This window comes from Oncorhynchus masou, chromosome 3 (genome assembly GCF_036934945.1).
Source record: "Oncorhynchus masou masou isolate Uvic2021 chromosome 3, UVic_Omas_1.1, whole genome shotgun sequence".
NCBI classification, from domain to species: Eukaryota; Metazoa; Chordata; class Actinopteri; order Salmoniformes; family Salmonidae; genus Oncorhynchus; species Oncorhynchus masou.
The window spans coordinates 48,455,067-48,719,317 of NC_088214.1; the positions used below are offsets into that span (position 1 = coordinate 48,455,067).

At 42.3% G+C, this 264,251-nt stretch overlaps 2 protein-coding genes across 2 annotated transcripts; one reads left to right on the forward strand and one right to left on the reverse strand.

The window, feature by feature from the left end:
• Positions 1 to 14,346: 14,346 nt before the first annotated feature.
• Positions 14,347 to 37,481, forward strand: mfn1a (mitofusin 1a). The gene is made up of 17 exons (XM_064927000.1): positions 14,347 to 14,461; positions 14,745 to 14,880; positions 15,311 to 15,473; positions 15,877 to 16,001; positions 24,901 to 25,009; positions 25,417 to 25,524; positions 25,954 to 26,107; positions 26,506 to 26,573; positions 26,680 to 26,801; positions 27,399 to 27,525; positions 28,620 to 28,718; positions 29,964 to 30,066; positions 30,611 to 30,847; positions 31,194 to 31,363; positions 32,357 to 32,553; positions 37,112 to 37,246; positions 37,412 to 37,481. Exons 1-17 carry the CDS (start codon positions 14,347 to 14,349, stop codon positions 37,479 to 37,481), a joined length of 2,238 nt encoding a protein of 745 aa, XP_064783072.1.
• A 14,395-nt stretch (positions 37,482 to 51,876) lies between these two features.
• pex5lb (peroxisomal biogenesis factor 5-like b) lies at positions 51,877 to 213,027 on the reverse strand. The gene is made up of 13 exons (XM_064943118.1): positions 212,675 to 213,027; positions 142,582 to 142,696; positions 111,670 to 111,900; positions 106,787 to 106,916; positions 106,341 to 106,428; positions 105,971 to 106,069; positions 85,323 to 85,439; positions 70,655 to 70,798; positions 68,268 to 68,338; positions 66,555 to 66,770; positions 59,743 to 59,908; positions 59,452 to 59,609; positions 51,877 to 55,760 (listed from the first exon to the last, which is right to left on the reverse strand). The coding sequence occupies exons 1-13, from the start codon at positions 212,687 to 212,689 to the stop codon at positions 55,565 to 55,567; spliced, it is 1,746 nt and encodes a 581-aa protein (XP_064799190.1). The 5' UTR covers positions 212,690 to 213,027; the 3' UTR covers positions 51,877 to 55,564.
• Positions 213,028 to 264,251: the final 51,224 nt, after the last annotated feature.

A 264,251-nucleotide genomic window follows, 5' to 3' on the forward strand; every position in this document is an offset into this window, starting at 1 on the left:
CTTCTTCACAAAAAAAACTTGAGGATGCGGGTGAGGTGGAGGGCCAAAAGTACCCCTGATGCAGAGACATATGCATCCATAGCCACCATCTCCGGTTGCGACAGGGGATACACGTAACTCCTGGGAAGCTCAGCGTCTGCTCGTCCTATTCCCGTATCCGCACCAGGTGGTAGGTGTTCCGTAGGTCCAGCTTGGAGAACACGGTGACCACCTGGAGCGGCTCGAAGTCTGAGGAGATGAGTGGTAGCGGGTAGCAGTTCTTCACCGTGATGTTGCTAAGGCCCCGGCAGTCGATGCACAGGCACAATGTTTTGTCCTTCTTCTCCACAAAAAGCGTCGGCGGGGGAGGCAGAAAGAGGGATGAACTCTGCAGCTAGGGAGTCTTCAATGTAGGTCTCCATGGCCTTGGTCTCTGGACACGACAGAGACATTCGGCGGAGTGATGCCTGGGAGAAGGTCAATCCCGCTGTAAGGGTCAGTGAAGCAGAAGCGAATTGAAGACCTCCCGGAGGTCCTGGTACTCTGCAGGAATGGCCCTGGAAGACATTCCGGGGCAGGCTGCACTGATTTCAGACAATGGGCATGGCAGAACCGGCTCCAGACCATAATGGCACCAGCAGTCCAGTTTATGATGGGATTGTGTCACTGGATCCAAGAGAATCCCGAATACCACATGAACCTGAGGAGACTTAGTAAGCATAAATTGGATAGCCTCACTGTGGTTCCCTGACACTCGTAGGTTGATGGGAGTGGTATTGTGAGTGACCTGGCCTGTAGAGCGCCCACCCAGCACTCTAACTTCCATGGGAATGGAGATGGGCTGACTGGGGATGCCCACCTCGGACGCCATGGTAGGGTCCAAAAAACTCTCATCAGCCCCAGAGTCTATGAGTACCCGGAGATATTTCGACTGGTTCCCCTACAGCAGGATGGCATGGAAAGGTGTGTGAGTAAGGGGAGAGGAAAAGTTCTCCATAAAGCACACCAGAATACTCGCCCCTTCTTGATGAGCCTGTTTTTTAATGGGCAGGTAGCTACCAAATGTCCCGTAGATCCACAATATAGACAGCTCTGGGTGTGGAGTTTGCGTAAGCACTCAGCCGGAGTCAATTTAGCCCTGCCCAGGTGCCTGAACTCCGAAGGAGGCGAGTCGGCAGCCTTCAGTGATTCCCGAGAGAACTCGGGTGACGTCGGGTTCACTCGGACATGTAGACTTTGGGGTAAGGTGTAGACTTTGAGGCAAGGTGGGAATCGAGGGCAAACGAGGGCGGCAGGGCACAGATTCCCTCTCCCTCCTACGTTCTCGATGCCGCCCATCGATCTGGATGGTCAAGGCTATGTGGGAGTCAAGGTCCATGGGCAGCTCCCGGGCTGCAAGCTCATCTTTGACCACCTCCGATAATCAGTGAAGGAACATGTCAAACACTCTCATACACTCTCATCCACCAACATACGCAAATCCACCACGTAGTCTGCCACACTATGGGAGTCTTGACGTAGCTGGAGGAGCTTACGAGCAGCATCTCTCCTGGACAACGGAGAATCAAACACCTTCCGAACATTCCCATCCCAAACTCCTCTAGCCGAGGCGAGTGCCCTCCCGGACATCAGCGTTATGATGTACGCTATCCTTGAGCGGTCCGCGGGGAACGAAGAAGGCTGCAGCTCAAAAATGAGGGAGCACTGGGAGAGAAAAGCCTGGCAGTTTCCGGAATCTCCAGAGTAGTGCTCTGGAGGAGGTAAGCAGGGTCCTCGGGACACTGTGGTAGTCTGGGAGATTACGGGTGTGACCCGCTGCCCAGTGGGGAATCCGCAAAATTGCTCCAGCAAAGTCTCCAACGCCTGGTCATGGCGTTCTGCCAGGGTATGGAGTCCCTCTATAAGACATTGCAATACAGTGGGGCAAAAAATAATTTAGTCAGCCACCAATTATGCAAGTTCTCCCACTTAAAAAGATGAGAGAGGCCTGTAATTTTCATCATAGGTACACTTCAACTATGACAGACAAAATGAGAAAAAAATCCAGAAAATCACATTGTAGGATTTTTAATTAATTGATTTGCAAATTATGGTGGAAAATAAGTATTTGGTCACCTACAAACAAGCAATATTTCTGGCTCTCACTGATCTGTAACTTCTTCTTTAAGAGGCTCCTCTGTCTTCCACTCGTTACCTGTATTAATGGCACCTGTTTGAACTTGTTATCAGTATAAAAGACACCTGTCCACAACATCAAACAGTCACACTCTCTCTTTTTAAGTGGGAGAACTTGCACAATTGGTGGCTGACTAATTACTTTTTTGCCCCACTGTAACTCCTTGCGTCATCCAATGGTGGCTCCTTGCAAGGAGACAGCATTGTGCAGCTGGTCTGAGTCTGCTGCGTTGGTCATGGCCAGTTCGTACTATCACGTTTTACGGAAGACCCAGGTGCAGACAGTGTCGAAGTAACAAAAGTTTATTACTAGAACAGGGAGCAGGCAAAATGAGAGGTCAAGGGCAGGCAGAGGTCAGTAATCCAGATCAGAGTCCAAAAGGTACAGAACGGCAGGCTGGCTCAGGGTCAGTACAGGCAGAATGGTCAAAGCCAGGAGAAGTAGAAAACAGGAACTATAGAAAAGACCGGAGCTTGACGAACAAACCTAACTGGCAACAGACAAAAAAGAGGACACAGGTATAATGCATAGGGGATATTGAGGGGAGATGGGAGACACCTGGTGGGGGGTGGAAATAAGCACACAGACAGGTGAAATAGATCAGGGTGTGACAGTAGGCATAGGCCCACATTTTTCATTTACATCATTTAACATTTTCCAGGATTATACAAAACATCTAAACAAATAACTATTGTCATTTTTATATTATTAATATGTATTTCCACTAATATGTCTTCATGCAGTTAATACTTGAATTTACTTTTATCAAGCATTTGCTTATGTTTGCGCAACTTGCGAGTTAATATGAATCTGATGTAAATGCTAAAGAGGACAACCGACAACATTCTTTTGCAGGTACATATAGGCTGAAAGGCCAGGTAGTTCTAGTGTTGAGGCATAAGCCATAATCAGGGCATATATATAATTAGAAAATGAAAATATATGTGGCCTGAACTAGTCGCTTAATAACAACATTTTGCACATTATAAGCACTAAAAAGGTGATATAGATGAAGTTTAAAGGGTTTGGTTCAGTCTAAGATATTATAAACAAATGCTTTATTAGTTACCAAAGTCAACAAACACCCTCAGAAGTCTACTGTGGTAGAGTGAGTTCATATGGCCATCTTTCTGCTTCCAGTGCCATTCGAAAGCGCCCTTTTAAATTGATCATCCTTCAGAGGAAGTGTATTGGTTAAGGGCTTGGTTTCAGTGATTTGACCATGGCTAAAAAGCATGACCTGGTGAAAATAAGTGAGTTGTGGGTGGAAATATGTATCAGATAAAAAGAGAGACCGAGAGAGACAGAGATAGAGTTTACCTAGATCCGAAAAGTGGTAGCCCTCCAAGGAGTATTACCTTTGAAGTTCTTCCTCTGTTTGCAATTCCAAGGGTCCCAGAGTTACACTGTTAGCACTGAGGCGGTGTGCCCTAGTAAGAAGACCACTTTGTGCAGCTCACCCTGCACTATCAAGTCTACTTCTGATAAGCTTCCCAGAAAAGCATTGTTTTTAATCAAGCAACCCAGAAAATATCTAAAAACTGCTCATATTAACATATGCATCCTGAGAAACAAGGTCCATGAAGTCAATAATTTTCTTGTAACAGATGACATTCATATTCTGACTCTCTCTGAAACTCACTTAGATAATACCTTTGATATAGTGGTAGCAATGCATGGTTATAACATCTACAGAAAAGACAGAAATGCCAACAGGGGTGGAGATGCGGTCTATAAAAAGAACCACATTCCTGTAAAGCTTAGAGAAGATCTCATGTATACTGTTGAAGTAATATGGCTACCATTCTTGTGGGAAGCTGCTATAGACCACCAGGTGCTAGCAGTCAGTATCTGGATAATATGTGTGAAATTCTTGATAATCTATGTGATATCAACAGAGAAGTATATTTTCTGGGTGATTTTAAATATTGACTGGCTCTCATCAAGCTGCTCACTCAAGAAAAATGCAAACTGTAACCAGTGTCTGCAACCTGGTTCAGATTATCAGTAAACCTACCAGGGTAGTTACAAACAGCACATGAATGAAATCATCAACATGGATTGATCACATCTTTACTAATGCTGCAGAAATGTGCTTTAATGTAGTATCCAAATCCATAGGATGTACTGATCACAATATAGTAGCCATATCTGGGAAAACCAAAGTTCCAAAGGCTGGGCCTAATATAGTGTATAAGAGGTCATACAATATGTTTTGTAGTGATTCATATGTTGATGTAAATCATATTTGCCGGTCTATGGTATATAATGAGGAGCAACCAGAAGCTGCACTTTACACATTCATTAAACACCTACGACAACATCTGGTGAAATTTTAGAGCACGAAATTCAAAATACAAAAATCGTAATATTAAAAATTCATGAAAATACAAGTGTCATACATCATTTAAAAACTTAACTTCTTGTAAATCCAACCGGGTTGTCAGACTTCAAAAAGGCTTTACAGCGAAAGCATACCATGTGATTATCTGAGGACAGTGCCCCACATCAAATACTTTTTCAACCAGCACAGGCATTACAAAATCACAAATAGCGATTAAATAAATCACTTACCTTTGAAGATCTTCCTCTGATTGCAATTCCAAGGGTCCCAGCTACACAATGAATGGTCGTTTTGTTCAATAATGTCATTCTTTATATTCAAACATTCTGTTTAGTTGGCGCCAATGATCTCAGTAGTCCACTCGTTCAACATGCATGCAATGAATCCAAAAACTTACTGGTACAGTTCGCCCAAACAAGTCAAATGATGTTTCTAATTAATCCTCAGGTACTCTAATATCTAAATAAATTATAATATTTAAGACGGAGAATAGTATGTTCAATAAGGAAGATAAATAACAAAGAGCGCACACCTCATTCACGCGCCAACAAGACTACTTTTCTAATGAGAGACACCTTGTAGTTTTTCCAACTACTTGCTCATTTTTCAAAAAACAAGCCAGAAACCCTTTCTAAAGATTGTTGACATCTAGTGGAAGCCATAGGACCTGCAATCTGGGTCCTATCTATTTGTATTTCCTATAGGCTAGCACTGAAATGGCCTGTGACTTAAAACAAAACATTTCCGGATGGATTTTCCTCTGGTTTTTGCCGGCCATATCAGTTCTCTTATACTCACAGACATTATTGTAACAGTTTTAGAGACAGAGTGTTTTATATCCAATGCTACCAAGTATATGCATATCCTAGCTTCTGGGCCTGAGTAACAGGCAGTTTACTTTGGGCACGTCAGTAACCCGAAATTCTCAACAAAAACCGGTCCCAGCTTTGATGCACCTGTACTGACCTCGCCTTCTGGATGATAGCAGTGTGAACAGGTAGTGCCTCGGGTCGTTGATGTCCTTGATTAACTTTTTGGCCTTCCTGTGACGTCAGGTGCTGAAGGTGTCATGGGGGGCAAGTAGTTTGACCCCGGTGATGTGTTGTGCAGACCGAACCACCCTCTAATAGCTTTGTGGGATGAGGACGGTGCAGTTGACGTACCAGGCTGTGATCTCGATTGTGCATCTGTAAGAGTTTGTCAGGGTTTTGGGTTACAAGCCAAATTTCTTCAGCCTCCTGAGGTTGATGAGGCGCTCTTGCGCCTTCTTCACCATGCTTGTCTGTGTGGGTGGACTATTTCAGTTTGTCTGTGACGTGTACACCTAGGAACTTAACTTTCCACATTCTCCATTGCTGTCCCTTTGATGTGGATAGGGGGTTGTTCCCTCTGCTGTTTCCTGAAGTCCACGATCATCTCCTTTTAGTTGATGTTGAGTGAGAGGTTGCTTTCCTGACACCACACTCCGAGTGCCCTCACCACCTCCCTGTAGGCTGTCTCTTCGTTGTTGGTGATCAAGCCCACTACTATTGTGTTGTCTGCAAACTTGATGATAGAGTTGGTGGCGTGCGTGTACATGCAGTCGTGGGTGAACAGGGAGTACAGGAGAGGGCTGGGGCCCCTGTGTTGAGAGTCTGTGAAGTGGAGATGTTGTTTCCTACCTTCACCACCTGGGGGCGGCCTGTCAAAGTCCAGGACCCAATTGGACAGGGCGGGGTTGAGAACCTGGGCCTCCAGCTTGATGATGAGCTTGGAGGGTACTATGGTGTTGAATGCTGAGCTGTAGTCAATGAACATTACATAGGTATTCTTTTTGTCCAGATGGGACAGGGCAGTGTGCAGTGTGATGTGAACCTGTTGGGGTGGTATGTAAACTGAAGTGGGTCTAGGATGGTAAGGTGGAGGTGATATGATCCTTGACTAGCCTCTCAAAGTACTTCATGATGACAAAAGTGAGTGCTATGTGGCGGTAGTCATTTAGTTCAGTTATCTTTCCTTCTTGGGTACAGGAAGAATGGTAGCCATCTTGAAGCATGCGGGGATAAAGCCTGGAATAGGGATTGGCTGAATATGTCCATAAACACACCAGCCAGCAGGTCTGCGCATGCTCTGAGGACACGGCTAGGGATGCTGTCTGGGCCAGCAGCCTTGCGAGTGTTTACACTTTTAAATGTTTTACATCGGCACGGAGATGAAGATGGGGATGGGGCGCAGTCCTTGTTAGAGAGCCGCGACGGTGGCACTGTATTATCCTCAAAGCAGGCAAAGAAGGTGTTTAGTTTGTCTGGAAGTGTGACGCCGGTGTCCGTGACTTGGCTGTTTTTATTTTTGTAGTCTGTGATTTCCTGTAGAACCTGCCACATATATCTTGTGTCTGAGCCGTTGAATTGCTACTCCACCTTGTCCCTGTATCGGCATTTCGCTTGTTTGACTGCCTTGTGGAGGGAATAACTACACAGTTTATATTCAGCTATATTTTCAGGCCACTTTCCATGGTTAAATGCGATGGATCGCGCATTCAGTTTTGCATCTATACTATGAAACAAAGGTAAATGATAGTAAAAAGCTTTGGAGCACCTTAAATGAAATATTTGGGGGAAAAGCCAACTCAGCTCCATCATTCGTTGAATCAGATTGCTCATTTATCACAAAACCCACTGATATTGCCAAATACTTGAAATACGTTTTCATTGGCAAGATAAGCAAATGTAGGGATGACATGCTAGCAACAAAAGCTGACACTACACATCTAAGTCTACATGACCAAATTATGAAAGACAAGAATTGTACTTTTCAAATACTGTAAAGTGAGTGTGGAAGAGGTGAAAAAATTATTGTTGTGTTATCAACAATGACAAGCCACTGGGGTCTGATAACTTGGATGGAAAATTACTGAGGATAATAGCAGACGATATTGCCTCTCCTATTTGCCACAACTTTCAGCACGCATATAGGGAAAGACACTCAACAAGCATGGCACTTACACAAATGTCTGAATGCTTCAGAGAAATTAATGATGAAATGATTGCTTGGGCTGTCTTGTTAGACTTCAGTGCAGCTTTTGACATTATCGATCATATTCTGCTCCTGGAAAATTGTATGCGTTATGGCTTTACACCCCCTGCTATAATGTGGATGAAGAGTTACTTGTCTAACAGAACAGAGGGTGTTCTTTAATGGAAGCCTCTTAAACATAATCCAGGTAGAAGCAGGAATCCCCCAGGGTAGCTGTTTAGTCCCCTTTCTTTTTTCAATCTTTACTAACAACAGACCACTGGCTTTGAGTAAGGCCAGTGTGACTATGTATGTGGATGACTCAACACTATACACGTCAGCTACTACAGTGACTGAAATGCCTGCAACTCTTAATCTTAAGGTATAGGGGACAGCATTTTCACTTTTGGATAAATAGCGTGCCCAATTTCAACTTCCAGATACTCATGCCAAGAATATAAGATATGCATATTATTAGTAGATTTGGATAGAAACACTCTGAAGTTTCTCAAACTGTTTGAATCATGTCTGTGAGTATAACAGAACTTATGTAGCAGGCAAAACCCTGAGGACTAACTGTTCAGAATTATTTTTTTTGAGGTCTCTGTCTGTTCATTGTGTTCTCATTGGGAAACTAAATTTCTTAGGAACCAGCTTCCACTGGATGTCACCAGTCTTTGGAATTTGGTTGAGGTTATTCCTTTGTGCAATGAAGAAGTATGGCCATCTAGGAACTGCGTAACCCTGTTGAGAGTTGCGCAAGACTTGAAAAGTAGCTTGGTTTGTTGTCTTCCTGTATTGAACACAGATAGACCCGTCTTCAATTTGATCGATTATTAACCAATTAGGCTCGTTATTCATATTTATTCATATTTACGGATTTCAAGTTTGTTATTGAGGCACATGAAAGTTCACATGTTCGAGAAGTAATTTCTACCCCAAAAAAATGCAGTGTGATTTAAAAAAAGTTTTACCTTCAAATGTCCTGTGAAGTAGTGACCTGCAACAATATGCCTAGTTTCCTGAAATGGGTCACATACTGTAGGGTGAATACCTTTTGAAAGTATTGTTTTAAGTGGACAGGGATTTGCTGGCTTCTTGCTTTCCTTGGGTTTGTGATCAACTGTATGTATTTTATCGAATTCGTCTGATTCTTGATAACTTTACTTGGTTCAGAATTATTGAACAATGCCCAAATTTGGGAAAACAAAAATGTTTATCCTGAGAAAGGGAATTCTATTGAAAGGCAAAAGGGGCACATTGTCCCTCAGTGCTGCACCTCTTGCTCTGAACCTCCTCATGTGACGTGGTGAGGTTGGACCCAGGTGCAGAGAAGAGACCAGACAAGACCAGACAATAAAAGTTTCTAGGGTGGTCTTAGCCGCCCTATGGTCCCTGGAGGAACCATGACAGTCCCCCCTCTAGGAGCGGCTCCAGCCGCAGAGCCATGATGACCAGTTGTTTGAATTCTCTAACAAGAGCCAGGTCCAGGATGTCCCGGGCAAGCACCCATGCCTGCTCCTCGGGACCATAACCCTCCCAGTCCAGCAGGTACTGCAGGGTCCCTCGGACCTGACGAGCCTCCAACAGACGCCGGACCATGTCAAGGGGGCGGAGGAGCAGGTGTGGGGGTGGAGGAGCAGGTGTGGGAGGAGAGAATTGACTGGTCCTTACCAGCTTGAATGGTTCTATGTAGCGAGGAGCGGGCTTCTGCGAGTTTGGCAGTGTGTTATGAGCATACTCCGCCCAGATGAGGAACTTGCTCCAGTTGCTGGGCTGGTAGGCCCGCTCAGTTTGCCCATTTGACTGAGGGTGGAACCCCGAGGAGAGACTCACCGATGCCCCCAACAGGGAACAGAAGGTCTTCCAATACCGTGCGACAAACTGGGGCCCATGATCTGAGACAATGTCATGGGGAAGCCTTTGTAGTCGAAGACATGGACAATCATGAGATCAGCGGTCACCTTGGGTAAGGCGATAAAATGGGTTGCCTTGGAGAACCGATCAACGACCACCAGGATGGTGGTAAGCCCTTGAGATGGACGTAACCCTGTGATAAAGTCTACAGACAGATGAGACCTGGGCCGGCATGTTGCCAGGAGCACAGTTACAGTCAACAACGTTCTGGATAACATAAAAACAGCCTAACCAGCTCTGCTAGGGCGAGTGAAATGGTCAGAGTTTGGATGGGGGCTAAAGCTTGAGATGATTCTTATGGCATTGCACACGGTCAGTGTGAACCAGAGTGACTTGACACAACAACGGACCAAGCAACGGAAACAACACAGGACGTCTTATTTAATGAAAGGGGTTGCAGTCCGCTGTGAAATATTCATCCATGTATACAGGTAAGAGTCTAGCTATATTTTCAGATATTATACATTTCTAATTTTGCCAGAAAGTTGTTTCCATTGCAAGTCAAAGATTACTGTTAGATAGCTAGCTGACGTTAGATGGCTGGCTCACTAGCCAACATTACGTTTATGATCTGTGTGTAGTAATGTTCTCAAAATGCCATATTGCATTGCTATTTAGCTTACTAGCTAACATTGAAACTATTTGGTTATCTTTAGCTAGTTATGACAATCGCTGTGTATTGCTAGTACTCTATGGATTAGGACTATGGTTCATTGTTTAGCTAGCATGTCTAAACAAGACTCCGCTTCACCAGATGATCAAGTTGGCCAGGTGTGTCTGACAATGATTACGGCTATGTATTGTAAAGTAATGCCAAAATATTTGTATCTGGAATTTGTCTTTCAGCATCAGTAGAACACTCCCAACTCTCCTCCACCAGTCATACAAGGAGAATGGTATAATGCCTCCCGTCAAAAAGAGAGCTGATCCAAGCAAGCACAAGTAACACCTGAAGCATGAGGACTTGCAGCGAGTGGTGAATTTCATCAACAACTTTGCAGAGGATAGTGTTACCAGGACGCCACCCAGGAATCAAACACTTTGGTGGAAAGCTGCTGCCATCCCATGTGACAAAGCAGCAGTGTGGCATCTCTACAAGGAATTCATGACAACACTTGGTATGTAAAGCGTAAACAACACGTTTTGATTATTTAAATTACTTCCAACATGATTAACACTACTTTTATTGATCCCACATTATTTCTGTATTTTCCAGAGGTACGTGTAGTCGGGCTGTGTGTTATCATTTTAACTTCCAGTTTCCAAGATGATCTTTCTGTATGCAGTGCTGCTGCTCTGCACATGTGTACCTACAATACCAGTTTGTGCTCTGGTATTGTGCCTGGCGGACCATGCATAAGCTCCACCATATTCTGGAACCACACCAAGTTTGACTCCGACTGGTTCATCGGCCTCATCAAGCAGCACTTCAGAAAGACCATAGTGAACACTTTGTCTGAGATTGCTAGTGTTGTGAAGGACAGCACTGTGACAGGGGTCAACCTCCCACAGCTGGTTGGACTGGAGGATGGTACAGTGCTAGTGGAAAGCTATGGCTGGCAACAACACCTGCCGCCGTACTTCAGGCCACTGCAACAGTTCAAGCAGTAACAGCACTTCAGGTGAATATCATTTTCATTGCATTGTATGAGGTTATTCTTCTTATCCAAACTTTGGAGGTGAATTGATGTTGTGCAAGGTTGTAATGTCTTCTCAATTGTTTTGTTGTTTCCTGTTTTACAGCTTCGATGCTCTGGAGCCTGGTGTTGTTGTTGTTGTTGCCAATGAGCGTTCGGACTCAGTCAGGACCAGGATTCAGCTGTTGCGCAATGCTGACATCATTCCTCCCATAGATGGTTTTCTTGTACAAGCACCACCTGGACTGGACACAGCTAGACAAACTTATGTTTTTGAGAAGATCAGGGAATTTTCCAGACAAAGAGGCTATGGACATCACATGCCCTGCACCAACGTCAAGGGCATGACAGAAAAAGACTCTCCGAATATAGATTCCCTTGTTCATGCGTGGTTCGGACGGACCATTCAACAGCACTATATGCAGTGCCTCTATTCAAATGATTCTCTCCTAACACACACGCCATACATTGCTGCTACAATTTTTATCCTGCTGCTCAGCCACTCAGCCCTGATTTGCATGCATATAACTACCTCATCTATCACTGATATGGTTATTTATATTGTTCTTGTACATACTGTGTCTCCTGACCCCTCCTGTCTCAGCCTCCAGTATTTATGCGGCAGTAGTTTATGTGTTGGGGGGCTAGGGTCAGTTTGTTATATCTGGAGTACTTCTTCTGTCCAATTCGGTGTCCTGTGTGAATCTAAGTGTGCGTTCTCTAATTCTCTCCTTCTCTCTCTCTTTCTCTCTCTCGGAGGACCTGAGCCCTAGGACCATGCCCCAGGACTACCTGACATGATGACTCCTTGCTGTCCCCAGTCCACCCGGCCGTGCTGCTGCTCCAGTTTCAACTGTTCTGCCTTATTATTATTCGACCATGCTGGTCATTTATGAACAATTGAACATCTTGGCCATGTTCTGTTATAATCTCCACCCGGCACAGCCAGAAGAGGACTGGCCACCCCACATAGCCTGGTTCCTCTCTAGGTTTCTTCCTAGGTGTTGGCCTTTCTAGGGAGTTTTTCCTAGCCACCGTGCTTCTACACCTGCATTGCTTGCTGTTTGGGGTTTTAGGCTGGGTTTCTGTACAGCACTTTGAGATATCAGCTGATGTACGAAGGGCTATATAAATACATTTGATTTGATTTGATACTGTATATTTTATTTATATTGACACTATTTCTGATTTTGCTACTATGCAAGTAACCATTTGGCTGTACCGTTTACACCTTCTGTAGAGACCCATCCTCTTGGCAAGATGTGGCTGGGGGTTATACTATTTCTTTCACGTCTAATATTCGGAAAATATTTTTATCTGGACACTTTGTTGACCTGGAATTTTTCCTTAATGTAGGCTACTACTTTTACCACATTTAGTCTTAATCTTAACTTCTAGCACATGACCTCACATGTGAATCATTAAAGAGATGGGTGGGGCTGGCTTAAGAGGGTGTGAAGAATGCTGACTGGGTGTAGACAAAGAGGCGCTCCCCACTAGGTACCAAAACATTTAAAGGCCATTTTCTCAAAAGTGAGTTTACAAGTTTATCAACTTTCAAAGCAGAACTACTTTCCCATTGTTCCTCAAAAATGCAGTGTATAATAAACTATTTTGTAGCGATGAGTCTCTACTTTTATCCAAAGTAGAAAACTAAATTTCAAATTTTGCTACATACTGTAAAACCGATTTGAGCCTGTTAGGCACATTTGGTCTCTGCTTCACAAATAATTTGATAGGGATTATGCAACATTTAGGGTGTATTTACTTGGAACCACCGCATCCAGTAGTTGGAAGCAACACACCTTTTTGGGTTGTGGTCTGCCATAAAACCCCACAGAAGAAAAAAAAACAGGACCAGAATCTGTGCAATAGAAACTCTAGTTTCTGATGCAAAACCCCCCCGATAATAAATACATCCCAACCTGTGAACCCATGTAGCCAAGACAGAAAATGGAAGCCTGGTAATTCCACTCGATTGTGAGAAAGGACAGTTTCTCGCAAAACCCACAGATTTGGACAATTTGAACATGTGTCTCAGTTGAAATTGTCAAAAATAACCATTGAATGGTTGCGTATCACACAGTATTGTGTGATTCAAAGGCACCATTCAAAGGCGTGTGGGGTACCACATATCACCATAATGAATGGTGTAATTGGTAATAAGATTTCCACCTTTTAACCTCAAAGTCTAAGCCGGTGGTGGAGGGGTACTAAGCTAAAATATGGAATTGTTTTAAGATGGTCATACAATGAATCATTTAGCTATTTGATTTAGAATAAAAGACCCCTGTAGCTACAGTACCAGTCAAAGGTTTGGACACACCTACTCATTCAAGGGTTTCTTTATTTTTACTATTTTCTACATTGTAGAATAATAGTGAAGACATCAAAACTATGAAATAACACATATGGAATCATATAGTAATCACCCACGTACACACACACACAGACTAGTTTACCTTATTAGAATAATTGGTTAGATAGATTAAATCAAATGTTATTTGTCACATGCGCCGAATACAACAGTGAAATGCTAACTAACAAGACAATGCAAATAGTCCATTTGATTAGCAGATATCAAAAGTGAATGGTAAAAAAACAGTTATAAAAATACCAATATGCCTAAAACATTGTAAACATTACACAAGTACCCAATCTGCAGTTAGGCCCAGTTGAACTCAGTGAACATTGCTAAAGGATAGTATTACCCATAGTATTATTCATAGTAGACACTGCAGGTAAAGAAACAAGACGTGTAACACCGAACCACCTGATGCATTAAGTCCTAGCTAAGAGGATTGGAGATTTACAGGCTCCACAAACACCAGCTGGAAAGGCTGTGTACGTCCACAGAGATCTGATCTTCAGACAGAAAGCAGGTAGACCCAGGTTGTACGATGGAGAGTAAGAGGAAGAGGGTGGAGGTGAAATAGTGTATGAAGAATAGAAAGAAGTGGAAATGAGAGTGTACGGGTGTATAAACAGATGATATAATGGAGAGAAAAAAATGTAATTGGGCAAACCAGGTGTATTTGATCATTTAGGGAGAGGAAGTGTTGTCAAATCTTGTCCTGTAGCTTTTCAACACGTTCTAATAGCATTGATTGGGAAGCAAATGAATCCAGAACCTCTGAAGATTTCTCTCACTGCACCTTTCCCATAGCCAAGGTACTGACAGACTTTGTGTGCATGTGTGTACTGTGTTTGCATAATGCCTGTCTGTCTGTCTGCCTGCCTGTCTGTCAGTTTGTCTGTGCCTATTAAATTAATCTCAACACTATGCTCAGGAAGTTGAAATGGACCCGGGGGGCCCATCGCCCCTCATGCATTTTGTGGTGGCGAAGAAGACTATCAACGGTATATTTGATCAGTTGCTGGAGTACGTCAAAGAGGGCTCAGAGTTTGTGGACGGTGAGCCTACATAGTGTTACTTAACAAAAAGTGTGTTTTGTAGATTATTAGCATCAATAGCGTCTTACAGTTTGAATAAAGATGTATACACAATATCATAGGTATAGAGTTATGCTACAATCTGCATCTAAAAGGGCACCCTTCAGACAATTCCCTTGTTAATGGTTGTTACCTATTACATATTAACGCGTACACATGGTGGGCTACCTTACACTAGTGTGGGGGTTTTAGTTGTCATTTACCACAATATCCATTCTTGTCTATCTGCTTCTATGATGCCCAGAGACATGGCGAAGTGCGGATCTGGAGCAGGTCGCAGTTGAGGAGCAGTGCCTTGAAATCCAGACCTGTGCTAGGAAACTGGCCACCATTCGGGAGGTGCTGGCGCGTAGGCACATGAAGGTAGCCTTTTTTGGGAGGTGAGAGTCAATGGTTTATTGGAAATAGAATTGAACCCAATATTCAACACAGATGAATTACTGAGGGTCCATATGTAAAGGACATTTATATTATACAGTTTGCTGCTGGATTGGTATAATTAAGGAGTCTCACTGTTATTCCAGATGTTTTTCATACTACCTAGATAGTATGGTGTAACAATTGATACAGCATAAGTAAATATTAGTACCATAATTTTGGATGTGCAGAATGATTTTCCCAAAAGTTAGTGTAACAGAGGTGGAAGATTTGTGCTAGCTCACTGAGCTACCTAGGCTTTATCGCAGCATAATTACTGTGGTGGCAGGAGACCCAGGTTAGAACAAAGCCGTTCACATTAGCCTTGTGAACATAATTATGAACATTTTATCAAAGGAGTAAAGAGACATTTCCTTTCTTTCTCCCTGGCAGGACGAGTAACGGTAAAAGCACGGTGATCAATGCCATGCTGAGGGACCGGGTGCTGCCCAGCGGCATTGGCCACACCACCAACTGCTTTTTGAGGGTGGAAGGCACAGACGGGGACGATGCCTACCTCACCACCGAGGGCTCTGATGACAGAAAAAGCCTCAAGGTCTGGGGTCAAACCAGGGGGTCGCACACTGATCTACTGTGTATATATATATATATATATATATATATATATATTATGTGGGTCAAAAAAGTATTTAGTCAGCCAACAATTGTGCAAGTTCTCCCACTTAAAAAGATGAGAGAGGCCTGTAATTTTCGTCATAGGTACACTTCAACTTTGACAGACAAAATGAGAAAAAAAATCCAGAAAATCACATTTGTAGGATTTTTAATTAATTAATTTGCTAATTATAATGTAGACGGAGGCTGAGGTATGGCTGCGGCAATACCGCTAGACCAGCCTTTTTCGACGTGCAGTATAACACACAATTGTTAGCAATGATATTTCCCTCTGTTCTACTACTTTATGTATGTCTCTGCATCTTTTTCTTCCCCTCTTCCAGTCAGTCAATCAGCTGGCCCATGCCCTGCATATGGAGCGCAGTCTAGACTCAGGCTGCCTAGTGAAGGTGTTCTGGCCCAAGTCCAGGTGTGCCCTGCTGAGGGATGACCTTGTTATTATGGACAGGTACGCGCTAGGGTTTAATGCCAGTGACCGGTATCTCAGGACTTCCCAACCATGCTCCTTCCAATTTCCTGTGAAAAATAATGGCGGGACCCGTGCACCAAATATTTAGAATTTCTATGCCACCACAAAAAATAAAAAATAAAATGTGCAGGTGCAAATAGCTGCAAATGGCTTCATTCATACATTCGACCAGTCATCACAACATTAGTAGCCTGCCATGTTTACTCACCATTAAGTCCCCTATAGAACATAGTACTTACTTTCATGGTTTGCATTGCTAACTATCATGAATAGGCTACACACAACCTGTTGACGCAGTTACAGTAGACAATCCCCAAACTACCTGTGTAGCACTGGAAGAGGCTTAAAATGTGCTATTCACTGTTAACAAAATGTCTGATAAACTGGGTCCGTAATAGACATTCGCAACATTGTACAATGATGTTACACTACAAAAGTGAGAGCAAGGCGGGTTTAATCAAATTCGCAGGTAATTGATTAATCTCAGCATTATCCATGGTGCATGTTTCTATGGAGTGATTTCAGTGCCAACAGAAATTGTGTTTGAATTCCGTAATTTTGAATTTGTATGAGGATATTTAATTTTTCTTTAATATTTATTTATTTGTGAAGCACAAAATGTAATTATTGAATTCATAAATTGAACTTGTATTTCATGATTTGAAATTGAACTGAATGAACATTGGATTTCAATTTAATTGAATGTTCAATTTCAATATTTATATATTCAGTTTAAATATAGCAGATATTTAATTAATTGTTTGTCTATCAAACTTTTCATTTCAAGTTGATCAAATAGTAAACTTCTCAGATACAAAAGTATGTGGACACCCCTTCAAATTAGTGGTTCGGCTATTTCAGCCACACCCGTTGCTGACAGGGTATAAAATCGAGCACACAGCCATGCAATCTCCATAGACAAATATTGGCAGTAGAATGGCCTTACTGAAGAGCTCAGTGACTTTCAACATGGCACCTTTCCAACAGGTGAGTTTGTCAAATTTCGGCCCTGCTAGAGCTGCCCCGGTCAACTGTAATGCTGTTATTGTGAAGTGGAAATGTCTTGGAGCCACAATGGCTCAGCCGGGGAGTGGTAGGCAACACAAGCTCACAGAACAGGACTGCAGAGTGCTGAAGCATGTACAAAATATCTGTCCTCGGTTGCAATACTCACTACCGAGTTCCAAACTGTCTCTGGAAGCAACGTCACCACAATAACTGTTCGTCAGGAGCTTTGTGAAATGGGTCTCCATGGCTGAGCAGCCGCACACAAGCCTAACATCACCATGTGCAAAGCCAAGTGTCGGCTGGAGTAAGTAAGAAAAGTAAGATGGTGCCGACGGATATGGCAGCTCTGCCTCTTCCTCCTAAACAACTTTGCAGTGTTTCGTTTTTTTTGTGTGTTATTTCTTACATTATTAGCCCAGAATTTTTGGGTGTTAATACATACAGCGAGAAATAACTTTTGGATATCAGAGCAGCGGTAACTCAACAGCATTACAACCAGGAATACGACTTTCCTGAATTGGATCTTTTGTTTGTACCCCTCAGGGCAATTGAACTTATTCCAGAGTCTGCTCCAAAACACAACCGGCAGAGAAGAGGTATTCGGAGTGAACTTCTAGTCCGACTCTAGTCCATCCACCACTTCTGAGTATATTACTCGCTAATGTTCAGTCTCTGGATAATAAAGTAGATGAGCTCAGGGAGAGGATCTCCTTCCAGAGAGACATCAAGGATTGTAACATGCTCTGTTTCACAGAAACATGGCTCTCTTGGGATATACTGCCCCCGTCCATTCAGCCATCTGGGTTCTCAGTACATCGTGAAGACAGGAATAAAGAACTCTCCAGGTAGAAGAAAGGTGTATGTTTCATGGTGTTTCATGGTGTGATTGTGATAACGTACAGAAACTCAAGTCCTTTTGTTCACCCGACCTAGAATACCTCACAATCAAACGGCGACCGTATTATCTTCAAAGATAATTCTCTTTGTTTATCGTCAAAGCCATGTATATTCCGCCGCAAGCCGATACCACAACAGCCCTCAAAGAACTTTACTTGACTTTATGCAAACTGGAAACCACATATACTCAGGCCGCATTTATTGTAGCTGGCGATTTTAACAAAGCAAATTGGAGGAAAACGCTACCGAAGATCTACAAACACATAGACTTTAGTATTCACGCTGGTAAAACATTGGACCACTGCTACTGAACTTTTTGAAATGCCTACAAGGCCCTCCCCTCTGCAAATCTGATCACGACTCCATTTTGCTCCTCCGTTTCTATAGGTAAAACTCAAACAGAAAGTACCCGTGCTAAGGTCTATTCAACGCTGGTCTGACCAATCGCAATCCATGCTTCAAGATTGTTTTGATCACGCGGACTGTGACATGTTCCAGGTAGCCTCTGAAAATAACATTGACGAACACACGGATACGGTGACTGAGTTTATCAGGAAGTGTATAGGAGATGTTGTACCCACTGTGACTATTAAAACCTACCCTAACCAGAAACTGAGGATAGATGGCAGTATTCGCACAAAACTGAAAGCGCGAACCACTGCATATAACCATGGCAAGGTAACTGGGAATATGGCTGAATACAAACAATTTAGTTATTCTCTCCATAAGGCAATCAAACAGGCAAAAGTCAGTACAGAGAAAGTCGAGTTGCAATTCAACGGCTCAGACATGAGACGTATGTGGCAGGGTCTACAGACAATCACAGACTACAAAGGGAAAACCAGACACCTTCTTGGCCTGCTTTGAGGATAACACAGTGCCACCGACGTGGCCCATTACCAAGGACTGTGGACTCTTCTTTTCTATGGCCGACATAAGTAAGACATTTAAACGAGTTAACCCTCGCAAGGCTACCGGCCCAGACGACATCCCTAGTTGAGTCCTAAGAGCTCAGACCAGCTGGATGGAGTGTTTACGGACATATTCAATCTCTCCCTATCCCAGTCTGTTGTCCCCACTTGCATCAAGATGTACACCATTGTTCCTGTACCCAAGAAAGCAAAGGTAACTGCACTAAATGACTGACTATTGCCCCGTACCACTCACTTCTGTCATCATGAAGTGCTTTGAAAGGCTAGTTAAGGATCATATCACCTCTACCTTACCTGACACCCTAGACCCACTTCAATTTGCTTACCACCCCAAGAGATCCACAGACGATGCAACTGCCGTCGCACTGCACACTGCCCTATCCTATCTGGACAAGAGGAATAACTATGTAAGAATGCTGTTCATTGACTATAGCTCAGCATTTAACACCGTAGTACCCTCCAAGCTCATCATTAAGCTCAAGGCCCTAGTTCTGAACCACGCCCTGTGCAACTGGGCCCTGGACTTTCTGGCAGGCCGCCCCCAGGTGGTGAAGGTAGAAAACAACACCTCCACTTCACTAACCCTCATCACAGGGGCCCCACAAGGGTGCGTGCTCAGTCCCCTCCTGTACTCCCTGTTCACCCATGACTGTGTGGCCACTCACGCCTCCAACTCAATCATCAAGTTTGCAGATGACATAACAGTAGTAGGCCTGATTACCAACAATGACGAGACACCCTACAGGGAGGAGGTGAGGGCCCTGGGAGAGGGGTGCCAGGAAAATAACCTCTCATTCAATGTCAACAAAACAAAAGAGCTGATTGTGAACTTCAGGAAACAGCAGAGGGAGCACGCCCCTATCCACATCGACGGGACCGCTGAGGAGAAGTTGGAAAGCTTCAAGTTCCTCAGCGTACACATCACTGACCATCTGAAATGGTCCACCCACACAGACAGCGTGGTGAAGAAAGCGCAACAGCACCTCTTCAACCTCAGGAGGCTGAAGAAATTTGCCTTGGCCCTAAAACCCTCACAAACTTTTACAGATGCACAATTGAGAGCATCCTGTCGGGCTGTATCACTGCCTACTATGGAAACTGCACCACCCGCAACCGCAGGGCTCTCCAGTGGGTGGTGCGGTCTGCCCAACGCATCACCGGGGGCAAACTACTTTCCCTCCTAAACACCTACAGCACCCGATGTCATCACGCTATCCAGAAGACAGGGTCAGTACAGGTGCATCAAAGCGGGGACTGAGAGACTGAAAAACAGCTTCTATCTCAAGGCCGTAAATAGTCATCACTAGCCGGCTTCCACCCAGTTACGCAACCCTGAACTTAGAGGCTGCTGCCCTGTATACATAGACTTGGATTCACTGGCCACTTTAATAATGGAAAACTAGTCACTTTAATAATGTTTAAATAATGTTTACATACTGCTTTACTCATCTCATATTTTATTCTACTGTATTATAGTCAATGCCACTCTGACTTTTCTCAATCTAATATTTACATATTTCTTAATTCCATTATTTTAATTTTAGATTTGTGTGTATTGTTTTTAGATACTACTGGACTGTTAGATACTACTGCACTGAGCTAGGAACACAAGATTTCACTACACCCGCAATAACAACTGTTAAATATGTGTATGTGACCAATACAATTTGATGTGATGTAAAGCTTGCTGCCATTGGATTGTGGAGCAGTGAAAACTAATTCCCTGGAGTGATGAATCACGGTTCACCATCTGCCAGTCCAACGGATGAATCTGAGTTGGATGAATGCCAGGATAACGCTACCTGCCACAATGCATAGTGCCAACTGTAAAGTTTGGTGGAGGAGGAATAATGGTCTGGGGCTGTTTTTAATGGTTCGGGCTAGGCCACATAGATCCAGTGAAGAGAAATTTTAACGCTACTATATATAATGACATTCTAGATGATGCTTCCAACTTTGTGGCAACAGTTTGGAGAATGCCCTTTCCTATTTCATGTATGACAATGCCCCCCTGCTTAAAGCGAGGTCCAAACAGGAATGGTTTGTCGAGATGTGGAAGAACTTGACTGGCCTGTACAGAACCCTGACCTTAATCCCATTGAACACCTTTGGGATGAATTGGAATGCTGACTGTGAGCCAGGCCTAATCACCCAACATCAGTGCCCGACCTCACTAATGCTCTTGTTGCTGACTGGAAGCAAGTACCCACAGCAATGTTCCAACGTCTAGTAGAAAGTTCTCTTCCGAGAAGAGTGAAGGCTGTTATAGCAGCAAAGGGGGGACCAACTCTATACTAATGCCCATGATTTTAGAATGAGATGTTCAACAAACAGGTGTCCACATACTTTTGGTTATGTAGTGTAATTTGATGCCATACCTGAAAGTTAAGACCTCTGGAACATGGACATGACTTCTGTTCCCCTCTTTGACGATCACATGCAGCGCAGGACACATTAGAAGAAAGTGTCCCAAAAAGCATGATTTGGCCCCTATGAGAATATACACTAAGCATACGAAACATTAGGAACACCTTCCTAATATTGAGTTGCACCCCCTTTTGCCCTCAGAACAGACTCAATTTGTCCGGACATTGACTACAAGGTGTCGAAGGCGTTCCTCAGGGATGCTGGCCCATGTTGTCTCCAATGCCCCCCCACAATTGTGTCAAGTATGCTGGATGTCATTTGGGTGGTGGACCATTCTTGATACACACGGGAAACTGTTGAGTGTGAAAAATCCTGCAGTATTGCAGTTCATGACAATATCAAACCGGTGCCTGGCACCTACTGCCATACCCTGTTCAATGGCACTTAAATATTTTGACTTGACCATTCACCCCTGAATGGCACACATAAACAATATATGTCTCAATTGTCTCAAGGCTTAAAAATCCTTCTTTAACCTGTCTCCTTCCCTTCATCTACACTGATTGAAGTGGATTTTACAGGTGACATCAATAAGGGATCATAGCTTTCCCCTTGTCATTCTATGTCAAAGAAATAGCAGGTGTTCCTATTTAGCCAATAGAACCAAGAGAGTCTTCTTCATTGGAAGCTTCTCTAACATCGGATATGTACAGTGCGGTGTCCCTCAGGACAGTTGACTTGTACCCTTACTCTTCTCTATTATTACAAAGGATTTGACACTGGTCTTCAACAAAGCTAGAACGACTATGTATGTGAATGATTCCACACTCTACATGTCAGCACCCAAAGTCAGCTCACTGAAATTCTAAATAAGGAGTTACCGTCAGTATCAGAATGGGTGATTAATAATACACTGGTCTTAAATATAGCTAAAACTAAAATAATTGTATTTGGTTCAAAACATTCTCTAAGACCTAAACCTCAAATGGAGTTGTGGGTGTGACCATTGAGCAAGTTGAGGAAGCTAAACTCCTAGGTATAACATTGGATGGTCAATTATCATAGTCAAATCATATTGACAAAGTTGTTGTGAAGATGGGGAGTGGTATGTCTGTTATAAAAAGATGTTCTGTGTATTTGACACAAAAATCAACTGTACTAGTTCAGGCTCTGGTCTTGTCCCATCTTGATTACTGTCCGGTAATATGGTTAAGTCCCGCAAAGAAAGACCTAGCAGAGCTGAAGATGGCTTAAAACATAGCAGTATTCCTTGCCCTTAACATACAGAACTAACATCAACAACATGCATGCCAGGCTTTCCTGGTTGAGGGCTGACTGCATACATTTTTGTTTTTGTGAGAAATATTGTGTTAAAATGTCCAAATTGTCTGTATAATCAACTTACGTATAGCTCTGACAGATATACTTACCCCACCAGACATGCCACCAGAGGTCTCTTCACAGTCCCCAAATCCAGTTAGAATTCAAGGCAACGCATAGTATTATATAGAGCCTTGATCATATGAAACTCCATTCCATCTCAAATTACTCAAAAAGCAAAATTAAACAACACCTCACTCCTATCTGTTTTAATGACTAAAATCCATTCAACACGCCACTTTGGCTTCAGAAACCTCCAGAAACTTTGCTTTTAACACAGAGAGCATTTGTTCTCTACCTTTCCTGGCTGGCAAAGTACCAGGATGTTCTCTCTGGTTTTGAATCTAAATTTGAGATCCGAATTTGAAAACATGCACCTGAGAAGTTGAATACCTTTGAAGTTTACCTACCTTTGATATACTTGAAATGAGTTTATAAACTTGATACACAGACAATTAATGCAATATCTACCATATTTAAAAAAAGAAGTATGGATATACAAGTTCAGTTTATAAATTCAATGATTCAATATGTCCAGTACAAATGATACAATATTAAATTCATATTCATATCCAAATACAAATGATAAATTATGGGATTCAAATCAAATGTATGTTGGAACCAAAACGGGTTATTCTATGGGAACAGCCCATGAACCCTTTTGGAATCCGTGTCCTCAGAAAGTATTCTCACCATTTCACCCTTTCCACATGTTGTTGTGTTACAGCCTGAGTTTCAAATGGGTTAAATTGAGATTGTGTGTCACTGTCCTACACACAATATCCCATAATGTCAAAGTGGAATTATGTTTTAGATTTTTTTGTTGAAATTAATTAAAAATGAAAAGCTGAAATGTCAAGTCAATAAGTATTCAACCCGTTGTTATGGCCTAAATAAGTTCAGGAGTAAAATATTGCTTAATTAAAAAGTCACATAATAAGTTGTATGTACTCACTCTGTGTGCAATAATAGTGGTTAACATGATTTATTAATGACTACCTCATCTCTGTACTCCGCACTTCTGTACAGTCCCTCAGTCGAGCAGTGATGGGTATACAAGGCAGACATTGAATATCCCTTTAAGCATGGTGAAGTTATTAATTACACTTTGGATGGTGTATCCATACACCCAGTCACTACAAAAATGCAGGTGTCTCTTCTAAACTGCCCAGGGATTTCACCATGAGGTCAATGGTGACTTTAAAACAGTTAGAGTTTAATAGCGGTGATAGGAGAAAACTGAGGATGGATCAACAATATTGCAGTTACTCCACAATACTAACCTAAATGACAGAGTGAAAAGAAGGAAGCCTGTACAGAATACAAAATATTCAGAAACATCCTGTTTGCTTGAAGGCACTAACAATAAAGTGCAAAGAAATTAACTTTAAGTCCTGAATACAAAGCGTTATGTTTGGGGCAAATCCAACACAACACCTCACTGAGTACCACTGAGTTCAAGCATGATGGTGACTGCATCATGTTATGGGTTTGCTTGTCATCGACAAGAACTAGGGAGTTTGTGGGATAAAAAGAAATGGAATAAAGCTAAGCACAGGCAAAATCCTAGAGGAAAACCTGGTTCAGTCTGCTTTCTGTCTGCTTTCCAACAGATACTGGGAGACAAATGTACCTTTCAGCAGAATAATAACCTAAAACACAAGGCCAAATATACACTGGAGTTGCTTACCATGACGGCGTTGAATGTTCAGAGTAGCCTAGTTACAGTTTAGACTTGAATGGGCATAAATAATTATAGCAAGACTTGAAAATTAGCCATCGACAACCAACTTGACAGAGCTTGAAGAATTAAAACAAATTATGTGCAAATATTGTACAATCCAGGTCTTCAAAACTCTTATACTTACCCATAAAGACACACAGTTGTAATCGCTGCCAAAGGTGTATTGAATCAGGGGTGGGTAGACTAGATATTTCTTTATTTTATTTTCAATAAATGAAAAACATGTTTACACTGTCATTATGAGGTATTGTGTGTGTATATTGGTAAGAAACATGTTTTAATTAATCCATTTTGAATTCAGGCTGTAAAACAACAAAATGTGGAATATGTCAAGGGGTATGATTACTTTCTGAAAGAACTGTACAATATACAACCCGGACTGGCTTTGTTACGCTGGGTTGTCCTGACTTGTCTGTGCAGTGTTTGTATATTTTGTATTTCATGAAAACTTGTGTTCAATTTGTATGTGTTCAAAATGTATTATTTGACTTCCTCTTATCAATCAATTCTACTTATATGTTGCATTATGCATGTGCATGCGCACACGCAGCCCAGGGACTGATGTGACCTCTTACCTGGACAGCTGGATCGACAAGTTCTGTCTGGATGCTGACGTCTTTGTGTTGGTGGGCAATGCAGAGTCCACACTGATGAACACAGTGAGAGAGAAAACTAAACCACTCTTTAGCATTAACACTGTAATGTAATGCAATGCAGAGTCCACACTGATGAACACAGTGAGAGAGAAAACTAAACCACTCTTTAGCATTAACACTAACAATCATTACATTAATTGACAGAAAACTTTAAGAATGTTATTTGCCATTCAAATATATTTTCTGTATTTTTATACTGTCTTACAAAATTCACCCCGTTCCTACTGGAAATTACGCCTATGCACACCACTATGAGCATAATCAATTATTATATTGTATCTAGATATTTCAGTGTGTCCCATGATGCATTTCTGCGCTTGTTTTTTTTGTTCATTTAAAACTATTTTTTCTTTCCATTGCTTCTCTACTCATATATATGTGTTTCTTGATGTGTCTATTACTCTTGAAAGGAGAAGCTGTTTTTCCACAAAGTGAGCGAGCGAATATCCAAGCCAAACATTTTTATTCTGCACAACCGCTGGGATGCCTCTGCATGGGAGCCCGACTACATTGATGAAGTGAGTTTGCCTGTGAAACTACACTGCAAGCATAGTGCAAGCATTTCATAAGCGTTGGTTTTGCCATGCTACACCAGAAGCAGAAAAAGGAGATGCAATCAATAGTGAAATCTGCTTGTTGAGAACACTGAAAGCAGGAATGAAATACTTGAAATAGACACTTAAGCAGCGCAAGATCGCTTCATTGACTTGCTGCTTGCTCAGCTGGAGTATCATTTCTATTTGCTCACAGTGGCTCAGTGTCATCCACGCTTGCGCTTTGTGGACACTATGCTTACATTACATGTCTTGTGTAGTTTAGCTGGGAGAAAAACAAGATGGGTCCCCCTTATAAAGGGCTTATGGTGCGCTTCATTGAGCCCTTCATTCGATTTGCCTACTTTTTGAGTGACCAAAATGTCAAACCTAATGGATAAGGAGCTCCCTCAGGTGCGTAAGCAGCACATGGACCGCTGTGTGAGTTTCCTGGTGGAGGAGCTGAGGGTGGTGAGACAAGAGGAGGCTCCAGACCGGATCTTCTTTGTGTCGGCCAAGGAGGTGCTCAGCTCCAGGATGCACTGTGCCCAGGGCATGCCCGAGACAGGTGAGATCGGTGAGGAGGGACAAAAGGCTAGGTGGGCGAGGTTGCATGACGCTGATTCACTGGCTGAGCTGGCTTGCTGATCAGGTTTGGGAACAATAATTATACGATATTGATATGGTTATGGTAATTTAGAAGGCAAAATATCCATTTACTTGAATACATCGGCATTCATAAGAAGTTGACAAGCAGTTGCCAGCACGCTCCTGACAGATTTTCCTCCATCGGCCCTGTAACAGGCATCTCTCTCCTGTTACTGTCTCGCCTCAAAAACATTGCTATCTTAAAGCTTTGAACTGCTCACCTAACCCGGCCATCCATAAATGCCCACATTAACTATAACTTAATATGCTGGTGGTCCTCGTTATTATTTTTATTTGGACTTCTGCTGGTCTTTCTAGGTGGCGCTTTAGCAGAGGGATTCCACGAGAGACTGAGGGAGTTCCAGAGATTCGAGAGGACTTTTGAGGCAAGCACTGAAGCATAACTGATTGTCCTGCTCCATTGTAATATCATTGTCAATTTCACGTTGAGTGGCATCGTCACACTAACTTACTGTATTTATGACTGCACAGGAGTTCATCTCACACTCTGCGGTCAAGACCAAGTTTGAGCAGCACACGCTCAGGGCGTGGCAGATCACAGAAGCAATCAAAGCAGTCATGGACGCCATAAATATTGCATCCGCCGAAAGGAAGTGAGTTTCTCCCCCATTTTTTTTATAGGAGCATTGGTCATGTGCTACTGCCATACGCACCTAAACAGTATTGATTATTAATCATTCGATTAAAGGGATACTGTGATATTTCAAGATTTAGACCGTTTATCTACTTACCCAGAGTCCTATGAACTCATGGATACCATTTTATGTATCTGCATGCTGTTTGGAGATGATTGAAGTTAGCATTTCGTTAGTTTAGCACAATTGCTGGAAGTCCCCCAGTACAGTAGCTAGCTCCTCTCAAAAGCAGGGGAATAGACCATCTAAATACTCCACAATTGGCTAGTTGATCATTTATAGTCTTACAAAGCTAATCATAGTAATGGATAAATAGATTGGAGACCTAAATATTGCAGTATCCCTTTAAAGGTCCAAACGCTAGATCTGTGCATCCAAACCTCCAATTTTCACACTAACTTCCTTACCAACATCCATATACTGTATGAATTGCGCAAAACTCTGACTCAAATGTACATCTCAGCATAGGATTTAGCCTTGAAAGAGAGAAGCTTTCCAATTTGCTCCTAACTATGACAACCTTTGCTCTTTCCCCTTTGACCTCTCCGTGTGAAGGATATTTTCCCTGGAGGACCGAGAGGACCAGAAGGACCGTCTAGAGTTTGTCAGAGGCCAACTTAACCGCCTGACCGAGAACGTTAAAGAGAAGATCAACACCATAACAGATGAGGTGGCTGCCAAGGTAGACATTCTCAATCATCCACGTACCGTTATATAAAAAGGGAGGGACTGTCTGTTAAGCCAAATGACAAAGGGGAATAGCCTATCATTTACTGTAGGTCTGATTCAGAGTTGAGATAAGGGAGGGACTGTCTCTTAAGCCAAATGACAAAGGGGAATAGCCTATCATTTACTGTAGGCCTGATTCAGAGTTGAGATAAGGGAGGGACTGTCTCTTAAGCCAAATGACAAAGGGGAATAGCCTATCATTTACTGTAGGCCTGATTCAGAGTTGAGATAAGGGAGGGACTGTCTCTTAAGCCAAATGACAAAGGGGAATAGCCTATCATTTACTGTAGGCCTGATTCAGAGTTGAGATAAGGGAGGGACTGTCTCTTAAGCCAAATGACAAAGGGGAATAGCCTATCGTTTACTGTAGGCCTGATTCAGAGTTGAGATAAGGGAGGGACTGTCTCTTAAGCCAAATGACAAAGGGGAATAGACTATCATTTACTGTAGGCCTGATTCAGAGTTGAGATAAGGGAGGGACTGTCTGTTAAGCCAAATGACAAAGGGAAATAGCCTATCATTTACTGTAGGCCTGATTCAGAGTTGAGATAAGGGAGGGACTGTCTCTTAAGCCAAATGACAAAGGGGAATAGCCTATCATTTACTGTAGGTCTGATTCAGAGTTGAGATAAGGGAGGGACTGTCTCTTAAGCCAAATGACAAAGGGGAATAGCCTATCATTTACTGTAGGCCTGATTCAGAGTTGAGATAAGCACACACATCTTTCACTCTTGACCTAAATAATGAATTGATGTTAATGGGAGAACATTTTCAATAAGCACACAGATCTCAAATCAAAATAATGCAAGGATAGCGGTGCGTAAATGTGTGAGTAAATGACTGGTTTAGGATTAACAGATGAACAACTCTATCATACAACACATATGTTTGCCTATAGTTGGGCTGACAAGCAGTTTGTGTTCAAGATTTTGTGTTCAATGATATTTTGTATATTGTTAGCCACATATAAATAGTGTAGGCAATGGACAGATTAAAGGTTAGTAAATGATCTGTTGGTTTATGATTTTACTATACATTTTTGTTTAGGTGACCGTTGCCTTGGTGGAGCAGATTCGTGGTCTCCCAGCGCAGGTTGATGAGTTCAGTGCTGACTTTACACCACATGCATTGCCTCTCTACAAAGCAGTGAGTTCTGCTTCTAGATCCCATATCCTAGCAATATTAACCCATGATCAACAGTTAAACTCTATCTTAATTGTTACATGTGGCCTACAGGCCTGCCTATTATTTCCTTGAATGGTGCGATTCAATTACCAGTAAAGAAATAAAAATAGTAGCACTTTTCAGTTGTGGCCATCAAATGTGTTTTTAACACACGACTGCATTTAGAATTGTTGCAGAATGACTTGGCTTATTAAAGCATTTGATTCACTCCAGCAGCAACAACAGTCAAATGTATTTACATCGACTGATATTTCCCTTAATTATTTAAATGCAGGGCCTAAAATCAGGGCCTAAAATGTAACTTTTTGTTCCACCATCAACTGTGGTGGGTAGATAAAAAAATATACCAGTAAGAAGTAATGTGGTATATTAATCAATTAAAAAAAATATATATTTTACCCAAAATATCAGATGAGACAAAATGTTCAGCTGTCCTTTAAGGGCGGGAGGTTACCGTGGTAACGGGGTCACTTGAGTCACTTGTGTGAGATTTGGGATGTGACTAGTAGTAGCGTCTACAGCGTCTCTTCGCTATCAGTTTACCCGCTCATGGTCAATTTGGCCGGCAACCATTTTAGTTCTCTTTTAATTATTTTATTTTTTTCAGCCAAAAGCCGGCAATGACAGGCTAACGGAATCCCTGACACACACACAGTCTCAGTGTACCCTATATGATCAGTATAGCTGGCTGGAGAGTGAGCGATCACACTGAACAGGATTGAAAGGAAAGCCTCTTAAAGTCCTGCTGGTCAGAGGGGGTGGACGGGGTCAAAAGACAGGGTCAATAGGGCAGTGTACTGTGTGTGTATGTATGACTGTGTGTGTGTGGATGTAAGCTTTGTTTACATCTATGGATGATAACACAGTGATGTATGAACTTTAAAAGTACTGGTCAGTGTCGTACAAATTGTAGTTTTTTTATGGCATTAGCACTTGATTGTGTATGATTGTCTAAAAAATATGATGATGGTAAACCAAATCTTCACTGACATCCTTTTGAGTAAATAGGTTGTGTGTTTAAACCCGGGTTGTCTACTCACCACAACACCATTAGCCCGCTGAGCTAAAGCCTGGCCAGAGCTTGGGGAGCTGTCCTAGGTATCCAGGTCTCCGATAAGGTTACTGATCACGCAAGCGTGGTTCACTGAACCACCTCCATTACATGTGGTCTAATAATCTCTTTCTCCTCATTGTTTTCACCTGCAGAAACTTATGATGCATGTGGAAGAGAGGATGAGTACATGTTTGGCCTTTCGTTGTTCCTCTGGGATCATTGGCCACATGCAGTCATGCCAGAAAAACATGATTGGTAGGTATAGTACACACTTTGCTTGAGCCGTGAATGTGTTTCTTGAAATTCCAAAACAGTTTGGTGATCATGGGCATGACATTATTATATTATAGCGAATAGAGGGAGTGGGAACAAGAACCGTGTTGCTCCTGTGAAAGGCAAACAACGGTACACATTAGGCTTAACCCAGTTGGAGGGAATTGCAATGTGGTGAGGATTGCTACACTGCCCCGTCCGAACACAGATACGTCTCCGTGCTGGACTTTCTTTCAGGTTTACGAAGCACGTCCATCCGTGCATTGGCTTCACTGGCGTCATCCCAAACCTCTGTCACCAATATAGCAAACGGGGGGGATCAGCAATAGAACCCAGATCTCTCCTGTGAAAGGGAAACTTGCTACACTTTGCTCCAATAGGGATAACTCACTTTGGGGGAATTGTAATGTGGGCTCATTAGTGAGGATCTCTACAATGTCAATCCATGAATTAGGAAGTAATTGATTTATATAGATGTATTATTTTTATGTGTAGTTAAACCAATGATGATGATTCTGTATTTCAGAGAATATTAGGCCGCTGCTGCCCCCTGATGTCCAGGAGCAGTTCCACATTCACCTACCCAGCAGGAAGTTTGTCCTGACCTACGACCTTAACCTGGCCACCCTCTGCGCCGACTTCCAGGAGAACATCGACTTCCAGTTCTCTCTCGGCTGGACTGCCCTTGTCAGCCGATTCATTGGGCCGAGCGATGCCAAACGTGCCCTGACGGCCATGAACCAGAAGTTTCAGGTTAGCCATGGTCAGGGTTTGTATTCAGTCTCTCAGAGTAGAGGTGCTGATATAGGATCAGTTTAGCCTTTTAAATCATATTTAAAAAATATGGCATGGACATCATCCTAGATCAGCACTCCTACTCTGAGATGCTTAAAAAAAAGTTTACTTTGACAACAGTAGGATAAATGAGTGATATGCCAGGGGTGGCCAGTCATCCTCTTAAGCTACTGGGACTGCAGGGTTTTGCACCAACCCTATTCTTAACGCCTGATTCAGCTAATCAAGGTCTCGAAGAACGGCTAAGTAATTTTAGCAGGGTTGGAATGAAAGCCTGTACACCCCGTAGCTCTCGATGAGGAGGACTGATGTAGGTGGCCACCAGTATCATATGCCCTTAAATTCTCTCCAGAATACCTGTCCTACTGCACTCCAGGCACATGGTGGAACCAGCCTACAGGACCACATGGTCTTTTCAATGGCAACAGGTGTTGTGTCACTCACCTCCAGAGCCTCCATGACTGTGCTTGTCATTGGCGGAGTGGTATGTGCACCTTCTCTTCTAATCAAACCAATTATGTTTGCATTTCATTTTATAATGTACTCTATTTGCTAACAGCTACTGATAAATCTGAAAGGTGCTTGTATTGGCCACCGCTAACACATGCATTGCTAGCCGTTATCTGTTGGCACACTAACGCTTAACGATAATTAATACACTTCCATGCATGATTGAAGAAGGCAACGGAGCTCCGCCCGGTCTCTTTTTAAATTGCAGAGGGGGAAGCTAAGGCTACTGAGTAATAGTGAAAGGGGGAGGTATGTTGTGTGAGAGCTTTTTTCACCCGATTTGGGCAACTTATCACGTCTACATGTTTTATAAAACACTATAAAGAGTTAAAATAATGTGTCATTACATACCTATTTAAAGGTTTGTGTCGAATTTGAATAATTTAGCTTTTAGGGCTAAAGTAATATTCAGAAGTAAAATGCGGCTCTCATGGCTTTGAGAGAGATGGCTTGCAGTGATGACGCGAAAAATGAATGCATTCAGTTGTACAATTGACTAGGTATCCCCCTTTCCCTATTCCTTTCACTGTCTTGTTTTTAATCTGCGAGAGAAACGTGTATAGTACAGCGTCAGAGGGGTCAGGTTTTCCTATTTTCTCAAAAACTATTGGTCTATTACAATGTCAATCAACACTTGAATAGAAACATTGTTTATGCCACCGGGATTTTGATACCAACACAGTCACCACAGTCCCATTTGTTTTCATCGCAGCCTCGTTTGAATGCCATGGTACCCAAAATCTGTATGGAACAGTGCTGGCTATCGTTACTTGTTTGTAATGATAACAGATGACTTGCGTGCCAAAACTGACACAGTAAAGCAAACACTGACACATGATTATATTGCTAATTTGCTATTAATACTGACAACTGTTTGTAAAACCTAATGCAGATTTTTCTTGCTAGTCTAGCACCGCTATTACAGCTAATGCTAAAGCAGGTGATCTCCTCCCACCCTGTGTGGCAGGTGTGGCGCTCAGTGGGCTGGAGACTCATCGCCCTCTCCGCAACACTTTATGGCCTGCTCTACCTGTACGAGAAGCTGACGTGGACCAACGCCTCCAGGGAAAAGGCTCTGAAGCAGCAGTTTGTGGAGCTCGCCATCCACCGACTTAGGGCCATCATCCCCTTCACCAGTGGGAGCTGCAGCCAGCAGGTTCACCAGTGAGTCGCAGTTCTACCGTAACAGTTTGAGAGAGGATAGGATTTCATGTAGTTTCTGTGGCTTTTGATTGAATTTAAATTAGTGTATGGTAGTGTTACGCAATTAACCAATTATTATTATAAATTATTTGAATTCCATTTCATTCAGTTTTTTTCTGTGAGCTCAATGCACACATTCCTCAATTTCTCTAGAGCTGTGGTCACCAACCTTTTTTGAGTCAAAATGAAAAAGCAATTATTGTGCAACATGAACCTATTAAAAAACAGTACTGTAGTAATGAGGTTTGTGCAGTAAGCTGTAGGCCCAAAACATTATCACTGCATACAGTGGTTCCTCCTTTAAAAGTTGCGAGCTTAAACTGCAGGACTTAGCGGTAACCAGCGTCATGGCGTCATTGCTCCAGACCACTACAAGGGGAAGTTAGAGCACTCATTATGCATTTGGGTCCAAAGGTTTTAATATGACCAATCATATCGAGTGGTTCCAATGACGAATTTGATGCGAGCCACCGGTCCCTGGTGACTTTCTTCAAAGATGGCTGGCAAAACATTATGGTGGAAGCAAATGTAAGTAGTTATAACGAGTCAAGCAAAAAATGTACAATTCAGAGGAATATGTTAGCTAATGTAGATTCCAACATTTGTGCATATTTTTTTTGTCCTAAAGTAAATTTACGAAAATCGCTATTTAGCAAATTAGCTGACTAGCTAACATTAGCCAGCTACTTAGTTAGTGTTATGGCATGAGTATGAATTTGTAATTCGTGTTTGTTTTAGGGACTCCTGAGAAAACCAGCAAACCAGGCTTTCGTCTTGTGAAACAGTGGATGTAATATTTACATTTTCGACCCCTTGATCAGCTCGCACTCTGAAAGTAAAGTATCTTTTTTGTAGACATGAAAACAATAACTGAGATATCACTGTTCAATCTAAAGCAGCAGATGTCATTTTCAGGATACATCAATACAGCCCAGAAAGCTTAACACCAGACTGGTATTGTGGTTGTTCATTAGATTATGGGAAATGGGCAATATGCATACCATATAATATACTTACCTTTGAAAATCCATCTATACTGCCAAAGATGACAATGTTGTATCTTGAAAAAAAGCATTGGAATTAAAAGTGAAATGTTTAACCTATTAACCTACTTCATTATTTATGTGTTACCAGTTGATCAAGAACAACTCCAATTTAATAAATCATTGAACATTTGTCTACGGATAAGTAAGAATAGTTTAAAAGTTTAAATCAATTCTTATACTTGATGAAGACATTATACATCTTAGTATAAAGGCACAAGGCGAGACCCAGATGCAGACACAGGAGTCAGATGGTTGGAGTCTTACAATGTTTATTAATCCAAAGGAGAAGGCAAGATAATGGTCGTGGACAGGCAAAAAGGTCAAAACCAGATCAGAGTCCAGCAGGTACAGAGGGCAGACAGGCTCATGGTCAAGGCAGGCAGAATGGTCAGTCAAGCAGGTACAGAGTCCAGAAACAGGCAAGGGTCAAAACCGGGACGGCTAGAAAAAGAGAATAGCAAAAGGAGCACGGGAAAAACACGCTGGTTGACTTGACTAAACATACAAGATGAACTGGCACAGAGAGACAGGAAACACGGGGATAAATAGACTGGGAAAACAAGCGACACCTGGAGGAGGTGGAGACAATAACAAGCACAAGTGAAACTGATCAGGGTGTGACACTTAGTACCCTATCAATTTATGATTTGTATCAATGTGGATCAGAGACAGGGGAGCAGGAACAGAGTATTTTTGCCGAGCAATGCAACGAAACTGGATCATTCTGGCAATGATACCTGCACCATCTACACGCTGCGAAGACTCTCTAACTCTTCTCCATTGTACACTATGGCCCATTGCTCTGAGACTTCCTTTGACCATTCTAAAGCCTGCATGGGGCATCCTCGCCTTAATGGGGCTGACTTTCTGGTCTTCATCTGACATATCAGAATAGCATTCCCTGACAGACATATTGTGCTCTTTCATGCTTCTGTAAAAAAAAGCTAACCGTTACACTGTCATGTAATATGATTATATATCGACTATGAAACAAATAGGACATGGCCTGCTTACGAGTTGCCATGAAAGAAAGTTAGATGAATTCAACTGAAAATGGCGAGAACAGGCATTCGTAGCTAAATGTTTTTGGTTAGTTTGAGAATAATAATTGCATGATTTATCATTCTGTGTATGTATATATCTATGTAATACAGTAGAATAGTATGAACCGTCCCTGAATCGTAGGAGCTAACTACTAGCTATGTAGAAAATGGACAGAATTAACGCCCAGTGCTGCTTACCTGAGATGACATCATCACACAGTCCTTCACAGGTGTCTGCTCTGACTTCCTTTGTGTTGGGAAAGAAAGGCTGAACAGTATTGTAGCCAAACTGACACTCAAAAAAAGGGCCAAAATGGAGGGTGGTTGATAACGAAATTAAATTGGAGTTTTGTTTTCAAATACATTTTTTGTTCTCAAAATATTTTGGGGGAATAAAATGCATAACGTTTTGCGCTCTATTACAAAATACTTGATTGCAAAACCTTTTTTTTTACTTTAAAGCCTCGTTATTGCTTTCAGAACAATTATTTTTGATTGAAAATAAAAAGGTTTTGCTATCGACAAAAAGAGAGCAACAAAAATTTCTGCAAGTTGGGGACGGGGCCTAATAGCTAAACAATAGACTATTCAACCTTTACTAAAGAATAGTCTAATAGCTGAGCTAGGTGTGAAAAACCCCTGTCCTATCACAGACCACATTTTCCCTAATGACCGAGGGGGAGTTAGAGCACTGATTATGCTTTTGGGTCCCAATGCATTACTGTCTCTAACTGACAATGAATGGGCAATACAAACCAAATAATAAACTGATAAATGTGCACGACTTCAAATGAAACAAGCAGGGAGCAGGTTTCAAACCCTCAACCTTCTTGCCCGAAGGCCAGCTCGCTATCAACTGTGCACCAAAAGCATGCTCAAGCCACAAAGTTGATAGAGCATGTCCTCGCAGTAGCTTGCTACTCAATGTAATAAAGTAATGACTTTTCAAATAAGTTACCTTACACGTTATGTTGGCTGACAATTTGTTTGCTACGCTGTCCTTACGGCAGACACTACCATCATGGGACTCTGTGTTGTTAGGGCAGACACTACCATCATGGGACTCTGTGTTGTTAGGGCAGACACTACCATCATGGGACTCTGTGTTGTTAGGGCAGACACTACCATCATGGGACTCTGTGGTGGAATGGGCAGTCACTACCATCATGGGACTCTGTGTTGTTAGGGCAGACACTACCATCATGGGACTCTGTGGTGGAATGGGCAGTCACTACCATCATGGGACTCTGTGTTGTTAGGGCAGACACTACCATCATGGGACTCTGTGTTGTTAGGGCAGACACTACCATCATGGGACTCTGTGTTGTTAGGGCAGACACTACCATCATGGGACTCTGTGTTGTTAGGGCAGACACTACCATCATGGGACTCTGTGGTGGAATGGGCAGTCACTACCATCATGGGACTCTGTGTTGTTAGGGCAGACACTACCATCATGGGACTCTGTGTTGTTAGGGCAGACACTACCATCATGGGACTCTGTGTTGTTAGGGCAGACACTACCATCATGGGACTCTGTGTTGTTAGGGCAGACACTACCATCATGGGACTCTGTGGTGGAATGGGCAGTCACTACCATCATGGGACTCTGTGTTGTTAGGGCAGACACTACCATCATGGGACTCTGTGTTGTTAGGGCAGACACTACCATCATGGGACTCTGTGTTGTTAGGGCAGACACTACCATCATGGGACTCTGTGTTGTTAGGGCAGACACTACCATCATGGGACTCTGTGTTGTTAGGGCAGACACTACCATCATGGGACTCTGTGGTGGAATGGGCAGTCACTACCATCATGGGACTCTGTGTTGTTAGGGCAGACACTACCATCATGGGACTCTGTGTTGTTAGAGTGTTGTTAGAGCATTCAACCCACAGAATGCATAGTGCGTTTATTTATATTTTTTTATAAACTAAATCGAAAACCGTGATTATTTATAATCTAACCGAAACCAAATTGACCTCAAAAGGCTCAGCTCTAGTGTATGGTGAATAGAGTACTAACCTTACAAAAATAATTGCAGTTCCAATGCTGCGTCTGAAAAAATACAGAATCTATTGTAACTGCAGGGTCACTACAGCTTTATACAGTGCAGTCATTTTGCTATTAACTGTGGTAATTTACAGTTCTACTGTCATGTGTATCCTATGTAGCCTCAATGTGGAATCACTCGCTAATTAGCTGTGCGCTAGTAGTGACAATCTTCCAAGTGATGTCACCCTCTATTTGACCAAGAATTCGTGTCACCCTTGCTCAACCAATACCATGTTTTTTTGTAGAGCTATTGGTTAGAATGTTGCTTTGTGGGTGATAAGGGTCTCTGAAGCTATACTGTTACATGTACAGTACTGTATGTGTATTTTCCAGCTCTCATGCCCTCCTAACGTGACCTTTTGGTTGTGGCAGGGAGTTGGCAACGACCTTTGCCCGTCTGTGCCAGCGGGTTGACCTGAGCGAGGTGGAGCTGGAGGGGCACATTCGACTGCTGAGTGGCAGGATCCAGAGACTGGAGAACGTCCAGCGACGCTCCAAGACTCTCAGGTCGAATAGCCACTCTACCTTGCATTGTTCATCTCAGCTTTTTAATGTCTGATAGTAGGGCTCTCTGAACACATTGTACACACACACACACACTCCAATACAAACTACTGACATGAAATGTTAGAAGAAAATAACAGAGTGATAAATCTCTTCTGTTTCCTACAGACACAGAGCCACAGATCTGGAGTCTCAGCTGGAGGCATTCTCTGCCCAGTATCTGCAGAATCAGTGCTGAGTGAACAGATCCTCACAAGGAGATACATTCTCTGCCCAGTATCTGCAGAATCAGTGCTGAGTGAACAGATCCTCACACGGAGATACATTCTCTGCCCAGTATCTGCAGAATCAGTGCTGAGTGAACAGATCCTCACAAGGAGATACATTCTCTGCCCAGTATCTGCAGAATCAGTGCTGAGTGAACAGATCCTCACAAGGAGATACATTGAGGTTTTCAATGGAACTGGTTCTGAAATGGTCTGTGGTACCATGATCATTCTATACAGAAACTACTCAACTTCCAAGAACCAATTTAAAACCAAAAACAGACATTCCCACAACTTCCAAGGAACCAAATGTTCTAGCTGGATAGCATCTGGATGTGTCATTGCATGTGTTATCGCATGGGGCACATCTCACACAGGTACAGTGCATTCGGAATGTATTCAGACCCCTTGACTTTTTCCACATTTTCTTATGTCACAGACTTATTCTAAAATGTATTCAATTGTTTTCATTTCATCATCAATCTACACACAATACTCCATAACGACAAAGCAAAAACAGGTTTTTAGAAATGTTTGCACATTTATGAAAAACAATGAAAACTGAAATATCACAGTACTCAGACCCTTTACTCAGTACTTTGTTGAAACCCCTTTGGCAGCGACACCTGTATTTTGGGAGTTTCCCCATTTTTCTCTGCTGATCCTCTCAAGTGGGAGTGGGAGTGTAGCTGCACAGCTATTTTCAGGTTTCTCCAGAGATGTTCGATTGGGTTCAAGTCTGGGCTCTGACTGAGCCATTCAAGGACATTCAGAGACTTGTCCCGAAGCCACTCCTGCGTTGTCTTGGCTGTGTGCTTAGGGTTGTTGTCATGTTGGAAGGTGAACCTTCCCCTTAGTCTGAGGTCCTGGGCGCTCTGGGGCAGGTTTTCATCAAGGATCTCTCTGTACTTTGCTCTGTTCATATTTCCCTCGATCCTGACTAATATCCTACTCCCTGCCACTGAAAAACACCCACACAGCATTCAGGCCAAAGAGATATATCTTGGTTACATCAGACCAGAGAATCTTGTTTCTCACTGCAGAGATGGTTGTCCTTCTGGAAGATTCTGCCATCTTCACAGAGTAACTCTAGAGGTCTGTTAGAGTGACCATCGGGTTCTTGGTCACCTCCCTGACCAAGTCCCTTCTCCCCTGAGTGCTCAGTTTGGCCGGTCAGCCAGCTCTAGGAAAGTCTGATTGGTTCTTTTAATTTTGAATACATTTGCAAAAATGTCTAAAAACCTGTTTTCGCTTAATCATTGTGGGGTATTGTGTGTAGATTTATGAGGGGGGGAAGTATTGAATCCATTTTAGAATAAGGCTGTAATGTAACAAAATGTGGAAAAAGTCAAGTGGTTTGAATACTTTCTGAATACACTGTATACAGGGCCAAGTTGATTCAGTAAAACACAATAAAACAACAGCCATACAGTATTTTATTTAGACACTTGTGAAATGACAGAGGGGTATACAGAGAGATGGCAGTAACAGTATGAAGTTTTAGGTCTCATTTGACGTTTTAGGGCTAGATTCAATCAGCGCTATAGTTCGCTATGAGGTCATTTCCAATTGAGCCGACATACGCAGTATTTACCATGAATGCAGTCTCTGCGAATACGGGAAAATTGCCTTTAAATTTTAATTGCGCTATAGCACTGAACTTTGGCATTACGGATTGAATCGAGCCCTTAGAGTGAAGAATGAACCCCGGTCTGCGGTGGGGAGAGGGAGTATGTGTGTCTAGAGCCTGTGGTGTTACCGCTAGACTACGGGCTCTGCACACACCACACAGTATTGCCATGAAGACACTTTTGTTTTACAGATGGGACCTGTTTTGACCTGTTATGATATAAGTCAGTCGTAGTTTTTCCCTCATATTGTACAGTATTTGTAGTTCAGGCTACTGAGTTTGAAATGAATCTCTTCTTCAGCTTTACAAACATCAGTTATTTTCCAGCTGAATAATGTTAGTGTTGACACACTTCAGCAAAATAATAGGACAAATATATGGTATACGGTTCATTTTGCTGCTAAGTTCTACAACCAGTTTTGTCACCTTTGTACCAAGTAAACTCAAATGTATTGTACTTGCATTTTTTGCAACTCTGCACATTACATTTAGTATATTAGAGAGACACTGTTTATTCATGACTGTGATTTTCATCTTCACTCAAGTGAAGATATGAATAAACAGACTTAGTTACTTCATATCTACTAAGTGCAATAAATCTGGCCAGATATTTCTTGGGTCTGTGTTTCTTGCCTGTGGAGGATTTGTCACACCAAGGTGGAGATATTGTTTGACGGGAGGCAATATATGGGTCGTTACATGAATATTGTGCCTGACATTTTTTCAAATATTTTAAGTAAAAATGTTGCACTAGTGTTGAATTTTAAACGCCTGCTATATTTAATGAAGTGCCCTTTAATACACTGAGTAAACAAAACATTATGAACATAGACTGACCAGGGGAAAGTTATGATCCCTTATTGATGTCACTTGTTAAATCGACTTCAATCAGTAAAGACGAAGGGGAGGAGATAGGCTAAAGAATAATTTTTAAGCCTTGAGACAATTGAGACATGGGTTGTGTATGTGTGTCATTCAGAGGATGAATGTGCAAGACAAAAGATTGAAGTACATTTGAACCCGGGTCTGGTAGTAGGTGCCAGGCACACCACTTTGTGTCAATAACTGATGGGTTTTTCACGCTCAACAGTTTCCTGTGTGTATAAAGAATGGTCCACCACCCAAAGGACAACCAGTCAACCGGGGGAAACACAACATGGGCCAGCATCCCCGTGGAAGGCTTTTGACTCCTTGTAGAGCTCCAATGAATTGAGGCTGTTATGAGGGCAAAAGGGGGGGGTGCATCTCAATATTAGGACGTTGTTCTTAATGTTTTGTAGACTCAGTGTATAAACCACATGGAAAATTCAATAAATCAGACTTTCTTTTGTTCCATGTTATATTTTCCCAACCTCTATTAAGATTTTAACCCACTTAACCCCAAGTTTTCAGAATCATTGTAAAGCCCTAGTATTTTTTGCTTTGACAAAGTAATTTCTGAAGATTATTATTTATTTAATGTAATTAGTGATTCATTTACATTTGCCCCTAATTTTAAGGTCAACCCTGTTACGTGAACTGAACTCTCGTTTTAATATGGTGAAATCTTCCTTTTTAAATATTTATTTTCAAAAGAAAAAACTGAGCGTGTCATGCATAAATAGTCAACCATGTTACCCATAGATAGACAAAACAAATGCTGAAGCTTGCATTCAATTGCCCCTCCCTGTTGCACAAATCAATATTCCATTCCCCTTGTGACAAGGGGATTTATTGCTGATTTCAGATGAAATCGTCAATCCTGTTAATTGAATTGGCACTTTGACTAAATTACAGGACCCAAAAGGTGTGTATCCATTGATGGAATGACCCATATTACACCAACACGGGTAGTCTAGTGGTTAAGAGTGTTGGGCCAGTAACTGAAACGTCGCTGGTTCAGAGCCGACAAAGTGAAAAAAATCTGTTGATGTACCCATGAGCAAGGAACTTTACCCAAATTGCTCTTCAATTTTTTAAATTTTATTTCATCTTTATTTAACCTGTTGAGTGTAGGGGGCAGTATTTTGATGTTTGGATGAAAAACGTACCCAAATGAAAGCTAGAAACATTGCATCAGTGGTCAGGCGGTGGCTCTCAGAGTGATTTGTGCGTAATAGACAAAGGCGGCCAGTGTTCCTCTCGCTCCTACTGAGAAGCCAAATGTCCCGGTTGATATATTATTGAATAGATATTTGAAAAACACCTTGAGGGTTGATTATAAAAAACGTTTGCCATGTTTCTGTCGATATTATGGATCTAATTTGTAATTTCTTTCGGCGTTGTCATGACCGCAATTTCCGGTGGATTTCTCAACAAAACGTGAACAAGAAAAGGAGGTATTTCGGCTATAAAAATAATCTTTATGGAACAAAATTAACATTTGCTGTCTAACTGGGAGTCTTGTGAGTGAAAACATCCGAAGCTCATCAAAGGTAAATTATTTAATTTGATTGCTTTTCTAATTTTCGTGACCAAGCTTCCTGCTGCTAGCTGGACATAATGCTATGCTAGGCTATCGATAAACGTACACAAATGCTTGTCTTGCTTTGGCTGTAAAGCATAATTTCAAAATCTGAGATGACAGGGTGATTAACAAAAGGCTAAGCTGTGTTTCACTATATTTCACTCGTGATTTCATGAATATGAATATTTTCTAGTAAGATTTTTTGTCCATTGCGTTATGCTAATTGGTGTAGTTGATGACAATTCTCCCGGATCCGGGAGGGTTAGTTCTAAGAATTAACAAACACAACGAGATCTGGTCAACAGACTCACTGGATTGCTGGGTTACGGGTATCCATGTGGTGCGTATTCCTACGCCACCCTGAGCAACTCCTACGTTTGTTAGACAATAAAAAATCCCGCTCGCAGCATACACAGCGGTACAAGAGATTATCGATTCCTTATTAGTTAAACAGATAATCAGGGAATGTAACAGTACGCACAGCGCTCCCGTGTGGCCTGTTATAAAACCAATGAGTAAATGGCGTCTTACCGTTGACTATAGAGAACTCAACAAACTGGTTCCGTTGTCTTGTTGGCCATTGACACAGCGAGACCAAGAGTTGCCAAAGGTGGCAAACTCCAAGTACTTCTCCACCGTCGACGTGGTTAATGGTTTCTGGACCATGACAGTCGACCCTCGTGTCCAACACAAGTTGGCTTTCTCGTTCTCGAACAAGCTCTTCACGATCAATCGTTTGCTCATTTGGGTATGCGAACTCCCCCTCAGAGTTCAACATCTTCCTGCACAAGGCAATGCCAGACGCAGCCTCTAGGGGGGACGATAATCTACGTGGACGACGTTCTCATGAGAAGTGAGACTTGGTCACACCACCTCAATGAAATGGGCCACGTTCTCACCCAACTCGGGACTGCAGGGGCTAAGTTGGCCATCATGAAAGGACAATGGTGCAGGACCAAGGTAAACTACGGGGGCTTCTGGTGGGTGCCGAGGGCATCCTGCCACAGTCTAACCGAATCCAAGCAATCCGCAACATCAAAACACCTACGAATCTTCACGAGGTGCGCAGATTCTTGGGAGTATGTAATTACTCCCGTCAATTCTTCGAAAACTATGTCGACTTGTCAAAACCGTTGACTCGCCTTCTTCAGAAAGACACCCCATTTGTCTGGGATGTCACTCACAACGAAGCTGTGGCTTCCTTGAAAAACCAGCTCTGCAAGGCACCCTGCCTGGTATACCCCAACAAAGACAAGTCATTCTTTTTGGAAGTCGGTTTCTCAGAGCACTGCCTTAGCGCTGGGTTGTACCAAAAATACAAGCAAAACTCTCAACCCTGCTGAACACAAATACTCAGACTGCGAAAAAGCGCTGCAGTCGACAGTCTGGGCAATCAAACACTTCAAAAGGTGATCATAGAAACATGTCACCAGCCTTTGACTTTTCTGAAAAGCCAACGAAACCATGAGGCTGCTGTACACAACAGCAGGATAGTGGCTTGGCTTATGACGCTGCAGAGCCATGATGTAGTAATCAAATACACAAAAGCGAAAAACCTGCTTTTGGGCAGTGCTTTGGCGATGTGTCAACGCTGTGGTGACGATGAAACCTTCTCCGCACCACTCCCGAAGAGAATGTATGTCTTGAAATGCCGATGGCATTTGTAGATGGCTGTTCTTACCGCAATCTAGACCACTTGCAAGCTGGGGTGGGATTGGTATGGCACAACGACATTCCGTGCAAACCACTTCAATTTCAGCTTGGCAACAATACCAGCCAGCTTGCAGAAGTGGTTGGCGTGCTAACCACCATGCAAACGGTGGTGAAACACGAATTGTCAGAACTGGCGATCTGCACCGACTCAAACTACGCGAGACTCACCTTATGCCACTTGCCGTTTTGGAAACAAAAGCACATGACTACTTCAAGTGGTAAAGAGGTGAAAAACAAAGCTCATCATAGCTTGTGATGACCTCATCACCAAACACGACATACAGGTGTATTGGAAGAAAGTCAAGGGACACTCCAAATCACCTGGTCGTGACAAACTTGGCAACGACCATGCCGTCAGCATGGCGAAATCCGGTGCAATTCACGGCACCCCTTGGGTGTTTGATGCTCGAGACAAAAAATACACTGAGGAAGCTATGGTGTCTGTGGTAACGCGTAGCCATGTAGCACCACAGAAAACGTATTTGCACGAACGTAATGTGTTGCTAATGCATTCATTCCTTAATTGCAATCTGGTAGCAATGCAACACCAAGATGAGTCCCTCGCCAATTTGATGGTGTTCCTGTCGGATCCTGTCAACCACCCAGTGCCCGAACTGGCTTTGGCAGATTCACACCACTTGCATTCGCTGTACGCAACTAAACAGCACCTCACACTTGTAGATGACCTACTGGTTGGTGTATGTTTCAGAAACCGACACCGCTCGAATGTGGGTAGTTCCTAAAACACAGGGGGGATAATGATAGCCCATGCCCACGACGAGCCATGTGGAGACCATAGGGGGTTCAAGGCTACATGCGACAGGTGGCTTACTGGCCTCATATGGAACAAGATGTGGCCAAATACGTGAGGGGGTGTCTAGTTTGCTGCCAGTTTCAAGCTACTTCACAGAGCACCCCTGCAACGCAAGGGCGTGTCTTACCCCTGGAGCTCAATCCAGATCGACTGGGTCGGCCCAGTTGCCAGGTCAGCCAGAGGCAACAAGTATCTCCTCAACAGTGACTTGCGCATTCACAAAGTGGGTGGAATGCCTACAGGCAACCAAAGACACAAAAAAGCCTCACACCAGGTGTTCGAGGTCGGGGATAAGGTGTGGTACTACATATACAGTTAGTCACCAATGCATGGATAACATGGGAAAGGCCTAACCAGCCCTGCTAGGGTGAGTAGAATGGTCAGAGTGAAGAAGCAGTTAGCTTGGGTGCTTGACTGCCTTTGTGAGATCAGAGAGCTTTGCTCAACCCTTCTCCTCATCCAGAGCGGGCAGTGTGCGCTCTGAAGAGTCTGACTTTCCAAAACACCTGATGTTGTAAAATGTCTAACTAGTCATTTGTTATGCTAACAAGCTACCAAGAGGCTGCATAGCAACAGCATCAACTTCTGGTAGACATGTGGAGCTCAACTGAAAGGTTACCGTTTGTTTACAGTATACTACACTTATAGTATGAAGTATAAACTCATTAAGTCTGTAGTATACGTGTCACAGGAGTCGTCGTCTGAAGAAGAGGAATCGGACCAAAGCGCAGCGTGGTAAGTGTATTTTAATTTGAACTGAACACTAAACAAAAATAACAAAGTGAATAAACGAAACCAAAACAGTCCTGTCAGGTGCAAAACACTAAAAAGAAAACAATTACCCACAAAACATATGTGGGAAAATTCTACCTGAGTATGGTTCCCAATCAGAGCAACGATAGTCAGCTGTCTCTGATTGAGAACCATACCAAAATAGAGACATGAAAAGCTCTAAGGTCAAGGCGTGACAATACGCTATATTAGTATTGGTATTCGAACACAGCTTGGGTATGTGAGTACATTGAAAGAATATGTACGTCTGCTTTGATGTCAGGTTTGAAACCTGTTATCAAAATGGATATAGTAGGGGTAGTGAAAAAAGCATATTATCATTGGAAATGTGGATGTACAGGAAATAGAGCTTGAAATTGGTTAAATTAATGACAGGAAAAGTATGATATTTAGTGGGGAAACAGGCAGAATCGAAAGCAATGTGACTACTACCCATGTCTTTGAACATGGGACCAGCAACAATACCCAGATTATTTTACATGGCAATGGGTGTGGAACTGATTTTGAGCTTGGATAATCCTTGCGAGAATCAAAAACAGTGGATATTAGGTAACATATTAAAATTGGCTGTATATATGGGCGAGAGAACAAATTATCTTCTGAAAATGTCTAACTTGTATCACCCCACATTTAAACAATTGCTAAATGGTGTGAATTTGAGGGTTCTGTGTTGATACAATATGTAGTGAATTTGAAACTCATATGGCAGACATCACATCATTAATAAAGTATTTGGTAGAGCAGGGCCAAAAGGCATCATATGGGAACCAGCGAAACAAGATATATTTGGGGGTTTTCGATTTCAAAAGTTACGAAGCAAATCCTAGGGGTTTTAATATCGTAAGACACCTTATTCCGAAATATATTAATAGAATTTATGAAAGGCAAGATGCGTCACAAGTAATTGAAGTGGCCTCCCTGTGAACAGAAATTATCATGTTCGTTTTGATTGTAATTTAAAACTTTTTGTTCAATTGGTATAGTAAGTTAATTGGAAAGTAAGAATTTCTAAATTGAATTGTTTGGACTGATTAAGATATAGCAAAATGGAAACAAATAAAATGTTCATTTGACTCACTTTGAACTGTTTCCCGAGGCTGTTGCCTTGCGAGAGGAGTTACTGAAATTCTGCAGTTTTATAAAAGTATCAGATCTGGCCATAGAGGGAGCTCCCAAATACGTTTGGCCTGGCCATTGGTTTGTTTCTTTTGCCATACGTTTTACCAGCACAGGCGCACACAACTCACCGGTTAGGATTATTTGTTAAGTCGTGTTAATACCATGTTGGATTTATTGTGTGGTTGTAAACTGGGTACGCAGAATGATGGAAGTGTTTTAAATGGTTTCTGAGGTACAGAGAAAGAAAAATAAAGAAAACACATAATGGGGTTGAATGACCTCTGATTTGGCTCCCTGCTGAGGCCTGATCACCCTCTCTAGAAAGACTGAAGCCATTGGGTGAGATTTAAATGGGCTATGTAAACACTAAAAATTAGGGAGAAGTTTATAATTTAGCAGTAGTCCTATGTGTAATTCGGAACACGAGGAGGAGAGAGGGAGCTGCCCTGAAGAATGAGGAACACCTGTCTCTAGTCTATTTTACCATTACCTCATGGGATATACTTATTTCCTTGTGGAGTTATCAAGAGTTGTAATTATAATTTGATTTGTTATTCTAATTTGGTTATTTTTGATTTAACAGACAGTGTTATTTTTAATTACCGGTCCCCTGGGGCTTTTGGTAAATATGCGAATTTGTTTCTTCACATGTCTGCCTATGAAAGGAAGAAAAGCTTTTCTCAACTCTAGTTTTTTTTGAAGAAGTGTATTGCTGTTGTTGTTGTTTTTGTCTTGTTTGACAAATCTCACCGGATTGGGACTGCTGTACGGTCTGGATTTCTCCCTAAGGGGTAACTCTGTGGGGAGGTCGCCAGTATGATAAGGGAATATAAACACATTTGCAAAATGGTTTCAACAAGTGTGTTATGCTCTTGAAGTTTGTCTTAGACATTTTGATATTAAAAAACTTCTTAGGGCTAGGCCCCTTTTTTCCCTCAATTTCCGCCTGAATGACATGCCCAAAGTATACTGCCTGTTGCTCAGGCAGTATGAAGCCAGGATATGCATATAATTGGTACCATTGGAAAGAAAACACTTTGAAGTTTGTAGAAATGTTAACATAATGTAGGAGAATATAACACAATAGATATGGTAGGAGAAAATCCAATCTGAATTTTGTTTTTGAAAGAGACCATCCTCTTACAATGGCAAGTCATACGGGAAATGAGCTCCCTTGATGGAATTCCTATGGCTTCCACAGAGTGTCAGCTATGTTCAAGGTTTAAGGCTTGTAACTTCAAAAATTTTAGTACAGGGACACAATCTTGGAAATTCGTATTTGCGTGCGCCATGAAGACAGGACGCATCTGTTTCCTTTTGAACATACTTCTATCCATAAGAAATATTATAGTTTGATTACATTTTAGGGTATCTGAAGAGTCAATTGGAACATATTTTGACTTGTTGAACCAGATTCCTTTCTCTGCATGACACTACACATTATAGCTGGGACCCTTTGGATGACAAATCAGAGGAAGATTTTCAAAAAGTGAATATTTTATTGTATTTGTGAATTTATGAAACCTGTGCCAGTAGAAAAATGTGTTGATGTGGGGCGCCGTCCTCAAACAATCGCATGGCATGTTTTTGCTGTAATAGCTACTGTAAATCGGACAGTGCAGTTAGATTAACAAGAATCTAAGCTTTCAACCGATATAACACACTTATACGTACCTTAATGTTTAATATCCATAATTTTTACAATTATTTATTTGAATTTGAATTGTTTCACTGGAAGTTGTCCTGCTAGCGGGATGCCTAGCCCTAAGAAGTATTTAATAGAAATCTAAATTACATCTGGGCTGGAATAATACACTACGGCCTTTCTCTTGCATTTCAAAGGTGATGGTTTTTCCAATGTGTATATATATATATATATATATATATATGTGTTATGTTCTACTACATTTCTTTCTTATTTCCTTAAACTTCAAATTTTTTCTTTCAAACTGTACCAAGAATATGCTTATCCTTGCTTCAGGGCCTGAGCTACAGGCAGTTTGATTTGGGTATGTCATTTTAGGCGAAAATTTAAAAAAAGGTGAGAACTGATTGTTTGAATCTCAGCTAATGCTTACTAACAGCTCGCTAACAGTTGATGCAACACTCAAGTTTCCTTTCTGAACTGGCTTTGCTTAATTCATCAAAACTATAATATGATAGTCTAAATTAAAATACATTCATCAAAACAACACAATATAAAGATTAACAAACAAATGTATCTTGATTATAAACTGATTAAACATAAAGTTAGTCTTTCTTTTAAGAAATTCCATTAGATTGAGATTTTCTTTGGCAATAATGATTTTGTTCTGCATTTTTAATACAAGTATATATTAAGTTATGGGCAATTACTCTAATTGTATGCATATTTCACCAATGAAAAAGAAAATAAGCACAGGATTCCTGCATATTTATCTTCACAATCCAATCTTTTAAATGTATTTGTTATTGTACCAGGTAAATTGACTGAGAACAAGTTCTCATTTGAAGCAACAACCTGGGGAATAGTTACAGGGAAGAGGAGGGGGATTAATGAGCCAATTGTAAACTGGGGATTATTAGGTGACCGTGATGGTTTGAGGGCCAGATTGGGAATTTAGCCAGGACAACGGGGTTAACACCCCTACTCTTACGATAAGTGCCATGGGATCTTTAATGACCTCAGAGACTCAGGACACCCTACACTACACAGGGCAGTGTCCCCAATCACTGCCCTGGGGCATTGGGATATTTTTTTAGACCAGAGGAAAGAGTGCCTCCTACTTGCCCTCCAACACCACTTCCAGCAGCATCTGGTCTCCCATCCAGGAACTGACCAGGACCAACGCTGCTTAGCTTCAGAAGCAAGCCAGCAGTGGTATGCAGGGTGGTATGCTGCTGGTAATAATAATACATAGGCCGGGTTGCTCACACTGACTGTCACTGAAACAATTTTATTTTTGCAATAACTGTACTGTACAAAACACTGACATCATCTGGTGAGCACCATTACATTTAAAACAACTATAAGCAGGCAAAGTTAGTAAATTAAAATTTTCCTGCTTAGTTGAATAATAAACCTCCTCTTGACTCAAACAAGGACAACAGTCTTGGCGTGTAGTGGTCCATCTTCTCCATTATTAAGGTGAACTGAAGCTGGGATGATTGTGATCCTTCTGATAAGTCACCCAAATTACCTATGTTGATGTTGGGGTGGTGCTGGAGATAATGAATAGTGGTGAGATTTCCATTTGAAGCATTTAACACAGTGTTGAAGATCAAGAGGAAAACTTATCCTAACCTTAGCATTAAAGAAGGATGAACACGTGGATTTATAGCATAGATAGAGCAAGGAGAGCTACATGTACTTGTCACGACTTCTACCGACGGTAACTCCTCTCCCTGTTCGGGCGGCGCTCGGCGTAGCAGGTTTACTAGCCGCTACCGATCCCTTTTTCTTTTTCTAGTTGCTTTGTCTGTGTTCCTTTTCACACCTGGTTTCAATTGCGTTTATTTCTGTGTATATAGGGCACCTGTTACCAGCCTTAATTCGTGCAGGATTAGATTTGTGTGTATTGCGCTCGATTGTATTTGATGTTTTTCACTATTACGCACGTGTATGTAAAGTGTCGGAACTGTGTTTGTTCTTCCGTGCGCTTGCACGAGTTTCTGAGTATTCGAGAGCGTAGTTTTGGGATTTATGTCTGTGCCGTTTTGTATTGGTGGACTATATTATTAAACACGCTTCTCAGACATCCCTGCGCCTGAGTCCTACACCTCTCACCGAGATGCATTTTATCACAGTACTATTATTGCTGACACCTATCTAATACTCTCAGATCTCCACAAGTGCCAAGGGGGCAGGGCTCATAGGTTAAGCAGCAATACTTCTTTCCATTGTTGAAGTAATCACTGCTCTAAAATATAATTTGATATGTCTAAACAAAGGGTTCCATTTAATTTCTTTGACCCATCTAGTCATGTCAGATTAGGGAAGGAAGGATGCATTTTTTAGAGTATTTGAACAAGGCCCAGGTTTGTCACTCATAGCTGTGGCTAATTTTTCCACTACGCCATGCTGATGAAAAGAGGCATCAAATATCACACGTCACCACTTGCTCAACTCAATTTGAAGAATTTGGATGTTCCAGATTTTTGGGGTCATACTTAAATTCTTCAAGCTCCAGACATTCTCTGGCTACTCTTGTGGAACACTCTTGAAGTTATGGACATTCAAGAGGATATAGAAGGCTTTGAGGATGAAGACATGTCCGATCTGGACTTGGACGATATAGTAACTTGGGAGTTTCTGGACTTTTAAGATGATCTAGATTGCCTTGAGGCCATAAGCATGGTGAGAATGATGATCAATTGATGAATTGTTTTGTTGGATATCCTTTCCTTGTTTGTGGAAACTCATTTTGCCTAAAGATTTCCATGGAGTCAGAAGTTTAGCCAAATACATTTAAACTCAAACTTTCACAATTCCTTACATTCAATCCTAGTAAAAATTCCCTGTCTTAGGTCAGTTAGGATCACCACTTTATTTTAAGAATGTGAAATGTCAGAATAATAGTAGAGATAATGATGTATTTCAACTTTTCTTTCTTTCATCACATTCCCAGTGGGTCAGAAATATACATGCACTCAATTAGTATTTGATAGCATTGCCTTTAAATTGTTTAACTTGGGTCAAACATTTCAGGTAGCCTTCCACAAGCTTATCACAAGTTGGGTGAATTCCGGCCCATTCCTCCTGACAGAGCTGGTGTAACTATCAAGTTTGTAGGACTCCTTGCTCGCACACTTTTTCAGTTCTGCCCACATTTTCCATAGGAATGAGGTCAGGGCTTTGTGATGGCCACTCCAATACCATGACTTTGTTGTCCGTAATTAAGCCATTTTGACACAACTTTGGAAGTATGCTGGGGTCATTGTCATTAAACAAGCTTTAACTTCCTGACTGATATCTTGCGATGTTGCTTCAATATATCCACATATGTTTCCTATTTTAACAAGGGTTAAAATAATTAACTTACTTGGGCCAAGAAACACGAGCAATGGAAATCTGTCTTTGGGCTGATGAGTCCAAATTTGAGAATTTTGGATCCAACCGACGTGTCTATGTGAGATGCAGAGTAAGTGAACAGATGATCCCTGCATGTGTGGTTCCCACCATGAAGCATGGAGGAGGAGGTGTGATGGTGTGGGGGTGCTTTGCTGGTGAAACGGTCTGTGATTTATTTGGAGTTCAAGGCACACTCAACCAACATGTCTTCCACAGCATTCTGCAGCGATACACCATCCCATCTGGTTTGCGCTTAGTGGGACTATCATTTGTTTTTCAACAAGACAATGACCCAACACACCTCCAGACTGTGTAAGGGCTATTTGACTAAGAACAAGAGTGATGGAGTGCTGCATCAGATGACCTGGCCTCCACAATCACCCGACATCAACCCAATTGAGATAGTTCAGGATGAGTTGGACCACAGAGTGAAGGAAAAGCAGCCAACAAGTGTTCAGCATATGTGGGAACTCCTTCAAGACTGTTGGAAAAGCATTCCAGGCGAAACTGGTTAAGAGAATACCAAGTGTGCAAAGCTGTCAAGGCAAAGGGTGGCTACTTAGAAGAATCTAAAATATATTTTGTTTAACACTTTTTGGGTTACTACATGATTTCACATGTGTTATTTCATACTTTTGATGTCTTCACTATTATTCTACAATGTAGAAAATAGTAAAAAGAAAGAGACCCATGAATGAGTAGGTGTCTCCAAACATTTGACTGGTACTGTATGTTTAATTTCAAATCAAGGATGTGGTAAGGATTCCAGTACCACTGGGTTGTAATGATACTGTTATGTGACTTTATTTACTGAAAATGTGTTGCAGCTGTGAGACATCCAGAAAAAAACAATGGCATCTTATGTAACAATACTTTAATTTCTAAAATATTATTTGAATATTGACAATAAACCTGTGTTTAATTTTTCTTTACAGGAATACTGTATGCTATACAGCGGCATGAACATTTGGAAAAGCTAGGTGACAACTAATGATGGGTACATGCTTACAAAGGATATGACTTCACAACATGTTTACATGCTAAACATATTGCATATTGATAAGTACAGCTATTTTTAATTAAGTTGGCTTAAAGGGATAGTTCCGCAAATTACAAAGATAGATGATCAGATGTTTCTATTGACCAGAAGAGAATATTATTCATAGTGATGGCTGGCTCATAGTTGTTTTCTTATCATGCAAGTGTACTAACTTATTTTGTAATTTGGGAAAACAATTCCTTTAATCACAAATATGCAAGTGCAGATTGAGTTTAAGTGCTTGTGGTTACAGGCGACATTTCAACTGTAGCTTGTAAGTAAAATATATTCCGTTGCTAATACATGTAATAGTTGTTCTTAGAGAAATGCATTAAATATATATTGGTATTATCCTGTAAATACAATTTTTGATAGGTTTTGTTTTTTATGTACAGTGCCTTCAGAAAGTATTCAGACCCCTTGACTTTTTCCACATTTTGTTACGTTACAGCCTTATTCTAAAATTGATTTTTTTTTTTTTTTTTTTTTTAATCATCTCAGCCATCTACACACAATACCCCATAACGACAAAGAAAAAACTGTTTTTTTTAGAAAATACAGAAATATTACATTTACATAAGTATTCAGACAATTTACTCAGTATTTTGTTGATGCAGCTTTGGCAGTCTTTTTTGGTATGACGGTTTAAGCTTGGCACACCTATATTTGGGGAGTCTCTCCCATTCTTCTCTGCAGATCCTCTCAAGTTCTGTCAGGTTGGATGGGGAGCACCGCCCACAGCTATTTTCAGGTCTCTCCAGAGATGTTTGATCGGGTTCAAGCCCAGGCTCTGGCTGGGCCACTCAAGGACATTCAGAGATTTGTTCCGATGCCCCTCCTGCGTTGTCTTGGCTGTGTGCTTAGGGTCGTTGCCCTTTTGGAAGGTGAACCTTCGCCCAGGTCTGAGGTGCCTTTTACTGAGGAGTGGCTTCTGTCTGGACACTACCAAAAAGGCCTGATTGGTGGAGTGCTGCAGAGATGGTTGTCCCTCGAAGTTTCTCCCCACAGAGGAACTCAAGTGCTCTGTCAGAGTGGCCATCGGGTTCTTTGTCACCTCCCTGACCAAGACCCTTATCCCCGATTACTCAGTTTGACCGGGCTGCCAGCTCTAGGAAGAGCCTTGGTGGTTCCAAACTTATTCTATTTAAGAATGATGGAGGCCAGTGTTTTTTTTTTTTTTTGGGACCTTCAATGCCGCAGAATTCTTTTGGTACCCTTCCCAAATTCCTTAAACCTCATCGCTTGGTTTTGGCTCTGTCAACTGAGGGACCTTATATAGACAGGATTGCCTTTCCAAATCATGTCTAATCAACTGAATTTTCCTTAGGTGGACTCCAAGTTGTAGAAACATCTCAAGGATCATCAATGGAAACAGGATGCACATGAGCTCAATTTTGAGTCTCATAGGAAAGGGTCTGAATACTTGTGTAAATAAGTTATTTCTGTTTATTTTTAATACAGTTGCTAAAATGTAAAAATGGGGTATTGTGTGTAGATTGAGCATTTTGTTTTTATTTAATCTATTTTAGAATTAGGCTGTAACTTTAATTTATACAGTGCACAGTATTTACAGTATAGAAACAGTGGGGAAACTGTTTAGTAACTTTGCCATTTGATTTGTATGTACTGTACAATGTCAATAAATATTATTATACTACATTACACAAGCCAACATTCTCAAATTCCATGGCCAACATTCAACTTATTGAGAATCTGAGAAGGTAAAAAGACCCAAAGTAAATTCTAAGGAAATGGGGAATTGGTTAGTGTAAATCAGGGTTCTCCAACTCCACTTCCAGAGAACAGGCTTTTGTTCCAGCCTGGCACTAACACATATGCTTAAAAAACTAATTGTAACTAATCTTTAGCCTTTGCTTGTGGACAGAAGTTCAAACTCCCAAAGAAACAATGAGTTTGGTTAATTGAACCAAATATGAGACAACAGTCAATGTTATTAAAATATACTGTATATTGCATAGGGAATTTACTGCACGTTCAACACACATGTCCACTACCAATTCAGTTGTAAACCAATATTCACTTTAAACACCACACCTTTTTTTCTGGTAAGAAAGAGTAAACTGGAAAATCTATCCTCAAAAACAGAATTTCTTAAAAAGCAGATGACTTATGCTTGAAATCATATCTCATCAAACACGGATTCGTAAAACCAATGAACGAACGGGTGACTTGCATAACTTGTTTTAACGGGTCCTTTGAGTGCATTTTCCTCCTCGCTGTTGACTTAATCACTCTCATTTGAACATGACAGGCTGCTTTAGAGGGATTCATTTTCAGCGGTTGTTGCCACACTTTGAAGCCAGGATCACAAAGCACTGTTTGAACGTCACTAGTTGCGACTGAGATGCGAGTAAAGATGAGAGGCAGACATCCTTTCATGTGACTGATGTTGCAAAAACAGATGGAACAGGTGTCGCACGCAGGTGTGTGCGGGTACTTACTACTTGAATAGTAAGTGGGCATTGTGGAAAAACACGACACTTATTGCTGTAGAGTGGTTGAAATAAAAGCAAGCTACACACACACACACAACACAACCACACACAAACACACCCCCCAAATGGTACAATGATTGTTCATCCAGAGGCGGTCTGTGTACCGACAAACGTGTGTGTATGTCCAAATGAGCTTATTTACTTTCCGGCCTATCGGACCTGTCAACCAGTCATATATCACATACTGTACTTGGAGCATTGCATGGAAGCGATATTCCAAATAAATACAGGTATGTACAAAATGACAAAAAACTATACACAGGACTCTAGTCTATACTATTACACACAATTTGACCATCAGTACCTGCTGTCTATAAAAGTGATTACGACTTGTGCATTTGATATCATTTCACTTAGTATAAGGCTTCAGTTCTTTCACAATGTGATTGCCGGGCATGCATGGCTTGTTTTTCCTCTACGTTACAGCAGACTCTGTCTTTCCTTTTCTCAGTCAACGTTGTGCTCTTCGGGGATAAAAATAAATAGTAGTACCCCATTGCAGTGGTGCAAATCCGTTTCAACGGGTTACAAACAATCTTCCCATCCACTTAAAGTAGATGGTATATGACCACACAGCAGAAGTTGTATACAGTGCCATACCACAACGAATGGGGAATAAATGACCACGTTTGATCTATGGCTGCGTTATTGGAGCCTAATTTCAGCTGCTGGAGGCCAGTCTAAATTAAAAGAGTGTGTATATTTCCCAAGTTGGTTCAGGTCTTCCAATATTCCCACTATAATGGCATTTCAAATACTAGAACACCTCCATTATTCTACAATCCCCCCTCTTTTTCCGATCTTCAATAACATTCATCTCTCTTCGGTCAGACATTAATTTAGCTTTACATTAACAGAAGCCATTATTGGTCACCAATCTGGCAACCCTCGAGCCAATTAGCAAACTGTTTATCTGAGGAGCCCCGCTAAACCTGGTCACATAACCCGCCCCATTTCGAAGGCCTTCATGAGACGGTCCAGGTCTCCAAGGTTCGCAGCCTGGAAGAGCTCGGGCCGGTCCATCATGGAGAGGGCGATCCGAAGGGCAGCCCAGATGTTAGCCGACATGACTTGGTGACTCTGGCTCTGCCTCTGCTGGTTAAGGGCAGTCAGGAAGTTACTAGCTGCCTCCCTAAAAAAAAAATCAGGAAAAAGATTTAAAAAACAAAAACTTTAAAGTCTTTTAATTATTACTCTCTTTACTTTATCTTAAGAGAGAGTTCGCTGATATTACAATTTTACTTCATCTTAAAGGAATAGTTTGCCATTATTACAACTTCAATTCATCTTATGGATAAGTAGAAAGTAGTACATGGACCAAGAGATTCTGTAACCCAAAATATGGGTTTGTTTACAAACAGCTTTAATAGCATTAACATTGTTCAGTGTAAAACAATTGAAGAGGTAGGACCCCTGTTAGCATTGGTAGGACGCCAAAGTATGGGATAGCTCAATTAAAAGTATATATACTTACTTTGAGAGCAGTCTATGGACAAGGAAAGACTGCAATCATTGATTTGGTTTTGTCAAAGTAGCCAGTCTGTCCAGTCAGTCCCTCATTAGACTGCTTTCAAGGTAAGGAAACAGTAAACTTGACTGAACTATCCCGTTAAACCTGGATATACTATTCCTAACCCCACAGGAAAGTAAGCCTTCAACAACATCGTTCTACAGTTGCCATGGCACCCTAGTAGTCGCACACAAGGACCAATTCAAATTGGCCAGGTCAAGAGGGGATGTTAATAATTTGATAATAATATTTCAGTGTGTATTTTATTTAATTACAGCTGCATAGCTAATGTTATTCTTTGGTGTACAAACACTTTTTTTCATATCAATATTGTACATACAGTGGGGCAAAAAAGTATTTAGTCAGCCACTAATTGTGCAAGTTCTCCCACTTAAAAAGATGTGAGAGGCCTGTAATTTTCATCATAGGTACACTTCAACTATGACAGACAAAATTCGAAAAAAAATCCAGAAAATTACATTGTAGGATTTTTAATGAATTTATTTGCAAATTATGGTGGAAAATAAGTATTTGGTCAATAAAAGTTTATCTCAATACTTTGTTATATACCCTTTGTTGGCAATGACAGAGGTCAAACGTTTTCTGTAAGTCTTCACAAGATGGTCAAACTGTTGCTGGTATTTTGACCCATTCCTCCATGCAGATCTCCTCTAGAGCAGTGATGTTTTGGGGCTGTTGCTGGGCAACACAGACTTTCAACTCCCTCCAAAGATTTTCTATAGTGTTGAGATCTGGAGACTGGCTAGGCCACTCCAGGACCCTGAAATGCTTCTTACGAAGCCACTCTTTCGTTACCCAGGCGGTATGTTTCGGATCATTGTCATGCTGAAAGACCCAGCCCCGTTTCATCTTCAATGCCCTTGCTTATGGAAGGAGGTTTTCACTCAAAATCTCACGATACTTGGCCCCATTCATTCTTTCCTTTACACGGATCAGTCGTCCTGGTCCCTTTGCAGAAAAACAGCCCCAAAGCATGATGTTTCCACCCCCATGCTTCACAGTAGGTATGGTGTTCTTTGGATGCAACTCAGCATTCTTTTTCCTCCAAACATGACGAGTTGAGTTTTTACCAAATGTTCTATTTTGGTTTCATCTGACCATATGACATTCTCCCAATCTTCTTCTGGATCATCCAAATGCTCTCTAGCAAACTTCAGACAGGCCTGGACATGTACTGGCTTAAGCAGGGGGACACCTCTGGCACTGCAGGATTTGAGTCCCTGGCGGTGTAGTGTGTTACTGATGGTAGGCTTTGTTACTTTGGTCCCAGCTCTCTGCAGGTCATTCACTAGGTCCCCCCGTGTGGTTCTGGGATTTTCGCTAACCGTTCTTGTGATCATTTTGACCCCATGGGGTGAGATCTTGCATGGAGCCCCAGATCGAGGGAGATCATCAGTGGTCTTGTATGTCTTCCATTTCCTAATAATTGCTCCCACAGTTGATTTCCTCAAACCAAGCTGCTTACCTTTTCCAGATTCAGTCTTCCCAGCCTGGTTCAGGTCTACAATTTTGTTTCTGGTGTCCTTTGACAGCTCTTTGGTCTTGGCCATAGTGGAGTTTGGAGTGTGACTGTTTGAGGTTGTGGACAGGTGTCTTTTATACTGATAACAAGTTCAAACAGGTGCCATTAATACAGGTAACAACTGGAGGACAGAGGAGCCTCTTAAAGAAGAAGTTACAGGTCTGTGAGAGCCAGAAATCTTGCTTGTTTGTAGGTGACCAAAATACTTATGCAAATAAATTCATAAAAAATCCTACAATTTTTTTTCTCATTTTGTCTGTCATAGTTGAAGTGTACCTATGATGAAAATTACAGGCCTCTCATCTTTTTAAGTGGGAGAACTTGCACAATTGGTGGCTAACTAAATACTTTTTTGCCCCACTGTACATGTGATTGTAAAAGTTTTGTTTATTTTGGTTTTGTCCATCGTGTACATCCGTACCCCCTTATTGTTCTCTTTTGCCTGACCTTCGGCTAGCAAGGTATGTTGTCCTTGTCTCAGGGATATTTCAATATAAAACCGTGGTATCTATTATAACTCGCGAGTACTTGGGACCGTGTTTGAGTGAGTGTCCATGTGCTTGCGCAGGTGCCTGAGAGCTATGACTGCGCCAAGGGCTAACATGTTGTGTGTTGTCTCTTCGTGTGCAGGTATGTCTTTATGTTGTCTGAATTATGTTCTGTATCATTTTGCTTGTATTGTATGGTGTGCTCTTGTGCACTGAATGTGGGCACGCAGCACCTGTTATTTCCTTTTGACGCTCTCTTTTGCCTGCCCTTCGGTATAGCAAGGTGCCTGAGCACTATGACTGCGCCAAGGGCTAAAATATTGTGTATCGTCTCTTCGTGTGCAGGGCAAATAAAAACAATTCAACTAGCAGACCTCCAGTTGTGGCAGCGTACTAATTAAAAGTACACAACGCAGAACGAACCACGCTACACTAGCAGGTGGGGACTGCAGGGACCACAGGCCTGGGACCGGTATGTCCCACCAGGCAGGGGTTGGCAGGGCCAAGCCAGCAGGAGCAGGCTGAGTCCAACTAGCAGACCTCCAGTTGTGGCAGCGTACTAATTAAAAGTACACAACGCAGAACGAACCACGCTACATAAGCCTTTTTTTTGTAGTAAATAGTTTTGTAATTCATTTGGATTGTTTCCATACAATCTTTTTGTTTTAAGAATGAACAATTAGTATAGCTAATATCATCAGAATCAACCACAGCATTAAGACTGAAGCTGGCAAGTCATTTGTTTGTTTGGCTAGCAAGCTAATGTTAACAGGCTAGCTGGCAAATGTTTTGATTCAAATGCCAGCCAGTGTTCAGAGGTTGAGGATGAAGAGAAGCCTGAAAAGCATGACGGCGGAGGTGTCCAGTGATGAGGATTGTAGGGAGGACAAGTAACATTCTGATATGTGGTGTGCTTTCTGGCACCACGTGACTGCCGTAGCATCATCCAAGTGGGTGCTCCATTTCGGTAGTAGACGCGAGACACCTTGATAAGACCGTGCTGCTTGCTTGCCCCCTCCCTCAGATGACTGCTAAATGACTTAAATGTAAATGTAAATGTAAATGACCACTCAAGCCATGAACTTTCTAATGACTGTCCATCTCATGATGATGTGACGTTGTTTTTTCTAAATTGCATGTCTTATTTTTTAAAGCTCTGAGATTCTTTAATGTAATGAAGGGCGCTATAAAGTAGAAAATTATTATTGCATATTTTACTCCACTCTCTCCCTATCTGACTGCTCTCTCACTCAGCTCAACCCATCCCATCCCCCTCGCCTACTTGTGTGCTCCCAGGTTGATGCAGCTGATGCCCAGGTTGTAGCGGGACCTGATGAAGCCTGGCTGGAGCTCCAGGGCCCGGGTGTATGCCTCCACTGCCTCCTCACTATGGTCCCCATTAGCCAGTGTGGCCCCCAGGCGGTTCCACAGCAGGTAGTCCTGACAGACACAACATAACCAGAATAGGTGGGGGTGAAAGGGTGTGTGTGTGCATGTGCGTGTGGTAGGTTTAGGTGTTTTTGTGAAAGGTTTGTGCATAGTGTGTGTGTTTCTGTACTATATTAATGGATACCTCAGGTCTGACAGACAGGGCTGACTTGAAGGCCTCCACAGCCTTGTCAAACTCGGAGCTGAGGTTGAACAGGACCCCAAGGCCTGTCTGGAGGTCCGGGTCCACCCCATCTGTATTCAGCAAGACGGCCTCCTGATACAATCCCTTGACCTCCGCCAGTTGGCTGCTGCAAGCACACACACACACACTGTGACAATTGCCACACTGTGCACTTGATGTGCTTCAAGACAGTAACCGAAGTGCATGGATTCAACAAGTTTAAGTAAATTATGCAGACATTTTAAAATGAGCTCCATCAGAAACAAAGGACATCATTTTTTTGCCAGATAGGCTTAATATGTTAAGACATTGTTAAGATATCCTGAGATTGAAAGAAGTCATCTTGAGACTGAGGCTATCCTAAAATGGACACTTTACATTATAAAGGCTCATATATGCTTATAACAAGGAATAATGCAATATATCTGCATACTACAGTGGTTCCTCCTTCAAAAGTTGTGTCATACTGCAGCACATCTTGCGGGCTGCTACAGCATTCTATGGCCCGTTATTTAATTGTCAGCCATTTTTTACGTTAATGCAAGTTAGTGCTAGTTTGACCACCAGAGGGCAACTTTGAGAAGCATTTGATAGTCTCCCATATTGGCATTACTAGAAAATGTAAAAACTTTTTTGTAATAACAGAGTACATGAGATTGATTTTAAGAAATTTGTCTTAATTAATTTGATATTATCGTGTTTTTATTCCGAGAAAAACGAAACCCCCAGGATTTTCGTTAGGATGGAATGGAAAATATTGCGCTGTACAACGTGACGGTCGGGAGTAGACAGCATAGGAGGATTCTAAATGACTATCTAAGGTGTATAACATTTCCACACCCTAATTGTAGTGAAACAAATATTCATTTCGTCTATGGTAGGCCTACAGCATGTCTAAAATATATTTATTTCAATGACGAGACTCTATGCCAACAATTACATTGGAGAATTCTAAATTAATATCTAAGGGGAATATTCTGTTAGGATCTGTGAGAATATCTAAGGGACTTTTATATAATTCTAAATAAATAATAATAATAATAATAATAATAATAAATAATAATAATAATCACAAAAAGTAACAATATTTTGGAGATTTCATTTTAATTTAACCTAGAGTGAGTGAGAAAAAGGCAATTCTTGAACATGGTGAGACATTCTCACTAATTTGTAAATAAAGCCAATTTCTTATTTTAAATTATTTATTTCTGGAGAAAACTAACTTGATTATTTAGCAGACATCACTTGCTTATATTCAGTCAACTCATTTATCTTAATATCATAGAATATAATTGAACATGTTCGTTTCTCCATGCTTGTCTCAGAACAGTGCGAAAAGGTGCTGAAATACAGCGGGAAGGTTATATACAGTTGAAGTGGGAAGTTTACATACACCTTAGCCAAATACATTAAACTCAGTTTTTCACAATTCCTGACATTTAATCCAAGTAAAAATTCCCTGTTTTAGGTCAGTTAGGATCACCACTTTATTTTAAGAATTGCCTTTAAATTGTTTAACTTGGGTCAAACGTTTCGGGTAGCCTTCCACAAGCTTCCCACAATAAGTTGGGTGAATTTTGTCCCATTCCTCCTGACAGAGCTGGTGTAACTGAGTCAGGTTTGTAGGCCTCCTTGTTCGCACACACTTTTTCAGTTCTGTCCAAATATGTTCTATGGGATTGAGGTCAGGTCTTTGAGATGGCCACTCCAATACCTTGACTTTGTTGTCCTTAAACCATTTTGCCACAACTTTGGAAGTATGCTTGGGGTCATTGTCCATTTGTTGGTTTTGGAGCAGTGGCTTCTTCCTTGCTGAGTGGCCTTTCAGGTTATGTCGATATAGGACTCATTTTACCGTGGATACAGATACTTTTGTACCCGTTTCCTCCAGCATCTTCACAAGGTCCTTTGCTGTTGTTCTGGGATTGATTTGCAATTTTCGCACCAAAGTAGGTTCATCTCTAGGAGACAGAACGCATCTCCTTCCTGAGCGGTATGATGGCTGCATGGTCCCATGGTGTTTATACTTGCATACTATTGTTTGTACAGATAAACGTGGTACCTTCAGGCATTTGGAAATTGCTCCCAAGGATGAACCATTTTTTTCCCTGAGGTCTTTGGCTGATTTCTTTTGATTTTCCCATGATGTCAAGCAAATAGGCACTGAGTTTGAAGGTAGGCCTTGAAATACATCTACAGGTACACCTCCAATTGACTCAAATGATGTCAATTAGCCTATCAGAAGCTTCTAAAGCCATGACATCATTTTCTGGAATTTAAAGGCACAGCCTTTAGATAGCAAATGTTCCTTTTTTCCAAAAATATTATTTTTGTAGGCAAAATAGCTCCGTTTGTTCTTCACATTTGGCTGAGAAATCGACCGGTAATTGCAGTCACTACAACGCCGAAAAATATTCCAAATTAGCTCCATAATATCGACAGAAACATGGCAAACGTTGTTTATAATCAATCATCAAGGTGTTTTTCAAATATCTATTCGATAATATATCAACTGGGACTGGTGGCTTCTTAGTAGGATAGAGAGAAACAATGGCCGCATTTGTCCTTTACGCACAAAACACTCAGAGACTTCAGCTGACCACTGACGCAATGTTGACGTTCAGGCTCATTTTTCAAAATAAAAGCCTGAAACTATGTATTGTGACACTAGACACATTAGGGAAGCCATAGAAAAAGGAATCTGGTTGATATCTCATTCACTGCTCAATAGGGACGCATAGGAACGCAGAGCTTTCTAAATAAGAGTCCCTTCCCGATTGGATTTTTCTCAGGCTTTCGCCTGCAATATCAGTTCTGTTGAACTCGCAGACAATGTGTTTGCTATCCTAAGCTGTCAATTATATGCATATTCTAGCATCTTGTCCTGACAAAATAGCTGTTTACTTTGGGGACGTTATTTTTCCAAAAATGAAAATAGTGCCCCCTAGATGCAAGAGGTTAAAAGCCATTTAAAGGCACAGTCAACTTAGTGTATGTAAACTTCTGACCCACTGTAATTGTGATACAGTGAATTATAAGTTAAATAATCTGTCTGTAAACAATTGTTGGAAAAATTACTTGTGTCATGCACAAAGTAGATGTCATAACCGACTTACCAAAGCTATGGTTTGTTAACAATAAATTTGTGGAGTGGTTGAAAAACGAGTTTTAATGACTCCAACCTAAGTGTTTGTAAACTTACGACTTCAACTGTTTTGTTATGGATCCGTAACTAAATCAACATCTGCATTTTGAAAGAGTATTTTTTATCATTATTTCATTAACAAAAGTATAAAGATGCTGATGATGAAATACAGTACTGTACAGTATATGCTTTTACATTTGTATAATAAAGCATTTAGAAGATATAAGTCACCTGCATTTGTTTATTAGGCTACTGTGCAGTCCGACAAGTAAACAGCCTACAATACATACTGTAGAAAACATGGGAAGGTGCCTAATTCCTTACATAAGGGAGAGAAAGCCATGTCCATACTTTCTTGGTGACCTCAAGTACCTTCAATAATGGCTGTACAAGAAAATGCTGGCACGCGGGAGACCGGGTTTCAATTCCCCGAAGGGGAGAAAGGAGTTCATTTCATTTCAAGTTAAAGCGTAGTGTTAGCTAGGAAGGAAACTGATAGAGACATACCCCAAGCGACTTACAGCTGTAATCGCAGCAAAAGGTGGCGCTACAAAGTATTAACTTAAGTGGGCTGAATAATTTTGCACGCCCAATTTTTCAGTTTTTGATTTGTTAAAAAAGTTTGAAATATCCAATAAATGTCGTTCCACTTAATGATTGTGTCCCACTTGTTGTTGATTCTTCACAAAAATATACAGTTTTATATCTTTATGTTTGAAGCCTGAAATGTGGCAAAAGGTCGCAAAGTTCAAGGGGGCCGAATACTTTCGCAAGGCACTGTATATGCTGATGACACTGTCATGCACTCTATTGCTTCAACGGCTGACCAAGCATTATCACAGTTGGAGACCAATTTTAAGATATTACAAGAGTATTTTTTACAGTTGAAACTTGTTTTAAGAAAACACATTTATGATTTTTAATAGGTCCAGAAAGTTGAAAATAGACTTGCACTTACGAGCTTAGATGGCTCTCAAATGAATTGGGTCTCTGCATACAAATACTTAGGGATATGGCTGGATGATAAACTGTCTTTTAAAATGCATGTTAACGGACATTGCAAAAAGCTAGGCTTCCTCTATAGAAACAGGACATGACAAATTGTGCAAACTACTTTTTATGTCTGTTATAGATCATGGGGATATTATTTACATGCATGCTACGGCATCCACACATAAACTGCTGGATGCTACTTATCATTGTGCACTTAGGTTTATTACAGGTGCTATAGTTACAGAACTCACCACTGTGTTTTAGATAAAAATGTGAGTTGGACTTCGCTGTCCATGAGACAAGAACAACATGATCCCATGTACGTCTATAAAGAACTTCTGAATAAAATACCTTCTTATTTATCATCATTGGAATTATAATTCATAAAACCAGGTCTCAAGCATGGATTACACTTAAGGCCCCTGAGATCTCCACAGAGTTGGGTATGGTTGCCTTTTCCTGTTACGCTCCTTGCTTATGGAATAGCCTGCAGACTAAACTTGAGACTTGTCCCCCTGTTGCACATTCTAAACATTTTTTGGATGATTTTTTTGTATTGCTTGTAACTGCTTTGGGTAATGCAAGCTATTGTGCTACTAGGGGAATAACCTTACACTAATGTTCAAAAGTTTGGGGTCACTTAGAAATTACCTTGTTTTTGTCCATTAAAATAACAAATTGATCAGAAATACAGTGTAGACATTGTTCATGTTGTAAATGACTACTGTAACTGGAAACAGCTGATTTGTAATGGAATATCTACATAGGTGTACAGAGGCCCATTATCAGCAACCATCACTCCTGTGTTCCAATGGCACGTTGTGTTAGCTAATCCAAGTGTATCATTTTAAATGGCTAATTGATCATTAGAAAACCCTTTGGCAATTATGTTAGCACAGCTGAAAATGTTTGTGCTGTTTAAAGAAGCAAGAAAACTGGCCTTCTTTAGACGAGCTAAGTATCTGGAGCGTCGGCATTTGTCGGTTTGATTACAAGCTCAAAATGGCCAGAAACAAATACCTTCCTTCTGAAACTCGTCAGTCTATTCTTGTTCTGAGAAATTAAGGCTATTCCATGAGAGAAATTGCCAACAAACTGAAGATCTCATACAATGCTGTGCACTACTCCCTTCACAGAACAGCGAAAACTGGCTTTAACCAGAATAGAAAGAGGAGTGGGAGGCCCCGGCGCACAACTGAGCAAGAGGACACGTACATTAAAGTGTCCAGTTTCAGAAACAGATGCCTCACAAGTCTTCTACTGGCAGCTTCATTAAATAGTACCCGCAAAACACTAGTCTCAACGTCAACAGTGAAGAGGTGACTCCGGGATGCTGGCCTTCTAGGCAGAGTTGCAAAGAAAAAGCCATATCTCAGACTAGCCAATAAAAATAAAACAGGACGGGAAGATTGGAAAAAAGTGTTATAGACAGACGACTAAGTTTGACGTGTTCGGATCACAAAGAGTTCTTGACGCCATCTGTCAAGCATGGTGAAGGCAATGTGATGGTCTGGGGGTGCTTTGGTGGTGGTAAAGTGGGAGAATTGTAAAGGGTAAAAGGGATCTTGAAGAAGGAAGGATATCACTCCATTTTGCAACGCCATGCCAAACCCTGTGGATCGCACTTAATTGGAGCATATTTCCTCCTACAACAGAACAATGACACAAAGCACAGCTCCAAACTATGCACTAACTATTTAGGGAAGAAGCAGTCAGCTGGTGTCTATAATGGAGTGGCCAGCACAGTCACCGCATCTCAACCCTATTGAGCAGTTGTGGGAGCAGCTCGACCGTATGGTACGTAATTAGTGCCCATCAAGCCAATCCAACTTGTGGGAGGTGCTTCAGGAAGCATGGGGTGAAATCTCTTCAGATTACCTCAGCAAATTGACAACTAGAATGCCAAAGATCTGCAGGGCTGTAACTGCTGCAAATGGAGGATTATTTGATGAAAGCAAAGTTTGAAGGACACAATTATAATTTAAATTAAAAATCATTATTTATAGCCTTGTCAACATCTTGACTATATACAGTATCCTATTCATTTTGTCACTAATTTTTTATTTTCATGGAAAACAAAGACATTTCTAATTGACCCAAAACTTTTGAACGGTAGTGTATGTGTAAATGTAACAATCTGCTGTTGTATTTTTTTAATGTTATCTGTGATTTTTTTGTTTGTCTTGTGTAATTTTTTAATCACTGTACCTAAACTGTATGTGTAAACATGTATACGCCCAGCTCAGTCTGTGTTCCTTGTTGAAGTAAAGGTATAATAATAATATTTCTGTAATTTAGTGATATTTATTCCCATAGTAATTCGTTATGGATCCATAACTAAATAAACATCAGCATTTTGAAACAGTATTTTATTAATGAAAGCATAAAGATGCCATTGTTAGTTACATTGTTTTAGTTTGAACGTGCAGACTGCCTCTAAGAACAGAACAGTGGGAACGTATCCCTACTCAGCTCCATTATTAGTGCAAAGCCCCTTGCACTAGTCTGGAGCAATAAAGTGGTGACGCAGGGTACTGTACTAAACAACAAATGACCTCTAAGTCCTGCGGCGTAAGCTCGCAACTTTTAAAGGAGGAACCACTGAATATGCATTGTAACCAAGAGGTGGGCGTACCAAGAGGTTGGCGTATGGGGACGACCCCTACGCGGTGTGGTGGGGGACCCCTGCAGGAGTGGGCTCCGGCTCCCTGGCAGTAGGTGTTTATAACGGGGGTTGTGGCAGATCCATCGGTGCAGGGCCTTGCAAGCGTCCTGTTGCATGCCTGTGTTGGTCAAACTCACCGCCAGGGCCATGAGGGCCGGCAGGTTGTTGTGGTGGAGGTCTAGACACCTGCAGACAGGGACTGCTGTGATTTCTGTGCAAGGATGTGTTGGTTCTGTCTTTTTTGTGTGCACGCCAGGTGAGGTCGTTCCAGGTAGGATGGGGAGAGGATGGGGAGAATGCATCTTCCTTGGAAATGTTTTGAAATGTTTTAATAATCACTTTTTTTTCCTGGCGAGAGACTCAATTTTTGCTGATGCACATAACACCCATTGAATTAGGTTATTTGAGGATTGAAAAAAGGTCATTACTATGTTTGCTGTTAACCCTATCAAGTTAAACAACATAGTTGTGCTGTTGTAATGAAGGTGAGTCAGACTTATATCAGAACTGGAGACCAGGGTTCGATCCCACCTGTGACACTGTATACATGTATATACAGTGCTTTTCGTTAAGTACTCAAACCCCTTTACGTTTTCCACATTTTGTTACATTACAGCCTTATTCTAAAATGTATTCAATTGTATTAAATCAAGCTACACAAAATAACCCATAATGATGAAGCAAAAAACTATATATTTTTTATTTTAGCACATTTACATACGTTTTCAGAACCTTTACTCAGTACTTTACTGAAGCAACTTTGGCAGCGATTACAGCGATTACAGCCTCGAGTCTTCTTGGGTATGACGCTGCAAGCTTGGCACACCTGTATTTGGGGGGTTTCACCCATTCTTCTCTGCAGCTCCTATCAAGCTCTGTCAGGTTGAATGTGGAGCGTTGGTGCACAGCTATTTTCAGGTGTCTCCAGAGATGTTTGATTGGGTTCAAGTCCGGGCTCTGTCTGGGCCACTCAAGGACATTCAGAGACTTGTTCCGAAGCCACTCCTGCGTTGTCTTGGCTGTGTGCTTAGGGTAGTTGTCCTGTTGGAAGGTAAACCTTCGCCCCAGTCTGAGGTCCTGAGCTCTCTGTAGCAGGTTTTCATCAAGGATCTGTACGTTGATCCGTTACTCTTTGCCACGATCCTGACTCGTCTCCCAGTCCCTGCCGCTGAAAAACATCACCCACAGCATGATGCTGACACCTCCATGCTTCACCGTAGGGATGGTGACAGGTTTCCTCCAGACGTGATGCTTGACATTCAGGCCAAAGACTTCAATCTTGGTTTCATCAGACCAGAGAAACTTGTTTCAACTGTGGGACCTTATATATAGACAGGTGTGCCTTTCCAAATCATGTCCAATCAACTGAATGTACCACAGATGGACTCCAAGTTGTAGAAACGTCTCAAGGATGATCAATGGAAACAGGATGCATCTGGGCTCAATTTTGATTCTCATGGCAAAGGGTGTGAATAATGTAAAAAATGTGTTTTATTTTTAATACATTTGCAAAAATGTCTAAAAACCTGCTTTGCTTTGTCATTATGGGATATTGTGTGTAGATTGCTGAGGATTTTTTATTATTATATATTAAATCAATTTCAGAATAAGTATAACGTAAAAAAATGTGGAAAAGGTCAAGGGGTCTGAAGGCATTGTAAGTAGAAACAACTCATTTTTTACCTCTGGAGTGACACGATGGCTGCCTGCTCATTCTCATTCTCGGCCTGTGTGGTGCCCAGAACCTGCCAAGCCTAAAGACGCAGAGAGGATTTCAACCAAACTAACACATCAAACAAAGTCAAACAATACTACACCAGTACTCCCGAGCTAACCAGTACTTCACTAAAGGAAATCTTATGCACAGTTCAAACATTGATTTTATGGCGAGTGGAACTGAATAGAAATTAAGAGCAGCCTGGCAAGGTTAAAAGCTTTGCTTTATGTACCGATTGGTTTCATACAACTGCTCTCAACACTACAGCAGACTTCCTCGTTGGTTTTGGGGCAACATAACAGCAACCTCTTACAGAAGTCCTCCACCTGGAAATCCGAGACAATGATTGTGCTTCTGTTGTGGGTGTGGTAGTGAAGCAACTATTATTTGCATGCAATTAACACATATTAATATGCGTTACCATTTCTCCTGAAAGTGGAAGAACTGCTCTGATGTGCTGCATGAAACAAAGGCTTACTTCAACCGCACTGGGCCAAAAGAGAAGCTGCAGAACTATTGAAAGAAATCGGATGAGGCTCACTTAATGGTTTCAGACAGCTCTCTATCCCCGCTCTTCCAAAGAGAAATTGATATTTTTTGTTTGGTGCGGCGATAGAGTGGTGTTTGAACTAGGGCTAAAACTCAACAAATACAAAGAAAATAAGACAAAAGAACATACAAGATACATTTCTCGAATTGATTCAATAAAGTAAACTCAATACTTCACACAATGTTACCTACAAATAAAACAAATAAATGAGGCTGTTAACTGCACCTGAATTTCACAGGTTTCTGATTTTCCCCAAAAACTTTTTAAATAAAAAAACAAAAACAAATTTGGATGTTCTAAGTCCATAACATGTTCTAACAATGCTTTATAACCACATCAGATTGGATGTTCTAAGTCCATAACAATGCTTTATAACCACATCAGGAGACCACGTTTGAGGTCTGGGAAAACATTTATTTATTGTAGTTACCCTTTAGTTCAACTGCGCAGGCACCTAGAAATGTTGTTTGGTTAGCAGTGTTTCTGTAGCACATAAAATGGAAATTGCAAAAGAAATGGCCACTGGATTGACGCAAATAATCATGATATCATTATGCCAGGTAGGCATAGGCTACATTGTAGCTAGTTAACATTCAATTGAGAAGGTTTCTGAGAAAGCCTTTCCATCTACCAGAAGACGGTAACATCGCTACATTTTTCCTGTTTCTTAATTGTTTGAAACCTGGACGTTTTACTTCATATTATGAGGCATGTCATACCTTGCTTCAAAATACCTATAGCCAAAATTCCACCATAGAAACGTGTAGGCAATTATTTTATAGTCTTCCCCCTATGTGTTCTCCTGTTCTATTGGTTTTCTTTCATTGTCTATCAGCCAAAGGCATTATGCTATTCATATTAGCAATTAGTGATGAGCGATTATTGCTTTGAGGTTGGTTCGGAATCGATTGGCTTCTAAAAAAAGAAGATTTGTTTTCCATATCAGTTCTTAAACATTAAATGCACGATGCATTTTGTGGGTTGAATGCAGTAAGAATACAAAATAATACAATTAATAAAAGTCCCATGATGGTAGTGACTGCACATGACTGATTATCCCTTATCAATAATCTATTCACATCACTTTACTTCCATAAAATATTTCAGTTGTGTATATTACATTTGTTTTATTTGATGACTTCCAAGTCATCATCTCATCTCCATAGAGCTGTTACCTGACTGCTGAACTGCAACTATCAAATCACTTAGAGCATGTATTTTCAGTTAGAGATACCTCACCAAGCATTCTTCTGTCTCTTTTTCGTAGCCAAGTTTTCTGCACTAAACTATATAGAATATTGGCCTGTTGGAAACTACAACTCCTTACTACTACTTCGCATAGTTCTGGCTTGATCGGATGTATCTCTACAGAAACTGTGCAATGTGCATAAACAAAATGTCGGTTAATCGCTGAACACTATTAGCAACCTGTGATAGTTTGTGCATCTTAAAATCTCCCCTTTCTAATGGATATTTCCATCTCTGTCCATGAAACCGCTTGCAGTGCGCATTTTAGAACAATGTTTTCCATAAATTGCATTTTGGAACATTTGCGTGTAAGCCTACCTCTGTGTGTACATAGCTGCTCCTAAAATGTGAATAAGTAATAGTTTATCAACATTTTAAGCTAAACATTCTGATCTGTTCCATCAGACTTATTAAGTTATACGACGTATACCTCCACTACACTACCTTAATAAGCATCGCGGGGTTAAGAAATAAATAGACGCAATGCCCACTGAAAAATATGTGGGTATACGGCATATACCCTTCACTACACCACTGAACTCAATGATCTTTTACCTCCGAGTCCGATGGGTCCTGCAAAATGGCCGCCTCCAGTAGCAGGACAGCATTGTTCAGGTCTCCATCTCTGGCCTTCTGCTGCCCTTCCTCAAAAGCATTGGGCCACTCTTTGTACGGGTTGTTGGTGTGAAAGTAGTAGCCCTGTAAATATCACAGGCATCTTTCTGAATGAATTGCATACGTTTGTGTAAATAATGTCTGCATGGTCATACAAATACAAGTACAATGGTTAATATGACATAATTGACAGTAGGGTATTTGCGGTATAACAGTTAATTCATGAAACAATACAAATGTATAATCTTCTGATCAGTGTTTCACACCTCGGTGTAGTAACTGTCTCAGTGAGGCATTTAAATATGTGTATAATAATAATAATAATAATAATAATTATATAATATAATATATTGATGAGGATCTATATCGTTTGGCTCGTTCTATTTCCAATCATCCAATTATATGGATGAATTTCTATAACCGCAGCAACTGAAGTTAGGCATTGTGTTCAGGGCATAGCAGCGGTGTGCACCAGCGCCAGCCCTAACTGTCCCTCCAATCCCACCACTGCCCAACACTAAGTCTCCATAAAACAGATCATGAATTATTATTATTATTATTCTTCCATACCACAAGGGTAAAGATTTACTTTGACTACATACCACAACGCATTTATTACACATCTATAAGCATTTCATTAATGTAATATAACAGGTCCCAACAACATTTTTAAAGGTAAGTGTATATCAATAGCATATCTATAATATATTCATGTCATGCAATAGCTCATATTACCATGACAATGTAGTGTTATCATTATGGATGTTCTCAAAAGTGTTCGTGAATATTCCAAAAGGCACAAACACATTTAGAAAATGATGCTGATATATAGGCCGGTATAGGCCCATAACTACTTCTTCTCAGAGGTCAAAGGGGCATGAGAATCCCCTCTGGGTTGAATCCTCAGGGTAAATTGTATGGATCAAATACTGTAGTTGATGGTTATATCATAACGCTTTCGTAACTCATTAACACCCCTCCACATCACAATTAGGCCTAAGTTGGTCATACTAGTCTATAACGCGCACATGAAGGGTCTATGTAGGAATTCCATGCAGTCAAAGTAAAGTTAAATCTATTTTCCCATTCCCATGAAGCATTTATAACGAAGCACTTCAAGGTAATTAACTGTAGTTTGCCACTGATCTATAACACCAACATTTAAGTTCTGAAGTGCTTAGTTGTGAGGTGCTTCTATGCAGTCAATGTACTGTCATTTGTATTTTCCCATTCATAAAGCATTTATAAATAATTTATATACATGTGTCCGTATTATTTCTGATGAGACAGCACAGAATGTTAAAGGAAATGTAAACATTTGATAGAAAATGAATCCTACTATTGACTATTCTTGAATATATTTAACAAAGATTCAAATTCCCATTTCAGACTCATAGCCATAACTTTCTTAGTGAGTAAACCATGCAAGAACAAGCATAAGTAATGAGGCGTTTAAGAAATTTGTCATTGTCTTTGATAAATGTTATTTTTTACAACACCCCTCATTTTGACGTCACCACAAACAACTTCATTGATGGCAGTTTCAGATTGATGTACTGTATGTAGCGAACGATAGAGCGGTGGAATAATTCCATTTGAGTCGTCAGGCAAAGCATTTCCCCATTATTCACTAATGTAGCCTAACCGGCCACAAGATGGCAATATTATTCCTTTTACATCGTTTATCATCTTACGTACGGCTTTAATGTACTCAGCCAGCAACACACTACTTTCCCTCGTGGACCGGCTGGTACATAAAGCATCCTCCATTCAACTGCAAAGACATCGGTTTCCTCCTTAACCTGATTTACCTTGATTTAATGGCTCATCAGTAAAAATATGCTTACCGTCTTAACAAAAATAACATTTTCCACCACCTTTTCGGACAATTTTCGGACAACTTCCAGATGTTGCACATCGCGAGTCTGTTTATCCCTGGTTGAACGCAGACCGCAACACCAGCAAGTAGTATTAGCCACCCATGGTGGTGGAAAATTTTATTAAGATACTACAAATATTTTCACCGTTTTTTTTCCCACCAACGAGCCTTTAAAGAGAGTGTAGCACCTATTTCCTAATGCCAGAAATGCATATGATAATTACTAAGAGAACACAAAGAAAACATTCCCAAATTGCAAACTTAAATCAATTGTTATACTATTATAATGTTGTTTTAAAAGGTGAGTATAAGGTTCTCAAAATCAGCTCTAACTTTGGAAACAATCCCAAAGCCCCCCGAGGTCAGCGTCACACAGTAAATGAAAAACTACATTCCTCTTACTTCAATACATTTGTGAGAATGAGGTGGTCGAATTGGGCGTCTACTCGTCCATCTGCAGGGCCCATTTCATCCCAGAGAACATTCACGGATATCAATAATGGAAGGGCTTCAGAAATAAGTTTCTTCTCAAAGTGGATCCCTACCATCAACGTGACTTCTAAAGTAGGGGTGTGCCGAGTACTTGGGCAAAACGAGTTTCGTAACAGATATGGAACATTTTCAGAATACGATTATGACAAGTATTTTTTGTAATTATCCGTGAAAGAAAAAATATAATAATTCAGCTGCCAGCACGCTATTTCACTCAAACAGCGTTAAGCACTGTGTGATTTAAACAACTATTGAATAGTTATATTGTCTGTAAAGAATCAGATGGAGTATCAGTTGAGCCTGCTGCAACGATTAGATTAGAACAAGCCATTCTCCCTCTGATCTCATTTCCCCATTTCACTCGTCTCAGTGCACACGTCTCCCGATCTTCAAACATCATGTATGAATCAGAATCTGGAGCTAGTCATCCTTGTTCAATCCAGTTATTTCCTGTTGACTTTGCTGACAACATTATGATTGTTTTTGTCTGTCTACTTGTCGTTGTTTAGTAGGCCTATGTTGTCTGTCCGTATAATTATTTCATTGCTGACGACGTCTGTCATTACGTCATGATCCAAGCTTGCTTGCTATTATCATTTATTCTCACCCAGGCATGTTTACAGAGAGACAGAAAATAAAATGACAAACGTAGATACTTTTTAAAAGTTATTGTATAATGTTGGCTGGCATAAGTACAACAATATATAGCTGACATTCATCTAAATCTGTGCCTGGAATAAATGCAGGCAGTAGTAGTACTATTTATTATTTATTTCATTAATAATTGAATAGAACTAAGTAAGTATCATGTGCATTTTCATCTGTCGGGGTCGTTTAAAAATGTGTGTGAATGAGTGAAGGAACATAATGCACTCTGAGATGCATTCTGAGTGAAGGAACATAATGCACTCTGAGATGCACTCCGAGTGAAGGAACATAATGCACTCAGTGAAGGAACATAATGCACTCTGAGTGAAGGAACATAATGCACTCAGTGAAGGAACATAATGCACTCTGAGTGAAGGAACATAATGCACTCTGAGTGAAGGAACATAATGCGCTCTCAGTGAAGGAACATAATGCACTCTCAGTGAAGGAACATAATGCACTCTGAGTGAAGGAACATAATGCACTCTGAGTGAAGGAATATAATGCACTCTGAGTGAAGGAGCATAATGCACTCTGAGATGCACTCTGAGTGAAGGAACATAATGCACTCTGAGTGAAGGAACATAATGCACTCTGAGTGAAGGAACATAATGCACTCTGAGATGCACTCTGAGTGAAGGAACATAATGCACTCTGAGATGCACTCTGAGTGAAGGAACATAATGCACTCTGAGTGAAGGAACATAATGCACTCTGAGATGCACTCTGAGTGAAGGAACATAATGCACTCTGAGTGAAGGAACATAATGCACTCTGAGATGCACTCTGAGTGAAGGAACATAATGCACTCTGAGTGAAGGAACATAATGCACTCTGAGATGCACTCTGAGTGAAGGAACATAATGCACTCAGATGCACTCTGAGTGAAGGAACATAATGCACTCAGATGCACTCTGAGTGAAGGAACATAATGCACTCTGAGATGCACTCCGAGTGAAGGAACATAATGCACTCAGTGAAGGAACATAATGCACTCTGAGTGAAGGAACATAATGCACTCAGTGAAGGAACATAATGCACTCAGTGAAGGAACATAATGCACTCTGAGTGAAGGAACATAATGCACTCTGAGTGAAGGAACATAATGCACTCTGAGATGCACTCTGAGTGAAGGAATATAATGCACTCTGACTGAAGGAACATAATGCACTCTGAGTGAAGGAACATAATGCACTCTGAGATGCACTCTGAGTGAAGGAATATAATGCACTCTGAGTGAAGGAACATAATGCACTCTGAGATGCACTCTGAGTGAAGGAATATAATGCACTCTGAGATGCACTCTGAGTGAAGGAACATAATGCACTCTGAGTGAAGGAACATAATGCACTCTGAGATGCACTCTGAGTGAAGGAATATAATGCACTCTGAGTGAAGGAACATAATGCACTCTGAGTGAAGGAACATAATGCACTCTGAGATGTACTCTGAGTGAAGGAACATAATGCACTCTGAGATGCACTCCGAGTGAAGGAATATAATGCACTCTGAGATGCACTCTGAGTGAAGGAACATAATACACTCTGAGTGAAGGAACATAATGCACTCTGAGATGTACTCTGAGTGAAGGAACATAATGCACTCTGAGATGCACTCCGAGTGAAGGAATATAATGCACTCTGAGATGCACTCCGAGTGAAGGAACATAATGCACTCTGAGATGCACTCTGAGTGAATGCGCACTTGTGGTATAGGCATTTACAGCACACTTCCGGGTTGTCTGATCACGACTGATTACGACTATGAAGTGTGATAAAACGGATGCGATTATGAATACAATGAGATCAGCACACCCCTATTCTAAAACATCTCAAACAGCCAGCAGCATCAACAGAGAACAAGCATTTTGATGGGCTTCAGTGAGCATGGAAGTGAACAGGGTAAGGGAAAGACCTAAAGATCAAGGACCTTTTAAAGGGTTCTTCGGCTGTCCCCATAGGAGAACCCTATGAACCCTTTTTGGTTGCAGGTAGAACACTTTTGGTTCCATGTACATGGAAACCTGGAACCAAAAAGTGTTCTCCTATGGGGACAGCTGAAGAACTCTTTTGGAAACTCTTTTTCTAAGAGTAACTATGGAGCTACCGTATTTAGCTCACGTTTTCCATCTAAATAACACAAACTAACCAAATGTAAACATGTCTGCCAGTTGTTGGTAGCTAACTGCTTGTGCTGTCATACTATAAATAGTACAAGCGCATGGGAAAGAGTAGTTTTGGCTGCGACTGAGGGACTGGTGATGGATGGCTTGTCAGATGGATCCACGTGGGTTGGCGAGACCCCTCCAGCATAATGTTATTCCGAAATCAGCTACGGGCTAGGGCATCTTGAACATATTCCCTACACTGGACTGATGGCAGATCATTTGGGCGTTCTGTGGCTCCAGGGGAGTTTTTTATTATGTATGAGCCGGTCCATGGGGGACATGTGTAATACCGGCTGGGCTGACTGTGTCCATACCTAACAGTAATACGACATCAGGAAGAACTACGCCCTCTAGGGGTTTCAGCGCTATCACTAATGTCGCTAGCTAGCTAAGCCCCTGGCACAATGTCAACACGTTAATAGTCATAATACTCGTTAAACATTTATTTCACAATTTACATTCCACTTTGGCACATTATGAACCTTTTAAGAGAAATTAAGAGACAGAAACCAGTTGATTTTATTTTGACCATTGAGGTATAAAATAACGGTTTTGACAGCAGAAGAGAATGTGAAAGGTCAGTATGACATTACTTCTGGGTGACAGCCCTGGATTCTTATTAGCTATTTTTGTTAATTTAAATGTGCAAGAGTACAATGTCAGTCATGAAATGATATAGTGAATAAAAAGGTTAACTAAATGTTTTTGTCAAAGCGAGAGGTCAACAGGAAGTGATATTTCACTGACCTCTCACATTCTCCTCCTGATTAGCTTCACGTCAGGAGAAAGGGGCCGCTGCAGCCCAATATGGTGACCGGAGTATGGGCAAGTGGGTGTGTTGAAAGGAAAGTAGTGGGCGTGAGGAAAGGAGTGGCTGTATCAAGCGCTCTACTATCTATAGGTTAGACGGTTTTGATTGAGTTTTTTCCCTTCAGTTCCTTTAAGTTAACACGCAACTATCATACGTTGAGCTACCGTACGGCGAGAGTTTGGACTTTGCTTTGAGGGATTCTGAGTCGTATTTCACTGTAATAATTGTACATTTTCAGTTATAAAAGTGACGATGGTTTATTTGTTATTAAAAGTACTGATGATGGGTGTACTGTTTCTTGTATGTGTTGTCTGCTTACTGTGACTGTCACCCTGATATTGGCTACCAGGTAGCTATACTTCCCACGCCATTGCCAGTCAGTAGTGCTTGGCAAGCAGGAGCGAAGAGCACTGTGTCCCAGTGTTGTTGCCATTCATGCCCTCCCCATTGAGTAGTAGACTGTATGTATGTATCAAGGTGACATCTAGATGATTATCAATATTAGTTATTTCTTGTGTAGGCTGCGATGCTGTGATACAGCTGCCCAGTGAGAAGCACCTCAGTTTGGCAGGCACGCCGATACAACACCGGTGCCTGTCATTCGCACCGGCTTATCGACTTGCCGTGCAGCAAAATCAGCCAAGCAAAACTGTCTCGAGTGGCAAAAAAACAGCCCAATTAGCCGATTCGCTTTTCATACACCCACTCCTTTTGACACACACACTCGCTGGGTTTCTTCACGGCATCCAAATCATAGATTTAATGCATTGCTCAGTTATGTATAGAGCCATCGTGGAATGCTCTGTCACCAGAGGTTACTCAGGCAAAAAAGCAAGGTTAGCTTTAAAAAAACAGATAAAAACATCTTGTATCACAGCGCCACCACTCTTTCTAAAGAGCTAATTTAACTGTACTGTACATAAGAATATGAATATGTATGTATGAATAGTGTGTATATAGTATTTTTGTTGTCTCTTGGTGACTTTCCTATATACAACTCTTATTTTAATGAAATATCTTATCCATTACTGTATTTTATGTGGACTCCAGGAAGAGTAACTGCTCCTAACAAACTCGCCCATACTCCAGTCACCATATTGGGCTGCAGCTACCCACATCCTGGACGACAACTTACTTCACAACAGCTCTGTTCTGCAAAGTGCAAGAAGTATGAATGATCTAATTTCTGCGGAGGCCAGATTGACCATGCGGACCCTTTAATTAAGGTGGAAATGCTAGCTAGCTTTACCACCCTGTGTTAGTACGTTTTACTCATAGTTATTGCTATGAGTCTGAAATGTGGAACTTGATTTGAATGCTTTGAATATTGATCTTTGCTAAATCTATTCAAGAAAAGTCCAAATGAAAAATGTCAATAGTAGGATTCTTCAGCAATTGTTTCTGCGTTACATCTGGAAAATTTTAATAAAATATTTCCCTTAATGGGATACTTCTGGATTTTGGCAATGAGTCAGATGATACAATTTGTATCTCTGTGTGCAGTTTGACGGAAGTTGCTAACTAGCGTTAGTGTGCCGGTAGATAGAGCAATGACTGAAAGTCTATGCTATCACTAGTTAGCATTGACTAGAAAAACTCTCTCTAACTTCCTGGATGCATGGTATCCATGAGTTCATCTGACTCTGGGGAAGTAGATAAAGGACTTCAAAAACACTGAAGGATCCTTTTAACATTTTGTGTTGTGTCCGTATTCTTTTTGATAAGTGAAGCATGTTTTTGAATGAGAAAATAGAAATTACAGTATATTGACTGCATAGAATTTATACATAGACCTTTAATGTTGGTTTTATAGATCAAAGTGGCAAATTGCTCAGTTAATTGCCACAAAGTGCTTAGCTATAAATGGTTTGTGAATGGGAAAATTGATGACTACTTTGACTACATAGAATTCATAAATAGACCCTTCATCACCTTCAAATAGACCCTTCATCACCTTAATTGTGATGTAGAGGTCTGTTCATGAGTTACGAAGGAGAACTACACCGTTTGAACCACATCATTTACCCAGAGGATTCAACCCTGTGGGGATCTTTATGCACCATTGACCTCAGTGAGAAGAAGAAGAAGGTAAGTCCGTTGGGGGCAATGTCAGAAGCACACTTTTGAGAACAGCCATAATGATGACACTATGCTGTCATTGTAATGATGCATCTATTAAGATACATAAATGAGCTCTTGCATACCATGACATGAATGTGGTATAGATGTCCTATGGATACATTTAATTAACCTCTAACAATGTGGTTTGGACCTGTTATAACACGTTCATAAAATGCTTATAAATGTGTAATAAATGCGTTATGATATGTAGTCAAAGTAAAGTCTTTACCCATTATAGAAACAAAAGAGTATTTACCAGACCTGGGTTGAAATACTACAAATTGTATTTCAGTTATTTTAAGTATTTAGGCAAAGTTACTTTGAAATTACACATAGTAAAGTATTGACATGCATTTAAAAAAAACACACACAGAAAATAGCATTTTGAAATACAAATATTTAAATACTTTATGTATTTAAACCCAGGTCTGTTTGGTCCTAGGGGTATTTGAAATTTATTTATAGAAAATTGGAGCCTTGTTCGATGCTGTTGACAGCAGCCATTTGTTTAGATAAGTATTCAAGAACAAAGGCAACCTGTCACCACTTCGTCGTCACCGTCCTACTAGCCACTACCGATCCCTTTTCGTGTATCTGTTGGTTTTGTCTGATTGGTTTCACCTGTGTTGTGTAGTTAATTAGTGTCTGTATATGTAGTAGGTTGCCCCGCCCTTGTTTTGTGCGGGATTGTTTATTTGCTATTCATGTCAGTCGGTGTATCTTGTGTTCATATTCTCCGGTCTGTCTTTATCCTGTGTTGGATTGTTCACCCTGTGTATATTGGGTTGACCGTGTTTCTTGTTCACCGGAGAATAAAACTGTCATATCGCTATCTGCTCTCTGCGCCTGATTCCACCCACCTTGATTAGACGTAACAGAATCCCGCACCTGACCATGGAATCAGCAGGAGCAGCCGCGTCTCCTCTCCCATCGATGGAAGAGAGGGTCCTCCATCATACCAGCGTGCTTCACCGGATTGGTTCTGCTATGGACCAAATGATGGAGAGAATGGATCGATGGGAGAGGAGTGGCCTCCCCACCTCATCTCTACCAACCCCTTCTCCAGCACCTCCTGTTTCTGCGACCACATCTGGCTCTGGGGCTCTTCGGCTGACACTCCCACGGGAGTTTGACGGATTGGCGGCTGGGTGCCAGGGTTTCCTCCTTCAGCTGGAACTATACCTGGCTACCGTGCGTCCTGCTCCCTCTGGAGAGGAGAGCGTGTGCACCCTCGTCTCCTGCTTGACTGGGCGAGCCCTCGAGTGGGCCAACGCAGTGTGGAATGGTCCGGACTCGGCTAAGGATAATTACCCAGAGTTCACCCGCCGATTCCGAGCTGTTTTTGACCATCCACCCGAGGGTCGGGCGGCGGGTGAACGGCTGTTCCACCTGCGTCAGGAGACGAGGAGCGTACGGGACTTTGCCTTAGAGTTTAGGACTTTGGCAGCAGGAGCAGGATGGAACGACAGGGCCTTGATTGATCATTTCAGATGTAGTCTCAGGGAGGACGTCCTCAGGGAGCTGGCATGTCGGGACACCACATTCACACTGGATGGACTTATCGATCTGGCTATCCGTCTCGAAAACCTGCTGGCTGCTCGCGGGCGTTCGGATCAGGTCCTGTCGTTTCCAATCCCCAGCCCCCCTGTCCCGATCCCTATGGAATTAGGAGGTACGGCTTCGAGGGGGACCGGAGGAGGAGTGTCCTCCTGCACCAGTTGTGGTCGACGAGGGCACACGTCCGACCGGTGCTGGAGGAACTCGTCTAGGAGTTGGGAGGACAGGCGGAACACTGCTCGATCACCCCAGGTGAGTAAGCACCAAACTCATTCAGAGCTTCCTGTTGGTCATGTGTTTGTATTGACTTCTTTCCCTTGGTTTTTCCCCTCTCTACAGCATAAGGCGCTAGTCGATTCAGGCGCAGCTGGGAATTTTATGGATCGTGGGCTTGCGTTAAGGCTAGGGATTCCCCTGGTGTCGTTAGATCGACCTTTCCCCGTGCACTCCTTAGATAGCCGACCATTAGGGTCAGGAGTAATTAGGGAGGCTACGGTGCCGCCGGACATGGTATCGCAGGGTGATCATAAGGAGCAGATTAGCCTGTTCCTTATAGATTCACCTGTGTTTCCAGTGGTGTTGGGGGTTCCCTGGTTAGCTCAACACAACCCGGTGATTTCCTGGCGACAGGGGGCTCTTAAGGGGTGGTCAGAGGAGTGTTCAGGTAGGTGTATAGGAGTTGCCGTTGGTGCGACTACGGTGGGGAGTCCAGACCAAGTTTCCACCTTGCGCATTCCCTCTGAAAATGCCGATTTGGCTATCGCCTTCAGTAAAGGGAAGGTGACCCAATTACCACCTCATCGTCGAGAGGACTGCACGATAAACCTTCTGGAAAACGCTGCACTTCCTAGGAGTCACGTGTATCCATTGTCCCAGGAGGAGACAGTTGCGATGGAAACATATGTTTCTGCATCGCTGGGACAGGGGTACATTCAGCCCTCCGTATCACCCGTCTCCTCGAGCTTCTTTTTTGTGAAGAAGAAGGATGGAGGTCTGCGTCCGTGCATTGATTATAGAGGTCTAAATTCCATCACAGTGGGGTTTAGTTACCCACTACCTCTCATCGCTACGGCAATGGAATCATTTCACGGGGCGCGCTTCTTCACAAAACTGGACCTGAGGAGCGCGTATAATCTGGTACGTATCCGGGGAGGAGATGAGTGGAAAACCGCATTTAGTACTACTGCTGGTCATTATGAGTACTGCGTCATGCCATACGGGTTGAAGAATGCTCCAGCCGTCTTCCAATCCTTCGTAGATGAGATTCTCCGAGACCTGCTCGGTCAGGGAGTGGTAGTGTACATTGATGACATCTTGATCTATTCTGCCACACGCGCGGAGCATGTGTCTCCGGTGCGTAAGGTACTTGGGCGACTACTGGAGCATGACCTGTATTGCAAGGCGGAAAAATGTGAGTTTTTCAAACAGTCCGTTTCCTTCCTGGGGTATCGTATTTCCACCTCCGGGGTGGTGATGGAGGATGATCGCGTTACAGCCGTGCGTAATTGGCCGACTCCGACCACGGTGAAAGAAGTGCAGCGGTTGTTAGGGTTTGCCAATTACTACCGGAGGTTTATCCGGGGTTTTGGTCAGGTGGCTGCTCCCATCATCTCACTGCTGAAGGGAGGACCGGTGCACTTGCGCTGGTCAGCAGAGGCAGGCAGAGCTTTCAGTCGTCTGAAGGAGCTGTTCACCAATGCGCCCGTGTTGGCGCATCCGGACCCCTCTTTAGCGTTCATAGTGGAGGTGGATGTGTCCGAGGCTGGGGTTGGAGCCGTGCTGTCCCAACGCTCGGGCGTACCATCCAAGCTCCGCCCGTGTGCTTTCTTTTCGAGCAAGCTCAGCCCAGCGGAGTGAAACTATGATGTGGGGGACCAGGAGTTGTTAGCTGTAGTCAAGGCTCTGAAGGTGTGGAGACATTGGCTTGAGGGGGCTAAATACCCTTTTCTCATCTGGACTGACCATCGTAATCTCGAGTACATCCGGGCAGCTAAGAGACTAAATCCACGTCAGGCTAGATGGGCCATGTTTTTTACCAGGTTCCAGTTTACCCTCACATATCGGCCAGGCTCCCAAAACACCAAAGCTGACGCACTGTATCGCCTCTATGATACCGAGGAACGGTCAGTTGAGCCAACTCCCATCATTCCACCGTCATGTCTCGTGGCACCGGTGGTATGGGAGGTGGACGCTGAGATAGAGAGGGCCTCATGGTCAGAGCCGGCTCCTCCTAACTGTCCAGTAGGGACCAAGTACGTGCCGAGGGTGGTCCGGGACAAGCTAATTCGGTGGGCTCATACTCTTCCCTCCTCGGGTCATCCAGGTATCAAGAGGACAGTGCAGAGTCTGAGAGGGAGATACTGGTGGCCCACACTGGCTAAAGACGTGAGATTTTATGTCTCCTCCTGCTCAGTGTGTGCTCAGAGCAAGGTTCCTCGGCACCTGCCTAGAGGGAAATTACAACCCCTCCCCGTTCCACAACGGCCGTGGACACACTTATCTGTGGACTTTCTTACCGACCTTCCCCCGTCCCAGGGAAGTACTACGATCCTGGTCGTTGTGGATCGGTTTTCTAAGTCCTGTCGTCTCATCCCGTTGCCCGGTCTCCCTACGGCCCTGCAGACTGCGGAGGCTTTGTTTACCCATGTCTTCCGGCACTATGGGGTGCCTGAGGACATCGTCTCTGATCGGGGTCCCCAATTCACATAAAGAGTGTGGAGGTCGTTTATGGAGAGACTGGGGGACTCGGTTAGCTTAACCTCAGGTTTTCACCCCGAGAGTAATGGGCAGGTGGAGCGCCTAAACCAGGATGTGGGCAGGTTTCTGCGGTCCTATTGTCGGGACCGGCCTGGTGAGTGGGCAAGGTATGATCCATGGGCCGAACTAGCCCAGAACTCCTTACGCCACTCCTCTACTAACTTGTCTCCTTTTGAGTGTGTGTTAGGTTACCAGCCAGTCCTGGCTCCATGGCATCAGAGTCAGACCGAGGCTCCTGCGGTGGAGGAATGGGTACAGCGCTCCAAGGACACCTGAAAAGCCGCTCAGGACTCATTACGGTTAGCGGGAGAACGGCAGAAGATGAGTGCTGACCAGCACCGCAGTGAGATCCCTGTGTTTGCACCGGGGGACAGGGTCTGGTTCTCGACCCGAAACCTGTCCCTCCGCCTGCCCTGTCGGAAGCTGGGGCCGCAGTGTGTGTGGCCGTTCAAAGTCCTGAGGAGAATAAACGAGGTGTGTTACAGGTTACAACTTCCTAGGTATTACCGTATTAACCCCTCGTTTCATGTGTCTCTCCTCAGGCCGGTGGTGGCTGGTCCTCTGCAAGAAGGTGAGGTGCCTGAGGTCCCTCCTCCCCTTCTGGACATCGAGGGGTCCCCGGCGTACACAGTTCGGGGCATTCTGGATTCGAGATGCCGGGTAGGGGGCCTACAGTACCTCGTGGACTGGGAGGGGTACGGCCCGGAGGAGAGATGCTGGGTTCCGGTGAGGGACATTTTGGACCCTTCTCTCCTGATAGAATTCCACCGCCTCCACCCGGATCGGCCAGCATCTCGTCCGCGGGAGCAGCGCGTCAGAGGGGGGGGTACTGTCACGACTTCCGCCGAGGTTGGCTCTCCTGCCTGTTCAGGCGGTGCTCTGCGGTCGTCGTCACCGTCCTACTAGCCACTACCGATCCCTTTTCGTGTATCTGTTGGTTTTGTCTGATTGGTTTCACCTGTGTTGTGTAGTTAATTAGTGTCTGTATATGTAGTAGGTTGTCCCGCCCTTGTTTTGTGCGGGATTGTTTATTTGCTATTCATGTCAGTCGGTGTATCTTGTGTTCATATTCTCCAGTTCGTCTTTATCCTGTGTTGGGATTGTTCACCCTGTGTGTATTGGGTTGACCGTGTTTCTTGTTCACCGGAGAATAAAACTATCATATCGCTATCTGCGCCTGATTCCACCCACCTTGATTAGACGTAACACAACCCTCCAAAATATGAAGGTCGTTACTATGGAGGGTGAATAACAAAAATTGAATTATGATGCAAGTAATAACATAACGTAATAGCAATATAAATATGACAGATTTTCTTCATTTTGGGGAATGGATGTTGATTTAACATACCGGTATGTTTATTGTCATATACATTATTACAATATATTCTGTCAGAATATGGTCGGGGCATTATGTGTTATGGTTAATTATTACATATCAACTGGAGTGACAACTGCAGCATTATTTTTGATGAATGAATGTGAAACACAACCTTTCAGATTGAAAATAATAATAATTCCAGGAGGAAGCATATTGACTGCAAAGAAAATAACAAGTAAATGTATGTTATTAATGAGACTTAAACCAATGGGGGATAGTTGTTTACTATTCCACTACTGCCCCTTTCCATATCCCGTCTGTCTCTCTTCCTCCCTCTCCTTTTTTCTCCCTCATTATTGTGATCTCTCAACATTTGAGCAACAATCTGTTCTAATTGAGACAATAGAGGGACTTGAGAGAATTCTAGATTAAGTATCAACCATCAGTGGTCTGTCATTTGAAGCAACACATCACTTTCTCATGTTAGCTCTACACTACCTATCACTAATGAGTGCAGTTGTGAGATTCCTAGGTTAGTGATAGGTTGAAGATGAATTCAAATGTTTGGTGATTACGTCGATATTACTGTTTTTCTCCATGTAAAATATTGGATTAGATAGCTTTGAGGAATGGATGGTGTTTTGTACCATCGCTTGTGGTTTTAAAAGGTTATTTTGGGGGGTAATATCAGGGATTAGTATCAGTAATTGCATCTCTTTGAATGGATAGACATTTTGTGAATAAATTCTGGGATTGGTGGGAAAGTTTAGGTAAATGATATTGGAAACTCTAATGGGAGATTTTACCAGATTAGTATTCGTGTAGAGGAAAGAATTAGATTTTGGGGGAGTTTACCTTCTCAATTGGAGAGCTGCTGGGTGGTATCGGGCCTTCATTTTCTTCCTCGAGCCAATTCCTGCGAGCCAGTTCCTCCCATTCTGCCTGCATCTTATCCCAGAACTCTGTGTCCGACTGATGAGAACAGAAGAGAAAGAGGTGTTGGAAATGATTTCTGCTTCGTAATGGCCCAATCCCACAATCATCCACTGGACATATCCCATTCCCATGGCCCTTGGTGACACCCTTATGGGATTTAATGGGAGCTAGATACTACAGGGTCATGTTCATTAGAGCACACTGTAGCAAACTGTTTCTCAACAGAAAATGAGCGTTTCACCTTGTTCAGATAGGATATCCCCGTTTCACTCATTATTGGTCTGTTTTCTTCCGTTTCTTTCATATTGAAGTCAACTCTAGTGTAAGCAATATGGTATAAACTCCACATAGCCTTTGGTGTTTGTGACAATACAAAAAAAAGTATAAATACAATGCTAGTTAGAGCTAATAGGGAGGGCCAACAATTAAAGGGTCTAGAGGTAAAAACAATGGAATAGTTTAGGATTGGGTCATTGGCTTTATATACCATTCTCTTCCAAATCTTCAATGAGCAATTTCCATTCTAACCATTATTGGCTGTCCCCGATCCAAAAGAATATCTTGGTTGACAGAGGGTCGTCTGTTCTTTTGACAAGTCAATTGGTAGACATTTTAAAACATGTATTTTTTTTTCATTTATAAACGTTTTACTAAAATCAACTACATGCACTGAGCTTGTCTGATGTTTAAGCACACTGTTTGATGAAATAATTAACACACACAAATGACTCAAGAGAGAGCCAGAGATCAAGATAGACAGAAAAGAATTTGAAGAAAATGGTTCCCAACTCTCCTACTCCTGCTGCTACTGGCCTTCGCAGATTCTGCCGTTAAACTCCTGAAGTTGCTGGGGGTCGGCAACCTTTTTAATGTGGAATACCAATTTACAATTTATCATACCATTTCTACCGATCTGCATGCAAGTTATAATTTTCAAAAGCATTTTCATGGAGCAGTTTCTATTAAATTTTTAAAACATCTTAGTATCTCAAAATCATTGTCATGTAGTTAATCTAAATTCGATCTAAATCAAAATTAAAATGATCCAAATCAATCTAATGCAAGAGCACCTGCCTCTGCCAAATGAACACATTGTATGATAGCCTAAACCGTGAGCCATTAGCAGATAAATAACAGAGAGAGGCCTATATAACAATGCAAGTAACTTGTATTGCCAACTACGTAAAAGAAAACAGACAAATAAAAATAATTTCAGGTAGAAAATACCCTAATAAAAATAAATCTCCTATAAATCACATTGGCTACGCATGGCAGTTTGTTCATGTTCTTTGAATCGCGTCATCTCTCTACGCCGCCTGTCTACAACGAACTTAACATATTGTATCAACTATCAACTGGGTCCGGCCCACTGGATGAGGGATCGACATTTTTCCCTTTCACCCAGAGGCTCGGTGGTTATCGAAAGGGAGAGAGCTGGAAAGATTTTTTAATACATTGAGGAACTATTGTCATTCTCAATAGATGTAAAAACAGACTTTACTTGCTGTTTAAGGTGAAGACACAATTACTTTTCATTCGTGGTGGTGAGTTAAGACAATCAGAAATACTATCTGACATGCCCAAATGGCCACATTTATACATTTACGCACAGGATAGGTAGCCTATGCCTACCTCTATGCACAATCAGGTGTGCGTCCTTACTCAACATTGACAGGAGCGCTCCAAACAAAAGACAATGAATAAATTGACAAAACTAGTAAATGAAATAAACCAAAACGTGTCTTACAGGTGTAGCATAGGTTTGAGCTCTGCAAACAATGTGTCCACTTCAATAATGAGAACAGTAAACGACTGTAGAAATAATATAGCCTATTGAATCTATTAATAGAAATTACCGAAACCAAAGAAACATTGTAGATTAGAAATGATGGGGATTTATGGTAAATGTACTATTGGTGATATACACTACATGACCAAAAGTATGTGGACACCTGGTCGTCAAACATCTCATTCCAAAATCATGGGCATTAATATGGAGCTGGTCCCCCCTTTCCTGCTATAAAAGCCTCCACTCTTCTCGGAAGGCTTTCCACTAGATGTTGGAACATTGCTGCTATAACAACCTCCACTCTTCAGGGAAGGCTTTCCACTAAATGTTGGAACATTGCTGCTATAACAGACTCCACTCTTCTCGGAAGGCTTTCCACTAGATGTTGGAACATTGCTGCTATAACAACCTCCACTCTTCAGGGAAGGCTTTCCACTAAATGTTGGAACATTGCTGCTATAACAGCTTCCACTCTTCTCGGAAGGCTTTCCACTAGATGTTGGAACATTGCTGCAGGGACTCATCCGTCAGACTTCCAGATGGTGAAGTGTGATTCATCCCTCCGGAAAACATCTTTCCACAGCTCCAGAGTCCAATGGCGGGGAGCTTTACACCACTTCAGCCGGCGCTTGGCATTGCGCATGATGATGTTGGGCTTGTGTGCTTAGTAGTGAGTGTTGCGACCGAGGACAGACAAATCGTCTGTCCTCGGTTGCAACACTCCCTACCAAGCTACAAGCTTCAGCACTTGGCTATCCAGTTCTGTGAGCTTGTGTGGCCTATCATTTTGTGGTTGAGCCGTTGTTGCGCTTACACATTCCACACACTATGAAGATTGCATGGCTCGATTTTATACACCTGTCAGCAACAAGTGTGTCTAAAATAACCAAATCCATTAATTTGAAGGGGTGTCCACATACTTTTGTATATATAGTGTACGTAATGGGGAATTGATAGACAATAACAATCAAAGGGAAAAATATTCACACAATTAAGGCATGAAACAATGAACGTGCACAAATTGGCAGGACAGATCGCATTCTGGAGAGAGACGTGCCTTGTGGATCTTAGCCACATTCCCCTTCTTCTTGACTCAACATTTTTTATTTTTTTATTTCACCTTTATTTAACCAGGTAAGCTAGTTGAGAACAAGTTCTCATTTACAACTGCGACCTGGCCAAGATAAAGCAAAGCAGTGCGACACAAACAACAACAGAGTTACACATGGAATAAACAAGCGTACATTCAAATTTAAAATGATGATCTTCACACATACTATACTGTAGGTCTAAGGAAAATTTAATAAATGGTGTCATGTCCAAAGCAAAAGCTATTTATGGAAAAACCCATGCAATTTCACTTATTTTTTTATATTATAAAATTGCTTGGCGTGCCAAGGCAAATACCCTCGCGTGTGCCTTATGTTGCAGATGCCTGTCTTAGAGTGATGGACTGTGACATTCCCGCAGCCTCCGCAATCCACTGAGACAGGCACGAATCAGACACGTATCTCATGGGCCGCTCAACAAAAATAATCTGTCAACCAAAAGCCTTTTCAACAAACAATTGACCTGTTGGCCAAATGGGGTCAGCCCTAATGTCCACAAACTTGGAAGGACCAAGCTAGTGCATTCGGAAAGTATTCAGACTCCTTCACTTTTTTCAAATTTTGATATGTTACAGCCTTATTCTAAAATGGATTAAAATATTTTTTTCTTAAATCAATCTACACACAATACCCCAGAATGACAAAGCGAAAACAGGTGCTTAAAAATGTTTGCAAATTCATTAAAAATAAAAGTATTCAGACCCTGAAAAAAAAATTGAATCCAATTGCGTGTTTTGTTGCCTGTGTTTGCTTACTCAATTCGCATGCCCCCAGTGGCCTCTGTCCAAGACAACACACTGCGATTTGAACAAAAAATCCATAATTTCACCCATTTACTGAAGCATACTTCTCCCGCTGCTAAATGTGGGTCTTGTCAGTTCAAATTAGCCTCAATAGACAGATACGCTATATTTGGAAAGAAGCCATCTTCAATGGGAACAGAAGAAACAAATACATTGCCAAACCTTCGGATTACATTTTTTCTAAGTAACCTTTTTTTGGACAGAGAGTCTGCTGAGACCAAGGTCTATTGTACAGATGAGCCCTGTATCAAACAGACACATTAATATACGAAAAGCAAAATAAGCATATAAAACAAATGCATTCAGAGAAAGGGTCCTCAATCAGCCATCTGAATTGCCCTAGTCACCAATTCTTCCAATTTTAGAGTTTTGGAGATTATTCCATAAGTAAGGTGTAAAAAAAACTAAAAGCAGATTTACCTAACTCAGTGGAGATCGAAAGGATCTCCAAAGTAAACCATCCCTGAGGCTGAGCCTGGTAGGTCGTATGTCTGCAGGTTCCCAACGAAGTAAGACGGAAGTCTAAGCAACAGGGCTTCATAAACAAAAAGAGTGCAATGCATCAATCTACAAGACTTCAAAGAGGGCCAGTCTACTTTCTGATACAGAAAGCAATGATGTGCACTGAACCTGTCACCCGTAATAAAGTGTAGTGCGTTACGATAAACTTTGTCCAGTGGTTTAAGCACAGTGGCAGCTGCATTCATATAGGCGATATCACCATAAACTATAACCGGTATGTTGATTGAATTATTTGTTTTCAGCTATTTAATGAAAGGCATCCTATTCCTCTCAAGGAACCCTGACTTAACACCATCAGAAGAAAAACATTGTGTCCTGTTTGTCACGCCCCGGTCTTAGTATTTTGTGTTTTCTTTATTATTTTGGTCAGGCCAGGGTGTGACATGGGTTAATTATGTGGTGTGTTTTTTCTTGTTTTTTTTTGTAGGTATTGGGATTGTGGTATAGTGGGGTTATCTAGAAAAGTCTATGGTTGCCTGAAGTGGTTCTCAGAGGCAGGTGTTTATCGTTGTCTCTGATTGGGAACAATATTTAGGCAGCCATATTCTTTGAGTTTTTCATGGGTGATTGTTCCTGTCTCTGTGTTTGCACCAGATAGGCTGTTTAGGTTTTTTCACGTTTATTGTTTTTGTATACTGTTTGTGTTTTCATCTTTATTAAAGATGTATACAAATAACCACGCTGCATTTTGGTCCGATCCCTGCGACACCTCCTCTTCAGAGGAAGAGGAGAAAGAAAACTGTAACACTGTCTGTCAGGTAGTTTCAAACCAAATGCAGGCTGCCTAACCCAGGCCAATTTCAGACAGTCGACAAATGAATAATGGTGACAGGTCAAGTTTCAAAAGTCTTCCACAAGCCTTTAAGAAGGGCAGCACAACACTGCCTTTTGTCCAAGCAATTTACATTGTCATTTATCACCAAAGAAGAAGCAGATATAGTACTGGCCTGAAATCAGACTGATGGACACTGGAAAATATCTAAGCTGTGTTGATTAAAGATTGACCATTTTTCAATAGGAAAGAGTTTAGAGATGGGGTGATAATTATTAATCTCCTTTATGGAGAGGAAGCACATGGGCAGTCTTCCAGACCCTAGGGATAGCACCCAATATAATTCTCAGGTTTAAAATGTGTCAATCATTCTACAGTTAGAGGACCAGAATGCTGCAGCAAGAGAGGATCAAGCAAATTAGATCCAGAAGTTGATGGATCTTCCATCATGCCAACTAGAGGCTGGGAAAAGCAGTCGATTGACTGATCAGGGTAAATTAAACCACCATTTCTTTCAAATAAAAGTCCTGCGGAGATAACACATTGATTAAAATAATCACTTATCAAATGTTTCTCAGTAAATATGTTAGATCCACAGCTTTCTTAGGCAGGGAGAGATTCATTTCTGCGCTTTAGTGCATTAACTGTTTTCCAAAATTTAGACGGGACACCATCAGAATATGAGATAGAAAGTAGCATGATTTAGCGTTCTTGATTGAGGAGGTGTATCTATTTCTCAATTGCCTGAAAAGCTGGCAATCAGCTAAAGAGTAAATCAATGAAACAGATAAATGCGTATTTTGGCTTATGGCAAAACCTATAACCAAAAGTTTAAAAAATAAAATAATGATAATAATAATAATATGGGGATAGTGATATTTAGATAACATGACGCCACAAGAGATTATTTCACATACAGTACCAGTCAAAAGTTTGGACACACCTACACATTCAGGGGTTTTTCTTTATTTGTACTATTTTCTACATTGTAGAATAATAGTGGAAATCCAAACTATAAATAACATATATGGAATCATGTGGTAACCAAAAAAGTGTTTTTTATATTTGAGATTCTTCAAAGTAGCCACCCTTTCCCTTGATGACAGCTTTGAACACTCTAGGTATTCTCTGAACCAGCTTCATAAGGTAGTCACCTGGTATGCATATCAATTACTTATTAAAATGTTAATTGTGGAATTTTTTCCTTCTTAATGCGTTTGAGCCAATCCGTTGTGTTGTGAGAAGGTAGGGGTGGTATACAGAAGATAGCCCTATTTGGTAAAAGACCAAGTTCATATTATGGCAAGAAATGCTCAAATAAACAAAGAGAAATTACAGTCCATCATTACTTTTGGACATGAAGGTCAGTCAGTCTGTAAAATTTCAAGAACTTTGAAAGTTTCTTCAAGTGCAGTCGCAAAAACCATTAAGCGCTATGATGAAACTGGCTCTCATGAGGACCGCCACAGGAAAGGAAGACCCAGAGTTACCTCTGCTGTAGAGCATAAGTTCATTAGAGTTAACTGCACCTCAGATTGCAGCCAAAACAAATTATTCAGAGTTAAAGTAACAGACACATCTCAACATCAACTGTTCAGAGGAGACTGAGTGAATAAGTCCTTCATGGTCGAATTGCTGCAAAGAAACCATTACTAAAGGATAACAATAAGAAGAAGACACTTGCTTGGGCCAAGAAACACGAGCAATAGACATTAGACTGGTGGAAATCTGTCCTTTGGTCTGATGGTTCCAAATGTTTGAATTTTGATTCCAAAAGCCGTGTCTTTGTGAGATGCAGAGTAGGTGAACGGATGACCTTTGCATGTGTTGTTCCCACTGTGAAGCATGAAGGAGGAGGTGTGATGGTGAATTGCTGGTGACACTGTCAGTGATTTAATTAGAATTCAAGGCACACTTAACCAGCATGGCTACCATATAATTCTGCATTCCATCTGCTTAGTGGGACTATCATTTGTTTTCAACAGGACAATGAACCAACACAGTTAGAGCACTGATTATGCTTTTGGGTCCTACTGTGTCTCTAACTGACAATGAATGGGCGACATAAACCTACATATAAACTGATAATTGTGAACAACTTCAGTATTACTTACTTAAACTGTTGTTACACTGAGGTTTTTACTATTTGCTCTTACTGTAGTACTGTAGGCCACTCCTGACCGGTCACATTATACAGCGTCTGAGTAGCGGTATAACGGTATAAGACACGACATAGCAGTGCTGTGATGCTACAGATGCTGGTTCAATACCTGTGCCGCCCATGACTGGGAGACCCATAAGATGATTGTAGGTTTTTATTTTCTCTTGCTCTGAAAACAGAAAAATAATTCTAAATAACAAACTGGCTTTATTTACAACTTAGTAACAATGTCTCACGTCTCAAGAATGGCCTTTTTCTTGCTCCTTTTACGTTATTTGAAAAATGAAATAATCTCCAAAATATTTATATTTTTTTTATACAAAGCGATTATTATTATTAATTTAGAATTATATAAAAGCCGTTGGATATTCTCCAAAAATATATTATTAAACTGTTATTAGCAGGACAATATACACTGCTCAAAAAAATGAAGGGAACACTTAAACAACACAATGTAACTCCAAGTCAATCACACTTCTGTGAAATCAAACTGTACACTTAGGAAGCAACACTGATTGACAATACATTTCACATGCTGTTGTGCTAATGGAATAGACAACAGGTGGAAATTATAGGCAATTAGCAAGACACCCCCAATAAAGGAGTGGTTCTGCAGGTGGTGAACACAGACCACTTCTCAGTTCCTATGCTTCCCGGCTGATGTTTTGGCCACTTTTGAATGCTGGCGGTGCTTCCACTCTAGTGGTAGCATGAGACGGAGTCTACAACCCACACAAGTGGCTCAGGTAGTGCAGCTCATCCAGGATGGCACATTAATGCGAGCTGTGGCAAGAAGGTTTGCTGTGTCTGTCAGCGTAGTGTCCAGAGCATGGAGGCGCTACCAGGAGACAGGCCAGTACATCAGGAGACGTGGAGGAGGCCGTAGGAGGGCAACAACCCAGCAGCAGGACCGCTACCTCCGCCTTTGTGCAAGGAGGAGCAGGAGGAGCACTGCCAGAGCCCTGCAAAATTACCTCCAGCAGGCCACAAATGTGCATGTGTCTGCTCAAACGGTCAGGGTGGTATGAGGGCCCGACGTCCACAGGTGGGGGTTGTGCTTACAGCCCAACACCATGCAGGACGTTTGGCATTTGCAAGAGAACACCAAGATCGGCAAATTCGCCACTGGCGCCCTGTGCTCTTCACAGATGAAATCAGGTTCACACTGAGCACGTGACAGACGTGACAGTCTGGAGACGCCGTGGAGAACGTTCTGCTGCCTGCAACATCCTCCAGCATGACCGGTTTGGCAGTGGGTCAGTCATGGTGTGGGGTGGCATTTCTTTGGGGGGCCGCACAGCCCTCCATGTGCTCGCCAGAGGTAGCCTGACTGCCATTAGGTACCGAGATGAGATCCTCAGACCCCTTGTGAGACCATATGCTGGTGCGGTTGGCCCTGGGTTCCTCCTAATGCAAGACAATGCTAGACCTCATGTGGCTGGAGTGTGTCAGCAGTTCCTGCAAGAGGAAGGCATTGATGCTATGGACTGGCCTGCCTCATCCCTGTCAAGCATAACATGTTTAAATTCCACATCAATCCACTGGGATTTAACAGTTTTTACCATCATTTTCTTAATAGGTGCATGCTTATTAGTAACTGGAATAAGCAAATTCATAAATGTGTCAGATTAAGTGTCTGTTTGCTCCTCATTACACACCACGGACCAACAGATTCTTTAAATCATAAAACATAGGAATCACTACAAAATTTCTTGCATGACCTCTTATACACTATATTAGGCCCAGCCTTTGGAACGTTGGTTTCCTAGATATGGCTACTATATTGTGATCACTACATTCGATGGATTTGGATACTGCTTTAAAGCACATTTCTGCAGCATTAGTAAAGATGTGATCAATACATGTTGATGATTTCATTCATGTGCTGTGTGTAACTACCCTGTTAGGTTCACTGATAATCTGAACCAGGTTGCAGGCACTGGTTACAGTTTGAAACTTTTTATTGAGTGGGCGAGCTTGATGAAAGCCAGTCAATAATTAAATCACCCAGAAAATATAATATCACATACATTATCAAGCATTTCACACATTATCACACATTTCTGTTATCCAGATACTGACTGGTAGCACTTGGTGGTCAATAGTAGCTTCCCACCAGAATGGGCTTTGGGTGAGGCAGATGAACCTGTAGCCATATTACTTCAACAGTATTTAACATGAGATCCTCTCTAATCTTTACAGGAATGTGGTTCTGAATATAAACAGCAACACCTCCACCATAGTCATATCTATATTTTCTGTAAATGTTGTAACCTTGTATTGCTACCACTGTATCCTCAAAGGCATTATCTAACTGAGTTTCAGAGATAGTCAGAATATGAATGTCATCTGTTACTAGCAAATTATTGATTTCATTAACCTTGTATCTAAGCTACATATGTTAACATGGGCTATTTTGAGCACTTGTCTTCTGGGATGCTTACTTGTTTTTATTGCTTTACTGGGAAGCTTATTATGTTATTTATGTTAGTGTAGGGTGAGCTGCATACAGTGGACTTCCTCCTAGGGCACACCGGCTCAGTGCTAACAGTATAAATCTGGTTCATAGGCACATGATTACTGCTGCTGTAGGATCAGAGGCATTCAGAGCAGTTAGAGGGATATGAATTAGGTTACTTACATTGTATTTACCAACGCCCCTGGTGTAATGTACATTTGTTGAAGCATTATGTCAACTCTGCGTGACAATGGTAGGGATTACCTGAGCTGCGCTTGGGTCATTGATAAGTCATTGTCTCAACGCAGCCTTATAATGCTTGATCCAGGAACCCATATGATTTGGGTGGATCCCATCCTCTTTATAAAGTGGATTGTCTTTGCCTTTGTTTCCAAAAGGTATTTAAATTGTCAACAAAAGTTACACCCATTGAGCTGCAATAATCACGTAGCTAGTTGTGAAGAGAAAGAATCCTGCTAAAGCGATCAATGCCACGATTCAGAGAGGGCACAGGAGCAACTGCTTCAACTGCTCAGTGCTGCCCATCATAATATCATTAAAACCCACATGGACTACGATACAATCAATTCCCATGTCCTGACGTAGTACATTCAGGAACAGCTTAGTAATGTAATTTACTCGAGCGCCGGGATAGGACATTGATTTTGCACCAGGAACGATCATATTTCTTACCATGGAGCTGCCCAAAATCACAGCTGGCTAGAAGGACGAGGAAATCCGCCGACTCCCACGGTTCACATATTACGAAGATGGACTGGCGAGAGTTAGAATAAGTTGAGCCCGGCGCAGGCCTCCGACAGATGGAGAAGCCCACTCGATCCAGAGCAGGGAGAGAAGGTTGCCAAAGTCACCTTTGAAATTGTAGTAGTAGGCATTGTGGCCCCAGGCACAGGCATCTCCAGCAAGGAAAGTGCAAGAAGATCAGTTTTCAGGACGGCAAAACTATTCATTGTTTGTATCCGCTTGGGCCTCTCGTTGGGAGTGTAGACTGCTTTGCAAGAGGCAGATGTCCTCGGCTTCCTGGCTTGTAACATGTGACCATCTTTGATTGCCTTGCTCCTTTTACTGTGCTACTTCCATTCTGCCATCAGATGGGGGAGGTCTGGGCAACACTGGCGAGCGCAAACGCCATCCTGCCACTGGCGTAGAAAATGTAACATTCCACTCCGCGTTTTCCCCAGTTTCTTACGTAGGCTGGCGACCAGCGTGATCACAACTTTTTTGCCCGCTTTGAGGACAATACAGTGCCACTGACACGGCCTGCAACGGAAACATGTGGTCTCTCCTTCACTGCAGCCGAGGTGAGTAAAACATTTAAACGTGTTAACGCTCGCAAGGCTGCAGGCCCAGACGGCATCCCTAGCCGCGCCCTCAGAGCATGCGCAGACCAGCTGGCTGGTGTGTTTACAGACATATTCAATCAATCCCTATACCAGTCTGCTGTTCCCACATGCTTCAAGAGGGCCACCATTGTTCCTGTTCCCAAGAAAGCTAAGGTAACTGAGCTAAATGACTATCGCCCCGTAGCACTCACTTCCGTCATCATGAAGTGCTTTGAGAGACTAGTCAAGGACCATATCACCTCCATCCTACCTGACACCCGAGACCCACTCCAATTTGCTTACCGCTCAAATAGGTCCACAGACGATGCAATCTTCAAGAGGCCACCATTGTTCCTGTTCCCAAGAAAGCTAAGGTAACTGAGCTAAACGACCACCACCCCGTAGCACTCACTTCCTGTGCAACTGGGTACTGGACTTCCTGACGGGCCGCCCCCAGGTGGTGAGGGTAGGCAACAACATCTCCACCCCGCTGATCCTCAACACTGGGGCCCCACAAGGGTGCGTTCTGAGCCCTCTCCTGTTCACCCACGACTACGCGGCAACGCACGCCTCCAACTCAATCATCAAGTTTGCGGACGACACAACAGTGGTAGGCTTGATTACCAACAACGACGAGACGGCCTACAGGGAGGAGGTGAGGGCCCTCGGAGTGTGGTGTCAGAACAATAACCTCACACTCAACGTCAACAAAACTAAGGAGATGATTGTGGACTTCAGGAAACAGCAGAGTGAACACCCCCCTATCCACATCGATGGAACAGTAGTGGAGAGGGTAGTAAGTTTTAAGTTCCTCAGCATACACATCACAGGCAAATTGGTCCACTCACACAGACAGAATCGTGAAGAAGGCGCAGCAGTGCCTCTTCAACCTCAGGAGGCTGAAAAAATTTGGCTTGTCACCAAAAGCACTCACAAACTTCTACAGATGCACAATCGAGAGCATCCTGGCGGGCTGTATCACCGTCTGGTACGGCAACTGCTCCGCCCACAACCGTAAGGCTCTCCAGAGAGTAGTGAGGTCTGCACAACGTATCACCGGGGGCAAACTACCTGCCCTCCAGGACACCTACACCACCCGATGTTACAGGAAGGCCACAAAGATCATCAAGGACAACACCCACCCGAGCCACTGCCTGTTCACCCCGCTATCATCCAGAAGGCGAGGTCAGTACAGGTGCATCAAAGCTGGGACCGAGAGACTGAAAAACAGCTTCTATCTCAAGGCCATCAGACTGTTAAACAGCAACCACTAACATTGAGTGGCTGCTGCCAACACACTGACTCAACTCCAGCCACTTCAATAATGGGAATTGATAGGAAAGGATGTAAAATATATCACTAGCCACTTTAAACAATGCTACCTAATATAATGCTTACAATACCCTACATTATTCATCTCATATGTATACGTATATACTGTACTCTAACATCTACTGCATCCTTATGTAATACATGTATCACTAGCCACTTTAACTATGCCACTTTGTTTACATACTCATCTCATATGTATATACTGTACTCGATACCATCTACTGTATCTTGCCTATGCTGCTCTGCACTATCACTCATTCATATCTTTATGTACATATTCTTTATCCCCTTACACTGTGTATAAGAAATTAGTTTTTGAATTGTTAGTTAGATTACTTGTTGGTTATTACTGCATTGTCGGAACTGGAAGCACAAGCATTTCGCTACACTCGCATTAACATATGCTAACCATGTGTATGTGACAAATAACATTTGATTTGATTTGATTTTGATTTAATCAAAGAAGCCACCTCAAGTCTATAATCCCCGGCAAGTAAACAATCGCCGCATTGGAAGTCAGAATGATCCGGTTTGTCCCGAAACAAAGCGTAGTAGATACAGCTCTTACAGTGCTGAAACCGTTCATTTATTTCTCCAGACAGAGGGCCCCATTGCAAAACTCAACTGTTACCAACTTTGTTAGTATGATGGCTAGCAGCTTAGCGTCTCCATCAAGCAGGCTTCAACCTGTCTGTCAAGCAGGCTTCAACCGGTCTTAAGCGGGATTCCGGCACAAGAAATAGCGGCCCTAGCTGTTAAAAGCTAACCGTGTCGCGGAAACCATGCAAAAACAAGTTTGTAGACGTTGTAATCAGCAATGTCATGGTCCTTATCCATTTAGAATATATTTTCATTCCAAGAGAATGAAAATATCCGGGCTCATGTCATGCACTCAGATATCAAGAAGGTCGATCTTTGACAAACTTTGCACGTTGATATGCAACAGCTCAAGCCTCCTACACGATTTAACACAGTGGGGGTATCCATATTTATGGCATTTAAAGTATTAGCACTGGATGAGCTTACCACAGTGGGCATCCCAAATGGGCTAACAGTGGAATTGAACTTTATGGTTGCAAGATTATTACTGACAATACCTCTGGGAATATACTGTCTTTAACAGTACGATGATATTCACTATTCATGTGTTTGATCATCTAAATTTAAATGACACGTGTCAAGAATAGTACTCTTAAATGCAGCATAAATACAGCTTATATCAGTTGCAGAACAATTGGTGATTTAGCCAAAGTAGGGAAAGTGGGCTCGCTATTGTCTGAATTTCTTATCCTCTTTCTTACCTGACTGATGACTGAACTTGAAGCGAATGGTGGTGCACAGGAATAGCACACAGATCAAGAAAAAAAAGCAGTGGAACTGGCTTCGAGGTCCAGATTTGAAAATGATGGGTCAATAGTTGTTAATGAAATGGGATGCATACAGACACAGATGCATACACACATGGATGCACAGGTGAACACACACACATCCGCACCCACGTGCACACACACACACACCTGGGGCATTAATATGAGGGGATATTATTCCCTGGTCAAATTAACTAACTTTATAATGCATTGTGAGACAAATAAAGACAACTTCATTCACAATTGAACTTAACCATTGGAAAACAACACCTGCAGTAACATATCAGTTTGACAGCAAACAAAGAGGTCAGCATATTTACAGCACTGTACATATGGCATGGCAGAACTGATATCATGCCCCCATCAAACTGAAAGGGGAGAGACAAGGACGGAAAATGGGAGAAGGTTAGGAGGAAGGTGAGGTGGAGAAGAATGAGGGCTCAACGGAGTAATCGAATACTTTGATGACATGCATCGTGTGCTTTGTTTCAGCTCCGATACCCAAACCTCCATAACATGTCCAGCTATTGGCTGTTGCAAGAGCTATAGATAGATATACAGAGAATTGTCAGATAATGCCAGTAAAAACTCATACACTGTATGTGACTTTTTTGTACTGTCTTATCAGCTTTGGCCTTTTATTTGCTTAGGATCAAGTAACAATTTTCCATACAGATGGAAAGGGGACGAGAGGCATACATTACATTCACCATTCACCAGACTTAGGTTCAAACCGTTTTCAAAATCATTGCATTTGATTTGAATTACTATTTGAACCCAGGTTGGACATTCCAAAACTAAGAAATTAGTTTTGGAATTGTTAGTTAGATTACTTGTTGGTTATTACTCCATTGTCGGAACTGGAAGCACAAGCATTTCGCTACACTCGCATTAACATCTGCTAACCATGTGTATGTGACAAATAAAATTTGATTTGAAACAAATATCAATGCATACCTAACAAGATCTTTAAATATATCTTAAATATTTCTTGAATGACCAAATATAATACAAACAACTTTGCATGCATTTAAAGTATACTGTGTCACGCATATTTTGAGCTATGGTAATTTCTATAAAACCCTTTTTCAGGACCCTGTCTTTCAAAGATAATTTGTAAAAAGCCAAATGACTTCATAGATCTTCATTGTAAAGGGTTTAAACACTGTTTCCCATGCTTGTTCAATGAACAATAAACAATTAATGAACATGCTGTTACGCGGAGTGGAACAGGGGAACCCAAGAGCAGACTCAGACGAGGATACTGGCATGAGGTATTTTTTGAGACACAGGGGGAGATGGAGTGCAGGTCAAGGGAAGCTCGGCCGGGTTTCTGGAAACCAGGTGCGGAGGCTGAGGCTGGAGCGAGAGGGGTTGAGACAGGGAAAGTAGGTCCAGAGGCTGAGGCTGGAGCGAGAGGGGTTGAGACAGGGTAAGCAGGTCCGGAGGCTGAGGCTGGAGCGAGAGGGGTTGAGACAGGGTAAGCAGGTCCGGAGGCTGAGGCTGGAGCGAGAGGGGTTGAGACAGGGTAAGTAGGTCCGGAGGCTGAGGCTGGAGCGAGAGGGGTTGAGACAGGGTAAGTAGGTCCAGAGGCTGAGGCTGGAGCGAGAGGGGTTGAGACAGGGTAAGTAGGTCCGGAGGCTGAGGCTGGAGCGAGAGGGGTTGAGACAGGGTAAGTAGGTCCGGAGGCTGAGGCTGGAGCGAGAGGGGTTGAGACAGGGTAAGTAGGTCCAGAGGCTGAGGCTGGAGCGAGAGGGGTTGAGACAGGGTAAGTAGGTCCGGAGGCTGAGGCTGGAGCGAGAGGGGTTGAGACAGGGTAAGTAGGTCCGGAGGCTGAGGCTGGAGCGAGAGGGGTTGAGACAGGGTAAGTAGGTCCGGAGGCTGAGGCTGGAGCAAGAGGGGTTGAGACAGGGTAAGAAGGTCCGGAGGCTGAGGCTGGAGCGAGAGGGGTTGAGACAGGGTAAGTAGGTCCGGAGGCTGAGGCTGGAGTGAGAGGGGTTTAGACAGGGTAAGTAGGTCCGGAGGCTGAGGCTGGAGCGAGAGGGGTTGAGACAGGGTAAGTAGGTCCGGAGGCTGAGGCTGGAGTGAGAGGGGTTTAGACAGGGTAAGTAGGTCCGGAGGCTGAGGCTGGAGCGAGAGGGGTTGAGAGGGTAAGCAGGTCCGGAGGCTGAGGCTGGAGCGAGAGGGGTTGAGACAGGGTAAGCAGGTGCGGAGGCTTAGGCTTGAGCGAGAGGGGTTGAGACAGGGTAAGCAGGTCCGGAGGCTGAGGCTGGAGCGAGAGGGGTTGAGACAGGGTAAGCAGGTCGGGAGGCTGAGGCTGGAGCGAGAGGGGTTGAGACAGGGTAAGCAGGTCGGGAGGCTGAGGCTGGAGCGAGAGGGGTTGGCACAGGGTAAGCAGGTCCGGAGGCTGAGGCTGGAGCGAGAGGGGTTGAGACAGGGTAAGCAGGTCCGGAGGCTGAGGCTGGAGCGAGAGGGGTTGGCACAGGGTAAGCAGGTCCGGAGGCTGAGGCTGGAGCGAGAGGGGTTGAGACAGGGTAACCAGGTCCGGAGGCTGAGGCTGGAGCGAGAGGGGTTGAGACAGGGTAAGTAGGTCCGGAGGCTGAGGCTGGAGCGAGAGGGGTTAAGACAGGGTAACCAGGTGAGGAGACTGAGGCTGGAGCGAGAGGGGTTGAGACAGGGTAAGTAGGTCCGGAGGGGAATCCAAGGGAGTAGCAGAGTGGGGAATCCAGGACAGAGTAGCAGGATGACGAGACGTGGACTGGAGACAGGGACCAGTGTCAGAGCGGGCAGAACTGTAGCGGAGAGGAAAACAGGAACAAACAGATAACAGGGTCTGAATAGTAACAACCGGCTAGGAACGTAGACTGACTGAGCATAGATTACGATCTGGCAGGACTGAGTATTTGCAAAGGTCTTGATTATGGAACAGGTTGCAGCTGGTGTGGATCTGCTCTGACTCCAGCACACCTGTTTCCGCCGACACAATCACACACAGAGAGAGGGAGGGAGTATTGGGGGAGTGACGGCAGGTCAAGGAGACACAGGATGAGCATTAGAGGGCGTTGCAGGAGCAGATGTGACACAGGCGCCTGTGGAACGGTCGTTAAGACACTAACAGCTTACAGACGGTAGGCAATTAAGGTCACAGTTTTGAAAACTTAGGACATTAAAGAGGCCTTTCTACTGACTCGGAAAAACACCAAAAGAAAGATGCCCAGTGTCCCTGCTCATCTGCGTGAACGTGCCTAAGACATGCTGCAAGGAAGCATGATGACTGCAGATGTGGCCAGGGCAATAAATTGCAATGTCCGTAATGAGAGACGCATAAGACAGGGTTACAGGGAGACAGGACGGACAGCTGATTGTCCTCGCAGTGGCAGACCACGTGTAACAACACCTGCCCAAGTTACACCAGGAACGCACAATCCCTCCATCAGTGCTCACACTGTCCGCAATAGGCTGAGAGAGGCTGGACTGAGAGCTTGTAGGCCTGTTGTAAGGCAGGTCCTTCCCAGACATCGCCGGCAACAACGTTACCTATAGGCACAAACCCACCGTTGCGGGATCAGACAGGACTGGCCCATCACTGACGAGTCACGGTTTTGTCTCACCAGGATTCGCGTTTATCGTCAAAGGAATGAGCGTGACACCGAGGCCTGTACTCTGGAGCAGGATCGATTTGGAGGTGGATGGCCTGGGGCGGTGTGTCACAGCATCATCGGACTGAGCTTGCGGGCATTGCAGGCAATCTCAACGCTGTGCATTACAGGGAAGACATCCTCCTCCCTCATGTGATACCCTTCCTGCAGGCTCATCCTGACATGACCCTTGATTATGACAATGCCACTAGCAATACTGCTCGTTCTGTGCATGATTTCCTGCAAGACAGGAATGTCAGTGTTCTGCCATGGCCAGCGAAGGACCCATATCTCAATCTCATTGAGCACGTCTGGGACTTGTTGGATCGGAGGGTGAGGGCTAGGGCCATTACCCCAAATGTCCGGGAGCGTGCAGGTGCCTTGGTCGAAGTGTGGGGTAACATCTCACAGCAAGAACTGGCAAATCTGGTGCAGTCCATGAGGATGAGGTGCACTACAGTACTCAATGCAGCTGGTGGTCACACCAGATACTGACTGTTACTTTTGATTTTGACCCCCCCCCCCCTTTGTTCAGGGACACATTATTCCATTTCTGTTCGTCACATATCTGTGGAACTTGTTCAGTTTATGTCTCAGTTGTTGAATCTTATGTTCATACAAATATTTACACGTTACGTTTTCTGAAACTAAACACAGTTGACAGTGAGAGGACGTTTATTTTTTTGCTGAGTTTACTTAAATCCGAACTGGTTCTGTAGCAGATATGTAAGAATGGCCCCATGTTCAAGAATGTCATTTTCTCCTTTATTCAGATTTCAACCTCTCACTTTGAAAATTTGAAAATGAAATAATTTGCAAAATATCTCTATTTTTAAAACAAGTCTTTGAAAGTTAGTTGCAATTTCAGTTTATTCCACCAGAAAATAACATATTACACCAAATATTACGACATAATCTTTGTACATAATTTTCATAAATAGGACTGGTGGAGTTGTCACACATGCAGCTAACAAAAATATATGGAAATGTCTGCTCAACTCAAAATTACAACCACCTAATTGCAGCATTAAGGCAAAAATGAAGGTGGCAAGTGGAAGGGGGAGAAAGTAAGGAACTTGTCTGTCTGCCCTGCATTAAAGACCAAAATTGGTAAAGACATGATAAATAAAAATGTATACAAGTTTCATTTAAGGACCAAAATACTGGCAGCTGTACCATTCAGATAGCAAAATAGTTGGGAAGAGATTCTCTATGTACCGATTCCATGGCACATGGTTTATGAACTGATACACAAAACAACGCTGTGTTCAAAACGTAGAAATGTTCCATTTAAAATTATTATACAAAATTCTTGCAACCAATAGAATGTTATATATGGGAGATACAACCATCCCAGCTCTGCAACATTTATCTGGAGCTAACTCTGCAAATAGCACTGCTGGGTGATTTAAAAAGCCATAGTCAATCGATTAATAATATAATAATAATTGTGTTGCAAAAGTGTTTATCTTTAATTTGTAGAATCCATGAGAATAGAAAGGTTCAGAACTTTTGTGAAACATCACAGCCCAGTTGAAAAATACATGGCAAATAGAAAAAAAATGGATGGTGTTCAGAGATAGATGGGAGAGGTTGAGAGGAGCTGTAGGATGGGACTAAAAACAAATGAAATATAACTATTGTAAACTACTCTGTGTCCGTAAACTGTATATAGTATGTATAAGCTGGAAGTAGAAGCCTATGAGTTGTTTTTAATTTTTTATTGCTGATGAATTGCCTTTGCACAAATAATCAAAATACTGAGAGGTGTTGGCAAGAGTCTATTATCCTGCTAATAGCCCATAATGGCTATTAGCCTTTATGGGTCGGGAGTACGCTACAGTATTACAGTAAGAGCAAAATAATCCTAACATTTCCATACCCTAATTGTAGTCTAACCAATACCCAAAACAGAGACTCAATGAAAATAAAAATATTGTTGATTTATCAAGACCAGTCCCCATGCAGTGCTGTCTTGACCTCTGAATGCTGTCTTTTCCCCCTTCCACTTGCCTCTTCCATTCATTTTTGAAAGAGTATTTTCCAGTAAGCAACAATTTGTTTACCTTCGTTAGCCTACTTTGTTCCAATATTTCTGTCATTCAGTGATATTTATTCCCATCGTTATGGATCCATATGGAAAATGATATGCGCAAGAAACGGTTGTAAAATATTTCCTTTTAGAGACTATAATGCATGGTGTCCAGGTCAGAATAACCAAAACGGTGGTGGTAATACACCTTATGAAAGTTAGTTGCCAATCGTCATATAAAGTCCAAAGAAGAAAAAGCCTGGAAGGAGGAGAGATGACTAGAAAGATTCAGTTGACCGTTTTATGTGTGGATTAATTGTCAGAGTAGAGAAATAACAACTCAACGTTCATAACAAATTAGCTAGCAACAGCAAGCTAGCTAAATAGGACAAATTAGCTAGCAACTGCAAGCTAGCTAACTTGTTTAATGCTTTCCCGACCTGTCCCCAAATTAATATGATTGGTTCAGAGTTTGTTTTGATATTTCAACCTGCGTTTCATGATCCCATTTGATGTGGGGGGACAAAATACATTTGATGTGGGGGGACAAAATACATTTGATGTGGGGGGACAAAATACATTTGATGTGGGGGACAAAATACATTTGATGTGGGGGGACAAAATACATTTGATGTGGGGGGACAAAATACATTTGCACACGATGGCGCAAGCGGGTGTTACACTGTTGTTCTCAATTCAATCACCTTCATCCTCATCATTCAGTTAATTCAAATTACATTTCGAAGAGTCGTGCACAATTATCAGTTTCTGTTTAGGTTTATGTCGCCCATTCATTGTCAGTTAGAGACACAGTCGGACCCAAAAGCATAATCAGTGCTCTAACTCCCCCTTGTGTTGGTCTGGAGCAATGAAGTGGTGACGCAGGGTACTGTACTAAACCACACATTACCTCTAAGTCCCGCAGCTTAAAATCAAAACCTTTAGTCGAGCAACCATAAGAACGAATCGAGGCGGTCGGTCACATATTACCATACGTATTTATATATTCCTGCTACCAGTCCCTTTTCAGCCATGTTTACATGTATATCCTACTACCAGTCACATTTTATGTATAAACTCACCTCAACCACTCCAGTAGCCCTGCGCACATGGAATAAGCTCTGCATGTGGAAACTTGTAGATAACAGATGTGTAGGATGTTTTTACAGTTTTAGCCATTACCAAACTACTACTTCCAGCCAACAAATATCTTAGATTACGTGTGTGTATTAATCTCTCACCTCTACAGCAGCCTTTGCCCTTACAAACTCTTCCTCCTGGGAATGATGTCTGCCCAAGAGGTGACGGAGACTGGGCCGCACTTGTCGGGGTCCTGGGTCCTGTAGGACACAGAAATGTGTACGCACACACACACACAAACACACACAGAAATGCAAGATCAGCAAAAACGCCCTCACCTTTAACTGAGTGAGGGGTCACACTTATAATCCCAGAAGGCAATGGAGACACCAATATATCATTTAAAATAGCTTTCGATACATCCTCACACTTTGTGGTGAAATTTGACTTGTATATGGTTATTTTCAAGGAAGATACCATAACTTCACATAATTTTCTATTAGTATACATGTTAATGGAGGTTCTGTAGACCTTTAGTGCTGATATGTGGTCCTCGTCATCAATGCTATTGACTTCAAATGAGGTTTTCACAGATGGATTTGTTTTAAACTCTGCTGACCTGAGGAGAAAGAAGGGTAAACATGTCTGGTATCGAAGGGAAAGGTATACTTCTACAATATACTCTAACACCACAGTTGTACAACAAAATAAACAAAATCTGTTCACAACCACTATTCATATTTCTAGTAATATTTTATTTTTTATGTTTTGTTTCCTGTAACTTATAACACATAATTGATTGAACTCTATTTCTAACACGTTAAGGCTTGACGTTTAAAGTGGACAAGATGGAAAGTATAGCCATGGTAGGCCGTCAATGTAAATAAGAATTTGTTCTAAACTGACTTGCCGAGCTAAATAAAAGGTTAAATAATAAATAAATAAAGCCTTTTACAGGCTTATAAAAATGGCTTTACCATATTAATTCACTGGAGGAGTGGTGTGAGGTGCACTTATTTTCGTATCGTCTCTTCCTGCTGTCATTCAGGGCACCTTCAGGGTGAAGATTCACTTCCTCCCATTTCTCCAAAGGAGAAGAGGAACTGACTGAGCAGAAGGAATAAAGGGTGCAGAACTGTTAGCAAAATGCTATCCACAAGATATAGACAGAAACATAGAACTGTTAGCATAATGCTATCCACAAGATATAGACAGAAACATAGAACTGTTAGCATAATGCTATCCACAAGATATAGACAGAAACATAGAACTGTTAGCATAATGCTATCCACAAGATATAGACAGAAACATAGAACTGTTAGCATAATGCTATCCACAAGATATAGACAGAAACATAGAACTGTTAGCATAATGCTATCCACAAGATATAGACAGAAACATAGAACTGTTAGCATAATGCTATCCACAAGATATAGACAGAAACATAGAACTGTTAGCATAATGCTATCCACAAGATATAGACAGAAACATAGAACTGTTAGCATAATGCTATCCACAAGATATAGACAGAAACATAGAACTGTTAGCATAATGCTATCCAACAACATGGACAAGAACATAGAACTGTTAGCAAAATGCTATCCACAAGATATAGACAGAAACACAGAACTGTTAGCATAATGCTATCCACAAGATATAGACAGAAACATAGAACTGTGAGCATAATGCTATCCAGCAACATGGACAAGAACATAGAACTGTTTGCATAATGCTATCCACAAAGTACTGTTAGCATAGTGCTATCCAACAATAGGAACATAACAGTGATGCAAATTTTCACACAAACCATACTAGAGCATATTCTAAATCACATACAGTGGGGCAAAATAGTATTTAGTCAGCCACCAATTGTGCAAGTTCTCCCACTTAAAAAGATGAGAGAGGCCTGTAATTTTCATCATAGGTACACTTCAACTATGACAGACAAAATGAGAAAAAAAATAATTAAATCACATTGTAGGATTTTTAGTGAATTAATTTGCAAATGAGTGATTTGGGACACAGGGATTTAAGCCAAAACAGTAATAGGAATGGAGTGAAGAGATTGTTATGCCTTTTGTATCCTTCTCATGAAAAGCACATTCTTATTATTAAACACATTCAGTGCCTTCAGAAAGTATTTACACCCCTAGACTGTTTCCACATTTTGTTGTTACACAGTCTGAATTTAAAATTGAGCACATTAAAAATGAAAAGCTAAAATGCCTTGAGTCAATAAGTATCCAACCCCTTTGTTATGGCAAGCCTAAATAAGTTAAGGAGTAAACATTTGCTTAACAATTAACATAAGTTGCCTGAACAATAACAGGGTTTAACATGATTCTTAAACAAATACCTCATCTCTGTACCCCAGACGTACAATTATCTGTAAGGTCCCTCAGTCAAACAGTAAATTTCAAACACAGATTCAACCACAAAGACCAGGGAGGTTTTCCAATGCCTCACAAAGACATTGAATATCCCTTTGAGCATGGTGAAGTTATTAATTACACTTTGGATGGTGTATCAATACTCCCAGTCACTACAAAGATACAGGCGTCTTTCCTAACTAAGTTGCCCTAGAGGAAGGAAACCATTCAAGGATTTCACCATGAGGCCAATGTATAGAGTTTAATGGCTGTGATAAGGAGAAAACTGAGGATGGATCAACAACAGTGTTGTTACTCCACAGAGTGAAAAGAAAGAAGCCTGTACATAATAAAATATTCAAAAACATGCATCCTGTTTGCAATAAAGCACTAAAGTAAAACCACAAAAAATGTGGAAAGAAATTCACTTTATGTTCTGTATACAAAGTGTTATGTTCATCACTGAGTACATCACTGAGTACCACTTCATATTTTTTGGTGGCTGAATCATGTTATGGGTATGCTTGTCATCAACAAAGACTAGGGAGTTTTTTATGGTAAAAAGAAATAAACATATCAAAAATATTTCAAGAGCAGGCTTTTTCCATCTTCGTAACATTGCACAAACCTGAAATATTTTGTCAAAAAATGGTACAGAAAAGCTAATCAATGATTTGTCACTTTAAGATTAGACTAATGCAATGCTCTACTCCCTGGCTACCCAGATAAGGCACTAAATAAACTTCAGCTAGTGTTAAATACAGCTACTAGAATTGTGACTAGAACCAATAAATTTGATCATATTACTCCAGTGCTAGCCTGGCTTCCTCTTAAAGCTAGGGCTGATTTCAAGGTTTTACTGCTAACCTACAAAGCATTACATGGACTTACTCCTACTGTACCCATCTCACTGATTTGTTCCTGCCGTACATACCTACGCTACGTTCACAAGAAGCAGGCCTTCTAAGCAAACAACTGGATGCAGAGCTTTCTCCTAAAGAGCTCAGTTTTTGGTCGGCCGGTCCATGTGAAAGTCTTTATTCAAGACTCATCTCTTCTGACTCAGGGGTACGAAGGTAAACAACAAGGCACAGGAGTGACGAACCACCCTTGCTGTCTCTGCCTAGCCGGCTCCCTTCTTTCCACTTGGATTCTCTGCCTCTGACCCTATTACGGTGGCTGAGTCACTGGCTTGCTTGCTCTCTCCCATCCTTCCTTTCCTTGGGTCAAGTGCGGTGGGGAGATCTTCATGGGCTATACTCGGCCTTAGGACCATGCCTCAGAACGACTTGTGGCTGTCCTCATCCCCAGTCCACCTATTCGTGCTGCTGATCCAGTTTCTGCTGTTCTGCCTGCGGCTATGGAACCCTGACCTGTTCACCGGTCATGCTACCTTGTCCCGGACCTGCTATCTCGAACAGCTCTTGCGTTCTTTTCTCTCCCTCTCTTCCCCCAGCACCTGCAGTCTTGACCTCTGAATACCTCTGAATGATAGGCTCTCCAACTGACAAATATTGTACAATTCTGTTGTGTAAATCTCTTAGAGCCTTTATTTTTTCTTAGGGGGAAAGAGATTAGAGACTTATCCAGAAAGACTCACATCTGTAATCGCTGCTAAAGGTGACTAACAGTTTTACATTAGAGTATTTTGTGTACAGTGAGGGAAAAAAGTATTTGATCCCCTGCTGATGTTGTATGTTTGCCCACTGACTAAGAATTGATGAGTCTATATTTTTAATGGTACGTTTATTTGAACAGTGAGAGACAGAATAACAACAAAAAATCCAGAAAAACGCACGTCAAAAATGTTATAAATTGATTTGCATTTTAATTAGGGAAATGAGTATTTGACCCCCTCTCAATCAGAAAGATTTCTGGCTGCCAGGTGTCTTTTATACAGGTAACGAGCTGAGATTAGGAGCACGCTCTTAAAGGGAGTGCTCCTAATCTCAGTTTGTTACCTGTATAAAAGACACCTGTCCACAGAAGCAATCAATCAATCAATCAGTTTCCAAACTCTCCACCATGGCCAAGACCAAAGAGCTCTCCAAGGATGTCAGGGATAAGATTGTAGACCTACACAAGGCTGGAATGGGCTACAAGACCATCACCAAGCAGCTTGGTGAGAAGGTGACAACAGTTGGTGCGATTGTTCGCAAATGGAAGAAACACAAAATAAATGTCAATCTCCCTCGGCCTGGGGCTCCATGCAAGATCTCACCTTGTGGAGTTACAATGATCATGAGAACGGTGAGGAATCAGTTCAGAACTACACGGGAGGATCTTGTCAATGATCTCGAGGCAGCTGGGACCATAGTCACCAAGAAAACAATTGGTAACACACTATGCCGTGAAGGACTGAAATCCTGCAGCACCCGCAGGGTCCCCCTGCTCTAGAAAGCACATATACATGCCCTTCTGAAGTTTGCCAATGAACATCTGAATGATTCAGAGGACAACTGGGTGAAAGTGTTGTGGTCAGATGAGACCAAAATGGAGCTCTTTGGCATCAACTCAACTTGCCGTGTTTGGAGGAGGAGGAATGCTGCCAATAATCCCAAGAACACCATCCCCACCGTCAAACATGGAGGTGGAAACATTATGCTTTGGGGGTGTTTTTCTGCTAAGGGGACAGGACAACTTCACCGCATCAAGGGGACGATGGACGGGGCCATGTACTGTCAAATCTTGGGTGAGAACCTCCTTCCCTCAGCCAGGGCATTGAAAATGGGTCGTGGATGAGTATTCCAGCATGACAATGACCCAAAACACACGGCCAAGGCAACAAAGGAGTGGCTCAAGAAGAAGCACATTAAGGTCCTGGAGTGGCCTAGCCAGTCTCCAGACCTTAATCCCATAGAAAATCTGTGGAGGGAGCTGAAGGTTCGAGTTGCGAAACATCAGCCTCGAAACCTTAATGACTTGGAGAAGATCTGCAAAGAGGAGTGGGACAAAATCCCTCCTGAGATGTTTGCAAACCTGGTGGCCAACTACAAGAAATGTCTGACCTCTGATTGCCAACAAGGGTTTTGCCACCAAGTACTAAGTCATGTTTTGCAGAGGGGTCAAATACTTATTTCCCTCATTAAAATGCAAATCAATTTCTAACATTTTTGACATGCTTTTTTCTGGATTTTGAAACCTACCATTAAAATTATAGACGGATCATTTCTTTGTCAGTGGGCAAACGTACAAAATCAGCAGGGGATCAAATACTTTTTTTCCCCTCACTGTATATCATTGACAAAAGATGAAAATTAAATCCATTTTAATCCCACTTTGTAACAACAAAATGTTGTAGAATTCAAGGGGTGTGAATACTTTCTGAAGGCACTGTAAGTGTCCTCCCAATATGAATGTCTAATGATATTGCTGTAGGTACACAGTATGAAGACAACTGCATGGTGTAACACTCAAATACACAACCCCCCATGCACAAAACATTCGCCCACCCCCCCTCACTCCAAACACACACATCGTGCAGTCAATACCTGACTCTAGGGAGACCCTCTCGGGAGCTCGTGGGGTGCGAGCGCTCGATGCGCGCTCCACCTCCACCTGGATGAGCTCTGTCTCATCTCGTCTATTCCCTCTCCGTGGGCTGTTTTTAGAATTTCCCTTACGGGGCCCCAAGGGGCTCGGACGCTCCCTGACGCTGACCTTCCTGCTACTGCGTTCACTGGGCTCGCTCAGGTCCACCAGGTCAAGGGCTGAGGATAGAACTGAGGAGACACACAAACACAAGGTCATTTCTGTGTAGTCATAAATGTAGTTGTGTTACTGCTGAATGAACAACTTGGGAAACACTTTCTAGGAGAACATGTAATGCATACAAAAGACTTGAGAGACAACCTATTCTAATTCTATCCATCCCCCTGACCCTATAACCCTTCTATGCTTGCAGATCTGAGTTGTCTGGATAAGTATAAGCAGACCGTGTAGTGGTAGGACTTCTACCATATTGTTTACTTCTTACAGATCTGCAAACATCAAAGGGTTAGAGCAGTGTTTCCCAAACTCTCCTCCCACTTCCACTTAGTTGATCTAGTCGGTAACACTTTATTTGGATATTCCATCTATAGATGCTCAACAAACCATCTGTAGACTATCAGCAGCGTTTCAACTGCATATCAGTTACATATTGGTTTCCTTTCATTGTAAGCTGTATATGGACAGCAGTCCGTGCTTTGGTTTAGTTTCCTTAGCGGCATTGTTTCCACATGCTAATGCTTTAGCCTTTTTAGCACAAATACCATTCAAGGCATGGCACCGATACTAGCATTTTTCACTCATCATGTTCAAATTATCTCAGTGACGTTGTTGAGCTTCACAATCGATTTTAGATACTTTCGTATGATTTGGACATGATGCGTGAAATCCAATATCGTTCCAATGACTTGAATGTGATTTGATCCACAAATGCTAAAACATTAGCATGTTGAAACAGTGTCAGAGAAACTAAACCGAGCCACGGATTGCTGTCATATCTTGTCCATAGACTGCTTACAGCAGAGGTATTCAAAGTCGGATTTGCAGTGGGGTCACCACTAGGAATTGCAAAAATTAAGAGTACAGTTTATTCTATGGGACAATATACATTGAGTGTACAAAACATTAAGAACACCTGCACTTTGCATAACATAGATTTCACTTTGATTCACTTGGTCAGTCTATGATCCCTTATTGATGTCACTTCAATCAGTGTAGATGAATGGGAGAAAAACAGGTTAAAGAAGGATTTTTAAGCCTTGCGACAATTGAAACATGGATTGTGTATGTGTGCCATTCAGAGGGTGGATGGGCAAGACAAAAGATTTAAGTGCCTTTGAACGGGGTATGGTAGTAGATTCCAGGCGCACCGGTTTGTGTCAAGAACTGCAATGCTGCTGGGTTTTTCACGCTAAACAGTTTCCTGTGTGTATCAAGAATAATCCACAACCCGAAGGAAATCCAGACAACTTGATGCAACTGTGGGAAGCATTGGAGTCAACATGGGCCAGCATCCCTGTGGAACGCTTTCGACACCTTGTAGAGTCCACATGGTCCAGCATCCCTGTGGAACGCTTTCGACACCTTGTAGAGTCCATTCCCTGATGAATTGAGGCTGATCTGATGGCAAAAGGGGGGTGCAACTGAATATTCGTTTTCTTAATGTTTTATACACCGTGTAAAAACGTTACTGATTTAAAAAAATATTTAAAAAAATACAATTTTATTGAGTAAATGCATGAACTGGTTTTCCTAGAGAGATGAAAATGCAATAACTTAAGGTTATTTGTTGACGTGAATTTCCGTTGAAAGAAATGGGTTCCCAGAAATTCTAGTAGAAAAAAAAATGGGGTCCCTGCTGAAAAAAATGGAATAGCACTGGTTTACAGGGTAAGGAAGCCAACGGAATTGTGTAATTTGGGTGAACTATCCCTTTAACAGCATTCTAGTAACTATTTGTAGATAGTCCCAAAGCATATCTAAATCAAGTGAAACACAAGTTGAGCTTAGTCTGTATAGCATAGACCTTCAACTATCTACTTCACATTCAAATATTTATCAACTGATGGGCATGTTGCAATTGTGCAATTACCAACACTCTAGTAACGCTCTGTAGACAAACAACCACTAAGCTTAAACGTGTCTCTTTCCTGTTGGTGATGAAGAAACGCATCAGAAGCATGATGTTAAACTCAATGTTTTAATGAACAAAAATCACTACATTGTCTATCAACATTTTTGGCCTAAAGGCTGCCAGTGCATGTTGGGCCATTGCTCGAGGAGAGTGAGTGAAAGAGAGAGACATTGCAGCACCAGGGAAGTTGAATTCAATTTGGGGAAAAACTCATATACGTTTTTCTTTTTCTTTTTAACAGGTTCTATCGAATGTAACAAAGTACCATCTTCCTGCAACAAGGAAAACATATTTGTCCTCATCTTAGTTGAAACATGGATTGTGTATGTGTGCCATTCAGAGGGTGGATGGGCAAGACAAAAGATTTAAGTGCCTTTGAACAGGGTATAGTAGTAGGTGCCAGGCGCACTGGTTTGTGTCAAGAACTGCAACGCTTGTTTTTTTACGCTCAACAGTTTCCGTGTGTATCTAGAATGGACCACCAACAAAAGGACATCCAGCCAACGGAATTGTGTAATTTGGGTGAACTATCCCTTTAACAGCATTCTAGTAACTATTTGTAGATATTTAGATATGCTTTGGGACTCAAGTGAAACACAAGTTGAGCTTAGTCTGTATAGCATAGACCTTCAACTATCTACTTCACATTCAAATATTTATCAACTGATGGTCATGTTGCAATTGTGCAATTACCAACACTCTAGTAACGCTCTGTAGACATGCATTGGGACTATGGAAATAAAGTGATTAAGTTAATATGCAATAATCAACCAACACATCCAAATGTGCAACTGATGTTGGGATGACTGAAATGACCTTTAGGTACTGGAGCACCCAGGGAAATAAATCAAGAGAGAAGCTAACAAAGAACCACAACGCTTAAATGTGACATTGCAGCAGCAGGGAAGTTGAATTCAATTTGGGGAAAAACTCATGTTTCTTTTTTTGAACCGGTTCTATCGAATGTAACAAAGTACCATCTTCCTGCAACAAGGAAAACATGATTGTCCTCATCTTAGTTGAAGGGGGAAGTAGCTCCCCCTTTCTCTTCATCTCTGTGACCTTTACTTGAATATCACCCACCATGCATAACGTTGCCAGAGGTGTGTTCAGTTCGACAGAGTAGTGTGCAATGTATAATTAAAAGTAAACTACTGAACGACCAGTATAAGAACGGTGTGTTTATGGTGACCCATAGAGCGTTTGTGTATGTGTGTGCTGCACATGGGTGATGCACAAGTTTTGCGTTTCAAATGGTCAAAACCATCACTTTATCAGTTTTTCACATTGTCCTTGAAAAGTCCATGTTTGTGCCTCCTACCCCAACGTATATCCACTCTATGAAGCAGAGCTTCCTCTTCAGGGACTTCTTTGACCGGTTTCCATGCCACACTTCCTTCTTGTAAATCTGCCACGCCCTCTCAATATTCTGAGTGTGCAGACCTGTAAGTGGGTCGACTGTGGTTGACCTGTAATCCTCCTTTGAGAAACCTGCAAAGGCCCTCCACTTGTCACTGACTACCGTAATCTAACGCTTCACATGCTTCTTGATGACAGCAACCAGGGTCTCCTTGTTCCTCGTCTTCACAAGCCGAGAGAATTGCTCCGGATCAACAACATTTCCGAACACCCATGTCTTTGTCCTCCATGTATTTCCAAAGTGTCCTCTGGTGTACTGGAATTAAACAGTGTCAAAGTATCATTAGTGAACAAGGAATCAACCTACCCATTAAAAAAGGCCATCTGCAGTTCAAAAGATAAAGTGAAACCCCACCACAGTTTTGGTAAACAGCTGAGGGATGGAGCTGGAGAAATGTAAATCTCTCAAATTCCTAAACAGAGCTAAGGATGCAATGACTGACCATCCATGATATCAACATGGGCTTTTTAACAGACAGAAATACTCCTCAGTTTCATCAGCTGTCCGGGTGTCTGGTCTCAGACGATCCCACAGGCGAAGAGGCCGGATGTGGAGGTCCTGGGCTGGCGTGATTACACATGGTCTGCAGTTGTGAGGCCGATTAGATGTACTGCCAAATTCTCTAAAACAACATTGTTTTGTGTGACAAAACTGCACATCTTAGAGTGGCCTTTTATAGTCCCCAGCACAATATGCACCTGTGTAATGATCATGCTGTTTAAATCAGCTTTTTGATATGCCACACCTGCCAGGTGGATCGATTATCTTGGTAAAGGAGAAATGCTGACTAACAGGGATGGAAACACATTAGTGTACAACATTAAGAGAAATAATATGTTTGTGCATATGGAACATTTCTGGGATCTTTATTTCAGCTCATGAAACAAGGGACCAACACATGTTTATATTTTTGTTCAGTATATGTTTTGAGGCTATACAGTGTTGTTTACAATTACATGATTTACAAACAATGGAGTAAATCAAGATTATATTTTGGGTTCTGATGGAGATTAAGCTCATGAGGTTTTATTCCTCAGGAATCAATGGCTATATATTGTATTATTCAAAGTCCAAATTGATGATGCACATATTACAGATTAAGCCTTTATATCGAAGATCTGAACAGCAGTTTTTAAATTAAAAAGTTAGTTATCACTGGAGTGTTTTGTTTATTTAGACGTACCATGAGCGCCAAAAGTATTGGGACAATGACAAATGCTACAGTAATATGGATGCTACCATGATTACAAATAATCCTGAATTGTAATAATTATGAGTGAGAAAGTTACCCCCCCCCCAAAAAAAAATGCTAACCTCCCCTTTTTCGTGGATATCCAAGTGGTAGTTACAGTCTAGTCCCATCGCTGCAACGAAGCGAAGGTCGAGACACAGCCCTGCCAAGCCGCACTGCTTCTTGATACACTGCTTACTTAACCCACCAATATTTCAGAGGAAACACTGTACAGCTTGCGACCGAAGTCAGCGTGCATGCGCCCAGCCCGCCACAGGATGCTCTAGAGCGCAATGGGACAAGGACATCCCAGCCGGCCAATCCCTCCCCTAAAGCGCAAGACGCTGGGCCAATTGTGCGCTGCCTCATGTGCGGTCTCCCAGTCGCAGCTAGCTGGGATCAAACCGGGGTCTGTAGTGACGCCTCTTAGACTGCTGTGCCACATCAGGACGCCCCTTTACTGTTCTTTATATATTCAGTTTCAATATGGTAACTATTGCATTCATTGTCTGTGTATCAAGTTAAAAACCATAATGTCAAGTTTACCAAAGTTTAATATATTTAACTTCTCAGATGCGTCTAGATTCAGTTCTGAAATTCAGTTCTCTAATTTCAGATTCAAAACCAGAGACAACATCTTGGTACCTTGCCAGCAAGAAATGGTGAAAGAGAACAGAGAATCAAACACTATGTTAAGCAGGTTCCTGGTGTTTTCTGAAGCCAATGTAGCATGTCGAATGTATGTTCTTTATATGAATTTGGCACTAGCATTTTAACTGTTTGGGCTATAAGCTATTATGACCCCATTCTTGAAAGCGAAGTTTCTCTGGAACATGGTGGTGCCTTCTGTTCCCCTCTATGGACACATTAGAAGGAGAGGGGAAAAAAACAGCATTTTGGCCCGCATTACAATATAGTTAAATACCTTTTCTTGCTCTTGTGACTTACTGGGTGCGAACCGGGTCTCCTGCATGTCAGAAGACTGGTTTAGCCCACTTAGCTGAAGCCCATCCGAATGAGTACAGGAAGCTAACATTTTGACATACTTTTGACCTCATACTCCATCATAGCACCAATATAGCTGACTGCATTTGAACTCAGGCCCACTGCACAACAACACTTTCTGTGGCAAACAGAAGCAGAAGGATCTGTGCACCTCAATGGAAGTGCAACAGAGGTGGTTTGGTGATCAATGCATGTGATGAGCAAACGTATTGCCTGAGACCTGAAGACATGTTAGTTTGACTAATGGGTTTATAACCCAATCCTGCGCGCCAGACAATGTAACTTGTCTCTGAAATGTTAGTTATCCCGCAAAAGTGGTCCCCGGACCACCTGTGTTACACTTCACCCCCCTTTGACCTCTTCCTCGAAGAGACCAATCAAAGTAACATGATACTTTGACTGAGCTACTGAGCTAAAGCCTAGGCATTGGTTAACAAAGTCTTTACATTTACATTACATTTAAGTCATTTAGCAGACGCTCTTATCCAGAGCGACTTACAAATTGGTGAATTCACCTTCTAACCCAGTCACGTTACCCTTATAATGAGTACTTGAATCAAACCAATCTTCAGTTTCTCATCACATAATCCTGGGTCACCAAACCACTCTCTTTTGATGATTAACCTTGCTGGATATTGCAGACTTGTATTAGTGTAGCAGATTGGGATCTGTGAAACTCACTCCTCAGCCTGAAGTGTGACCCCTTACGCTACTTAAGAAGCCTTTTTCAACGGCGTGATGGGATGGTATGGTACAGGAGGACGGTCATGTGTGTTTTTGAAGCAGAGAGTTTGAGTCTCTGTATAAGCTGAATCAGGGGGAAGCGGTACTCGCTAAGCAAGCTGGACTCTCACAACAGCCTGAAGTCACCCTATCAAGCCTAGCTAGGCTAAGTCAGACCTGCTGGCTACTGGCCAAATTAGCTAACGTTCTTGATTCGTGTTAATAAGATAAATAAAACATCTCAAATTAGCTACTCACTTTAACTGCTTTGAGGTCTTTTCTGTTCCTCACTGTGTTTTTCCAGTTGTCAGTTCGACCACAGCATTTACACTCATTTGTGGCGCCCAAATAAAAAAATGACGGTTTGAATTCTGCAGCAGAAAAAGAGTGGTTCTTGTTGCTAGGCTACCAGTTACAGTGCTTGTAGCTTGCGGTTTGCACCTTTATGAATTATATGGATTTAATATATAACAAAGTATTGAGCATGTCCTCAAAACTCAAATAATCAGACAATGTATATCAAAACGCATATCAAGATCCTGATACGGACCTCAGTCAAGAGCATATGCATTGTATTTGTTGAGAAAATATACTATGTAGCCCTATTGATAGCCAACAGATCCGACCCACTTGCTTACAGCTGCACTAGGGTCAGACAGGCTTCCTGTATAGATTAAGACACTGTGAAGCCAGCGTGAGATATAGTTTAGAAAAAGCACTTCAATCCAGGGATGAGAAATGCACTGTACTATGAATTGCCCCATTATTCCAACTGTTACCCCAAGACGATTGAACTAGTTTTTTGGTTTGTTATTAAAGTTGTATATATCTTTTCCACAAACACATTTTTAAAACAACGTACAGCATAAATATTGAGCATATGACAGACAGACATATCCTCTGAAGGGATTAAACCAAGGCCCCATACCTTTTAAAGGGTTAATAAATTGAGTTATGGTCAACTGTACGGAGACCTCTGGGTGTGTGGTAACACCTGTTTTGAGTGTTGTCCCCTTCAGACACTATCAGAAGGCGGAAACCGTGGCTGAGTTTCTGCGAACACGACTGTTTCACTGAGAACACAAGGCTGCCGCAGGCCTGAAGAAAACAGCCTCCTGTCAGAAGATGCTTAGACTCGTTCACCTTGCTATGACCCTATACTTGTGATGAAAGGTCAAGTTTTGGTCAAACCCACTTCCGAGCTTTTAATTGCTGACAAGATGGTTGCTGCTGTCAGGGAGAGGTTAGATTTATTAAAATGTTGTTGCCAGGGAAAGTCCCGCAAGGGGGACTGGGGAGGCTAAATGAGTACAGGATGTCTTAGCTCTCCTCAGGTCTTCTCTCTCCCCAGTCATATACTGAACTCTGTATCAACTGGGGAGGCTATATGAGTACAGTATGTCTTAGCTCTCCTCAGGTCTTCTCTCTCCGCAGTTATATACTGAACTCTGTACCAACTGGGGAGGCTATATGAGTACAGTATGTCTTAGCTCTCCTCAGGTCTTCTCTCTCCCCAGTCAGATACTGAACTCTGTACCAACTTCTGCCTACTGTATTACTGAGGGATAATCTAAATACTTAAAAAAAGAGTGATTTTCTGGATTTTTTTCCCTCATTTTGTCTGTCATAGTTGAAGTGTACCTATGATGAAAATGACAGGCCTCTCTCATCTTTTTAAGTGGGAGAACTTGCACAATTGGTGGCTGACTAAATACTTTTTTGCCCCACTGTATGTTGGTCAAGCCCCACCTTATGAAGCCTTGTTTGGGTTCCAAAAAACCTATGTAGTATCTTATATTGAGTAAGTTTCCCCCTGGCTTCCCTTATGTTCCTCCTTGAGCTGTACAAAACCTTCAACCAGGTATCATCACACTTAAGGTCAATTTCCATAATGTTCAGAGGTTTTTAGTCTTTACTCAGCAGATGACTAAATATTGAGTAAAAAAAACATCTGCTTTATATTTGGGTAATTTCAAATATTCAGCTTTTGGGTTCTTTCCTGGATTTTGTTGATAGCCGTTTAACAAACACTCCCTCCATTGTGAATATTTCCAGAAATGTCCCTCGTCTCCCACATATTTTTGTACCAAATCTGAGTATGACTTTAAAACATCTTCATTGTACAGATTACCTATAGTATGAATTATTTTCATTAGCCACTGTTTCCAGTATACAGACTTCTTTCCCATCAGTAGCCTAGGATTGTGCCACAAAGATGAGTATCCTTAGATGTGAAATTCCACATTGTATACTGTTCTCCACACCACTTGAGTGTAACAAATTTGGTTTGGGAGTATCAACAGACCTCTCCCCTGTAATACTATGTGACAGAGTATCAACAGACCTCTCCCCTGTAGGACTATGTGACAGAGTATCAACAGACCTCTCCCCTGTAGGACTATGTGACAGAGTATCAACAGACCTCTCCCCTGTAGGACTATGTGACAGAGTATCAACAGACCTCTCCCCTGTAAGACTATGTGACAGAGTATCAACAGACCTCTCCCGTGTAGGACTATGTGACAGAGTATCAACAGACCTCTCCCTGTAAGACTATGTGACAGAGTATCAACAGACCTCTCCCGTGTAGGACTATGTGACAGAGTATCAACAGACCTCTCCCCTGTAGGACTATGTGACAGAGTATCAACAGACCTCTCCCCTGTAAGACTATGTGACAGAGTATCAACAGACCTCTCCCGTGTAGGACTATGTGACAGAGTATCAACAGACCTCTCCCCTGTAGGACTATGTGACAGAGTATCAACAGACCTCTCCCCTGTAGGACTATGTGACAGAGTATCAACAGACCTCTACCGTGTAGGACTATGTACAATTTTAATTCTAATTGTACAATTTAACATCTGGTAAAGCCAAGCCTCCTACATCCCTTGGTGAGCACATCTTCATATTAATCCAGCATCTAGGGTGACAGCAGTGGTAGGAACTATGTTTGAGCGGTTTAACCACATGAGATGGAAGAGCCTCCTCATATTATCAGTTGAGGTCCTGTTCTTAATAAATCCTACTTGGTCACCATGTACGATATTAGGTAGTGCCTTCTCTAAGCGTATCGCAAGGGTCTTAGTAAGAATCTTACAATCCACATTAAGGAGGCTGATAGCTCTAAAATTCCCAGGTTCTTTAGTATCGCTATCCTTTTTAGGGGTAAGCGATATCAAAGCCTCATTAAAAGGTGTCTGAAAGGGAGCCATTATTAATGACTCCTGGTAAACCACTGTCAATATAGGTACAAGAATGTCAATATACTTTTCAAAATATTCTACAGGAAGGCCATCCAGACCAGGTGACTTCCCAGCTTTCATACATAAAATGGCAGCTCTAACCTCATTTTCTGTTATAGCCAGGTAGACCTGGTCTGTACTATCTGCTAATCTGGATAATACTATACCAGACAAAAAAGTATCCATATTTATGGGGCTTGCTGAACCGGAGGATGTATATACAGCGTATTCGGAAAGTATTCAGACCCCTTCCTCCACATTTTGTTATGTTACAGCCTTATTCTAAAAGAAAATGTTTTCCTCATCAATCTACATACAATACTCCATAATGACAAAGCTAAAACAGGTTATTAGACAGTTTGGGAACTGTCTAATATATAACAAAAAACAGGCCTGATTTACATAAGTATTTAGACTCTTTGCTATTAGCCTCGAAATTGAGCTCAGGTGCATCCTGTTTTCATTGATCATCCTTGAGATGTTTCTACAACGTGATTGGAGTCCACCTGTGATAAATTCATTTGATTGGACATGATTTGGCAAAGCACACACACCTGTCTATATAAAGTCCCACAGTTGGCAGTGCATGTCAGAGCAAAAACCAAGGTCAAATTAATTGTCCGTAGAGCTCAGAGACAGGAATGTGTCGAGGCACAGCTCTGGGGAAGGGTACCAAAACATTTCTGCAGCATTGAAAGTCCCCAAGAACACAGTGGCCTCCATCATTCTTAAATGGAAGAAGATTTGAACCATCAAGACTGTCTCTAGAGCTGGCCATCTGGCCAAACTGAGCAATCGGGGGAGAAGGGCCTTGGTCAGGGAACCCGATGGTCACTCTTACAGAGCTCCAGAGTTCATCTGTGGAGATTGGAGAACCTTCCAGAAGGACAACCATCTCAGCAGCACTCCACCAACCAGGCCTTTATGGTAGAGTGCCCAGACGGAAGCCCCTCCTCAGTAAAAGGCACAACAGCCCACTTGGAGTTTGCCAAAAGGCACTTAAAGGACTCTCAGACCATGAGAAACAATATTCTCTGGCTTGATGAAACCAAGAATGAACTCTTTGGTCTGAATGCCAAGCGTCACATATGCAGGAAACCTGGCACCATCACTACTGTGAAGTATGGTGGTGGCAGCATCATGCTGTAGGGATGTTGCTGTGCAGCGACGCTCCCCATCCAACCTGACAGAGCTTGAGAGGATCTGCAGAAAAAAAATGGGAGAAACTCCCCAAATACAGGTGTGCCAAGCTTTTAGCGTCATACCCAAGAAGACTCAAGGCTGTAATCGCTGCCAAAGGTGCTTTAACAAAGTACTGAGTAAAGGGACTGAATATTTATGTTAACAGGTTTTTATATATATATATATATATATATATATATATATATATATATATATATATATATATATATATATATATATATATATATATATATATATATATATATATATATATATTATATTATATATTATATTATATATATATATATTATTATATTATATATATATATATATACACACACACACACACACACATTTGCAAAAATGTCTAAAAACACGTTTTTCTTGTGTCATTACAGGGTATTGTTGTGTGTAGATTGATGAGAAACAAAAATGTAATCAATTTTAGAATAAGGCTGTAATGTAACAAATGAGGAAAAAATAGAGGGGTCTGAATACTTTCCGAATGCACTGGAAATCACTTTTCTCCCAGGTAACCCGGGATTTCCTGCCAAAACCGTAAACATCATTCTTAAGCATAGGCCTGTGTCTGGATTGATTGTAAATTCAAGCCTGATGCTAACTGAGCCATAATTTAAACACATTTTATTAGCCCAACATTAAAGACATTTAATGAGCCCAAGCTCAAAAATCACTCATGATTGAGCCATAAAGGCATTCAAAAGTATTAAGACACCTTGACTAATTCCACATTTTGTTACGTTACAGCCTTACTCTAAAATTGTGTAACGATCCCACCTCTGACACCAATGTAATGAAACAGCAGGGAGCAGGTCTCGAACCCTCGACCTCGAGGTCCGGCGCGCTATCGACTGTGCCGCAAAAGCATGCTCGAGCGGCAGGGTCGATTTCCTCGCTTATAAACCCAGGGTCGTTACAATTGATTAAATTGTTTGTTTTTTTTCCTCCAGACGTGACGCTTAGAATTCAGGCCAAAGAGTTCTCAAGTGGAGGGAGCATGCATTTGGCATGCTGATTGCAGGAACGTCCACCCGAGCTGGTCCTAGAGAATTGATTGTTTCTTTACCATAAGCTGCCAACAACATCATTTTAGAGTATTTGGCAGTACGTTCAACTGGCTTTACAGCCGCAGACCAAGTGCATGGCGTCGTGTGGGTGAGCGGTTTGCGGATGTCAACATTGTGAACAGAGTACCCCATGGTGAGGTTATAGTATGGGCAGGCATACGCTATTGACAACGAAAACAATTGCATTTTATCGATGGTAATTTGAATGCACAGAGATACGGTGATGAGATCCTGAGAGCCTAATCCACACCAGACTTTTTTTAAAGATATATGTGACCAACAGATGCATATCTGTATTCCCAGTCATGTGAAATCCATTGATTAGCTCGTAATGAATTTATTTAATTTCACTGATTTTCTTATATAAACTGTAACTCAGTACAATCGTATTTAATTGTATTACTATTTCCTTTAAAAAAAGCTAAATGTTCTTACTTTTTTAAATGTGCATTGTTGGGAAATGGCTCGTAAGTAACCATTTAAATCTGCACTGTTGGGAAAGGGCTTGTAAGTAACCATTTAAATCTGCATTGTTGGGAAATGGCTCGTAAGTAACCATTTAAATCTGCACTGTTGGGAAAGGGCTCGTAAGTAACCAGTTAAATCTGCACTGTTGGGAAAGGGCTCGTAAGTAACCATTTAAATGTGCATTGTTGGGAAAGGGCTCGTAAGTAACCATTTAAATGTGCATTGTTGGGAAAGGGCTCGTAAGTAACCATTTAAATCTGCATTGTTGGGAAAGGGCTCGTAAGTAACCATTTAAATGTGCATTGTTGGGAAAGGGCTCGTAAGTAACCATTTAAATCTGCATTGTTGGGAAATGGCTCGTAAGTAACCATTTAAATCTGCACTGTTGGGAAAGGGCTCGTAAGTAACCATTTAAATGTGCATTGTTGGGAAAGGGCTCGTAAGTAACCATTTAAATGTGCATTGTTGGGAAAGGGCTCGTAAGTAACCATTTAAATCTGCACTGTTGGGAAAGGGCTCGTAAGTAACCATTTAAATGTGCATTGTTGGGAAAGGGCTCGTAAGTAACCATTTAAATCTGCATTGTTGGGAAAGGGCTCGTAAGTAACCATTTAAATGTGCATTGTTGGGAAAGGGCTCGTAAGTAACCATTTAAATCTGCACTGTTGGGAAAGGGCTCGTAAGTAACCATTTAAATGCGCATTGTTGGGAAAGGGCTCGTAAGTAACCATTTAAATGTGCATTGTTGGGAAAGGGCTCGTAAGTAACCATTTAAATCTGCACTGTTGGGAAAGGGCTCGTAAGTAACCATTTAAATCTGCATTGTTGGGAAAGGGCTCGTAAGTAACCATTTAAATGTGCACTGTTGGGAAAGGGCTTGTAAGTAACCATTTAAATGTGCATTGTTGGGAAAGGGCTCGTAAGTAACCATTTAAATCTGCATTGTTGGGAAAGGGCTCGTAAGTAACCATTTAAATGTGCATTGTTGGGAAAGGGCTCGTAAGTAACCATTTAAATCTGCATTGTTGGGAAAGGGCTCGTAAGTAACCATTTAAATGTGCATTGTTGGGAAAGGGCTCGTAAGTAACCATTTAAATGTGCATTGTTGGGAAAGGGCTCGTAAGTAACCATTTCATGATTAGAACCATCCTTTCACCTCGTTTTGTTATAACATCTCTAGTCTGACAGACGTTACCGTGACACCCAGAATGCATTGTTAGATGATAACCAACATGGATCCACACTTAACTAGCAATTAGCTCATCATAATCAGTACAACCTTGAAAAAGGATTTTACACACATCATACTGTATGTGTCCATTACAATCTCTGCAATAATCGGAATCCATGATTTGTCACCAGTACTTGAAAACATGTGAATAAAACACCACAAACCATTTTCTGATATTGATTTATTCATACAATTGGCGTGTGCCGGCAGTCAATCAAGTGACCTCTGACAGAGAAATTCAGTGTTGTTGTTTATGTATGTAGCTAGTGGGCTAAGCTGTAGCATTAGCAATGTCTTTCAAAAGCAAAACATTCTAGAGATTTTCGTAAATTCTGAGTCGGAAAGTCAGGAATCAGTGAGGTGCCCCCAACCTTGTGGTCATTGAGAACCCTGAGTCTGAGGACCCCTTGCACACAACGAAGTACCAAGTCACTCTGAAGATGCTGGTGGTGATGGAGGCAGACCAACAGTGGATGAAGTACACAGGGTCCAACACTGACATCTAATATTATGGGTTCGTGCTGATCACCATGCTGGCTCCTCATCTCGGGAAGGGCCACACAATTGGTACAGCAGTCCCACACACTTCCAGCATCTGCTCTCCAACAGCACAGGGGCCTTTGGCACAGACTGTTCAAACAGAAAAGGGATGCAGGCATTCAGAAGCAGGACGATGCAGAGGAGGAGTTCAAGGAGAACAGCTGTATTTGTCCATGTCCTCTCCACTGTCCATATAGCAACCATGTTGCCACGGGAAAGGTGGACCACCAGACGGGAGAAAGAGCAAACCAGACTGCGTGCTTGACTGTAACATCAAAATGGGGACAGTGGATAAGGTGGACATGATAAACAGCTTTGTGGAATGTGCTCGGAAAACTACCAAGTGGTACAAGAATATATTCTTTCATTCAGGTCTACACTGCTGTCCTCAATGGCCACATAATTCACCGCCAGCTAAGAGGTGAGATGAATATATAACAAGGTTCCTTTGTAATTGGACATATAGTTCACATACAGTTCCATTATGCAATTATATTGACAGTATCTCACCCACGTACCCACTCCCTCATCGGTGAGAAGATCACCTACCAAAAGTATGGAGAGAACCTCATGAGAGAGCCGCTGAACGAGCACCACACACTTCTTGTGTCCATCCACTGGCGGGTGCCCTGCTGATATACCTCACGGCACTGCATTTTCCCTCCGAAGACCCTCAAACTGCTGCTCAAGGCAGTCGCACAAGGAGGCACATGCTTGTCCAGCGTCAGGAGAAGGAAGCAGAGGATCTTAAAGCACATGTGTTTAGCTTGTGACCCTGTGTGTTACGCCACGCTTGGGGACTATTGAGCACATCTGCCACAATTACTGACTGTCTTGACAGGTGACCTGCCTTGATACTATGCCTTTAGAGGTGGGGGATGGGAATGCAGTTTTTGACAGGTGACCTGCCTTGATACTATGCCTTTAGAGGTGGGGGATGGGAATGCAGTTTTTGACAGGTGACCTGCCTTGATACTATGCCTTTAGAGGTGGGGGATGGGAATGCAGTTTGTTGTTGTTCAATCACAACATTATTGAAATATGGGTTTTGCATATTAATAAGTTGTCAGTGTTTTCTTGCTGTTTCTGTTGCTCAATCACCACCAATACTTCAAAAAAATAGACAACCATTACATATAGACCTATTTTTTCCTCCACTAAAACTGTAAAGGAGTGTAAATTCAAACAGTATGTTGCTAGCATGCAAAAGTTGGCCTCAATCTTCGGCAAGAAAGATGTCCAGTTATGATGTTCGCGATTAATGTTTGTTACTGTTTATGTGTGTGGTTTCTGAAAGTACAGAATGAGGAATTGTTAGTAATTAGAATACAATATCAGGAAATAGCAATAAAACAATATTACAATGAAGTAACATAATAACACTGTTATAAAAATAAGTTGCAATAACAAAATCCCAATTATGAATTATATAAGAAACAGTAACTGAAGAGCTCCACAAGGGGGCAGGGCAGGGCTATGCTAAACAAGCCAAATCTTATTCTTAGATTTCTCACTTACCATGCATATGTAACAACCTTCTTCATGTCTAGCAGTCGTGTGTTCTCTTCCATTCTTCTCCCTACATCACGCCCAACCTGCATCCCAATCTGTCCTGGAATATCTGCTCTTCTAGGTGCTCTGCGTTTACAACCTTTACTGCTTCTGCATATGAGATTTTACGCTCACTCCTCACCTGTTGCACTTCTACTTGTCTTTTCATCACTGCACAGCAGTTTAACTGGATCTCCACATTCATGTTTGGCCCCACACTTCACAAATCTCATTTTCCCTTTAAACACCACCGCCACATACCCAAACCTTTAACAGTTATATCAACGCAATGGTTTCGGAACATAAGCTTGCACATCTTAACTTTTTCTGCCAGTACCGGATCCTCAAAGTTTAGTATCTCTGACAGGCTATCCACCCTTCTTGTGTCATCTGGAGGCACTTTGCATCAATAAGAGAGCCTCCCTTCAAGTGACTCTTTATGTTAACTATTTCTGGGACTTCTGGTAAAATAATTCCTGTCAGCCACTCCCGCCCGGTTTGATCCGGTATGCTACTATCAACCTCACGTTTACATACCTGTTTGAGTTTGAGAGCCTTCTCATGCTGTTTAGCATCAGTACACACCACCACCAAACTTCCATCACAAAGACTTTTAGCAGACACAACCTCTCCTACTTTACTATACAAATCACGAGCCAATTCGATCAGACTCACCGCCATTACTTCACTCTTATCCTTAAACTTAACCAACCCATTGAACTCCACTTCCCTCCATAAAACACTGATCGGAACCTCCCTCATTACCACTCTCTCCTGACTAGACCTGCAAAAGATCCTCAGTCTTCCGCTTCTTCATATCTACTTGCACTACTCTTCCTCCAACTTTCCCCCCTCCACCGCTACACTCCATCACATCCTCCTCAAGTCCTAACCCCCTTACATTTCCATCCATCCATCTCTGCTCCAGTCACAGCGCAGTGTTGGATAAACACCACTACATCAACACTCAAAAACCTGTCGCTTTCCAATCCGAATCGGACACTGACAAAGCACAAACCAGCCATCAACTGTTCGGTCTCCAGCTCCAACCAGCATCTCTCCCAATTGGATCGAGCTAGCCCCAGCTGTCTCTCAGAATGGGCTTGCAGCAAATTCAAGATGTCACCTGTGGGTTGGACACGCCTCCAACCACACCCATAACTGCAGCCTTAAAGCACTACTACATAATAGGCCATTATAGTCACAACACAGTGTGTTAACAGTCTTGTCGTGGCCAAAAGTTTTGAGAATGACACAAATATTAATTTTCACAAAGTCTGCGGCCTCAGTTTGTATGATCGCAATTTGCGATCATCCAGAATGTTATGAAGAGTGATCAGATGAATTGCAATTAATTGCAAAGTCCCTCTTTGCCATGCAAATAAACTGAATCCCCCCCAAAACAACATTCACTGCATTTCAGCCCTGCCACAAAAGGACCAGCTGACATGTCAGTGATTCTCGTTAACACAGGGGTAAGTGTTGACGGGGACAAGGCTGGAGATCATTCATTCTGTCATGCTGAATTATTGTTCTTCCATGGTTACCTGCAAGGAAACACGTGCAGTCATCATTGCTTCGCACAAAAAGGGCTTCACAGGCAAGGATATTGCACCTAAATCAACCATTTATCAGATCATCAAGAACTTCAAGGAGAGCGGTTCACTTGTTGTGAAGAAGGCTTCAGAGTGCCCAAGAAAGTCCAGCAAGCACAAGGACCGTCTCCTAAAGTTAATTCAGCTGCGGGATCGGGGCACCACCAGTACAGAGCTTGCTCAGGAATGCCAGCAGACAGGTGTGAGTGCATCTTCACACACGATGAGGCAAAAACCTTTGGAGGATTGCCTGGTGTCAAGAAGGGCAGCAAAGAAGCCACTTCTCTCCAGGAAAAACATCAGGGACAGACTGAAATTCTGCAGAAGGTGCAGAGATTGGACTGCTGAGGACTGGGGTAAAGTAATTTTCTCTGATGAATCCCATTTCCGATTGTTTGGGTCGTACGGAAAAAAGCTTGTCCGGAGAAGACAAGGTGAGCGCTACCATCAGTCCTGTGTCATGCCAACAGTAAAGCATCCTGAGACCATTCATGTGTGGGGTTGCTTCTCAGCCAAGGGAGTGGGCTCACTCACACTTTTGCCTAAGAACACAGCCATGAATAAAGAATGGTACCAATACATCCTCTGAGAGCAACTTCTCCCAACCATCCAGGAACAGTTTGGTGATGAACAATGCCTTTTCCAGCATGATGGAGCACCTTGCCATAAGGGAAAAAGTGATAAACTAAGTGGCTCAGGGAACAAAACGTCAATATGTTGTGTTCATGGCCAGGAAACTCCCTAGACCTTAATCCCATTGAGAACTTGTGGTCAATCATCAAGAGCCGAGTGGACAAACAAAAACCCACAAATTCTGACAAACTCCAAGCATTGATTATGCAAGAATGGGCTGCCATCAGTCAGGATGTGGCCCAGAAGTTAATTGACAGCATGCCAGGGCGGGTTGCAGAGGTCTTGAAAAAGAAGGGTCAAAACTGCAAATATTGACCCTTTGCATCAACTTCATGTCATGTCTTGTTATGTCTGTTCCTGTCCTTTCTCTTCACTCTGTCTCTCTCTGCTGGTCTTTTTAGGTTACCTTCTCTGTCTCTCATTCTTCAGCTGTTCTACATCTCCCCTAACTAGCTCATTCACTCTTTCCCACCTGTTCTCTCTTCCCCCTCTGATTAGGTCTCTATTTCTCTCTCTGTTCCTGCTACTTTCAGTGTCTGATTCTTGTTTGTGTTTTTGATGCCAGAAGCAAGCTGTCGTCTCGTTTGCTTCCACCTTGTCCTATCCTGTCGGAGTCTGCCTGGCAGGTGCATCCTGCACTATACTAACGTTCTTTTTGTTCCATTGACAACGTTGGAAGAGGATTTATGCCATTCCTGTTTTTCATTAAAGAACTCTGTTTTCTGTTAAAACCGCTTTTGGGTCTTCACTCAAGTACATAACAGAAGAATCAGACCAAGAATGGACCCAGCGGCTCCGGACCCTTTTCACTCCGCCGTCGAGATCCAGGGAGCGATGCTAGGCAGACACGAGGAGGAATTGTCTGCTGCTCGACATGCCGTTGAGACCCTGGCCGTCCAAGTCTCCGACCTCACAAGACAGGTTCACCAACTCCACCTCGATCCACCGCCCACTTCCAGGGTTTCCGAGTCTCCGGAGCCCAGGATCAACAACCCGCCCTGTTACTCTGGGGAGCCCACTGAGTGCCGCTCATTCCTCACTCAGTGTGATGTGGTGTTCTCTCTCCAGCCCAACACTTACTCCAGGAGCGCAGCCCGCATCGCCTACGTCATTTCTCTCCTTACCGGACGGGCGCGTGAGTGGGGCACGGCAATCTGGGAGGCGAGGGCTGAGTGTATTAACCAGTACCAGGACTTTAAGGAGGAGATGATACGGGTTTTTGACCGTTCTGTTTTTGGGGAGGAGGCTTCCAGGGCCCTGTCTTCCCTATGTCAGGGGAATCGATCCGTTACGGATTATTCTATTGAGTTTCGCACTCTCGCTGCCTCTAGTGACTGGAACGAGCCGGCTTTGCTCGCTCGTTTTCTGGAGGGTCTCCTCGTCGAGGTTAAGGATGAGATCCTCTCCCGGGAGGTTCCTTCCAGTCTGGACTCCTTAATAGCTCTCGCTATTCGCATAGAGCGACGGTTTGATCTTCGTCGCCGAGCTCGTGGAAAGGAGCTCGCGTTCTCCGTTGCTCCCCTCTCCACATCACTGCCACCTGCCGCATCACTGCCACCCTCCTCCGCCGGCTCGGATGCTGAGCCTATGCAGCTGGGGGTATCCGCATCTCGGCCAAGGAGAAGGAACGGAGAATCACCAATCGCCTCTGTCTCTACTGCGGCTCCGCTGGTCATTTTGTCACCTCATGTCCAGTAAAAGCCAGAGCTCATCAGTAAGGGGAGGGCTACTGGTGAGCGCAACTACTCAGGCCTCTCCTTCTGGATCACGCACTACCTTTCCGGTCCATCTCCGCTGGCCCGGTTCATCTGCTTCCTGCAGTGCCTTGATAGACTCTGGGGCGGAGGGCTGTTTTATGGACGAGACCTGGGCTCGGGAACATGACATTCCTCTCAGACAGTTAGGGAGCCCACGGCCTTGTTCGCTTTAGATGGTAGTTCTCTCCCCAAGATTCAGCGTGAGACGCTGCCTTTAACCCTCACTGTCTCTGGTAATCATAGCGAAACCATTTCTTTTTTAATTTTTCGTTCACCTTTTACACCTGTTGTTTTGGGTCATCCCTGGCTAGTGCGCCATAACCCTTCTATTAATTGGTCTAGTAATACTATCCTATCCTGGAATGTTTCTTGTCATGTGACCTGTTTAATGTCTGCTATCCCTCCTGTTTCCTCTGTCTCTTCTTCACAGGAGGAGCCTGGCGATTTGACAGGGGTGCCGGAGGAGTATCACGATCTGCGCACGGTGTTCAGTCGTTCCAAGGCCACTTCTCTCCCTCCACACCGGTCGTATGACTGTAGTATTGATCTCCTTCCGGGAACTACTCCCCCCGGGGTAGATTATACTCTCTGTCGGCTCCCGAACGTAAGGCTCTCGAGGATTATTTGTCGGTTTCGCTCGACGCCGGTACCATAGTCTCCTCCTCCTCTCCCGCCGGAGCGGGGTTTTTTTTTGTTCAGAAGAAGGACGGGTCCCTGCGCCCATGCGTGGATTATCGAGGGCTGAATGACATAACAGTTAAGAATCGTTATCCGCTTCCTCTTATGTCTTCAGCCTTCGAGATCCTGCAGGGAGCCAGGTTTTTCACCAAATTGGACCTTCGTAACGCCTACCATCTCGTGCGCATCAGGGAGGGGGACGAGTGGAAGACGGCGTTTAACACTCCGTTAGGGCACTTTGAATACCGGGTTCTTCCTTTCGGCCTCGTTAACGCTCCAGCTGTCTTTCAGGCACTAGTTAACGACGTCCTGAGAGACATGCTGAACATTTTTGTTTTCGTTTACATGGACGATATCCTGATTTTTTCACCGTCTCTCTCGATTCATGTTCAGCACGTGCAACGCGTCCTCCAGCGCCTTTTGGAGAACTGTCTTTATGTGAAGGCTGAGAAGTGCACTTTTCATGCCGCCTCTGTCCCTTTTCTCGGTTCCGTTATTTCCGCTGAGGGCATTAAGATGGATCCCGCTAAGGTCCAGGCTGTCATTGATTGGCCCGTTCCTAAGTCACGCGTCGAGCTGCAGCGCTTTCTGGGCTTCGCTAATTTCTATCGTCGTTTCATCCGTAATTTTGGTCAGGTGGCAGCTCCCCTCACAGCCCTTACTTCTGTTAAGACGTGCTTTAAGTGGTCCGTTTCCGCCCAGGGAGCTTTTGATCTTCTTAAGAATCGTTTTACATCCGCACCTATTCTTGTTACACCTGACATCTCTAGTCAGTTTGTTGTTGAGGTTGACGCGTCAGAGGTGGGCGTGGGAGCCATTCTTTCTCAGCGCTCTCTCTCTGACGGCAAGGTCCATCCTTGCGCGTTTTTCTCTCATCGCTTATCGCCGTCAGAACGTAACTATGATGTTGGTAATCGCGAACTGCTCGCCATCCGCTTAGCCCTAGGCGAATGGCGACAGTGGTTGGAGGGGGCGACCGTTCCTTTTGTCGTTTGGACTGACCATAGGAACCTTGAGTACATCCGTTCAGCCAAACGACTTAATGCGCGTCAGGCTCGTTGGGCTCTGTTTTTCGCTCGTTTCGAGTTTGTTATTTCTTATCGTCCGGGCTCAAAAACACCAAGCCTGATGCTTTATCTCGTCTCTTCAGTTCTTCTGAGGTCTCCACCGACCCCGAGGGATTCTCCCTGAGGGGCGTGTTGTCGGATTGACTGTCTGGGGAATTGAGAGGCAGGTAAAGCAAGCACTCGCTCACACTCCGTCGCCGCGAGCTTGTCCTAGGAACCTTCTGTTCGTTCCCGTTCCTACTCGTCCGGCCGTTCTTCAGTGGGCCCACTCTGCCAAGTTAGCCGGCCACCCCGGCGTTCGGGGTACGCTCGCTTCCATTCGCCAGCGTTTCTGGTGGCCCACTCGGGAACGTGACGCGCGTCGATTTGTCGCCGCTTGTTCGGTCTGCGCGCAGACTAAATCTGGGAACTCTCCTCCTGCCGGCCGTCTCAGACCGCTTCCCATTCCCTCTCGACCGTGGTCTCACATCGCTTTAGATTTTATCACCGGACTGCCTTCATCAGCGGGGAAGACAGTTATTCTTACGGTTGTCGATAGATTCTCTAAGGCGGCTCATTTCATTCCTCTCGCTAAGCTCCCTTCTGCTAAGGAGACGGCTCAGATCATTATCGAGAATGTTTTCCGAATTCATGGCCTTCCGTCTGACGTCGTTTCCGACAGAGGCCCGCAGTTCACGTCTCAATTTTGGAGGGAGTTTTGCCGTTTGATTGGGGCTTCCGTCAGTCTCTCGTCCGGCTTTCATCCCCAGTCTAACGGTCAAGCCGAACGGGCCAATCAGACTGTTGGTCGCATTTTACGCAGTCTTTCTTTTCGTAACCCTGCGTCTTGGTCAGAACAGCTCCCCTGGGCAGAGTACGCCCACAACTCGCTTCCCTCGTCTGCTACCGGTCTATCTCCTTTTCAGAGTAGCCTCGGGTACCAGCCTCCGCTGTTCTCATCTCAGCTCGCCGAGTCCTGCGTCCCCTCCGCTCAGGCTTTTGTCCAGCGTTGCGAGCGCACCTGGAAGGGGGTCAGGTCGGCACTTTGCCGTAATAGGGCGCAGACTGTGAGGGCCGCTAATAAGCGTAGGACCAAGAGTCCTAGATATTGTTGCGGTCAGAGAGTATGGCTCTCCACTCAGAACCTTCCCCTTAAGACAGCTTCTCGCAAGTTGGCCCCGCGGTTCATTGGTCCGTTCCGTATTTCTCAGGTCATTAATCCTGTCGCAGTGCGACTTCTTCTCCGCGCTATCTTCGTCGCGTTCACCCGGTCTTCCATGTCTCCTGTGTTAAGCCCGTTCTTCGCGCCCCCGCTCGTCCCTCCCCCCCCCATCCTTGTCGAGGGCGCACCCATCTACAGGGTTCGTAAGATTTTGGACATGCGCCCTCGGGGCCGTGGTCATCAGTACCTAGTGGATTGGGAGGGGTACGGTCCTGAGGAGAGGAGTTGGGTTCCCTCTCGGGACGTGCTGGACCGTTCGCTGATCGATGATTTCCTCCGTTGCCGCCAGGTTTCCTCCTCGAGTGCGCCAGGAGGCGCTCGGTGAGTGGGGGGGTACTGTCATGTCTTGTTATGTCTGTTCCTGTCCTTTCTCTTCACTCTGTCTCTCTCTGCTGGTCTTTTTAGGTTACCTTCTCTGTCTCTCATTCTTCAGCTGTTCTACATCTCCCCTAACTAGCTCATTCACTCTTTCCCACCTGTTCTCTCTTCCCCCTCTGATTAGGTCTCTATTTCTCTCTCTGTTCCTGCTACTTTCAGTGTCTGATTCTTGTTTGTGTTTTTGATGCCAGAAGCAAGCTGTCGTCTCGTTTGCTTCCACCTTGTCCTATCCTGTCGGAGTCTGCCTGGCAGGTGCATCCTGCACTATACTAACGTTCTTTTTGTTCCATTGACAACGTTGGAAGAGGATTTATGCCATTCCTGTTTTTCATTAAAGAACTCTGTTTTCTGTTAAAACTGCTTTTGGGTCTTCACTCAAGTACATAACACTTCATGTAATTGTCAATAAAAGCCTTTTGACACTTATGAAATGCTTGTAATTATACTTCAGTACTCCACTGTATATTTGTGTCATTCTCAAAACTTTTGATCGCGACTGTACATCAACACATTATTTTCATATATTAATAATTTCATTTATTTTAGGGGCAACGTTTCATTTCATCTGGATTCAGATTTTGGTGCCTATCCAGAAAACTCCAAAAATTCATTGGAAATTGTCTGTAATCTCTAGAATATCAATACGTGTAAAGATGTCCCGTGTTATGGACACTTTTCACACAGTGAAAAGTCTGACAATAATTATGTTTTCACAAACAAAAAGACCATTATAAGAAACAACTGGGTCTCTATGGACATGTAATAAATAATTTACAGCATGTATTATTGTCTAATGAAAATACAAAGCTATTTATTTTACATTTTTTTTGTGTGGTGATGGGTAACTATGGGTAACTATTTGGACCACAAAACCATTCAAAGCTCATATCTCTGAGTGACTCAGCAACACACCTCTCGGCCCAGACTGCAACACCATGGCTTATCAACATATCAGCTTGTTTTCCGGTCGACAAAAAATATTGATGGGCTGCATTATTACATATTTAAATTAAACATTGTTTCTAAAATAAAAAAATACCACTTGCTTCCAGTTGATTAATACAGCTAACACGAGCTAACAATGACTTACCAGATGAAGATGTCTGGCACTGGTATGACACCATCTTCATCTTCCGTCCACATTTCTTGCTTTTCATTTTTCCTTTCAGCAGACATTTCTCCTGCAGCCAGGTTATTAATTTCTATGTAGATTTTTTATTTGTTTTGACATAGACCATGCTAGTTAGTTTTCTAACCAAACTATCCATTCGGGACAGGCTGGAATAATGGATAGTGTTTTGACTGGAATTGGCGTACCATTTGAATATAATTGGCACACTAATTTCATTGGCTGGGACCAAAGTGCACAACCATGCAAATAGATTTCACTGCTATCTTTCATGAGTGACGTCTATGTGGGTGTTCGTTTCTATGTCGACGTTGCACATCGTTGCACTTTCGAACCAGACGGGCCCCCTTTCCCCGCCTGCAGTAACGTTACATTCACCGCTGAAACTGCATGAGGACCATATGGAGTGTCTACAAAGGTGCCTAGCTACATTGTTGAAATATGATTAATGTCCGAGCTAAAAAAATCTTGGCTAGCAAAATGTAAACTGCAAGTCAATTGCTGCTATTATAATTGCTGTTTTCGGCCACAGCTAGTTAGCTACCTGGAGCTTGTTTAGCTAGCTAGCTCGCTCACGTTTTCATGTCCACAATCTTTTCTGCTCAGAGGATAACAGCACGCATGTGTGACCATGCAAAGGAAGAGGACGAGGAGGGAGAATATAAGTAGTTAGCAAGCTACTAGCCTAGCTAATGTTAACAGAATACGCAAAGATTATAAAACTATCTAACCTCTTATCTATGGTATAAGCTATAAAAAGGTAGCTAGCTAACTAGCTAGAAAGCTAAACTTTGTGAAATACTATTTTTAGTTAGCCAGCTATACTTACCTGTCAATGTGATCTTACCTAGCATGTCATTAATGATCACATGCTGGATCTCTTCAAGAGTTCAGATTGTAAAACATATCTTTTCAGTCACTATTGGTCCTGAGATGGTGCTACAGTGAATAAAAAGCATGCAAACATAAAAAACAACCATTTGGTTATTGAATGTCTCGTGTCTGGCATGATGAACTTTCCCGTGCTATATTTTCCAACCAACTATACTGAACAAAAATATAAACACAACATGTAGTGTGTTGGTCCCACTTTTCATGAGCAGAAATGTTCCATGTGCACAAAAAGCTTATTTCTCTCAATGTCTGTTCACAAATGTGTTACCATCTCTGTTAGTGAGTATTTCTCCTTTGCCAAGATAATCCATCCACCTGACAGTTGTGGCATATTATGAAGCAGATTAAACTGCATGATCATTACACAGGTGCAACTTGTGCTGGGGACAATAAAAAGCCATTCTAAAATGTGCAGTTTTGTCTCACAACACAATGTCACAGGATGTTTATTTCTCTACCATAAGCCACCTCCAACATTGTTTCAGAGAATTTGGCAGTACATCCAACAGGCTTCACAACCCCAGACCACGTGTAACCACGCCACCCCAGGACCTCCACATTCGGTTTCTTCACTTGCGGGGTCGACTGAGAAGGGGGAAGAAGGGTGCTGAGGAGTATTTCTGTCTGTAATAAAGCCCTTTTGTTGGGAAAAACTCATTCTGATTGGCTGGGCCTCGCTCCCAGGTGGGTGGACCTGGCTCCCAAGTCGGTGGGCCTATGCCCTCCCAGCCCCACCCATGGCTGCGCCCCTGCAGTCATGTGAAATCCATAAATTAGGGCCTCATTTATTTATTTAAATTTACTGATTTCCTTCTATGAACTGTAACTCAGTACAATCTTTGAAATTGTTGCCTCTTGTGTTTATAATTTTATTCAGTTTATGTTGTTGAAGTTCAAGTGAAAAAATTAAGTAGATGAACCAGGAATTGGTTCAATGGAAGATTAAAGCAGAGATCCTCCAGGCTCCAGTGGAAGACCTGGAGGCTGATCGAGCATTTCTGGAGCAGCAACTGAGCGAGTTGACTGCCAAAACAGAAGATAGGTGACATTATTCCAAATTAGGAACTCTGTTTAATGTAATATATTATGGTTTATGGATTCTCACTTAAATGTATTCTGTCAGTACAAAGAGTAACAATAAGAAAAAAATCTTCAGGTCTCTAGCACAATCTCCCACTGACGATACACTCACACTTTCACTGGCAGCCTTTAAATCAAAACTCAGGATAAAGACCCAGATGCAGACAGCTAGAGTCACAGAGGTTAATTGACCCAAACAGGGGGCAGACAAATGACAGGACAAAGGCAGGCAGAGGTCCGTAAACCAAGGCAGAGTCAATAAGGTACAGAACAGCATGCAGGCTTGGGGTCAGAACAGACAGAGGTACGTAAATAAGTCAGACAGGTACAGAATGGCAGGCAGGCTCGGAGTCAGGGCAGGCAGAATGGTCAGAACCGGGGAAACTAGGGAACGGAACATGAGAAAGCAGGGAGATGGGAAAACGTGCTGGTAAGACGAAATAAACTGGCAACAGAACAAAAGGTATGAATACACTGGTGATAATTAGGAAGATGGGCGTCACCTGGAAGGGGTGGAGACAAGCTCAAAGACAAGTGAAACAGACCAGGGTGTGACAGCAGCACCCCCCCCCTTCCATATACAGCGACATTACATCTGGGCCAAGGGTATGCCGACCTCTATCAGGGTCTGATACCCCAGAGAACACTCGAAAGTTGAGAGCCCAGTGGCAGAGCAGGGGAGGGTGTTGCGGGCGTATTCAACCCACACAAGTTGCTGGCTCCAGGTGGTGGGGTTGGCGGAGACAAGGCAGCAATGAGTCGTCTTCAGGTCGTGGTTGGCTTGCTCCGACTGGCCATTGGACTGCAGGTGGAACCCGGAGGACAGGCTGACGACCCAATGAGCGTGCAGAACTCCTTCCAGAACTGGGACGAGAACTGAGGACCCCGGTCGGAGACCATGTCCACTGGGAGTCCATGCAAACATTAGATGTGCTGCACCATGAGCTGGGCCATCTTTGGCAGAGGGTAGCTTGGGGAGAGGAATGAAGTGGGTGGCTTTGGAAAAACGGTCCACTACTGTCAGAATGGCGGTGTTGCCATCAGACGGGGGAAGACTCGTGATGAAGTCCAGGGATATGCGAGACCAGGGATGGTGAGGGACAGGCAATGGTTGAAGACTAGCCAGAGATGGCCGAGGAGTCTTGTTCTGAGCACAGACTGTGCAGGCGGCGACCAACGCGGACATGTCCGGGACCATACCACCAAAAGCGTTGCCGCACAAAGGTCAGTGTCTGACTGGAGCCCGGGTGGCAGGCAAGCCTGGAGGAGTGGGCCTACTCCAGGACCAAGGAGCAGGCGATGGAATTCGCATTAGTGGTTCTTCACCGTGACGTTATTGAGGCCCGGGTAGTCGATGCATGGGCGCGAGGTTCGTCCTTCTCCACAAAGAAGAACCCTGCGCCGGCAAAGGAACCTATAGAACGGATACACCCTGCAGCTAGAAAGTCCTCAATGTCGGTCTCCATAACCTTGGTCTACTGACCCGACAGACAACAGTCATCCCCAGGGCATTGTGGTGCCTGGGAGAAAGTCAATCCCGCAGTCATAGGGACGGTGGAGGAAGTGAAGTGGCCCGGGCCTTACTGAAAACCTGCCGGAGGTCCTGGTACTCCTCGAGAATGGTGGAGAGGACCAGGGCAACTTCTGTGCCTGCAAGAAGATGTCCCGGGGCAGGCTGCCCCAGAGTCGGAGGGATTTTGACTGGTTCCCCCACAGCAGGATAGCATGGAAAGGTGTGCGAGTAAGGGGAGAGCAAAAGTTTTCTGTATGGCCCACTAGTGTAATCTTCTTTGATCACATCCGATAATTTGTGAAGGAACATGTTTGAACAATGCTTCCGGGTTCGAGGCACTCTCAGCCGCAAACGTGCAAAAATCAACCGCATAGTCTGCCACACTACGGGAGTCTTGACGTAGCTGGAGCAGCTAACAAGCAGCCGCTCTCCCGGACAACAGACAATCCTTCCAAACCTTCCCAACTTCTGACACAAACTCCTCCAGACTGAGGCTGGCGGCGGACAGTTGCTCCCACACCTCCACAGCCCAGGCGAGTGCCCTCCCGGACATCAGCGTTATGATGTACGCTATCCTCGAGCGGTCCAAGGGGAACAAAGAAGACTGGAGCTCAAAAATGAGGGATCATTGGGAGAGAAAAGCCTGGCAGGTTCCAGAATCTCCAGCGTAGCGCTCCGGAGGAGGCAAGCGGGGTCCTTGGGACACTCTGGTAGGCTGGGAGATTACTGGTGTGATCCGTTGCCCAGTAGGGAATCTGTGGAATTGCTCCAGCAATGTATCAAACGCCTGGTCATGGTGATCTACCAGGTTATGGAGTCTCTTCATAAGACATTGCAGTAGCTCCTTGTGTCTTCCAATGGTGGCTCCTTGCAGGGAGACAGCATTGTGTAGCTGGTCTGAATGCTGGGTCAGTCAGGGCCAGTTCGTTCTATCAGAACTCAGGATAAGACCCAAATGCAGACAGCTAGTCACAGAGGTATATTGACCCAAACAGCAGGCAGGCAAAAGACAGGTCAAAAGCAGGCAGGGGTCAGTAATCCAGGTCAGAGTCAATAAGGTACAGAACAGCAGGGAGACCCGGGGACAGGACAGGCAGAGGTTCGTAAACTGGTCAGAGTCAGGCAGGTACAGATTGGCAGGCAGGCAGAATGGTCAAAACCGGGGGAACTAGGGAACATAACTTGAGAAAGCGGGGAGACTGGAAAACACGCTGGTAAGACTTGACAAGACAGGACAAACTGGCAACAAACAGAACACAGGTATAAATACACTGGGGATAATGAGGAAGATGGGCGACGCTTGGAGGGGGGTAGAGATAAACACAAAGACAGGTGAAACAGATCAGGGTGTGACAGCCTTTAGCCATTAGGTCAAAAATGTTGATTGACAATTGTTACAATTTTTACAATTTTTACTAATTAAAAGATTGATTATAACATTATGCCTCTGATGCGTTTCTTCATCACCGACTAGGAAAGACAAGTTTAGATAGAGCATAGAGATTGTTTCCCTCTTGATTTATTTTCCCATGTGCTCCAGTGGTAATTTCAGTCATTCCAACAAAAGTTGCACACATGGATGTGTTGGGTGGTTATAGCATATTAACTTAAGACAGTCTTTCGCATAATTTAGATGGTCCCAATGCATATCTACAGAGGGTTACTAGTGTTAGTCTGTAGACGTTCAACTAACTATGTTGGATCTGGTTGGTCCCTAGATGGGAGACCAGATGCTGCTGGAAGTGGTGTTGGAGGGCCAGTAGGAGTCACTCTTTCCTCTGGTCTAAAAAAAGATCCCAATACCCCAGGGCAGTGATTGGGGAGATTGCCTTCTGTAGGGTGTTGTCTTTCATTAAACAGGTGTCCTAACTCTGTGGTCACTAAAGATCCCATGGCACTTATCGTAAGATTGGGGTGTTAACCCCGGTCTCCTGGCTAAATTCCCATCCCATCATCCCCTGCTTCCAATTGGCTCATTCATCCACCTTCCACTCCACTGTAACCATTCCCCAGGTTGTTGCTGTAAATGAGAATGTCTTCCCAGTCAACTTACCTGGTATAATAAGGATTAAAAAATAGCAGGACGCATGTTCTGTACCAGCTTCCTTCTTTTCACTCTGTCATCTAGGTTAGTATTGTGGCGTAACTACAATGTTGATCCATCCTCGACGCCTAAAATGACATACCCAAATCTAACTGCCTGTAGCTCAGGACCTGAAGCAAGGATATGCACATTCTTGATACCATTTGAAGTTTGTGGAAATGTGAAACACATTAGATCTGGTTAAAGCATGTGTTTTTTTTCTACTCCATCTTTGAAATACAACAGAAAGTCCAATATTTAATTTAGGAATCTAGGCGCAATTTAGATTTTGGCCACTAGTTGACAGCAGTGTATTGTGCAAAGTTTGAGACTGATGCAATGAACCATTGTATTTCTATTCAAAATGTTGTATCAAGACTGCCCAAATGTGCCTAATTGGTTTATTAATTCGTTTTCAAGTTCATAACTGTGCACTCTCCTCAAACAATAGCATGGTATGCTTTCACTGTAATAGCTAGTGTAAATTGGACAGTGCAGTTAGATTAACAATAATTTAAGCTTTCTGCCCATATCAGATATGTCTATGTCCTGGGAAATGTTCTTCATACTTAAAACATCATGCTAATCACATTAGCACACGTTAGCTCAACTGTCCCGTGGGGAGGGGGGGACACCAGGTTAACAAAGGGGTTGAAGGTTAACAAAGGGGTTGAATACTTACTGACTAATGAAATTTCAGTTTTACATTTTTTTATGTGAAAAAATAAAACAATTCAACTTCGACATTATGGGGTATTGTGTGTGGGGTAGATTTGAGATGCCTGCCAATTGGAACATTTTTGCGGTTTATCTGTATATTGAACCATGCCATGTGCCGTTGTTTAGTCCTAAAACAATGACGTCATATCTGAATTCAGGCATCTTTATGAACCTTTGCCATTGATTCAGGTGTGCTTGTACTGGAATACTTCAAGTGTAACTGGCTGGGGGCCCTTGAGGAGAGCTATAGCAAACACTTGCCTAGGGGAAGGGTGGGGCAGGGAACAAATTGGGACTGGCTGAGAGAGAATGAGAGGAGAGGAGCAGATGAGGGCATTAATGAGTTGTGGGTAATGAGAGAGGGCTACCTGCTGTGTTGGAGGTGACCGGCCTGACCACAGGGCCATCGATGCGGCTCTCTGACAGGAAGTCATCGATGGAGGGGCTCAGCAGCGGGCGGCTCTCTTGCTGCTCGCCAACCAGCTGGGGAGGAGAGACGCAGTGAGGAAAACAGAAAACAAAAACGCTGCAGGAGAAGGATACTCCATAGTAGGAGTCTGCAACTCGTGGCTTGTGAGCCAAATCCCGCCCACAAACCGATTTGATGTGGCACACCAAGGTTGTTTTTTTATGTTGGTGAATATCCCTGGTCAACAGTTGATGCCCTATTTTGTTTATGTATAACACTCTTAGGTTAGATACAGTAACGGAAGGCAAACTTGAGGGGGCTAAAAACAGATCTTCAAATCATAAAACAGGAAAAATGACATGTCATTTATGATTTTTCATTTGAGAATGAAATCTAAAAGTGAAAGTGTAACCAAATTATATTTATTTACTTCACTAAATAGTGACCCTGAGTTCCTTGATGTTCAATAAACACAGAGCAGCTTACAGTAAAATGCCATGTAATGTCATGTAATACAATATATGATATCCTTTACTTTCTATTGTTGAAGGATGATATATAGCACATGACAGATATGTATAGATCCCATATATGTCAGATTGTGCAACATTGGGGATGTTACATAGACCACTTACAGACATAAAACTATATATGGAACAGTGCATTGCCTTCAAACAGATAAGCAGGAGCTGGGAGATAGAGAGCACCGCTTAATCTACCATAGACACCATTCACCATTAAACCACTCTGCGTGTGTTTATCCGTGCGTATTATGTTTGGCGAGGACATACATGCCCATGTGCACTATGGATGTTCGCCCATGTCTATTTGGGAAGGAAAATGATAGAGGGTCTGAGTGTGACCTAGAGTCATAACTGTCTCTGTGAGGTAGACTCTAATGACTCAGACATTACAACCCCTTTAATTAGGAATGAGAAAAACTATTTGGAATGGCTTTTATTTTTTAATTTCACCTTCATTTAACTAGGTAGGCTAGTTTACAACTGCGAATTGGCCAAGATAAAGCAAAGCAGTGCGACACAAACAACAACAGAGTTACTCATGGAATAAACAAACATACAGGCAATAATACAATAGAAAAAGTATATATACAGTGTGTGCAAATGAGGTAGGATAAGGGAGGTAAGGCAATAAATAAGCCATAGTGGCGAAATAATTACAATATTGCAATTAAACACTGGAGTGATAGATGTGCAGAAGATGAGTGCGCAAGTAGAGATACTGGGGTGCAAAGGAGCAAAATAAATCAAATAAATAACAGTATGGGGATGAGGTAGTTGGATGGGCAATTTACAGATGGGTTATGTACAGGTGCAGTGATCTGTAAACTGCTCTGACAGCTGGAGCTTAAAGCTAGTGAGGAAGATATGAGTCTCCAGCTTCAGTGATTTTTGCAGTTCGTTCCAGTCATTGGCGGCAGAGAACTGGAAGGAAAGGTGGCTAAAGGAGAGATTGGTTTTGGGGGTGACCAGTGAAATATACCTGCTGGAGCATGTCCTATGGGTGGGTGCTGCTATGGTGACCAGTGAGCTGAGATAAGGCGGGGCTTAACCTAGCAAGGACTTATAGATGACCTGGAGTGGATTTGGCGACGAATATGAAGCGAGGGCATACAGGTCGCAGTGGTAGGTAGTATTTGGGGCTTTGGTGACAAAACGGACGGCACTGTGATGACTGTATCCAATTTGCTGAGTAGAGTGTTGGAGGCTATTTTGTAAATGACGTCGCCAAATTCAAGGATCGGTAGGATAGTCAGTTTCACAAGGATATAGAAAGCCGATTGTAGATTTAATTTTGGACTGGAGATGCTTAACTTCTTGCGTCGAGCAATCCCGTATCCAGGAGCGTAATCATCAACATTTTCACAAAAACAAGAAAAGCATTCAAATAAAATCATTTACCTTTGAAGAACTTCGGATGTTTTCAATGAGGAGACTCTCAGTTAGATATCAAATGTTCAGTTTTTCCAAAAAGATTATTTGTGTAGGAGAAATCGCTCCGTTTTGTTCATCACATTTGGCTAAGAAAAAAAAAAACGAAAATTCAGTCATTACAACGCCAAACTTTTTTCCAAATTAACTCCATAATATCGACAGAAACATGGCAAACGTTGTTTAGAATCAATCCAAGGTGTTTTTCACATCTCTATTCGATGATAAATCATTCGTGGCAGTTGCCTTTCTCCTCTGAACCAAATGGAAAAATGCACGCAGCTGGAGATTGCGCAATAATTTAGCCGGAGGACACCAAGCGGACACCTGGTAAATGTAGTCTCTTATGGTCAATCTTCCAATGATATGCCTACAAATACGTCACAATGCTGCAGACACCTTGGGGAAACAACAAAGTGTAGGCTCATTCCTGGCGCATTCACAGCCATATAAGTGCTGCTGCTCCAGTTTCAACTGTTCTGCCTTATTATTATTCGACCATGCTGGTCATTTATGAACATTTGAACATCTTGGCCATGTTCTGTTATAATCTCTACCCGGCACAGCCAGAAGAGGACTGGCCACCCCACATAGCCTGGTTCCTCTCTAGGTTTCTTCCTAGGTTTTGGCTTTTCTAGGGAGTTTTTCCTAGCCACCGTGCTTCTACACCTGCATTGCTTGCTGTTTGGGGTTTTAGGCTGGGTTTCTGTACAGCACTTTGAGATATCAGCTGATGTACGAAGGGCTATATAAATAAATTTGATTTGATTTGATTTGATAAGGAGACATTGGAACACAGCGCATTCAAAATCTGGGGCACTTCCTGCATGAAATTTCATCTTGGTTTCGCCTGTAGCATTAGTTCTGTGGCACTCACAGATAATATCTTTGCAGTTTTGGAAACGTCAGAGTGTTTTCTTTCCAAAGCTGTCAATTATATGCATAGTCGAGCATCTTTTCGTGACAAAATATCTTGTTTAAAACGGGAACGTTTTTTATCCAAAAATTAAAAGAGCGCCCCCTATATCGAAGAAGTTAATGCGAGTCTGGAAGGAGAGTTTACAGTCTAACCAGACACCTAGGTATTTGTAGTTGTCCACATATTCTTAACCAGTTGCGACGAGCAAACCCGTATCTGGGAGCGTAATCATAGCCTCAAACCCATTAGCATAACGCAACGGACATAAATACCCCGTTGAAACTTTTCCTTTACATGAAAATCGCAAATGAAATGAAATAAATATATTCAAACACAAGCTTAGCCTTTTGTTAACAACACTGTCATCTCAGATTTTCAAAATATGCGTTACAGCCAACGCTAGACAAGCATTTGTGTAAGTTTACCATGGCATAATGCTATGCTAGGCTCTGCTGGCCGCAGGCAACATTTTCACAAAAATAAGAAAAGCAACCAAATTAAATCATTTACCTTTGAAGAACTTTGGATGCTTTCACTCAGGAGACTCCCAGTGAGATAGCAAATGTTCCTTTTTCCCCAAAATATTATTTTTGTAGGCGTAAAAGCTCCCGTTTCTTCACCATGCTTGGCTGAGAAATCGACCGAAAAATGCTACAACTAGAACGCCAAACTTTTTTCAAAATTAGCTACATAATATTGACAGAAACACGGCAAACGTTGTTTAGGATCCATCCTCAAGGTGTTTTTAACAAATATATTCGATAATATATCAGGAGAGGCAGTTGGTTTCTCATAAAAAGCGATTGGAAAAATGGCTACATCAGTATTTTCTGCGGGATACACCATGTGACCACATGCCATATATGGTCCCTTACAGCCATTCTTCAAGGGAAATGCCTAAAAAGACGTCACAATGCTGTAGACACCTTGGGGGAAACGTGGAAAACGTAAGCTCATTCGTAGCTCATTCACAGCCATATAAAGGAGTCATTGGCATGAGGCGGTTTTAAAAAATGCGGCACTTCCTGGTTGGATTTTTATCTGGGTTTCACCTGTAACATCAGTTCTGTGGCACTCACAGACAATATCTTTGCAGTTTTGGAAACGTCTTCTTTCCAACGCTGTCAATTATATGCATAGTCGAGCATCTTTTCGTGACAAAATATCTTGTTTAAAACGGGAAAGTTTTTCATCCAAAAATTAAAATAGAGCTCCAACTGGTTAATCAGAACCGTCCAGAGTAGTGATGCAGGACGGGTGGGCAGGTACGGACAGCAATCGGTTGAAGAGCATGCATTTAGTTTTACTTACATTTAAGAGCAGTTGGAGAGGGAGAGTTGTATGGCATAGGGAGAGTTGTATGGCATTGAAGCTCATCTGGAGGTTAGTTAACACAGTGTCCAAAGAAGGGCCAGAGGTATACAGAATGGTATCGTCTGCGTAGAGGTGGATCAAAGAATCAGCAGCAAGAGCGACATCATTGATGTATACAGAGAAAAGAGTCGCCTGAGAATTGAAAAAAAGAGGCCTGAGAATTGAACCCTGTGGCACCCCCATAGAGACTGCCAGAGGTCCGGACAACAGGCCCTTCGATTTGACACACTGAACTCTGTCGGAGAAGTAGTTGGTGAACCAGGCGAGGCTGTCATTTGAGAAGCCAAGGCTGTTGAGTCTGCCGATAAGAATGTGGTGATTGACAGAGTCAAAAGCCTTGTCCAGGTCGATGAAAACAGCTGCACAGTATTGTCTCTTATCGATGGCGGTTATGATATTGTTTAGGACCTTGAGCGTGTCTGAGGTGCACCCATGACCAGCTCAGAAACCAGATTGCATATCAGAGAAGGTACGGTGGAATTCGAAATGGTGGGTGATCTGTTTGTTAACTTGGCTTTCGAAGAACTTAGAAAAGGCAAGGTAGGATAGATATAGGTCTGTAACAGTTTGGGTCTAGAGTGTCTCCCCCTTTGGAAAGCTACCGCAGTCATCCCCCTCTTCATTTTTTGGGGATCTCGGACAATACGAAAGAGAGGTTGAAGAGGCAAGTAAGTAGGGGTTGCAATAATTGACACAATTGTAGCCCAGCTGATTTGTAGGGGCCCAGATTTTGCAGCGCTTTCAGAACATCGGCTATCTGGATTTGGGTGAAGGAGAAATGGGGGAGGCTTGGGCAAGTTGCTGTGGGGGGTGCAGGGCTGTTGACCAGTGAAGGGGTAGCCAGGTGGAAATCATGGCCAGCCGTACTAAAATGCTTATTGAAATTCTCAATTACCGGGGATTTATCGGTGGTGACAGTGTATCCTAGCCTCAGTGCAGTGGGCAGCTGGGAGGAGGTGCTCTTATTCTCCATGGACTTTACAGTGTCCCAGAAAATTTCTGTTTGAAAAAGCTAGCCTTTGCTTTCCTAACTGCATGTGTATATTGGTTCCTAACTTCCCTGAAAAGTTAAATATCGCGGGGGCAATACGCCACAAGATGTTTTTGTGCTTCTCAAGGGAAGTCAGGTCTGGAGTGAACCAAGGTCTATATCTGTTCATGGTTCTACATTTTTTTGAATGGGGCATGCTTATTTAAGATGGTGTGGAAAGCACTTTTAAATAATAACCAAGCATCCTCTACTGATGGAATGAGGTCAGTATCCTTCCAGGATACCCGGGCTAGGTTGATTAGAAAGGCCTGCTCATTGAAGTATTTTAGGGAGCTTTGACAGTGATGCGGGGTGGTCATTTGACCGCAGACCCATTACGGACGCAGGCAATGAGGCAGTGATTGCTGAGATTCAGGTTGAAGACAGAAGAGGTGTATTTGGAGGGCAGGTTGGTTCGGATGATATCTATGAGGGTGACCATGTTTACGGGTTTGGGGTTATACCTGGTAGGTTCATTGATCATTTATGTGAGATTGAGGGCATTAAGCTTGGATTGTAGGATGGCCGGGGTGTTAAGTCACCTAACAGCACGACCTCTGAAGATACATGGCGGGCAATCAATTCACATATGGTGTCCAGAGCACAGCTGGGGGCAGAAGGTGGTCTATAGCAAGCAACAACAGTGAGAGACTTGTTTCTGGAAAGATGGATTTTTAATAGTCGAAGCTCGAATTGTTTGGGCACAAACCTGGATAGTAAGACAGAACTCTGCAGGCTAACTCCGCCCAATTTGGCAGTTCTATGTTATCGGAAAATGTTATAGTAAGGGACGGAAATTTCAGGGTTTTTGGTGGCCTTCCTAAGCCAGGATTCAGTTACGGCTAGGACATCCGGGTTGGCAGAGTGTGCTAAAGCAGTGAATAAAACAAACCTAGGGAGGAGGCTTCTAATGTTAACATGCATGAAACCAAAGCTTTTACGGTTACAGAAGTTAACAAATGAGAACGCCTGGGGAATGAGTGTGGGGCTAGAAACTGCAGGGCCTGGACTGACCTCTACATCACCAGAGGAACAGAGGAGGAGTAGGATAAGGGTACGGCTAAAGGCTATAAGAACTGGTCGACTAGCACGTTCGGAAAAACAGAGAGTAAAAGGAGCAGGTTTCTGGGCAAGGTAGAATAGAGTCAAGGCATAATGTACAGCCAAGGTGTGGTAGGATGTGAAAACAGTGGAGGTAAACCTATGCATTGAGTGACGATGAGAGAGATAGTCACTTGATTGGAGTCCACCTGTATTAAATTCAATTGATTGGACACGATTTGGAAAGGCACACACCTGTCTATATAAGGTCCTACAGTTGACAGCAAAAACCAAGCCATGAGATCGAAGGAATTGTCTGTAGAGCTCCAAGACAGGAATGTGTCGAGGCACAATAATGGGGCAGGGTACCATAACATTTCTGCAGTATTGAAGGTTCCCAAGAACACAGTGACCTCTGACATTTTTAAATGGAAGAAGTTTGGAACCACCAAGACTTCTTAGAGCTGGCCACCCAGCCAAACTGGGCAATCGGGGAGAAGGGAGTGAGTTGAATAAGAACCCAATGGTAACTGACAGAGCTGCAGAGTTCGTCTGTGGAGATGGGAGAACCTTCCAGAAGGACAACCATCAATGTAGCACTCCAACAATCCGATCTTTATGGTACAGTGTTCGGACGGAAGCCACTCCTCAGTAAAAGACGTGACAGCCCACTTGGAGTTTGCCAAAAGGTACCTAAAGGAAACAAGATTCTCTGATCTGATGAAACTAAGACTGAACTCTTTGACCTGAATGCCAAGTGTCACATCTAGAGGAAACCAAGCACCGCTCATCACCTGGCCAATACCATCCCCTCGGTGAAGCATGGTGGTGGCAGAATCATGCTGTGGGGATTTTTCAAAGGCAGGGACAGGGAGACTAGTCAGGATCGAGGGAAAGACGAGAAGAGCAAAGTACAGAGAGATCCTTGATGAAAACCTGCTCCAGAGCACTTAGGACCTCAGACTGGAGCGAAGGTTCACCTTCCAATAGGACAACAACCCTAGGCCCACAGCCAAGACAATGCAGAAGTGGCTTCGGGGACAAGTCTCTGAATGTCCTTGAAGCACCCAGCCGGTGCCTGGACTTGAACCCGATCTAACATCTCTATAGAAACCTGAAAATAGCTGTGCATCGACGCTCACCATCCAACCTGACAGAGCTTGAGAGGATCTGAAGAGAAGAATGGGAGAAACTCCCCAAATACAAGTGTGCCACGCTTGTAGTGTCATACCCAAAAAGACTCAAAAAAAAGTGAAGGGGTCCGAATACCTTCTGAATTTGATCTATTATTAAATCACAGAGGAGTAATCGTCCTACTCTTAAAGCTTAACCATGGCCTAATCCCTGGCTGTAAACATTGCCAGTATCACAGACAATCTGTTCTAGTCCCCAAATCTGCTCTGCTTTAGAAATCCTAATTCACATTAGATGAGATGTATGAAGTCAACTTCAATGTGAATGGCCAGAGACAGTACGTCACCAGGGTCGGGGTTAATTCCATTTAAATTCAATCAATTCAATGCTTTTCAATGAGGACAACTACGGAATTGACTCAATGCGCATAGAGTGGATACACATGGATGAGTGTCAAAATTGTAAACAGCACGTCAGTTTTGGATACATTGACACGGCAGGCACACTGTAGCTAGCAAAATAGGTGAAGAAGTGATTGCTAACTATTGTAAACTATTTTAGCTGGCGTACTAATCATCTTGAATAACTGTGGGGCGAAACAATTCACTTAAATCAGCCACCACATATCGCTTTGCTAGCAAACACAACAGTTTCTCCAAAACAGCAAGGTAATTCCAGCAATGTTAACTTTTTGATTTTCTAAGCGTATTGAGATGGATTTGACTTCAACCCTGGTACCCATATTATTTGAAATGGATGATGAGGAACGGCATATACGAGTGAAGTACTATGAAAGGAATCTTGTGTTATTGGAAGGAAAGCGACATTGATCAGGTTAAGAAAAAAGGCTTTATAAATACATTTGATTGATTGATTGCCACTTTCTGTAATATATTTAATACTGGTTTAAGGCTCCAATTCCACAAACATTGGAGCTTCCAAAGATCATAGAGCACAAGAATAACTACAGTTTACCATAGAATAATGCAGTATTTACTAGAGGTCGGTCGATTAAGATTTTTCAACACCGATACCGATTATTACCAACCAAAAAAAGCCGATGCCGATTAAAATAAAATAAGATAATAATAATTACAACAACAACAAAAAACATTTAAAAAATATATGTAAAAAAAATTTTAAATTAAATTTAAAAATTTTTTTTTTTTTAAATCATCCGATTTTATATATATTTGAAATAATGAAAATTACAACTATACTGAATGAACAATTAACACTTATTTTAACTTAATATAATACATCAATAAAATCTATTTAGTCTCAAATAAATAAAGAAACATGTTCAATTTGGTATAAATAATGCAAAAACACAGTGTTGGAGAAGAAAATAAAAGTGCAATATGTGCCGTGTAAAAAAGCTAACGTTTAAGTTCCTTGCTCAGAACTTTAAACATGAGACTTCCTTTAAACATGTGTCTTCATAAATCCCAGTTGAGGTTTTAGGTTGTAGTTAAAGGAATTATAGGACTTTTTCTCTCTATACCATTTGTATTTCATAGACCTTTTTTCTATTGAATGTTCTTATAGGCACTATCATATTGCCAGCTTAATCTCGGGAGTTGATATGCTTGACGTCATAAACAGCGCTGTGCTTCAAGCATTGTGAAAAGCTGCTGGCAAACGCAGGAACGTGCTGTTTGATTGAATGCTTACGAGCCTGCTGCTGCCTACCACCGCTCAGACAGACTGCTCTATCAAATATCAAATCATAGACTTAATTATAATATAATAAACACACAGAAATACAAGCCTTAGGTCATTAATATGGTCGAATCCAGAAACTATTATTTTGATAACAAAACATTTATTCTTTCAGTGAAATACGGAGCCGTTCCATATTCTATCTTACAGGTGGCAACCCTAAGTCTAAATATTGCTGTTACATTGTACAACCTTCAATGTTATGTCATAATTATGTAAAATTCTGGCAAATTAATCACGGTCTATGTTAGGAAGAAATGGTCTTCACGCAGTTCGCAACGAGCCAGTTCGCAACGGCCCAAACTGCTGCATATACCCTGAACGCAAGAGAAGTGACAATTTTAGGCACCGCATTGATTATATGCAACGCAGGACGAGCTAGTTAAATTAATAATATCAACAACCATGTGTAGTTAACTAGTGATTATGTTAAGTGTGATTGTTTTTAATAAGATAAGTTTAATGCTAGCTAGCAACTTACCATGGCTCCTTGCTGCCTGCACTCGCGTAACAGGTGGTCAGCCAGCCATGCAGTCTCCTCGTGAATTGCAATATAATCAGCCATAATCGGCATCCAAAAATGCTGATCACCGATTGTTATGAAAACTTGAAAAATCGTCCCTAATTCAAATCTGCCATTCCGCTGAAATCGGTCGACATCTAGTATTTACTATAGAATTCTGTAGTAAACTGCAGTATATTGCAGAAAATATAGTACACTCTGTAGTAGCCCTCAATCACGTGTAGTCCACTGTAGAATACTATATTAACACTACAGTAAAAAAAAACACTAGTTAATATTATAGTAATGACCGCAAAAACACAAGTTTAACTATAGTAATACTACAGTATTTAACTTGCATATACCCTGCCTATTCCCCTCGCACATATCGCAATGTGTGCCCCCCATAAGTGAGAAACCTACATGCCAAGGCTAGACCATAGACCAGCACTGGATGGACAAAACCAGGAAGTTTAAGTGGCGAAGATCAGTTTATCATCACCTTTGTTGATAATATCAGATAATGTCAGATATGGGCGTGTTCCATTTTAGATTGGCTTGGCATGTCATGGCTTGGCATGTCATGTCAGATGGATAATGGCAGTGGTGGGTGAGGATTGTGGCTGAAACAGGCGTACGTGACTTTGCACATTGTTGGGTTCATCTTGTTTTGTTCTGACCAGTCAGCTAGTTGGTTAAGGAGCAGTTGTATGGTGGAAGTGTCACATCATTTTTCCATGGGAAATTCCATAATTTTGTTGATGGTGGTGACTGAGATGACCATGACATATGGTTTACATTGTTTTCATGCTCATAAAACCATTCAATAACCACTCGTGCCCTGTGGATGGGGGCATTGTCATCCTGGAAGAGACCACTGGCATCAGCATAGAAACGATTCACCACTCAGAAAGGCTGCGCGTTTATTGCCGTTTACCTTGCCATCTAAGGGGTGGATCTAAACCATGTCAGGAAAATGCACACCGTAACAGAGCCGCCAGAAGTTATTATTTATTTTGGCAATTACTTGTATATAGGCTATACATATGTCAAGGAGTCATAATAAGGAAAATATACTGTAGAACTAACGGAAATGTAAGGGGCGAAACAGTGCATTCAGTGTGCTTCGAGACTGTTACTGGGGGGCAACAAGCACATACATTTCTACCATCGGCATTTAAATAAAACAAGCTACTAAAACACCAAAAGCCTATTTCATTGCATAGTAGAATATATTGACGAGCCAAAATAGAAAAAATTTAATGATCCATTTCTGGGGTAATAAATATAGTATTACTGCATGGGATAACTAAGAGATCAGTTTTGCAATTACAGCATATTCACGAAAATAAAATGTTACATTTACATTACATTTAAGTCATTTAGCAGACGCTCTTATCCAGTGCGACTTACAAATTGGTGAATTCACCTTCTGACATCAGTGGAACAGCCACTTTACAATAGTGCATCTAAATCATTTAAGGGGGGGGGGGGGTGAGAAGGATTGCTTTATCCTGTTGCATTAAAGCACACTTCACACACAAAATCATATAAAATAAAAACAAGATTGCTTTGGATTGGAGCAGAAAAGAAAAGCTAAGCAGCATCTACGTTTCTCATTTTGAATTTAACTGTTGAAATCATAGTCTGCATGCATGTATAGATATATATATTTTTAGGTACTTTTACCCCTTTTTCTCCCCAATTTCAGGATATCCAATTAGCATTTAGTCTTATCCCATCGCTGCGATTCCTGTACGGACTCGGTAGAGGCAAAGGTCGAGAGCCACGCGTCCTCCGAAACCCTGACAAGCCACACTGCTTCTTAACACACTGCACGCTTAACCCGGAAGCCAGCCGCACCAAAGTGTTGTAGGAAACAACGTACAACTGGCGACCATGTCAGCATGCGGCCAGCCACAGGAGTCGCTGGAGCTCGATGGGACAAGGAAATCTCAGCCGGCCAAACCCTCCCCTAACGACGCTGGGCCAATTGTGCCCCACCTCATGGGTCTCCCGAGTCTGTAGTGACACCTCAGGCACTGCGATGCAGTAACTTAGACTGCTGCGCCACTCGGGAGGCCCCTGGGGTAAATTGACGATACCAATATTTTTTAGAAGGCCTTGAGTGTATGTTGCAGTTTGTTTTCAGAAATAGAAAGTTGCAGCTGCGGAACAGATTTGACATTCTCTTTTTACTTTTGATTGTTGTAAAGGGCGCAGCTCCAGCTTGCAAAAATACATGCACATGCAGCCAGCAGCAAGCCAAGTAAATAGGAACAGCATTGGTGATATGTTGGTAGTTGTTTCAAGTCCCAGGGGGCACTGCAAGAAACACTGCCACTGGCACTGCATTTAACCTTAATTGGTTCACTGTATATAAAAATGTGTGCAGAATTATAAGCCATGTGAGTTGCTTAGCAGACACTGCAAGCCAAAGTAAAGAAATCGAAAAAAGCAGTTGTGTACAGTATACCAAACCAGGAAGTGATTGATTGCTGCTTCCTGTCAGTGGTCGTCATGCCCACCTTGGTTGTCACGGTGAGGAGGGGGTTTCCTTCTGAGGATGCCTTTTTACCCGGAAGCTCCTTCAGCACCATGGCAACAGCCCTTTCCCCTTTCCCCTATAACAGTGAGATCAACAATGACTTGTGTCAGCGGTGATAAATGGTTTCTATTCCACTTCCTCAATTTACCATTTAATGGCCTGTTATAACCATAGATATAGAATTACTAGAACAAAAAAAAAAATCTGACTGGCAACTTGACAGTGCACTCATGGGTAAACTCAATATGGCCACCTGTACACCTATCACAGAACATTGACTTGAATGTGAAAGTCCATTCTAGTAATTCAAATTATATGGTTTTAATTGAACTTATACTGTAGAAGAAAAAAACTGAAAGTGGATGCTGACAATGTCTTTTTATATCAAGGAATTGAATAGGCAGTTTGAAATAACTTAAACAGGTGGTCCACTACAGAAATCTGAATTTAAGTAGATCATTACCTTAAGGATTACTTAATATACGGTTTCATGTTCAGATGATGACAAAAAGAAAAGGCATATAGAGTCTGATAAATGGATGGGCTGCCCCTTTAAACTGAAGACAACCGTGTGAGGGGCAGCATGACATAATCAGAGTTTAATAATCGTACCATAAAATATCAGGGTATCTTGAAATTGACTGACCTTCATGTCTTAAAAGTAATGATTTACTATCATTTCTCTTTGCTTATTTGAGATGTTCTTGCGATAATATGGACTTGGTCTTTTGCCAAATAGGGCTATCTTCTGTATTCTACCCCTACCTTCTCACAACACAACTGATTGTCGCAAACACATTGAGGAAATGAATTACAGAAATGAATTGAACAAGGAACACATGTTAATTGAAATGCATTCCAGGTGACCACCTCATGAAGCTGGTTGAGAGAATGCCAAGAGTGTGCAAAGCTGTCATCAAGGCAAAGGGTGGCTTTTGTAAATATAAAATATATTTTGAAAAATATATTAAACAAAAATATATATTTTGTTTAACACTATTTTTGGTTACTACATGATTCCAGGTGTTATTTCATAATGTTGTCTTCACTATTATTCTATATTGCAGAAAATTGTGAAAATAAAGAAAAAGCCATGAATAAGGTGTCCAAACTTTTGACTGGTACTGTACGTACAGTGCATTCGAAAAGTATTCAGACCTCAACTTTTTCCACATTGTTATGTTACAACCTTATTCTTAAATGAATTCAATCGTTTTTCCCATCATCAATCTAGACACAATACCCCATTATGACAAAGAAAAACCTTTAAGACACTGAAATATCACATTAACATAAGTATTCAGACCCTTTACTCAGAACGTTGTTGAAGCACCTTTGGCAGAGATCCTCTCAAGCTCTGTCAGGTTGGATAGGGAGTGTCGCTGCACAGCTATTACATGTTTGATCGGGTTCAAGTCCGGGGTCTGGCTGGGCCACTCAAGGACATTCAGAGACTTGTCCTGAAGCCACTCATGTGTTGTCTTGGTTGTGTGCTTAGGGTTGTTGTCCTGTTGGAAGGTGAACTTTCACCCCAGTCGGAGGTCCTGAGAGCTCTGGAGAAGGTTTTCATCAAGGATCTCTGTACTTTTCTCAGTTCATCTTTCCCTTGATCCTGACTAATATCCCCACAGCATGATGCTGCCACCACGCTTCACCGTAGGGATGGTGCCAGGTTTCCTCCAGACTTGACGCTTAGAATTCAGCCAAAGATTTCAAGCTTGGATTCATCAGACGAGAGAATCTTGTTTCTCATGGTCAGAGTCCTTTAGGTGCCTTTTGGCAAACTCCAAGTGGGGTGTCATGTCCTTTTACTAAGGAGTGGCTTCCATCTGGCCACTCTACCATTAAAAAAGCCTAATTGGTGGAGTGCTGCAGAGATGGTTGTCCTTCTGGAATGTTCTGCCATCTTCACAGAGGAACTCTGATTCTTGGTCAACTCCCTGACGCATACCCTACTCTCTGATGATTGCTCAGTTTGGCCGGGGTCGGCCAGCTCGAGGAAGAGTCTAGGTGGTTCAAAACTTCCATTTAAGAATGATGGGGCCACTGTGTTCTTGGGGACCATCAATGCTGCAGAAATGTTTTGGTACTCTTCCGCAGATATGGGTCTAAAAAATTCTATTCGACCTCACGGTGTGGTTTTTGGTCTGACATACACTTTCAATTGTGGGACCTTATACAGACAACAGGTACAGTGGGGCAAAAATGTATTTAGTCAGCCACCAATTGTGCAAGTTCTCCCACATAAAAAGATGAGAGGCCTGTAATTTTCATCATAGGTACACTTCAACTATGACAGACATAATGAGAGAAAAATCCAGAAAATCACCTTGTAGGATTTTTAATGAATTTATTTGCAAATTGATGGAAAATAAGTATTTGGTCAATAACAAAAGTTTCTCAATACTTTGTTATATACCCTTTGTTGGCAATGACAGAGGTCAAACGTTTTCTGTAAGTTTTCACAAGGTTTCACACACTGTTGCTGATATTTTGGCCCATTCCTCCATGCAGATCTCTAGAGCGGTGACGTTTTGGGGCTGTTACTGGGCAACACGGACTTTCTATTCCTGGAGTGGCTAGGCCACTCCAGGACCTTGAAATGCTTCTTACGAAGTCACTCCTTCATTGGCCGGGCGGTGTGTTTGGGATCATTGTCATGCTGAAAGACCCAGCCACGTTTCATCTTCAATGCCCTTGCTGATGGAAGGAGGTTTTCACTCAAAATCTCACGATACATGGACCCATTCATTCTTACCTTTACACGGATCAGTCGTCCTGGTCCCTTTGCAGAAAAACAGCCCCAAAGCATGGTGTTTCCACCCCCATGCTTCACAGTAGGTATGGTGTTCTTTGGATGCAACTCAGCATTCTTTGTCCTCCAAACATGACGAGTTGAGTTTTCACCAAAAATATCTATTTTGGTTTCATCTGACCATATGACATTCTCCCAATCTTCTTCTGGATCATCCAAATGCTTTCTAGCAAACTTCAGACGGGCCTGGACATGTACTGGCTTAAGCAGGGGGACATATCTGGCACTGCAGGATTTGAGTCCCTGGCGGCGTATTGTGTTACTGATGGTAGGCTTTGTTACTTTGGTCCCAGCTCTCTCCAGGTCATTCACTAGGTCCCCCCGTGTTGTTCTGGGATTTTTGCTCACCGTTCTTGTGATCATTTTGACCCCACGGGGTGAGATATTGCATGGAGCCCCAGATCGAGGGAGATTATCAGTGGTCTTGTATGTCTTCCATTTCCTAATAATTGCTCCCACAGTTGATTTCTTCAAACCAAGCTGCTTACCTATTGCAGATTCAGTCTTCCCAGCCTGGTGCAGGTCTACAATTTTGTTTCTGGTGTCCTTTGACAGCTCTTTGGTCTTGGCCATAGTGGAGTTTGGAGTGTGACTGTTTGAGGTTGTGGACAGGTGTCTTTTATACTGATAACAAGTTCAAACAGGTGCCATTAATACAGGTAACGAGTGGAGGACAGAGGAGCCTCTTAAAGAAGAAGTTACAGGTATGTGAGAGCCAGAAATCTTGCTTGTTTGCAGGTGACCAAATACTTATTTTCCACCATAATTTGCAAATAAATACATTAAAAACCCTACAATGTGATATTCTAGATTTTTTTTTCTCTCATTTTGTCTGTCATAGTTGAAGTGTACCTATGATGAAAATTACAGGCCTCTCATCTTTTAAGTGGGAGAACTTGCACACTTGGTGGTTGACTAAATACTTTTTTGCGCCACTATGTGCCTTCCCAAATCATGTCCAATTAATTGAATTTACCACAGGTGGACTCCAATCAAGTTGTAGAAACATCAAGGATGATCAATGGAAACAGGATCCACCTGAGCTCAGTTTCTAGTGTCATAGTAAAGGGTCTGAACACTTACGTAAATAAGGTGTGTTTGTTTATTTTGTTTGTTTGTCTTGCAAAAAAATGTGGGGGTATATGGGGTAACATTACCACGCAAAGGTTAAAGGCACAGTGTTGTATTTTGAGAGGTTATTGAGTAAGCTCAGTAGCCAATAGGCAGAGGGTAGCATAATTTGTCTGGTTCTCTGTAATAATGGTATGGGGAAAATAACTATTTTGTAAAGTGTTTTTTTTTTATCAAACAAAACATTTTGTCACCCCCTTGTCTAAAGGACAAGTGGATAAACAGGTTAATGTTAAACCCTCCCTAGTCTCATGCAATGTAGGCCTACATTTTACACCAAACATTGGCTGGTACCGTAGGCTGAATAATAGAACAGCTATTTCCATGTAAAATGTTATAGAAAGCATTTTTTTATGGTACGCTAATCTGGTAGGTCTACATTATGATCAAATAGCCACAGTAGCCTACATGACAACTGTCTGAAACTAACTTAAGGCGGATACAGCCTCAGTGCACACTGGAAGTTGCAGAATGTTCACTCAGAAGACAAAGAAATTAGTGCCAAACATTTGAGAGAACACCGGTCCAGGTTTCTATTATTACAACTCAATATAGAAATTAGTTTTGATGGAAAGATGAAATCAGTCTCCACTACAAGCCTTTGAGTGACAGAGCTAGAATCCTTAACTGCAACAATAACAAATGGTCTCCCTGCCCGTTTCACCCAAAAAGTTAAGGGATGGGGCTGGAGAAATGTAACCACACATTCATAGACAGAGCTATGGGTGCAAGGACTGACCCATCCATGATATCAAATGCATAGTTTTAACCATGTTATGTTGTAAACAACATTTCTGTTGTTTACAAACAATGGAGTAAAACAAGATGATATATTTTGGGTTCTGATGAGGTACCGTTGAAATCGAGGCATTTGTAAATTATATTCTTCAATAATCAATGGGCATATATCATTAATATACAAGTCCTAAAATGGATGTACCAACTAAGGATTCTAGCTTTTGTTGGAATCGGGTTAAACTTTAAACATTGAGATATTAACGAAAGGATAGATCAGAAGCATAGAATATAAGGAGTGGGTTTTATGTCAGAAGTGAATGGTTTTCTGTAGAAAGACAGATGGCTTTGGAATGTGTTGGGTGGACAGGAGGAGATCAAAGGATTGCTATAGAGGAAGCAGATGGACATCGGTGGATTAGGCGAAGGAGGGGTTGAGGTCAGAAGGTCAGGTCAGATCCCCTAAAGGGAGTAAAGGTTACCCTCTTCCTGTGGAACTACAAGATGTAAGGATTGGAGAGAAGGAGGAGTGTCTAAAGTGGGGTATATATACACACACCTGTGATGGTGAGAAATGTTTTTTTTTGTCTGAATACAGCTGTGTCGACACTTTGGGAAGAATTCAACTTGGTTAAGCTTCTCTAGTGTCCGTGAGTTATTTACTTTAAAAAATAAGAACCTAACACTTTAAAGAGTAAATAAGTATTTTGAAGTAGACACTCCACTTTAGTTAACTTAAGGACATTGATCACTGAATGAGTGAATGTGATGCGTAACTAGTCTTGACAACTTACTCAACAATGTAACAAATGATTGGTTCATTGCACTACATTTGCATGGTAAATAAACTTGTCTTAAACCTGAAGGCTCATGCTAGCTCCAAGAGCTAAACCAAGGATTTAGCTCAGATGGCAAGCAAGCTCTTCCATCATGCGGTCTGGGTTCGATACTTGGAGTGGAAAGAGTTCACTCTAGGACACCAGTGTCAACTCACAATTTCCTCACATCTGCACAGCCATATTTTAGGAAGCTTGGCAGCTAGTACTTTTATGGCTTGTCTCTCTGCTTTAGTATCTCCACTCATTTATTAAACATGTTGTTTCATAACAGCTCCCATAAAACTTTTCTTAAAAGATGACTAATAGTGGGAGGTGGATGAAATGTACATTTCAGTCAGTGACAGAGTTGCCACTGCTACAGTTGAAGTCAGAAGTTTACATACACTTAGGTTAAAATCATTAAAACTCGATTTTCAACCACTCCACAAATGTCTTGTTAAGAAACTATAGTTTTGGCAAGTAGCTTAGGACATTACTTTGTGCATGACAAGTCATTTTTCCAACCATTGTTTACAGACAGATTATTTCACAAGTCTGGTTCATCCTTGGGAGCAATTTCCAAATGCCTGAAGGTACTGGAGGTCGACCAATGATTTTTCAATGCCGATACCGATTGGAGGACCAAAAAAAGCCGATACCGATTAAATCGGACGATTAATTTTTTTTTAAATTGTAATAATGATAATTACAACAATACTGAATGAACACTTATTTTAACTTAATATAACACACCAATAAAATCAATTTAGCCTCAAATAAATAATTAAACATGTTCAATTTAGTTTAAACAATGCAAAAACAAAGTGTTGGAGAAGAAAGTAAAAGTGCAATATGTGCCCTGTAAAAAAAAAAAGGTTTAAGTTCCTTGCTCAGAACATATGGTGTTCATATATTCCCAGGTAAGAAGTTTTAGGTTGTAGTTGTTATAGCACTATTTCTCTCTATGTGATTTGTATTTCATATACCTTTGACTATTGAATGTTCTTATAGGCACTTTAGTATGGCCAGTGAAACAGTATAGCTTCCGTCCCTCTCCTCGCCCCTACCTGGGCTCCAACCAGGAACACATTGACAACAGCCACCCTCAAAGCAGCGTTACCCATGCAGAGCAAGGGGAACAACCACTCCAAGTCTCAGAGGGAGTGACGTTTGAAATGCTATTAGTGCGCACCCCGCTAACCATTTCACATCGGTTACACCAGCCTAATCTTGGGAGTTGATAAGCATTGAGCTGTTTATGACTTCAAGCCTGAAGCACAGCAAAGAGCTGCTGGCAAAATGCACAAAAGTGCTGTCTGAATGAATACTTACGAGCCTGCTGGTGCTCAGTCAGACTGCTCTATCAAATCTCAAAAGCAAGACGTTTATTCTTTCAGTGAAATACAGGACCGTTCCCTATTTTATCTAACGGGTGGCATCCCTAAGTCTAAATATTCCTGTTACATTGCACAATCTTCAATGTCATTTCATAATTACGTAGAATTCTGGTAAATTAGGCAGCCCAAACTGTTGCATATACACTGACTCTGCGTGCAATGAACGCAAGAGAAGTGACACAATTTCACCTGGTTAATATTGCCTGCTAACCTGGATTTCTTTTAGCTAAATATGCAGGTTTAAAAATATATACTTCTGTGTATTGATTTTAAGAAATGCATTGATGTTTATGGTTAGGTACAGTTGTGCAACGATTGTGCTTTTTTCGCAAATGTGCTTTTGTTAAATCATCCCAGGTTTGTCGAAGTTGGCTGTCTCTGTTAGGAAGAAAGTCTTCACAGTTCGCAACGAGTCATGTTAGCAGGCAATATTAACTAAATATGCAGGTTTAAAAATATATACTTGTGTATTGATTTTAAGAAAAGGCATTGATGTTTATAGTTAGGTACACATTGGAGCAAAGACAGTACTTTTTCGTGAAAACGCACCGCATCGATTATATGCAACGCAGGACACGCTAGATAAACTAGAAATATCATCAACCATGTGTAGTTAACTAGTGATTATGATTGATTGATTGTTTTTTATAAGATAAGTTTAATGCTAGCTAGCAACTTACCTTGGCTTCTTACTGCATTCGCGTAACAGGCAGGCTCCTCGTGGAGTGCAATGTAATCAGGCGGTTGCAGCATTGGACTAGTTAACTGTAAGGTTGCAAGATTTAATCCCCGAGCTTACAAGGTAAAAATCTGTCATTCTGTCCCTGAACAAGGCAGTTAACCCACTGTTCCTAGGCCGTCATTGAAAATAAGTATGTGTTCTTAACTGCCTTGCCTAGTTAAACAACGGTGTAAAAAATAAAAAATAAGCCAAATCGGTGTCCAAAATTACCGATTTCCGATTGTTATGAAAACTTGAAATCGGCCCTAATTAATCAAACAATAGTACGCAAGTATAAACACCATGGGACCACGCAGCCGTCACACCGCTCAGGAAGGAGATGCGATCTTTCTCCTAGAGATAAACGTACTTTGATGCGAAAAGTGCATATCAATCCCAGAAAAACAGCAAAGGACTTTGTGAAGATGCTGGAGGAAACAGGCACAAAAGTATCTATATCCACAATAAAGTCCTATAAAGTCCTATATCGAAATAACCTGAAAGGCCGCTCAGCAAGGAAGAAGCCACTGCTCCAAAACCGCCATAAAAAAGCCAGACTACGGTTTGCAACTGCACATAGGGACAAAGATCGTACTTTTTGGAGAAATGTCCTCTGGTCTGATGAAACAAAAATAGAACTGTTTGGAGGAAAAAGGGGGAGGCTTGCAAGCTGAAGAACACCATCCAACCGTAAAGCACGGGGGTGGCAGCATCATGTTGTGGGGGTGCTTTGCTGCAGGAGGGACTGGTGCACTTCCCAAAAAAGATGGCATCATGATGGAGGAAAATTATGTGGATTATTGAAGCAACGTCTTAAGACATCAGTCAGGAAGTTAAAGCTTGGTCGCAAATGGGTGTTCCAAATGGACAATGACCACAAGCATACTTCCAAAGTTGTGGCATAATGGCTTAAGGACAACAAAGTCAAGGTATTGGAGTGGCCATCACAAAGCCTTGACCTCAATCCTATGGAAAATTGGATGGCAGAATTGAAAAAAATCGTGTGTGAGGTAGGACACCTACAACCCGGACTCAGTTACACCAGCTCTGTCAGGAGGAATGGGCCCAAACTCACCCAACTTATTGTGGGAAGCTTGTGGAAGGCTACCAGAAATGTTTGACTCAGATTAAACCATTTAAAGGCAATGCTACCACCAAATACTAATTGAGTATGTAAACTTCTGAACCACTGGGAATGTTATGAAATAAATAAAAGCTGAAATAAAATCACTTCTGCACCATTATTCTGACATTTCACATTCTTAAAATAAAATGGTGATCCTAACTGACCTAAGACAGGGAATGTTTACTTGGATTAAATGTCAGGAAGTGTGAAAAATTGAGTTTAAATGTATTTGGCTAAGGTGTATGCAAACTTCCGACTTCAACTGCATTTGCATAAAGCTAGTAAGCTAACCACTAGCCTGCCACAAACTGGTTGTGTCAACGTAATGTGACGTGGAAAATACGTTGGATTTCAAAGAATTAACTGTTGTTTTGATGGTGAAATTTAAAACCACAGGATAATGTTACCATTGTAACAAATTTTCAACATAGACAAACCTTATTGTAACGGCTGATTTCTTCCTCTGAAGAGGTGTAGCAAGGATCGGACCAAGATGTGGCGTGGTAAGTGTCCTTGTTTTAATAAGAAAAACTCAATATGAACACAAAATACAAAAAAACAATAAATGTGAAGAAACCGAAACAGTCCCGTGTGGCACAAACACTGACACAGGAAACAATCACCCACAAACCAATAGTGAAAAACAGGCTACCTATGTATGATTCTCGATCAGAGACAACTAACGACATCTGCCTCTGATTGAGAACCATACTCGTCCGAACACAGAAATAGAAAGACATAGAAACACAAAAAATAGTCTACCCACCCCAACTCACGCCCTGACCATACTAAAATAAAGACAAAACAAAGGAAATAAAGGTCAGAACGTGACACTTATTTAAAATATGTTGTACCTTTGAAACAACGTAAGATCTTCAACGGTATATCCACTATCCCCCCAAAAATAAGGCTGGGCAGCACCTACTACTGGAGAGTTGATCTACGGCTATTCATTTAGTCTCCTATCCATGGTTTTAACCAAGCCCGGCTCTGCTTAGCTCTGCTTAACCAATGTTCTATCATGAGAATGATTATTAAGAGACCTCTTAATAACTAAATATATTCACTGTTGCTATCAAAGTCATTGCAAATTAAATGTAACCACAGCTTATAAATCAGAAATCATGAATTCTACTATTTAGGCCTATATATGATTTGCATCAACAGCTATCGTTTCAATTCAACCCAGGGTTCAACAAAAATTATAAACCGGGTTCTTCGAGCCATTAATGCTGACCATATATGTATGATACAAACGACTTGTTTACTGTTCTAATTACATTGGTAAAAATGTTATGATTTCAATAAGGCACCTCAGGGGTTTGTGGAATACGGCCAATATATCACGGCTAAGGGCTGTATCCAGGCACTCGGCATAAGAACATAAGAACAGCCTTTAGCCGTGGAATATTGGCCATATACCACACCTTTCGGGCCTTATTGCTTGAATAGACAACATCCTGGTCCTGAAATTAAACTGGTATACTTTCCTATTTATGCTATTTTTATTCCTCCACCAGTTTTGATCCTTTATATTGGGCAGACAGACCACTTCCCTACCTACTCCCGCTGCAACCTGCCTCTTCCATTTTTGGGGTAATGCTGAAATCAAATGGTTGTAATCTTCGATTGAGCAGACCTTCCCATAATATTCTGATAAACTCCATGAAAGACATAACGCTACTATTCCAATATCATTTAAAAACAAAATACCCATTTTCAAGCATATTTAAATACAGGTCTTTTATCAACCAGAACATTTGAGTCCAGCCATTATATTTGTTCCATCTTTTTAGGCGGATGAAATTGTAGCCAGCTCTGCAATGCTTGTTTGAAAAAGAGAGATACTTCGAAAAAAAGTATTTTCAATTAATCAAAATTGAGACATGGCAATCTGCACAAAGGCAAAAAGGCCATTTTAAAAAAATGTGTACGCTTTTCTTAGTAATCTACTTGAGAACCATTTAGGATACAAATACAACTTTTGAATAAGTGAAGCTTTTAGAGAGATGTTTAATGCTTTTCTATTTAATAATCTCAACCCACCCAGTTCATACTTGTTATATAGATAGGCATGCTTTATCTTGTCTGGTTTAGCATCCCAGATAAAGCTAAATATATTTTGTTCATATGATTTGAAAAACTAATCATCAGGAGTAGGCAGCGCCATAAGTAAGTGAGTAAACTGAGATATGACTAACGAGTTATTCAGGGCAATATATCCATAAATAGACAGGTATTTACCTCTCCATGGTTACAGGAGCTTGTCTATTTTTACTAGTTTTCTATTGAAATTCATTGTGGAGAGCTAATTTATATATTTTTTGATATGAATATCAAGTATGTCTACTTCACCGTCAGACCATTGTATAGGTAAACTTAAAGGTAATGTAAAAGTTTTATTTTTTATAGTTCCAATATGTAATATTGTACACTTATCATAATTAGGTTTTAGTCCAGTGTCCAGAAAAGTTATCTATATCTTCAATGAGACATTGCAGGAATTTAGCTTGCAGACTTAATATAGAATGTGAGTCATTGGCATACATGAACACCTTTGTTTTTAAGCCTTGGATTTCTAATCCTTCAATGTTATTTGATCTGATTTTAATAGCTAGCATTTCAATAGCCATCATGAATAGATATGGTGACAGCGGACACCCTTGTTTAACTACTTGACAATTCAAAACTCTGAAGTAGCCGCTATTTACAATGGGGTTGCTATACATAACTTTTACCCATTTTATAAGGGAATCACCAAAATATAGATTAATGAGTCAAACCTGTTTTTCATCCACTTTCATATTCAAAAAGATCCACCTTTCTTGCGAAACCATCCCACACCTGTATATTGACGCATCATTTTTGCAAGTCAACCATATCATGTCACTTGTTAACCTCCAGAAGAGCATATCAAAATGCAGGACTGTAGTGCAGCCACATGGGAAATGGTTAAACCATAACAGAGGTTCATTAATTTGGAATAAGCTTATATTTTAATAAAATAAATGATATGTTAACATAAGACCCATAGTATTGTTAGGTTCTTATTTTTCAGAGTAGGTAACTCACGGACACTAGAGAAGCTTTAACCAAGTTTATTCTTCCCAAAAGGATCTGTACAGCTGTAACAAAGACACCCAACATTTTTCCCATCACAGGTATATATATATATATTCCCCTTAAGACAACCTTTCTCTCCAATCCTTACATCTTATGGTTCCACGGGAAACCGGTAGTAAACCTTTATTACTCCCTTCAGGGGATCTGACCTCACCTCCTGACCTCAACCCCTCCTTCGCCTAGTCCACAGATGTCCATCTGTCTCCCCTATGGCAATCCTTTGATCCCCTCCCGTTCACCCAGCACATTCCACATCCACTCGGTCTTTCTACAGATCTCACTCCTTACTATACTATCATGTCTTTAATATCTCAATGTTCAACATTTCAAATCCAACAGTTGGAATGACCAGGTACAATGCAACTCTGTAATCCAAGACTTCAATGTTTAATAGTAGAGTACCTCTATTTAGGGAAAGGCAAAATCCTAAAACCAGCATGGCACCTGCAGTCACACCAATCTCAAGACTGTCTAAATTAACATCTGCTCTTCTCTTAACCTCCAGAAGAGCATATCAAAATAAAAGTCACATGCTGTTCCTACAATAAAGGACCCACATTAACTTCTCTGCATTAGAGGCTTGTGGCCAGTTCGCATCCTCCATGTAGTCAGCAGTGTTTTATGGATATAAGAAGGTAATGGATGTTGCCTCACCTTAACTCGTCTCTTTCGTTCTCTCTCCAACTCTTTTACACATGCATGCATCTTATGCGGCTGTAAAGCTCTTCAGTATCGTTGTGGCTTGGGAGCTGCCGTCGCGTTTCAGATCTAAAAATAAACCTTCTATATGCTGAGCAAACAGTCTACCTCCGACCATTGAGACTCCCAGTAGTGCAGAGCCGAGCTGATCTGGGCTGAGGCTTAAACATTTGTTTCCCCACCACATCTGTTTAGACAAAACCATCCCACACCTGTATAATGATGCATCACTTTTGCAAGTCAAGCATATCATGTCACTTGTTAAATCCACTTCAAATCAGTGTAGATAAAGGGGAGGAGACAGGTTAAAGAAGTATTTTTAAGCCTTTAGACAATTGAGACATGGATGGTGTATGTGTGCCATTCAGAGGGTGAATGGGCAAGACAAAAAAATGTAAGTGCCTTTGAACATTCAGTAAATTTGTTAATATCGTCACACCTTTTGAGTTCCTTTGTCCAAGACAGAAAATGATTTCACCACCCCATAACTTCATCAGGATGTAGTGAGTTTCCTGTAAACAGGATATGTTATATTCCTTTTCTTTTAGCCACGTAAAGACTGATCTTCTCTTTTTATAATCTGCTAAACCGTTACAATTATAACTGGCTGTACTTATTTCACCCTTCACCATAACTAGATACTATTCTCAGTCGAAATTGACCATAATAAGTGATTGTAAAGTTACTGCCATCAGAGTTATTATGACGGTCAAAATGAGAGATTTCAAATGTCTGACATTTAGAATTCAAGAAACAGGTTCTAGCAATATTTGCTTTAGTCCCTTGCCTGTTTGCCTGTGAGCCAATGCCACAGATGTTAGAAAATTGGGTCAAGATATTGTGTGTAGTAAATCCGAGTAGGTTGATGTGTATGATATTGGATGTTATTAAGTAAGAGTGTGGTGTGTGTACGATGTCTGGATAAAAGTAAGACTATAATGGGTGATGTCCAAATAAATAATAACTAATTTGCATGTTTGAGTGACTGTGTGTAACATTGAGTAGAGTCTTAATATTCAGGATGATAATTGTCATCCCTATCGTATCACCATCATAGTTTCATCATAATTACCTTAAACATAATTTTCATAGAAAAACACATCCCAGCATTTCCATAGCAATTGATGTTTCACATGATAATGAAAGAGACCTTGCATTACTATAGATACAGCTTCACTACAAACGTATCCCGTAAAATGTTATTATTCCTCAATGTCTCTGTTCTGGTATCTTCCCCTTGTTTGTCGTAAACATAGATAAATATGTAGACAAAGACAGAAAAGATAAATAGGCAAAACACATTAAATTATAGAAAAGTTTGACAGAGAGAGAAAGAGAGGATAGAACAGAACCAGATCAAGTCTGTGTGTCTGTGTGTGTAAGTGAGCATGTAATTGAGTGTGTGTGTGTGTTCATATCATCTTCATAGTGTTCAGATATTTTTACAGATCCCATACTTTGTTTTTTTTTTTTGGAACCCTGACGTCTCCGTAGAATTTAGTACAGCCATGGTGTCATGGAGCTGTCTCGGAAGAGCTGTCCATCTATAAAGAGTTTGTCCACAATGAGAAAGGCACGCTTACCCCTATCCCTTTGCTAACTCTGCACAGGATACAGCTTCTTGAGAAGTTTATCTCCCGGGGAAATTGGTCATTGAGACCGAATTTGGTCCCTTCAAGCTCCCTTCCCCTGCTCTCGATCAGCTCCTTTTGTTGGTAGTGTTCAAATTTTGTGATGATAGGTTGGGGACTCTTGGTCTTGTCGCTCCAAGTCTGCACACTCGGTGGAAAGCCACCTTGTTTACAGCCTCTAAAGGAAGTTTCAAGGCGGATTGCATGAACTCTCTGATCACCCCCTCTGGATTATTGGGTGTCCTCGGGAATCCAAGAAAATATTTAGATTTTCATGCATGCTTGTCTAGTAGCGATTCCCTCATCGCTCTCTTTTCCCCAAGTAGACAATCCATGTTGGAATCAAGGGTTTTTACCTTGGCTGTAAGTACTTTGTTCTCTCCATGGAGCATGAGAATTTCACTCTTGCGAAACTCCAAACTCCCCCTTAGCCCTTGTACCTTATCACACAACTTTAAGTGTTTCATGGATTCCAGAAAGAGCACTAGCCTCTAGTTCAACGGTAAGTACATTGTCCGTGTCTGTAGATGAATCGGTCTCTCTTTTCTTGTCAGGTTAGAGTTATTTTGTGAGTTAGCCAGATCTTTCCATGATGGATTATGTTGATAATCATTGATTTCCATCAGAATCTCCTTACTATCCAGGTTGGCTCTGAACTGCAACCAGTTGTTTACAAATGTAAAACGACTGAAGATGTAATCATGAGTTGCAAAATGTGTGATCCCACTTCAAAACAAATCTTGTTTCTCATGGTCAGAATCTTTAGGTGCCTTTTGGCAAACTCCAAACAGGCTGTCATGTGCCTTTTACTGAGGAGTGGCTTCTGTCATGCCACTCAAACATAAAGGCCTGATTGTTGGAGTGCTGCAGAGATGGTTGTCCTTCTGGAAGGTTCTCCCATATCCACAGAGGAACTCTGGAGCTCTGTCAGATTGACTATCTCCCTGACCAAGGCGTTTCTTCCCCGATTGCTCAGTTTGGCCGTGCGGCCAGCTCTAAGAAGAGTCTTGGTGGTTCCAAACTTCTTCCATTTAAGAATGATGGAGGCCACTGTGTTCTTGGGGACCTTCAATGCCACAGACATTTTATGGTACCCTTCCCCAGATCTGTGCCTCGAAGAAATCCTGTCTGGGAGCTCTACGGACAAATCCTTAGAACTCATGGCTTGGTTTTTGCCCTGACATGCACTGTCAACTGTGGGACCTTATTTCGACAGGTGTGTGCCTTTCCAAATCATGTCCAATCAATTGAATTTACCACAGGTGGACTCCTATCAAGTTGAAATATTAATTTTATTAATATTAATTAATTATATATAATATACATATTTTTTATGTAATCTCAACTACAATCCATGTCCTTTGGTTGTGCTTTTAGATGAAGCAAAGTGATAACATTACATTGCTGTAAAAATACAAAATATCTAACCTTGTTTTTCCATTGGAATTTGGTTTGCTTTTAGTTGTGGTTGAAAGGATAGTGATAACCCATTGGGAATTCAACAAACTTCTGGCTGTCAGAGTGTGTGAATAAAAAGGTTGAAATCTCATTGATCAACTTCTCAACCAAAATGTCCATGTTGAAATTACGTGGTGTGCCCAGTGGGATGGACCTGATCGGGCGATGGCGACACTACTTCAGGTCTCAGGGCGGGTAACCCAATGCACGATCAATGCCAACACAGCCTAAGCTAGCAGTTTCACGCATCTTTTCCATTTACTTTTCAGATATACACCAAAACAGAAAAGGCTAAAAGGGACAGAAGTAAACAACAACAACCTCTAAACACCAAGCTGACATTTAGATTTGTCCCACTTCTCTGCTAACTTTGGGTTTTGATCTCGTTTCTCAGTCTCTTTCTTCCTCAATCACGCTCAAACTGAGAGATGCACTTCTTGCGTCAATTGAATTGAATAGAAAGAGACATCTGTTACAAAACACCAAAATTGTCTTGCTGACAAAATGATATTTTTTCTAGAGAAAAGTTGGGACACCTGAAAAGGGCCTGAGAAACAGGACTGTAGTGCAGCCTCAAGGTTCAACCATGACAGAGGTGGGGGGGGGCGGTTCATTTAATTTGAAATAAGCTTCTATTTTAATATATTTTTCTATGTTAACGTAAGACCGATAGTATGAGTTATGACCAGGTACAATGTAACTCCGTAAGCCAATACTTTAATGTTTAATAAATAGCAGAGTACTACAATTTAGGGAAAGGCAAAATCCTAAAACCAGCATGGCACCTGCAGTCACACCAATCTCAAGACTGTCTAAATTAACATCTGCTCTTCTCTTAACCTCCAGAAGAGCATATCAAAATAAAAGTCACATGCTGTTCCTACAATAAAGGACCCACATTAACTTCTCTGCATTAGAGGCTTGTGGCCAGTTCGCATCCTCCATGTAGTCAGCACTGTTTTATGGATATAAGAAGGTAATGGATGTTGCCTCACCTTAACTCGTCTCTTTCGTTCTCTCTCCAACTCTTTTACACATGCATGCATCTTATGTGGCTGTAAAGCTCTTCAGTATCGTTGTGGCTTGGGAGCTGCCGTCGCGTTTCAGATCTAAAAATAAACCTTCTATATGCTGAGCAAACAGTCTACCTCCGACCATTGAGACTCCCAGTAGTGCAGAGCCGAGCTGATCTGGGCTGAGGCTTAAACGTTTTTTCCCCACCACATCTGTTTCGACAAAACCATCCCACACCTGTATAATGATGCATTACTTTTGCAAGTCAAGCATATCATGAGTCCCAATAGCCATGTCTGTGCCAGAATTAGAACCCGATTGGATTGAAAATCAATCCAACCAAATCATCTGCATTTGATTGAATAACCTGACCTCATGTTCTTTTAGAAACTTTGGAAATATTGGCAACACTTACACTGAGTGTATAAAACATTAGAAACACCTTCCTAATATTTAGTTACATAATATCCTTTCGAACAGCCTCAATTCATCTGGGCATGGACTCTACAAGGTGTCAAAAGACTTCCACAGGGATGCTGGCCCATGTTGATGCCAATGCTTCACACAGTTGTATCAAGTTGGTGATTTCCTTTGGGCAGTGGACCTTTGAGACACACAAGAAATTGCTGAGAGTGAAAAACCCAGCAGCATTGCTGTTCTTGACACACTCAAACAGGTGCGCCCGGCACCTCCTACCATACCCTGTTCATTTTTTCTGTCTTGCCCATCCACCCTCTGAATGGCACACATACACAATCCAGGTCTCAATTGTCTAAAGGCTTAAACATCCTTCTTTAACCTGTCTCCTCCCCTTTATCTACACTGATTGAAGTGGATTTAACAAGTGACCTCAATAAGGGATCATGGCCTTCACCTGGATTCACCTGGTCCGTCTATGTCATGGAAAGACCATGTGTTCCTAATGTTTAGTACACATCATTCCAAGATTACTGAGGTAATAGGTGATGTAATTATTGTATACCAGGTACTGTATGCAAGTAAATGGATATCATTAGTGCTCACTGCTGGGTTTTTTTCAAGTAAACTCAATTAATACAGCACACATGCATGCAAGAGTCCATGCGTATTCTAGGGTAATGACAGATACTGCGTCTCTGGAATGCGGCCAATATAATTTTGTGTTTCACATTTCATAGTAGATGCAAACCGAAGTGCAGTGTTTTGTTTCAAAGACGTTCATAAAAGGAAACATGGCCTATATCTATGTCACCACGACTCCTTCCCTTGTTCTCACTGGATCCAGTTAGTATTGAGAATAGGGATTCATTTGTAGTGCGTTTTCTGCAAGGACAGAATGGCATAAAATGAACATCCTCTTTGAGAAATTACAGAAATGGTACTGAGTTGATATTAATTATTTAGGAAATTAATTATTCAACCTAATATGCATTATTATTTGCTGAGCTTTTAAAAATGTCAGACACGGATCATCAGCCTACTGCCAAGAGCATATGCATGCAGGCCAACAACCTCCTGAAAGCAAGCCAAGGGCAACAGGGGGAGGTGGGGAAATGTCTCGAGCCACTGTCTGTCACCGTGTGTCAGGTGAGGTTAAAAATTGTGTGGACTGAAATTATTTGACCCCAAAAGGTTATGTATTTATAACCACCAGTAATCAAGCAGAGTTCTTTCTAATAAATCTTGTATGAAAGCATCCCTCCTGTGGTTATTTCCACCTGAGTCTCTGTGACTAACTACAGTACAGATGCCCTAGAGGAGAGGACAGGCTCCCAGCTAAAATAGTGGGAAGGTACCATCCAAACCTATTGGACAGGTGTGTGCCCTAATGAACACGACTACTTTTCAGGTGAGGATTGGGGTCTAATTTCCTGGCTCTAGTCTATTATGATGTCATTGTGTACCCTTGTAAAGGGGTTGAAAAGGAGTGATGGAGTGGAGGGGGTAGGCAGCATAGTCACAGACCGAAGACAAGCCCGTCATACGTTCTTAATGTCTACATCTAGATGATGGCTATGGTTGAGGTCAGTGATTGGGGGTAGGGGTTAGTTGTGCTAGGATTATTGTAAATTAAAGGCAGACAAAATTTGAAACATTCGTTTCCCAGAATCTGCATTATTGTTAATTTTATAACGCATGGGTCAACCTCCGCAGTGGCATGTTCCAGTTCACCATTTACTGTGGACCACATATCTGCACTCAACAGCATCATCTGCATTCTTTTTCCAGGATGGACTGAAAACGAGTGATGAAAATGGGTTGCAGCACTGTTACGGCACTTTAAATCAAGTCACCTATATTAACACACAGTGTTCTATGGATTGGGAAGAATTTGTCATATGTCCACCATGAGGGTAGTTTTAAAAAAGCATCTGACCAGCAATGCGAGCAAGAAAATGATGGACAAACATGGTATTTTATATTTTAACTCAAGCTTTAATGTGGAGAATGGACAGAGCAAGTGTGTATGTATGCAGCTGGCTGTGTTTTTGTGTTTTAAGTTAATGCGTTGGTTTATTAGTGAAAATGGACTGTCTTGTGAAGTGTGCAGACTGGCTTGGGGACGAAGTCTTATTGCTGACTCCTGCCGTGCCCCACTTTAATACTGTGGAGCCTTAGAAAAAGCAATGCAAGTTAAAAAGGTTCTGTTTTTACCAAGCAATAAGAGTCAATGTGATAGGAAACAGCACTGCTACTGTACTTTGTGGGCTGCTATTTGGGCTGAATGCTTACCTTATCATTTGGAAACCTACTTTGGTAGCATTTCTGCCGCAGGCCTGAAATGTATGAAAATATAAAGGACCAGTGCAGTAAAACATTTGATTTTCATGTGTTTTATACACATTTCCACACTATGAAGTTGGAATAATACGGTGATAGTGAAAATGATAATGCCCTTTCAGTATAAGAGCTGTTTGAAAAGACAGACCATTTTAGTGGGATGGACTTTTGGTCTTCCTGGTGACATCACCAGGCCAATAATTAAGAATTCCAAACCACTCCACCAATACCAGCTAGTTTTCAGTTTTCCCATCCCCACTCATACCAATCCCAGAAAGTCCTAGCAAAATTCTTGCTTGAGAAATGGCTCTTATCTTATATGCTCTTTATTATTTTTGAACATTTAAATTGAAAACTAGAAAAAGTACATTTCCTGAAAATGTGGTGTGCTGGCTTGTGAAGGATTGATTGATAGCATAACATGTACACGTTTGTTTAGGTCCCTTTAGCTTGAACACTTCAAGAGTGCGTGTTAGTGGATATTTTTATTTTATGCAAATGTGTATAGCTATGGTTGATATATAGTCATGTTAAATACAGTTGAAGTAATATGGCTACAGGTTCATCTGCCTCACCAAACACCCATTCTGGTGGGAAGCTATCACCAAGTGAAGTCAGTATTTGGATAACGTGTGAAATGCTTTATAATATATGTGATATCAACAGAGAAGTATATTTTCTGCGCGATTTAAATAGACTGGCTTTCATCAGGCTGCCCACTCAAGAGAAACGTTCAAACTGTAACAAGTGCCTGCAACCTGATTCAGTATATCAGTCAACCTACCAGGGTAGTTACAAACAGCACAGGAATGAAATCATCAACATGTATTGATCACATCTTTGCTAATGCTGCAGAAATGTGTATAAATAAAAAGATTATACACTATGAAACAAAGATAAATGACAAAGAATGACAGTAAAAACTTGCACATTGAAAGACATTTTTGGACAAGACAAACTCCACTCCATCATTCATTGAATCACATGGCTCATTCATCACAAAAAACGCTGATATTTCAAACTACTTTATTTTTTATTTTTTCCCCCATTGGCAAGATAAGCAAATGTAGGCATGACATGCCAGCACCAAACACTGACACTACATGTCCAAGTATATCTGACCAAATTATGAAAGACAAGCAATGTAATTCTGAAATTCGTATACGGAGCGTGGAAGAGTGTTTCGTTGTCTATCAACAATGACAAGCCACCGGGGTCTGACAACTTGGATGGAAAATTACAATATTGCCACTCCTATTTGCCATGTCTTCAATTTAAGCCTACTAGAAAGTGTGCCCCCTCAGGCTTGGAGGGAAGCAAAAGTCATTCCGCTACCCAAGAATAGTAAAGCCTCCTTTACTGACTCAATTTAGCCAACCAATGAGCCTGTTACCAACCCTAAGTACCTTTTTTGAAAAAATTGTGTTAGACCAGATATAAATGCTATTTTACAGTAAACAAATTGCTTAGAGGGAAAAAAATTCAACAAGCACACACAAAGTACTGATTGACAGAGAGAAATTGATGATACAAATATTGTGGGGGCTGGCTTTTGACATTATCGATCAGTCAGCTGCTTGAAAAATTTGTGTATTGGCTTTACACCCCCTGCTATGTTGTGGATAAAGACTTAGAGAGGTAACAGAACACAGAGGAAGCCTATCCAACATAATCCAGGTAGAATCAGGAATTCCCAGGGCAGATGTCTAGGCATCTTACTTTTTTCAATATTTACTAAAAACATGCCACTGGCTTGTCTATGTATGCGGATGACTCAACACTATACACATCAGCTACTCAGCGACTGAAACATTTATAGGGCTGCAGGTCAGAAAGAGTGGCAAGGAATGAGTTCATCCTAAATAATTAAAAAACTAAAAGCATTGTATTTGAGACAAATCATTCACTAAACCCTAAATCTCACTAAATTGTTTCCATAATGTGGAAATTGATCAAGTTAAACTGACTAACCTGCGTGGAGTAACCCTGGATTGTAAACTGTCATGGTCAAAGCATATTGATACAACAGTAGCTAAGATGGGGAGACGTCTGTCCATAATAAAGAGCTACTGTACCTTAACAACACTATCAACAAGGCAGGTCCTACAGGCCCTGGTTTTGTCACACCTTGACTACTGTTCAGTCGTGTGGTCAGGTGCCACAAAGAGGGACTTTGCAATTGGCTCAGAACAGAACAGCACGGCTAGGCCCTTGGTTGTACACAGAGAACTAACATTAATAATATGCATGTCAATCTATCCTGGCTCAAAGTGGAGGAGAGATCGACTTCATCACTACTTGTACTTGTGAGAGGTATTGACATGTTGAATGCAACGAGCTGGTTGAGCTACTGGCACACAGCTCGGACACAGCTCGGACACAGCTCGGACACAGCTCGGACACCCCACAAGAGGTCTCTTCTCAGTCCCCAAGTCCAGAACAGACTATTAGAGGTGCACAGTACTACATAGAGAAATGATTACATGGAACTCTTTTCCACATCAAGTAACTCATACAAGCAGTAAAATTAGATTTTAAAAAACAGATCAAATACACCTTATGGAACAGTGGGGACTGTGAAGACAAACACATGGATACACACAATAACATACGCACTATACACACACACTTTGTGTTGAAGATGTGGTAGTAGAGTGGGGGCCTGAGGGCACACACTTAGTGTGTTGAGGGGTGTATTGTAATGTTTTTAAAATTGCATAAAAAAGTGTAACTGCCATAATTTTGCTGGACACCAGGAAGATAGCAGGAGCTAATTGGCATCCATAAGAAATACACATTTCAAGTTAGAATAGTCTGAACATATGAATGTTGGATGGGGTCTCGAGCTCAACAGTTCAAAAGTTACTGTTGGTGAGTCATTTTATGCAAATGTATTCACATTTACAGTCATGTGAAAATGTACACCCCCTGGAAAGTTTTTACATATTTGGAAACATGGTTATTTCAGCAAAAAAGGATTTAAACCTGTGATCAAACCGGCAATTGCGTGGCCTCCCGGGTGGCATCGCAGTGGTCTAGGGCATCGCATCGCAGTGGTCTAGGGCATCGCAGTGGTCTAGGGCATCGCAGTGGTCTAGGGCATCGCAGTGGTCTAGGGCATCGCAGTGGTCTAGGGCATCGCAGTGGTCTAGGGCATCGCAGTGGTCTAGGGCATCGCAGTGGTCTAGGGCATCGCAGTGGTCTAGGGCCCTGCATCGCAGTGGTCTAGGGCCCTGCATCGCAGTGGTCTAGGGCCCTGCATCGCAGTGGTCTAGGGCATCGCAGTGGTCTAGGGCATCGCAGTGGTCTAGGGCATCGCAGTGGTCTAGGGCATCGCAGTGGTCTAGGGCATCACAGTGGTCTAGGGCATCACAGTGGTCTAGGGCATCACAGTGGTCTAGGGCATCACAGTGGTCTAGGGCATCACAGTGGTCTAGGGCATCACAGTGGTCTAGGGCATCACAGTGGTCTAGGGCATCACAGTGGTCTAGGGCATCACAGTGGTCTAGGGCATCACAGTGGTCTAGGGCATCACAGTGGTCTAGGGCATCACAGTGGTCTAGGGCATCACAGTGGTCTAGGGCATCACAGTGGTCTAGGGCATCACAGTGGTCTAGGGCATTGCATCACAGTGGTCTAGGGCACTGCATCACAGTGGTCTAGGGCACTGCATCGCAGTGGTCTAGGGCATCACAGTGGTCTAGGGCCCTGCATCGCAGTGGTCTAGGGCCCTGCATCGCAGTGGTCTAGGGCATCGCAGTGGTCTAGGGCACTGCATCACAGTGGTCTAGGGCATCGCAGTGGTCTAGGGCACTGCATCACAGTGGTCTAGGGCACTGCATCGCAGTGGTCTAGGGCATCGCAGTGGTCTAGGGCCCTGCATCACAGTGGTCTAGGGCATCGCAGTGGTCTAGGGCCCTGCATCACAGTGCTCGCTGTGCCACCAGAGACTCTGGGTTCTGCTGCCGCTGTCGGCTGCGACCGGGACGTCCGTGGGGCGTCCCGGTCGCAATTGGCCTAGCGATGTCCGGGTTCGGCCGGTATGGATATCCTTCTCATTGCGCACCAGCGACTCCTGTGGCGGGCCGGGCGCAGTGCACGCTCACCAGGTCGCCAGGTGCACGGTGTTTCCTCCGACACATTGGTGCGGCTGGCTTCCGGGTTGGATGCGCGTTGTGTTAAGAAGCAGTGCGGCTTGGCTGGGTTGTGTTTCGAAAGCCTTTGCATCTTTGTCAAAACAACAGCAGCAAACACTCCTGAAAACAGCGGGAAAGAAAATAGAGGTGCCTCGGTTTGATCAATAGTGGTTCATAGAGATTACGTGAAGAGAGACATAGGAGACCACGTCTTACACAACTTTCTAATAGAGGCCAGGGATCAAATATTGCAGATTCCTTATGAGAAATTGGCTAAATTTGCCAAAGGAAAAACTATTTGGGGTTTTAGAATCTATACAAAATGCCACGCCCAATTTTTCAGTTTTTGATTTGTTTAAAAAGTTTGAAATATCCAATAAATGTCATTCCACTTCATGATTGTGTCCCACTTGTTGTTGATTCTTCACAAAAAACTACAGTTTTATATCTTTATGTTTGAAGCCTGAAATGTGGCAAAAGGTCGCAAAGTTCAAGGGGGCCGAATACTTTCGCAAGGCACTGTATATATATATATGTTATGGCGACAATTACAACAATACTGAATGAACACTTATTTTAACTTAATATAATACATCAACAAAATCTATTTAGTCTCAAATAAATGAAACATTCAATTTGGTTGAAATAATGCAAAAACAAAGTGCAATATGTGCCATGTAAAAAAGCTAACATTTAAGTTCCTTGCTCAGAACATATGAAAGCTGGTGGTTCCTTTTAACACCAGTCTTCAATATTCCCGGGTAAGAAGTTTTAGGTTGTAGTTATTATAGGACTATTTCTCTCTATACCATTTGTGTTTCATATAGCATTTGACTATTGGATACTCTTATAGGCACTATAGTATTGCCAGCCTAATATTGGGAGCTCTGCTGGCAAATGCAGGAAATTGCTGTTTGATTGAATGCTTACGAAGCCTGCAGCTGCCTACCACCGCTCAGTCAGACTGCTCTATCAAATCAGACTTAATTCTAATATAATAACACACAGAAATACAAGCCTTAGGTCAAAGGTCAAATCCGGAAACTATAATTTCTAAAACAAAACGTTTATTCCTTCAGTGAAATACGGAGCCGTTACGTATTTTATCTAACAGGTGGCATCCCTAAGTCTAAATATTGCTGTTACATTGTACAACCTTCAATGTTATGTCATAATTATGTACAATTCTGGCAAATGGATTACGGTCTTTGTTAGGAAGAAAATGGTCTTCACACAGTTCGCAACGAGCCAGGCAGCCCAAACTGCTGCATATACCCTGACTCTGCTTGCACAGATCACAAGAGAAGTAACAATGCCCTAGAAAAAAAAAATCATGTTAGCAGGGAATATTAACTAAATATGCAGGTTTAAAAATATATACTTGTGTTGATTTTAATAAAGGCATGGATGTTTATGGTTAGGTACACATTGGAGCAAAGACCGTCCTTGTTCGCGAATGTGATTGTTAAATCAAACACCCATTTGGCAAAGTAGGCTGTGATTCGATGATAAATTAACAGGCACCGCATCGATTATATGCAACGCAGGACAAACTAGATAATCTAGTAATATCATCAACCATGTGTAGTTAACATAATCACTAGTAAAGATTGATTGTTCTTTATAAGATAAGTTTAATGCTAGCTAGCAACTTACCTTGACTCCTTGCTGCACTCACGTAACAGGTAGTCAGCCTGCCACGGTCTCCTTGTGGAGTGCAATGTAATCGGCCATAATCGGTGTCCAAAAATGCAGATTATCGACTGTTATGAAAACCTAAAATCGTCCCTAATTAAATCGGCCATTCCGATTAATTGGTCGACCTCTAGTTAGTGGTGTTAATACAGTGGGATTTATTGTGTGGGGTCTTTTCAATTTGGTTTTAAACTGGGTATGTAGAATGATGGAAATGTTTGAAATGTTTCTAAATGATTTCTGAAGGACAGAGAAAGAAAAGGGATAAGAGTCAGCAAAGCTTTCATCAAGGCAAAGGGTGGCTACTTTGAAGAATCTCAAATATATTTTGATTTGTTTAACACTTTTTAGGTTACAACAGGATTCCATATTGGTTATTTTGTAGCTTTGATGTTGTCACTATTATTCTACAAGGTAGAAAACAGTAAAAAATAGAAATAAAATAAAAACCTGGAATGAGTAGGTGTGCCCAAACTTTTGACTGGTACTGTAAATATATATATTTGAATAAATTAACCAACATTTCTAAAAACCTATTTTCACTTCGTCATTACAGGGTAGTGTGTAGATTGATGGGTAAAAAATAAATAATATTCAATCCATTTCAGAATAAGGCTGTAACGTAACAAAATGTTGAAAAAGGGAAGGGGTCTGAATACTTTCCGAATGGATTAAGTATTGAAATATAGGCCTAAATAATGGTATTAAGACTAAACAGAATGCTCTTAGGCCTGCAGCTCAATGGTGGTTATACAAGGCTGCTATACTAAGCCTACTAATGATAATGACATTACTTATTATAATGATGATCATAATAATAACAACAACGAGATCAAGGAAGGGTTATAAATTTAACAATTTGGAACAGTGTAAACACTAAATAAATTATCATTCATACATTCTCATGGAATCAGTAGTAGTAAACAAACACTCAAACAGGCAACACATGCAGGATATGCTTTATATCTGTAGCTGGAGTTAGTCTGTTGATTATAGACCTAATTAAATTCGGTATTCCTCGCTCCTCACTGTTCTTAGACAATTAAGTCAAGGGCTGTTTGCTCATCTCCTAAATCCACAGCTGCATTATTCTCAACACCAATATGCTGGGTATATATGCTTTGCTATTATGCACATAGCAACATGTATAGGAAAAGGAGCCAATTCAACAACGCACTGATGTTTCAGAACCACGGACAGCGACCGCTAACCAATGCGGCAGAAGGTGAATTTGTTGTAAAATATTTTTATTAGCGTGACACCATTGTTCTTATGTAATATAACCATATACAATTTCAGTAGCATATGCCTTTGAGTGATGGACTGTGCCATCACCACGGCTTCAACAACAGGCGCAAATCAGTGGTGTCTTTTTTTGTGCTACTGACTCAAAAAAAATCTCGGTCGACCAACAGCCTATTGACCAAACAACTGACCAGTCGACTAAATCGGGGAAGCCCTAAATTGATGTAAAAAAAATATATATATACAGTGGGGCAAAAAAGTATTTAGTCAGCCACCAATTGTGCAAGTTCTCCCACTTAAAAATATGAGGGAGGCCTGCAATTTTCATCATAGGTACACTTCAACTATGACAGACAAAATGTAAATAAAAAAAATCCAGAAAATCACATTGTCGAATTTTTAATGAATTTATTTGCAAATTGTGGTGGAAAATAAGTATTTGGTCAATAACAAAAGTTTCTCAATATTTTGTTATATACCCTTTGTTGGCAATGACAGAGGTCAAACGTTTTCTGTAAGTCTTCACAAGGTTTTCACACACTGTTGCTGGTATTTTGACCCATTCCTCCATGCAGATCTCCTCTAGAGCAGTGATGTTTTGGGGCTGTTGCTGGGCAACACGGACTTTCAACTCCCTCCAAAGATTTTCTATGGGGTTGAGAACTGGAGACTGGCTAGGCCACTTCAGGACCTTGAAATGCTTCTTACGAAGCCACTCCTTCGTTGGCCGGGCGGTGTGTTTGGGATCATTGACATGCTGAAAGACCCAGCCACATTTCATCTTCAATGCCCTTGCTGATGGAAGGAGGTTTTCACTCAAAATCTCACGATACATGGCCCCATTCATTCTTTCCTTTACACGGATCAGTCATCCTGGTCCCTTTGCAGAAAAACAGCCCCAAAGCATGATGTTTCCACCCCCATGCTTCACAATAGGTATGGTGTTCCTTGGATGCAACTCAGCATTCTTTGTCCTCCAAACACGACGAGTTGAGTTTTTACCAAAAAGTTATATTTTGGTGTCATCTGACCATATGACATTCTCCCAATCTTCTTCTGGATGATCCAAATGCTCTCTAGCAAACTTCAGACGGGCCTGGACATGTACTGGCTTAAGCAGGGGGACACGTCTGGCACTGCAGGATTTGAGTCCCTGGCGGCGTAGTGTGTCACTGATGGTAGGCTTTGTTACTTTGGTCCCAGCTCTCTGCAGGTCATTCACTAGGTCCCCCCGTGTGGTTCTGGGATTTTTGCTCACCGTTCTTGTGATCATTTTGACCCCACGGGGTGAGATCTTGCATGGAGCCCCAGATCGTCCTAAAAATTGCTCCCACAGTTGATGGGATGTGCTTCTACACCTGCATTGCTTGCTGTTTGGGGTTTTAAGCTGGGTTTCTGTACAGCACTTTGAGAAATCAGCTGATGTACGAAGGGCTATATAATAAATTTGATTTGATTTCTTCAAACCAAGCTGCTTACCTATTGCAGATTCAGTCTTCCCAGCCTGGTGCAGGTCTACAATTTTGTTTCTGGTGTCCTTTGACAGCTCTTTGGTCTTGGCCATAGTGGAGTTTGGAGTGTGACTGTGAGGTTGTGGACAGATGTCTTTTATACTGATAACAAGTTCAAACAGGTGCCGTTAATACAGGTAACGACTGGAGGACAGAGGAGCCTCTTAAAGAAGAAGTTACAGGTCTGTGAGAACCAGAAATCTTGCTTGTTTGCAGGTGACCAAATACTTATTTTCCACCATAATTTGCAAGTAAATTCATTATAAATTCTACAATGTGATTTTCTGGATTTTTTTCTCTCATTTTGTCTGTCATAGTTGAAGTGTACCTATGATGAAAATTAGTGGGAGAACTTGCACAATTGGTGGCTGACTAAACACTTTTTTGCCCCACTGTAACTGGAAGTTAGGATAGCTTGAATATGTGTTGGTTTGGTGTCTCTAGCTTGAATGTTTTTATTTTATTTAACCAGGTAAGTTGACTGAGAACACATTCTCATTTACAGCAACAACCTTAGTTACAGGGGAGAGGGGGGATGAATGAGCCAATTGTAAACTGGGGATGATTTGGTGGCCATGATGGTATGATGGCCAGATTGGGAATTTACCCAGGACACCAGGGTTAACACCCCTACTCTTACGATAAGTGCCATGGGATCTTTAGTGACCAGAGAGTCAGGACACCCGTTTAACGTCCCATCTGAAAGACGGCACCCTACACAGGGCTACTGGTCCTCCAACACCACTTCCAGCAGAATCTGGTGTCCCATCCAGGGAGATCAGGAGAAAGAAAATACAAGTCTACGGAGTGTTTTCTCCATTGAAATTCACTGAGCTCGCTAAATTAAATAGTTATATTTCCTCAAGCAATCTACGTTGGGGCAATCTGCATATTTGGAAGTTGGTTTGGTGTTAATATCTTAAAATTGTTTGAAACCAAGCCTAACAACATCTGCTCTGTCAACCTTATCCAACTGTCTGGAAGAGGTTTTAAATCCTGGCAGCAAAACAACTTCCTCCACGCATTAGTTTGGTAAAACGTCATTCTTTCACATGAAAAACATCTCCAGCCTAAGACCACTTCTGACACTTTTTCAATTATTATGAATGCAGAACTTGGGGGCATGCCAGTAAACTCAATTAATAAATTACAGATTATTCAAAGCAGTGCTGCAAGGATTCTAACACCAACTAAAAAACTCTGCTCCCATCCTTGATGACATCCATTGGCTACCTGTCCCTCAAAGAAATTACTTAAATTATCCTCCTGGTCTACAAAAGCCAAAATGAGATTGGATTGCCTGTCTGATCTACTCTCCCCCTATGAACCTCCACACACCCTACGGTCAAGCCTCACCAAACTGCTTCATGCACCCAGGACCTGGCTCCGAACATTGGGGAACCTTTTCCTCCCACGCACCACACCTTTGGAACTCCCTTCCTGTCAATCTCAGGGCTGTTCAGACTGTTTGAGCTTTTATCAGCTGTCCTACCTTTCCTCCTAGACGTTCTTGCTTTTATGATATGGTTATTTATGTTTGTTTGAGTAACTATTTTAACTTATTTTATGCAATTTGAGATTATTCTTGTATAATGAAAAGTGCTTAACAAATGTAATACATTATCATTATTATAAAAGTCTGATGATGTGCCATGAATGTCTCATGAGGGTTATGAATAACATTCGGCTCCAACAACGTCTACTCTGAAGTTAAGGATTTCTTTCTCTACCTAAGAACCACGTGCTGCGTTCTTTCAGACAACCATCTGCTTTCTCTCTCAAGGGAATTGACAGGATGCATGACGAAGACCAATATCCAGAGGGTCCCTGCTGATGAAGCATCCTCTGCTTTTCATACAAAGTAGTTCTAATGTTGAACATTGAGCTTTCTCTCCGATTAAACCATTGTAGTGAGACACTTGAAACAGCCCTTTAGCAAAGTGGTGCCCTATGTCAGACCTTACCTGCACCTGGTAATGCATGTTTTTGTCTTTTCTTCTATACATCACACAATGTTTACGTTTCCACTACATCTCTCAAAAGCCATACAAGGCTTTGATTTTATTATTTTTTGCTCTGCTGGAGAACAAAGACAAACACTGTTGCGAGACATAACATGTTCTGTGATTTTGGAACTGTTCAACATAATAGATCTTACAAAGAGCTTATGTCTTACAATGCATTATAACCACATTACATCTGTCAGATTTAAGAGGTCAAACATCCTCAGTTTCTGCAGCTTCCTGCTTCCACCTCCTCCTAGGAACCCAATCACAGCCCTTGGTGTTGGGGTATTCTCTGTCCATCGAGCTAACACCTTTTGATACTCGCTGTACAAATGTTTCAGGACTCATGAGGATTACATGGGACTATACTCCTAATTTGAAGCAGTCAAAAGGTCAACCTGATGCGAATCAGCATACTTAGACATTCATAAAGTTTCTTTGAGTGTCCTTTACCTCACGCTGAGGTAAATCAAGTGAGATCAGGAGATTATGACCCAAAGTTTTTTAATGTGAATTCCCACTCACGCTGTCACTGTTAAGTTGTATAGTTAGAAAAACCCTTTTTATTCCAGTTCTAGAAATCAACTCACTATACTTGTTAACAGAAAAGGGCAGCTTGTATTGACAGAGTAATAAAGAGCTTTGGGGCTTATTTCACACCCTCTGAATCTTCTCGGAGAACGTGAATGAGGTCTCTTTCAGAAGACTAAGAGGAATTACAATATAAGCAGTGAAGAGCAAAGAAAATGGAATTGGAGTCACTGTCTTGAAACAGCTAATGTCTAAAGGGAGAAAATTGCATGGGCAATGCAAAATAAAAAATACCCTTATACTGTAGAACTGTCTCTGTTTAGTACCATAAAAAAGGTGGAAATTAAATGACTAATTGTAAGAACTCCCTGATGGGGCATACTAGGAATGCGCGATATATCAGTAAGCATATCGGAATGGGACGATATTAGCTAAAAATGCCAACGTCGGCATTGGCCCGTCGGCAAGTTTGACACCGATGAAGTAATGACGCCACAAGAAATATAGCGCTACACAGAACAAAAGCAGAAAAATACTAAGCACACAAATCCTACAACTAAACAAATTCAAGTCGAGCAGTCATTTGAAAGAGTATGACATTTTCAGCGAGACAACTTAAAAGGCAAAATCCGTCAAGGTAATGGAATTCATTGCCCTTGACAATCAATCGTTCTCTGTCGTGGATGATGTTGGCTTTCACCGACAGGTCGAGCACCGGTACGCACTAGCAAGTGAGCTATTTTTCAGATGTTGCCATACTGGAGTTACACAGTAATAGTGTCACTGCTATTAGCTTAACGACTGACATTTGGACCAGCGATGTCAGCCCCATGAGCATGTACAGTGGGTCGTGGAGGATTTCATACTGAGGAAAGTCGTATTGCATTGCTCAAGAATGTGCTGGTTGTCATACCACTGCTGCCATTTCAACATGTATGATGAAATCCTGGTTGAGACTGAACAAATAAACAACGACAGCACAGCAAGTACGTGAAATAAATAGGTTTTGATGATGTTTTACTGGTAATGGGAACATGCATAATGCCAACAAAATAACTTTTTGGTCAGTGTGTGTGTGTTTCAACTATTTAAATTGTACTAGAATGCATAAAAAGGCCGCAAAACGTTTAAATATTGTTCATCGGTATCGTTTAATATCAGATATCGGTCAAAAATTCTGATCTCCAGTACCAGTCAAAAGTTTGGACACGTACTTATTCAAGGGTTTTTATATACTTTTACTATTTTCTACATTGCAGAGTAATAGTGGAGCCATCAAAACTATGAAATAACACATGGAATCATGTAGTAACCAAAAGTGTTAAACAAATCAAAATATATTTTATATTTGACTCTTCAAAGTAGCCACCCTTTGCCTTGCATTCTCTTAACCATCTTCATGAGGTAGTCAACTGGAATACATTTCGATTAACAGGTGTGCCTTGTTAAAAAGTTCATATGTTTAATATCTTTCCTTCTTAGTGTGTTTGAGCAAATACTGGTATTTATTTATTTTGCTCCTTTGCACCCCAGTATCTCTACCTGCACATTCATCTTCTGCCGATCTACCATTCCAGTGTTTTATTGCTATATTGTAATTTCTTCGCCACCATGGCCTATTTATTTCCTTAACTTACCTCATTTGCACTCACTGTATATAGACTTTTTGTTTTCTTTTGTTCTACTGTATTATTGACTGTATGTTTTGTTTATTCCATGTGTAACTCTGTGTTGTTGTATGTGTCGAATTGCTACGCTTTATCTTGGCCAGGTCGCAGTTGCAAATGAGAACTTGTTCTCAACTAGCCTACCTGGTTAAATAAAGGTGAAATCAAATTTAAAAAATATAACATTTCAGGTGAAGCTGGTTGAGAGAATCCCAAGAGTGTGCAAAGCTATCATCAAGGCAAAGGGTGGCTACTTTGAAGAATCTAAAATATATTTTGATTTGTTTAACACATTTTTGGTTTCTACATGATTCCATGTGTTATTTCATAGCTTTGATGTCTTCACCATTATTCTACAATGTAGAAGAAGAAAAAAAACATTGAAAGAGTAGGTGTTTCCAAACTTTTGACTGGTACTGTATATCAACTAAATATTAATACATTCAGCCTGGATGTGAATGTAATCAATGACAGAATTATAGTTTTCTATCGCCATAATATTCATTCATACTTGTGACACAATTGAAAAGAGTCTAATAAAAGGCAAGCAATTGGTTAGACTAAGCCCCCAAGTCCATCATTTGTGGAGAGAAAAATACCATATTCCACACAGCACAGTCCTACACGGACAGGCTTCTCCTAATACAGCCCCGAGAAAAGCCATTTCAGCCTCAATCCTTCTATTTATTGCATTCATTTCAGAACCAAGGTCAGATTTGCCCTGTCCCTGTCACACTAGCTGCTCATTAAAATCCCCACCCATGCCAAAGAAATGTCTAAAGAAATATTCAACCCTGTCTACAGAGGGTGGCTGGGCAGAGTCATTTTTCTTCTCTCAAGTGAATTACATCCCACTGGGCCGTCATTTAAACGTGGACATTGTTGAATTCCCAATGCGTCACTATAACTATGCTTTCAACCATCTAAAAGCACAACCAAAATCCATGGAAAAACAATGTCTGATTTTTGGTTTAGTTGTCATCTAAATGTGTTATCACTGCACTTTCAACCACAACAAAGTTCAAATGGGAATAAATTGTCAGATATTTTGTTAATGCGTTATCACTATGCTTTATCTAATAGCACTTCTAAATAACCTGGATTGCAGTTGAGATTACATTAAATGTACATAATGCAGGTGATCGACGCTGTTCGAGATTCTGCACAGATTATTATAGCAACTGTGAAGACTTCCACAGACCTGCGACCAATGCATGCTGTTGAACGCTTTCTATGATTACAGAAGACATTTATAGCTACAGTAACCTCAACATGGCCATGGATGTGTTAAATAAATACTGTTACATTAGTTTAAGACTGGCTATTTACTGTATTGCAAAAGTAATATAGAATTTGTGTTTGACAACACAACCAAATATTAACATTTAAAATAGATCTAATGCTTGGAGAGTTACTACTTTTATTTCACTACATTCCTTAAGAAAATATTGTACTTTTTGCTCCATACATTTTCCTTGACACCCAAAAGTACTCGTTACATTTTGAATGCTTAGCAGGACAAGAAAATAGTCAAATTCACACACTTACCAACCCATCATCCCTACTGCCTCTGATCTGGCGGGCTCACTAGACACATGCTTTGTTTGTAAATTAAGTCTGAATGTTGGTGTGCCCGAGGCTTTCCGTAAATTAAAAAAAACATCTGGTTTAAGGAATTTGAAATTATTTATACTTTTACTTTTGATAAAGTATATTTTAAACCAAATACTTTTACTCAAGTAGAATTTTACTGGGTGACTTTTACTTGAGTAATTTTCTATTCATATTAAAAGGGTATCTTTACTTTTTCTCAAGTATGATTGTTGGGTACTTGTCCCACCCCTGCCTGTCAGGCCCAGAGTCAGTGTCCCTGTCAGGCCCAACGTTATCAGCACGAGGCTCCCAGCCTTCAGCCGTTCAAGTTTTGCTATCTCTAGCCCTAAATCTGCCCTCAGTCCACTACTTCGCCAGACTTTAGGTTCGCTGCCATACTAGGTCCACAGCCTCTGCCCTCAGTTAGTCCGAAATCCCCAGCCTCAGCCGGCAAGCAGTCAGCTCCCTCATTGCTACAAGCCCAGCTCTGCCCCTCTAGTTCTGCAGTCTCTGCCCCTAGCCAGTTCATAGCACCCAGCCGACACCCCGTCGCCTGTCCTAATGCCAGACATCAAGTTCCCTAGTCAGCTTGTTTCTCAGTCCCCTGCCCTGTCAGGCCCTGGGTTTCCTTCCCTGCTAAGCCCTCAACCCCCTGACTTGGGGGACCCACCGTTTCCTGGCCTGGGGGCCCTGCTGTCACCAGATCTGGGGGGGCCACCCACCTTCTGCACTGGACGACCCCCGACCCACACACCTGGGAGACCACCTGACTGACTCTGGGACCCAGCCTGCTCCTGCCTCCAGATCTCTCATAGGCCTCCCTGCTCCACCATGGGAGCCATTGCCTTCCTCTGCCACATTACGTAAGACACCTCCTTCAGCTTTGGCCAGCCTCTGGCATCTTAATCAGTGCCCACAGATGTGCCCCAGCAGTCCTACACCAGCTGAGTTACAGGATCCTTCGCCACCCGTGGCATTCCATGTCTCTGTGCACCTCCTTCATGGGGTCAGTCCCTAAGCTCCTTACGTGCGTTGAAGCCGGCACCCTCCTGGCCCCCATGGTTTTCTAGAGCAGTGTTTCCCAACTCCAGTCCTCAAGCACCCCCAATATCACACATTTTTGTTTTAACTCACCTGATTCAACTCAATGAGTGCATGATGATTAGTTGACAAGTTGATTCAGGTGTGCTTGTCCGGGGCTACAACAAAAATGTGTACTGTTGGGAATATTCAAGCAGTTGGGAAACCCTGCTCTAGAGTGACACTGGCTAACAGCTGCACCTCTAGTTCAGCCAAACATAAACAAGGACTCCATCTTATCCAGTCCCTTTGCTGCTCTGCCCTGTGCATCTAACTACAACAGTTCACAACAAGTAAGATTCCTATTCATTCCGTGTGTCTGTTGCGACGACCCTCCCACTCTGTCTGCCGTATTCTCTCTTTGTTCTTGTTTCCTTATTAGGATGCTGGAGGGTCGTCAGCTACATGGGAAACACCTGGGCCCGGTGTGTCCCAGGATAAATACACCACTTCCCCATACATGGAGGAGACTCTCTCCATGCAGACACCTTTATAGATTTTGTTGTGTATCTTGGTGGCCTTTTGGTTGTTTGCTTTGGCACCTTTCAACACCCTGCATTATCACATTCATGCATGCAAAACACTCACTTACACTACTGATTACACACATCATTGTATATTATTGTATATTAACTGTGTGGTGGGGGTTCGTCCGTACCAGCCAACTGTGTGGTGGGGGCTCGTCCGTACCAGCCAACTGTGTGTGCCTAATGTGTGGTGGGGGCTCGTCCGTACCAGCCAACTGTGTGGTGGGGGCTCGTCCGTACCAGCCAACTGTGTGGTGGGGGCTCCTCCGTACCAGCCAACTGTGTGCGCCTAATGTGTGGTGGGGGCTCCTCCGTACCAGCCAACTGTGTGTGCCTAATGTGTGGTGGGGGCTCCTCCGTACCAGCCAACTGTGTGTGCCTAATGTGTGGTGGGGGCTCCTCCGTACCAGCCAACTGTGTGGTGGGGGCTCGTCCGTACCAGCCAACTGTGTGGTGGGGGCTCGTCCGTACCAGCCAGCTGTGTGGTGGGGGCTCCTCCGTACCAGCCAACTGTGTGTGCCTAATGTGTGGTGGGGGCTCGTCCGTACCAGCCAACTGTGTGGTGGGGGCTCGTCCGTACCAGCCAGCTGTGTGGTGGGGGCTCGTCCGTACCAGCCAACTGTGTGGTGGGGGCTCCTCCGTACCAGCCAACTGTGTGCGCCTAATGTGTGGTGGGGGCTCGTCCGTACCAGCCAGCTGTGTGGTGGGGGCTCGTCCGTACCAGCCAACTGTGTGGTGGGGGCTCGTCCGTACCAGCCAACTGTGTGTGCCTAATGTGTGGTGGGGGCTCCTCCGTACCAGCCAACTGTGTGTGCCTAATGTGTGGTGGGGGCTCGTCCGTACCAGCCAGCTGTGTGGTGGGGGCTCGTCCGTACCAGCCAACTGTGTGTGCCTGATGTGTGGTGGGGGCTCGTCCGTACCAGCCAGCTGTGTGGTGGGGGCTCGTCCGTACCAGCCAGCTGTGTGGTGGGGGCTCGTCCGTACCAGCCAACCATGTGGTGGGGGCTCCTCCGTACCAGCCAGCTGTGTGGTGGGGGCTCGTCCGTACCAGCCAACTGTGTGCGCCTGATGTGTGGTGGGGGCTCGCCCGTACCAGCCAGCTGTGTGGTGGGGGCTCGTCCGTACCAGCCAACTGTGTGGTGGGGGCTCGTCCGTACCAGCCAGCTGTGTGGTGGGGGCTCGTCCGTACCAGCCAGCTGTGTGGTGGGGGCTCGTCCGTACCAGCCAGCTGTGTGGTGGGGGCTCGTCCGTACCAGCCAACTGTGTGTGCCTAATGTGTGGTGGTGAAAAATAAAAACCAATAAAACCGCTGAATCATCTGTCTGTTCTTACCAGACATCCTGTAGGAGGGCCAGAACCAAAGTTAATCAGCTCAAGAGTACTAGTGGGTGAGGGCATACCAGCCAACTGTTCTTCCAACACATTTCCTATTAGTCTATAGTCGGCTAATCTGAGACTCAGCAACTGACTCCAATCGATCCACAAGTCTACGGTTGCGACACAACATTTCCTTTCGACAGCACCCCTCTGGCTCCCCATCACTACTCTTTCACTCACTATGTACATTTCTCTATTATACAAGTGATGTATGATTCTGTAATAACACAATTTGATTCAGTACACTTGTTCAATATTACTTAATAAATCCCTGTCATAAATATCTCACCCCTTCGTATCAATTGAGGACGTCAAACTGTTGTGCCTTTGCATAAATGTACAGTTTACTCCAGTTTCTTAACATGTACTGGAAAAACTGGCATTGATGTGCTTAATTCCCAACGAGAAAAGCAAACATTTAAAATTGTGTGATCTTTCCGAGGCCATAGTGTCATTAGTGGGACTTAGCACTTAAGCCAGAGCTTGACTACGCTCATCTTCCATTAGGATGGTTAATGTGCACAGATGCTTCCTTTGCTCCAAAACCATGACAATAACCTTCAGTTTGATAAAAGATGGCATTCAGTTTTCCATGACCATAAATGACATAAATTACAATTCAAAACGGAGATTGTTTAACATGTTAGCATGTTAATCCTATATAATTATATTACTTTCACTTCAAGCACTGCCCAGAATACAAGCAACCTTATATACCACTGCTCAAAAAAAATATAAAAAAATAAAGGGAACACTAAACTAACACATCCTAGATCTGAATGAATGAAATATTCTTATTAAATACTTTTTTCTTTAAATAGTTGAATGTGCTGACAACAAAATCACACAAAAACTATCAATGGAAATCAAATGTATCAACCCATGGAGGTCTGGATTTGGAGTCACACTCAAAATTAAAGTGGACAACCACACTACAGGCTGATCCAACTTTGATGTAATGTCCTTAATTAAAGTCAAAATGAGGCTCAGTAGTGTGTGTGGCCTCCACGTGCCTGTATGACCTCCCTACAACGCCTGGGCATGCTCCTGATGAGGTGGCGGATGGTCTCCTGAGGGATCTCCTCCCAGACCTGGACTAAAGCATCCGCCAACTCCTGGACAGTCTGTGGTGCAACATGGCGTTGGTGGATGGAGCGAGACATGATGTCCCAGATGTGCTCAATTGGATTCAGGTCTGGGGAACGGGCGGGCCACTCCATAGCATCAATGCCTTCCTCTTGCAGGAACTGCTGACACACTCCAGCCACATGAGGTCTAGCATTGTCTTGCATTAGGAGGAACCCAGGGCCAACCGCACCAGCATATGGTCTCACATGGGGTCTGAGGATCTCATCTCGGTACCGAATGGCAGTCAGGCTACCTCTGGCGAGCACATGGAGGGCTGTGCGGCCCCCCAAAGAAATGCCACCCCACACCATGACTGACCCACCACCAAACCGGTCATGCTGCAGGCAGCAGAACGTTCTCCACGGCGTCTCCAGACTCTGTCACATGTGCTCAGTGTGAACCTGCTTTCATCTGTGAAGAGCACAGGGTGCCAGTGGCGAATTTGCCAATCTTGGTGTGCTCTGGCAAATGTCAAACGTCCTGCACGGTGTTGGGCTGTAAGCACAACCCCCACCTGTGGACGTCGGGCCCTCATACCACCCTCATGAAGTCTGTTTCTGACCATTTTAGCAGACACATGCACATTTGTGGCCTGCTGGAGGTCATTTTACAGGGCTCTGGCAGTGCTCCTCCTGCTCCTCCTTGCACAAAGGCGGAGGTAGCGGTCCTGCTGCTGGGTTGTTGCCCTCCTACGGCCTCATCCACATCTCCTGATATGCTGGCCTGTCTCCTGGTAGCGCCTCCATGCTCTGGACACTACGCAGACAGACACAGCAAACCTTGCCACAGCTCGCATTGATGTTCCATCCTGGATGAGCTGCACTACCTGAGCCACTTGTGTGGGTTGTAGACTCCGTCTCATGCTACCACTAGAGTGAAAGCACCGCCAGCATTCAAAAGTGACCAAAACATCAGCCAGGAAGCATAGGAACTGAGAAGTGGTCTGTGGTCCCCACCTGCAGAACCACTCCTTTATTGGGGGTGTCTTGCTAATTGCCAGTCATTTCCACCTGTTGTCTATTCATTTGCACAACAGAATGTGAAATGTATTGTCAATCAGTGTTGCTTCCTAAGTGGACAGTTTGATTTCACAGAAGTGTGATTGACTTGGAGTTACATTGTGTTGTTTAAGTGTTCCCTTTATTTTTTGACCAGTGTATTATTGCTCAACAGCCTTGAAAAACAGCCAACCAATAACATCAAACCTCTGAACATTTCCTTTAAGTGTTAAGTGTTACGTTTTACTGGTTTAAAATCAGATTGGTCAAAGTGATTTTTCCTCAGCGCAGGTGTGAAAAGTGTTAACTTAGCATTGGCTGAACAGTCAAGTGGAACCACATTGTATTGTCACAGTTTTAAAAGACAGACCTCTGCAAACAAATTACAGAATCCCAACGCACTTAAGAGCATGTAATTGTGGCTAGAGCATTTTCGCTGTCCATTTTCTTATTTGAACATTTATAGACAGCAAATCATAGGGTGTTCTGGTCATATAGGTTGTTTTACTTGGATGCTGTGTTTGTTCTACAAAATGGACAGAGACGTTTAAAAAGGGTAGGTTCACTTTTTAAACAGTTAGGATAGAGGCAGTATGGTTTGCATGTCCCAAATGTGTGGCCTAATCAGATCTTAGTAACTTCCAATCACGGTTTGTCTATGCAATTTTAAAATTGCGAACCATGCCCCTATCGCTCCTATTGTTGTTTTGTTAGGTGGTGACTAACTTTGTTAGTCAGAAAGGATCTTGTTCAAAGCACTTTTTTTTAAATCAGTGCTGGATTATGGTGATATTGTCTATTTGCCTCAGCATGTACCTTAAACTGTGGACACAGTGTATCATGGTGCTTTAAGATGTATCACCAACGCTAGATCACTCACCCATCACGTATCTGTATGCTATGGTGCAATGGCCCTCTCTCTCCACCAGGAGGCTAAAGCACTGGGGTATTTCTGTGTACAAAGCATTGATGGGGCAAGTCCCTTTGTATCCCTGTTCCCTACTGACCAGATCAGTCACTAAATACAGTCTTCGTTCACAGTCGCTGCTGCCCTTGTCTGTTCCTAAGTTTAGAACTGAGATTGGTTTTGTATTTGATGTATTATATTTCCCAGTTTTGCCTTCTTGCCAGGAGACCCTCGCAAAAGAGGTTTTTAACCTCAATGGATCTTACCTTGTTGAATAAACATGTAAAATAAACATTAGCTATGGCTATTTAAACAAATCTGAATCCAGGACTTAAACACTGTCTGAAAAACCATGATTATGTCTAAAAGGTCAACCTACCCTTTAAAAGCACATGCAAGACCAAGCCAGGAGCAAGGACTGGACCTCAGACTCATTGAGTCACCAATATTGCCATTTAGCCAAAAAATCCGTAATTGTTTAGCCCAACTTAAACATTTAGCACCTTGTGCCGCCCACAGCTTCTCATTTTCACAACTGTTTTCTCTTCAGAGGCATCAACTTGACATGGCCATTAAATTCCTATCAAAGAGCTGGGACAAATCAACCTTGAGCCATAAACCGCAGGAGGGAGGACATTTATGAGTTAAGATGGGTCTCACCATCTTTTCTTCCCCTAAAGCTCATTCTTCAGCCCACAAAACAGCCATCTTCAGCTGCTGTGTCGTGCTCTCCCTTTACATTTTTACAGAGGGTGGCCAAAGAGGCAAAGTCTCAAAACACCATGATTGTGTAATGAAACCATGAAAAGTAGTGCACCTAAACTGAGATCTGGTGTTTGGAGGGTGTTTGAATGTAAACCCAATGTAGTGCTTTAATTAATACACAGAATGTGTTTTAAAACAGAAATGAAGTTTACTAAAAAACGCAAAGTGGTTATTCAACCTGAATATTGGTGTTTTTAAGAGAGCATTGTGAAAACACTTTCAGGGGATTCAATGCATGTAAAACACAAAAACAATGTTTCTCATACAATCAATGGTTCAGAAATGCAAATGGTATATACCCTAAATATTGACTGATAAGGGCCTCTGGAGAATATTTTTGTGGATTTCCACCTTTATTTTTTCCCCTGCTTTATTTAGACAGATTGGAAACAGGAGGGGTAATAAGATAGTACATTTCTATGGAATGTTACCCACTCAACCACACTAAGAAATTATTCTGGGGTGAATTGAAATTGACAAAGAAAACAAAATAAACCTATTTAATAAAAATGAACGCACATCGTGCAGAGCCCGTGGTCTAGCAGTAAAGCACCCGGCTTAGACACTTCATCCCTCTCCCTTCTGAAGACCGGGATTAAATTCTCCGCTCCAACCCTTCAAATCGTTTCCCCCCCTGTCATTTCATAACTGTCTCAAAGTGTAAAAAATAACCCCAAAATCTATCTTTTTAAATGTGTGCAAGTTATTTCAATTTGTTCATTTAATTTTACCAAAAATAAATGCATGAAAAAATACAACTTAATATATTGCTCAAAATGTAAGTATCTTCATGAGAATAACCAAAGAGAGAAAACAGTGATTGAACTAATCACCTTGCATGTCCTATCTTGCCAGGAACTCTGTTTTTAAAGGATTGTGGGTAATTCAACATTTGTAGACTTCATGATTCTTTCACACAATGTTGTATGCAAATGGTTGAAGAAAGAGTATATTTATATATTAGTATTAAGCTTGTTGTGCGATGAGGTGTAATGGATACCAAAACAGTCAGGCAAATTGCAGTTAAATGAGGACAGCACCCATTCATGATTGTTAACGGAAGAGGCAAGTGCAGAATCCTCAAATCTTTAAGTTCAACCTCCAGTTACTGCTGGTGGTTTGAACACTGTGCTTGACAATACCAGCTAAAATGACAAATTATCAAATACATAAAACATTAATCATGAAGACACTTCAGAAAAAGGGATCTAATTCTGTACTAAATGGAACTCGAAAACACAAAAAAGGCATTTAAAATTGTTTCTGTTAGTGCTCCCAGTCCCTGGCAAGGTGTTGCCCAAAACTTGATTTAGTTACAAGATTAATTTAATTTCAAAACATCTCAGGATGATGAGTTTCAAAACTTAGTAGTATTAAAGTAGTATTAGTAGTATTATTAGTAGTATTATTTCAAAACTTAGCATAGTTAAGTATCCTTCAAGTTGTTTCTCTTACAAAGCACTTCATTTTAACAGCGCACTCTATACGTCACCAACCCTCGAAGGGCCGAATTTGACATTGACGGAAATGGACAAGTACGCAGCCAATGCTTCTTCCATTAGAGATGACAGAGAGACAGACTTCTATGTGTATATAATAGCTATCGGTCAGACCTACATGACATATAGCCATGCGTGCAGGGTTGCAAAGGGTCGGAAACTCTCCGGGAAATTTTCCATGGGAAGTTAGGCCCTGGAATTTTGCTTAAATTCATCCCCCAAAAAAAGTTAGCCTTTTTTTGTGGGATACAGATAAGGCCATTCTAGGTCTTGTGGCATATTTGGGTTAAACTATCCACTGATTCAATGGAATTGCAACTCTCTGCATGCACAGTGCATTCTTCCATCACATGTACAGCTGATTCTCAAGATCTTTCACACTAATGAGAAGCTATTGAGCCCACACTACTACACTGTCTGAGCCAAGGACAACATGCTTTCTGGTAAGTTTTGATTACAATACCGGGTGGGGTATTGTAATCGAATAGAAGTCCCTCTATTTCTATTTGAGGTGAAAAGGATGAATCAGACACCTTATCGATAGCAACAGCTCATGGTCATCCTGGAATCAGAAATTATTTGACTCAATGGAGGAACGTAGTCAGAGAAATACTGATGAATGTCTTGCTTGAGCTGTGCATGCAACTGGTTCACCAACTGGCTCACAGGTAATGTGTATTGGAAGAGATTTCTGAATGTTCTTACCCCTCCAACCAGACATGCTTTATCTATTGATTTGCTGGATGCAGAGGTCAAGTGAAGGTCAAGCAAATCATAGAGAAAGCACAAAAGGACCAACTGACATGTAAGTGATTCTCTCGTTAACACAGGTGTGAGCGTTGATGAAGACAAGGCTGGAGATCACTCTGTCATGCTGATTGAGTTTGAATAACAGACTGGAAACTTCAAAATGAGGGTGGTGCTTGGAATCATTGCTCTTCCTCTGTCAACCATGGTTACCTGCAAGGAAACACGTGCCATCATCATTGCTTTGCACAAAAAGGGCTTCACAGGGAAGGATATTGCTGCCAGTAAGATTGCACCTAAATCAACCATTTATAAGATCATCAAGAACTTCAAGGAGAGCGGTTCAATTGTTGTGAAGAAGGCTTCAGGGCGCCCAAGAAAGTCCAGCAAGCACCAGGACCGTCTCCTACAGTTGATTCAGCTGCGGGATCAGGGCACCACCAGTACAGAGCTTGCTCAGGATGGGCAGCAGGCAGGTGTGAGTGCATCTGCACGCACAGTGAGGCGAATACTTTGAGGATGGCCTGGTGTCAAGAAGGGCAGCAAAGAAGCCACTTCTCTCCAGGAAAAACATCAGGGACAGACTGACATTATTCAAAGGGTACAGGTATTGGACTCCTGAGGACTGGAGTAAAGTCATTTTCTCTGATGAATCCCCTTTCCGATTGTTTGGGGCATTCGGAAAAAAGCTTGTCCGGAGAAGACAAGGTGAGCGCTACCATCAGTCCTGTGTCATGCCAACAGTAAAGCATCAGGAGACCATTCATGTGTGGGGTTGCTTCTCAGCCAAGGGAGTGGGCTCACTCACCATTTTGCCTAAGAACACAGCCATGAATAAAGAATGGTACCAACACATCCTCCGAGCAACTTCTCCCAACCATCCAGGAACGGTTTGGTGACAAACAATGCCTTTTCCAGCACGATCGAGCACCTTGCCATAAGGCAAAAGTGATAACTAAGTGGCTCGGGGAACAAAACATCAATATTTTGGGTTCATGGCCAGGAAACTCCCCAGACCTTAATCCCACTGAGAACTTGTGGTCAACCCTCAAGAGGCGGGTGGACAAACAAAAAAACACAAATTCTGACAAACTCCAAGCATTGATTATGCAAGAAGGGGCTGCCGTCAGTCAGGATGTGGCCCAGAAGTTAATTGACAGCATGCCAGGGCGGATTGCAGAGGTATTGAAAAAGAAGGGTCAACACTGCAAATATTGACTCTTTGCATCAACTTCATGTAATTCTTAGCAGTCTGGCGAAGTACACTTCCAAGTAAGGGCTTTGAGATGGAGATGCAATATGGCAGTCGTGCCAACATATCTCATCAGCCACCTGGTGGAACGGACTTTGTGGATCTTAGGCTCTTTACCCTGTTGCCTCCATCATCCTCCAAATCACACCTACATCAGCCATCTTAAAAGTGCAACTGGTCCTTGTTTGGGAACACACCAGCTGACCAACACAAGGGTTGAAAAATTGGTGGCCCTCTGGGCAAATGTGAGGCTTTTTGAGCCTGGCAACGAGCCATCCTCAACAAGGCTGGAAAGTGACAGTGAAGATGAGACCTCAGAGTCTGATGTTCAAGACGTGGACATTGAGGAGGATCAGGGAGAAGACATGGAAGCCTGACAGGAAGACAACCAAAGCTTTAGTTTCTAGAGTATAATTTTACAGATGTATGTTGAAAACATTTTTAGGAGATGGAATGGATCATTCAATAGTCCCTTTTGTGTTCAGTGAAATCATCCATATATGGTAAATATATCCAATGCAAAAAACATGGAATTAATATTCATATGTTTCTGTTAATACCCACAGACAATTTCCACCTCTGAATATTCCCCAAAATGTGCAACCTTACATGTGAGGTAAAGGAATAGATCAATCTAGGGGGACTGAACAGGGAATCATGCAGACAGATTATAGTATAGAGAGGAAACAAATAGCCTACATGCCTGCCCTGGGTCAAAACACCAATACAAGTGCATGTAAGAAGCGAAAAGGTCTCAATTTTGAATTTTCACCATGATCAGAAATGAAATACTTGTGAGGATCAGTAATATAGATTCTCATTGTTTCAACTTTGTTCTAACTTTCCATTACTATGTACAGAATAGCTCTACTAGCACTTGTGAAAGTTGTGTTGTGCAGATAATGCACCACCAATATTTAGGGCAGGGTTACTCAAAGCTGAGCTTTGAGGTCCAGAATACTCCAGAGTACTTATTTTCCTGGTAGTTAAAAAGGGGCAGTGCAGTCAATGTGATTATCCTGTTTTTTTAAATGACATTTCCACACTGTTGTCTAAATAATACTGAAACTATGAAAATGGTGATAATGCCCTTTTCGTGTAAGAGCTGTTTGAGAAAAAATGCCTGGAATTCCAGACGGTTCAGGTGAGAGGAGTTTTTGGCCCAGATCATGACTACTGATAAACCGGTGAAATTTTTTGGCTGATACAGATAGCTGAAATTTTCCTTGCTAAAAAAACCTGATACCGATAACCAATATTAAAAATGTTAGCGGCCTTTTAAGCATTCTAGTACAGTTAAACAGTTAACACACACACACACACGGATGCAGCGGTCTAAGGCACTGCATCTCAGTGCAAGAGGCATCACTAGAGTCCCTGGTTCGAATCCAGGTTGTATCACCAATGGGAGGGGAGGCGCACAATTGACCCAGCATCGTCCGGGTTTGGCAGCATTGTAAATAAGTATTTGTTAACTGACTTGCCTAGTTAAATAATGGTTACACACACATACAGAACACAAAAAAAACACAAAAAACTGGCATATGTACATATGTCCCCATTACCAGTAAAACATAATCAAAACCTATTTCTTTCACTTACTTGCTGTGCTGTTTCGTTGTTCATTTGTTCAGTCTCAACCAGGATTTCATCATACATGTCAGGCAGTGAAGTTTCAGCTCTCGGTCCGTGGCCTGTCTTCTTCGGTGCACGCTGTCACTGTGTCTGTTTCCATCTTGTCCAGCTGTGTATGTAACATTTCCCGTAAACCCTGTTTCTCTGCATCGAAGTAGCAGTCCATGTACCTAGCATCGAGCATGCTGGCGACACAGTAAAGACAGAATGCCACCGAATCGCTTTGTTGAGCAGGCGTTTAAAATCGGCAGGTTTTCCTACTTACAAAGCATGTAGAAGTCTGTAATTTTTATCATAGGTTCACTTCAACTGTGAGAGACGGAACAAAAAAAACAAATCCAGAAAATCACATTATGATTTTTAAGTAATTAATTTGCATTTTATTGCATGACATAAGTATTTGATACATCAGAAAAGCAGTATATTAATATTTGGTACAGAAACCTTTGTTTGTAACTACAGAGATCATACATTTCCTGTAGTTCTTGACCAGGTTTGCACACACTGCAGCAGGGATTTTGACCCACTCCTCCATACAGACCTTCTCCAGCAAGTTTCGGCTGTCGCTGGGCAATACGGACTTTCAGCTTCCTTCAAAGATTTTCTATTGGGTTCAGGTCTGGAGACTGGCTAGGCCTCTCCAGGACCTTGAGATGCTTCTTACGGAGCCACTCCTTAGTTGCCCTGGCTGTGTGTTTCGGGTCGTTGTCATGCTGGAAGACCCAGCCATGACCCATCTTCAATGCTCTTACTGAGGGAAGGAGGTTGTTGGTCAAGATCACGCGATACATGGCCCCATCCAGCCTCCCCTCAATACAGTTCAGTCGTCCTGTCCCCTTTGCAGAAAAGCATCCCCAAAGAATGATGTTTCCACCTCCATGCTTCACGGTTGGGATGGTGTTCTTGGGGTTGTACTCATCCTTCTTCCTCCAAACACGCAAGTGGAGTTTAGACCAAAAAGCTCTATTTTTGTCTCATCAGACCACATGACCTTCTCCCATTCCTCCTCTGGATCATCCAGATGGTCATTGGCAAACTTCAGACGGGCCTGGACATGCGCTGGCATGAGCAGGGGAACCTTGCGTGCGCTGCAGGATTTTAATCCATGACGGTGTAGTGTGTTGCTGATGGTTTTCTTTGAGACTGTGGTCTCAACTCTTCAGGTCATTGACCAGGTCCTGCCGTGTCTTTCTGAGCTGATCCCTCACCTTCCTCATGATCATTGGAGCCCCAGACCGAGGGTGATTGACTGTCATCTTGAACTTCTTCCATTTTCTAATAATTGTGCCAACAGTTGTTGCCTTCTCACAAAGCTGCTTGCCTATTGTCCTGTAGCCCATCCCAGCCTTGTGCAGGTCTACAATTTTATCCCTGATGTCCTTACACGGCTCTCTGGTCTTGGCCATTGTGGAGAGGTTGGAGCCTGTTTGATTGAGTGTGTGGACAGGTGTCTTTTATACAGGTAACGAGTTCAAACAGGTGCAGTTAATACAGGTAATGAGTGGAGAACAGGAGGGGTTCTTTAAAAAAAACTAACAGGTCTGTGAGAGCTGGAATTCTTACTGGTTGGTAGGTGATCAAATACTTATGTCATGCAATAAAATGCAAATTAATTACTTAAAAATCATACAATGTGATTTTCTGGATTTTTGTTTTAGATTCCGTCTCTCACAGTTGAAGTGTACCTATGATAGAAATTACAGACCTCTACATGCTTTGTAATTAGGAAAACCTGCAAAATCGGCAGTGTATCAAATACTTGTTTTCCCCACTGTATATACATTTTTGTAATAATGACAATTGCAACAATACTGAATGAGCAATGAACACTTTTATTTTAACTTAATATAATACATATGGGCTTTTGGATGGGTGTTCTTAAGGTGATTCCACAGGTTGGTGGTATGTTTTGATTTAGCCGTTGCTGACCCCATGTTTACATCTTTATCACAAATAAGACACCTTGCTTTCCCTGGTGCCAATTCCATGTAATAGTCCCATACTGGTGCTCTGCTTTTCTCTGCCATCTGTAAACACACAGCTCTGAAGTGACAATGATACTGAAGAGTCTGCTTAGGGTACAAATACTCTCAACTGTTTGAATAAAAATAGAGCTTAAGTTACCTGTGATGAATGTTGAAAACAGAAACTGTCATTTCTATATGCAGGAAATCCTATTTTAATAATGGACATGGTTAGAATTGACTACCAAAGTGCGAGTCATAATTCCCATGACACCTTCTAGCAAAATCTGAAAAGCGGTTCCTTCATTAATTTATTCCATAGGATATTTTTAGATTCACTTAAATTAAGGTCTGTGTTTCGTGTAGGATTACACCACCTTGCCAATTTTATAACTGTGTAGATATCCATAGGACAAGATAACTCTGATCGATAAATATAAGCGAAGATTTAAAAAAAAAAATGTGGTGGTTTCTGAAAATATTTTGACAAACATTACCTTATCCTAGTGAGATTTACATGGGTATCAAAACGCAGAGGCAGTTTAAGTCTGCACGAAACACAGACCTTATTTGAAGTAGATCAAGACATTCTCTATGGAAGACATGAACGGTAAAATAACGAAGGAACCTCAAGTTCAGTCGCAAGTTATTACAGGAATTATAACACGTCAATTATTTCTCTCTAAACCATATACCTTTGACTATTACGGGCCTGCTGCTGCCTACCACCCCTCAGTCAGACTGCTCTATCAAATATCAAATCATAGACTTATAGAACTATAATAAACACACAGAAATGCAAGCCTTAGGTCAAATCCGAAAACTATCACCTCGAAAACAAAACGTTTATTCCGTTACGCATTTTATCTAACGAGTGGCATCCATAAGTTTAAATATTTCTGTTACATTGCACAACCTTCAATGTTTTTTCATAATTATGTAAAATTCTGGCAAATTAGTTCGCAAAGAGCCAGGCGGCCCAAACTGTTGCATATACCCTGACTCTGCGTGCAATGAACGCAAGAGAAGTGACACAATTTCACCTGGTTAATATTGCCTGCTAACCTGGATTGCTTTTAGCTAAATATGTAGGTTTAAAAATATATACTTCTGTGTATTGATTTTAAGAAAGGCATTGATGGTTATGGTTAAGTACACATTGAAGCAACGACAGTCGTTGATTGATTGTTTTTTTATAAGATAAATTTAATGCTAGCTAGCAACTTACCTTGGCTTACTGCATTCGCATAACAGGCAGGCTCCTCGTAAGGCAGGTGGTTAGAGCGTTGGACTAGTTAACTGTTAGGTTGCAAGATTGGATTCCCCAGAGCTGACAAGGTAAAAACCTGTCGTTCTGGCACGTTCCTAGGCAGTCATTGAAAATAAGAATGTGTTCTTAACTAACTTGCCTAGTTAAATAAAAATTAAATAAAAAGGTGTAAAAAAATATTAATAATAATAAAAATATGCGCCCAAAAATACCGATTTCGGCCATTTAATCGGCCATTGCGATGAATCGGTCGACCCCTAGTTTCAAAGCCATGACAGAGGGTATCACGTCTGCTGCAGGCGCAGTTGATGAGCTTATTTCTCCAGTCAGTTGTTCAAATGGAGCTAGCTAGTGTGTTCAGGTTTAAAAGTTTCAAACATGTTCTCAAATGCCATTAAAATGGCAGCAGCGGTATGACAACCAGCACATTCATGAGCAATAAGACTTTCCTCAGTACGGAATCCTCCACCACCCACTGTGATGTCAGACTCAGCATGTTCATGGGGCTGATATCACTGGTCCAAATGTCAGTCGTTAAGCTAATAGCAGTGACGCTATTACTGTGTAACTCCGGTAGGGCAACATCTGAAAAACAGCACACTTGGTAGTGTGTACCGAAGCCCGACCAGTCGGTGAAAGCCAACATCACCCACGACAGAGAACGGTTGATTGTCAAGGGCAATAAAAATCCATTATCTTGGCGTTGTCTCGCTGAAATTTTCTTAATCTTTCAAATGACTCCTCGAGCCACACAGCAGACGTTGTGGGCTAGGTTAAGAATGCTGTGTTGCATGTGTAGCGCTACATTTTACGTGGGGTCATTACGTCATGTGCCTACATTATATAGGCACGTCAGCTTTGACATCGGTTTTACACATCGGCGTTAAACTAGACAGACGTCGGCCGATTTCTGATAAGTTCACCAATATATCGTGCATCCCTAATCATGACATCAATCTGATTATTTCTTACCAATGACCAGAAAGCTTCTATTTGCATATGGATCCTCCTACTTTGAAGGGGTAAAGTCTACACCCCTCAAACTCAACTCTGGACCTCGAAGATAGTTCCACTGCATTTTTCCATTGTTCCGCTCTAATCAGGAACTGATTTAAACCAGGGACACCAGCTGTGTGCAATTAATTATCAGGTAGAATAGAAAACCAGCAAGCCCAGGACCTCGTATGGTAAGATTTGAGTACTCCTGGTCTAGACGATCCTATCCACCAAATCAGGGCTGTGTATGTAAATATGTACAGTTGCATCAATAAGCCCACACAATCAGACTGGGCACAGGGATATAAATCATAAAAAATATAAATAAAATGTTTAAAAAAGAGACTGCATGGGGGGGGTACTTTAAGTATTGTACAGATTGTCCACTTATCTGACATCAAGGTTCTCACTTAGTGTCTCTTCTCAGTATTCAGGTGTATTTGGCCTTCCACCCTGACATGCATATACTGTGCATTGAGTACTCATGTTCGTGAGATAAAACTTGATGCCTGCCAAATAGTGTCCCGTCAGCATTTTTGCATCAGCATGGTTTGAGGAGCATTGCAGTATAGGAGGCTAGCATATGATGTATAGTGACAAAAATGCACTTCCTTGGAATCTTCCAACAGGCATGAATCAAATGCTGCAAACCTATCATGTTTGACAACTTTTTCATCATATTCAGTCAGGGATTGTTACTCAAGATAAGAATTATCTAGTTTAAGTCTTTGCCTTGGCAAAATGCTTTTAAAAGATTAGAGCGCATAGTGCACAAAAAGGGATCTAAAAGGCTTAAAGTGAAGTATCTGTAGCGCTAAATGTAGCGCTACACTTGCAACACAGCATTCTTAACCTAGCCCACAAAGTCTGCTGTGTGGATCGAGCATTTGAAAGATTAAGAACATTTCAACAACTTGAAGGTGAAATTAGTAGGGGTTGCTTAACTTTTTCCACAAAAAATGTTACAGCCTTATTCTAAAATAGATTTAAAAAAATGTTTTAATCTATCTCCACACAATATCCCATCATGACACAGAGAAAACAGGTTTAGAATTGTTTACATATGTATTAAAAATAAAAAACAGAAATACCTTATTTACTTAAGTATTTGGACCCTTTGCTAAGAGACTCCAAATTGAGCTCGGGTGCATCCTGTTTCCATTGGCCATCCTTGAGATGTTTCTACAACTTCAATGGACTCCACCTGTGATAAATTCAATTGATTGGACATGATTTGGAAAGACATACACCTCTCTATATAAGGTCCCACAGTTGACAGTGCATGTCAGAGCAAAAACTAAGCCATGAGGTGGAAGGAATTGTCCGTAGAGCTCCTAGACAAGATTGTGTCCAGGCACAGCAGCATTGAAGGTCCCCAGAACACAGTGGCCTCCGTTCTTCAACGGAAGAAAACTGGAACCACCAAGACTTCCTAGAGCTGGCCAAACTGAGCAATCAGGGGAGAAGGGAGGTGACCAAGAACACAATGGTCACTGGCACCGCTTCAAAGTTCCTCTGTGGAGAGGGGAGAACCTTCCAGAAGGACAACCATCTCTGCAGCACACCACCAATCAGGTATTTATGGTAGAGTGGCCAGATGGAAGCCACCCCTCAGTAAAAGGCACGACAGCCCACTTAGAGTGTGCCAACAGGCACCTAAAGACTCAGACCATGAGGAAAAATGTTCTTTGGTCTGATGAAACCAAGATTGAACTATTTGGCCTGAATGCAAAGTGACACGTCTGGAGGAAGCATGGTGGTGGCTGCACCATGCTGTGGGGATGTTTTTCAGAGGGAGAGACTGGGAGACTAGTCAGGCTCGAGGGAAAGATGAACGGAGAGATCCTTGATGAAAACCTGCTCCAGAAGAGCTCAGGACCTCAGACTAGGGTGAAGGTTCACCTTCCAACAGGACAATGACCCTCAGCACACAGCCAAGACAATGCAGGAGTATTTGTACTTATTATGGATCCCCATTAGCTGCTGCTTTAGCTGCTCTTCCTGGGGTCCAGCAAGAGCAGCTCTTCCTGGGGTCCAGCAAAAGTAAGGCAGTTTATACATTTTAAAACATTACAATACATTCACAGAATTCAAGCCCCTACCACATATATACAGTACTAAATCCATGTGTATGTACAGTGTGTATGTGATCATGTGTGTAAGCATTTGTCTGTGCCAATGTTTGTGTTGCTTCACAGTCCCCGCTGTTCCATAAGGTGTTTTTTAAATCTAATTTTACTGTTTGTATCAGTTACTTGATGTGGAATAGAGTTCCATGTAGTCATGGCTCTATGTAGTACTGCACGCCTCAGTCTGTTCTAGAGGTTGACCGATTAATCGGAATGTCTGACAAATTAGAGCCGATTTTCATAATCTGCATTTTTGGACACCGATTGTGGACGATTTATTTTTCACCTTTATTTAACTAGGCAAGTCAGTTAAGAACACATTCTTATTTTCAATGACGGCCTACAAATGGTGGGTTAACTGCCTTGTTCCCAGGCAGAACGGCAGATTTTTAACTTGTCAGCTCGGGGATTCGATCTTGCAACCTTCCGGTTACTTGTCCAACGCTCTAACCGCTAGGCTACCTGCCGCTTCTCTGGAGTGATGAATCACGCTTTACTAGTCCAACACTCTAACCACCTGCCTTACATTGCACTCCACGAGGAGCCTGTGTGGCAGGCTGACTACCTGTTATGCGAGCGCAGCAAGAAGCCAAGGTAAGTTGCAAGCTAGCATTAAACTTAATAATTTTAATAATCATAATTTTGCACGCCCAATTTTTCAGTTTTTGATTTGTTAAAAAAGTTTGAAATATCCAATAAATGTCGTTCCACTTCATGATTGTGTCCCACTTGTTGTTGATTCTTCACAAAAAAATACAGTTTTATATCTTTATGTTTGAAGCCTGAAATGTGGCAAAAGGTCGCAAAGTTCAAGGGGGCCGAATACTTTCGCAAGGCACTGTATTTAAACCTGCATATTTAGTTAATATTGCCTGCTAACATGATTTTTAACTAGAGAAATTGTGTCACCTCTCTTGTGTTCCGTGCAAGCAGAGTCAGGGTATATGCAGCAGTTTGGGCCGCCTGGCTCGTTGCGAACTGTGTGAAGGCCATTTATTAACAAAGACCGTAATAAATTTGCCAGAATTGTACATAATTATAACATTGAAAGGTTGTACAATGTAACAGCAATATTTAGATTTAGGGATCCCACCCGTTAGATAAAATACGGAACGGTTCCGTATTTAACTGAAAGAATAAAACATTTGATTTCTCAATGATCATTTCCGGATTCGACCATATTAATGACCTAAGGCTCGTATTTCTGTGTGTTATTATGTTAAAATTAAATCTATGATTTGATAGAGCAGTCTGACTGAGCGGTGGTAGGCAGCAGCAGGCTTCATTCAGTAAGCATTCATTCAAACAGCACTTTCGTGTGTTTGCCAGCAGCTCTTCGTTGTGCTTCAAGCATTGAAGTTTTTATGACTTCAAGCCTATCAACTCCCGAGATTAAGCTGGTGTAACTGATGTGAAATGGCTAGCTAGCCAGCGGGGTGCGCACTAATAGCATTTCAATCGGTGACGGCACTCGCTCTGAGACCTTGAATTAGTTGTTCCCCTTGCTCTGCAAGGGCAGCGGCATTTGTGGAGCAAAGGATAACAATCCTTCGAGGCTGGCTGTTTTAGATGTGTTCCTGGTTCGAGCCCAGGTAGGGGCAAGGAGAGGGACGGAAGCTATACAGTTACACTGGCAATACTAAAGTGCCTATAAAAACATCCAACAGTCAAAGGTATATGAAATACAATGGTATAGAGAGAAATAGTCCTATAATAACTACAGCCTAAAACTTCTTACCTGGGAATATTGAAGACTGATGTTAAAAGGAACCACCAGCTTTCATATGTTCTCATGTTCTGAGCAAGGAACTTAAACATTAGCTTTCTAACATGGCACATATTGCACTTTTACTATCTTCTCCAACACTTTGTTTTTGCATTATTTAAACCAAATTGAACATGTTTCATTATTTATTTGAGGCTAAATTGATTTTATCAAATCAAAAGACAATTATAATGACAGACAGAAATATGAACCTTAGGTTATTAATATGGTCAAATCCGGAAACGATAATTTCGAAAACAAAATGTTTATTCTTTCAGTGAAATACAGAACCGTTCCCTATTTTATCTAACGGGTGGCATCCATAAGTCTAAATAGTGCTGCTGCATTGCACAACATTCAATGTCATGTCATAATTGCGTAGAATTCCGGCAAATTAGTTTGCAACGAGCCAGGCGACCCATATACCCTGACTCTGCATGCAATGAAAGCAAGAGAAGTGCCACAATTTACCTAGTTTAATATTGCCTGCTAACCTGAATTTCTTTTAACTAAATATGCAGGTTTAAAAATATACACTTGTGTATTGATTTTAATTAAGGCGTTGATGTTCATGGTTAAGTACACTTTGGTGCAACGACAGTGCTTTTTTCGCGAATGTGCTTGTTAAATCACCCGTTTGGCGAAGTCGGCTATGATTCAATGATAAATTAACAGGCACTGTGGAGTGCAATGTAATCGGCCATGATCGGTGTCCAAAAATGCTGATTACCGATTGTTATGAAAACTTGAAAATTGACCCTAATTAATCGGCCATTTCGATTAATCAGTCGACCTCTACTCCCCATCCAACCTGACAGAGAGGATCTGCAGAAAATAATGGAGGAAACTCCCCAAATACAGGTGTACCAAGCTTGTAGCATCATAACCAAGAGAACAGCATCATAACCAAGAGAACTCAAGGCTGTAATCGCTGCCAAAGGTGCTTCACCTGTCCGGCGCCGACAGAGATGGCCGCCTCGCTTCGCGTTCCTAGGAAACTATGCAGTTTTTTGTTTTTTTACGTGTTATTTCTTACATTAGTACCCCAGGTCATCTTAGGTTTCATTACATACAGTCGAGAAGAACTACTGTATATAAGATCAGCGTCAACTCACCATCAGTACGACCAAGAATATGTTTTTCGCGACGCGGATCCTGTGTTCTGCCTTACAAACAGGACAACGGAATGGATTGCATGCAGCGACCCAAAAAACGACTCCGAAAAAGAGGGAAACGAGGCGGTCTTCTGGTCAGACTCCGGAGACGGGCACACCGTGCACCACTCCCTAGCATTCTTCTTGCCAATGTCCAGTCTCTTGACAACAAGGTTGATGAAATCCGAGCAAGGGTAGCATTCCAGAGGGACATCAGAGACTAACGTTCTGTGCTTCACGGAAACATGGCTCACTGGAGAGACGCTATCCGAAGCGGTGCAGCCAACGGGTTTCTCCACGCATCGTGCCGACAGAAACAAACACCTTTCTGGTAAGAAGAGGGGTGGGGGCGTATGCCTTATGGCTAACGAGGCATGGTGCGATGAAAGAAACATACAGGAACTCAAATCCTTCTGTTCACCTGATTTAGAATTCCTCACAATCAAATGTAGACCGCATTATCTACCAAGAGAATTCTCTTCGATTATAATCACAGCCGTATATATCCCCCCCCAAGCAGACACATCGATGGCTCTGAACAAACTTTATTTAACTATTTGCAAACTGGAAACCATTTATCCGGAGGCTGCATTCATTGTTGCTGGGGATTTTAACAAGGCTAATCTGAAAACAAGACTCCCTAAATTTTATCAGCATATCGATTGCGCAACCAGGGGCGGAAAAACCTTGGATCACTGTTACTCTAACTTCCGCGACGCATATAAGGCCCTGCCCCGCCCCCCTTTTGGAAAAGCTGACCACGACTCCATTTTGCTGATACCTGCCTACAGACAAAAACTAAAACAAGAAGCTCCCACGCTGAGGTCTGTCCAACGCTGGTCCGACCAAGCTGACTCCACACTCCAAGACTGCTTCCATCACCTGGACTGGGACATGTTTCGTATTGCGTCAGATAACAACATTGACGAATACACTGATTCGGTGATTCCGATGTTACAGGAAGGCCATAAAGATCATCAAGGACATCAACCACCCGAGCCACTGCCTGTTCACCCCGCTATCATCCAGAAGGTGAGGTCAGTACAGGTGCATCAAAGCTGGGACCGAGAGACTGAAAAACAGCTTCTATCTCAAGGCCATCAGACTGTTAAACAGCCACCACTAACATTGAGTGGCTGCTGCCAACACACTGACACTGACTCAACTCCAGCCACTTTAATAATGGGAATTGATGGGAAATTATGTAAATATATCACTAGCCACTTTAAACAATGCTACCTTATATAATGTTACTTACCCTACATTATTCATCTCATATGCATACGTATATACTGTACTCTATATCATCGACTGCATCCTTATGTAATACATGTATCACTAGCCACTTTAACTATGCCACTTTGTTTACATACTCATCTCATATGTATATACTGTACTCGATACCATCTACTGTATCTTGCCTATGCTGCTCTGTACCATCACTCATTCATATATCCTTGTGTACATATTCTTTATCCCCTTACACTGTGTATAAGACAGTAGTTTAGGAATTGTTAGTTAGATTACTTGTTGGTTATTACTGCATTGTCGGAACTAGAAGCACAAGCATTTCGCTACACTCGCATTAACATCTGCTAACCATGTGTATGTGACAAATAAAATTTGATTTGATTGATTTGATTTGATTTTCAACAAAGTACTGAGTAAAGGGTCTGAATACTTATGTAAATGTGATATTTCAGCTTTGTATTTTTATAAATTAGTAAACATTTCTAAAAACTAGTTTTTTTTGCTTTGTAGTTATGGGGTAGTGTGTAGATTGAGGGGGGATTTTTTTTTTTAATCCATTTTCGAATAAGGCTGTAACATAACAAAATGTGGAAAAAGTCAAGGGGTCTGAATACTTCCCGAATGCACTGTAAGAGGGAGTCCTAAAACGTGCTTTCAGCAGGCACAGCCATGATAGCTTAGATGTTGATAAGTGGTCCACTAATAGAAACCAAATAACAACTCACTCTCAATAAAGAAAACAGCAAGATGAACTGAAGTTTAAATCATTAAAAGATAAATTGGTCTCACTCATTGAAGTAAAGCTTGTAGGCATTCCCTGGCTGGTTCGTATAGACGGTGTACAAAACATTAACATCTCCCTAATAATTGAGTTTGCAGCCCCCTTTTGCCCTCAGAACAGCCTAAATTGGTTGGGCATGGACTCTACAAAGTGTCAAGACTTCCACAGGGATGCTGGCCCATGTTAACTCCAAAGCTTCCCATAGTTGTGTCAAATTGGCTGAATGTCCTTTGGGTGGTGGACCATTCTTGATACATAAGAGAAACTGTTGAGCATGAAAAATCCAGCAGCATTTGCAGTTCTTGACTCACTTAAACCAATGCGCCTGGCACCTACTACCATACCCTGTTCAAAGACACAAATCGTGTCTTGCCCATTCAACCTCTGAATGGCACACATACACAATCCATTTCTCAATTGTCTCAAGGGTTAAATCCCCTTTAACAAGTCTCCTCCCCTTCATCTACACTGATCGAAATGGATTTAACAAGTGACATCAATAAGGGATCATAGCTTTCACCTGGTCTCATGGAAAGAGCAGATGTTCCTAATGTTTAGTACACTCAGTGTGTTAAATGTTATTACTCTTGCAAAAACTACTTAATTTCTATCGTCATTCATCTTATGCCCGCACAATTTTTTTTATAGTAATTCATTTTACTTCCATAAAATGTCCTCAAGCAGTCTGTAGGCTATAGAATCACAGTTTTTTACTAGGTTATGTAGCCTACACGTGCCATTATGGCGTGAAAAACTGGCTTTTGGAGGACTGCTTTTAAAATCGTAAGCTTACCTGCACCTGGTACATAATTCAGTCAAACAGGAGGATTGTTGAAGTCGAATAGGGTAGTTCAGCACTTGGTTGCTGAACCTTTTCACCACAGAAGGCTTGGAAAGGCTGTCCCTTGCTCACGGAGTTGACTGAACACGGAGTTGACGCTGTTTTCGTATCCAGCTAGCTGCTCCACCATCGGCGAAGAGAGGTCCCGGACCATTAGTCAACGATCGGCGTTTCTCAAACCAGCCAAATTACTATCACAAACTAACGTATTGATTCTGCAATGAGCCCGGGTCATGTTTCCAATATTTACACAATTGTAAATAGTATTTGTTTCAAAATTGCAGCAGCATTGCGCTCGGGGCTATCTTTTTTAGGAGGATAGAATGAATGGAGCTTCGGTTGTCCCAACCCCTGAAGAGACAGCGCACTCTCGCTCTATGCGACTCGTCCGCTGACGTGCCCTCCGGAAATGAACGAGAATACAGCCCGAGTCAACGTGAGATGTCGTTAACCCGAAATGCTCTCTTGAGAAGACGCGGCAACATGAATATTTTATGACATTTCATAACAAGTACTGCACACAGTTGTGTTTTTACCCCCCCAAAATGATATTCTACTATTTTGCTGTGCAGGCAGACACGTGTTATGAAGGTTAAGAGCCTAAAAGCCAGCAAGATTCCCATGTCATCCATATGTACTTTTCAAAGAAATGGAGAAACAGAGCAGAATCTATGTAATTTTTCACTAGTCTACCAGAAGTGATAAAGAGTTAGGTTTGAGTGAAATAACTTTTTAAGAATCATAAGTCAACCTCTCAACTGAGGCAGCCTAATCAATTTAGTCCTTGTCGGCAGTAGCTGAGATGTAATTTAGCCAAAACATGCAACCGTGGAGTGCAGGCACGCTCGTGATGGGCGTTCCGGCTCTTTTCAGTGAACCGGCTCGTTCGGCTCAGCTCGTTTGGTTCCCAAACGGCTCTTTAAAAAAATATGTTTTGTATTTTTTCAAGTCAAACAGTTTGCGATAGTTTGACTATGATTGGTGTTAAAACAATTAGAATTAAATTATTAAATGAAATCATACTCTACCTTAAGCACAATGTATTTAAAAATGCATTGGTTTGTTATGAAAAAGAATGCTATTAAACATTTGCATGTGAGCTGAGCTGGTGGAAGAACAAGGCCTCTGTCTACCGACAGCTTACTAAAGTCATGACAGGGAGACTCTGCATAGTGGCCTCACCCGTTCCCTCTGAGAAGGTCTTCTCAAAAACAGGACAAATAATTACTGAGAGAAGAAACCGCATCAGCCCTTCGAAAGTGAGGCAGCTTGCATTTCTGAATGTAAATCTCTCATAAAAGCAACAGATGGTCAGCATTGCTGTGTGCTGCTGGTTATAACATGGCAATAAAGAAGAGAGAGATGAGGGACCAGTTTAATGTTTTAAGTGGGATGCTGCAGTTTTGCACATTGTTATTTATTTTTCTTTGATATGGAGCAATATTCTATTATTATGTTGTTCAGATTGTATTCATTTTGAATTGTTACATTTATATGCACCTTGTTTATATACATTAAAAAAGTTATACTTTAAATGCACATGTGTAATAGCATCCTGCTTTTTTACATTCATTTCAATTTGTGGGATGCTGCAGTTTTGCAAAAAATATTATTATTTTTTGATATGGTGCAATATTCTATTATGCTGTTCAGATTGTATTTGTTTTGAATGGTTAGATTTATATGCACGTTGTTTATATACATTAAAAAGTTATACTGTAAATGCAAATGTTTAATAGCATCCTTTTTCATAAGAAACCAATGCATTTTTAAATACATTGTGCTTAAGGTAGAGTATGATTTCATTTAATAATTTCATTAGAAGTGTTTTAACACCAATCATAGTCAAACTATCGCAAACGTTTTGACTTGAAAAAATACAAAACATGTTTTTTTTAAAGGGCTCTTTTTGGTGAGCCGAGCCGAATGAGCCGGCTCACTGAAAATATCCGGAGTGCCCATCACTACAGGCAACCATGTACCAATTTGCTCACACAAGAATAGGAAACAGTCTGATTAAGTCCATCGAGCTGAGAAATTGACTTTCCCTATCCCATAATTATTTACTGTATAAGATCTACTTGTGCAGTGGCAAGAGAATATCAGGCATCCCAATGAAGACTGATGTGGAATGAATGAAATGTGCTCTCTGTATTTTGCATAATATGTTTGTATTTATTGGTTTATTTGGATCCCATTAGCTTTTGCCAAAGCAGCAGCTATTCTTCCTGTTGTTGAGTGTTCATGTTATGCCTCTCTAGACGATACATTTTTTAAACTTAGTCTGCGTAGAAAATACATGTTTACACTTCCTGTATCAATGATTTAAGACCCTATTGACCCATATTTACCCACATCATTATACTTATGAAGGAAGATGGTTTTGTGTTGTGGATTTATAGGCTCAAAAAGACAACTGTTGACAAAAAGCTATTTCGATAGAGATTCTCCATTGACAGTCCTTTATAGTTCAGGACTAGGCTCAATCTGTTTCCGAGAAACCAGACAACATAACCTCTTCATTAAGCTTTTACTGACCTAAAACACTCCCACATCTACATCACAAAATACAACACAACATCATCACATTTTCCATTCATGACAATAATAGACCTTTGTTGACCTATCTATTTTCATCAAAGACTACCAAAGCAGCAGACTGGATTGGAGCCAGTCTCTTCATTTGGAACAGAGACCTCTGGATTACAGACAAATTTCCGTTTAGGATTAGGATTATCATTCAATTACATTTGATATTTTGTTCCCCCATAAACAGCGAGACAATCTCATCCACAAATGGTGTGGCCAAAAACTGGGCACCAGTCACCAATGTCAGAATCCCATTCTGGTGTGTTTACAGAGAAACGGGCTTTCCCACTGGGAAACACCACATGATTTCAACATGGAACACACACACCACATGATTTCAACATGGAACACACACACCACATGATTTCAACATGGAACACACACACACCACATGATTTCAACATGGAACACACACACCACATGATTTCAACATGGAACACACACACACCACATGATTTCAACATGGAACACACACACACCACATGATTTCAACATGGAACACACACACCACATGATTTCAACATGGAACACACACACCACATGATTTCAACATGGAACACACACACCACATGATTTCAAAATGGAACACACACACCACATGATTTCAACATGGAACACACACACCACATGATTTCAGCATGGAACACACACACCACATGATTTCAGCATGGAACACACACACCACATGATTTCAGCATGGAACACACACACCACATGATTTCAACATGGAACACACACACCACATGATTTCAACATGGAACACACACACCACATGATTTCAACATGGAACACACACACCACATGATTTCAGAATGGAACACACACACCACATGATTTCAACATGGAACACACACACCACATGATTTCAACATGGAACACACACACCACATGATTTCAAATTGGAACACACACACCACATGATTTCAACATGGAACACACACACCACATGATTTCAACATGGAACACACACACCACATGATTTCAACATGGAACACACACACACCACATGATTTCAACATGGAACACACACACCACATGATTTCAACATGGAACACACACACACCACATGATTTCAACATGGAACACACACACCACATGATTTCAACATGGAACACACACACCACATGATTTCAACATGGAACACACACACCACATGATTTCAACATGGAACACACACACACCACATGATTTCAACATGGAACACACACACCACATGATTTCAACATGGAACACACACACCACATGATTTCAACATGGAACACACACACCACATGAACACACACACCACATGATTTCAACATGGAACACACACACCACATGATTTCAACATGGAACACACACACCACATTATTTCAGAATGGAACACACACACCACATGATTTCAACATGGAACACACACACCACATGATTTCAACATGGAACACACACACCACATGATTTCAACATGGAACACACACACACCACATGATTTCAACATGGAACACACACACCACATTATTTCAGAATGGAACACACACACCACATGATTTCAACATGGAACACACACACCACATGATTTCAACATGGAACACACACACCACATGATTTCAACATGGAACACACACACCACATTATTTCATGACATGGAACACACACACCACATGATTTCAACATGGAACACACACACCACATGATTTCAACATGGAATTTCACACACACCACATGATTTCAACATGGAACACACACACCACATGATTTCAACATGGAACACACACACCACATGATTTCAGCATGGAACACACACACCACATGATTTCATCATGGAACACACACACCACATGATTTCAACATGGAACACACACACCACATGATTTCAACATGGAACACACACACCACATGATTTCAACATGGAACACACACACCACATGATTTCAGCATGGAACACACACACCATATGATTTCAACATGGAACACACACACCATATGATTTCAATATGGAACACACACACCAATGATTTCAACACACACCACATGATTTCAACATGGAACACACACACCACATGATTTCAACATGGAACACACACACCACATGATTTCAGCATGGAACACACACACCACATGATTTCAACACACACCACATGATTTCAACATGGAACACACACACCACATGATTTCAACATGGAACACACACACCACATGATTTCAACATGGAACACACACACATGATTTCACATGATTTCAACATGGAACACACACACCACATGATTTCAACATGGAACACACACACCACATGATTTCAACATGGAACACACACACCACATGATTTCAGCATGGAACATGATTTCACATGGAACACCATATGATTTCAACATGGAACACACACACCACATGATTTCAACATGGAACACACACACCACATGATTTCAACATGGAAACACACACCACATGATTTCAACATGGAACACACACACCACATGATTTCAACATGGAACACACACACCACATGATTTCAACATGGAACACACACACCACATGATTTCAACATGGAACACACACACCACATGATTTCAACATGGAACACACACACCACATGATTTCAACATGGAACACACACACCACATGATTTCAACATGGAACACACACACCACATGATTTCAACATGGAACACACACACCACATGATTTCACATGGATTTCAACATGGAACACACACACCACATGATTTCAACATGGAACACACACACCACATGATTTCAACATGGAACACACACACCACATGATTTCAACATGGAACACACACACCACATGATTTCAACATGGAACACACACACACCACATGATTTCAACATGGAACACACACACCACATGATTTCAACATGGAACACACACACCACATGATTTCAACATGGAACACACACACCACATGATTTCAACATGGAACACACACACCACATGATTTCAACATGGAACACACACACCACATGATTTCAACATGGAACACACACACACATGATTTCACATGATTTCAACATGGAACACACACACCACATGATTTCAACATGGAACACACACACCACATGATTTCAACATGGAATTTCACACACACCACATGATTTCAACATGGAACACACACACCACATGATTTCAACATGGAACACACACACCACATGATTTCAACATGGAACACACACACCACATGATTTCAACATGGAACACACACACCACATGATTTCAACATGGAACACACACACCACATGATTTCAACATCAACAACACACACACCACATGATTTCAACATGGAACACACACACCACATGATTTCAACATGGAACACACACACCACATGATTTCAACATGGAACACACACACCACATGATTTTCACCACATGATTTCAACATGGAACACACACACCACATGATTTCAACATGGAACACACACACCACATGATTTCAACATGGAACACACACACCACATGATTTCAACATGGAACACACACACCACATGATTTCAACATGGAACACACACACCACATGATTTCAACATGGAACACACATGATTTCAACATGGAACACCACCACATGATTTCAACATGGAACACACACACCACATGATTTCAACATGGAACACACACACCACATGATTTCAACATGGAACACACACACCACATGATTTCAACATGGAACACACACACCACATGATTTCAACATGGAAATTGGGATAATATTTGGTTGAGACATTGATCATTAAGATTTCAATCTTTAGTCACCAATTTAAAAAGAAAGTTTGTGGAATTCCCAATGTGTTATTACTATGCTTTCAACCATCTAAAAGCACAACCAAATTCTCATGGAAAAACAATGTCTGATTTTTGGTTTATTTGTCATCTAAATGTGTTATCACTGCACGTTCAACCATTTAAAAGCACAACAAAGTTCAAATATACAATGTCAGATATTTTGTATTTATACAACTTAATGTGTTATCACTATGCTTCATCTAATATCACAACCAAATAACCTGGATTGCAGTTGAGATTACATTAAATGTACATAGTGCAGGTGGTCAATGCTGTTCGAGATTCTGCATAGATTATTATAGCAATTGTGAAGATCTCCACAGACCTGTGACCTTTGCATGCTATGTTGAACATGCACACTTTCTATGATTACATAAGAAGACATTTATAGCTACAGTAACCTCAACATGGCCATGGATGTTTTGAATGAATACTGTTACAGTAGTTTAAGACAGCCTTCAATTTTCTCTCTTTACTGTATTACAAAAGTAATATTGAATTGTGTTTGGTTGACAACACAGCCAAATTTCAACATTTAAAACAGACGTATCTAATGTTTCAAATCAAATCAAATTGTATTGGTCACATACACAGGCTTAGCAGATGTTAATGCGAGTGTAGTGAAATGCTTGGGCTTCTAGTTCTGACAGTGCAGTAATATCTAACAAGTAATCTAACAATTCCACGACAACGACCTAATACACACAAATCTAAAGGGATGGAATAAGAATATGTACATATACATGTATGGATGAGCGATGACCGAGCGGTATAGGCAAGATGCAATAGATGGTATAATATTCAGTTTATACATATGAGATCAGTAATGCAAGATATGTAAACATTATTGAAGTGGCATTATTAAAGTGACTAGTGATCCATTTATTAAAGTGGCCAATGATTCAATGAGTCTGTATGTAGGCAGCAGCCTCTCTGTGTCAATGATGGCTGTTTAAAGGTCTGATGGTCTTGAGATAGAAGCTGTTTTTCCATAGTAAACTGTTTATTCTCTATGTTGGCGTGATTGTGACGTGGGTGGGTCATCGAGGTGAATTGTATTTCTATGGTTCCCAACCAGAGGCAGCTGTTTATCATTGTCTCTGATTGGGGATCATATTCAGGTAGCCATTTCCCCATTGTGATTCGTGGGATCTTGTCTCCAGTAAGTTGCCTTCTCTCCAGTAAGTTTTCGTTTGTACTTGTTTGTATTGTTTGGTGAGTTTAATTTTTTAATAAAGTGATGTGGAACTCTACTCACGCTGCGCCTTGGTCTACTCATTACGACGAACGTGACAGTGTGTCACGCCCTGATCTTAGAGATCCTAATTAATTCTCTATGTTTGGTTAGGTCAGGGTGTGACTCGGATGGGAAATTCTGTTTTCTATTTCTTTGTTTTTGGCCGTGTGTGTGTGTGTGTGTGTGTGTGTGTGTGTGTGTGTGTGTGTGTGTGTGTGTGTGTGTGTGTGTGTTTCCCAATCAGAAGCACCTGTCTATCGTTGTCTCTGATTGGGGATCACATAAGTTTTCATTTTCCTTTTGGGTTTTGTGGGATCTTGTTTTTTGTTTCGTGTCTGTACCTGACAGAACTGTGTGCGGTCGCTTTGTTATTTTGTTTAAGTGTTTGAATAAAAGGAATCATGAACACTTACCACGCTGCGCTTTGGTCCACTCTTCCTACCACCAGTGAGAGCCGTAACACTGTGACTATACCAGTATCGCAATATTTTGGCAAAAAATAAAAAGTCATTTTCAAAAATGAAAACACAAACCAAGCAGACTAAACCCTTTGGTCCTTTAAAAACATGCTATATGTAAACTATTGTGTGCTGTAGCTTGGAAAACAAAAAATGCAACTCTGGATGACATCATAATGATGTTTGTTTCCAACATTATGGCTATCGTCCCAGCCCTACTATTTACTGTATTGCAAAAGTGATATTGTGTTTGGTTGTCAATGCAAACAAATATCAACATTTGAAGGAGATGTATCTTTTGTGCCACAGACTTAGTCTGGTCTTAATTCAAGTTTGTCTACAGATGAATAATTGATATTTTGGATTCACATCTCCATCTCAACCAAAAAATGGTTAATGAATTGAACTAAATCAAACGTTATCATTTAAAGTGCATTTAAAGTTGAAATAGAGATGTGAATCCAACCAATCTATTATTCATTTGACAAACTGGAATTAAAGCCAGTTGCACAGATTGAACTATCAAAGCAGAAGATATATCTCCTTCAAATTATATTTGGTTGCATTGACAACCAAAAACAATTCAATATCCAGTTTGTCCACAAACTAATAATTGCTATGTTGGATTCACGTCTCCAGATGGAGAGACCAAATGGATAGCTGTCGATAAACTCTCCAGTAGAAGGTGCTGCCCAGCCTATTGTTTTTTTATAACATATAACATGATGACATAATTCTGTGGTTGAAATGTAACCTTAAAAACAACATTAAAATTATCCCATTTTTAACATAGAAAAACCCAAAATATGCTGAATTTGTACATCAAATCTGTTGTTGATTACTTTTTCAAACCCCATGTATTTTCCACGTCACAATATGTTGACAAATTACGTTGAAACAATGTTGATTCAACCAGTTTGTGCCCACGGAGTTATTGCATTTTTTAAGCTTCTCGTGACCTTTTGTTGACCTTTGTTTCACGCATAGAAATCAGACCGAAATCAGACATGAATTGGTTTTCTATGTGAGTGTAACTCGTTAGGAGAAGAGTTTTGTGATGAAATAGAAAGATCTTGGGGAAAAACAGAAAATAACTGAATAGAGCCACGGTTTGAGCTACTGAAATGAGCTATGAGGAAGAAACAAATTCCCCACAAACTAAACAGTAGGGATGCATAAGTAATTTCACAAGGGAAGACAAGCAAGGGAAAAAAAAACTTATTGCAGCCTATGTGATGTAATAATTGCATTGTTTGCTCTTCAACCTGTTCGTTCATATGCCACCATAATATATAAGCATAGGGCCGAGACAATAAGAAGACAGTCACACAGTAGTAGAATAAATTCAACAACGTGTTTCATCACAAAACCGGAGAGCAACATCTGTTCAGTGAACAAAGCATATTGCATTTAACAAACAGTTGCATGACCTACAGCATGGTCAAGCAAGTTAACATTTATGGACGACTAAACAACTACTGATTTAGAGCCACGTAGAGTTATCACCAGTCACAAAGAAAACAGGAGCTACCTCCACCATTGAATGAACAAAAATTTGACCAACTGGGGACATTTTGTTAGTCCCCACGAGGTCAAATGCTATTTCTAGGGGGTTTACGGTTAGGGTTAATGTTAGGGTTAAGGTTACTGCCAAGGTTAGAGTAAGGGTTAGGGTTTAAAACCTCTTTAGGCTAGGGGGCAGTATTTGATGTTTGGATGAAAAACGTGCCCAAAGTAAACTGCCTATTTCTCAGGCCCAGAAACTAGAATATGCATGTAATTGGCAGATCAGGATAGAAAACACTCTACATTTTCCAAAACGGTCCAACTATAGACTGTGAGTATAACAGAACTGATATAGCAGGCAAAAACCTGAGGAAAATCCATCCAGGAAGTGCTGTTTTTCTGAAACTACTATTTTCCATTGCAAGTCTATCCTCCATTTAAAGGGATATCATCCAGATTCCTTTCCCTATGGCTTCCACACACCTTGTAGTCCCTTTGAACAGTCTTTAGACTTTATTCTGAAAAATGAGCAAGAATGATCACATCGCAGCAGTGGATAGCCAGATGTCCTCAGATTTGTGCATGCATGCGCCGGGAGCGAGACCTTTTCTTTCTCTCTGCTATTGAAAAGGCTACCGCCCGGTTGAAATATTATCAATTATTTATTGTAAAAACAACCTGAGGATTGATTATAAAAAACATTTGACATGTTTCTACGAACTTTACGGATACTATTTGGAATTTTCGTCTGCCCGTCGTGACCGCATGAGTCTGTGGATTACTGAACAAAACACGGCAACCAAATGGAGGTTTTTGGATATAAAGAGGATCTTTATCGAACAAAACAAACATTTATTGTGTAACTGGTAGTCTCGTGAGTGTAAACATACGAAGCTCATCAAAGGTAAGTGATTAATTGTATTGCTTTTCTGACTTTCTTGAACAATCTACTTTGCTGCTAGCTGTTTGTATTGTTTTGTCTGCTGAGAGCTGTCCTCACGTAATCGCATGGTTTGCTTTCACCGTAAAGCCCTTTTGAAATCTGACACACCGGCTGGATTAACAACAAATTAAGCTGTGTTTTGGCGTATTTCACTTGTGATTTCATGAAAACTACATATTTTTAGTAATTTAATTTGAATTTGACGCTCTGCAATTCACCGCATATAGACGAAAATGATCCCGCTAAAGGGATCGGAGCGGCAAGAGGGGATTTTGAATGGGACTGAATTGTGTCCCCACAAGGTGACTTTATACAAGACTGTGTGTGTGTGTGTGTGTGTGTGTGTGTGTGTGTGTGTGTGTGTGTGTGTGTGTGTGTGTGTGTGTGTGTGTGTGTGTGTGTGTGTGTGTGTGTGTGTGTGTGTGTGTGTGTGTGTGTGTGTGTGTGTGTGTGTGTGTGTGTGATTTAGAACCACGGAGAGGTATCAGTTATCACCATTCAAGCACCATTTCAACTTCAACATTTCAACATCATCAAATCACCTACGCTTCGTCTAATAAAGTGACAACTTAAAGATACCAAATACGATTTAGTCCAATACAACGTAAGCTATAAATTATTGTAAATGTACAAAAATGTCACCAGCTGGGGACATTTTATTAGCCCCCACAAGGTCGTATGCTATTTCTAGGGGGTTTACGGTTAAGGTTTAGGTTTAGGGTTAGGGTAGGGTTAAGGGTTAGTGTTAGGGTTAGGGTTAGGGAAAATAGGATTTTGAATGGGACTGAATTATATGTCCCCACAAGGTTACTTAAACAAGACTGTGTGTGTGCACGTGTGCGTGCAAGTAGAAAACACATGTTGACTCACCCTACTTGTAGAGGAACGCAAGTACCGTCCTCCTCTCTTTCATGCTGCCGAAATGGTCCATGACTCTGTCATACATGACACGCTTTTAGTTTTGTTGTCCTAGGCTACCTGGCTAAAATGTTTGTTCGCGAGCCTAACTCCCTTTCATGGGCAATGAGGAGCCAGCTAGTTAAGCCTACTACATCTAGCTACATATTGAACTTCCATCCTCTCAGGCCAGGTGCACAATGTATGTATTTTTGTTTGGATCCCAATCGCCATTATAATCATTGGCCATTACGGAGAATTAAGTGAAACAACAAGTCCAAATCCAAATCTCCATCCTATGGCTAATTTAGGAAAGGGATGATTTTAACTAGCTAGGAGGACAACAACACAACGAGATGCAGCAATTCACATTTTTTCTGTTGATTATATTTTGCTTTTGATCTTATGTGATTGGTCTGAAGCCAAATTGGCTTCTCTTGACACTTTTGTTTGGTCAGCCAGGACCATTCACATTTGAGCCACTCAGTTTAGCTCAATGTTGATTGGCTATATTTTGTAATGTTTTTTTTTTATCAAGAGAGACCAAATGCTTGCTGGATTCCCTTGTTATTGAATTATATGCTACGGGCGGCAACAATGTCATACACTTTTTGGTCAGACTGTTTAACTTGGTGTTGTTTCACTCGTACGGAGGGTTTCTCCAGTGAGATACATTCAGTCTCTTCCCTTGGCATCCATGAATACACACCACTGAACTACACTACATCATGGCTGTGTTGTGTTATTTTATCAAATCAGTTCTCTCTCATTATTATTTCGTGATTAAACTAATCATGTAAATGTAATTAACTAGGAAGTCAGGGCACCAAGAAAAATCTTCAGATTACAAAGTTATAATTTTCCTAATATAACTCTTCAGATATTTTAATAACTGATCAATTAGTCTTCTAATTAATTAATTATTATTTACCTCACGTTAGTCTCATTCCAAACGTAGTAAATTGTTGGTAATCTGCACGAACCCAGCCTTTACTATGAATCATCCATTCATCAATTGTCTTAATCATTTATTTGCCAACTAACTAAATAATCACAGGATTGCAAAAACAAACAACACAGTAGATATGGTTACAAGGAAATGATAAGCGAGGTTCCCTAGTGGGTTAAGCCGATATGATGGCTTGGTGGACAAAGGGATGTGGGTGTGGACTGAAGGCGGGAACGAACAGAAGGAATCGCTACACAGTTGATAATTATAATAATTGAAATGCTAATCCTTTGCACTTGAACGCTCAGTCATTCGGGAATAATTGCAATCAATATATATTTACACCCAGTGTGTCGTCGTTCATCCCAGTGCCTCTCTGTTTCCCTGAAGTCTTTCATGGTTAGATTGGATACTTCAGAGTCCCATTCAGAAATGTTCTTTATAGATATAGATGTTTCGGCGGTTGTAGGTCTTCACATCCCAGGTTGACACAATTTCTAGCTGCAGACTAGTAAGTAGTATCTAAGATTTGCTCTTATTCTGTCAGGATCGATTAGTCTCAGAGTTGAACCATTTCCCGCCTTGTAGCTCTACGTGGTTTGGTTAAGAATTCAACAACCATTACAACCTTAGCTCATACTGAGGTTTTGTGGTCTGAACTCAACCTGTGCCCCCGGTGTTCATCGAGGTACATGTGGTCTGAACTCAACCTGTGCCCCCGGTGTTCATCGAGGTACATGTGGTCTGAACTCAACCTGTGTCCCCGGTGTTCATCGAGGTACATGTGGTCTGAACTCAACCTGTGCCCCCGGTGTTCATCGAGGTACATGTGGTAACCCTCAACCCTCAACCCTTTAACCTTTTATTTAACCCTCAACATCGTATTAACTTGGTCCCAAATCTGTTTGTGCTGTACGCACTTAGTGAAAAGGGTGCCAAACGGGTTCTTTGGCCATCCCCTTAGAAGAACCCTTTTTGGTTCTAGGATGAAACCTTTTTGGTAATATGTAGAAACCTTTCAACTTCCATGTAGAACCCTGTGTGGAAAGGGTTCTACATGGAACCCAAAATTGTTCTACCTGGAACAAAAAGGGTTTGACCTGGAACCAAAGGATTCTCCTATGGAGACAGCCAGAGAATAAATCAAATTTCAATCAAATATATTTATAAAGCCCTTTTTACATCAGCCGATGTCACAAAGTGCTTATACAGAAACACAGCCTAAAACATCAAACAGCAAGCAATGCAGATGTAGAAGCACGGTGGCTAGGAAAAACTCTCTAGAAAAACAGGAACCTAGGAAGAAACCTAGAGAGCAACAAGGTTCTAAGTGGTGGCCAGTCCTCTTCTGGCTGTGCCAGGTGGAGATTATAACAGTATATGGCCAAGATGTTTAAACGTTCATAGAAGACCAGCAGGGTCAAATAATAATATTCACAGTGGTTGTAGAGGGTGCAACAGGTCAGCAGCTCAGGAGTAAATGTCAGTTGGCTTTTCATAGCCGATCATTCAGAGTTGAGCAGGCACGGTAGAGATAGAGAGTCGAAAACAGCATGTCCAGGACAAGGTAGCACGTCTGGTGAACAGGTCACAGTTCCATAACCGCAGGCAGAACAGTTGAAACTGGAGCCGCAGCGCGATCAGGTGGCAGCATGACCAGATGGACTGGGGATAGCAAGGAGTCATCAGGCCAGGTAGTCCTGAGGCATGGTCCTAGGGCTCAGGTCCTCTGAGAGAAGAGGAAAAACTCCCTAGAAAGGCAGGAACCTCGGGAGAAACCTAGAGAGGAACCAAATTCACCAAGTAAACCAGATAAGACATAACAGACTGATCCTATCCCCCCGACACATACATTATTGCAGCATAATTACTGGAGGCTGAGACAGGAGGGGACGGGAGATACTGTGGCCCCGTCTGACTATACCAGGCAGGATATAACCCCCCCCCCCCCACTTTGTGATTAAGCGCAGCCCCCACACCACTAGAGGGATATCTTCAACCACGAACTCACTACCCTTGGACAAGGCTGACACAAAGACCTCTCACCTGGGGGGGGGGGGCTGGGGTTAATTTTGTATTTACAATGGTGTTTGTTCTCCACTGGTTGCCCTTTTTTGTGGCAACAGGTCACAAATCTTGCTACTGTGATGGCACACTGTGGTATTTCACCCAGTAGATATGGGAGTTTATCAAAATTGGGTTTGTTTTCTAAATCTTTGTGTATCTGTCTAATCTGAAGGAAATATGTGTCTCTAATATGGTCATACTGTAACGGGTTTCTTCCAACTCCTCCTCTGACGAAGAGGTGGAACAAGGATCGGACCAAAATGCAGCGTGGTTCGTTAGATACATCTTTAATGATGAAGAAAACACAAACAAATACAAAACAACAAACGTCGAAAACCGAAACAGCCCTGACTGGTGCAACAAACACAGAGACAGGAACAATCACCCACAAACACACAGTGAAACCCAGGCTACCTAAATATGGTTCCCAATCAGAGACAATGACTAACACCTGCCTGCCTCTGATTGAGAACCATATCAGGCCAGACATAGAAATAGACAAACAAGACATCCAACATAGAATGCCCACTCAGATCACACCCTGACCAACCAAAACATAGAAACATACAAAGTAAACTATGGTCAGGGTGTGTCACATACGTTTGGCGGTTAGGAAGTGCAGCTCAGTTTCCACCTCATTTTGTGTACAGTGCACACATAGCCTGTCTTCTCTTGAGAGCCAGATCTGCCTACAGCGGCCTTTCTCAACAGCAAGGCTAGGTTAATGTGAGTGTTGCGAAATTCTTGTGCTTCTAGTTTCGACAATGCAGTAATATCTAACCGTAATCAAACAATTCCACAACAACTACCTAATACACACAAATCCAATTAAAGGGATGGAATAAGAATATGTACAGTGGGGAAAACAAGTATTTGATACACTGCCGATTTTAAAGGTTTTCCTACTTACAAAGCATGTAGAGGTCTGTAATTTTTATCATAGGTACACTTCAACTGTGAGAGACGGAATCTAAAACAAAAATCCGGAAAATCACATTGTATGATTTTTAAGTAATTTAATTTGCATTTTATTGCATGACATAAGTATTTGATCACCTACCAACCAGTAAGAATTCCGTCTCTCACAGACCTGTTAGTTTTTCTTAAAGAACCCCTCCTGTTCTACACTCATTACCTGTATTAACCTCTAGCGTCGAGCAATCCCGTATCCGGGAGTGTAATAATAGCCTCAAGCTCATTACCATAACGCAATGTTTCCTATTCATGAAAATCGCAAATTAAATGAAATAAATATATTGAAACACAAGCTTAACCTTTTGTTAACAACACTGTCATCTCAGATTTTCAAAATATGCTTTTCAACCAAAGCTACACAAGCATTTGTGTAAGAGTATTGATAGCCTAGCATAGCATTAAGCCTAGCATTCAGCAGCCAACATTTTCACAAAAACAAGAAAAGCATTAAAATAAAATCATTTACCTTTGAAGAACTGCGGATGTTTTCAATGAAGAGACTCTTAGTTAGATAGCAAATGTTCATTTTTTCCAAAAAGATTTGTGTAGACGAAATAGCTCCGTTTTGTTCATCACGTTTGGCTAAGAAAAATACCGGAAAATGCAGTCACTTACAACACCAAACTTTTTTCCAAATTAGCTCCATAATATCGAAAGAAACATGGCAAACGTTGTTTAGAATCAATTCTCAAGGTGTTTTTCACATATCTATTCGATAATCTATCAGTGGTGGCAGTTGGCTTGTCATCAGAAGCAAACGGAAAAATACTGCAGCTGGAGATTACACAATAATTGCAACGGAAGACAATCTTACATTGATATGCCTACAAATACGTCACAATTCTGTAGACACCTTGGGGAAAACGTGGAAAACGTAAGCGGATTCCTAGCTCCTTCACAGCCATATAAGGGGTCATTGGAATGAGGTGGTTTCAAAAAATGTGGCACCTCCTGATTGGATTTTTATCTGGGTTTCGCCTGTAACATCAGTGCAGTTTTGGAAACGTCAGAGTGTTTTCTTTCCAAAGCTGTCAATTATATGCATAGTCGAGCATCTTTTCGTGACAAAATATCTTGTTTAAATCGGGAACGTTTTTCATCCAAAAATTAAAAGAGTGCCCCCTATATCGAAGAAGTTACCTGCACCTGTTTGAACTTGTTACCTGTATAAAAGACACCTGTCCACACACTCAATCAAACAGACTCCAACCTCTCCACAATGGCCAAGACCAGAGAGGGTGTAAGGACATCAGGGATAAAATTGTAGACCTGCACAAGGCTGGGATGGGCTACAGGACAATAGGCAAGTAGCTTTGTGAGAAGGCAACAACTGTTGGCGCAATTATTAGAAAATGGAAGAAGTTCAAGATGACGGTCAATCACCCTCGGTCTGGGGCTCCATGCAAGATCTCACCTCGTGGGGCATCAATGATCATGAGGAAGGTGAGGGATCAGTCCAGAACTACACGGCAGGACCTGGTCAATGACCTGAAGAGAGCTGGGACCACAGTCTCAAAGAAAACCATTAGTAACACACTACGCCGTCATGGATTAAAATCCTGCAGCGCACGCAAGGTCCCCCTGCTCAAGCCAGCGCATGTCCAGGCCTGTCTGAAGTTTGCCAATGACCATCTGGATGATCCAGTGGAGGAATGGGAGAAGGTCATGTGGTCTGATGAGAAAAAAATAGAGCTTTTTGGTCTAAACTCCACTCGCCGTGTTTGGAGGAAGAAAGATGAGTACAACCCCAAGAACACCATCCCAACCGTGAAGCATGGAGGTGGAAACATCATTCTTTGGGGATGCTTTTCTGCAAAGGCGACAGAACGACTGCACCGTATTGAGGGGAGGATGGATGGGGCCATGTATCGCGAGATCTTGGACTACAACCTCCTTCCCTCAGTAAGAGCATTGAAGATGGGTCGTGGCTGGGTCTTCCAGCATGACAACGACCCGAAACACACAGCCAGGGCAACTAAGGAGTGGCTCCGTAAGAAGCATCTCAAGGTCCTGGAGAGGCCTAGCCAGTCTCCAGACCTGAACCCAATAGAAAATCTTTGGAGGAAGCTGAAAGTCCGTATTGCCCAGTGACAGCCCCGAAACCTGAAGGATCTGGAGAAGGTCTGTATGGAGGAGTGGGCCAAAATCCCTGCTGCAGTGTGTGCAAACCTGGTCAAGAACTACAGGAAATGTATGATCTCTGTAGTTACAAACAAAGGTTTCTGTACCAAATATTAAGTTCTGCTTTTCTGATGTATCAAATACTTATGCCATGCAATAAAATGCAAATTAATTACTTAAAAATCATACAATGTGATTTTCTTGATTTTATTTTTTTTATTTTATGTCTCTCACAGTTGAAGTGTACCGATGATAAAAATTACTGACCTCTACATGCTTTGTAAGTAGGAAAACCTGCAAAATCGGCAGTGTATCAAATACTTGTTTTCCCCACTGTACATGTAAATATATGGATGAGCAAGATGTAATAGATGGTATAGAATACATTATATTCATATGAGATGAGTAATGCAAGATATGTAAACATTGTTAAAGTGGCATTATTAAAGTGACTAGTAATCCATTTATTAACTTCTTCGGGGTAGGGGGCAGTATTCGGAAGTTTGGATGACTGAGGTGCCCAAAGTAAACTGCCTGCTACTCAGGCCCAGAAGCTAGGATATGCATATAATTGGTAGTATTTGATGGAAAACACTCTGAAGTTTCTAAAACTGTTTGATGTCTATGTGTATAACAGAACTTATTTGGCAGGCGAAACCCCTTTTCAATTAGGTTTTTATGGGGGATCTAGATTTGTAAGGCACTAGCTTGCAGTTCATATTGCTTCCACTGGATGTCAACAGTCTTTAGAAATTGGTTGATGTTTTTCCTATGAGAAATGAAGAAGTTGCCTTGTTCAGAACGAGGGTAGAGTGAAGTGTACTGTTGTGGTTGGGGTGTGTGACCTGAAAGCTTTCATCCTGTATTGAACGCAGTTTATCCCATCTTAAATTTGATCGATTATTTACGTTAAAAAATACCTAAAGTTGTATTAGGAAAGTTGTTTGAAATGTTTGGACAAAGATTACAGGTAACTAATTAGGTATTTTGTAGTCATGTTGCGTGAGTTGGAACCAGTGTTTTTCTGGATCAAATTCGCCAAATAAATTGACATTTTGGAGATATAACAACGGAATTAATCACAAAAGGACCATTTGTGATGTTTATGGGACATATTGGAGTGCCAACAGAAGAAGCTCTTCAAAGGTAAGGCATGAATTATATTGTTATTGCTGAGTTTTGTGTCGCTTCTGGCGGGATGAAATATGATTGTCTGTGTTTGTTTCATGGGGTGCTGTCCTCAGATAATCGCATGGTTTGCTTTTGCCGTAAAGCCTTCTTGAAATCTGACACCGTGGCTGGATTAACAAGAAGTCAAGCTTTAATTTGACATATTGCATGTGTATTTTAAAGAATGTTAAATATTTACAATTCTGTAGTTTGAATTTCGCGCTCTGCAATATCACTGGATGTTGGCCAGGTGGGGGTCTACCGTCCCACGTACCCTAGAGAGGTTTTAAAGTGGCCAATGATTTCGAGTCTGTATGGAGGCAGCAGCCTCTCTGTGTCAATGATGGCTGTTTAACAGTCTGATGGCCTTGAGATAGAAGCTGTTTTTCAGTTTCTTGGTCTCAGATTTGATGCACCTGTTCTGACCTCACCTTCTGGTAGCGGGGTGAACAGGCAGTGGCTCGGGTGGTTGTTGTCCTTGATAATCTTTTTGGCCTCCCTGTGACATTGGGTGCTGTAGTGTCCTAAAGGGAAGGTAGTTTGCCGCAGGTGATGCAATTGTGCAGACTGCACCACCCTTTGGAGAGCCTTGCGGTTGTGGGTGGTGAAATTGCTGTACCAGGCGGTGATACAGCCCGACAGGATGCTCTCAATTGTGCAATGATAAAAGTTAGCGAGTGCGCCTTCTTCACCACACTCTCTGTGTGGGCGGACCATTTCAGTTTGTCTGTGATGTGTACACCTAGGTACTTTCCACCTTCTCCACTGCTGTTCCATCGATGTGGATAGAGGGTTGCTCCCTCTGCTGTTTCCTGAAGTCCATGATCATCTCCTTTGTTAAGTTGACATTGAGTGAGAGGTTGTTTTCCTGACACCACACTCCGAGTGCCCTCACCTCCTCCCTGTAGTCTGTCTCATTGTTGTTGGTAATCGAGCCAACTACTGTTGTGTCATCTGCAAACTTGATGATTGAGTTGGAGGCGTGCATGGCCACACAGTTATGGGTGAACAGGGAGTACAGGAGGGGGCTGAGCACGCACCCTTGTGGGGCTCCAGTGTTGAGGATCAGCAAAGTGGAGATGTTGTTTCCTACCTTCACCACCTGGGGGGGGCCTGTCCATATTGATTTGAGAAATAGTGAAATATTTACAGGACACATGTCCTACCAATTGAAATGATGGTGTGAGGTACAATTTCCTGCTGAAATATATGGGTTGGTGAACAGTACATTTTAGAAAGATGATGTTGTACTTACAATGTTGCAAGGACAATATGTTATTCCGGGTGTAGCGAAATGCTTGTGCTTCTAGCTCCGACAGTGCAGTAATATCTAACAAGTAATATCTAACTGTTTCACAACATGTATCCAAAAATGCACGGAAATCTAAGTAAAGAATGAATTAAGAATATATATATACATATGTCAGAGCAGCATTGGACTAAGATACAGTGGCATAAAGCATTAGGAAACAGACAGTCAGTCCATTGTTTTCTCAGGGAGAGTGAGAGAGGCTGGGAAGGAGGAAGTAAGACAGGAAGTAAGACAGGAAGTAAGACAGGAAGTAAGACAGGAAGTAAGTGTGAACATGATGTTTAGCTGTTTCCATCAGACACCACTGTTTTCATATGAATCTGTTTTCCAGTCACATCTTTAAATGTTCTCTCTGCACAAGCTACTGATTGCAACCAATTACCTCCAGAAGTCACAAAATTAGTTAAATAACCGTATAAATAAATGTAATGATATGATATGCCTGATGGAGCTAACTGACTGTGTTTTAATATGACCTCCATCATCTCCTGACCCTGTCTGATTAGTCATAATAACCCAGAAGAAGACACATCTCTCATTCATCATGTGACTGGAAAACAGACAGACCTGCTCTGGTGCAGGTGGTTGGAAGTCTGTGTCTGTATCGGTTTGCATTGCTTCATCAAAAAAAAAAGTTATATGAAAACTGTTACTTTCAAAATATTTTCAGTTATTTCGAATTGAAATATAATATAATGATAGACTTTCTGCTGTTGTGCATACAGCGCCTTGCGAAAGTATTCGGCCCCCTTGAACTTTGCGACCTTTTGCCACATTTCAGGCTTCAAACATAAAGATATAAAACTGTATTTTTTTGTGAAGAATCAACAACAAGTGGGACACAATCATGAAGTGGAACGACATTTATTGGATATTTCAAACTTTTTTAACAAATCAAAAACTGAAAAATTGGGCGTGCAAAATTATTCAGCCCCCTTAAATTAATACTTTGTAGCGCCACCTTTTGCTGCGATTACAGCTGTAAGTCGCTTGGGATATGTCTCTATTAGTTTTGCACATCGAGAGACTGACATTTTTTCCCATTCCTCCCATTTTTGAACCATTCCATTGTAGATTTTGCTTTATGTTTTGGATCATTGTCTTGTTGGAAGACAAATCTCTGTCCCAGTCTCAGGTCTTTTGCAGACTCCATCAGGTTTTCTTCCAGAATGGTCCTGTATTTGGCTCCATCCATCTTCCCATCAATTTTAACCATCTTCCCTGTCCCTGCTGAAGAAAAGCAGGCCCAAACCATGATGCTATTGATAGGAACACAATCACCCCCCCCCCCCATATTGATAGGAACACACCACCCCCCCATATTGATAGGAACACATCCCCCGCCCCCCCCATATTGATAGGAACACAAACACACACACACACGCATACATGCACACACATACATGTTCACAAATGCATGCAGCCATACCCTTCTTTGAAGAATCTAAACACTTTTTTGGTTACTACATGATTCCATGTGTGTTATTTCATGGTTGTGATGTCTTCACTATTATTGTAGAAAGTAGAAAATAGTACAAATAAAAAAAAACTCTTGAATGAGTAGGTGTGTCCAAACTTTTGACTGGTACTGTACCTTCCCCAAAATATATGGGGGTTTGAAATTCTGCAGATAATTACATTGATAGAAGCTACAATCTATCTGCAATATTAAAGCTGATCTACACCCTAAAAAAAATTCTAAATGAAAATGAAGGGAATGTGTCATGGCATAGCTGACACCCCATTCTTTCTGCAGACATTGTTGAATCTTAATTCTTGTTTTTGGAAAACATGTACACATAAAAACAACTGAGAAATTTTACAGAAATTATCTTCCCAAACTTTGCATCTGCACAGTTCTCCCAATAAATGCCTGTTTGTAAAATGTTCAATGTAAATTGTTAAAAGTAACTTTGAAATCAATGTTTTTTGTTTGGCATACTGACACCACTCCCTCACTCGTGAACTCTTTTTGTCATTTCATGAATTTTTACCAAGGACAAGTGATGTTGGCCTCTCAGGCAATCAAGTGGGTGAAAATCGATTAAGAGCATGATTCTACCCTGGATTGTTGATTTGGAGGTAATACAATGACGGAGGCAGTCATCACTTCAGAATATCACAAAGAAAGACGCTTGGCTCAGGATAGAGTCTCAAGGTCTTACTGTGTGTGTGTCTGTACGTGTGTGTGTGTGTGCACGCTTGTGCGTGCTTGAGTACATGTAAATGTTTGTGTGCGTGGTATTACAGTAAAGGGTGAGGAAATCCTGTGTAATAATTGAGAGGCTTTTTGGAATGCCTCGAGGTTCAAGTTTGGCAGCAGGGTTTCTGTGCTGCAATATGTCTAAGCTGCTGTGAGATGCTAGCCTAGGGTGAAGTGGCATGGCTCTAAAAGGAGCACCCTTTTAGGGCTACGTGGAATAATTCACGAGGGCTGTGTGTTTGTGTATGCGCACTGCACACTGTGTGCATGTCTCTGTATGTCTGTACACACAGATGCGGTGTGTACTCGTTAACAAGAACAGTACAATGACTAAGCACACATTCTACAAACAGAACAGAAGTTAACTTTAAAAAATTGCCATATATTTGCATATTGCTTCTTTTTTTGGAGAGAAGGTATTTTTTTAAGTTATGACATACTGTAGCCTATTCATAGTGTGTGCATTATTACAATGACTTTTCTGTGTTGTATTGCCATCGACGTATGTTTGTTGTCGAATGCAGAAACCTGAACTAAAGACATCGGTTTAAAAGCTGACAGTGTTTTTATATACTTCTATATTACTTTGAATCCTGCGGCTCTGTTGGGCTAAATTACTGTGAGCCCTGCTATCTGTCCTAGGATCTTGTCAGATTCCATATAGGGGAGAGACACGAAAGCCCAGCTAGCCTGGTGGGCTCAAATGGATGCTGCTATTGAACATTTCCAGCATTGCAGGAGCTCTGTTACTTTGCTTTATTCAGGGACAATGTGGACCGCGCTGACTTACAATTTAGCAACGGCTTGCTTGCGGAGGACTACAGGATTGAAGTAGCTACTCGTAGCAAGTAAGTAGCAAACCTACATAAGCTACTGGGGTCCCCACGCCCACCTACATTTTATTTTTTGCCGCTGTGTCGACTCTCCACAGCCGACTGGCCGGTGCTCGGTATGGTTCCATCCCCGAAGGGGTGTCCACCTTCCCTGGAGAACAGGCTGTTCTCGACCCAACCAATCAGGCATGGAGGTACGTCACTTGCCGTGGAAGTCGAAGAAGGCGTCCTCTGGTAACAGGGGTCTCCATGAAGACGTTGAGCCCGGAACTGACACAGACCAGAAACAGCTTTGCTGCCCTGGATCCAGAGGTTCCGGCGCCTTCTTCCTTGGTGGCTTCCAAATCAAGATCGGATCCGGAGGTACCTGCGTCTTGGTCCTCGGTTCTGTCTCCCCCTCCGGTGACTTCTACCTCGGGTTCAGATCCTTGGAGCTCCCAGCCTCATCAGACCGTGAGGCTGCCTGCAAGACCGGCCCATTCAACATCACCAGCTGTCATCATAGGCAGCTCTATGGTGAGAAACCTCTTGGTCCCCAAGGCAAAAACCCTGTGCTACCCAGGAGCACGAGTACAGGACATCACAAGGCTGCTTCCGACTGTTCTACCGCAGATGCTGGGAGCTGACCCTGTCGTAGTCCATGTGGGGTCAAACGACATCAGGAGGACTAGCTTGGAACGTTTGAAAATGGATGAAAAATAACTGATTTTAGCAATTAAAGACTACAAAAAATGGCCAATAATTTAACCTTGGTGGTCTATAGCAGCTTCCCACAGTAATGGGCTTTAGGTGAGGCAGATGAACCTGTAGCCATATAACTTCAATAGTATTTAACATTAGATCATCTCTAAGCTTTATAGGAATGTGGTTCTGAATATAGACCACAATACCGCCTCTGTTGGCATTTCTGTCTTTTCAGTAGATGTTATAACCATGTATTGCTACCACTGTATCGTCAAACATATTATCTAAGTGAGTTTCAGAGATAGTGAGAATATGAATGTCATCGGTTACAAGCAAGTTATTGACCTCATGGACCTTGTTTCTTAAGCTACATATGTAAATATGGGCTATTTTTAAGCACTTTTCTAGATAATTTACAAGTCATTGTTTCAACGCAGCCTTGAAATGCGTGGAGAGAGTCCAGGAGTCAAGATGATTTGGGTGGACTCCGTCATTCCGGTAGAGTATCTTCTGTTTCCAGAAGGTGTCAAAGCTATTGATAAAAGTGACTCCAGCAGAGCTACAGTAGTCTTTGAGCCAGATGTGTAATGCCAGCAGTCTGCTGAATCTTTCACACCCGCGGCCCAACGATGGTACTGGACCTGAAATTAAGGTTGTCAGTCAATCTACCAGGGTAGTTAAAAACAACACAGGAATTAAATCCTCAACATGTATTGATCACATCTTTACTAATGCTGCAGAAATTTGCTTTAACGCAGTATCCAAATCCATAGGATGTAGTGATCACAACATAGTAGCCATATCTGGGAAAACCAAAGTTCCAAAGGCTGGGCATAATATAGTGTATAAGAGGTCATACAATACGTTTTGTAATGATTCATATGTTGATGATGTAAAGAATATTTGCTGGTCTGTGGTGTGTAATGAGGAGCAACCAGACACTGCAATTGACACATTTATGAAACAACTACTTATTCCAGTTACTAATAAGCATGCACCCATTAAGAAAATGACTGTAAAAACTGTTAAATCCCCTTGGATTGATGAGGATTTAAAAAACAGATTAAAAAAACCATTTATGGAACACTGGCCTGTGAAGCAACACAAACATTGGCACACACACACACACACACACACACACGATAACATACGCACTATACATACACATAAATTTAGTAATGTAGATATGTGGTAGTGGTGGAGTAGGGGCCTGAGGGCACACAATGTATTGTGAAATCTGTGAATGTATTTTTAAAATTGTATAAACTGCCTTAATTTTTCTGGACCCCAGGAAGAGTAGCTGCTGCTTTGGCAGCTTAATTAAAGACTACAGAAAATGGCCAATAAATTTAATAATTTCACATCCGTAATTTTATGTTGTTTACACCCAGGTTTCATTGAAATGAATATGAGCGCCTCACACTCTGCTAAAGTTCTGCATCCAGTGTAGCCTGTGAGACCGATTTGCCATGACCGAACAGCAGTGTGACCAATGAAATTACAGGAGCGCCAAGCAATATTGCAGCCTCTATCAGCAGAGTACACACCGGTACTCCCCGTGTCACCAACTGGGGTGGGTGTGAAAATGACTTTAATTGAATTTCCTCACATCCTGACGTGTCCCCACTAAGTTTGGCTCCGTTTCTATAGCTGCCCTGCTGAGTTGGAGAACTGAGTGCCAACTTTCAGAGCTCTGTCTGCCGTTCAGAATGGCAGCACTGGAGGGAGGGAAGGAAGGGGCGAGTATTGGGACATATGGGGTGCTGTCAAACCTCCATGCCTCTAAGGTCAGACGATGAGACAGCGATAACAGGGACATACTGTATGTCCCCAAAACAGCACCAGTAAAGTGAGAGACAACTTTCATGTTGGTCATTATCCACTACTCCCAAAACTGCAGCATGTTGAGAAACTAATCTGGCGCTGTTGAAGATCGTCTTCATTACTTTGACCCAGAAGACAAAAAGCTTCTCGTATAGATTGTTGTTTGCACCTAAATCATCTGCTGACAACAAGTAACAGGTGATGGTCATTTCCATGTGCAGTAAAAAAACATGAGCACCAACATGTGAAGTTCATATCAACACTTATATTTAGTTTTGTAAGTTTAAGAAAACATTGCTTGTGCCTTGAAATTCAGTTTCCAAAAACATACATATGTCACGACTTCCGCCGAAGTTGGCTCCCCTGCCTGTTCAGGCGGTGCTCGGCGGTCGTCGTCACCGTCCTACTAGCCGCTACCGATCCCTTTTTCGTTTGTCTGTTGGTTTTGTCTTATTAGTGTCTCCTGTGTCAGTGTTTGTACCACACGGGACTGGTTTCAGGTTTTCATATTTATTGTTTTTGTAGTTTGTTCATGTATAGTTTTCCTTATTGAAAAACCATGAACTTCAACCACGCTGCATATTGGTCCGCCTCTCCTTTGACGGAAGAATCCCGTGACAGAATCCCACACCTCTACACATGGAATCAGCACACATGGAGCAGCCGCATCTCCTGTCCCATCGATGGAGGAGAGAGTCCTCCATCATACCAGCGTTCTTCATAGGATTGGTTCGGCCAGGGACCAAATGATGGAGAGGATGGATCGATGGGAGAGGAGTGGCCTCCCCACCTCATCTCCAGCACCTCCTGTTCCTGCTACCACATCTGGCTTCGGGGCTCTTCGGCTGACGCTCCCACAGGAGTATGATGGAACGGCAGCTGGGTGCCAGGGTTTCCTTCTACAACTGGAACTGTACCTGGCTACCGTGCGTCCTGCTCCCTCCGGAGAGGAGAGCGTGAGCCCCCTCGACTCCTGTTTGACTGGGCGAGCCCTCGAGTAGGCCAACGCAGTGTGGAATGGTCCGGACTCGGCGAGGGATAATTACCCCGAGTTCACCCGCCGATTCCGAGCTGTGTTTGACCATCCACCAGAGGGTCGGCGGTGGGTGAACGGCTGTTCCACCTGCGTCAGGAGACGAGGAGTGTGCAGGACCTTGCCCTGGAGTTCAGGACCTTGGCCGCAGGAGCAGGATGGAACGACAGGGCCCTGATAGATCATTTCCTATGCAGTCTCAGGGAGGACGTCCGCAGGGAGTTGGCATGTCGGGACACCACCTTCACACTGGATGAGCTCATTGACATGGCTATCCGTCTCGGCAACCTGCTGGCTGCTCGCGGGCGTTCAGATCAGGCCCTGTCGTTTCCACTTCCCAGCCCTCCTGCCCCTATCCCTATGGAATTAGGAGGGGCGGCTTCGAGGGGGACCGGAGGAAGAGTGTCCTCCTGCACCAGTTGTGGTTGGCGAGGGCACACGGCCGACCGGTGCTGGAGGAACTCGTCTGGGAGTCGGGAGGGCAGGCGGAGCACTACTCGATCACCCCAGGTGAGTAAGCACCAGACTCACCCAGAGCTTCCTGACGGTCATATGTATGTGTTAACTTCTTTCCCTGGGTTTCTTCCCTCTCTACAGCATAAGGCGCTAGTCGATTCAGGCGCAGCTGGGAATTTCATGGATTGTGGGCTCGCATTAAGGCTAGGGATTTCCCTGGTGTCGTTAGACCTACCTTTCCCCATGCACTCCTTAGATAGCCGACCATTAGGGTCAGGAGTAGTTAGGGAGGCTACGGTGCCGCTCGACATCGTAACGCAGGGGGATCATAAGGAGCAGATTAGTCTGTACCGTATTAACCCGTCGATTCATGTGTCTCTCCTCAGGCCGGTGGTGGCTGTCCCCTGCAAGAAGGTGAGGTACCTGAGGTCCCTCCACCCCCTCTGGACATCGATGGGTCCCCGGCGTACACGGTTCGTGGCATTCTGGATTCGAGACACCGGGTGGGGGGCCTACAGTACCTCGTGGACTGGGAGGGGTACGGTCTCGGATGCCCCCGCCTTCCTGGCAATAAATTCTTCGCTCTTCAGCTCGCAACTTACAAACTTTTGAAGCACATGAAGACTACGATGTTGCGAGTTTTGGGTCTTGGTATCGGGTTTTGTGTTTGCTAAATGCTACTTGCTGCTTTGCTTGTGTAGCCAGCGCTTCCTTGCTTGAGTAAGATGGCCAGTGGTAAGAGTAAGTTCAAAAAGGCTAACCAGCCAAGTCCGGATTGTGGGGATGATATACTAGTCCTGGTTGGCTCTGGAGGGTTTTCAGAGGGTGAACTGGCTTTGGATTCAACGGGGGAGAGTGAACCATTGGTGGTTAATGCACCTTTGATATAGTTGTGTTGTAGGGTGGCAGATCACCCGGGGGTGGATTAGCCATCTTCTCCCCCAGCTGTGAAGCGTTGTTTACTCTTGTTTAAAGATCTTTGCAGATGAGCTAAAGGCGACCTGGGATTCCCCTCATCCAGCCAGGCTGGTGCTACCATATTATGGTGAGTTCATGAATGTAGAGAGTTAAGGAGGGGGCCAGGCTCGTTTCCACATCACCAATACATGGAAAGCTGATGAGTTACTCCTTGCATGGTGCTTCCGAATAAACAGTGCTGGTTCTCTGCAGATCAGCTGGGCAAAGTGTAACAGGCTGAGGGTGTGGCGACCCGGTCATTGAGTGTGGTCAAAATGCTGCAGATGTATCATTTCAATCTGCTGCAGGAGCTGAATAAGACCATGGAGGCGGGAAGCTGGTTTCAAAGATTCTTGATAAAATCTGGGCTGCGGCTGATTTTGTGCTGCATCTGTCCCGGCGGTACTATCCTGGCTGTAGGGAAAAGTATGGGGATGACAGTGGTGGCTCAGTGCCACTTCTGGTTTACGTTGTCCCGGATTCCTGAGAGGAACAGGCGGATGTATTTGGATGAGCCAGTTTCGCCAACAAAGTTGTTTGGCTCGGCTATGGACTCCTTACAGGCGAGAAGAAACAAAAACAGGACGCTGCTCTACTGGTCCTTTTCCTACTAAAATCCTTCAATATCCCAGTCCTCTGCCCCTTTAAGAGATAAAGTATGGGAGACTGGCAGAATGCTCCATCCAGAGGCGGGCATATGCAGTTCGCTGCGTGTTCATAGTGTCATTACGTCATTGGTCCCAGAGGTCCTAGCGCCTGTCTTGAGAGAGGAGATTTCCTTCTCCTTCTAAAGCAGGCTATTTGGGTGGTCCCACGTGTCAGAAGTACAGAGCGGTTGGTACAACTGGTACTTCTTAGTTCCCAAGAGCGATGGAACGTTGCATCCCATCCTGGACTTGTGTACAAGCACCTCAACATTTGCAAGTTCAAAATGCTCACACTTTGAGGGTGTGGTCTACAAGTGTTTGGTCCTGCCTTTCGGGCCATTCCTATCCCACGCACCTTTTCTATGGTGGTGGAGGCAGCTTCAGCACCGGTGGGGTGCCAGGGAGTCAGAGTATTGGCCTAGCTTGATGATTGGCTGGTCGTAGAGGAGTCAAGGGAACAGGTGTAACTCCACACTGCCACAATGGTTTCCCATATTCAGTCTCTGGCGTTCATAGTGAATCACAAGAAAAGTTGTTTGACTCCTGCTCAGCGCATTCAGTTTCTGGGTTTTGTTCTGGACACAGGTCTGAATCATGCGTTTTTGTCCTAACAGAGGAGGGTCGCATTCCAGCTCTGTCTAGTACGGTTCTAGCTGAGGCACTCGATGCCTTTTCACTTGAGCCTGTGGTTATTGGGTCCGATGGCCTCTATGATAGCTGTGGTGCCTCTGGGACTTCTGTTGATGTGTCTGTTTCAATGCTAGGTGATTGCTATGCATCTGGACGCATCTTGTGACTGCCATCGGTGGCTCAAGGTATCCCTGTCGTGCCTAAGGGACCCGCGACTGCTGTTGCAGGGGGTTCTCATGAGCCGGGTAGTGTCCCACAAGGTGATCACAACAGACGCATCCTTACTAGGAGGGGAGCGCTGTATGTGGGCTACTCGAAAAGAGGGATTTGGTCAACAGCGTAAAGGGCACTGCATATCATTAATCTAGAGCTACTGATTGTTTTGCTAGCACTGAGGCATTTCCTTCCGATGTTGAAGAGCCAGCATGTGTTGGTAAGGTTCGACAACAGGATGGCAGTAGAGTACATCAACAGGCGGGGGGATGTGGTCTCTCTCCAAAACCTGCCTGTATGGAGCAGTGCACATTTCCTGTTGCTCAGGGTGATGTATCGTCCCCGATCTCTCAACGTGGGTGCAGATCTACTTTCAAGAGGTCTCATATGGGGTGGGGTTCGGCAGATCCAACGTTGATCTTTACGCATCGCGCAAAAACGCACACTGTTGTCTGTACTTCTCTGCTCCTTTGAGAATGGATGCATTGGAGTATCTGATTCAGGCCACCGTGGAGAGGGTCCGTCAGGATGATCTGCTGTTGAGTCTGGCGACTCTTCGTTGGTTCCCGGATATCAACCGCTTGTCAGGCGGGGATCCGTGGAGGGTTCCGTGTCTTCTGGATCTATTGTCCCAGGCGCACAGGAGAGTTTGGCACCCACGACCGCAGATATGGGATCTGTGGATTCGGCACCTGAAAAGTTGAATTTGAGGGCTAGGGGTTTACCCTCGAACGTGATTACGACTATACAGTTGGCACGTGCTCTCTCTACGAGACAGTTGTATACATACGTAGTTGTGCTGTTGTAGCAAAGGTGAGTCGAACTCATCCGACTTATAAATCAGAGCTGGAGACCAGGGTTCAATCCCACCTGTGTATACATGTATATACAGTGCATTTGGAAAGTATTCAGACCCCTTACCTTTTTCCACATTTTGTTTGTTACAGCCTAAATACATTTTGTTCCTCAATCTACACACAACACCCAATAATGACAGAGGGAACGTGCTTTTAGAATTGTTTGCAAATTCATCACAAATAGAAACAGAAAACTTATTTGCATACATTTTCAGGCCCTTTGCTATGAGACACGAAATTGAGCTTAAGTACATCCTGTTTCCATTGATCATCCTGGAGATGTTTCTACAACTTGTTTGGAGTCCACCTATGGTCCACCTGTGGTAAATTCAATTGATTGGACATGATTTGGAAAGTCACACACCTGACTATTTAAGGTCCCACAGTTGACAGTGCATGTCAATACAAAAACCAGGTCATTAGGAGGAAGGAATTGTCCATAGAGATCCGAGAAAGGATTGTGCCGAGTCACAGATCTGGGGAAGGGTACTAAAAAGCATTAAAGGTCCCCAAGAACACAGTGGCCTCCATCATTCTTAAATGGAAGGAGTTTGCAACCACCAAGACCCTTCCTAGAGCTGACCGCTATGCCAAACTGAGCAATCGATTCAGGGAACAGTAGTTATATTCATAACTGTACGTTTGCCTAGCCTATGGGTAAATACCACTTACCCATCAGATTTCATGTGAGGATTCAACTTGAGTTTACTTTCTGCATTGACATGGAACATTTCATTTCATTCCACAGAGTAATTTCACATGCTGAAAGCCAACAATGTTCAACAAGCTAGATGTGTCAATCAAAGATTAAATTGTCTGCCTAGAACTATGCCAGTTTCATAAAAGCTTGTGCCATCTGTTAACTTTATGCTATGCACTGGGCGAAATGAGTCCATATCAGGGGACAACTTTACATGACACGTTTTTGATATTCTACAGAATTACAGGCCATTACCAATGCATATTTTCTGCTTTGTGGATATGCACCATATCCTGACCATTTCTGAATACAAATGTGTCTTTTAGACATATAGGATACTGGGATTACTCCGAATGCCACATATGGACATTTTCTATGGCCGGATATGGACTCATTCAATATCCTGAGATATGTGACATCCTATTTTCCCTCTTCATGTTGATTAAACTGTATATATCACATATCTGTGTTTTCTCAGTACATTCAAGATATGAAACTATATTGATTCCAGATTATTTTGGCTGAGGTCCACATCCGGATTTTGAAATGCTGAAAATAAGAGTTTTCACCACATGCTCAATCATTTCACAAACATGATATCCATATTTTTCTTTCATGCACAAATAATTGTTTGATTCCCTCTGGATTATATCTCCTGAGATGTGGACATTTATTTTCTCTATATGATGACAAATACTGACAGTAGGGCTACATAGTATATATCCTCAGCACATACAATGCATATTCTCTTATCAGGATAGGCTAAATAAGGACCATTTCTGATGCTTATTTGAGTTTTGAAGACATTCTCAATAATTTGACGAATATTAAATCAACATAATTCTTTCAGACACTAGCTATAGCGTTTATATTCCTTATGGATAAAGCCATGCGCAAAACGCAAGCTAAAAAGCACTGTATTGATAGTTTAACAACAAGAATCACGTATTTTCTGCTGTGGAGTTTCAACTGTCTTTTTAATTTATTTGGGTGCCACAAATGAGTGTGTAAACGGTCGTACTGACAACTGGATAAATAAAGAAGTGAGAAGCTGTTCAGAAAATACCTCAAAGAAGTTGACGCTAAAGTTAGTCGCTAATTTGAGAAGTTTTATTTCTCTTTATCTTGGGGTGGCAGGTAGCCTGGTGGTTAAAGCGTCAGGCCAGTAACCGAAAGGTTGGTGGATCAAATCCCCAAGCTGTTGTTCTGCCCCTGAACAAGGCAGTTAACCCACTGTTCCTCAGCAGTCATTGTAAATAAGAATTGGTTTTTGACTTGCTTACCTAGTTTAAATAAAGGTTAGCAGCCAGTAGGGCTAACTAGCTAGGCTTGATGGGGGGGGGGGGTCAAAAGCTACCTGGTAGCTTAGCTAGCTAACAAATAACGAAATTGCCTTCCCTTTAGGGTAATGTTTTACCCCCTATCAGTTCTCAAGGTGACAGCTAAGGTTTTAAATCGTTTAGGCGTATTTTCTGTTACTGGTTAATATAAGCTAGCAAGTTTACTAACTTAGCTAGCTAGCAACTTGGCCAGCTAGCTAGCTTCTTACAGTTAGCGTTAGTTTTCTTGTTATGAATGAAGCAGGTAGAGTAACTACCTTGTGGTATGGTTATGTTGATTAATGATTTATGTATTGGCAGTTTGTAGTGGATCACTGACCAACACTACCACCATGTTGGGTCTGGACTGCGAGGGACCGCAACTGATGACCCAATCTGAACCCATCGCATCCATCATCCATAACAAATAGGGCAAGCAGGGAGGGGTATTGAGGCTGTGCAACTTTTATTTTCTGTTAAATAAATAAAATACATTTTTAGCAATGATTGGTCTACGTTTGCATCTTTACAGAAAACATGTGTTGTGATTGGAGCTCTGGATTTGCTATACTGCATCATTTTTGATATAGAAATAGCAGAGAGATTCTTTGGAAATAGCAACTTGGATTATATATGCCGATTTTTGCCTTTCCGTGTCTTGTGTAGCCTACTACAGAGTATGATGCAATTGTACGCTCAGATATGTCACCATGTGAAGAAGCACAATGGTTTTTGGCCCCTGAACAGGTAAAATGATTCGCTAATTTGAACTTCCTTTCATGAGTTGGATTGAGCTCATTTTCCATCAGACATATTTGTACTTATTATGGATCTCCATAAACTGATGCCAAAGCAGCAGCTACTCTTCCTGGGGTCCATTTTAAAACATTACAATACATTCACAGGTTTCACAACACACTCAGGCCCCTTCTTCACCACTACCACATGTCTACAGTACTAAAACCATGTGTATGTATACTGCGTATGTTATCGTGTGTGTGTGTGTGTGTGTGTGTGTGTGTGTGTGTGTGTGTGTGTGTGTGTGTGTGTGTGTGTGTGTGTGTGTGTGTGTGTGTGTGTGTGTGTGTGTGTGTGTGTGTGTGTGTGTGTGTGTGTGTGTGTGTGTGTGTGTGTGTGTGTGTGTGTGTGTGTGTATGCATGTGTATGTGTATGTGCCAATGTGTGTGTTGCTTCACAGTCCTCACTGTTCCATAAGGTGTTTTTTTAAATCTAATTTTACTGCTTGCGTCAGTTACCTGATGTGCAATAGAGTTCCATGTAGTCGTGGCTCTATGTAGTACTGTGTGCCTCCCATAGTCTGTTCTGGACTTGGGGACTGTGAAGAGACCTCTGGTGGCATGTCTTGTGGGGTATGTATGGGTGTCTGAGCTGTGTGCGAGTAGTTTAGACAGACAGCTTGGTGCATTCAACATGTCAATACCTCTCATAAATAAAAGTATTGGGGAAGTCAATCTCTCCTCCACTTTCAGCCAGGAGAGATTGACATACATATTATTAATATATTAATCCTTTTTTGTGGCACTTGACCACACAACAGAACAGTAGTCAAGATGTGACAAAACTATGGCCTGTGGGACCTGCCTTGTTGATAGTGCTGTTAAGAAGGTAGAGTAGCACTTTATTATAGACAGACTTCTCCCCATCTCAGCTACTACTGCATCAATATGTTTTGACCATGGCAGTTTACAATCTAGAGTTACTCCAAGCAGTTTAGTCATCTCAACTTGCTCAATTTCCACATTATTTATTACAAGATTTAGTTGAGGTTTAGGGTATGGTGAGTGTTTTGTTCCAAATACAATGTTTTTTGAGAGCCATGTTGTCTACCAGTTCCCTTCCTTGCCTTTCAATTAGTGACTAGTCTCAGCACCCAGAACCAAATCAGCTAGAGCATTACGGCTGTCATGACTCATGACAGATTGATTAGTAACTGATCAAAACTCATAGAAAACAGATGTGTTAACTCTCTTTATACACTAATCAATCGATCAGGAATAGTGGTCTTTTATGAAGTGTTGATCACAAAAACAATTAAGAATAGGGGGCTTTCGATTCATTTCCATGTCCACTGCTGAACAGACCTTGGAATTTAGTGGGTCAGTACATACGTAGGAACTTCATTTGATCACTAATCAGGAAATGCAAACTTGAAGTGTATTCAAGGTTTAAAAGGGCTTCTAAAGTGTGTAATTTCCACTTTAAAATGTCAGACTGGATTTGCCCTAACGAGAAATGTATCAACCCATACAAAAAATGACCATTAATTATAATTCACAAAATTCACATTTCCTGTTGCTGCAGGATTATTTTCCTGCTGTAGCAAGCTGTAGCAAACTCAAATTAAGATCCTACATCTGTATTGCCATATTCACACATGTTTGATGTGAATAGTCCTATCCACCATGTGCAAAAGCATCATACCATTGTACGTCTGTTTGTTTTTTTGGTCTTCCTGAAAACTAAAATGTCTGTGAGCCGTATTTCGAGGTAAATACTCTGAGCTGACCCTCTGAGCTGGCTCTAATCTCTTGATGCCTTCGGATTTCAGAGTAATCAAATAATATTCAATCAGCTCAGTTGGCAGCATGCTATGGCCAGAGTGGGCGGCCGGCAAAGGTCGCGGGCAACGTCTGGAATCTGGCAACCCAAGCTGGTGCTGACGTCAGGGCAGGCCTCTGGTGGATTGCCAGGTGTCCGTGGCGATGGAGAGGATTCCGGGCCAATGTAGAGGTCAGTCTGTGTTGGACATGGAGCTTGACAAAAAATACTCCCCCTCCTGTTCTCCCCACCCTTCCCCCTCTTTTTCTCCCTGTCTCTCACTCTACCCCCCCCCCCCACCCCACCCCACCCTCTGTCCCCCTCTCACACTCTGTCAATGGCGATCCTCTCAGGGCCATCTGTCTCTCTGCAGACCTAAGCATAAATCTCTCTCAAGGTGGTGGGTAGCAGTCCATCTCTGAGGGGTAAGTACAACAAATGAAACTGGGTGGAAAGTCCTTTCACTAGGGAATGTCTAAAGGCCAAATTCAATCTGATCATGGTTGGTTCGCTATGCACGTTTTACTGCTTTCGTGAAGACCACATTCACGGTAAACGCTGCATATGTCGGCTCAATTGGAAATGACCTATAAATGTCAATTGCATTATAACGAGGATGTACAATATTCTCTGTCGTTCCGTGCCGTTTTGGGTGCTAAATCCCTCACCTGTTCTGTGCGTGAGTACATTTGCATATTCATACAGAACCTGCACGAACTTGTTGTACGCATCAGCACATTTTTCCCCTGGAGCACCTTTGCCTTTTGTTGTTTCCTAACCAATAATACATGTATATATGTGTGCGTTCATGCAACAGTAAGCACCTTATCATAATGCATATGTCCAAAACCAAAGTTATTTCAATGCCAATACCACAGACACAGGCAGGAGGCAGGAGGCAGGAGGCAGACTGTCAATGTTTACGGCTCTTTAATATCTCTATTTCTTCCTTAATATGAAAAGGGGGTTATAGTATGAAGCAACACAGAACTAAACACAAGGACAGGCCCAGGCATACTCACACCACATACACTTTAGAGTCCATAGTTGTTTGGCATGGAGCGTTAGTTGCTTCAGCATCGGCATCATGGGGTTTCGATGCGATAGTCGCCGGCATCTGCAGTCGGGTCGTAGCAGGTCATGTCTGGAGAGGGTGGAGAAAGCTTCATCAGTAACGTCATGGAAACCATTGGTACGCCCTCACGCGTCATTCGGCTCTTCATCCCGAGCAGGGTCACACTCAAATAATCACTCAAACAAGTAAAAAACAAAACAAAGCACACAATAGGATAAATATTTAAAGCACACGAGGGAATAAAGCAAAACGAACTAAATAGAATCACAGGCACACGTGACAAATATTTCCTTGTTGTATATTTCATTAAGTTTTCTACTTTAGCACACAAGTTAAACTCGTAGCCTACGTTCGCTAATTGATTTCAGTGGTGGCCTAATGCCCAATTGCGCATATGTATAGTGAATATGTAAATCATCATTAAGTGGAGACATTGACCACAGAACCCCTCTTCCTGAGGACCAACCTGTATAGTCTACCACACCCTCTCTCGTTAGCACCACCAGTTGAAGAGAGTTTTCTCTCTAATTGTCTTTCCCGTGCCCTATATGAACTTGTCTATTATCTTTTTGTGATTATTCTGATAAAGGCCATTGAAGGCTGAAACGTTAATCTTCTAACCTTGCTTAAATACTATGCATTTTTAATGGTGCGCCTTTTCAACAATATACAGGGTTTTTGTTATAACCGCGGACATGTATTTTACCGCAAGGTATTTTTCATAACCTTTATTGCATCCTATTGTTTCCATGTGTACATTCCTCCACTGGTTCTGCTGGCTCCTATTGCTAATTCCAACTAATTAGTTCAAGACTAATCGGAACTTGGAAAACTCAGACATTTTCGACATGGAAACTCGTAGAAAGATGAGCTCCGAGTTTCTCACTTGGAAGATATCATAATCAACCAATAGGAAGCTCTACACCAAAAAAAGTTCTGATTTTCCGAGTTGTCTTGAAAGCACCACATGACTGCCTCCTTCCTCGTCGTTTGAAGTTGCTGTCAGCTCCACGCTGAAAGCCATTTGGCCTGTTTAGTTATAGCTCTGCCCTGCTCCCTTGTGGAGCTTTCCAGTTATGGTTTCCCTATGTGAATCACTGACTCAATTACAACTGTCATTGTTAATGTGACATATTATTGTACTCTAGCAGTTTGTACTATTGGTGATAACCCGATATTTGACAAAATCATCTTAATTCTGTACTACCAGAAACCAAATGTCTTTGCTCACGAACAAATAATATGTAATTAAACATCATAACTGGAACTGGAGTTGCTGACATTCTTCTTACCGAGAGTTTAGACAAAAAAATGTGTAAGACATTAGTGAACGTACACTCCTTTACAGCAGATCTTCTGCAGTCTGGATTGAATCTAGGCTTCGGGTCATCATATGTAGGTTTGCCAAATGAAAGTTATTTCTTGTGATTGTGTCCTTGTACAGTCTTTCAAAATCTATGTTTGTGACCGTGTCTGGAGAGAACAAGTGCAGCTTGTTGAAGTAAAAACATCCTTTATTTAGGAGAGTAAAAAAATAGACATTTCGGACACATTGACCTACATCTGAATGAGAACACGTAGCAGACACAGAGCAAACATGTTGTAGACAATTAAGTAAAGTTGGTATCAGGTGTGTGTGTATGACTGGAGCTGTGATGATCCAGATGTTCTGTCGGGACTGATGTGTTTTTTTTTTTAGCTAAGCCTAACCCAGCTAAGGACAGAAATTACTTCATGTAGCAGGTTAGGAGAACTAACGCAGCAGATTAAGAGAATTCATGTAGCAGGTTACAAGAATGAGGTTAAGGTTAGGAAAAGGGTTAGGCTTGGCTAAAATGCTACAGTTGTCAACAGCTGTTAAACCCCTGACGTGACAACTCGATAGAGTTGTACTCCATTTATTTAACCTTTATTTGACTAGGTAAGTCAGTTAAGAACATATTCTTATTTACAACGATGGCCTAGGCCAATTGTGCGCCGCCCTATGGGACTCCCAATAATGGGAGGTTGTGATACGGCCTGGAATCTAACCAGGGTCTGTAGTGACGCCTCTAGCACTGAGCTGCAGTGCCTTAGACCACTGCGCCACTCGGTAACCCAAATCTAGCCACAACCTTACAAACCATCAGTATCAAAACCCCGTTCAGCATGAGTCCATGCATTGACATACAGCACCACTATGCTGAAATTGTTTGAGCCCCATAGAGACTGTGCAGCACTTGAGGACAGCGACATGGTGCTGAAATGGGACCACAGAGCACTAGACTCGGTGACCATGTCTAAATCAGGTGCACTCTTACATGTAACATTGTTCAGAACGTTTTTAAAGATAGGAATATTGCCATAAAGGGCAGGCAAATCAAGTGTTCTGTTCAGTATAGCTATGACTTCACTGTAAGGTAGAGAATTGGACCGCAACCATTGTCTGCCTACAGTGGTGTGCTGCCATGTCCTGTAGATGAGAAGTCAATACATATTGTCATATCAACATTTTCAGGGTGTAAAATCAAAATGTTGTGTACTGTCAATTGTGTTCTACTAGTCATTCGTTGGAAAGATACGATCATCCTACCTGCCCTTTTCTCCTTGTGTATGAATCTGCCTCTTATCTCTCACATTCTTTTCCAGCAGTATGTATTCATTTTGCCTTTATTCGACCAGGTAAGTCATTCTCCAGACTAGACACCACATTGCCACAGTGTAAACTGCATTACATCAGCACTTTTCCAAATATCAGCACTTTTCATATGCAAATCTACATCATCCATAATTTAGCACATGCTCAAACTGCCTAGACCTGCAGCACTATGCTCGCCAAGGTCAAAACTGAGTTACAGCACCTTCACGGGGTCTTTTCTTACACATTCTGTAACTAAGCACTGATGACAATAACCTATTACATTAACCTATTAATTATGCCTTGTTCACACTGCAGGCCTTAACCCTCATACTATCAACATACAATATTTCACATACATGAATTACCAACTGGGGTCATTTTGACCCCAAGAAGAAACTATTTGAGAAAACAACAATCATAGCTAAATATAAACTCAAGTCTTATCAAAACATCATTAGACATGTAAATTATGTTATCTAAAAAAACAGACTTAAGTAACTTTAATTTACATATTCTGTAAAACAAAAATATAAATGTTTCCCTTAAATAATGTGCAGCTTTTTGCCAAAGTACAATCCACATAAAAAAAGCTAAAGCTAAAAAGTGATCCTATTTCTGTGGTAAAAATGACTGCAGTACACCAGAATTTGAAATACACTTAATTTATCCATTGATCCTGAGAGTCAATGACCAAAAATGTGACTTAGTGTTATTAATCTACTTACCCCACAGCCAGCATTAGCATTGCTCCTAGTGAAGCAATTGGAGTGGAAGGGCCTATGGCAGAATGCTTAAAAAAGCCCAAATCCTCAAACGTCACTTCAAATCAAATGTTATATAGCAACCCAAATACCATAATAGGTTGCATATACAGAATTTTTGAGAATATTATAGGAATTCTGATACTTATAAAACATTTCCTGTAGAGTAACTTATTTGGGAGAGAATATACACCAATTGTCACACCCTGATCCATTTCACCTGTCTTGTGCTTGTCTCCACCTCCTCCAGGTGTTGTCCATTTCCCCCATTATCCCTTGTGTACCTGTGTTTTCTGTTTGTCTGTTGCCAGTCCGTCTTGTCTCGTCAAGCCTACCAGTGTTTTTCCCATACTCCTGTTTTTCTCTCTAATCCGTTTTCTAGTTTTCCCGGTTTCAACCATTCTGCCTGCCCTGACCCTGAGCCTGCCTGCCGTTCTGTATCTTGTGACACTACCCTGGATTACTGACCTCTGCCTGCCCTGACCCTGAGCCTGCCTGCTGTTCTGTACCTTGTGACACTGCCCTGGATTACTGACCTCTGCCTGCCCTGACCCTGAGCCTCCCTCTAATTCTGTACCTTACTGACACTGCCCTGGATTACTGACCTCTGCCTGCCCTGACCCTGAGCCTGCCTGCTGTTCTGTACCTTGTGACACTGCCCTGGATTACTGACCTCTGCCTGCCCTGACCCTGAGCCTGCCTGCCGTTCTGTACCTTGTGACACTGCCCTGGATTACTGACCTCTGCCTGCCCTGACCCTGAGCCTGCCTGCTGTTCTGTACCTTGTGACACTGCCCTGGATTACTGACCTCTGCCTGCCCTGACCCTGAGCCTGCCTGCTGTTCTGTACCTTTCGGACTTTGCCTGCCCCCTGTTTTTGTAATAAACGTTTGTTACTTCGAACTGTCTGCATCTGGGTCTTATCCTGAGGTCTGATAGTACGAACTGGCCATGACTGACCCAGCAGACTTGGACCAGCTCCACAACGCCATCTCCTCCCAAGGCGCCACGATTGGGAGACACAAGGAGTTACTCTGAGGTCTTATGAATGGATTCCAGGCCTTGGTTGAATGCCATGATAGTGACTTGAATTCATTGCTGGAGCAATTCCGCTGATTATCTGTGAGGCCGCCGGCCACGACAGTAGCCTCCTAGCCCCCCAGCAACACCACTGTCAGCAGTGCGTCTCTCCAGGCCACCCCGGCTTCCTGAGAACCCTGCTTACCTCCTCCGGAATGCTTCGCTGGACAGGCGTTTCTCTCCCAGTGTTCTCTTGTCTTCGAGCTGCAGCCCTCGTCCTTCCCTTTGGACTGCTCGAAGATAGCCTATCTCATAATGCTAATGTCCGGGAGGGCTCTCGCCTGTGGTACTGCAGTGTGGGAACAACAATCTGCTGTGTTTTTCAGCCTGGAGCAGTTTGTGGTTGAGGTGAAAAAGGTTTTCGATTCTTCGTTGTCCGGGAGAGAGGATGCACTGAAGTTACTCCAGCTTCGCCAAGACTGTCGCAGTGTGGCGGACTATGCAGTTGATTTCCGCACGTTGGCTGCCGAGAGTGCCTGGAACCCGGAATTACTGTTCAACACATTCCTTCATAGATTATTTGAGGAGGTTAAGGACGAGCTCGCAGCCCTGGAGCTACCTATGGATCTCGATTCTCTTATCGCCTTGACCATCCGGCTTGATGGGCGGTTACAGGAATGTAGGAGGGAGAGGAGGTCGGATTTTGGTCCCAATCCTTTGCCCACATTGCCTCTAAGGAACTCCGGAAGTCCCTGGCATCTACGACCCCAAGAGGATCTGAGCTTACCCGAGTTCCCCCGGGAGAGGCTCCAGCCGAACGCTTATGCAGAGTTAACATCCAGAGTTGTCTCTATTGCGGAACTGCCGGTCATTATGTGTCTACCTGTCCTTTAAAGAGACCGGGCTCATCAGTAGGTACGAATACTCTGGTGGGCCATAAGGAGAGTTTTTCTTTTCCCGTTACACAAACCTCTCTCCATGCCATCCTGCTGTGAGGTGACCAGTCTAAATCTCTCCGGGTTCTCATTGATTCTGGGGCTGACAAGAGTTTCATGGACGCCACACTGGTGTCTGAGCTGGGAATCCCCACTCAGCCCCTCTCCAGTCTCCTGGACGTTAGAGCCTATCCACCTGCGTGTTCCCGGGAACCACAGTGAGTCTATACAGTTTATGCTCATCAAATCTCCTCAGGTTCCTGTTGTATTGGGGTTTTCTTGTCTCCAGCGCCACAGTCCCCTTATCAACTGGACTGCTGGTACTATCGTGGGCTGGAGCCCGTTCTGCCACGCCCATTGCCTGAAGTCGGCGCAGCCTGCCGCGGGACGTCTTCCTGTAGGCTTGGAAGAAGCTCCGTTCCTGCGGAGTACCAGGATCTCCGGGAGGTTTACCCTAGTAAAACTGACTATCCTACCGTACCTAGGTGTCTGGCTTGACTGTAAACTCTCCTTCCAGACTCATATCAAAACATCTCCAATCGAAAATCAAATCCAGAATTGGCTTTCTATTCCGCAACAAAGCCTCCTTCACTCATGCCTCCAAACTTACCCTAGTAAAACTGACTATCCTACCGATCCTCGACTTCGGCGATGTCATCTACAAAATAGCTTCCAATACTCTACTCAGCAAACTGGATGCAGTTTATCACAGTGCCACCCGTTTTGTTACTAAAGCACCTTATACCACCCACCACTGCGACCTGTATGCTCTAGTCGGCTGGTCCCCGCTACATATTCGTCGCCAGAACCACTGGCTCCAGGTCATCTACAAGTCCATGCTAGCTAAAGCTCCGCCTTATCTCAGTTCACTGGTCACGATGGTAACACCCACCCGTAGCACGCGCTCCAGCAGGTGTATCTCACTGATCATCCCTAAAGACAACACCTCATTTGGCCGCCTTTCCTTCCAGTTCTCTGCTGCCTGTGACTGGAACGAATTGCAAACTCGTTGAAGTTGGAGACTTTTATCTCCCTCACCAACTTTAAACATCTGCTATCTGAGCAGCTGCAGCTGTACATAGTCCATCGGTAAATAGCCTACCCAATTTACCTACCTCCTCCCCATACTGTTTTTATTTATTTACTTTTCTGCTCTTTTGCACACCAGTATCTCTACCTGCACATGACCATCTGATCATTTATCACTCCAGTGTTAATCTGTTAAATTATTTGCCTACCTCCTCATGCCTTTTGCACACAATGTATATAGACTCTCTTTTTTTATTTTTGTCTACTGTGTTATTGACTTGTTTATTGTTTACTCCATGTGTAACTCTGTGTTGTCTGTTCACACTGCTATGCTTTATTTTGGCCAGGTCGCAGTTGTAAATGAGAACTTGTTCTCAGCTAGCCTACCTGGTTAAATAAAGGTGAAATAAAAAATAAATAAAAAATAAAATATGGTTTCCGACCGTGGTCCTCATTTCTCATCCCGGTTCTGGAAAGCGCTCTGCACACTCATTGGGTCGTCGGCCAGCCTGTCCCCTGGATTTCATCCCCAATCCAATGGCCAATCAGGATCATGCCAATCAGGACCTGGAGGCGACTCTTCGTTGCCTCATCTCGGCCAACCCCACCACCTGGAGCCGGCTGTCTACTCGGGATCTGCCCCTCCGGGTAGAGTCCCACAAACTTTCCCCCCGTTTTATCTGCCCTTTCCCCATTTCCCAGATCCCTAGCACCTCTGCTGTTTGTCTTCTGTTGCCTCTCTGTATACATCCCACGTTTCATGGATCAAGGATCTGTCTCACAGCCCTCTGTCTCCCTGAGCCTGCCTGCCATCCTTTACCTTGTGACTCCACTCTGGATTACTGACCTCTGCCTGCCCTGACCCTGCCTGCCGATCTGTTCCTTTCGGACTCCACTCTGGATTACTGACCTCTGCCAGCGCTGACCCTGCCTGCCGATCTGTTCGTTTCGGACTCCGCTCTGGATTACTGACCTCTGCCTGCCCTGACCCTGCCTGCCGATCTGTTCCTTTCGGACTCTGCCCTGGATTACTGACCTCTGCCAGCGCTGACCCTGCCTGCCGATCTGTTCCTTTCGGACTCTGCTCTGGATTACTGACCTCTGCCTGCTCTTGACCTATAGTTTGCCTACCCCCTGTTTTTGTAATACATTTTTGTTACCACAAACTGTCTGCATCTGGGTCTTATCCAGAGGTCTGATACCAATAGAGCACTATGTGTACATTTAGAGGGTTGCTGATTTTTCAGTTCTACCAAGTATTCATACCACTGATGTAATGATGTGCGCTGAGAGTCGGGAAGCATGTTCAGGGAGTGAGTGCTTAAAAAAAAAACGTAATACAAAACAAGAAACACAAACAATGGGAATCAGCCTGGGGAAGGAACCAAAGGGAGTGACATATATAGGGCAGGTAATCAAGGAAGGGATGGAGTCCAGGTGAGTGATGAAGCACAGGTGCGTGTAACGATGGTGACAGGTGTGCGCCATAACGAGCAGCCTGGTGACCTAGAGGCTGGAGAGGGAGCACACGTGACAACTGGCAGATGTTTATGAACTGTTTTGACTGCAACTAAGCATAAATGAAAGGCAATTTAAATGTTGTACATGGTCATACCTAGTGATAACCAGGTATAAACGTAGGTGAGTACATAAGGTGCTCCATCTCTGCAGGTGATCTGTCTATTAGGTCAAGTAAGGATATGCGTAACTTAATATTATGTCTCCAGGAAATCTGGATTCAATTTTTTTCTTCAGATTTGCCCTAGAATAACTACTTTCGGAGAATTCACACCAATACAGCTCTCTGCCTAGATTCAGAGCATATCGGAGTTCTGTATTGCAGTTCTATTAAGTATTTATACTGTTGACAGACATTGTGTTTTCTTTTGTGAACAACTTTTTATAATTTTGTACCTTTTATTCGAGGGGCTCAAATCACAGACAGGCAATCATTTTCAAAAAGTACTTAGGTCCCCCTCCCGGTGACCAGAGAGAAACCCCTCCCCATACCACCCCTTCGCTGTGGGCCTGAAATCAAAGAGAGTACAACACATGAAAATAGGTATACAGTATATCTGTATATATAATGTATGTATGAGTTGGGCTTTATAGATGGTTTATTTATGTGTTTAGCTGAGATTATTTTTTACAGAGTCAAGTATATTTTTCCAGGCCTCAAATGTTCCATTAATGTTTGCTGTCGATAATTCTAATGCTATAACTTCTGAAAGTAACTGTATCCACTGGCGGATTGGGAGAGAGTGGGGTGACTGTATCCACTGGCGGATTGGGAGAGAGTGGGGTGACTGTATCCACTGGCGGATTGGGAGAGAGTGGGGTGATTGTATCCACTGGCGGATTGGGAGAGAGTGGGGTGACTGTATCCACTGGCGGATTGGGAGAGAGTGGGGTGACTGTATCCACTGGCGGATTGGGAGAGAGTGGTGTGACTGTATCCACTGGCGGATTGGGAGAGAGTGGGATGACTGTATCCACTGGCGGATTGGGAGAGAGTGGGGTGACTGTATCCACTGGCGGATTGGGAGAGAGTGGGGTGACTGTATCCACTGGCGGATTGGGAGAGAGTGGGGTGACTGTATCCACTGGCAGATTGGGAGAGAGTGGGGTAACTGTATCCACTGGCGGATTGGGAGAGAGTTGGGTGACTGTATCCACTGGCGGATTGGGAGAGAGTGGGGTGACTGTATCCACTGGCGGATTGGGAGAGAGTGGGGTGATTGTATCCACTGGCGGATTGGGAGAGAGTGGGGTGACTGTATCCACTGGCGGATTGGGAGAGAGTGGGGTGACTGTATCCACTGGCGGATTGGGAGAGAGTGGGGTGATTGTATCCACTGGCGGATTGGGAGAGAGTGGGGTGACTGTATCCACTGGCGGATTGGGAGAGAGTGGGGTGACTGTATCCACTGGCGGATTGGGAGAGAGTGGGGTGACTGTATCCACTGGCGGATTGGGAGAGAGTGGGGTGATTGCCATCTAAAAGCCAACATATTGTTTGCGGCGGTGCTGCCTGCCAGTAGTAATCATCTCTGATTGAGACATTCAAGGAGTGAAGTAACATAGCAGAAGCAACAACATTGAATATTTATATTCATGCACTTTGAAATAACTTTGTACCAGAAGCTTTTAACTGCAGGGCACTCCCACATCATATCAAGGAAAATGCCAACCTGATTTAGGGGACACAGGGAACAGTTGGGATTTGGGGCCAATTTCATCGTACAACTTTTCCTTGGTGTTAAATACAGTCTGTGAACAAATTTTAAATGTATACATTTATGGTTCACATTACGAGATGCCAAGGTCATATCTTTTAATTTTCAGTTCCATTAAAACTTCTTAGGTCTTGGCCCCTTTTTTCTCCCACTTCCTGCCTGAATGATGTGCCCAAAGTAAACTGCCTGTAGCTCAGGCCCTGAAGCAAGAAAACACTTTGAAGTTTGTAGAAATGTTAAAATAATGTAGGAGAATATAACACAATAGATATGGTAGGAGAACATCCTAAATGAGAGACCATCCTCTTAGATATTCAAGAGAAAGGTCATATTGAAAATTAGCTCCCTGGATGCAATTTCTATAGCAGCTTCAACATGGTGTCAGCAGTCTATGTTCAAGGTTTCATGCTTGTAACTTCAAAAACAAATAAGGAATAACAGTTTTAGTTGTGGGACACTGTCTTGGAAATTCGTGTTGGTTGCACCTTGAAGACATTATGCACCTGCTAAAATGTGTTTCCTATTGAACATATTTCTTTCTGAAATTAATATTATAGTTTGATTACATTTTAGGGTATCTGAGGAGTAAATAGAAATGTAGTTTGACTTGTTGAAACAAATTTTAGGGGTAGATTTTCGGATTCGTTTCTCTGCAAGTTGATCGAGTGGATTACTCAAATCGATGGCGCCAACTAAACAGACTTTTTGGGATATAAAGAAAGATTTTATCTAACAAAATGACACTACATGTTATAGCTGGGACACCTTGGATGACAAGTCAGATGACGATTTTCAAAAAGTAATTGAATATTTTATTGTTACAGTGCCTTGCGAAAGTATTCGGCCCCCTTGAACTTTGCGACCTTTTGCCACATTTCAGGCTTCAAACATAAAGATATAAAACTGTATTTTTTTTGTGAAGAATCAACAACAATTGGGACACAATCATGAAGTGGAACGACATTTATTGGATATTTCAAACTTTTTTAACAAATCAAAAACTGAAAAATTGGGCGTGCAAAATTATTCAGCCCCCTTAAGTTAATACTTTGTAGCGCCACCTTTTGCTGCGATTACAGCTGTAAGTCGCTTGGGGTGTGTCTCTATCAGTTTTTATAAATATGCAGAATTAGGTATGCGGAATCATACCTAATCATACCTAGTTGATTGACAGTCATGAAACATTTGAAGTATTGAATTACTGTGACGTTCTTCGTCGGGCGAGAGAGAGGAGGACCAATACGCAGCGATCACAGAGCAACCAGTGTTCATATTATAAATATTTTAAAGAACACTAAAAACAAAACACTAAACAACCAACGAACAGTCCTGTAAGGTGCAACACAACACTAACCAGAAAGTAAACACCCACAACTCAAAAGTGAAACCAGGCTACCTAAGTATGATTCTCAATCAGGGACAACGATTGACAGCTGCCTCTGATTGAGAACCATACTAGGCCGAACACAGAAATCCCAAATTATAGAAAAACGAACATAGACAACCCACCCAACTCACACCCTGACCATACTAAAACAAAGATATAATAACAGAACTAAGGTCAGAATGTGACAGTACCCCCCAATAGGTGCGGACTCCAACCGCAAAACCTACACCTATAGGGGAGGGTTCTGGGTGGGTGTCTGTCCGCGGTGGCGGCTCTGGTGCGGGACGTAGACCCCACTTCACCATAGTCCTTGTCCGCCTCTTAGCCCGCCTCTGTGGCCTCTTTAGAGCGGCGACCCTCACCGCCGACCTCAGACTGGGGACCTAGCCATGGGTCCCGAATGGACGGAGATTCAAACAAGCAAAAGATATCTCAGTTTCAAGGTCTCAGCTTAGAGAAGAGAAGACTCATGAGGTATTGGTCTGTCACATGTTATGAAACAGTATTGGTCTGTCACATGAATGAAACAAAACGGTAATGATTAATGAATTATACTGAATGCTACTTAACACGGTCCAAGTTCAGTTTTGAGATCCATCAGCGTCATTGGCGTAGGGTTAGCTGGACATTTCTGACTAGTCTTGGAACTATGACAACGGGCAACCTCTCCCCCTTGGCTCGATGGGCTATCTAGTGATTTTGCCAAGACAGCCAGATATGTACACAGTCTTGTACCCTTAACCTTTTTTAAACTGACTATTGTATTTGTTGATTACATCTGACTTTATTAGTATAATGAATAACCCAGGCACTGTACTGGACACCCCTACAGCCCCCGCAAGACGGGAGGGACCCACAAGCTCTGGGGGCCTATGCGCCTGTCATCGATGTTAATTTCTATAATCAATCATTTTGACAGTAACTCTCCAAAAAGTCCATCATAAACATTTTTAATTTCCATATGTACTAGGAAGCTGAGTGCTTATTTGGGGGGCTTCAGGAAGGTGACTGAAAAAGTTCCTCAGGCATAGAAAAATAACTCATTTAACTGATTGAAAGTTAGGGGATATTGGAAAACAAATGCTGTGGTCAAGGCTACCATGGCGCCAATGCAATATAGTGGGGTTTACGCAGGTATTCATATTACATATTATATTATTATTATTATTATAGCACCGAATTCATTGACCTGGCCAAGGCTTTCGACTCTGTCAATCACCACATCCTTATTGGCAGACTCAACAGCCTTGGTTTCTCAAATGATTGCCTCGCCTGGTTTACCAACTACTTATCTGACAGAGTTCAGTGTGTCAAATCTGAAGGCCTGTTGTCCGGGCCTCTGGCAGTCTCTATGCGGGTGCCACAGGGTTCAATTCTTGGGCCGACTCTATATCAATGATGTCGCTCTTACTGCTGGTGAGTCTCTGATCCACCTCTACGCAGACGACACCATTCTGTGTAATGCTGGCCCTTCTTTGGACACTGTGTTAACAACCCTCCAGACGAGCTTCAATGGCATACAACTCTCCTTCTGTGGCCTCCAACTGCTCTTAAATACAACTAAATGCATGCTCTTCAACCGATCACTGCCTGCACCTGCCCGCCCGTCCAGCATCACTACTCTGGACAGTTCTGATTAAGAATATGTGGACAACAACAAATACCTAGGTGTCTGGTTAGACTGTAAACTCTCTTTCCAGACTCACATAGAACATCTCCAATCCAAAGTTAAATCTAGAATTGGCTTCCTATTTCGCAACAAAGCATCCTTCACTCAAGCTGCCAAACATACCCTTCTAAAACTGACCATCTTACCGATCCTCGACTTTGGCGATGTCATTTACAAAATAGCCTCCAACACCCTACTCAACAAATTGGATGCAGTCTATCACAGTGCCATCTGTTTTGTCACCAAAGCCCCATTTACTACCCACCACTGCGACCTGTGTGCTCTCGTTGGCTGGCCCTCGCTTCATATTCGTCGCCAAACCCACTGGCTCCAGGTCATCTACAAGACCCTGCTAGGTAAAGTCCCGCCTTATCTCTGCTCACTGGTCACCATAGCTGCACCCACCCGTAGCACGCGCTCCAGCAGGTATAACTCACTTGTCACCCCCAAAGCCAATTCCTCTTTGGCCGCCTCTCCTTCCAGTTCTCTGCTGCCAATGACTGGAATGAACTACAAAAATCTCTGAAACTGGAAACACTTATCTCCCTCGCTAGCTTTAAGCACCAGCTGTCAGAGCAGCTCACAGATCACTGCACCTGTACATAACCCACCTATAAATAGCCCAAACAACTACCTCTTCCCGTACTGTATTTGTTTATTTATTTTGCTCCTTTGCACCTCAGTATTTCTACTTTGCACACTCATCTACTGTCAAATCTACCATTCTAGTGTTTTAATTGCTATAGTGTATTTACTTCGCCACCATGTTATATTTATTGCCTTTACCTCCCTTATCTCACCTCATTTGCTCACATTGTATATATACTTATTTTTCTACTGTATTATTGACTGTATGTTTGTTTTACTCCATGTGTAACTCTGTGTTGTTATATGTGTCGAACTGCTTTGCTTTATCTTGGCTAGGTCGCAGTTGTAAATGAGAACTTGTTCTCAACTTGCCTACCTGGTTAAATAAAGGTGAAATAAATAAATAAAATGAAAAGGTGTTCAGAAGCGCATATCAGACCGAGAGCTTCTTCGGTAGTTCTTTATGAGTTTTAGTTTAGAAAACGATCTCACTGCAGAAGCGACAGTTACGGTAAAACAGGTTGATTGCCGTAACAACATCAGGGAAACTGGGCAGAAGGGAGTAGTGCTTCAAATATAGCAGTTCTACAATATCTTTCATTTAGCCTCTCATTCTCCTTAATTTCTCCTCATAAACAGCACCTGAATAGCAGCTAAAGACAATAGCTATAGATAGTAAGCTCCACTGCCTAATGAAACAATCCCTAGTAAGCTAGTGTTTTGAGGGTGGACTGACTGTATTATTTGTCATTAATAGACTGGTTTTACGCACAACAACTCTATGCCTGCCATAGAAGTCTCCATGAAGGCTGAAGAAATGTGGCTTGGCACCTAAAACCCTCACAAGCTTTTACAGTTGCACAAAAGTCTCCCAGTTGCTTTGAATGTTCAAAATCATAGTGTAAGAACACTTTGAAAGCCTCAAAAGATAAGATGATCCAACTTCCAAAACCTTTTTGGCTAACAACAGCAAGCAACTAGCTAGCTGTTTAGCTTGCTAGCACATTCACTGATTTGTTTGCATACAATTAACAAGCGACCACATGTTCTTGTCAAACTATCAACAGAGTAGCTGGCAAGTAACAAGATATGTCAAATAAGTCTACAAACCACTTGAGGGCAAATAAATCAGATCTGACCATTCATACACAAGTCGCATGGCAGGAATCAGATTTGTATCTGATTTCAAACCACCATGGCTAAAATGGCAGCGACAGAGAGGGCTGCCTTGCTTCTAGCTCTTAGGGCGGGACCTCAGTGGAGAAGGTGTACAAATCACTGGCAAACTAAAATGGTCCATCCAAACAGATAGTGTCTGAAGGCTGAAGAAATTTGACTTGGCACCTAAAGCACTCACAAGCTTTTACAGATGCACAATTGAGAGCATCCTGTCGGGCTGTATCACCGCCAGGTGTGGCAACACTACCGCACGCAATCACAGGGCTCTCCAGAGGGTGGTTCGGTCTGCATAGCGCATCACAGGGGGCAAACTACCTACCCTCCAGGACACCTACAGCACCAAAGGTCACAGGAAGGCCAAAAAGATCAAGGACAACAACCACCTGAGCCATTGCCTGTTCACCCCACTATCATCCAGAAGGCGAGGTCAGTACAGGTGCATCAAAGCTGGGACCGAGAGGCCACCAGACTGTTAAATAGCCATCACTAGCACATAGAGGCTGCTGCCGATATACACTACCGGTCAAAAGTTTTAGAACACCTACTCATTCAAGGGTTTTTCTTTATTTTTACTATTTTCTACATTGTAGAATAAAAGTGTAGACATCAAAACTATTGAAATAACACATATGGAATCATGTAGTAACTGTCACGTTCTGACCTTAGTTCTTTTATTATTGATAAGGGGGTAGTAGGGGTTTCTTTGCAGCAATTCGACCATGAAGGTCTGATTCACACAGTCTCCTCTGAACAGTTGATGTTGATGTCAAATCAAAATCCAATTTTATTGGTCACCTACACACGGTTAGCAGATATTAATGCGAGTGTAACAAAATGCTTGTGATGTGTCTTTTATTTTTAGGCTGCAATTTCTGAGGCTGGTAACTAATGCACTTATCCTCTGCAGCAAAATTAACTCTGGGTCTTCCTTTCCTGTGGCGGTCCTCATGAGAGGCAGTTTCATCATAGTGCTTGATGGTTTTTGCGACTGCACTTGAAGAAACTTTCAAAGTTCTTGACATTTTCCAGATAGACTGACCTTCATGTCTTATGGACTGTTGTTTCTCTTTGCTTATTTGAGCTGTTCTTGCCATAATATGGAGTTGGTCTTTTACC

Excerpts from the sequence above, each read along its gene's own strand:
- mfn1a (XM_064927000.1), top strand. The coding sequence starts at position 14,347 with ATGGACCCGGGGGGCCCATCGCCCCTCATGCATTTTGTGGTGGCGAAG. Across the intron at positions 25,010-25,416 it reads AGTCCACACTGATGAACACA|GAGAAGCTGTTTTTCCACAA; the intron begins GTGAGAGAGAAA and ends TACTCTTGAAAG. Across the intron at positions 37,247-37,411 it reads CGACGCTCCAAGACTCTCAG|ACACAGAGCCACAGATCTGG; the intron begins GTCGAATAGCCA and ends TGTTTCCTACAG.
- pex5lb (XM_064943118.1), bottom strand. Across the intron at positions 66,771-68,267 it reads GCCATCGTGTCACTCCAGAG|GTGTCTAGACCTCCACCACA; the intron begins GTAAAAAATGAG and ends CCCTGTCTGCAG. Across the intron at positions 59,909-66,554 it reads CCCCATACGCCAACCTCTTG|CAGCCAACTGGCGGAGGTCA; the intron begins GTACGCCCACCT and ends GTGTGCTTGCAG.